The following is a 243,793-nucleotide window of genomic DNA, read 5'->3' on the forward strand; positions in this document are numbered from 1 at the left end:
TTTTAATGTGATATTTGAAGTCCTACCACCAATGAATAATGTAGGAAGATAGGGGCAATTCTTGGAGTTGATTTAAGCAATCTCCTTAACTTTAGGCTGTTTACACCGAGCTCTAATTATGAATCCAAATACTTTGATTTTAGTTTAGTTTAGTTTTTCAAATACTTCAATTTTGAAATTAAAGTCCACAATTAGGATCACCAGTTACTGGGGCTCCTCTAAGTTTAGCCACTTCAACCTTCTTTCCCCTTCCTGCACACTTTCCCCATGCCCACAGCTTTCCTGTTTGGAATGGAAGAAGTTCCATCCTTCTGAAGCTAATTTGTTGGCCCTTGTCAATCATCTGTCAGGAGGACTGATTGGGGGGTAAATTAATTTCTAATCTATAAATAATTCTACCAAAACCCAGCATGTTCCCCCTTTGTTCCTCACAGCTCTATCTCAGAATGTCACAGACACAAAAACAGCCTGATGATGCTTGAACTTAATTGAAACCTCTGGGGGAATAATGATGTGAAAAACAACTAATTTTCAGGGAATGAACTTGCTGAGGACAAATTTTAAAAATGACTCATATAATATTTCTGTATTTTTATTTTCAGAAACAAATGCCCACCATCTGTAAGGCAAATCTAAGCAAGTACACCTTTCAGGTATAAGGTTTTATAAACATCAAATAATTATATATTTTGCTAACATTTCCATGACACTATCAGGATTAGATTGGATTGGATTAGATTAGATTATCTGTGCTTATAAATTTCAAATGTGTATTTATTACTATTTAATCCTAATGACATTATCATCAGCATCTTCATTAGAAACAATTAATTAGTTGTTCTTTGCTATTTTTGTTACAAATCTTCTTTTATACGGTGTCTTTTGAGTGACTTGAAAGGTAAGATTTTCCCAGATCAAGAAGATAATGTAGGACGTTCTTAACAGTGATAGTAAAACAATTCTTTTTGGTAATATTGGTAGCCAGCAACAGTTAGGGTAGATAAGTATTATAGGTTTCACTTAAATCCTGAGTCTCAAATCAAAAGCTGTCATACATACATTAATTATAAAATAGACATGAAATAGTTTCATAGCCAGGTCTATAAATTATTTGAAGTCCACAGCACCTTTCACAAAGCTTCACCCAAAGCAAATGTGACAATATTCTCATTGTAGATAGAGCTTTGTTAACTATATTTCACAGTCAGGCATCGATTATCTTCCAAACTGATGGCTGAACATGAGACAGCTTAGAAACCCAATCCAAAGCTCCACTCTTGGCTACTTGACTCTCAACATTCTAGTGTATTCATGGAATTCTGCAAATATGCTTAAAATGTCTATGTATCTTTTTTTAAAGATTTGTATTTATTTATTCATGAGAGACACACACACAGAGAAAGAGAGAGAGAGAGAGAGGCGGAGACATAGGCAGAGGGAGAGGGAGAGGGAGAAGGAGAAGCAGGCTCCATGCAGTGAACCTGATGCAGGACTCAATCCTGGGACTCCAGGATCATGCCCTGGGCCAACGGCAGGTGCTAACCTGCTGAGCCACCCAGGGATCCCCAAGTGTCTATGTATCTTAAACACTGTGAGTTTCACTGGTAAACACCATGTCCATAACCCATTTTGCTTACCAAACAGCCACAATTTTCACCAATAGAAGCCTATTTCTAACAACCTTTATGCTACCTTCCTGGCTGAATAGAGAGACACCTGAAACGCTGTGGTAGCTACTTTTTGAATGTGGTTCTCCAGGGGAGAGAAGGAATACAGTAAATGAAGGCAGGCAAAAAAAAAGCCAGACTCCTCTAAATACTCCTTGATTTATAGATTTGACTTTGGAATTGTGAAATTGATTTACCTATTTGGCAAAGCAAACAAACAAAAACGACCTGTCAAGGAACCTTAACCTGTTCTCAGTAACCATGCTGCTGATAAAACAATTGGTCCTGGGATCCTGAAACTGGCATTATCCAGTATGAGCCAATGATTAGTCTTTGATACACGTGCAACAGAAATGTTTACACAGTCTACCAGAGGGCATGTACAAGATTATTCATTTAGCCAAAGGAGGAAACATGACAAATGTCCATCAACAGTAAAATAAATTGTGTTCTAAGTATTCAAAGCAACAAAAATGAACTGCAACTATATACAACAAAACAAATGGGGTTCATAAACCATAATGTGCAGGAGAAGCCAAACATAAGTCTATGTACGTATGTATGTATGTATGTACCTATCTGTCATTTATCTATCATCTATGTGTCATAGGATTTCATTTAAAGTTCCCAAGAAAGGTTAAACTGAAATTTTTCTTCTTGCTACAAATCAAGATAGTGGTTGGCACTGAGTAAGAAGGAGGGAGCCAAACCTGAAAATGAGCACCAGTGAGTTTACTAGCATGCTGATAAGCTTCTGCTTTTTGGTCTGAATATTGGATATGTGGACATTCACAATATGGTAACTCATTGAGTCTTACACTTATGCTCTGTGGTCTTTTCTATATTTTATTTTATTTAAAATTCTTTTTAAGGAAACAGCTGCATTGGGGATCTCTGGGTGGCTCAGCAGTTTAGGGCCTGCCTTCAGCCCAGGGCCTGATCCTGGAGTCCCGGGATCGAATCCCACATCAGGCTCCCTGCATGGAGCCTGCTTCTCCCTCTGCCTGTGTCTCTGCCTCTCTCTCTCTCTCTCTCTCTCTCTCTCTCTCTCTCTGTCTCTCATGAATAAATAAATAAAATCTTAAAAAAAAAAAGCTGTATTGACTGACATTTGAAAATGTTCAAATTTGATTTAAAATTTTATTTACAAGATATTTAGATTTTAAAACCAAATCATTAGAGATTTTAAGATAGGATCCACAATACTATCAATCCATATTCTCATGAGACGCAGCTCTGAGAATTTTCTAAAGAAAGTTTTCTGAAGCAAACTTTCATCACCTAAGAAAGAGTATAATACACAATCACTGCCCCAGCTTCACAATGCAGTGTGTTATACTTTTCCTGGATGTCTACTTAGATAATATGATTATTTAATTTAGTAACTTGATAATAACAGTAATGTGCAAAATTTGTTCTAGCTCATAGCCAATACAGAACAGAAAAATGAAGGCAGTAGTTCAAAGTAAAATAGGAAGAATGAACTCTGGCCAAGTTTACTATCTAGAAAGTGATATGCAGGAGTCTGGTTCAGTTGAAGGGTATTTTGGGTCTGTAACTCATAAACAGCTTGGCAATTTTATCTTTTATTCCCATGAAAATAAATGAATAAAAAACAGAGTCTTAAGAGAAAGTTTGGTGAAAATGACTTTCAAAGTTTCCATTGAATGGAGCAAAGATGCTGCTCAGAGACTCTAAGCCACTGGGTCTCCTTTTTTCCTTAGTGAAAATGTCACCTTCCTGACTTTAAGTTTGGTTCAAGAAGCATGATAGCTTAAGGTTTATTTACCTCCAAAAAGGTAAATATTAGGTAGAGAGAGGCATCAGTTCTTCCTGAATAGTGCAGAAAAAATCCAAGTTGAAAGGATCCTGGTACAGCTCAGAATGAAGCTTCTGAATTCCAGCAACATCCCACCTCACCCAGGTGTCCAGTCCCCAGCATCTGTGCCCTCATCTCTACTTCCAACACCCCAGCTGGGACCCTGGGCAGTGAAGGTCTGGAGAAAGCATGCTGAGAGCCACAACGCATATGCCTGAGTTCTGTGGTTGCTGCACTTTTGTCAAGTCCCAAGAGTATGAATCTTGTAGCACATGAGTGGGTGAGTGGGACCTCTTCTCTCTATCTCACAAGTCAGCAATTACCACAACTTGTGCCCACCTCACAAGTCAGCAATTACCACAACAAACTAAGCCTTGAACAAAACTCACACAATGGAGAATGTGTATTGACAAAGCTTTATTATCTTGCCTTTGCCTTCAAGTACCCGCAGAAACAACAAAATGTATGTTTGACCAGTTGTTCCTGACCTGGTTGAGTATCAATTATTTCTTACATGGTTTCTTGTCATAGCTCTTCTTCCATAATAAATGAACATGGCTCCTACCCACAGTGAAAATTACCCAGGGAATCCCAAGTTGAGGGAATAAGGTCAAGCTCACTGTCAGCTCAGTGATGGACTATGAACAATTTTTCTCTTTGGATTGATAACAAATGCTACTGATGAGATTACCTACAATTGTGATCTTGGTAGTTATGGCATTTTAATGGAAATGAAGGCTGGAGCTATTGCCGAAACCTTACCAATACATTTTTTTTTCCTGGCTGAATTCAAGACTGATGGAAGTGCTTCCTGGAGTGAATGGTGGCACAGGATACCAAGGTAAGTGTACTTACTTCTTGCCATCTCTACAGTGTTAATAAATGTGGGAAAAGGAAGGATATTTCCCTTCTAAAAATTATTCTAAATAGTTGGGAAATTGGATTCATAGTAATAGATATGGACACTAATATTAAAACTCTGGAGAAGTCTACATGGATGAACTAACTAGAATGAAACTGAAAATGCTAACAATGGTTGTAGTAGATTAATAGGTGTTCAAATTTGTTTCTCTGTATTTTCCAAATGCTCTATAGTAAGATTAACTTAATGATTTAAAAAATAAATTTGTGACGAAAAAATAAATTTATAGACAAAAATATATTCTAAGAATAATGGAATAAAAACTACATATATATCTATATAAATACAAAATAGATAGTTGGTTAGCATGTTCTTTTCACCTGAATAGTAAAAAAGCAGGCAACCTTTTCTACATGGATAGAACTGATATCTTAATTTTAATGCTCTCTTTGATATGTCATTTTAGCTTTTGTTTTTAACTATTTGTATGAATATAATTGCTTCACATATCCATCTTTATTTGTTTTTAAGATTTTATTTATTTATTCATGAGAGACACAGAGAGAGAGAGAGGCAGAGACAAAGGCAGAGGCAGAAGCAGGCCCCATGCAGGGAGCCCAATGTGGGACTCAATCCTGGGACTCCAGGAGCACTCCCTGAGCCAAAGGCAGGCGCTAAACTGCCGAGCCACCCAGGGATCCCCATATCCATCTTTCATAATTATCTTCTAACAGTATATTGATGCTTTGCTCTATCTGATGAGTTTAACTGAAATTAGTTGAGTTTTTAAATTTTACATTATTGTAAAATATGCAGCATAGTGATTTATTTCCCAATAATGTACAGATAGAATTCTGAAAATTCAAAGTATAGCTCACACAATGATTTAATCATAGGAAGTTGTTAACTAATAATCTGCTTTTTCAAAAGTACTGGAAATCTTTCCCCTTATTTAATATTCAGAAAGCAAAGCAAAGAATAAAAAAGAGAAATGTTTGATTTCACACACCCAAGAAAATATTAATTGCATATTCTTCAAAACTTTTGCACTCACTGAGAGAGGCATATTTGCACTTTTGACAAAAGTTATTATTCTATAAGACTGCTCTGTATATGTCTTTTTTTTTATCAGTGATACATCATGACCACATTTTTAAGTCAACATAAGGTTATCTCATAATTTTAGTGGATGACTGATGTTCTACTGTACATCTATATAATAACTTATTTAACCAATGCCTTATTGATTAGAAATTTCAGTTGTTAGCTAATTTTTAGTACAATTAACAATACTATGACAATCTCAAAGATCATCTTTGCAACATTGTCTAAATGTTAAGAAAAACTTCATAGTTGTGGAATAATTATTCCAAATGAGCATATAGTTTTAAAAAGTTTTTCAGATAGTACAAATTTGTCACCCAAAAATCTTGTGCCAATAAAAAACTCTCATTGACAGTTTATGAGATTGTCATTTATCAAAAACATTTATAACACTGAATGCTGTATTTTTTCAGTATTTGGCCATCTAAAAAGAGATATCTTGTTTTAATCATCAATTTATTAGTTATTAAATGATGAAATAGTTTTCCTTAAAGTCATTGACCATTTATGCTTCTTTGTGTATATATTGCCCAGTAGTGTTCTTTACTGTCATATGAATAGTTTACAATTTCACATTTAATTTCCATTTTTAGCCTTATTCTTTAAAAATCTAAAGTGCTTAGGATAGTGTTTCTCAGTGGAGCATCACTGGCACTCAGGAAAAGACAAGCCTTCATTCACAGAAGGATCATTTACATACTTCAGGATATTTATCATACAAGGACCCTAAATGCCACCAGTGCTCCAGGTTCCCTAACAACCAAAATGTCCTTACTTCCAAATAGTCCTGAAGAAGGAAACAGTACTTTGGTTTGGTTGAAAATTATTTAATTGGAAACTTCTGCCATCCTTTTACTTTTAATTTCTAGTTTTATTCCAATTATATTGACAACTGTAAATAAGATTCTTATCATTACTGTTTAGCTGTCTGTAAAAATTTTGGTACATTATTGAATTTCACCTTATAGCCCAGTACAAAAATAAATTCAAAATAGATCAAGGACTGGGATGCCTGGGTGGCTCAGCAGTTGAATGTCTGTCTGCCTTTGGCTCAGGGCATGATCCTGAAGTCCCAGGATCGAGTCCCACATCGGGATCCCTGCATGGGGCTTGCTTCTTCCTCTGCCTGTGTCTATGCCTCTCTCTCTCTCTGTCTCTCATGAATAAGTAAATAAAATCTTTTAAAAAAATAGATCAAGGACCTAAATATGAGACCTGAATCCATAAAACTCCTGGAAAAGATCACAGCAACAATTTCTCTCACATTGGCCATAGAAACTTTTTTCTAGATAAGTCTCCTGAGGCAAGGGAAACAAAAGCAAAAATACACTATGGGAACTACATCAAAATAAGAAGCTTTTGCACAGCAAAGAAAACCAACAACAAAACAAAATGGCAACCTACTGAATGGGAGAAGATATTTGTCAATGAAATATCCAATAAGGGGTTAAAATCCAAAATATATAAGAACTTGAAAAACTCAACACCAAACAAACAAACAAACAAAAAAACAATCTGAGGCACCTGGGATCTTCAGTGGTTGAGCATCTGACTTTGGCTCAGGTCATGATCCCAGAGTCCTGGGATCAAGTTCTGCATCAGGCTTATGGAAGGGCGCCTGCTTCTCCCTCTGCCAATGTCTCTCTGCCTCTCTTTCTGTGTCTCTCATAAATAAATAAATAAATAAAATCATAAAAAAAATAAATAAAAACCAATCTGATTTAAAAATGGACAGAGGCGTCTGGGTGTCTCAGTTAAGTATCCAACTCTTGATTTCGGCTCAGGTCATGATCTCCGCGTCATGGGACTGGAGGCTCCATGCATGTCAGGATCCATGCTCAGCAGGGAATCTATTGGAGATTCTCTCTTTCTTCTTCTCCTTTTGCCTGTCCCTCTGCTTGTGCTTGATCTCTCTCTCTCTCTCTCTCTCTCAAACAAATGGGTAAATCTTAAAAAAATAAAAGGCAGAAGACCCGAATAGGCATTTTTCCAAAGAAGACATACAGAATGCCAACAAACACATGAAAAGATGCTCAATGTCTCTAATTTTCAGGGAAATGCAAGTCAAAACTACAATGAGATATCACCGTATACATGTTAGAATGGCTAAAATCAAAAAGACAAGAAATAACTTAGCATTGGCGAGGCTGTGGAGAAAAAGAAATCCTGTGAATTGCTGGTAGGAATGTAAACTGGTATAACCACTATGGAAAACAGTATAAAGGTTCCTCAAAAAATTAAAAGTAGAAATACTATATGATCCCTCTATTCCACTATTGGGTATTTACCAAAAGAAAACAAATTCTCTTTTTTTTAAATCCATGAACATTAGAAAGCATGGGTATTTCCTGATGGGTGTCACTTCATCAAATACATTATTCAGATCCCCTCTCATATCCATGACAACAAACCAGGTAGCCTGAGTCCAGCCTCTTTCCTCAGTAGATGACTCAGTACCACTTCAAAGATTTCTTGGATGATTACACATATATGACTAGTAGAACCTAATACATTGAGACAACAGCTTCAGCATAGCCTGGGGAATCTAGTTTTCAGCTTTCCTATATCACTATGAGAGAAGAGGATAGGAAAAATGTGAGTTTCCAAACCTAGAGTCCATCATATTGCCATTGTATTTAGTTTGTTTTTGTTAAATTACTTTTCTCTTCTAATTTTTAAAAAAATTTTAACATGTTTAGTTTCTTCTATTATTTCCTCATTTTTCCCCCTCAAATAGCCAAAAATAATCCCATTTTTGGTGATTTAGGATATTGAAGCACTACAGTTAATTTTATTTTAATGGCTTTATTATTATAAAAACTTACATTCTTCTGTCAACATAAGGAACAAGCTAGCTTACATAGACCCTCCCATAAGAAATAGAATTTTATCATATTTTTATTCCCTTCACTACTCCCTTTTGTTGTATAATATTTTTCTAAAATATTCAGTGTTTCTAGAGATAATACATGGTGATATAGTTTTATAGTCCTCACACATTTGAAAGTACTCCTTTTGCTATTTGACATAAGTGTTATATTTGCAGAAATCAAATCCTACTAAACCATAAACCTGAGAATGTTTTTATTATCTTTCAATATTTAATATTACCAAAAAATTCTAAAGCAAAGCTGATTCTATCACCTTACTAGGCATTTATTTTTCCTTGTCAATAAATTATCTTTTCTATTGAAATATAGTACAGTATTATATTAGTTTCAGATGAATAACATATTGATTTGACATTTATATACATTCTGAAATGCTCACCACGCTAAATGGTCATCTTTCACCATACAAAGCTATTACAATATTATTGACTATATTCCCCATGCTGTACTTTATATGAATGTGGCTTATATTTTTTATAATTGGAAGATTGTTTTTATTATTCAATTTTTAAAAAAATTATGATCTCTTTAATTCTGCTTTAAATGTGGTGAAATTTTAAGTAAATATGGACAACTTTCTTCATTTGAAGAAAAATTTTCTCATTTTTTCCCTCTGTTATATCTCTTCCTCCATCAGGTCCATTTTCCTTCTCTTACTCCCCTTATGTATTTATTGTATCTTCAGAATCTACCACCTAACTAGTTTGCCTTTCCTTCCCTAGCTACTCTTTATTTCTTTTACTTCCATGTTATGAGAAGAATTTTTCTCTTATTCAGTCTTACATAGTTGTTTTTTTTTTTTTTTTTTAACCTTACTTAAGTGCTGGTAATACTTGGACTCATCACTCATTCAGACTTTAGGCCTCTCTTTAGGTCTGTTAAATTTTATTTTTTTCAGATAGGCATAATTGAGGCCTGTTAATTCTCAAATCATTCCTCATGCTAGATGACACAACAGAGATTTGGATGAATTCCTTTGTGTTATTAATAGTGAATGATTAATAGTGAATGATTATTAATAGTGAATGATTAAGAAATAGGAAAAAAGGAAGTAATTTTAAAAGTGAAAACATCAAATTTAAAAAGTCTGAAATGAAACAAAATGAATAAGTGGAAAAGAAAAAGAGATGGTGGATTGAAGTAAAAAGAAAAGTTGATGGAAAGAAAAAATTGAAGAGAAATCACAAAGTAACACAAAACAGAAAAGAGAGCATAGGGAGAGAAAGAAAGTTTAAATAAGAATATTTGTTAATATAAAAAGGGGAAGGAGGAAAGAGAAGAGAGTTCAGAAGGAATAGGAATGACAGATAGTATTTAGCATTACTATGCCTCTGGAAATTACTTTGTTACAATTAATAAATTATAGTAAGATTGATTAAATTAAGAGTTAGCGAAGTTTAATAGTGGCACAAGATGGTGGCCAACATTTTAACTATTCTGAATTAAGGTTATGAATTCTAAGGAATGGATAGGGGTTTCTCCTGTGAAAATTTCAATGAAAGTATACAGTGAATGAAGGATATGAAATGTAGAAAGCTAATAGGAAAATAAATAAAGGTATATTATTCTAATAGTTAAATAATTGCCAGGAATAACATATTCTGTCAGGTTGCAATTATTACTTTTAGACACTGAGACACACTTAATATACTGAAAGAAAAATACACAAATGATGTTAGGAGCATTAAGAGTCCATTCTGTTTCAGAATATGTCTGACTGCTCCCAACATGTCCATGCACTGGAAAAAATCTGGGTCATTACCTTTTATTATTGCATAATCAAAATGATTTCAATAAAATGAAAGAAATTACAAGAGATCTAAAGAAATGTAAGGGTGCATTTTGATGAAACTTCAAAGTCTCTGGCTATACAGCAAATCATTTAACAGACCATCTCTTGTGGACCTTATGAGATTAGAAATGAAAAAATAGATGTGAAAGTTTTGAAAATAAAAATCATCTATAAAACCGAATGTTACTATGACCAAGGAATGTGTTTCAGAGAGAAACTGGAAATGTTCAGGACACAAAATAACTGAATTGAACAAAAGAAAAAAAAGAATTGACTGTGATCACTGACCACAACATTTGCTATTAATTATGGCCTTTTGGAACTCTGAAACAAAATCCGATTGCATTGCTCATTGATTTCATTAATGATGGTAAAAAGAAATATTTTGAAATAACTCAAGTTTATAAAAATTAAGAGTATGTAAAGATCATCTGGAACATCTATCATCTTTGATAAGTACAGGAATATATTTTTTAAGATTTTATTGATTTATTCTTGAGAAACACAGAGAAGCAGAGACATAGGCAGAGGGAGAAGTAGGCTCCCTGTGGGGAGCCTGATGCAGGACTCGACCCCAGGACCCCAGGATCACGCTCCGAGCTGAAGGCAGACACTCAACCACTGAGCCACCCAGGTGTCCCAGGAATATTTTTTTAAGTACTCTGATTTTTTTTTTAATATATTTGTTACACCAATAAAATACTATAGAAATAGTATTTGACTTTAATGAGATTTCTGTCCCTAGGAATCATGATTTTTAATATATATGCAGATTTAACAAGAAAATTATGCAAAATATACACACAGGTATCCATGAACCAGTTAGGGAGCTGTATTTCTGAGTCAGTATCAAGTGACCCCCAGAGTTAGGCAAGCATGCCCCAGCCTAAAAACCCAGTGTCCTAGCAAAGAAAGAAAGCATAATTGTTGTAAATGTAATAGAAGTGTCATTCTACGTGAAATCCCTTAATCAAATCACAAACAGTAAGTTTTTTCTGTTTTGAAATTATGTAAAACTTGCTGAGTTTTTAAGGTAAAAAGTGAAAACTCAACAACAAAATCTGGGACTATTAAATTTCACTAAATCTTTTGTTAATCAATGCCACACTCATGTGGTAGACTGCATTATTGTTCCAAACTATTTGTTTTAGACTTTAAACTAAATAATTTAGGGAAGTATGCACATCCATGACCAACTGGCCTACAACGTCTTGTGATTGACAAGCATATATGTTAAGACTTGGTTGATATTAGGTTTGGGCAGGTGACTTCCTTTGGAATATGAATGTACTGGGGTTAACACACGTCAGGTTGAAATAGGAACTTTGAGATACACTGTGTGTTTCCATCAGCTCTTTGATTTTTTCCTTAAGGACAGCTTGCTTCCAATAATGACTACTCCTTCAGCCTGGGTCCTGAAATGAGAAAACCTATGACACGGAGCAGCAGCAGCCCAACTGCAATGACTGGCATACAACATGAGAGAAAAGTAAATATTTTTGTAAGTCACTGCCTAACAAAAACAAACAAACAAACAAAAAAACATGCTATTAAATCCCATTGCTAATATTTGTGGGTTCCCCTACATACCATCAACCACTTTCTCAAACTACACCTGTGCCAAGTATCCTGGAAAAAAAACAACATGAAAACAAAAAAGCCAACTCAAAAGTAGCTCCACCTTCTACTTTTGAGACTTTCCCGAGTACACACAAATTTCAATCAGAAATAGGAGTGGTAAATACTCAGATCAAAAAATATTTAGCCCAAATAGAAATTGGCTATGACTTCTAACAATGCATAAGCCTCCTTTCCACCTGCCAAGTGTTTCCTGGACACCTCTAAAGAGAGGTCTCGTCTGTGCCTAGAAAGCAGTCTGTCACCGGCAGTCAGTGTGATACACCCACCCTGTTTTCCCCAGCTTGCATTTAACCTTATCAAGGGAGTTGCCTCTAATTCTCCCTCAGCTTCTGGTCTTCAGGGCTTCAGGACTGTTAGGAGACCCGATGCCCCCGCTCCCCCGCAGGAAGTGGGTCGACTTTGGGCATAAAGGTCCATAAAGTCCCTTTTGAATAATTTTATCATCTTTCACCTGGAGAAAATTTTTGACACTACAAGAATAAGTAAGAAAAAAAATCAAGGGAAAGCATTAACTTTTCTAATAAAGTTCAATATTAAGTTTAAGGAATATATTTTATCTTGAAATAATTTATTCAATACAGTCGGATATTAAAATAACCTTCTTGATGAAATATTAGATAGTAAGAGAAGAGAAACTGCTCTTTTAAGGGTTCTTTTAGTCCTATATTGTTTAAATTGAAATTTTACTGTCAAAACTCTGGCCTTCACAAGCAGAGTCCCTCAGTATTCTTTGTTTAATCATTTTTTTCTCACAAGCTCCCTGAGTATTTACAAAGATCCACTACTCTATTAAAAGCATACCATGGGGATCCCTGGGTGGTGCAGCGGTTTGGCGCCTGCCTTTGGCCCAGGGCGCGATCCTGGATACCCGGGATTGAATCCCACATCGGGCTCCCGGTGCATGGAGCCTGCTTCTCCCTCTGCCTGTGTCTCTGCCTCTCTCTCTCTCTTTGACTATCATAAATAAATAAATAAAAATTAAAATAAAATAAAATAAAATAAAAGCATACCATGCCACATGTATATTTTAAGTACTACGTTATGCAAGTGTGAACATGGTATTTTAAATATTATATATATGTGAATGTGTGTATATATATATATATATATATATATATAAACATGAAGCACTTTATAGTAAATGTCAGCTAGTTAGGACATTCAAAAGTACCTTCCTTACTACTAAATTTTTGTTGGAGTCGTCAGTGAAAAGTGGCCTATATTAGCATTGAAAAAAAGAAAAGAAAGCCTAACTAAAAAATAACTTATGAGATGCTAAGGATTGTGCTCTTCAGTTTACAAACATTAACTCATTTAACAATCTGTACCCCAAATCACTGTCGTTCTACAGGTGAGTGATTCTGAGCATCAGTAACCTGAGTATGCATAGGCAGTCTCATGTAATGTTAAGAGTCTTTCTGGGTCCAGAGATCATGGGTTCTGATCTCTTACTGCTGGTCACTGTAAGATCTTTAATACTTAAAGTTTTACACCTCCACTTCCTAGTATGATTTCAGTTTGTATTTCCTTAATGGCTCATGACATTGAGCATCTTTTCATGTGCTTACTGGTTATTTATATATTTTCTCTGGAGAAATATCTATTCAGATCTTTTACCTATTTTTAATTGGGTTGTCTTTTTACTGCTGAACTGTAAATGTTCTTTATATATCTAGTTGTAAGTCTCTTTTTTAAAAAAGATTTTATTTATTTATTCATGAACACAGAGAAAGGCAGGGACATAGGTAGAGGGAGAAGCAAGTTCCCCGCAGGGAGACTGATGTGGGACTCGATCCCAGGACCCCAGGAACATGCCCTGAGCCAAAGGTAGATGCTCAACTGCTGAGCCACCCAGATGCCCCTTGTTATAAGTCTCTTGTTAGATATATGATTTACAAATATTTTCTTCCATTCTGACCATGGTTTTTTCACTTTCTTGATGGCATAATTTGTAGCACAAACATTTTTAATTTTGGTGAAGACAAATCTATTTTTTCATTTGTTGTTTGTGATTTACCTCACCCAAGGTTACAAGGGTTTACTCTGATGTTTTATTCTGAAAGTCTTTTCTTTAAGCTCCTGAATTGAGGCCTATGATCCATTTTAAATTAACTTTTGTGCATGGTTTAGAGAAAAGAACACACTGCATTCTTCTGCATTTGTTTGCATATATCACATAAATTACATAATTTGTCAGCATACAGTTGTTCACAGTATTCCTTTATAATCTTTTCTCTAAGGTTGATAATGATGGCCCCTCTTTCACCCTCGACATTGGAATGAATCCTCTCTTTTCTTTCTTGGTCAGGAGCCTCTGAGACTCTTTTCCCTGATGTCCCTGTTTTGCCTCTATGAATATCACACTTGGTTCTGAGGCTGTTCTAATTGTTAGTGGATTCCTGTTATTTTCAAAAACACCTGGGCATAACCCATTCCACAGTCGGATCCAATTACAGTCCAGCCTCTTTGCACGGGTAATCTTCGAGGTCAGTCTCTGAGGCTTTTTCCACCCCAGGAGGGCTCCATTCTTTTTCCTGATTTTCTCTGTTAAATTTCTAGCTGGTCTACCATGTATTTAGCTTTTTGCTGTCATGGAGCTACCATCCTCCTCTTAATTGCTTATTCCTAATATCTCCAGTGTTTCTGACAGCACCGTTAGGGGTGAACTTCCCCACACTCTCTTCCAGAGAAAATCAGCCTTCTTAGGAAGAGCTATGGGACTATTGTCTTTCCCACTGCACAGAACCTCTGCCCCACTGCCCTGGAGCTGGAGGTGGGCAGCAGCCTTTCTCTTTACAGTGACACTTCTGCTCTATTATTGGGGTCTGTATCCCTTGGTATTCTCAGTTTTCCTCTCCCAATGTGGAACCCCCACCTTGAGTGAGCTAGAGTGGGGAACAGTACTAGTAGCCCAATATTCTTAACCCCTCTATACCTAGGCTAGAGCTTCTACCCCACAGTGGTGTCTGGGTAGGTGGAAAGCCCCACACCTCCCAGCCACATCATATTGCCTGGAGTAATGCTTCTGGCACATGGCTTGGGAGACTGGGGCTGAAAATGGTGGATGCCTGCCCCTCCCAGAGAGAAGCCAATATCCCAGACTGGGAACTGGAGGAGAGAAGCTGCACTCATCCAGAGTGGCACTTCCACAACATTGAGCTGGGCGCTGGAGGAGTGGGTTGTGGCCCAGATTATTGCTCTTCTTACCAAGATTTAGTAGATTTTCATGAATAAATATTTCTTCATTTGCTGTATGCCCTTGGGATAATTCTCAGAGACTTTAAATGATTCTTTTAAAAATATTTTCACCACTTACAATTGTTTCATGGAGAGGATAAGCAGAGACCCCCATTTCATTCCAATACTTTTCTTATTTGTATGTACATTTACCTTTCCTTTTAAAATGTAAAGTGTTAATTTTATGCATGCAATACACTGTGTATTCAGAAATGTACATAATTTACAAATAAATATACATGTACTGGGTGGCTCAAAAATATTTTTTACTAATAAGGTACTCAGTCAAACTGAGCCTTCACACCCTGTACACACTCTTGGGTTTTTTTTCCCCTATACCACTTTGGATATATTTAGCTTTTCTGCCAGGAGAATGATGGCAAGTGCTCTGGATCTTCAGTGTTCTCACCATCCACAGCATCAAATTGTTGCCAGTTACTTCTTTCTAAGCCAAGAAAAAAGAAGCCCTGACTCACATCACATTAGTTTTCGCAATTAAAATGTATTAATAACTTCTGAATTCTTCGACACAAATATATAAACTGAGACTTTTTCTAGATAGTAGGGACATTTTTAGAGCAACGCCTCACAGTTCTTTTCATTAGGTTGTCTGTGAAAGAGTTATGAAGTGATTAGTATGTCCTTAACAGTATATCTCAACCTATGTCAATCTTACCTTCCTTGTGAGAATAAAGTTTTTGAAACAAATGGTTGTCACTGTCACAATCCATGAGGTAGAGAATAATTAATGAAGATTTTCATTGCACTTCTCTGGAAAATTAACTTACCCGCTTTTGATTCCTACCTTTGAAAAAGCGTGCTTTAATGTAACCTAAGCATTGCAAACGTCTCGGCCTTACAATTACCCATTTCGTTACATGAAAAACGTGTAAATTCTCCAACATCTTCATGCTTCCATTTGGTTCCAAATATGGTAGCATATCTCCACCTAAGAAATCATAAAATATACCAAAAATGATCCTTTCGGGAATGAGATAATGTACCTCCGAGGACATTGACCAAACATGTTCAAATACCCATAACCACTCTCCAGACACAAAACTGCTAAAACCAAGTCACTGTCCTATGTAGACCAAGGGGGGTCCGAGTGTACGCACGGACGTCAACCAGGAAATAAATGATTGAAATACCAGCACTAATTAGGATAACTGCATCCCATACAAACACAGTTGGGCGAACCTCTGCAGGCCTCGAGAAAAACAGAGTCAAGAGCCTTCTTGTAAAATGACGGGTCAGCGCTCCCTACTCGGGGGCCTGGTTGTAAGAGCTAATAACGCGCAGCGATACTTCGGCACCGCGGAGAGCTTCTGCAGTCCCGAGGGGTGGCCCCTGGCGGGCAGACCTGGCCTTGCTTTCCAAGAGTGCCGCCGGGTGACCCGCGCAGCTTCGGAAGCCCCAGGGGTTCTTGGCAAGACCCCGGGGCTCCCGGATGGGACCGTTCCCCGCGCAGGGACGCCCGAAGCGCCGCAGGTTCGGGAGGCGCCGCCGGCTGTAACCGCAAGGGGCTAGGAGCCGGGTGCGAGGACGGAGTCTTCCCCCAGCTCCCAGCGCAGGATGCGCTCGGCGGGCGCGGCGGGACCCCAGGGGGCAGCGGGAGGCGCCCCGCGGGCGGCCGAAGAGGAGCGGGCTGCGGGCGGGTGGCCACGGGGGCCCGGCTCGGCGCCCCGCGCGCGTGCGCGGCCGCGGGGGGCGAGCGGAGGGCTGCGCGGCCGGGGGCGCAGGAGGGAAGGGGCGCAGGGGTGGGGCTGGAGGCGCGGGCGGCCGTGGGGCTGGACGCGGGGCGCGGGGGGGTGCCCCGGGCTGGGGCTGGGGCTGGGGCGGGGGGCGGGGCCCGAGCCCGGGCGGGGATGTGGGCACCCGCGGCTCCGGGGAGCCGCACCCCCGCCCAGACGCAGAGTGGTGGCTGCGGTCGCCGAGGAAGGAGGACGGAGCCCAGGGCGCGCGGTCCGGAGAGAAGACGGTGGTCTCCCCCGGTCGGGAATGAAGGGAAATCCTGCGGCCGTTTGCTCGCCGGGACCCCGAGAAGTGCAGCAGGTAGAGCTGCTCCCCAGCTCCCCCCTCCCTCCCTCGCAGCCCTACACTAACGCCCCGGTTGGTGGGGTCCCCGGTTTCCCCCTGCAGCTTCCCCGAGCCCCCACACCTGCCTTCCCACCTGCGTCCTCTCCGCCCCACAGAGCGCCCCCCTCCCCCCGCCGGCCCGCGGGGCCCGGTGCGAGGGTGCGGGGGTGCGAGGGTGCGAGGGTGCGGTGCGGTCTACGCGCTCGGCCTCTCCCTCCCGGAAAAACTTTGCCAAGTGATCTGCGCGCAGACACACTTGGTAACTCGGCTGGGCGCGGGCCCGGGGCGGAGGGCGGGGGGGGGGGGGGGGGGGTGAAGGAGACGGCGCGGGCGGGCGCGCAGACCAGAGGCAAGGGAGATCAGAACGAAGTTGTTTTCTGCAAATTGATTTTGCCAAAAACATTGCCCGGGATTGCTGACTAGTCTGTTGACGTTGACGACGCTGAACGGCTGCACGAAGTGCGGAGTTGCACTGGGTTTTACTTGGGCATTTTAGGGGGGAGGAGAGATCCTTAAAATCACAGGTGGCTCACCCAGTCTTCAGTGGGATTATAACCTGATGACCACCCCCCCCCCCATACCCACTACCTCTCTTAAGTTCCCCTGGTTGGTATTTATGTATTTGCATGTATTTGGTAAAACCAGAGTACGGCAGTTGATAACTTTTTAAATCACTACTACTACTACTACTACTACTACTACTACTACTACTACTAAATCATCACTATCTGATGTTTACAAATAATGGTACAGTCCCATACAAGTCTTCTGTGAAATAACCACTCATTAAGTAATACCAAGTGCTGTAAAAGTAGATTTTTAGTGATGACACTCTATATATGTATGGTATTTTTACGTGAATATTGCTGCAGGTTCCTTAAAACAGGTAAAATCTGTAGAGCCATGGAATTGTGCTTATTTTACTTATAAAGCAGATCTTTTTATATGGCTCTTTTTGTGCTTTTTTTTTCTTTAATATGAGAAGGCTATTTTTAAAAAGCCCTGAAAAACAGATTTTACAATACTGTTCAAAAATATATGTAAGTTGATCTCTCGGGTTTTGGTGCTGGAATATTTTACCAGAAGGTTCAGTGTCTCTGTATGAGATCTTCCTCTCTAGGAAAAGTGCTTCCAAAGTGATTAGCAAACTGACACCACTCCACATGTGTGAAAATATTATATAGTTAACTTTCAAAGTTATTGAACTATGTTTCCAAATACCTTGCTTTGCCTACGTCCTTATGTTCTTAGGATGTTTAATGTTTGTTATTACTGAATCATTAAACACAGTATTTAGTAGATATTACACCTAAATCATTAATGCATGTAGTACACCTCCACTGTGGGCTTACAAGTATAGAAAAGTTGTCCTGTATAACATTACAGTCTATAAGATATTTCTTTAATCTTGGAAAAAATATAGTGATGAACAATCCATTTAATGAATTAGACATACATAAGTAGACTATAAATGAAAACAGGAAACTTTGACATTTAACAAATACTTTGCTTTTTAAAACTTAAAACACAAAAATAAAAATAAATAAATAAATAAAACTTAAAACACGTCTCTCAGAGTTAATAAGGATAATAATACTCATTAATTGTGGCTGGAGGATATTTCATATAGATTATATTTGAAGTATAAATATATTTCTATAAATATATATGTATAGAATTACATTTTAATTTTTTTAAAGATTTTTATTTATTTATTCATGAGAGAGAGAGAGTCAGAGACACAGGCAGAGGGAGAAGCATGCTTCACGCAGGGAGCCTGATGTGGGACTCGATCCCGGGACTCCAGGATCAGGCCCTGGGCCTACAGCAGGCGCTAAACTGCTGTGCCATCCAGGGACCCCTAGAATTACATTTTAATCAGCATTATGTCATTATCTAAGGTATGACTTTTTAAAATTTATCAGAGCCCCATTTTGATGTTTAGTTGTTAAGATTGTGTCCTGCAAGAGCTCCTAATGTCCGTTGGGTGAAATAAGTAATTATCTCTAGATGTAGTTACAGTTAAGCAAAAAGGTAATGTTAATTTTATTTCTTTCTCTAGAATTGTACTGTTAGAAAGTGATTTATATGAACATGATCATCATAGTATAATAACCCAAACATTTAATTTTCTAAAGACTTAGGTGATGTTCCTTTGTGATTTTTCAAAAAATGTACATTTCATTATGTCTTCCATAGTTGAATTTATGTGAAGTAAACACAACTGGTTATTTGTTGTGAGTGGTACAAAAAAGGGTTATCTGTATAGTATCCCTTGTTTGAAGTATATTTGCATGTAAATTTCTGAACAGGACACCTAAATTAGGAAACAAAATAGCTACATATAACAACTTGGTTTTTTTTTTTTTTAGCATATCATTTTGTTAGATACGAGGGAAATATTTGTGCTGGAATAGGAGATAGCAGGAAAAGGAAGTAGGTAGTAAATTAATGCTTCCTAACTATTTTAAGGTGATGGATTCCTTTGAAAACTTGGTGATAGTTCTAGATCTGCTACTTGGACTGGATTTCAAGAGGTTAACAATTCTTAAAGCCAGTTCTGGGCTCCTGGCTGAGGTCACATAAATTAGATTCTCAGCGTGTAGGTGGGCTTGGTTGCTGCATGTACAAAACCTTAAGTCAGTCCATTATAATAAAGTGTGATTACATTAATACTTACATTAATAATAAAACAGGGAAAACTTAATTGGAAAAGTAACACGAGCCAGGTATTAATTTATAAAAATGTGCTTGTGATAGTTTGTCTAGCAGACTTTAATATTGCTTGCTAAACTCCTTTTGCAAAAATGACATAATAAGTGAACTGAATGAAAAAAGGGGAAATTTAAAAAATAGGAAACCTTAACTAAAGTCATATTGCATTAAAGACAAAGGTCTAAGTAGCAACCGGTTATAAAAAGGCTAAGGCCGTATAAAAGTTGTGTTCTTATAAAGAACGTCTTTATGAGTCACTGGATTATTTACATGAAATACTGTGGGTTGGATTATAATTGAGGCTGTCTTACATTTCAGAGGCGTGAGTCGCAGATGCCCTCTGCATATAAAGGACTGTGTGCATCATTTTTCCTCCAGGCTCCTGCTAGGCCTGCTGTCCTGACAAGTGGCTGCTCCTGGGAGCCATGGTTCCTCCTCTGTATCCTTCTTCCTTAAGATTCTTGACTCCATCTGTTTATTTATAATCCCCCTTAATCCAAAATGATTTGAGGTAAATACCCAACAAATTATTCTCGGGAGAATTTCCTTCTGGCACGTAGAGCATGCTGCTGTCCCTCTGACTTTTAGCACTTGCTTTCAACTGGAGAGCGCTGAGTTCATCATATTGACTGAGCTCCTATATCAAGCCTGGCACGTCAGGCATTCATCACATTTCATCAGTCTTCACAAGCACCCTGTGAGGAGGACCCCACTCAACATACATGGAAACTAGGCCCAGAAAGGTTATCACTATCACCTGCCAAGGTGATTGCTCAGCAGATCTGAGTAATGACACAGACTCGACACTAAACCCACGCATCCAAGGTAGCACAGCACAGCGCCCAGGGAGACGCTGCTGTGGTCAGTCCCACATCTCATGCTTCTTGTGAGTGCAAAGTAGCTCAAGTGACTAGCCCACATTACTAGCTCTAGGACTACTTTGATTCAAGGAAAAAGAAGGCCATCACATTTAAGGTTGACATGAGTGTATGGAAGCACCAGTAACTCTGGTGCCCTTAAAACTCTCAGAATTCTTCTTGGGAAAGTGTGGAAGTCTTCTTGAAGGCAACTTCCATGTCTTCATTCTCCAATTACATATTTTGCTTTGACGGTTTAATAAATCAGGCAAATACAGAAGGCCAATAAAATAGAATCATATCTTATGAACACAGTATTCCATTAACAAGTCTTGAGATGCATGGAGCATAGGGATGGATGGTGGCCAGCCCGTGGGTACTTGCTGTTTTACAAAGATTTTTATTCTTACTTAGCTTAAGAAGCAGTCTTGTCACCCTTCATATGTTCACCATGTTTTTGCCTTTCTGCCTTTTTTTTTTCCATTTCCAATATCCAGACTTTGAGATGTATACAATCGATGGGGAGAATGATCAAAGTGGAATAATATTAAGAGAATGATACTCTGGTCCCTTCATTTGACCTGTCTCAAGCCCCAGGTAACCATCCCACAGTGTGTGTTTAAGAAATATCACACTCTGCTTAGGGTTTTACATGATTCTTCTGGCTGAGACTCTTTCTAAAAATCTGGAAAAGTAGATGTCACCCTCTTTTTGAAAATTTCTTCTCTCTCTCTCTCTTTCTCTCTCTCTCTCTCTCTATTTTTCCTTTCTTCTTGAAATCTCACTAGATACATTTTGGCCCTTCTCATCTCCATCTTCCATTTCTTCTCGGGCTGCTGATTCCCTCATTCCACATCACGGTAGTTTAATTGCTCTAGTGATGTGTAATTATTTTGTGTGAGTTCATCTACACTGAGAGTTATTCTTAGATGGGACTCTCCAATGTGACAGGTGTGAAAATGCCCCTAGGAGTGGTTCTGCTTGTACATGTGCTGGGGTACCAGGGGGTTTATGGGATTCAAAGCAGTTTTATGTAAATTTCATGGTGTGGGGTTATAGCAGCACATATTTGTTGTAAATTGGGGCAGACTGACACCTATAAATGGTACAGGCTTGTGGTTAGTACAAACTTATGACTGCTTTCTTTCTATACAGTGGCTAATTTTTCTATCCACAGCCTTGGAGAGGGAGGGATCTCGTACTTTCTCTGCATGTGGGAGCTCTGGCCTTGCAATGGACAGTGACCAACTCTCCCATCTTTGTTGAGCATTAAGATTCAGGTTCAGTCTCTAGGCTCATAAGTGGGTCTGATAACCTGCATATTTCTATGTGTAGCATCCTCCCCAGTTAACTCTGGCTTTCATTTCCATCCTGTTTTGTAGCCTTGAGAATGTTCCATTCTTCCCTGCAACTTTTACTACATATTTTTAAAGTATTACATTTTGTGCAGAACTTCTGTGTGTTGGTGGTATAAATGGGACTCTCTCAGGTCTTCGTAGTCCATTATATTAAAAGAACTCTCTGTGTGTGACACATTTCATTATTTGGGGGGACAGTTCCTGTTAACTATTTTTTAAAATTTATTTATTTATGATAGTCACAGAGAGAGAGAGAGAGAGAGAGGCAGAGACACAGGCAGAGGGAGAAGCAGGCTCCATGTACCGGGACCCCGATGTGGGATTCGATCCCAGGTCTCCAGGATCGTGCCCTGGGCCAAAGGCAGGCGCCAAACCGCTGCGCCACCCAGGGATCCCCCCTGTTAACTATTTTTAAAGACAATTATGAAATAAAAAATTCATCGTACATCATATTCTGAGCTAGATTACAAAAGAACTCTGTGACATTCATTATCTAAATTTTAAGTAAACCAAATTTTAACCAACTTCTGGAACTTTAAAATTAGCAATAAAGTATAATGGTGTATTAAGTAATGTTAAATGATTAAATGTATAATAAGGATAATTCTCAATTATTTATGTCAATTATGTTAATTATGTAATCTGTGAATTATTTGGTTATATAAGCTATTGAGTATTTATTCTTGGGATGCCTATACCTTTACTACTAAATTTTGTTTTTGTTTTTGTTTCTGTTTTTTTTTTTTTAAGATTTTATTTACTTATTCATGAAAGACACAGAGAGAAAAAGGCAGAGACGTAGGCTGAGGGAGAAGCAGGCTCCAGGCAGGGAGCCCGATGTGGGACTCGATCTTGAGACCGTGGATCACGCCCTGAGCCAGGGGCAGATGCTCAACCGCTGAGCCACCCAGGCATCCCTAAATTTTGTTTTTATTAACTAATATCTCTACCAAATGTTAGTTGGAAAGTAAGGATAGACATCAGGACAGTTTTATTACCTATTAGAGTTTGAGTGATTGGTTGCTTGAAACTAATAAGTTGAGGTTTGAGTATCTTATTTGTCTTGTGACATAAAACTCAGACCTTAAGTATGAATTTGTACTCTGAACAGGTACTCAAGTAACTACCAGATGATTTCAGGGTTTTTTTACTTTGCCAGGGGGAGTGAAGGGCACATAAGAATGTAATATAATTATCAGATTCACCTCTTGGATTAACAATGATAATGGGACAATAAATTTATTTCTAAAATAGTTAAAATCTGACTAAAACATGACTTAACATATGGTCTCTTTTCAATGAGATGTATAGGAGTAGGGAAACTTTTTCTACCATTTTATCCAAATGATAAATATTTTAGGCTTTGTGGGCCATAAAGATCACTGTCACAACTACACAACTCTGCAGTAGTAGCAGCCATAGATATACATAAACCAGTAAGCATGGCTTAGGAACATTCTACTTGTAAGAACAGGTAGCAGGTTGTATTTGACACACAGGCCATCATTTACCAAACCTAAACTGTACTAATGAAAGCAATCAGTTATGAAGAAATAAGAACTTTAATTGTGAAGTATTTTCCAACATAGATTGAGGGTTTGAAGTGGTGGCAGCTTCTCACTGGCCGCAGGCAAGGGCAGCTTGCAGCTGCCGGACTGAGAGAAAATCTTACTTCCTCCTGCTGGATTGAGTAGGTTGGGAGGAGTGGGAGTGGGGGACAGCTCCACATCATGACATTTCTACTCCATTTGAATGAGGCTTCCTTTATTCATTTTTTGCAATAGGTACATAAACATTTTTGGAGAAATCACTTCATACACAATACTAATATATTCACACTCAAAAGATTTAAGAAAGAAGGAACTAATCCTTGTTTATTTTTTCTTTACCTTCTTTACTCCTGGCTTCAGGCAATGGTATGATTTACAAACCTAAAAAAATGTTGCTTTCTTCTCTGGAGCTGAAATTTCAAACTGAATAAGTTAGTGTTTGCAAATTACCTCAAATTTATAAAAATTAATACAATGAAAATTTTTAAAATAATATTTTGGTGTATGCATCACTGTAAATATGCTGCACATGTTACATTACATTAAGGATCTTCCTTGAATTTTGTCACTATACAAAACTGTTGCAACAGCCCGAAAATATTAAAAATTAGAGAAATGTATATATGTGACCCGTAATTTATTTGTTTTTTCTTTTATTTTTTTTATTTTTTATTTTAATTTATTTAATGAACATATAGTGTCAGAGTTCAGTGATTCATCAGTTGCATATAACACCCAGCGTCCATTCCATCATATGCCTTCCTTAATACCCATCACCCAGTTACCCCATCCCACCTCCCCTCCAGTAACCCTCAGTTTGTTTCCTATTGTTAAGAGCTTCTTATGATTTGTCTCCCTCTCTGATTTTATCTTGCTTTATTTTTCCCTCTTTTCTCTTATGTCTATCTGTTTTGTTTTTTAATTTCTACATATTACTGGAATCATGATAATTATCTTTCTCTGATTGATTTGTTTCACTTAGCATAATACCCTCTAGTTCTATCCATGCCATTGCAAATGGCAAGATATCATTTTTGATGGTTGAGTAATACCCATTTTGTATATATATGACCCATATTTTATTTTATTTCATTTTTTATGACCCATATTTTAAAATGGAAATTGTGTTGTACCCATCAGTAAGCCATGATCATCTGCACAGGTGGTTTATGATTTTGTTTCTGCAACAGTGATCAAATGGAGGTGAGCCAGAATGGTCATTTTCCTTTAAGAGATAAGAAGGATTTATATAAATTGGAAATAAGGGGGAAAAAAACTAAAAATTATTTTATCAAGTTTGCCTCTTTTGACATTTAAAAGATTTTACAATTTCATTAAACTCTTTAGTTTCACAAACTATTCTTAGTTTCATACTGGGAAGGGCTCCAGATTTTTCCATCTTGCTTATTTTAAAAATATTAACTACATATTGAGTTAATTATTTGCTACACATCAAATAGTTGGAAGATGTTTTTCCCACTCATAGATTTTGATTATTTGTAAATAATTTTTTCAAATAAAAAGTAATCATTTTGCGGTATAGAAGTGTAGCAAATCAACATATTGTACACCTTAAGCTTTTACAGTGTTATCTGCCAAATATACCTCAATAAAGCTAGAAAGAAAAAAAGATTAGTGGAACTCTTCTCTCCCGCTTCGAAAAAGAAAATACTCTCATATTATAATGGTGTCTCTATATCATTATATATGTGTCCAAGCCCATAAAACATTACAACTCCAAGAGTAAACTCTAGGGTAAAATGTGGACTATCAGTGATTATGATGTGTCTGTATAGGTTCATCCTTGCTAAAAAAAAAAAAAAAATACCATTCTGATGAGATATATTGGTAACAGAGGAGGGTGTGCATTTATAGGGAGGGCAGGACATATACTGCAAATCTCTATACCTCCCCCTTACTTTTGGTGTAGTAAAACTGAAACTGCTCTTAAAAAAAAATAGTCTCTAAAAAATGAACAGTGCACACATACACCACATTTTCTATATCATCATTCATGTGTTGACAGACACTTAGTTTATTTTCATATATTGGCTATTCTAAACAATGCTGCAGTGAACATGGAAGTGAAGATATCTCTTCCAGATCCTGATTTATTTCTTTTGAATGTATACACAGAAGTGGAATTGCTGGATTACATGATAGTTCTATTTTTAAACTTTTTGAGAAAGCTCTACACTGTTTTCCATAATTGCTGCACCATTTTACATTCTCACCAACAGTGTGTAAGAGTTCCAGATTCTCTACATCCTTCCAACACTTGTTAACCCCTGTCTTTTTTGTAATTAATTAGTTAATTTATTTGAGAGAGAGAGAGAAAGAGAATGAGCAGTGGGGAAGGGCAGAGGGAGAGGGAGAGAGGCACACCCCCGGCTGAGCAGGGAGCCCAGTGTGGGGCTCCATCCCAGGACCTGGTGATCTTAACCTGAGCCAAAGGCAGATGCTTAACCAACTGGGACACCTGGGCATCCCATCTCCTGTCTTTTTTGAGAATACCATTATAACAGGTGTGAGGTGATACCTCATACTATATTGTATACTTGAAATTTGCTTAGATGGTAGTGTCTAAGTGTTCTGACCAGGAAGGAAGGAAGGAAGGAAGGAAAGAAGGAAAGAAGGAAGGAAGGAAAGAAGGAAGGAAGGAAAGAAGGAAGGAAGGAAAGAAGGGAAAAGAGAGGGAGGGCGGAAGGGAGGGAGGGAGGGAAACGGTAACTATGGGGGGTGTTAGATGTGTCAAGTAGCTTGCTGTGGTGATCATTTCATAATATGTGTCAAAATTTCAAGTTGTACACCTTAAATACAATTTTCATTTACCAATTATACCTCAGTAAAGCTAGGGGGGCAGGAAATGGGGCTTCGGAAAATTTTCCATAGGATATGCTCAAAGGCCAGACTTTCATTAGCAATGGTCTGAGTTGTAGCCCTGATGAATTCTTATGAGTCACTAGCCCTAATCTCAAACTGTAGGCCAACTTCCTCCATCCAGCAATTCCTCTCATCCCACATTCTTTGTCCAAAATGGGATGCTTCATTATTCATTTCAAAGCATCCCTGCTCTGGTTGGTTAGCATTGCTTTTCATTCCATTTATTCTCCCACAGGTGAAAAGCTTTCCTATGCCCCACCCAGTGGGTGTGAGGTTCCATTAAAGCCTTGCTCTACACGGCATCCCAGTTTCCCGAATTGGGGTCCAGTGGCCTCTGCTTCCATGATACTTAGGCAGCAGTTTGGTATCTGCCACCATCTGGGGTTGCTTAGGAAATATTGTGGAGTTAGGCTTAAGTTTTTCCATCCTTTCAAGTTCAAGCACAGAAACCTTCCTTGAACTTCCTTTGCACGTAGGAAATGTCATGAAGACGCCCAGGCAGGTCCTACCCATCCATTCCTCTCTCAGGCTGCTGTCCATGAGCCTCCTCCTCCTGTTGGCATGTTCCTTCCCATGCAGCTGGACCCATGTTGATGGCCTGAACTTCCTTGGCCTCAGCAGCACCATCAGCTTCCACCTATCCATATGTATCTTCTCCATCCACTGAGAAAAGTCCTGCCACAGATCAATCCTATAGTGTGGTTTTCCTCTTATTACCACCAAAATGTTTTTAAAATCCCATACATGTTCAGTTGCCGATGCTGAACAGCCTCAACTGGCAGGACCCTTAGCCTCATGCTGCTATCATTTATTTATGCTCCACTTTTCCCTCTCCCATCCCAATGGGAGCCATTCCAGACCTCCTCTGTCCTTTACCACCCTTGGCAGATGACCTCCCTCCTGCTCAGCTCAGACAATGAGGCTCTTAGGTCTGTACTGCCTCAACTTCCTGTTCTGCCCAACCCTAACCTTAACCATATGCACATCTATCCTTCCCTCTTTTAAGCTGCTTTCCCTGGGCCCTCCCCTCCTGCTTTCTCCTTCACCCTCTTCAGGCCATTACACTTTCATGACCCTCCTCATCACGGGCCCCTTCCTCTATTTATATATTAGCACAAGATTAGATATGTGTTTGAGGCCTACGTGAAAGAAAGACCTTTAGAGAGAGATGGTGGCCTCACATACGACTGGTTTAATAAAGACAGAAAATTAATTATTACCAGCCTACCTATAAACTATTTAAAGCAATCTTCTCCTGTACCTATTCTGATATAGTTTTTGTTTGAAAATTTTAATCAACTTACTTCATTACAATGTCAAAAAAATGGGCGGGGGAAATGATTTAAGACAGTTTTGGGGGATCCCTGGGTGGCTCAGCGGTTTAGTGCCTGCCTTTGGCCCAGGGTGTGATCCTGGGGTCCTGGGATCGAGTCCCATGTCGGGCTCCTTGCATGGAGCCTGCTTCTCCCTCTGCCTCTCTCTCTCTCTCTCTCTCTCTCTCTCGGTATGTGTGTGTGTCTCATGAATAAATAAATAAATAAAATCTTTTAAAAAAAGACAGTTTTTGAACGATGAAAGAATTTAAACAAAATGAATATTATAGCATTATCCTCAAATCAGTAATTATGTTATTTACAAAACTCAGCCAATAAATACCTGATATTTCTTGGACTAAATTTTGAAGTACAAGTGTTGGTTTTTTAAAAAGAAACAAAACAATAGGGGATGAAAGGTAATATTTGGAAAAGACTTGGGCAGGAGGGCAGTTTTAGGTTTACAACAGAATTGAGAAGGTATAGAGATTTCCCATACTCCTCCTGCCCCCCCACAGGTCAGCTTCCCCACTATCAACATCCCATCCTACAGTTGTTGAAGTTGACCACCCTACACTTACACAGTTTTATCACGCAAAGCTCATCGTCTACATAAGAGCTCACTTTTGATGCTGTACATTCTATAGGTTTGGACAAATGTGTAATGACCTGCATCCACCATGGTAGCATCATACAGAGTAGTTTCACTGCCCTATAGGCTCCCTGTGTTCCACCTGGTCAGTCCTTTCTTACCACGGACTCCTGGTGAGCACTTACCTTTTTATTGCCTTCATAGTTTTGCCTTTTGCAGAATGTCAGAGAGTTGGAATCATGTAGCCTTATCAGATTGACTTTTTTTCACTTAGTAGGAGGCATATACATTTCCCCTATATCTTCTAATGGCTTGAGAGCTTATTTCTTCGTGTTGCTGAATAATATTCCATTGTCTGGGTGTACCAGTTTGTTTATCCATTTACCATTGCCTAGGCTTGTGTAAAATCTTTTTAAATGCAAAAACTATTTGACTTCCTTTTCTAAGAACATTCCTAAAAGTATTTCTTTTCGTACGAGTCAAACTTTTTTTTATTATTTTATGATGTGGGAAGAAAAAGACCTGGAATTACTTCCTCAGAGCGTACAATGTAGTTTGCATCCAAATAATTGTCTGTGTTCTATAAGTTTGTTTGCAAATATGATTATATTTTCTCAGAAATGTGTCATATATGTGTTAACACTGTAAGGAGCTTTGCAAATGTTTCTTTAAGCCTAATGTAGTTAAATAATAATGTTTCTGGTTGTGCAAAGCCTAAACATTGTTATCATTCCTGTGTTTCAGTTATTAAAACCAAAAATATATCAGAATATGTGATATTCAGGTTTGGCTCAAAGAATAAGGACTCTTTCCTGGGCACATAAGTGGCATGGGTTTTCAATGACAGTTGCAGTAGAAAGAAACCAAGTGTGGTCCTGGGAGAGAAGGAGGATTCTGCATAACTCAGGGTGCAGGAAGATTCTACATATGTAGTGGTGACAAGCTCACAGCCACTTGGGACATACTGACATGTGAGGCTGAGCAGGAGTTTTTACCAGCCATATCTATAAACCAGTAGTAGACTTTATGTTCACGTAGCATTGCCTAGATGTGAAAAGAGCTTAACTATTTCTTTCAAATAGACCAAAAGAAAAAAAAATAGAAAGAAAATGTAAGAAAGAAAAGAAAAAGAAAATTCTCACTTTGGGGACCTAAAGCAATTACTTTGTTCTATTGAGTTGAAATGAACTGTCAAAAATGACTAAGCTTTCAGTTATACTCTGAGGCATAAAGGTGAACTGAACAGAATCATGTTCCAAAAGAGAGCACTCACATTGCCAGGGATTAAAAGTGGGATAAGATCTGTAGAGGAATCGGGAGTCCTAAAAGTCTGGCTTGAACCAAGACCACAAATTGTCTTCCATTCTGTCCTTTGTGTAAGCTTGCTGAAACTGAATTTGCTATTTTCCTCTTCTTTGGTTGTCTAAGATAGTGTGAAAGACCAACATTCTTTCAGGAGTTAGGATCCACAGAAGGGAATGCATGGTGACTACCAGTAGTTTTCACAAGTAGCTAATGACCCCCTTAACCCTATGCTAAAGAAACATACTTCCACCTTGAAGATGATAATGTGAGGATCGTATTTACACAGCGCCTTCCTGAAATCATTCAAAAGCAGTAAGGCAAGTGAAAAACTCATTCAAATCCTATTTTAGGCAAAACTAGGAGACCACTAAAACCACAAAATTAGTGGGAAGTTGCCCAAAAGAGTAGAGATTGAACAGGTATGTGTCTGAAAGAATAGCAAAAGAGGCCGTCAAGCTGCAGCCTCAGAAAACCCAGCACTGTGTGTTTCACAGGTAAAGTGTGTGTCTTACGTGGTACAGTCTGCACGTCTCAGGAACAGTGGGAGGATGAGATGAATGAGCTGACAGCAGGGAATCTCTTGCACCAGGCTCAGTGCCAAGATGCAAAGGTGGGCAGATGAGGAGTCACACAGATCAGTCACGTGTCCAGAAGGCAGTCTGTCTGTTGAAGCTAAGCATAGGAGAGATCTTGTATTGTGAAGGAAAAGAAAAGTAAAAGAAAAGAAAAGCTTAAAAGTGAAGACTGGAAAAACAGAAGCTCTGGTTCAGAGCAGAACACATCCCATCCTGGCACAGACCTCCTTCCTGAAAGTAGCTGATCTGATCGCAGAAAGGAGAAGGAGAGAGTGACGCTCTACTGAAGGGGATTGTTGGAAGAAATGAGCAGTATTTCACAGATAATGTCAGTGCTTTTCATGTATTTCTACATCCAGTATTTGGAATAAGGTCTTCTCTTAGAGTGGGCTACAGCTACGTTGTTTTGCACTGTATCAACCTTGGCGACCCAGTAGAATTGCCTAGGGAACTTGACAAATACTGCTAGCTGGGCCTCTATCATGCCAAATACATCAGAATTTCTGGAGAGGATCCTAGGCAGTGATATTATTTTATACATCTCCTGGTTGATGTTAATGTGTGGCCACAGCGGAGAACCACTGCTCTTCATGTCTCTGTCTCTCTGGCCTTATCTGGCCTCTTCCATGTACCATGTTCCCACCCCTGGGCCTTGCTTGTGTAACTTAAACATAGATCATTGCTGCCCCAGGGCCATTACATGTGCCATCCCCTGCCTGTATCATACGTTGTTCTGGTCTCTTCATGATTGGTTCTTTCTCATTATTCAGGTCATCCCACAAAGCCCTGCCCTGACCATATATTTAAAATATTCTCCCCATCACCCTCTTTATTTTCTTAATATACTTGCCACTGTGAGAAATCTTGCTTATTGTTTTCTTATTGATTGGTTGTTTCCTCTCAACTAGAATATAAGCTCTAGGAAGGCAAGACCTCCTTTGCCCTATGTACGCTGGTATCCTCAGCATCTAGAATAGTGTTTGGCACCCAGGTGGTGTTCATTGGATCAAAACAGCAGAAGTAGCCTCGGCAGGATCCTGGTAGCCTTTGTGTATAGGTGATGAACCAACTCAGCATCTCAGAAAACAGTTTTAGGGAGAGTCCATCATTAATCCCATTAAGCAACCTCTATCTATAATAGGAAACATTTCCATACAGCTACCTAAAAAGGCATTGCCTTTCTTAGAAAATAATAAAGACAAGAACTAAGTTTCTCATTTATTCTAGCAAACATAAAAACAAATCAACAAAAGCAACTCATGTGTATGACAGAGATAATCCTTGATGAATATTATTTAAATAAATCATAAATGACAGACAACTGCTATTATCATTCACTCCATTGTGCTATTATCATATTTTACCAAATCTGAAATGCTCATTTTTTACGTTTTAATAGCACTTAATTGGGATACATATTACCATTAGTACCATATTATAGTTTAATTTGCAGAGGTACTCCTTTACTGGCATAATAACAGTGGTGTTCTTAAAATCATCAGTCTTAGCTTTGATGGGATAATAGTATATGAGAAAGTCAGGGCTTTTTCAAGAGGTTTCGTTGAGTCATAACTATGTGTATAATATTTTTTTGTCATTTAGAACTACCATCTTAAATTTTCCTTCAACCTTCTCTTACCAAATCAAGTTCTCTTTCTCAGTCCTCATCTTTGACCTCCCCAGAGCATATGGTAACCCTGAATAGCCCCATCATTCATGTATGCCACCATAGAGGATATGGATTTCTGTAACCTCCAAGTTCTGTTTCAAAACCGATGCTAAGGGCAGCCCAGGTGGCTGAGAAGTTTAGTGTCTGCCTTTGGCCCAGGGCCTGATCCTGGAGACCTGGGATTGAGTCCCATGTCAGGCTCCCTGCATGGAGCCTGCTTCTCCCTCTGCCTGTGTCTCTGTCTCTCTCTCTCTCTCTCTCTCTCTCTGTCTCTCATGAATAAATAAATAAAATCTAAAAAAAAAAAATGATGCTAAGGAGTTTTTCAAATTTCTGTTCACCACCTCTCTTCATTTTTTTGAAACTTGTGGTACCATCACCCCCTCAGTCTTCCACACCAGGAACTAAGTGAATTCCTATACCACTACCACCACCCACAAAACTTTTTTTTAAAAAAAAGCAAGTTCTTTATTGCATTGGTTTGACTAAAACTTACGTTAGATTTTATTTTGCAAATTATCAAATAACAACTCTACAGTTGTGAAGGAAAAAAGACAATTTATTGGCTGATGTAAAGCACAAGGTTAGAGCAGATTTAGGCATGCCTCTATTTATGGACTTGAAATTACCATGAATTTTACTTCGTCTCCCAGCTCCAACCTTTGCTGTGTTGTGTTGTTTTGTGTTCGTGGCTGCTCACTAACCAGGCTTGAATCACAATCAAATTCAAATCAAGCAGAAAAGAAAATCTGTCTTGTCAGTCACTGAAACAAAAGTTGTGGGATTGCTCTGACTGAGACTGGTTGGCTTGTATAGAGTCATTTTAAAATAATCTCTGTGGCCAAGAGAATGCCATGCTCTGCTCAGCCTGGCCTAAGTCACTCAACCTGCCACTCAACGGGGAATGGTGTTGATCTGACTCGACCAAACATACGGACTAAAAACAAGGTAGGGGTGATTCCCCAAAAAGAAAAGCCAAGAGTTGTTATCAGAAGTGAAGTCAACGGATGTTAAGAAACAAAAAGCATGTACTCAAAAAATTTTTGGAACCAACATATTCATTTTTGACATTTTTAAGTTTTAATCTCTCATTTTAAAATGAAAAAGTATTTGTCTCCTTTTAAAAAAATAGTAAACAAATGGGATTTTTGTACTATAGTGGAGAAACCAGATTTTGTGGTATTGTGGAGATGCAGATTTTCTTCTTGTTGCTGAAATTATATAGAATCTAATGCTTGATTATCAAACAGCTTTATTTCTTTCATGGTAAGTAATTGAACTGGGTCATGTATAGGATGTGCTTAAGCCAACATCCCTCATTTTTCCCTTTAATTGTATTCTTCCTTTTCCATTTAAAAAAGGGGGGGGCGGGGCAGCCCCGGTGGCTCAGCAGCTTAGCGCTGCCTTCAGCTCAGGGCCTGATCCTGGAGACCTGGGTTCGAGTCACACGTCAGGCTCCCTGCATGGAATGGAACCTGCTTCTCTCTCTGCCTGTGTCTGTGCCTCTCTCTCTCTCTCTCTCTCTCTCTCTTTGTGTGTGTGTGTTTGTGTGTGTCTCATGAATAAATAAATTAAACCTTTAAAAAAAGGACTTTTTGATCATTTGCTAATGGGGGGTGCAAATACACACATTAGTGAAAATAATTTATATTAAGCTATGGAAAATTTCTGGCGTGGCCAATGGCAATGGCTTTAAGCTAAGAAAGAGAACAGAAGTTTTGGGGAGAAGTGAGAGGGATGATTAAAATATGTTGAGTTTGCAACATGACTTTGAAATATCTACGCCATAAGTCTTTAAACACAAGGGATCCAAGCCAACTTCATTGTTACATCTCATCTCTCAAGGCCATTCTCTTCACCACCATCTTTTCTCCCAGGCTCAGCATTGAATCTTGCTGTCAGCCCCATGACCTCATGACACAGCATTTGTGTTGTCACGATCCCTCTCACTTGTGAATGTGTCCCACTTACACATTTTCAGTGGAAAGAAGGTTTTTGAAATAGTAAGATTTTGAAGACTTTTCAGTAGCAGGGTGAAGGTCAGAGATCAGGAGCACAGGGACCCTCAGGATGATATGAGCAAGGCAATGGTCAGAAGCAAGTCAGGTCCAGCTTCGTGGGATTTCCAGGGTCTTTACCTTTGAGACTGTAAAGTATCCCTGTGTGTATGTCAAGACTGTTAAACTGTGTATATCATATTAAGGCAAGTTGTTGACAATTGATGTGGATTCAGACACCAGAAAACTAAATTGTAAGAAAAAAAATAATGTTTTGATTCTGTGAAAGTGCTATTGTGTAGTCTGCCTAGGAAAGTTAGTTACTAGCTGAGCATGTTAATAATTAGACATAACATCAAGTCAGAATGTTTTTATCCTATTAAGTGTATCATTAAGTAAGCCAAAATATGTTTGTTGTAAAGATTTCATTTGTCATAATCTGTGATTCATGTATTTTACTTCATTTTGAAAAATTCACTCACAGCATTAAGAAATAATTGTAATAATAGCTACCATTTATATGTGTTTTACTATGTGCCAAGTGCCTTTTGTACATTATCTCATTTCTTTTCCTAGCCTTAAGCAGGGAGTTGATATTATCCCCAACATTAATAGCAGAAAAGAGACCATTAAGAAAATAACTAAGTTACCTGACATTACACAAGCTATTACTGATGAAAAGCTGATTTTAAAACTCAGTTGATCCCAAAGCCTAGAATTTTGGGCCATTTGTTTATATTATTTTTAGGGAAAGAATAAGTAAGGAAGATTTTTAAATTGAATTAAATTAAAAATTTTAATTAACTCTATGTAGTTAATGGTTAATAAACCATGATCAGATTGCAGAATACAGGACATCAGCCAAGCTGTCAAGACATGATTTGGGGGGTTTAGGGAGCTGAACTAAAGTCATCAATACCATAAGTGTTTCAAGGTTTTGGTTCACGGGCTCAAAACTTATTTGTGAAACAATAAAAAACAGAGCACTTAGGTGAGTGACCGGTACATATCTCAATATGTGTTGACTCATATGCATTTACAAATTATGTTTACATACTATTATGTCAATACTGAATACATTTGAAACAGGCACAAATACTGGAAATTTCAAAAGGCTGAGGTAATGATGATTTCTGATGTTGGAGAATTAACTACCACTAGGTCTCTTCCGAACAGAATTAACTTTTCCTTTATGTGCTTCCATAGCCTTTGGTTCATACCTAAACTGTTATGCTACACACACTATTGAGTAATTCTTTAGCTATCTTTCCTCTGAGCTGGAAGGAAAGCTATGTAAGGAAAGTAGAAATTGTGGTTTACTTGTTAAATTCATTCATTTAGCAGATACTTAATGAGTACCTAGAGACTAAGGAATTACAGGTATCAAGATTCAGACCCTGTCATCAAACTTATGATCAAATAAAGAATAAAGAGGACTTAGGGAAGTAAGTAAGCAGTGACATACTGGTCTGCACTGAATGCTGTGAGGACCACAGAGATATTTAGGAGGGTACCAGCCTTGCCAAAAAGAGGACATTAGAAGAGAGGAGTTAGGTAAGTCTAGGAACTAATATAGAGTAGCCCTTGCCATGTACTAGTTCCTCAGAAGAGAAGTGTGGTTGTTAAATGCTGACTTTTTCTGAGTTAGAGAAGATTGAGAAAAATCACTTCTCTGTTTACTGCCCAGTTCTGAACCAACCGAGAGACAAAGGGATGAGGCAAGTAAAGATCTAAATGTCATTTTTGTTAGAAATAGAGCTGTTGGAGAATGTATTCTAGGTGCTCAGCAACAATGGACTTGCTGATATTACATTCCCTGCCAGGATTCACCCACTCCTTCGGCAGCTCTGGATGAACACAGGTCCTTCCTAGGGCCCAAAGGATCAGTATCAAACTGTACCCTCTGCTGGCATGAAGGTCCCTGAAGAGAGTGGAATTGTACCATACAGACCCACTTTCTTATTGTAACTCATCAGTGAGAACAATTAATCCACCTTCCCTGGAAAGAAATGAGTAGAAGAAATGGAAAGAATAAGTGTTCCTTCGTATGTGACTATTCTCACAAATTTCAATGTCTGACGTGCTTTTCAATGTCCCTGGGCACAGATGTACCTATTCCACTATATGCAGATGTCCAATATTCTCTTATTCAGTTCTGTTTTTCCCCCTCCAATTTATTTTATATCATGTATCTTGCCTTTCATAAATCCTACCATCATTTCCTCTGTAGTTTTTGGTCAGAAATTTCTGATCAGAGTAAAGAGATTTTAAGAACATTCATGAACTCTAACTCAAGTAGTCTTACTTGATGATTACTTTTCAATAAGAAGAAATACACTTACATTTTATAAATGGATGCTACTTTCTCTTTGATGGAATCAGATATATGAAATACCAGATGAATGGAACAGGAAATAAACTAGAAGAATACTAATTTTACCAAAAGATACAACAGGTGCCTTTAAATAGTAATGTACCTTACTCGATATAAGCTAGAAATGCAAATCAGACTAGAATCACACTTCTCTGTGGGAACTCTTAATAATAGTTGCCAATGGACCAAGGATTTCAAAGTTTAGTCTGAAATTATTTCAACCCAGAATACTATTAACCAATTTTGGAGCAGAATAGTACATTTTCAGACATAAAGGTACTCAGTCTACTTCCCAAACACCACTTCTGAATGATTATTTGAGCGTGTAAGTCCATCTAAGCAAGGGGGTATATGAGGAGAGGACATGAGATCTGAGTCAAGGAAGTTTTACTCAGCTCAGGGAAGACAGCAGCTGTGTGGGAAACTGGCTCGACAAGACAGTCTGGCACGTGGAGGGGAAGCCTGGATTACAGGATGCTGAAGAAAAATGCAATCCTATACAATAGATATTATTATCAGAAATTCAGCAGAAGTTTGATGATGTAGTAGAGGTAGAGAATGCAAGAGACAGAAAGAGCATTAGAAAGTAAGGGAGCTCGAGGTGAAAGACCTCCAAGAAAACCATGATATAAACTACTTAAATTAGAAAAGAACAGTGGATTTTAAGAAGAAAAATGACATTGATTCCAAGTATTAGATTAAAGCAATAAAAACTGAGAGACAACTAGGATAAGCTGAGGAAAGCAAATTTAGCAAAATTTCTTATTTTACAACAACAAAAATGGTATTCAGAAACTCCAACAACAAAAACTCTCTGGGAAAGACACAATGTCAGTACGCAGCAATTTGGAAGAATATTTTATTTTTTTAAACATTTTGTCTATTTATTTGAGAGAGAGAGAACAAACAGTGGGAGGGGCCGAGAGAGAGAGAGAGAGAGAGAGAAGCAGACTCCCTATTTAGCAGGAAGCCTGATGTGGGGCTGGATCCCAAGATGCGAAGATCATGACCTGAGTCAAAGGCAGAGACTTCACTGACTGAGCCACTCAGGTGCCCCAATAAGAAATGAATTGAAACTCCTGTTCCAGGCTTCTGGAAGTGGAGATGCCGGGGATCGAACCCGGGGCCTCATACATGCAAAGCATGTGCTCTACCACTGAGCTACATCCCCACTACAGGAATAGTTTGAAAAGAAGATTTCATTCAAACTGATGATAGAACCATTGAGGAGCATTGGTGTTTGTCTTTGAAAGAGAATATCATTAGATAGTTTGGTGGCTAGTTGTAAAACAGTGAACACTGTGTATTGCATTGTTTTTTAAATTGACCTGATCAAATCACAGGAGATATAGGATTCCTGGGTGGCTCAGCGGTTTAGCGCCGCCGTCAGCCCAGATCCTGGAGTCCTGGGATTGGGTCCCACATCCGGCTCCCTGCATGGAGCCTGCTTCTCCCTCTGCCTGTGTCTCTGCCTCTCTCTCCCTCTCTGTGTCTCTCACGAATGAATAAATAAACAATCTTTAAAATTTTTTTAAAAAAAGGAGATTATAGTTTCAAAGTGGAATGTAAATATTACCCCTTTGAGCAGGTACAAGTAAAGGGAAAGGACAGAGGGTTGGAGATAAGAGTGGCAGGCACTGGGGTGCCTGGGTGGCTCAGTCAGTTCAGCGTCGGACTCTTGATTTCGGCTCAGGTTATGATCTTGGGGTTGTGAGATCGAGCCCTGTGTCAGGTTCCATACTGGGTTTGGAGCTCGCTTAAGATTCTCTCTCTGCCCTTCCGTATCTCTCCTCCTCCCACGTCTCCATAAAAGAGTGGCAGGCACTGTGGGCACAGGCAGTGAGACATTTGGAATGCTAATGTCCTCCATTGGGCAGCAGAAGAAGCAAGGGATAATCTGCCATTATAGAACAAGAAATGATTATTTAAGTTCATTGTTTGAATTTGCAGAGGTGACCACAGGAGAAACAAACACTTGATAAAAGCACATCAGAAAAAGGAGACAAGGGCTACTGGGTAGTAATGTAATAATGTACATGAAGTAAGTCAGTAGATTAGGTCGAAAGTTCATAAACCCAGATTGAGCAATGAAAGGTTATGTAAAGGTCAGAAGCAGGTATGAGAAGGAAGATCTAAGCAGTGATCTCTGACCAGTGGAAGTGGAGATGGGATAGGAGAAGCAGGAGACAGCAGAGTTTGTATTACAAGCCCTTCTGATCCATTTCCCCTTCTGTGTGTGCAAATCCAGCTTTGGTCTTTACTTGTAGTGCATTTCCTAGGATTCTGATGTGTGCACACCACACTTCTATTCACTGTCCAGCCTGAGAATCACTGCTCAAGTCTGCACCTAATGGAGTTGCAGTACCTGTCCCCTCTCAGTTATGCAAGTCATGTGTCCATGGAATAAGGCTTTAAAAATATGATGATCTGGGGACCTGAGTGGCTCAGTCAGTTAGGCATCTGACTCTTGATTTCAGCTCAGGTTGGGATCTCAGGGTGGTGGATCGAGCCCCATGTTGTTCCCCAAGTTGGGGAAGATCTGCCTGGGATCCCTCGCCCTCTCCCTCTGTCCATCACCCCTCACAATGCTCTCTGTAAGATAAATAAAGTTTTTAAAAAAATATGATGACCCAATGCAGTGATTGCCAAAGGATAACCTTAGAAATTTCAGGTAGTCCATTTCCTCTTCTGAAATGTAAGAGTTTTCTTTTTTTTAAGTCTTTCTTACCTCTTGTTTTTTCCATATCCCATATTCCACTGTTTTCTTTCTGTCGTCCCTGACAACAGTGAATTAACCTTTTACCCTAAATAGTAACTCCAAACTTCCCCTGAAGTACCACAAGATGCCACAAAATGCCTTTCAGTAGATCAATTTAAATTTTTATTAGTATGGCAACTCCAAATTATCTTTCTAAATACGTACACCTGGATGATTTCTACTGAAAAGTAATCAGAAAATTTAGGTGAGAAGCATCCAGGTGATTACGTTAATTACATTCTGGATTTAAACTTGTGTTTTCACTTGGGTGTAGAATCATTTCATTTTGCTTATGTGAAAGATCTATGGCCATCTCTCTTGAGGAAGTTGCAGCTTTGATTGGAGGGGCAGATCATGGATGTGGTATTTTGATGCTTGAAAGTTTATCTCTTACAAAGTAATTTAATTTGATTTCATATTTCATTTGCCCTGAAAGCTAATACTTTTATTACTGTTATACTGACCTCTTCTGGAAAAGTCTTATAATGTCATCCTGATTATATGTTAGCTATTTTTTTGTTATTGTGCACTGGAGAATGGATATTAAAAAACACCAAGTTTGGGCAGCCCGGGTGGCTCAGCGGTTTAACGCCGCCTTCAGCCCAAGGCCTGATCCTGGAGACCTGGGATCGAGTCCCACGTCGGGCTCCCTGCAGGGAGCCTGCTTCTCCCTCGGCCTGTGTCTCTGCTTCTCTTTTCTCTCTCTCTCTCTCTCTCTCTCTCTCTCTCTCTCTGTCTCTCATGAATAGATAAACGAAATCTTAAAACAAAACAAAAACATCAAGTTTGGTGTAACTCTTCAGAGTTGATTGAGGGCTTACTGTCTGCAGGTGCTGAGCAAGGGGTTCATAGTCTACCAGCGAGAACATGAATATAAAGCAATGATGGCGATGTAAATACAAATAACTATTAAGTTTATAAACACAGATAGAAAGCTGATGGTGACATATGAACAGACTTTTGAAAATTAAATAGTAGTTAGAAAGAAAAGGATGGGAGGTAGTCAGATTTAGCCGGCATCCAAAGGCGTGTAGTTTCTTCCAGAACCTAAAGCAGGAGACAAGGGAGACAGGCAGAGCTCAGTCATAAAGGTGTGTGTGCCCTGTCAAGAACGTGGCACCCCATCCTGAAGGCTCACTGAGGAGCCTTAAGCTGGGGAGTGATATGGAGAGAATGACCTGTTCTTGGCATTTCTCGGGCAATCCCAGGAGTCAAAAATGGAACTTGGCAGAACCTGGCAGCAGAGCGGCAGCTGCTGGCAGCAGCCCTAGGTGAGACCTGATGGAGAGCCCCACAGTCAGATGGGGACCTGGAGAGAAGAGAGCAGGCACAGAAGGAGATTCTGGGGCTTAGTGACTGGAGGGCTGATGAGTGAGGATGTTCCCCAATCATCTCCTTTGTGGAGGAGTCCCTTATACTGAGGAACGAAGGATGGACAAAAGAGCAGCTTTGGGGAGATGATGAGTTTAGTATTGGAGGAAAGCTTGAGGTGGTTTGGGGGGATTTCATCATATCAACTCACATCTACAGTTACTATCCAAAGACATGGGAACTATTAAAAATGGGGCTACTGTACACTGATCATCTGCACCTGGGCCCCTAACATTGTCTGGTATACTTCACTAGTCAATGTACTCCCCAGCTCTTCATGGCTTCCCTAGTCTTTTGTCTTTTCAGACTTTGAACTGTCTCATCCCCCATCATCCCCTATATCCTGTCTCTGCAGGCAAACCCTACTTCCCACTTCATAACAAAAATGCAAATAATTAGCCCAAAAAGCACCAAATCTCTATCAGAAATTCCTTGTTTTCACTAGATCTAAAAGTGGTCCCCCAAACCCAGCATCTTAGGCAGCAGGACTGTCTGTCCCAGGCAGAAGAAGTGAGGTAGGAGGGCAGGATTGCTGATGTCAGGAGGGAGGATAAAGGTGAATCCTAGAAGGATTCTATAGTTATGTAAGACGGCGCTTAACAGGAAAGCCTAGAGACTTCCTTTTTTTTTTTTTTAATTGAAGTATAGTTGACACACAATCTTACGTTAGTTTTAGGTGTACAACATAGTGATTCAACAGTTGTATACATGACACAGTGCTCGCCAAAATAAGTGTAGTCACCATCTGTCACCATACAACATTATTACAATATTACTGACTACATTCCCTATGCTGTGCTTTTCATCTCCATGACTTAGATTTGACGGAAAGTTTGCACTTCTTAATCCCCTGTACCTCTTTCACCCATTTCCTTTACTCTTGCCTCTGGTGACCACATTTGTTCTCTGTAGGTATGATTCTGTTTCTCTTTGTTTGCCATGACCAAACCAGCTCTGTAACCTCTAATGAGCCATTCTACAGCCAGTGAAATGTTAGACTAGGTTTCCTTTAAGGTTTCAAATAGCTTTAAAATGTTATGATTGCACCGAAAACATATGAGATGTGATATGTGGGTTCAGCCTCTAAGCTGAAGCTAGACCTACATTCAAAGCTTTGAAGATCTTGTTTCAATAATTGCAACTATTCTATAAAATGAAAGATTTTTTTTTCTCTAAGCCCTCCTTCTGAAAGACTGAAAAGGTTGGTAGTATTAAGTGAATGGAGATCAAATCCATAACTTGACTAACATTTTTACAAAGCAGTCCACAAAACATTGAAAAGTTAATCACTATAAAAACCAATTTACTGATTTATGAAAAGGTCCCACAATATGTAACCTTTAAATGTGACATTAAAATAAGAATATTGAGTTAGGAGTTTCAAATTTTGACTTTTCAGACACATACTGATACAAACATACATTTCATATTATCATTTTAAGTATTATATATTTTTATGTATGTGTGATAGTTGTGCTGTAATTTTATGTCGAACTAAATTGCTGAGTTAGAGAAAATAGTAATGAGAAGAGAGTTCATGAAAGATTTCTTAAGTATTATAAATAAATGTGTGATTAGTTGAAGCTGTATCAGCTTTTAATTTAAGGCCTGCAGCTGTTAGTATAAGAAGCATCAAATGTCAAAAGAAGTTAGAGTTATGAATAAACAGAATAAGAGAAAAAGTCTCCTGAGAAGAAGATAAAATAAATATTAAGTATATGGATTATCACTACACTCCTTCTCCTATTTAAAGTTTGGTGCTAAAATATAATTTTCAAATATTTAATTTAATCTGTGTTAATCCATGCTGCTCGCCAGGCTACACAAAAATAATGCAAAATAAAAGATTATTTAAAAGCCTGATATTTGTTTTCTTTACATCTTATAAAATCAAGTGATCTAAGTGTTATTCTTTTTAAATAAAGATAAAACATCAAGATTGCATTGTTACATTCACATACCTTGTTAAAAATAATATAAATGTAGTTTACTGGAGAAGAACTGTCGTAATTTTAACATGCAGAATTTATTTACCTTCTCTTTATTAGGAGGTTCATTTCTTAAGGTTTTCTTCTCAAATATTAAAGGTTTTCACTTAAGAGGCTTACAGAAAGTGATTTTTAAGGAGTGACTCTTACATGATAATATGCATTTCACTTGAATGAGAATATTATTCTCATATCCATTTAATACAAATAAAGTCCTGAGTTCTAACTGTTGCATGTTAACTTGTAATAATTTCTATGAAATTTTGTCAACATTAGATTCTACTGGAAATGAGTCTGTTTTTTTGCTCTTCATTTAAGGTAAAGTTTATTTTAGAAAGTTATAATTACATAAGACTATCATGATTCAGGATTTAAATGTTGGTTTTGTAAGAATTTTATGGTTTTTTTTTTTTTTGGCCCACTTAGAGCTGTGTCCTGGAATTGGTGCCCAAACAATTTTAAGTGTGGTATGAGCTGTTTATGTCACTGAGTAAAATTAGATACGCCTGTTGCTAATAGGAGGGATGAAACATGAGACAAAGCCAAACACGTGAGAGCCTTCTCTTGCAGGCATAGTCCTGAAACCTCAAATCCTTCACTCATTCTGTAAATAAGGGGAAAGTTTGAGACATTTTGTCTCTGAAAGAGCTGGAGTTGATTGTAGCTACTTTTCCAGTGGGCTTTTTATACATCTAAGGTAAGTTATCAGTTTTACTTTGGATTTTATGTCATTAACAATAATAGGTACAAGATTTCTTGGTGTTTTTCTCTTTGTAGGTGACATATAAATTTCTTTTAAGATGTTGAGTACATTTCTCTAAAAATGATTATGTATAAGTATCAATAAAATTTAGTATGGCTTCTCATTGCCACTCCTTTAAGTTACTCTACTAGTATGCTATGTATTTTTCACATGATTTGTATTTCAAATGTTTTTAATTTGTAGAATGACATGATAGCAGATCCAAGTTATCAGGTATTAAGGTGTATACTATAGTTAATCTAGATAAAATATAATCTTTAAGATTACATGTTCTAGTTCTACTCTTAAACTTTTGTGGTAGAACTACATTTGCTTCACATTTTGTCCATAGTTCTGTTACAAACATCAAAAAACTAGATTAAAATTAATGAGAGCAAGAGTCTAAGTCATTTGAAAAATTGGGAGTAAGCAAAACAAGAGCAAATTACCAACTTCAGTTCCCAACTACTCTGAGTGAAAAAAAGGAAAGAATAGTTCTCTCCTAAAATCTGGAAACAAAGTGTTACTCAAAATCCAGATCAAAAAGTAAATACAGAGGAAAAGTTAAACATATGCCAACACTTAGGCCTACTAAAGTTGTCAGCTTGCTCTTTGTGCTTCCTAGGCTAATAAGGAGCAATTGGAAAAACAAGTTTAGAGGGAGGCACAGAAAAAGATAATAAGGGAAAAAAGAGCTCAACTGGCTGAAAGATTTGCCAGCACGATGGAGTAACTCACTAGTACAAAATGTACTGTTTTTACTTATTTCCTTGGAAACATTTTGTAGAAATAGGTACAAAGAGGCACACTCAGTTTCGAGACTAACGGTTCAAGTTGGTATTCGTCTTATAGGTTCTAGAATTTATCTAAAGTTTTCCTTCAAAGCCAAATGAAAAGTAGTATTTCAGCCATATTTAAATGTCAAATTCCAAAGACTGACAAATCCAAGTTTCCAAAAGAGGCTGGCTAAGCTTGCAGTTGCAGGTGCCAAGGGCAGGCCACCCCTGAAATGTAAAAGCCACTTAAACAGCTAGTGAAGAAACAGTCTGAACCCCCAATTTCCCACATTTGTTTCCCAAAAGCAAGAAATCAATCTCCCTCCCGTGTGAAAGGTGTCCTCCTTCTAGCAGGATATACAGAGACCTCCTTATCACCAGGGGTAATATACTCAAGTCTATATAAATCCTTGTTACTTTTTACTAATTTACTCCCCCAGCCCAAATTCTGTTTAGAATTCCTTACTAACAGAAGCTCCCAAAGTTAAGTTTTCTTTGTCCTGTAAATTCCTCACATATTTATGGTCCCTTTCTCCAAAAAGTGTAAAAACTGCCTGCCTGGGTTGTTTCTTTAGGTCTCCACCTCATCATTGGGCCTCCTTGTGTAAGTAGTAAACCTTGGGTTTTGTTTTGTTAATCTGCCTTATGTCAATTTAATTCTTAAACCACCTGGAAGACCTTAAAAGGTAGAAGGAAAAATGTTTCCTCCCCTACACAGTTAAAGTGCCGAAAATAAAATGGCACCATGTCATTCTTTAAAATACACACCCATTGCCTTGCTGTTGACTATGAAAATCAAGGAGTAATTAATTGTAAATTATGAATGAGTGCCCATTTAGTTTAATTATGCATATTTTGTAGGACCTGTGGTTCTTCTTTTCCTCCCTCTTCTACTTGGCTTCTCACAGGCCCTTGCTGCTTCTCAAATGAGCCCAGACCCTGTAAGTCCATAATTGGCATGGTTTCCTCATGGGAGCAAACAAACTACATTCCTGAGTGTGATTCTGCTACTTGTCCATTCCTCAGAACCTGCTTCTACCCCTCTGTCCTTCTCTCCCCCTTTTCTTCTCAGTGTAAATACCATTCTCCTATCTTTGAGCTTCTCTGGACCTACTGCAAGGCCAGATTATTTCCATATTGCCCCCGTGAGTGTTGTAGAAATGCCTCATCCACTGGACTTGCCATTTCTGACTGCAGCTTCATTTTCAATTTTATATGTGATTATGCCCTAGCACAATTTATGAGAAAATTGATACAGAGTATTTAGTAATTTGTGGATGTGCAAAAGTCTCAAGACTTCTCTGAAAATCCCTCAAAACATCAAAGTCTACTTGACGCGGGTATGATTTGACGCTGGTGTGCAGCACCAAAATGAGCTGGGGATTGCAGGAGGGTTCGCTTATGCCCAAAGGATTTATGCTTCATCCATAAGCAGTGGGGTGCCATTTGAGCATTTACAACAGAAAAGCAGCAGGGACAGATTTATTCTTTGGGATGCTCACTCTGGTTGCCATGGAGAATGGATTGGGGGCATGGGAGAGGGAGAGAGGAGGAGTTCTGGAAAAGTCCAAAGACAGCTTCTGCTAAGGACTGAGGAATGAAGGGAGAGGCAGCAGGAAGAAGTCATTCCCTTTCAGATGGATATCTTAAAACCTAGCCTCACCTTTGTGACTATTTCAACTCTTTTGAACATTCTCAATTAGTTTTATTTGTGAAACATCCCTGAAAAGCATACTATCAATGAAGAGGCAGTGATTACAAGTTCAGTGGAGTCCAAGTGCCACTTTCTAGCTGTATGACCTTGCTTGTGTGAATTGCTTAATTACCCTCTCACCTCCGTTTCTTCATTTGTAAAAATAGGGATTATCACACTTTCTACCTCTTAACGTTATGATGAGTATCAAATTCAGTTCATACAAAACATAAAGTGTCTGACTTCTTGGTAAACAGTAACTATCCTTTTCCTCCTCCTGCCCCCATCTCTTCTCACCATCACCACCAATAATGGGGAAACACATAATCTCGAATTCTCAACCCCACTGGCAGGGAGGTCAGAGAGGAACCTCAGAATAGTGAGTGATCAGTGATTCTAACCTGCTTCTCCTGGACCCCCAACAACACCATGTGAGCCCTATACAGAAGATACCAGGTTTAGACTCCTTTTGCTCCAGTGGGGAATGTTCTCCACATTCGGTCAAGGCTGCTGAGGAGGAAATACTCCTTCCAGAACACAAATAGAAAACAGACAAATAGTATCCTCCCTGATACTCTCACTAATTTACTGGAAATCCTGGGTGCCTTTAGTAGTTCTGAAGGAAAAAAACTCAACTGACTGCTGGGTTTCCTATGAACATTTTCCTTTCATAAAATATGTTAGATCTATCTTAATGAAAATTTTATATACAATATTCTAAAATGTTAATCTTGGTAAAAACATAGAAGTATGCTGTCCCTGTACCAGAATGCTTTTGAATATCACTTTAAATCCTCCCTTTTTCAATCCTGAGGAAAAGGTGTCTACAAAGATAGAAGTGAATCGTGACCTTGAAGTTCTCTGAAACTTCTTAATGAACTGTCAAAGCAATCGGAAAATTGCATACACACCACATTTGATAAGAACTTTAATTATGCCTACCTCAAGAATTTCTTTTTGCCCTAAATCTTTCATATGGAGACTTATAACTAAAAAGAATCTCAGCTTGGTTGATACATTTAAATAATTTTCTTAAGATTTGTCCTTTTGTATGGATATTTCTCAGAGTTAGCATTTAGTTAAATGCTATTTTTAGGGACTAGGCAAACTGAGATTTTTGAGGGGAAGGGGTCATAGAGCTGTTATGCCTGAGATTTTCAGTCCAGTCATAAAACTCCAAAGACAATGCCACAGAGGACAGGCTCTTTTATTCTGTTTGGTTAAATGTAGCTTCCATGTGTAACTTTAAGAATATTCTGAACTCTGTCTTCCTTTGTAAATAATGTCAAACTTAAGAGTTGTATCTATACAGGATGAATGACATGAGGGTGGACTGAAGCCCCCCTCACAAGACTGACAAACTGGCTACTAAATGGCTAATAAGGGTTTGCATACTTCTCTAGGGCATTGCCCACACTGCAACCCACATCTTTGTATCTAGCTGCTTCTCGGCCCTAATCAGCTGCTCTCATTGCTTGACACATGCCTCATAGAGAACATTACCATAATGAATCACTTGTATAAGAATCCTCACCTCATGGGCAGCCCAGGCGGCTCAGCGGTTTAGGGCCGCCTTCAGCCCAGAGCATGATCCTGGAGACCCAGGATCAAATCCCGCGTCGGGTTCCCTGCATGGAGCCTGTTTCTCCCTCTGCCTGTGTCTCTGCCTTTCTCTCTGTGTGTATCTCATGAATAAATAAATAAAATTTAAAAAAAAAAAGAATCCTCACCTCAGGTTTTACTCAGGGAACCTGACATAAGATAGCGATGTTCTACTGTGAAATCCTTCGGCATATCTGACTGTTCACTTGCAAAAATCCCCATCTTTCCAAGAGCAATTATTTAGACAGGCTTTCCCATGAGATTTGCTTGCCGGTTTATGAGTCTTTAGTAAAAGTCTTTAGTAAAAACACCTGTAGGACACTAAAGGCTGCCGAACTGAGCAGGACGATTGAATGGCAATGTCGTTGTGCCAGAGCTGGGATGGCCCTCGAAGCTGTCCTGGAATTGAGGAAGAGGCCTGGACTTTTGCACTCCTGCTGTGATCAAACAGTGGATGTGGGACATACTGTAGGTGGGGCCTCTCAGTGCCATCAAAAGTAATTCTTATCATCAATTCTCACTCCTGGCAACTGGAAGAATGAGAGCTTTAGTTCTGAAGAGTGACCAGTGTCACACCACTATTGTTCACTATTGGGCTCTGTTGGAGCAGGGCTGGCTGAGTCCTTGCTATGTCCATTTGCTCTGGTGTTGCAGGCACCTCCTTCTGGGGACCAGGTCTCTCTTCAGCCAAGGGTTTCCAGGTCTGGAACCTGAACAAAAAGTTGTGATTTTTATAGGAACCAGTGGCACTCAGCCTCCTGATTATCCATCCTCAATGTCTCTTTGTTGCATAGATGGAGAGAACTCCCCTGGTGGCTGCCCAACTATCCTCGTCCTCTTCAACAACTAGTAATTCTGGATTTTGTCTTTCACTATAGAAGCCCTCACTTTCTCCGAGCTTTTGAGGGCCAACCTAGCAGTGTATTACTGCCATCTTCCAAGACCTTTGCCATGGTGTTAAGTTCTGTATCATCAGAGGATGCTCTAATACCAAATGCTTCTTTGTCCACTTGGTATCTTCCTTGATGCGTCCAGATCCTCAGGACTCAGTGCTAGCTACATTGTTACCTGCTGACACACCTGCTGGATAGGGCCTTCTGGCCCTTTGGATAGTCCCTTTATTCCCTTATCAGGCCCTGCCTGTCCCTACCTGGTTATATGGTGCTTTAACCCCAACTCTTGGTCAACTGGCCAGGAGAGAACAGGCCAAGTGGCAGGTTGTCACATCCTCTTCAAGTGGGAAGGAGGAATGGGCCACTCTTTGGACTCAGACATTCTAGGGACATCTGGAGTTTCTAGTTTCTTAAGTGCATTGGCCCAGATGTCTCATTCCAAATATCAGGGCTCCACTGCCACCCTGCTGGGGCCCTGGCTCCAGCAGAACAGACTTGTTTGGGTTGAGAATTCAATCTTCTTTGGTACTCCATGACTCTTATAAAGGCTGGATCCTCTGTTGCTCTACCCTTCAGTTACAGGAAGACAGGGTGTCTTCATCAGCTGCCAGAGAGGCCCTCTGATTTTTGCAATTTGCCTGGCACCATCTCAGTCTCATATTGTCTTTCTTCAATGCCTTAAAGAAGAGCCATCAATTCCGTGGCCCTTATGATTGCTTCATTTGAAGCCCTCCAACCCCTTATGCATTGCACCTACTAGTAAGTCTCCTCCCACTGATGTGCCATCCCCCGGTCACCACCAGGGGCAGTTTTCACAGTGATGCCACCACAGCATGCTGTGGCATAGCCCTGTAATCCAGGAACTGCCAGAAACAGGGTCCTTGTTGCCAGTAATTGACAGATGATCCAGCTCCAAAATACCATTTTGGATTCACTTTCCCAGACTTCTTCTTACCACCAACTCTGTTAACTCTATTTCTCTGGGGGGAACAGGAGATTGAAATTTGCATAGAGGAAGTTCATTAAGAAGTATTTTTAGGAAGGATAGCTCTGAAGAATAGGAGTGGAGGAAACAGGAATGGGAAGAGGAAGAAACTGTGAGGTAGTGAAAAGAGAGGCCTCCATGATCCCACAGGGCTGGCTGGGGAGAGATGAGGAGTAGAGGATGCTCTCTGGAGTCAGAATGACCCTTCAGAATGGACATGAAGGCAGGAGCCAAGCCCTCATGCCACCAGACTGACTAGTCCTAGCTGCCTGAGGGGGCATCACTTTGGGTGGGTCTGCCCTCATCAGTCTTTGGGGCAGGGACTCAGGCATGCATTGTGAACAGGAAGCAGTCCTGATGGCTGGGGGAATGAGTTTCTTGGTGATAAGGGGAGGTCTGTGTGGCACACCACAGTATCTGCTTAGAGTAATCTTCAGGTTTTCTGTCTTTATGGTTATCTGATTTGGGCATGAATTTTTAGAAAATAATTTTCTTTCCTTGTTTTACTTTTATAGGTATGACTAAAGTATAATCCAGTAGAACAATATAAAAATATCATTTATGGAGAATTCATCTTTGCATTATATTCATCCATTTGATCATCAGATATTGGCAATGCTCTAGGCAGTGGGACTGGCTAAGAACCAACAGAAGAAAAAAAATCCTGCCCTTGTAGGTATGGGACAAATGATATGGGAACATAGATGCAATATATTTTGGATGTTGAATAAGTGGAGGAGACTGGAGGCAGAAGAGACCAATTTGCATTTCAGATTAATCTACTTGGATTCATAAGTAGGGGAAGAAGTTAAAGCAACCATAGGGGCACCTGGGTGGCTCAGTAGGTTAAGTGTCTGCCTTCGGCTCAGGTCATGATCCCTGGGATCCAGCCCCACATTAGGTTCCTTGCTCAGTGGAGAGTCTGCTTTTCCCTTTTACTCTAAGGCTCCCCCTGCTTGGGCTCTCTCCCTCTTTGTCAAATAAATATAAAGCCTTCAAAAAAAAAGTTAAAGATACCACAGAACTGCTAGGATAATTTCACCTTAAATAGGGGCTAACTTCAAATAACTAATGATCCCTTACTCTCTATATAGACAAATTAGAGTCCATTATTATTTTGGTGATCACTTTGATTAAATCATATTCTGTAATAAAAATATTTTACAGGAACAATCATAAAAATATTTCATTTTTTATATATGAGGAGGAATTGATAGTGAACATTTTTAACATAATGGCTCTATTTCAAATATTTATGGAAAATACATAAATATGTCATTCATATAATAGTAAATAGGTATTTGAGTTATAATTGATTCTATTAATAATATTTTAGAGTTTTTCTGATTTTATATGAGTTGTATCTGTAATAATAGTTTCTAGAACCTTGTCAAGGTTTGGCACTATCCTATTCTATAAATACACATTCTTTGAAATGCTAGTATGATCTGGCTTCAAAGTCGAAAGAGCATGAATTTTGTACTTAGTATACAATAGCAGCAAGTATAACACTATGTGCTAACCATTATTCTAGGAAAAGTGCATTTTCCCTTTGGGGCTATGATGGCAAATTTCAGGGAAATACAGGCCTCTTCATATGTAAGATTTATAAATATATTAGGGGGTGTATCAGAGCAAATGTTATAAGGTTAACTGGATTTATTGTGATTGTTAGGGATCTAATGATAATAAAATGGCTTGTTTAGAAAAATGATAGTACAGAGGCATAATAACCTTTATTAAACATAATTCTCATGATGTTAAATACGTATAATCCACGAATAAGTCTTACTTTCCACCTGTTGTGAGAAAGATGCCAGCAGATACAGGTGTTAGGTGGACCTTAAGAACTCTGAGAATATCAATTGTAAGCATTAGGCTTAGAAGAAAACTATTACATTACTCATGATATTAGGAAAGCATTTATAAGTGATGACACCAATAAACAGCCCAGTGAGACTTTCATGTGTTAAAAAAAAAACTTCTTGAAAAATTGCATAATTAAACTCTATGTTTGGTAATCCTTTTTGTTGATATAACATTCAGAAAATGCTATGCAATGAAATATTTCACACATTTGTGGGCAGTTTCTGAGGAATTTGACAAAAAAAAATCCACAAGAACTTGGGGGGAAGAAAACATAACCATATACTGTTTCCTAAAAGACTACATATTATATCAAAAACTAAATCCTTGTATTTATTTTGGGCCATCAAAATCAAAGAAGTATGTATTTTAAAGACAGATAAGCCAGGATCAAGTAATATCATGCCTTTCTCTTCCACTTTTGTTCAGGAGTCTTAATTGTTAGAAACTGAGAGTCTCCAAGTAAATTTTTTCCACAGTTTCCCCAGAACTTTAGCAGATCACAGTTTGGAGTAGACTTTGAAAAAGGAATGCCAGTGTGAAGAAGGATGAGAAGAGAAGAGAGAAGACTGGTTGGCTCAGTGGTTGAGTGTCTACCTTTGGCTCAGGGTGTGATCCTGGGGTCCCGGTATCGAGTTCCGCATCTGGCTCCCTGTAGGGAGCCTGCTTCTCCCTCTGCCTATGTCTCTGCCTCTCTGTGTGTCGCTCATGAATAAATAAATAATAAAATCTTTAAAGAAAAAGAGGGAAGAGAAGATAAAACAGCAATGAGAACTCCAGTCTCCAGGGAGCAGGTGCAGGGATTAGAAGGAAATGTGGCTCTGTGGACTGCATCTCATGGACAGGACCAGGTGCCAAAGCCACAGAGCCCTGTCAGACAGCTTTTTAAACATATCCCACCAAAAGTCAGGACATGCCCTAAGACTAAGGTGATCAGGAGTCTACTTTGAGGAGAAGGCTGCTGGGCCATATGAGTTGATCAGTTGACAGAACGCAGTAAGGTATGTCTTTAGAACTCAGTCTGGTTTTTATGAAAGCAAAAGGGAAATACCTAAGATACTATAGTTGAAAAGCAAAAGTAGAAACAGTGTGTGTGTGTTTTTTTTTTTTTTATAACAATCTTCCTCCCAAATCCAACTCATTTGTCTTATCAGGGTGAAACTTTATATGATCTTGATCCAAAATGTGCTGTTCAGGCACAAAGAGTGCTTATGATTAACATTCATTCTACCAAATGGAGTCACATGCAGGCCTGCTGGATGTGAAATGAGGGAAATGTCAGCCTATGAGTTATGACATACGGCAATAAAAGGGTCTGGAAAATAATGATGGGTAAATCTGTCATTTCCCTCTTTTGCATGATATGTTCTAGTTCTTTTCCTAGCTGTTCGTGAAGTTTCTGTTGAAGTTGAGGAAGTTAAAGAATGGGTGAGAGAGATAATATGTATGACTAAAGAAGGAATGACACATTTTTAACCATTATGCTGTTTCCTAGACATGTAAATCTATTCCACAAATACATTATTTATGTGGATATATTTTATTTGGCTGCCTGCCTGTAACAATTACATATAATTGAGTGCCCGCTCTGTTGCAGGTACTAGTCTAGGTGTTCGACATATGACTGTGAACAAAGGATCCTTCCTGCCCTTGTGGGGATAAGAGTCTAAAGAGGAATAGACAATAAAAAGTAAACAGAGGTTATCTCTGTGTCTATCCTGAGCAACAATACTATGAAAGAGAGAACCAGGATGCAGTTGTAAATTATGGCAGGACAGAAAATACATGGAAGTGGGGGTGCTCATGAGAGACCATTTAAATCCAGTCGAATGTGGTGGCCATGCAGTATGGACCAAATTTTCAGTCAGAAGGAGCAACATACAAAGGCTAAAAGATAGAAAAAGCTTATTCTGTTTGAGAGATGGAAGGAAGCCAGTGTTGAGAAGGGCAGAGTGGGATGAGACGGGACTGGAAAGGCTGGATGCACCAGTGGAATGGAGCTGAGTACGAAGCATGCCGAGAGGCTACTAAGTGGCCTTCAACAGGGAGACACACGGTTGCTTTTGGGCTTCTAGCATCTCGGTATAGGTTTTTGTTAACATCGACTTAGCTCTCACGGCAGCCACCTACTAATTTGTCTCTCTCCACTTGATGTAGGTGCACTAAATCAGAAGTTATGGTAGGTATGAACCATGCCAAGAAGGGGCGCATGTTTGGTACTGAATGACACCTGGTTCTGGTTATGAAGCTAGGTCTCCAAATGTGGCAGTCTTCGTTATGATACTTTAATGCATACACTTCTAATTGACATGAGTACTGTTCTCGCTCAATCACTACGCTGTGTCGGATTTCTGCCAACTTCAATTTCTGGCTGTTAACATTACCCCTTAGTCAAATACTATATGACACTGTAAAAAAAGTCTCCAATTTCTGAGTTTGTTTAATAAAAAGAAGGACAAAACACTGAGGAAAGTATGTTTGAATTTTAGCATTATCAAAGTAATAGATCTCAAAAGGTAGAATTATAAAAATTCTATAAATCTGAAAGAATACAGAAAAACATTTGGGAAATGCAATTTTCAATGAAAAAAGGTAGAGTGTGTAGAAAATTATTAACAATTTTTAAATGTCATTGTCTTTTCTCTATGTGTACATTTTAATATGTATTTCAATAATCTATCTTTCTCTTTTTTAAAGATTTTATTTATTTGTTCACGAGAGACACAGAGAGAAGCAGAGACACAGGCAGAGGGAGATGCAGGCTCCATGCAGGGAGCTCGACAGGGGACCCCATCCCGGGAATCCGGGATCAGGCCCTGAGCCAAAGGCAGATGCTCAACCGCTGAGCCACCCAGGCGTCCCAATAATCTATCTTTTTCACTTAACACCCTATTATTAGCCTTTCCCTGGGATATTGTTTTGTTTCCAAGCAGTTGATTTTTGTCATACCATAAGAATCCACTGAACTCATTACTCTTCATTTATTTACTGTCTTGTTTTTTGCCATCATAGATAATGTTACAGTAAATATCCTGAAATATGAATTTTCAAAGAAATAGGAATGAAAATGGACTAAGTTTCTAGAATTGAAATTGCTTGGTATTCTTCACTGAGAACCTCAAACAAAGTATCTGTCTAGAAGGATCACAATCACTTTCACGCTCACCAGCAGAGGACTACTGTGCTCACATTTCAGACACTTTGCCAGTATTGGCTACTATAACTTTTTAAATCTCCTTAGTCTTTGCAACTGCTCCAGCATTTGTGTTTATTTGCATTCCTTGGGTTCCCAGTGAAGCTAAACTTTTTTTACTATGTATATTATTGGTTATTTACATTTCTTTGATGTACATGCATGGCTTTGCTCAACTGTTATTGAATTGTTTGTGTTTTTTAAGAGTATCAACCTTGTCTTTAAGGCTGATGTTTTCCCCTAATTTATTATCAGCTATTGAATTGGGAGGGGAGCAGTCTCCTCCCCATGACTCTTCGTTTTCCTGAATGTTTATACCTGGTCACAGTGATGTGAGTTATGATGCAAACAGGGAGGCCAGAAAGACAGAATTAGCTAATTTAACAGAAGAATTAGCTATCTTTTGGAAATGTGAAAGCAAATGGAGGGAGAATTCTTCCTGTCCTGTGGTTCTCAGTGCCAGCATGACCTGTGCTTTAGATAAGCACACTAACTTCTTCCCTGGAAGAGTGGCCCATCTATACTGGCTGTCTCTTATTTCTCACTTTCCATTTACTTATTTATCACTTCTGTGTGGGGACTTGTTTTAGGCTCTATTCTCCTTTTTCTATTGTTGTGATCTCATTTTTCATCCTTGCAAAACTACGCTTTGCATCCAGTAAGTCCCACTCTCTATATATTCCTTTGTCCAATACATACTCCTCGATTGCCTATTATGTGCACATAAATCCTACTGGCCATGGTTATATAGTCTTGCAGGTGACTACTCATGTGAGTTACCTTGTCGTTTTAATGGATGACATAACATTATAGTGTGTGCTGCATAATAAATTATGCTGCTTGGCTGTCAGAGCTCTGTTACGTGGTATGAAAGGCAGTTTTTGAGACTTTCAAAAATAATTTCCTTGCAGTTTTTTGATTGACATGATGGGTGCTACTAGAGGCTTGGTAAGCCTCCAGTCAGCATGCCCTGTGGCCTGGCAGAACCTAACTCAAAGCAGTCAGAGTTCCATCCCTAACGCTCAGATGAATCTCCCTTAGAGAGAGAATATGGCTGGGGAGCTTGCCCATTGGACATCCTCCACCCCTTGTTTTGGGATTATGGCAGGAAAATATAATCTGAATCATATATATGTACCTGAGTGAGCATAATCGTCAAGCTTCAACCCTAGTCCTCTTAACATATTTCAAAGACTTTGGTTTTTGCTTTATCCATTATTGTGTAATGCACTTCTAATTTTACTATATTATCCACAAAGAATTTGTAAGAAACGAATCAAGTGGCATTTCATCATACTTCCTTGTGAACCAGTATGTTACCAGATTTTGTAAATGTTACATGTATGCTTAAAAAGAATAAGCATGTCCCTGTTTCAGGGATAGGGCTCTTTACATTAATTTTGGAGGGCTTGATCTATCAGTAGAGGTATGCTAAAATCTTCCACTAGGATAATGGCTTGCTTCATTATTTCTGGAACTTCTTCAGTTTTTATTTACTATATATAGATGAATAGATATACATAGAAGTGGGTATATCAGAATGTTTGTTAGACTCATACAAGTCTAGCATTTATACAGCCTGCTGGCGAATATATTTTATATCTGTAGTTTACAACAATCCCCCACTGTAATGTGCCTGTCATTATGAGAGTTTAGATATGACATAAGTGATAGATGGTGCCTGTCCTCTGCTCCTGCCCCATTGTCAAGGAGTGGCTGAAGTTTTCATCTCCTTTGGGGTAAAAGGATGGGTGGTATTATGTGTGTTGGGCTGGAAATAAGCAAATCAGTAAATGGAGCTCCTATCACCAATAATCTCCTAGATTACTCTTCCCAGAATAGGTTAACTGGGAGATTCATGGAATCACTGTTTCTTCCTCCTTCCCTTCCTTCTTGAAATCACTGTGCAGGCCCAAGAGCTCATGATCATTCTCAGCAGGTGCCCTACCAACAAGTGCTAGCTGGGGAAAGGATGGATTTGAACTCTCTGCCAGACCCTCCTATATATAGACCCTCACTGGGGTGAGTTTGTTAATTTCGCAGCATGACTACATTTACAAGGTTGAACTCTGGGACCTATACTTGTCATGAGGTTTCTTTGCTTTTAGTGTTCTCCAGATGCAGAATTTTTTAATAAATTTCAATTAATTTATCCAGCTCAGGAGTCAGTATCTGTTTTAAGTCTAATTTATCTTCAATTAGAGAAAATTTTTCACAATTACCCTTTAATCGTTGTCTTTCCTGTATTTTCTCTAGTTATTCCCCTGAAGATCCAGTAGAGCACATTTAAACCATCTTATCCATCATTTTCCCTTCATATTTCTCATATCTTTAACATGCTGTCATGTTTTCTAAGACTTTTCTTACATATTTGTTAGATACATATAAGACATATACTTTATATGTCTTAAAATTTCAAGCTATATAACTTTTTGAATTTTAAAATGTAACTGAATTTCTCATTTCTAAAGAGTCTGTTTGGTTCTTTTCAAACCCATTTTTAAAAACATCATATTGACTCCTTTTCAACATCATCCATGTATTTATGATCTCTTTGTCTCAAACTCCTGGCAAGAACCTATCCAAATTAGGCATGTCAATAAATGATGCTCGAAATTAAGAATGTCATTTAACAACATTTATTTAGTAGCCACAATCCTCAGTTCACTATATTATGTCCCGTGACAAGGATCAAAGAATATTAAAGACCAAATTCCTATCCATAATGTGGTTTTATTTTAAATAATAAATAGGGAACCATGAATTCCAAGTATATAAAAACTGATATTTATGCAAAAATGTATTACACTTCATGTCTGAATCCCTGTCAGTTAAAATATTGATATCTGTATTTGAGAGAAGCCTTTAAAACCCATCAAAATTAAATATACCACCATCAACATATTCTGAAAGATGGTTAACAGGGAAAGAGGTATAATTTTTTAATAACATTAATTATTTTAAATAAAGTGATCTATAAAGGTAATTTTTATTCAACATATGGCAAAATTCAAAATTCTTTATCTTGGAATAATATAGGTTTTGAGTTCTAAGATGATAAAGCATTGCTTCATTAATTTTTTGGTAAAGGCCTTATAAATAGATCGCAAAGTACTCTGCATTGATCCAGTGTAATTTCTTGCCATTATAAATACTACTTTGCTGTTGTCTGACTTCAAAATGCTGAAGTATTGGTATCCTTCCCAATGCTGATTATAGTAAAGATCTGTAGGAAGCAAGCTGAACCAGATAGCCTCTGAAAGTCTCTTCTAGCAAAAGTGTAATACACGGTATCAAATAAAAATGAAAGCCACTGAGTTATGAAAACTATAAGCTAAGAATTTATTAAATAACAAAATTGATTTTTTTAGAAAATTTAAAGAAAGAAAAAAAATTTAAATTGGATATTCCACTTAGTCATTTAAATCATGCCTGTCTAGAGCAAAATCCTTGTTTTATGCAACATAATCAACACTGAGAAATAATAGCAATAGGAGGTTAACCAAAATACTTAAAGTGGGCAATCGTAAAACATGATAGAGGAAGAAATACAATGGGAAAAAATAGAACCAGATGTGGGAGCAGAAATAATGGTAAATAGAGCTCAACTCTGGAAGGACAAAAAGCAGATCACCAGCTTCTTAAAGTGAGCCTGGAGTCAGTATGTTCTGCTAAGGAAATGGGATCCAGTCTCTTAGTCAGCAAAGTAGGTGCACAAAAGTGGAGTGACTCATGGGGTGCCTGGGTGGCTCAGTCAGTTAAGCATCTGACTCAGTTTCCGATCAGGTCATGATCTGGGTCATGGGATCCACCCCTGCATCAGTCTCTAAACTCAATGCTGGAGTCTGCTTGAAATTCTCTCTCCTTCTCTCTCTGCCCTTCCCCACCATGCACTCTCTCTCTTTCTGTCGAATGAATGAATGAATGAATGAATGAATGAAACTCATAAATTAAATAGAGCACTTTCTCCAGCTTCCTCTTCCCTGGGAGACCTTTGGCAGATTACAGTAGAGCCTGCTACCTCTCTCACGGCAAACAACTGAGCACACTAATCTAGTCCATTGTGACTGGGTTTCAAGTTACTAATTATAAACAGTTGAGGAAACTCTGTACTAATTCTAAACTGATTTTATTTTTTTGTTATTTAAATTTAAATAAAAGTATCTGGGGATATGTGCATTCAATGGTTATAATTAATTTATTCAGTATTTACTGAGCACCTACTATGTGCCAGATACTGCCCTAGTTGCCAGGGATGATACAAATTAACAAAAACAATTGAAGACTAACCTCTTGGGGCTTCTATATGCTAAGGTGAGTATTTAAAGTAAGTCAATAAGATATATAGTTTGTCATGTGGAGTTAAGTGTCATAGTGAAAAATAAAGCAGGAAGGAACATAGAGAAATATGCCTTAGTGTTGGTGGAAGGTTGTTATTTAAATAAGATGGTCAGGGAGGACTTCTTAATGATCTTTGAGCAGATAGCTGAGTGATGTAAAGGAGAAGCCATGCATTATCTGGGAGAAGACCATCCAGGCTTCCAGATAAGGGAAATACCAAGTTCATGGTTGGAATATACATAGGTGAGTAAGGGGTACCTCGCTGGCTCAGTAGGTTGTGTCCAGCTCTTGGTTTCAGCTCAGGTCATGATCTCAAGGGTTGTGAGATTGAGGCATCCCTTAAAATTTATTTTAATAAATAAGATAAATTTATTTATAAATAAATATAAACAAAACAACTACATGTGGTTAAGACCAGTGTGACCTGAGCAAGGAATAAGGGGGAGAGTGGCTGGGGATGAAGTCAGGATGGATCATGCCAGTCAGGCTAAACATTTTGAGTTTTACTCCAGGTGGAAGAGAAGCCACAGAAGGGTTTTATAGAGAGGTGGTGGATTATCTAGTTGATGTTTTAAAGAACTGCTCCAGCCCCCTTGTTGGAAATTGATTGCAGGAGATTTGGGATGCAAGCAGAGAACAGTTAGGTGGCTGTTGCAGTCAGCCAGGCAAATGACAATGGTAAACCTCAATCAGATTTTGCCTTATTGGTAGTACTTTAATTCACTGATTTGTTGATGGCTTGGATGTGGCATGGAAAAAGAAAGGGATTAAGAACAACTTAAAGATTTTCGACTTGAGTATCTTAAAGGATTAAGTTGCCAGTTTGTGGGATGGGGGAAAATTTTACTAGGAGTAGGTTAGGAAGATGCAGTCAGTTTTGGTTGGGACATGTAACGTTTGAGATCCAGTTGGGCATAGTAGGAATCTGGAGCTCAAGATGAGTCTGTGCTAGGAACTGGCAAATCCTCGGCTTAAAGATGCATCCATGGGGTGCCTGGGTGGCTCAGTCAGTTAAGCATCCAATGTTGGTTTCAGCTCAGGTCATGATCTCATGGGTGATGAGATTGAGCCCTGTGTCAGGCGTCAGGCTTCCCACATAGCTTCTCTCCCTCTGCCTCTCCCTCAACTCATATTCTCTCTCTCTGTCCCTCCTTCCATTGCTCTGTTTCTAAAGTAAATAAATCTTAAAAAAAAAAAAAAAAAAAAGATGCATCTGCAACTGAGGGTTAACGTAAATGAAGAGAAGAAGTGGTCTAAGGGCTGAGTCTGAGGCTGGCTGATGAAGCAGCAAATGAGAATGAGAAGCAATAGCTATTGCAAGTAGGGTTTCTGGAAACCTAGTGAAAGAGGAAGCAAATGACTCTTTGGCATGTGCTGACCATAGGTCATGTGAATGCACACTTTGCTTAGCAATATGGAGGTCATTGGTGAGCTTACAAAAGTCAGTTCAGTGGGTGGTAGGTATGAAAGCCTGTCTGGGGTGCAGGGTGCCTGGGTGGCTCAGTGGTTGAACGTCTGCCTTTGGCTAGGGTCATGATCCCAAGGTCCTTGGATCAAGTCCCACATCAGGATCCTGGCAGAGTGCCTGCTTCTCCCTCTGCCTGTGTCTCTGCCTCTCTCTCTCTGTGTCTCTCATGGATAAATATATAAAATCTTAAAAAAACAAAAACGAAAACAAAAACAAAAAAGCCTGCCTGTAATTAAGCTCTAGAGAGAAGGAAGACACATAGTTAGACAGTAGGTATAGTCAACCCACTCAAGGAGTTTTGCTGGAAGAAGTAGTGGAGAAGTGGAGATGGTGCTGTAGATATTTATGAAGTGCCTGCTGTCTGCCAGGGCATATGGTGGTAAAAGCATAATCACCATCCTCAGGAGCCACAGGCTGGTGGCTCACCCCTTCTAAGACTGACTTTCCAGTCTTATTTAGTTCATCCTTGTTAGTATTCTTTCAATAATAAAATCCTAGAGGCCTCATATATTACTAGTCCTCTTTCCAACAGGTCTTTTCTGGAAATGCTTTAACAGAGACAGCATGTTTTACTTTTATCTACTTAGCCGAGGTCCCCTTTGGAATTAACTCCTCATTCAAATCATTGTTAAAGAAGAGCATTGGATCACAAGTACTAGATCTTTTCTTAACGGATTCCGTATGTTCATAAGTCATAGAATGTTTTATTAATGTGTAACTCAGAGGGTTCACTCCATCTATCTAGCCTCATTGGGTAACATCGTCCCTGGAATGTAGATAGCTCAGTGAATGTTTGTCAAATTCAATAGTTCTTTCAATTTCTTCATCCACTTATGGATTTTATTGTGTGCATATTACCTGTCTGTTACACTATTTTAGGGACATAGCAATGAACAAGGCTCACATAGAGTTTAAATTCTAAGGAAAAGGAGTCAATAAACAGGTGAATGAATAATCAAAACAGATTCCCAGGACCAAGTTAGAGGGATTTAAGGGCCACCCTCATAACAGAATTGCTTTTGGCTCTCCTATAAGCCACAACAAAATTGTCTCAAATGGATATTAAGGTTTTTCCCATTTTATGTAAGTGTAAAAAAAGCTTTCTATGAAAGGTAGAATAATGGCCCCCAAATATGTCCATGTCCTGATTCCTGGAGCCTTACATGGTAAAAGGGATTTTGCAGTTGTGATTATGTTAATGCCTTTGAGACAGGGAGAATGTCTTGGGTTGCCCAAGTGGGCCCAATGTCATCACAAGGCCCTTATGAAGGGGAAGTAGCAGGATTAGAGTCAGAAGGAGCTGAGGCAACATAAAGACAGATTGTAGCCAAGGAATGTGGGCAGCCTCTGGAAACTGGAAAGAAGAAGGAACAGATTTTTCCCTAAACCCTCCAGAAGGAATATGAACCTGTCCACAAAGACCCATTTTTAGATATCTGACCTCCCTAACTGAAAGACAATAAAATTGTACTGTTTTAAGCCACTAGATTTGTGATAATATGTTACACTAGCAATAGGAAATTATATATAGGAATAGAGATATGTAGCAGTTGGAAACTGTGTACACACATTCTTGGAAAGCTGCTATTTTTACTAATCTGTAGCAATACGGTAAAATAGTGCATTTCCTATAAATTCAGATTCTCTGGCCTCTCTTCCCAATCCAATTGCAGTCTCTCAGCCTATGCTTCACAGAAATTCTGGAGTTGCCTCCATTATTACAGATGATGACATGCACTTTGAAATAAATGTAATAGTGTGAGGCAATTGCAAGTGACTCAGTGCCCAGAGAAGACTTCTTTGAGAAAATGACATGGGAGCTGCTGTTGAAATCTAAGAAGGAGCCAGCAGAGTGTTTCAAGTGGAGACAATGCTCAGGACGGAGGTCTTGGAGTGAGTTAACCTGGTCTGTTAAAGAATAGATGGAGTATTACAAGCAAAAGACAAAATGGTGGTAGATGATGTCAAAGAAGTAAGCAAAGGCCCCTTATGTAGGGTGTGGCAGGTAACAGAAGGATTCAGATATTCTCAGTGTGAGGAATAGCCATTAGAGGGCTTGAAAGAACAGAATGATTGGAGCTTGCTTACATTTTGCACTTTTGGCTGCTCGGTAGAGGATGGTTTCTGGAGGGAAGGAAGGAAGACCAGTTTTGCAGTAGTACAGGTAAGAGAGTTCATAGTGGCTTGAACTAGCGTGGGGGCAAGAGGTGTGGACACATTCAGGATACATGTTAAAGCAGAGCTGATAAGATGAGAGAGGTTTGAAGGGAAAAGAGAAGAATCAAGGATGACTCCTAGGACTTTGGAGAAACTGTGTGCATGAGGTGGACTCTAATGTCAGGAAGATTGAAGAGCTCAAAGAAATGAGTAAATAGGTTATGCCAGTTTTGAAATCAGTAAGCATTCAGGTTTTGAATACTGTAGATTGTCCTGAGTATTTGAAAATCCTACGTGATGAATAGCAGTTTTATATAATGAATTAGAACATAGGAAAACCCAATCATTGAGGTGGAAAGAGATTTAAAGAATTATTTAAGACTATGACTTATTTTAATAAGGACACCTCCAAACCATTCCTAAAAAAATAAATAAATAAATAAGACCTTTGCATAAAAAAAAAAATCCCAGAGGAGAATATTTTATGTTTTGAGTCATCATTTTACTACATTTATAATCAGGAAAGTCTTCATAATCTCTAATCTTCACTTTATAAATTAAAACCACTTTCTTCTTTCCTCTATGTAAAGTGAAATAATGAATAATTCTTTAAAAGCTCCCCATGGAGGGATGCCTGGAGGGCTCAGTGGTTGAGCATCTGTCTTCAGCTCAAGGCGTGATCCTGGGATCCATTGCCGCATCAGGCTCTCTGTAAGGAACCTGCTTCTCCCTCTGCCTGTGTCTCTGCCTCTCTCTGTGTGTCTCAAGAATAAATAAAATTTTTAAGAAATAAAATTAAATAAATAAAATCTCATGGAGTTGAAATTGTTATGAAAATTTACTCTTATTTACAAACAATGAATATTGTAAACATTTGTATGCACCTACACATTCTGATATTTCTTGGAAGTAGGTTAATACTGGGAAATTTTATTATAGGCAAAAATTAGTGTGGTAGGTTTCTTGAAGAGAGCCTTTAATTCTAAGTAATTTAGCAACTGAAGAAAGATGTGATTTTAATTCTTTAACATAAAAACTAAATAATTGGATTCCATTTTTAGAAAGATATATAGGTATCAGCTTGATTTTCCTCCCACTGAATCTTTTAAAAGCTTGGTAAGTTATTTTAGGTTGATGCTTCAATTCCAAGTTTAACTCTGCAGAATTTTGCAAGTTGTCTCTATATACTTATTGATTAAAATCTGAAAATATGGTCACTGGATTTCAAATGGATTGGCCATATCTAAACTATTTTGAATGATAGATTACTCACACTCTGTGTTTGAAATGGTGATGTGTTTCAAAGTAATATTCAATTCTTTTTAAAAATCATCTTAATTTTGGAAATTTATTATTGAGGTAAAAAGTGTTATTTTGTCGTACTTTTAGTAAATCAGCATTGACAAATTCTCTCTCTGTTTCTATCTCTGTGCCTCTCCCTCTTTCTTCTCTCTCCCTCCTTCCTTTCCTCTCTCTAAACTCTATCTCTTCACACCTCTTCTCTCCCTTTCTCTCTCCTTCTCTGTGTCTCTCTCTGGCCCTCCCTCTCTCTCTCAACCCCTCCCTGGCCCTTCTCCCACCCTGCCCCTACTCCATGGCAGATGGTCCGCAAACAGTACACTACAACCACAGAAGGTACCCACATACAGAGGCCAGAGAACCAGTGTGTCTACAAAATTGGCATTTATGGCTGGAGAAAACGTTGCCTATACTTATTTGTTCTTCTTCTACTCATCATCCTCCTTGTGAATTTTGCTCTTACGATTTGGATTCTTAAAGTGATGTGGTTTTCCCCAGTAAGTAGCTTCCTTTCCTGGTAAGCATGTTTTTGCTTGTATCACGTCATCCGTATTGTATTGGTAGAAACCCCTTTTAATGTAATTAATGTTTGTTTTCTGTCCAGATCAAAACAATCAGTAGCAAAATAGTCATACATTTATTTTTTTCTCAATTTCACTATGAACTATAGGGTGTTCAGTTTTTTTTTTTTTTGCTTTTCTATTGCAATTTTTTATGATAGTCATTACCTCTGCATGTGGGAAAATTGTAACCATGTTGAGTTTGGGGTTGACTACATCAAAATTGAGTAATGACTCTTTAATCCATTAATTTGTAAAATTCTATAAATTATGTTTTCCTAATCTCATTAATCCACTAATACTAACTGCCTAGATGCTTTCTCATTTTTTAAAATTTCACTTTAATATACAATAAATTCATGTCCACGCTTCAACATTTAACAAAAGATTTAGTAGATAAAATACTAGTAGTCAAAAGGAATTCATAGTCTGTTTTAAGCATCCTCATCTTTTCAGGATGGCTGGGTAATTTTATATGCTCTGATAATATTTTGTATACTTTTTGAAAAAATATATTCATTTAATATAAAAATGTCCTAATTTTGCTAGATAGTCATAGTGGGAAAAATAGCACATGTACGTCACAGGTAGGTTAATCTCTTCCTTCCTTGCATCTTGAAGATGTGATATAGGTACAGGCTCTTTCCAAGAACAATTGTAGTAGCAATTAGTCTGAAATGCCTTCCTTTGATGAGTCTCCTTCACTTTTTTTTTTTAAGATTTTATTTATTTATTCATGAGAAACACGGAGAGAGAGGCAGAGACACAGGCAGAGGGAGGAGAAGCAGGTTTCATACAAGGAGCCTGATGTGGCACTCGATCCCAGGAATCCGGGATCACACCCTGAGCCAAAGGCAGATGCTCGACCGCTGAACCACCCAGGCATCCCATCTCCTTCACTTTCTATGCAAATATTTCTTTTCTGCCGTTGCTCAATAGCCAGTAGGTACATGATTTATTTTGTTGACATAAATATTTTCTGATATTCAAAGAGGTAAAATACCAATCAAGTCAAAATATACCTTAAAAGGTGTTACTTAAAAAAAAAAAAGGTGTTACTTAATATAATATAAACATATGTTATAAATTGATATTATAAATTATATTAAATACTATAAATTTATGTATTTATGCTATAAATACATAAGTATATTTAAATTAGCCAAATGGAAGTTGTGCTTTCTTCTTTAAAATTTACAAAAAAAAAAAAACGTTTTTACAGTATCACAATAATATTTAGTTTCATTGGACACCTTTGCTTAAGTAGCACAGCATATGCTATGCACATGCTGTGTATCATCTTCATTTTATCTCTGAATTTAAAATACTTTAATATTTTTTGGAGAGTGAACTGAGATTGAAGTCCTCAAATTATAAACTATAGGATCTATCAGAAATGCTTCCTGACTAAAGAGCCCTGCACCCACCACCATGTGCTCCTCAGTTATGCAGAATGTGGAGAGAAAATTTACTAGGAAAAAGACTTTTAGATGGCCTGGGGAAAGAAGCCACCCCATGGCTCTGGAAGTGCGGAGGATGGTCAGATTTTAATAGTCTCTCACCAGGGACCATGGATGGGTTCTATCAATCACCTGGCCATCTTGGCACATGATTGGGCATTCAGTAAATATATCTTGAATGAATGCAGTTGTGTATTATATTAGAAGTATATGTGAATTAATTTTATAAACCATATGTGAACATAAAATGATAGTGTACTTGCTTTTTGCTCTTGTCTTATATCGTAGCCCTGAAACAAGTTTTGGATATTATAAATTTTGATTACATTAAATGAAATTGTGCCAAGCAGCTGAGTCCACTTCAACCTAGGATAGCACATCACAGAGACCAGCACATGTTTTCCTGCCATTGCTGCCCTTCGTCATACCCTGTGCTTTCTAGTTTGAGACATGGTTAGCTCGTGTGGTATTTCCTTCAACACTAGGAAACTGTTGCTAATTCGGGGTTCTTTAGTGGCATCTTTCAACAAAATAGGATGAACGGACACCTATATTCATGGATCAAAAGGGAAGACTCATAAAAAGATTATTCTGCAGAAAGTGCCAAGGGTTGATTAAAAAATGGCGGGTGGACTTTGGGTCATTCTTCTCAAAATGAGATAACATAAATGATGCAATTCTTGTGTGTGTGTGAGGTTGATCCCTTGCTTTGGGAACATTCCATGCATTGTAATGCTGGACATTGTACATTCATTTATGCTCTGATTTTTCCCTAGTTTTAAAGATCTCACTGTATATAGTAATTTAGTTTTGTTTTTATTTTATTCATATATAAACCAGTATCCCTTCTTGATTACATACATGCCAAGGAAGCAACATGAATAAAAGAAACTTTGAAGAGCTTTGGCACTGAAATGATAAATAAAGTCAGGGCTTTCAACATTTGCACAGAGTGATAGAATTTTGAACATGTAACAGCTAGTATATAATTCTCTCCCCAAATTCAGTATAATAACCTATCTATTACCTATATAGTCATTAGTCAAGATAGACTGAAAACTATAATTTCCCAAATTAACAAAGTTTAAAAGACTTTCTCTGCTTAGATCCCCAACATATAGCAATGGCAGGTTTATTAACTTAGACATACTATCATTTCAGTACTCCTGTTCCCCTCCTCATATACTTTAATATTTTACTATAGAAAACAGTAAAGCCAACCACCAGTATCATGAGTATCTCCCAAGCACAGTTCCAGTCTTAGAACTGCAACTTCATGTAACAGAATTTTACATAATTTCTATGTATAACATCTGTTGAACATAAAGTAATATTTAGGAAATTGTAACAACTGATGCCAAACATAAACTTTCTAGAATATTCTGTGTTGGTCATCATAATAGCTAAATCAATTATTCAGGAAAGTGGATGTTAAAAGAACCAGTGCAATAAAGTGCCTCGTTCTGTTTTTCCTTTTTATATTTTCCTTCTGTAAAACTAATATCCAAAACTAGTTTTGGTTAAAGTGTTCATGGTTATTAAATAGTATCCATGATTCTCATCAGTAAGTATATTAAAGCAAGGCATTTTTTAATTTTTAATGACCCAGATAAGATTTTTTAAAAGATTTATGGTTATTTACTTACTTGCATATAAAATATTTTAGCTATTGTAAATAATGTTAAAATAAACATAGAGGTGCATGTATCTTTTCAAATTAGTATTTTCATTTTCTTTGGGTAAATATTCAGTAGTGGAATTACTAGATTGTATGGTAGTTCTATTTTTAATTTTTTGAGGAACCTCCATACTGTTTTCCACAGCAGCTATACGGATTTACATTCCCACCAACAGTGCATGAGGGTTCCTTTTTCTCCACACCCTTACCAACATCTGTTGTTTCTTGTGTTGTTGATATAAGCCATACTGACAGGTGTGAGGTGATATATCATTTTGGTTTTGATTTGCATTTCTCTGATAACGAGTGATGTTGAGCATCTTTTCATGTACCTGTATGTCTTCTTTGAAAAAATTCTGTTCATGTCTATGGCCTATTTTATAATAGGATTATTTGTTTTTCCAGTGTTGAGTTGTATAAGCTCTTGGGTATTAACTCCTTATTGGATATGTCACTTATAGATATCTTCTTCCATTCAGTGGGTTGTCTTTTTGGTTTGTTGATGATTTCCTTCAATGAGCAAAAACTTTTTATTTTGATGTAGTCCCAATAGTTTAATTTTGCTTTTGTTTCCCTTTCCTCAGGAGACATATCTAGAAAAATGGTTCTATGATTGATGTCAAGGAGATTACTGAGTGAGTAGCAGTTTTAATAAGCAAAGGAAACTTCATATGAAGCTCGTTCATCTTGAGTGGCAGCAAGATGAGTAGGTCCCCGCATCTGCCTGCCAGATCTTAAAAGTTTATATAAACCTTAACTAGGTTCAGGTATATATGTTCCTTTACTATGGCAATAGACAATGTTGTTCCTTTTAGGAGGTCAAAAACCTTGAGCACATTTATCCTTAACAAGGATTTAAAATTAATTCACTTTGGAAACCAGACATTAGAAATCTTCTATCAAGAACTTCCGCATTAAGAAATTTTCATTTAGTGAGAAAATAAAGACCTAGAAGACTGCCTCTCTGCATGCTTCCTTAGATCAATGTTTTCCTCATTGAGGAGTCAGAGACCATTCATAGGAAGACAGAAAAATAGTATTAGATGGCATATCACTGACTTTTATCTCAGCCCTGTGATTATATAATCATTTGAAGAGGATTTTTAAAACTCAGGAAATAATGCTGATATATAAATTACTATAGGCTGTCTTTGAATGCACACTGGTCATGTAGGGTTATTAAAATATAACCTTTGTCATGATATTTTTTAAAGATTTTATTTATTCATGAGACACACACAAACACAGAGAGAGAGAGAGAGAGAGAGAGAGAGAAAGAGAGGCAGAGACACAGGCAAAGGGAGAAGCAGGCTCCATGCAGAGTCTGACGTGGGACTCCATCCCAGGTCTCCAGAATCACGCCCTGGGCTGAAGGTGGCACTAAACTGCTGAGCCACCAGGGCTGCCCCTGTCATGATATTTTTTAACACCTCCATTTATTAACACATTGTTATCCCCCATGATCTTTATTTTCTTCATCTGTAAAATACTTGATTTATAACTGATGACACCCTAGTCCTTCCTAATGTAAAATTTGATGCTAATATGCTTTACTGATGGATTTTCAGTAAGTGCTGTTGTCTTATTTTGGAGGATCGAGATTCATGATCTTAGTTTCCTTGCTTTGGACATGTCATGAATGTGGTATGTGGCATGCTACCTCCATGGTCATCTAGACCATGTTATGAAAAGTTAATGAAGACAATCATTTAATGCCTCTATATTATTAAATATCTTTATTTTACTTTTCTTTAACTACCTGGTTTATGTTTGTGGTAGGCACAATTTTAGGAAGGCTCCAATGACTGCCAGTCCTGGTGTTATGCTCTGTGTAATCCCCTCTCCTTGAGTGTGGGCAGGACCTGTGATTTGGCTAGAATATGGCAAAAGTGGTGGGATTAAGTTACATTTTGTAGCAAAGATAAAGAGACTTTGCAGATGCAATTAATGTTCCAAATCAATGATTTTGAGTTAATGAAGAGAGAAATTATCTTGGGTAGGCCTGCCTCAATTGGGTAAAAGATTGAGCCCTTTTGTAAGAGATTCTTCTGCTGGCCTCAAAGGCATGAGAGGGTCTGTGAGAGACCACGTGGCAAGGAACGAGGGGCAGCTACTCAATACTGAATGTGACCCCGAGCAGAGAGCCAGCAATAAAATGGAGCCCTCACTCCCTGCCTTGCAAGGTAATGAAGTCTGCCAATAACCACATGAGCTTGGAGGAGAACCCCAGGTCCATAAAGGAACCCAGCCTAGTGGCAGCGTCAAACCCTAAACACTTCCCAGAATCCTGGCCTATGGAAACTTGAAGAAGAAATATACATTGTTTTAAGCAGCTTACCTTTGGGATAGTATGAATACAGTGTTATCCATTATGCAAAGAGTATTTAATTTCTCTTTTACTAGATATTGACAAACAGAAAACAAAGAGAAAAACTCTAAAAGTACCTGAATGAACTTACCTGATGATCGATATTCACAACCATTTATTATTAGCAATTATTTTTTAAAGATTTTATTGATTTATTTCAGAGATAGAGCAAATAAGAGAGCACAAGCAGGGGGAAGGGTAGAAGGCGAAGGAGAAGCAATAAAGCAGCAATAAAATAGTAATATTTTAGGCTAATCTAATAATGTTTTAAACACTCACTACCTGAGAAATTATTTATTTAGCAAGTAAATTTGGTTTTGAAACTCTTTTTATTATGTATGCCTATTTTTTCACTTTAATAGCAAATATGTTCTTGCCTACATTGTCATGATAGGTTGATAATTTCATCATAATTGAAGAAACATTGAATATATGTTTTGATATATTATCATGAAGAAAGTTTATATTTAAGAGGCTCTGTCTTCTTTATTTTAATAACTCCTAAAAGATGTACATAGACTGCCCAACCCCTTTATGTCCGTTAACTTAGTTCATCCTTATAATTACCCTATGAATTTGTATTTTACAAACTAAAGAATTATATATTTTATTTTGTAGATGTCAATGATAGGTGTATCTTAACAAATACCAGGATCCATGAAAATCAAGAACACCTAAGCCAGGTCTTCAGAGCTCTCCCATACCCTTCAGAAAGTAGTACCATGAAGACTACAGAGATTCGGTATCCCCACACAGTGTCCAAAAAAAAGCCCTACTGCATTCTCCCTATCCAAGTTTGGAACTAATGAAATGGAATAAAAAGAGGTGATAGAGCTCCAAATAATATCTGTATTACTGATAAAAGTTAAGTGGAGGGCACAGTTTAGATCTGCCTGAACATCTTGTGCCTCAGAATTAGGTCACCCAAGAAGTCACAGGCAGCATAGGAAAACTTCAGACATGTTTCCAGGGGCTCAGACCTGATCATCATGTCATTCTTCCTCATGTGCTTTACTGTACCAATAGCAGACTGGAAATCTGGGGGCACATACATCCCCAGGGAAGGAGGAGCTGAGCCAAGGGTCTGCTGCTTTTCCTAACTCACCAACCATGCAGGACACTCCTCCTGCTTTGGGGTGCAGCAAGGGACCAAAGGGCTTCTGTGTTGGGAGGTCCCTCCCACATACCCTGCTTAAGAGGGGCAATCAGTTAGGATATAAATTAGAAGTTTGGGAACCAGAAATGTGCAGGAGTGGGAAGCCCATCCAGCCACCTTGGGGACCTAGTGATCCTTTATCCTGGTCATACCAGCATGCCTCTTCCAGCTGTTTTAAAAGCTCTGTCTGTAGCAATTTGAGAAGAAGAGATGCCTCCAAGGTATTCATCCAGTCTTATTATGGAAAAATCAATTAGTGGATTCCCTTCTGTATTGAACTAAAAACCACAGTAGCTCTTAAAATTCTGTTGATCTCTTTGACCCAGTGTTTTCGCATACATTATTCCCTCTGCCTAGAACGGCTACACACACACAGGCACATGTATCATTAGAGAATCTCTGCTCAGACCAGCACTTCCTTGCAGGGGTATATTCCTCAACCACTCCTATCCACAGGCTAAGACAGACTTCTCCTATTATTCTCTTTTCTAGGACTCTATTTTCCCCATCTTAGCACACATCAAAATTTGATTTTATATACATTTTTGTGGTTGTTTAATGTCTGCTCACCCATTAGGATCATGTCAGCTGAGCTCAGTAGGCCCAACATCTACCATCTTGAATAAATGATGGATTGAATGAAGAATGAGAGCATTTCCCCTGTCCCCTTTAATGAAATTGTTGTTATATGTTCTTAGCACATGAATAGAGAAGGAGTCAAGGCAACTCAGAAAAAGCGAGGATGATTAAGGAAGCGCAGAATAATCCAGACACTAAAGTGCAGATTAGAGAGGAGGCTGGAGGGTTGGCACATCATGGGAGTGAGAAGAGTAGCTCTCATGCTCTTAAGGTGCATGACAGTTACCCGGGAAGGTCCTTAGAAATAGATATTGTGAAGCCACTTCCCAAAGATGCTGGTTAACAGGTTCTGGAGTGGGGCTCCAGGTTCTTCCAGGGACCCGAGTCTGCAGACCAGGTTCAGGAACACATTGTCTTAGGGTCATTCAGAGTATAAACTACTTTCAGGGAATACAGTATTACTCACATGGGGTCATTTATCCAGATTTCATGTTGTTTCGTATCTTATATATTCTTTTTTTTTCTTTAAGATTTACTTATTACAGAGAGAGGCAGAGACAAAGGCAAAGGGAGAAGCAGATTCCCTGTTGGGAGGTCAATGTGAGACTCGATCCCAGGACCCCAGGATCACGCCCTAAGCCAAAGGCAGATGCTCAACCACTGAGCCATCCTGGTGCTCCTATATTATATATTCTTAACGGTTTATGCTGAGATGCTTTGCAATGTAGAGGCCTTCTGGTTCTTAACTGATAAAATGAAAATGGAAGAATATACCTGAATGAGCTAATACAGAACAAGACATTGAAACTTTGTCTAAAGAGCAGTTACCCTCATTACTGGTCTCACTAACAAATATATTGAATAACATTACATTTATAAAGTGAAATTAATTCCAAAAGAAAAGATGACATGTAAGCTACTGAAATTGAAATCTTTTCTGTGTTGATCCCTGATGGTTTATTGAAGAGGTCAAATTTAGCCAAAATAAATCACTTATGCTAGAAAACTCTCTGCTGGAATGTTTCAATATTCAACAAATGTTTTATGAGTTTGGGCAGAGGTTTTATTTTAAAATATCTTACTGCAGTAGCAAATGAAAAAAGAATTACTATCATATGTTTAGCAACCATTACGGTAGTATATTTTAAGATGACGCTGTTCTTATATCAAAATATGTTCAGCAACATGCTTCACCTCCTGGAATCGCTGAGGCTCCATCGCAGGCAGGTGGCCCCAAGTACCACCAGCATCTGTGGATGATCATGAGCTCAGCCTTGCCTTTTCTTTGATCTGCTCCCTCTGGGCTCCCTCCAGCTGTTTCTTCAAAAAAGGCAGTGCGTTGTCAACTGCAGGGGAAGCCTCTAACAAAATCAGCCCTGATCCCAAAGGAATGCAGTCTCTGCCCACAGGAGAACAGCCCATAAGTGTGAAGGCAATGAAATTTTATCTGAACCACAGATAGCAGAAGAGATTTTCACTTCTTCACTATACCTGTCTACCATTCTTGATGCCTCTACTTAGTGATGTTTTGCCACTTGTCTTCTGCCTGCCTTTACAGAGACCCATGCTGTGGTGCAAGAAGAGGCCAGCAGCCTTGTGTTCTCCATTTGTGCCTTTGCCAAAGCCTAACCCACATGGTCATTACATCGTCAGGGATCTGATATTTATTATTTATGCTACCTCCTTATCTTTGCCACCCATTTTTCACACTAATGCAAATTAGGATTTAAAGAAAAACATGACACAGTGGCATTTAAAGCAGCATCTTGACATTTTCTCAAATTATTTATATCTTTCTGAAAAGAATTATATTACATCAGTGCTTGCCAGTCTAAAAACCAAATTGAAATGTTTGATTTATGTCTTAGTCATAATAGAGTGGGATTGATCCAGAGGTCACAGACGGTACGAACATGTACTAACTTAATGGCATTTTTAAGAAGACAAGATATTATTAAGCCTGAGTTGAGAGGAGGAAGATAAACCTCAAGCTATTCCAAGTACACAGGAATTTCATTATCCCTGCTATCAGTGACACAAATCCTATTATCACTGGTGTCTAAAGATACAAATAGCGCTATAGTTTTAATTTTTATCTCAAGGATGTTCATTCAATTTTCCTTTTTGTAATAATTTTTATGCAAGTGGTTTAAGTATTGAGAAATAAAGCAAAAGCACACATGTCCTAAGCCACAGGCTCTTGTCGTGCATAGTGATAGTCATCAGCTGAACCTAGATATGAGATTCACATTCCTGTCATGAGGAGTATTATAACAAAGTGAATGTGTTCTCAATGTAAATATATTCACTTGCTTCCTTTTGTCAACAATAATATAAAACTGTTGATGCCTGCCACCCAGTCACTGAGGGGGGTCACTTGACAGGATGAGCACTGAGTGTTATATGTTGGCAAATCGAACCCCAATAAAAAAAATATACAAAACAAAAAATTTTAAAAATTAAAAAAATAAAACTAATGATGTCTTTGGGCAAAATAATTTTTTCTCACAAATGCTAATGAAGATATTATCTTGTAATTTATAAAAACAACCTAATTTACTTGTTTATGTGTTCTCTATCTAAAAAAACAGACAAAAAAAAACCCACCTTTTTTTTTAGAGGTACTATACCGTGGTGGAAAGAACATTAGTTTAAGGAGACAGACTGGGTAAGAATCTTGGGTTTAAGTAAGATTTTGTTCAATCTGCGATGTTCTGATGGTGTACACACAAAATGTACTGTTGGCAGCTGTTTATGTTACTTAGGTGCTCGGTTTAAACTTGGCATGAAATTATGAAGCCATAATTTGGCTAAAGTGTTCTTTATTCTTTACTGAGCATAAAATGAAAGTATCTGTCATCCTGTTAAGCTTCTCACTGTGAAAACAATGGAGAAAGCCAAACTCAGATAAAAATATCATTCCATTCATCAAATATGGGTCTCTGTGTGGATGATGTAGTTGATGTTAGTATAATGAGCAGGGTGTTAAAGCCATGACTAAAACTGTCTGGTCACTAGTCACCATAGGCTTGAACTGTATGCAACTGTCAAACGTGGAAGTCAGACCGATTTCAGATATTCTATCTGCACAAAGTATGAAAAAACAGAATTTCAAAGATAACCATACTCAAAAAAAATGAGACACACAGAAAGGGACTATTTATTTACCTTGTGTTAAGAATTAATATTGGATGCTTTAATGTCTTTTTCTGTAGTGATCTGTGACAAAGCTCATCATTGCCATTCCATTAAATCTAAAACTCTTTAGAAGAGAACTTAAATCCTACCTTTCTATCCTGGCTCAGACCAAATCCCACACCCTCTGAGGAACGTTCTCCAGTTTCTCTAACACACTTTAATCCAGCCTCATTCTGAACTCTCAAAGTTGTCTGTACTATTAGTGTATCTTTTTCATGTCAGAGAAACTTCTTGAGGGGCTAATGGGGCTTTGTATTTTTTTTAATCCCCAGCCATATCACAGTGCCTTGCACATAATTTAGGTACCCAGTAAATGTTTTATGGTCCTAAAAAAATGAGAAGAAATGAAAGAGAACTTTCACCCATGTGTATGAGATTAGCAGTGACCAAGAAGGAATGGTACAAATTCAGTATTAAGTTGATTACACAAAATTACTGTAGGATTTGCAGGTGAGTGGATAGATCCAAGATTACTAATCAAAAATTTGCTAATCTATTATCTTGTTCATAGAATCTGTACTGAATGAACCATGACATTCCCTCACAAATTCTCAATTTCTTTGCAAATGTGCTTGAATAAATTGTGTATCCTTAAAGTTGTCTCCTCCAATTTTCTGAGATATGGATGTGGTTGTAGAACACTGACTTTCTTAGTACGCAAATGTCCAGGTGAGGCACCAAAAGCTTCAGGTCTCTAGTATGGTCCTCAGCTGTTAGTCATCTAAAACAATATGGACTAATTGATTTAATGTAGGCTTCTCATGAGGGTTAACCTGATTCTCTTTAATCCCCCAAATATGTACTGCTTGAATCACTTGGTCTTAGTTTCACCACACTATTAGTGATATTTGGAGAAGCACATTCAGATACTCTAGAAATTTTGCTTTAATATCTGAGTATTAGAAAATAATGACTATAATAGCAATGATAACTTTGTGTAGTGCTTTAGAATGTGTAAAGTGCTCTCAAGTGTATAAAGCATTACAAATGTATTCATATATAACATCTCTTTATAATGCCACCTTTTCCAAGTAGCAAATAAGGGACTACCATTTGGAGCATTTATAATCTGAGGAAAGGTTTTAATTTTATCCCTCTCCCCAAGCACCCAGTTTTATGAACACCATTTATAGGATAATCTGTTTTTTGGTTTTGAAAACTTTTATTAATTTTAATGTTTGTGAATTTTGTATGCATTTTTGAAAGACAAAAGACTTGAGAAAGAAACAAGAAATTACCCCTTAAAAACTATCCAGATGTAACTGTGTCACTTTTGCTGCATATCCTTCTAATTGCATAATCCTGTGTTTTCTATTAGTTATTATGCTTCCTTTATCATATAACAAGCTCTTATGAGTTAAATCTACTTCAGAGCTATATGCTTCATCTCTGTTTGTTACTTCTTTTGATAGTGTTTTAGAACCCAATTTTAATTATGCTGAATTTGTTATTGTTTTCATATATATAAAAGAGGAAGTCCTTCTTCTTTCTTTTTAACTTTCCAGGTGTTCTGAGCACATTATTCTTTTTGTCTTTGCGGTGTATTAGGGATGATTTCAAACATAGCTTGAAAATACAAAATTCTTCATGAAGTTGCATGGCATCTGTATAAAGTACCATGCTAATGCTAATCTTTTCTCATTTTTCTAGTTGTATTATCTGTGCTGTGAAATGAACATACCATCTCATAATTCTTGAGTTTTTTATTCTTCTTTATTCTCTTCCTGCTTCTCAAACTGCTATTCTCTTGTGGTGGCTTCTCTCCTATTTCCTTCCCTGGGTCCATGTGTTAGCTCTACTTTATAAGGTAGAAAAAAACTAGTCTATATTTTTTTTTCTTAGCGTCTTGTCCACTGCTACCACATAACAGGCACTACTCTATAAATATAGGTGTACCTTAACCGCATTGTCAGAAATTTAAAAATTTTGAGATCGCAGAGTGAGAAAATAAATATTAGAATTTGCATCCAAAAACAAAAGAATTTGCATCCATTTCTCTTTTTTTAATTTATTTATTCATGAGAGACAGAGAGAAGCAGAGACATAGGTAAAGGGAGGAGAAGTAGGCAAGGAGCCCGATATGGAACTTGATCCTGGGACTCCGGGATCACATCCTGAGCTGAAGGCAGACGCTCAACTGCTGAGCCACCCAGGTGTCCCTGCATCCATTTCATTTGATTTGAAATCAGCCCTTTTTTCACTTGACCACACCACATGGGATATCATAAATGATGGTAGTAAAAGGAAATAGTTGACCATCATTCTTCCCTAACATGATAAAAATATTTACCACTAACTAGCAGCCAAAATATACTTAATACTGAAACCCTTAGAAGCATTTCCATCAAGGCCAAAAACAAGAAAAATATGTCTGATAGCACTACTGCCTTCTACCTTTTTTGTTTGAAGTTTGATAAATGCAACAAGACCATTTGTTAAATAAGGGATAGAAACAGTTAAACAGCAGATGATTTGAGGGAAAAGAATTACTCACAAATAATTATTGTGTTATAAAATCCAGAAGAAGTAAATGAAAAACCATTGGAACAAATACAGAAGTTTATAATATGTTAAATAATAAAATGAGGTACAAAGTTTCATTTTTAACACACACCCATACTCTAGTCCAAACTAGTTGGAAAATGTATTAGAATCACTCTTGATATTGCAATAAATATGCAAATTCACAAGGACTCTTGTTGAAATATACTTTCCTGAAAGTCCTAAAAGGAAACCTGAATAAAAGGGTGTATACAGCTGGATGAAAAGACTTCATCTTGGCTTCATTAATAACAAAAAATAACAAGGGAAAGTTTGCTCTAGCAAATACCAAAATATTTTATAAAACTAGAATAATCCAAACTGTGCAGCTCATGAACACAAATAGGCCCAGGGAACATAAAGAGATGTTAAAGGGCACGTTTGCCTTTGGCTCAGGTCATGATCCCTCCGAATGTGGTCAGGAGCCCTCTGAAGTGCAGAACATCTGGCATGTCTACCTGCCAGGCTGGGTGGTTCTACTGCTTTCTAAATTTCTAAAAAACCTCTTTCCTTTTCTTTCTTAAAGAGCTTTGCAGAATTATTTGACAATATATGTAAGTACCATGTTTCCTTGTGGTGTGCACTCTGTTTTGGTTTCTGTTTTTAAATCAAATGTCTGTTTGGGAGGAGATGAACGTATTTAAGTCTATTAGATCTGTGCTGCTGGATTTTTTTTTTAAGTGTAACCTTGACTAGCTGTCGTATTGTTTATCCTGTAAGATTAGTCTATCGAAGTTTGATAATTAATTGCAAAAGTTTGATAATTAATTGCAAAAAAAAATGAGGTCCTGGGTTTGAGCCCTGCATCGGGCTCCCTACGGGGAGCCTGCTTCTCCCTCTGCCTATGTCTCTGCCTCTCTCTCTGTGTCTCTCATGAATAAATAAATACAATCCTTTAAAAAGAGAGAAAAACATTAGAAATAGAATGTGAATTGGTAAATTCTGTACAATTTTAATTGGTTTACTTTTCTAAAAATTATACTTAATTAAAATGTTTTTAAGATACAAGTAAGTTACATAATTTGCAATGCTTAATTCAAAACATTGCAAATTATGTAACTTATTTGTCAAATTAATAATTATAAATGTATTAATAAACTGGTAAATTAAAAATTTTAAACTTGGTCAGTGGAAAAGGGTAGTAAGCTCAAATATGTTCTATCACCTTCAAAGTCATTCTCAGGTGGTAACCAATATTTTGTCATACACTGAGATAACTTTGCTGCTTAAGTGAAGATTGAACATCTCATACTTATTTTTATTTATTTCCTCGTGGAAGATATTGTGTTGCTTCTTCTTACAAATATGACAGTATATTTGAAAAATGTAAGCTAATGGGGAAGAGGGGCATTACTTCGTGAGTCTATGGAAAACTCAGGAAAATTACTCTGTTTTTAAGTATTGCAATGATACAGTGGGGAAGTCGTGAGCCAAAAGAGTAGGTACATTGCAATATTGCCAGAGTATCTGTATATTGTATACTTTCATCTATAAAAGGTTCTTATTAGATGGTACTTTGGATCACTCCTCGGATTGCTCTAATGTCTAAATAGAATTATCCATTTCCATCAGAAAACAAGTTTTCTATAGAATAATTTATTTTCAAGGGATTTTTGCTTATTTATAACTGTAATTATATTAAAGGAATTTTTCTTCTGGGAAAAAATATATTTTTAACTTGTTTTGGAAATCAATAGGAGATATAATTCAGTTGAAATTAAATTTATTCTATAGCAAGATGTTAGGAAATATGAATTTCATTAAATGAAGCATACCCAGAACTGGTTTCTGTACATATTTCTAGAGGCTCACAAAGTCTTAGTCTTGACAAGTCAGAAGATCAACTCAACCAAGCTATCCTTTCTTATGCTGAACCAAAACAAAAATTTATTATCTAATTTTCTGTGTGATTTAGAAGGAACAAATATCAAAAGCACATAAGATATAGAAAATTGAAAAGTGAGTCACTTTGTGGATATTTGAAAACAGATAAGACAATCACTGATTATTCTGGGATCATTTGCAGGATCCATCTTTACAAAATATGCTTAATTTATTGTTTAAAATATTTTATTTATTAATGAGATACACAGAGAGAGGCAGAGACATAGGCAGAGGGAGAAGCAATCTCTCTGTGGGGAGCCAGATGTGGGACTCGATTTCAGGACCCCAGGATCACGATCCGAGCTCAAGGCAGATGCGCGACCACTAAGCCACACAGGGGCCCCTTAATTTATTTTCTTAAATATTTATTTATTATTTTAGAGAAGAAGAGAGAGCACACACGAGTGTGTGTGGTGGGGGAGGAACAGGGAGAGAGAATCTCCAGCAGATGCCCTGCTGAGTGGGGAGCCCAACCTAGGGCTCCTTTCATGACCCCTTGAGATCATGACCTGAGCCAAAATCAAGAGTCAGATGTTTAGTCAACTGAGCTATCCAGGCACCCCAAACATACTTACTTTAACTTCTCATCAAATTCTAGAATTCCTCTGTTTGCAGGATTAAAAAAACAGTATCACTGATTTGAGGGAAGATGTTATAAAAATTCTCATTGAATAAATTTATGTCCTTGATCTATCAAGTGTTTTAGGATATAGGCAGATAAAAATACTGTAAACATTCATTCATGAAATAATTTTACCTATTTCCAAGAAAAAAAATTCTTATGAACTAGAACTTACATTTGATGCCTAAATTTTTTTACTAGCATCCTAGCAAGAAAGAAAAGTTGTGTAGAAAATTACCAGAAGTAACTGAAAAAGAAAAAAAACCTGAGGTAAGCAAAGAATAATTACAAGAATAATTAATGATAAAGAAACTTGAATTTGGAAACTTTTGGTTTATATTACCTCTCAAATGTTGGAATGAAGTTATGAAAGCACAGCAAGGTTAAAGGCTTTTCTTGCTAAGATTTATTTGAGACAGAGTATGAGTGGGTGAGGGAGAGGGAGAGGGAAATTCAAGCAGACCCCATGTTGAGCATGGGAGCCCATTGGGGCTTGTTCTCATGACCCTGAGATCATGATCTGAGCTGAAAACCAAGAGTTGGACACTCAACCAACTGCACCACCACCTAGCTGCCCCTCAGTTAAACACTTTTTAAAATCACTGCAACATCCACCAAGATGCAAAATTTCTTACTCTGCATCGTTTATCATCCTTAACTATGAATTCTGAAATAATACCAATCATTAGCCTATTAACTTTTTAAACATATACTGAGCAGCTAACATATGCAATGTGCTACGTATCATGGATCTTGAAGCTACAGAGGCTGTTTAATCATTGAACATGTTGTTGAGTTTTACTGTGTGTAAGATACAGTGCCAGCTGCCAAAACAAGATTGGATTTATAAAACTCAGCACAGTAGAGGTCTAGATACACATAACAATGTGATAAGATTTCTATGAGAGACATGGTCACACTTTTGTAGAAATCCAGAAGAAGGACATACAGTGACCTGAAGAGGTCAGAAAATGCTTCAATAGGACTTAGATGATTTGAGGATACAATATGAGAATGAAGAAATGCTGTTGAGTGTGAAGTTTATTGTCACTAAAACATAAGGTTCAGAGAGGAATGATGGGAGATGAAGCTGTAGAAGTAGTCAGGGATCAAGTATAAGATCCCTGTATCTCAGGAACTCACTTGTATTTTATTGTGTATACCAGTTGAAAACCATCTCAGGTTTTTAAAGAGGGAAGTAAACTGTTAGTATATATGTAAGTATGTATGTATTGGATGGGGAGCACAGAGGGAAATGGAAAGAGAAAATTAGGCTCCACACTAAGGAAAGATACTGAAGTGGAAGAAGAGTATATATTAATAATATATAATATATAACATATATATGTGTGTATATATATATATATATATATATATATATATATATATATAACATATATCAGGTATATACATAGTGCCAAGGATGTAAACTCCAAGAAACACCAACATTTAACAAAAAGCATAGGACATTGTTGAGAAATAAGTGCCAAAGGAACAAACTATAAGATAATAAAACAAACAGAACTGTCCTAAGCCTCAAGGGTAGGTAGAGTGTTAAGAATCATGGGTTGATCACAGTCTCAAATGCTACAGAATTTTCCAATAGAACAAGAATTGAAAATGCGCATTGGATTTATTAAAAACAAAGTTATTAGAGACTTTAGGGAGAGCAATTTCAGGAGAATAATGATGATGGAAGCCAGATTATAGTGATCCAGAGACTAGATAGGAATTAAGGCAGTGGGAATTGAGTGTGGACTCTAACAGAATGTGAGTCATATATTCTGTGTATATTCAGCTTTCATAGAAACCACCAATTTTTCTAAGTGGTTGTACCAACTTATACCAACAGGATATGAGGGTTCCAGCTGTTTTATATCCACTTGCTTCTCACTAACACTCCATATTTTCTGTACTTTTTTCAGATTTATAGAATTGACAAACTTGCAAGATATTTAAAGTGTACCACATGATGATATGATGTACCCATACATTGTGAAAGGATTCCCCCCAGTGAATTAACATATCCATCACCTCCCATATGTCCCTTTTGTGTGTGAGAGAATAAGTTCTACTTGATTAGCAAATTTAAATTACACAATACAATGTCAATCAACCATGGTCACCACATTAACAGTAGATCCTGCCACCCTTTTCAGGTCTTTGAACTGAAAGCTTGTACCTTTCTACCAGCCTCTTCCTACTTACCCCCTACTTGGCCCTGGTAACCACTTTTCTACTATCTATTTCTATGAACTTAATTTCCCCCCTCTTTAGATTTCACATAAAGTCATATATACTATGCAGTATTTGTCTTTCTCTATATGGCCTATTTCACCAAGCAAGATACTCTCCAAATTTATCCATGTTATTACAAATGACAGGATTTCCTCCTTTTTTAAAGCTAAATGATATTCCATTGTCTTTATATACCACACAAGAACAATGTATAATCTTCTGCTGTTGGACTGAATGTTTATCTGGTCCAATGTACAATTTAAGAACACTTTTCCCTTATTGATTTTCTGTCTGAATGATGTACCCATTGTTGAAAGTGGAATATTAAATTCCCTGCTCTTAATGTATTGCTACCCATTTCTCCCTTCAGATCTATAAATACTACAGTGTTGGGTGCATATTTACTAATGTTATGTCCTCTTGATGAATTGAACCCTTTGGCATTATATGATGACCTTCTTCATCTCTTGTTACAGTCCTTGGCTTATGATCTGTTTTTTTCTGATGTGAGAATAGCTACCCTTGATTTCTTTTGGTTTCCATTTTCATGGAAGATCTTTTTTTCATCTGTCCACTTTCAGCCTATACAAATCTTTAAAGCTGAAGTGAGCCTCTTGTAGGCAGCATATATTTGACTCTTGTTTTGTTGTGTAATCCATTAAGCCACTCTGTGTCTTTTGATTGTAAAATTTTGTCCATTTACATTTAAAGTAGTTATTTTAGGTATGAATTTAGGATTGTCATTTTGTTCATCGTATTCTGGTTGTTTTGTAATTCCCTCGGTGCCCTTCTTCCTGTCTTGTTTTCTTCCTTTGTGGTTTGATGATTTTCCATAGTGTTCTGCTTAGATTCCTTTATCTTTTGTGGATCTACTGTAGGTTTTGGCTTTGGTTACCTTAACGCTTACAAAAGCATAGTTTTAGGGGTTCCTGGGTGACTCAGTCTAAGTGTCTGACTCTTGATTTCAGCTCAGGTCATGATCTCAGGGTCGTGAGATCAAGCCGTATGTTGGGCTCCATGATGAGCATGGAGCTTGCTTAAGATTCTCTCCCTTCCACACTCTGCCCTTGCTCAGTCTCTCCGTCTTTCTAAAAAACAAACAAAAAGCATATTTATAAGTCTATTACTTTTCTAAAAGAAAGTTAAGAGTTTTATTATCATTCAAGTTAGAGCAACTGCCTCTGATACACAACTTCACAAAGAAGAGAGTGCTCTAAAGAAAGAACATTTGGTACGTTATGTATGTTGTTTACATAAAGAGTTACAAATCTACATGATAAAGGACATTCCAGGAAGTTACAGATTTTATCTTATTTTTTTAATTTTAATTCCAGTATAGTCAACACACAGTATTACATTTGTTTCAGGTGTACAATATGATGATTCAACAATTCCATACATCATCTACCGCAAGTCATGAAACTGCACTCCTTAATCCCCTCTCCTATTTCACTCATCCCAGCACCCACCTTCCCTCTGGAAACCATCATCTATACTTAAGAGACAGTTTCTTGGTTTGTCTCTCTCTCTCTCTCTCTCTTTCTCTCTCTTTTTCCTTTGCTCATTCGTTTTGTTTCTTAAATCTGACGTATGAGTGAAACCATATGGTATTTGTCTTTCCTTGACTGACTTATTTCACTTAGCATTATACTCTTTAATTCCATCCATGTTATTGTAAATGGCAAGATTTCATTCATTTTTATGGCTGAATATTTCATTGCATATACATACCACATTTTTATCCATTCGTCTATCAATAGACACTTCAGGTGCTTCCATAATTTGGCTATTGGGAATAATGCTGCTATACATATAGGGGTGCATAAATCCCTTTAAATTAGTGTTTTTGTATTTGTGGGGTAAATAGTCAGTAGTACAATTGCTAGATTGTAGGGTAGTTCTGTTTTTAATGTTTTGAGGAACATCCATACCTTTTTCCACAAGGCTGCTCTAGTTTGCATTCCTACAAACAGTATAAGTGGGTTCTTTTTTCTCCACATTCTTACCAGCCCTTCTTGTTACTTGTGTTTTTTATTTTAACCATTCTGACAGGTGTGAGGTGATATCTCATTATAGTTTTGATTTGCATTTCTCTGATGATAAGTGATGCTGAGCATCTTTTCATGTGTCTGTTGGCCATTGGATGTCTTCCTTGTGAAAATGTCTATTCATGTTTTCTTCCCATTTTTGACTGGATTATTTGGTTTTGAGGTGTTGTGTTGTATCAGTTCTTTATATATTTTAGATACTAACTCTATTGGATATGTGATTTGCAAATATTTCCTCCCACTCAGTAGACTGCTTTTTAGTTTTGCTGATTTTTCCTTCATTGTGCAGAAGATTTTTATTTTGATATAGTCCCAATAGTTTATTTTTTGCTTTATTTCCCTGCCTCAGGAGTTATATATAGAAAAATGATGTTATGGCTAATGTCAGAGACACTACTGCCCATGCTCTCTCTCTTCTAGGATTTTTGTGGTTTCAAGTCTCATATTTAGGTCTTTAACCCATTTTAAATTTATTTTTGTATATGGTGTAAGAAAGTGGTCCAGTTTCATTCTTTTATGTGTGATTGCCCAGTTTTCCCAACAGCATTTGTTGAAGAGACTTTTTCCCATTGGATATTCTTTCCTGCTTTGTCAAAGATTATTGATCATATATTATGGGTTTATTTCTAGAATTTTCTGTTCTATTGATCTATGTACCTATTTTTGTGCCATTACAATACTGTTTTGATCACTACAGCTTTGTAATATAACTTGAAGTCTGGAATTATAATGCCTCCAGCTTTGCTTTTTTTCCTCAAGATTGATTTGACTATTTAGGGTCTCTTGTGGTTCCATATAAATTTTAGGATTTTTTTTTGTTTTAGTTCAACTGTGAAAAATGCTATTGGTATTTTGATAGGGATTGCATTAAAAGTATAGATTGCTCTTGGTCATATGGACACTTTAACAATATTTGTTCTTCCCGTCCATGAGCATGGAATGTGTTTCCATTTCTTTGTGTCATCTTCAGTTTCTTTTATTAATGATCTATAGTTTTCAGAGTACAGGTTTTTCACCTCTTTGGTTAGACTTATTACTAAGTATCTCATTATTTTTGGTGAAATTGTAAATGGGATTTTTTTTCTTAATTTCTCTTTGCTGCTTCATTATTAGTAATTAGTACATAGAAATACCAGATTTCTGTACATTGATTTTGTATCTTGCAACTTTACTAAATTTATTTATCAGTTCTAGTAGTTTTTTGGTGGAGTCTTTTGGATTTTCTATACATAGTATCATGTCATTTGCAAATAGTGAATGTTTTACTTCTTCCTTACCAATTTGAATGCCTTTATTTCTATTTGTTGTCTGATTGCTGTGGCAAGGACTTCCAGAACTATGTTGAGTAAAAGTAGTGAGAGTAGACATCCTTGTCTTGTTCCTGACCTTAGAGGGAAAGCCCTGTCTTCCCCCATTACATTTGATGTTCAGTGTGGGTTTTAAATATACAGACTTTAGAGACACCTGGGTGGCTCAGTGGTTAAGCACCTGCCTTTGGCCCAGGGCGTGGTCCTGGAGTCCCAGGATCGATTCCCACTTCGGGCCCCCTGCATGGAGCCTGCTTCTCTCTCTGCCTATGGCTCTGCCCCTCTCTGTGTCTCTCATGAATAAACAAGTAAAATCTATAAATAAATAAATAAACAAACAAACAGACTTTATTATGCTGAGGTATGTTCCTCTAGACCTACTTTGTTGAGAGCTTTTATTATGAATGGATATTGTACTTCGTCAGATACTTTTTCTGCATCTATTCAAATGATCATTTGGTTCTTATCCTTTCTCTTATTGATGTGATATATCACAGTGATTTGAATTATGAATATTGAACCACATGTGCATCCCAGAAATAGATCCCACTTGATCATGGTGAATTTTTAGCTTTTTTTAATATATTGTTAGATTCAGCTGCCTAGTATTTAGTTAAGGATTTTTGCATCTATATTTATCAGAGATACTGGCCTGTAGTTCTCCTTTATTGAAATGTCTTTATCTAATTTTGGTATCAGAGTAATACTGGCCTCATAGGATGAATTTGGGAGTTTTCATTCCTCTTCTATTTTTTTGGAATAGTTTGAGAAGAATAAATACTAACTCATCTTTAAATGTTTGGTAGAACCTGGCTGTGAAGCTGTCTGGTTCTGGACTTCTGTTGGGAGTTTTTAATCGATTCAGTCTGTTCAAGTTTTCTATTTCTTCCTGCTTCAGTTTTGGTAGTTTTTATGTTTCTAGGAATTTATCCATTTCTTCTGAGTATCTAATTTGTTGGCATGTGGTTTTTCATAACATTCTTTTATAATTGTATTTATTTGAGTCCTTTCTCTTTTTTTTATGTTTCTGACTAGAGGTTCATCAATTTTGTTGATCTTTTCAAAGAATCAGCTCCTGGTTTCATTGATCTGTTCTATTGGCTTTTTAGTTTTTATATCATCTATTTCTGTCTATTCTTAATTATTTCCTTCTGCTGTTTTTGGGTTCTTTTTCTTCAAACTGCTTTTGTTGCATCCCAAAGGCTTCAGACTCTTGTGTTTTCAGTTTTATTTGTTTCCATGTATTTTTTATTTCTTCTTTGATTTCCTGGTTGACTCACTCATTGTTTAGTAGCATGTTATTTAACCTCCATGTATTTGTGGTCCTTCCAGATTTTTCACTTGTGGCTGATTTTAGTTTCATAGCATTGTGATCCGAAAAGATGCATGGTATGACTTTGATCTCTTTGATTTTGTCAAGGCTCCTTTTGTGCCTTATATGTGATCTATTCTAGAGAATGTTCTCTGTGCACTTAAAAAAATGTATCTTCTGTTTTAGGATGGAATTTTCTGAATATACCTATTAAATCCATCTGGTTCAATGTGCCAAATAAAGCCACTGTTCCTTGCTGGTTTTCTGTTTGGGTTATATATCTATCAATATAAGTGAGGTATTAAGTCCCCTACTATTATTGTGTTACTATTGATTAGATCCTTTATGTTTGTTATTAATTGTTTTATGTATTTGGGTGCTTCCATGTTGGGTGCATAAGTATCTAAAATTGTATATCTTCTTGTTAGATTGTTCCCTTTATTATTATAGTGTGCTTCTTTGTCTCTTGTTACAGTCTTTGTTTTAAAGTCTGTTTTGTCGGGATACCTGAGTGGCTTGGTATTTGAGTGTCTCTTTGGCTCAGGGTGTGATCCCGGGGTCTGAGATCGAGTCCCACATCAGGGAACCTGCTTCTTTGTCTGCCTGTGTCTCTGCCTCTCTCTGTGTGTTTCTCATAAATAGATAAATAAAATCTTTAAAAATAAATAAATAAAGTCCGTTTTGTCCAATATATGTATCACTGCTCTGGCTTTTTTTTGACATCCATCTGCATGATAAATGTCTCTACATCTTCTCACTTTCAATGTGCATGTGTCTTTAGGTCTGCAACAAGTCTCTCGTAGGCAACATTTAGATGGGTCTTGTTTTTTTATCCAGTCTGTCATCCTATCTCTTTTCATTGAAGTGTTTAGTACACTTACATTCAAAGTAATTATTGATAGATATTTATTGCTATTTTTTACTTGTTTTGTGGTTGTTTTGTAGTTTTCTCTGACCCTTTCTTCTCTTTCTCTCTTTTCCTGGTTTGCTGGTATTCTTTAGTGATATACTTGGATTGCTTTCTCTTTATTCTTTGCATACTTATTAGTGGTTTTTGATTTGTGGTTACCATTAGGTTTGTATATAACCTCTTCTGCCTATAGCAGTCTGTATTAAGTTGATGATTGCTTAAGTTCGAACCCATTCTTTATTCCTCTCACCCTACCAACACATTTTAGGTATATGGTGTCATATTTTAATCCTTTTATTTTGTGAATTCCTTGACTGATTTTTTACAGAAATAGTTATTTTTACTGCTTCTGTGTTTGCTACCTTTCATACTCTCACTTATGATCTTTCCCTTCCACTCAAAGATTCCACTCGAATATTTTTGTTAGCGGTGATTTAGTGGTCATGAACTCCTTTAATTTTTGTTTGCCTGATAAATTCTTTATTTCTCCTTCTATTTTGAATGAATAGCCTTGCTGGATAGTGTATTCTTGGCTGTAGATTTTTCCATTTCAGCACTTTGAATATATCATACTATTCCCTTCTGGCTTGCAAAGCTTCTGCTAAAAAATCCAGTCATAGACTTATAGGGCTTCCCTGGTATGCAACTGTCTCCTTTTCTCTTGCTGATTTTAATTTTGTTTTCTTTATCACTACTTTTTGCCATTTTGATTACTTTGTATCTTTGTATGGACCTCCTTTGGTTGATTTTGTTGGGGGATCTCTGTGCCTCCTAGATTCAGATATATGTTTCTTTCCCCAGATTAGGGAAGTTTTCAGCTATTCTTTCTTCAAATAAATGTTCTCCCCCTTTTTCACTGCCTTTTCCTTCTGGGATCCCTATCATGCAAATATTATTGCTCTTGATGGAGTCATTGAGTTCCCTAAGTCTGTTCTCGTTTTTGCAGAATTCTTTTTTCTCTCATTTGTTCAGCTTGATGGTAAGCATTCCATTACTCTATATTACTCTATCTTCTAGTTCATTAATTCATTCCTCTACTTCCTCCAGCCTGCTATTTATTCTATCAAGTGTATTCTTAATTTCATTTATTATATTCTTCATCTCTGATTGATTCTTTTTAATCTCTGTATTAAGGGTCTCACTGATGTCCTCCACTCTTTTCTCAAGTCCAGTGACTATCATTATGATCATTATTTTAAATTGTCTATCAGGCATATTATTTATATCCATTTCACTTAGGTCTCATACTTTGGTTTTGTCGTATTCTTTCATTTGGGACATATTCTTCTATCTCATTTGCCTAACTCTGTTTTTCTGTGTTAGGAAAGTCAGCTATGCTGACTTAATCTTGAAACTAGTGAGTGGGACATTCACTTTTAATGAGGTGGCATTGGTCTTCCTCCACTGGGGAGACTGGCCAGCAAGGGCTTTTCCATAAAGCATGCTTGGGCCAGGGTGCAGTTTTAACAAGGTGTGTGCATTCTCCACAGAGGCCAGGAGATGCAGTGTTGGCAAGGTTTGTGCAAGTCTTCTGGGGGAGAAGATCCACAGCACCAAGATTGAGGCAGGTCTAGTTGTTGGGGAATTAGGATAAAGTGTAAGCAAGTTAGGTTGTCTGTGCCTGCACCATGCTGATTCCTACAAGTGGCTGTGTGTTTATGGTGAGGGGCAGGGAAGGAAATTGTGCCTGCCAGCTTCTTTGTTCCTGGAGAAATACCTCAGCAAAATCTGAAATTAGTAACTAATTGTCCCTCCCATAAGCCCCAGGCACCTTTCAAACTGCTGCCTCCAGTTCTTTGCTTGCTGTCTCTTTAAAGACCAGGACTCAGCTTCATATCACCCTCTGGGCTCTCTTGGAGCTGAGCAGCTTATTTCTAAAGTTCCAGGCTGTAAGTCCCATGGCTTGAGCACTCAGAAAATTCGAGCCCTCTGATTTTCTTTTTCTTTTTTTTTTCTTTTTTTTTTTTTTTTTTGAGCCCTCTGATTTTCAAAGCCAAATGCTATGGGAATAGCTCTTCCCATTGCAGGCTGCCTGGGTGCTGGTCTGTTTCTTGTCCCTCTCAACACCTGCGGCTCCCTTCCTCTGGTGCTCAGACCCAGGAGGTTTAAGTTCTCACTGAGTCCTCAGCCTTCCTGCCTTCTTTAATGTGGCCTCTCCTCTACATTTAGTTGGGGAGTTTGTTTGGCCAGTCTTTGGGTCCTTTTCTGAGTAGTTTGCTCTGGTTTGAGTGTTAACTAGTTGTATTTGTGGGACAGGGTGACTTTAGGGTCTTCCTACTCTGCCATCTTCCCCAAAAGCCCTATTTATAACAGTCTATTTCAAACTAATCACTTCACTGCATACAAAAGCTCTACGTTTTACATGCCTCCCCCAATATTTTATATTTTTGGTGACATGATTTATATCTTTTTACACCGTGTGTCCATTAACAAATTATTGTAGTTATAGTTATTTTTACTTTTATCTTTTAACCTTCATTCTAGAGTTATAAGTGATTGACTCACCACCATTAGATTGGAGTATTCTAAACCTCCATATATTTATCTTAGCAGTGAGTTTTATACTTTCATATATTTTCCTGTTATTAACTAGCAACTTTTTGTTTCAGCTTGAAGAACTCCCTTTATTATTTCTAGTAAGGTGGTCTAGACCTGATGGACTCCCTCAGCTTTCGTTTGTCTAGTAAATTCTTTATCTCTCCTTCAGTTCTGATTAACAACTTTGCCCAGCAGAGTATTCTTGGTTGGAAGTTTTTCTCTTTCAGCACTTTAAATATATTATCCCACTCCCTTCTGGCCTACAAAGTTTCTGCTGAAAAAGATCTATTTAGTTTTATAATATCTTTGTGTGAACTAAGTTTCTTTTTTCTTTTTTTTTAAGATTTTGTTTATTTATTCATGAGAGATGCAGAGAGGGAGGCAGAGACATAGACAGAAGGAGAAGCAGGCTCCCCACAGGGAGCCCCATGCAGGACTCTATCCCAGGACCCTGAGATCACAACCTGAGCCAAAGGTAGACGCTCAACCACTGAGCCACCTGGGTTTCCTGGACTGGGTTTATTTTCTCTTGCTACTTTCAAGATTCCCTCCTTGTCTTTAACTTTTGACAGTTAAATTACAGTATATCTATGTGAGTCTCTTTGGATTCATCCTATTTGGTAATATTTGACCTTCTTGGAATCTGAATGTCTGTTTCTTCCCCCAGGTTAGGAATGTTTTCAGCCATTAGTTTTTTGAATAAGCTTTCTGACCCTTTCTCTCTCTTCTCCTTCTGGGACACCTGTAAGGTATATGTTGGTCCACTTAATGGTGTTCCATAATTCCCTGAAGCCATCTTCACTCTCTTTCACTCTTTTTGCTCCTCTGGTTAAATAAATCCCACCGTCCTGTTTGAGCTTGCTGATCTTTTCTTCAGATTGATCCTGGTCTGTTGTTGAACCTGCTCTACTGAAATTTTTTAGTTAAGCTCTTAGACTCTTCCATTTGTTATTTCTATTAGGTAATTTTTAATATTTTTTTGTGTTGAAATACATTGCTCTCCTGACCTGAGCATCTTTGTGACTTATTTTGAACTTTCTGTCATAAAGTACATTACTTTATTTCCTTAGAACCTATTTCTGGAGATTTATCTTATTCTTTTGTTTGGGACATAATTCCCTTTTTCTTCATGTTCTTTGACTTTCTGTGTTGATTCCTGCATACTAGATAAAACAGCCACCACTCTCAATCTTGACAGAATGGTCTTGTGTGACAGTCCTTATCAGTCAGCCCAGCTGGGGCTTCTAGCTATCTCTCAAACTTTTGCTATTGTCCAAATAGCTATCATTATTCTTATTAGCTCTTAGTACTTGAGGATTTATCAAAACCTGTCAATGTCCTCAAGGGGAAGACGTGAGCACCTAGATACAGTTTGATTAAAAGCTAGACCCTCAGGGATGCCTGAGTGGCTCAGTGGTTGAGCATCTGCCTTGGGCTCAGGGAGGGCATGATCCCGGGGTCCTAGGATCTAGTCCTGCATTAGGCTCCCTGCAGGGAGCCTGTTTCTTCCTCTCACCTTGGAGGGGCATTCCTGAGCCCCTTAAAAGCTGCTGCTTTGTTTGCCGTGGTCCTTTGAGATTCTTGAATGCAAGCCCTATTGGCTATAAAAGCCAGGCAATCTGGGTGCTCATCCTGGAATAGAAGCCATAGTAGCCGGGGAGCCAGGTGTCTATACAGGTTCCTTTCAAGGTGATACTAATGTCTTTTATTATTTTAGAAGACTTGAGGGAGAACATAGGAAGGTGTACTCTTGTACACTGGTTTCCCTGCTGACCTCTAGGGAAGATGGCAGCAAGACCCTAGCTGTGTGCTAAATTAGAACCCTGGCCCTCAGGCAGTAGCTTTAAAGTATGCAGATGAATCCCTTTGAGGGGAAGACTGGGAAATGGGCATTTTCGCCTATTCCCTGCCGTGCGTGATCCCTGGCAGATAGCCATGATGAATGCTCATGCACCCATTAAGAACTGCTTCTTTGTTGGCTCTAGTCTGGTAAGGCTCATGGACAAAGCCTCACTGGCTTTCAGAGATAGGTATTTAGGGGGCCCATCTGACAGATGGGAGTCTTAAAATTTGGGGTACTAGGTGTGGGGTCCAGACTCTGCTCCTCAGAAAGAAGACTAATGATGGCTGATAAATGCAGTTGGAACTGGAAAAATTAATTTTACATTATTACTTTTTATCACTACCAATGTCTTTAAGTTGTTTCATGCATGCAGTTTAAAAAGAATAAAATTTTAAAGATTAGTTTAATAAGAAAAATGTATATGTAGTCTTTAGCATTTTTAATTGACTTGTTATTAAGAGAAAAGTCAAAAAAAAAAAAAAAAAAGAAAAAAAAAGAGAAAAGTCAAGTTTCAGATGTTCAGGAAAACATAGACACTTTCATTCTTAGTCTTTAGAGTATTGACATAAGTTTGTTTTGCATCACATTTTCTGCTACTCAAAGCTAGGAAGAGGATTTTATTCAAATGATATTTGGACCTAAATTATATGTAAGTCAGGAGCATGTGTGATGGCAACTAAGCCCTAACTTTATTAAAGTTTTAGTGAGTTCAGTTTCCTGTGTGACCTCAATGGCAGAGAGCATAGAATATAATAGATCCTGCTATTTCTGAGTTAGTTTGCACAAATTACAATTGATCGAATCAGGTGATTTTTCTATTGTATTTGATTTTGTTAAAATCTCATAAACAGAAAAATTCCAATATTTTCTTATTTTATTCCTACATGGTTTAGTTGAAGAGCCACTCTAATAAGGTGAAAGTCTAAGCTTCTCCAACATTGCTCTCCATATCACATATCTGTAATTACATTATACTTAATTTGTCTTCTCTATTTATCTCTCTATGTGAATACCTCCAGATAGAACTTTTTGTCTCTGATACAGTAGAATCAACAAACATTTCTTATGTGCCAAATGTTAGCATTAGGCGCTGGTAATACAAAGATGAGTGGGCTGAGAGCTCATAGAATGGGCTCCCATCCCCGAGTACAATATATGGAATATTTATAAGGACTAAATCTCATTCATCTTTGCCTCTAGACCCCAGCAAGTCTTCACCAGGTGGGCAGATGTGCAACAAACATGACAGTCATCTCTCAACCCCAAATTCCAGCCAGCACCGAATGTTACTAATTAACAATTGCAGTTTTTCCCCCTCTGCCAGACTTAGACCTAAGGAACTTCTCACACAACAACTAAGGGTCTCAAACTTCTAAAAATCCCAGTGCCCAGCCCATATACCATAGCAACTTAAGCACAGCTTCTTGGGGGTGGGAGGAGAGAACTGGCCATCTGTAGTTCTTACAACCCTGTAGATGATTCCATTGTGCAGCCAAAAGTCAGACTCATTGGTCAACCCTTGCCACTCATTGTGGTATCTGGAGCAGCAGCAACAGCATCACCTGGGAGCTGATTACAAATGTAGACTCTCAGGTAGACCCACTGACTAGTAGTTGCACTTTAACTAGGTCCCAGGTGGTTTAAATACACATTATAGCTTGACAAGAACCACAGCAGCTTCTACCACTTTATTATTAATTGGTATGGTAGGCTGAATAATGCCCCAAAGATGTGAATATGTTACCTTCTATGGCTAAGGAGATACTGCATATGTGATTGAATTGAGGGTCTTGAAATGGAGAAATTATCCTGGATTATCCAGGTAGGACCAATGTAAGAGAAAGATAGGTGGGTCAGAGTCCAAGAAGGGGGTATGATGACAGAAGCAGAATCTGAGTGATGTGGGCCATAAGCCAAAAATGCAGGTGGCCTATAAAGGCTGGAAATGGCAAGAAAAAAGATTCTCCTCTGCAGCCTCCAGAAGCACATAGCCCTACCAACCTCTAGGACTGTAGGATAATAAATTTGCATTGTTTTAAGCCACTAAATTTGTAGTAATTTCTTACAGGAGAAATAGGAAACTAATACAATAAGCAAGATGAAATGTATGTGTGAGATAATAAAAAAATATATATATTGGTTTTTCCCCCCAGTTCCTGGCACAGAGCTCCTAAAACTTTTGTAATTCCTTAAATGATAAGAGGACAGGGAACATCCTTTGATCTAATGAGGTGACTCTAGGTGGGCTCCTGGATGACTCCTGTATAGGGGCCAGTCACCAGAAAGACCCAGGCAAAATTAGAAGCTTAAATATTCAGCCTTACCCCCACCATCCTCCAAAGGGAGAGAGGGGCTGGAAATGGAGTTAATAATTGATCATGGCTACGTGAGGAAGCCTCTATAAATGCCAGTAGTAGGAGGTTTGAGGAGCTTCCAGTTTAGCAAACACATCCACACTGCGAGAATGTCATACCCCAATTCCATGTAGACAGAAACTTCTCAGACTTCACCCTGTGTATATCTTCATCTGGCTGTTCATCTGTATCCTTTACTGTGTTCTTTAATACACTGGTAAATATATGTTTTCCTGAGTTCTGTAAGCTTCTTTCAGGCATTTAATCAAACCCAAGGAAGGGATTTTTGGAACTCTGATAAATAGCTGGTTAGTCAGAAGCACAGGTGACAGCCTGGGCTTGTGACTGGCATCTAAAGGCAGTGGTGGTGGATCAGTCTTGTGGGACTGAGGCCTTAGTCTATGGAATTTGGTGGTATCTCTGGGTAGTTGGTGTTAGAATTGAGTTGAATTCTTCAACACTCTCCTGGTGTCTAAGGATTGCTACATGTGGGGAAAACCTCCACACATTTGGTGACCAGAAACGTCGGAAGTAAAGTGTTCTCTGTGTAGTACAGGAGCCTCATAGGAAGGAAAGACATAACAGGGGAGAGCTGAGTTTTTCCCTAAATAGGAAGGAAAAAAACTGAGTTTTTCTTTATTACACTCAGCTAGCTTTTAGAAGGTGGTGAGTGGGGGCAGTGCTCACCAGAGAAGAAAGACGGAGGGTAATTTGTTCCATACAAGAAGAGAAAATTATCAAAGTTAGTTACTTGAAACAAAATTAATGTGGTAAATTCAAAAGGATATACAGGCTAATTAAACTTTAAGAAATGAAAGGAAACAAGAGAAACTTGCAGAGCTATCAAATATTTTGCAATCTTTTGACCTCCAGAATGAAGAAAGCCAAAAACAATAGGAAATTGACCAAAATGAATTTAAGTTCCAGGGAAAGTTGATTAAATCATGCTCTACTTCAACTGTTCTAGCTGTGAATGCTAAGCCTACAACTAAGAAAATAATGATTAAGGGCTAAGAGCAACACTCATCTTGTTAACTCCAGCTTTGGGAAGATGAAAAGAGTGATTTGGAAGGGGTTTGGAAATTCTTCCTCCCTCAGTTCTTCAGGGGGGAAAATCTGAGACATCCTGCTCATTCTTCCTACGACCATTAAGTGGAAGGGACTTTGAACTGCAGAGCTCATCCTCCTGGCATTCTGTGTAAGCTCCCTAAGGATTTAATCAAGGCATCATCCTGCTGGGACTGCTTTTCCTGCCCCTTGCTATTGCTTAGAAGTGTTGAGCCTACTTGGAGTGAGTGATAGAAGCAAAACAGAATCAAAATCTGGCACTTGGTTGATTTTTGCCAAAAGAATGAATATGTGATGGTACAGTCACATTAGAATTAATAGCAGAGGATACACCAAAGGAAGGAAAGCCAGAGTAGAGATGTGCTATAACCATTAAGCTGACAGTGTCGTGTAATGTAGGAACTAAATGATATTGAGTTTTATTGGCTAGACTTCTGATATTTTTTTCTGAAAATAGATCATCTAACAGTTCAAACACATAATAAGTGCTTTGGGACATCGGGTTATCGGGTATTAAATCAAGAGGTGAGAATAGATGTGGTTAATCTGCTTGAAGGAAATATTTCAGGAATCTATTGCTACAAAGCATATCACTCTAAAAATGAATGGCTTGGGGATCCCTGGGTGGCTCAGGAGTTTAGTGCCTGCCTTTGGCCGAGGGCGTGATCCTGGAGACCCGGGAACAAGTCCCGCATCAGGCCCCCTGCATGGAGCCTGCTTCTCCCTCTGCCTGTGTCTCTGCCTCTCTCTCTCTGTCTTTCTCTCTCTCTCTCTCTCTCTGTCTCAAATAAATAAATAAATAAATAAATAAATAAATAAATAAATAAATAAAAATGAATGGCTTAAAACAAAAGCCATTTTATTGTAACTTTTTATTTTTCAGGTCAAAATATGGGGTAGGACTCAGCCAGGCAGTTCTGCTCCCCATAATGTCAGTTGAGGTCACTCAGGTATAATTAACCAGTATTAGAGTTGGTTTCGAGAGTTCAAGATGACTTCACTCACATATCTGGTGCCACCACAGGGATAGCTGGAAGCTGGGCTCGGTTGAAATTGACAGCTGGAGAGTCTGTCCTTAGTCTCTGCAGCATGTGATCTCAGGGTCCCTGGACTTCTTACATCATAGTACTCAGGACTTCTGAAGTATACCGAGAGGCCTGAGAGAAGCTTCTTTTGATGTCATTTCTGCTGTTAGCCCAGATTCAAGAGGAGAGGATTACACTCTACCTCTGAGAAAGGAGTAACCAATATTTTGCATAGAGATCAACAAGCTCATGTACTAGTAATCCTATATGTGCTAGTATAGGGTTATGCACAGGGTTCTATGTACAGGCATAACTGAAACAAGTCTTGAAGGATTAATAAGGATTAGCTGTGTAAATTAAAATTATTAGTCAACAATATGAGCAAATGCATGGAAGCCTGAAAGAGCATGCTGAAATCCATATGATACAATGTAGTAAAACTTTGGGAACCACAATGCAATCAGCAAGAGTCCAGAGAGAGCCCCAGGAATCCAGAGCAAGTCAGCCCCATCTCACAAGAGTCAAGAATGGACCTATACAGAGTGGGCAAGTCCTATGGCCCTGGTGCTGTAGACCCTTACCTCATCAACAAGAATAAATAGGGAGCATCAGGCGCTTGCCCTCTTACTGCCCTCTCACTGCCCTCTCACCATCACAGATGTACTTCCACCATCTGCCTCAAGTACACTGCACTTAATGCCCATTTTCCTTCCATCCCGATTGATGTTGATCACCATAAGAAACCCTCATCTCCCCATTGCTCATCTCCTGCACTCAAATGCTCTAAGGCTTTGCGCATACACTATCCTGTTCCTACTCCCGTCCTTCCCCAACTCCAGAAACCCTCTGTTTCACTCTCTGGAATTTAGGACTTTCATCAGCCATAGCATATTTTTTATTTGGCTCACTACTTTGAGCACTTGATGAAAGAGCCAGTCTCCTTCCCTGTAAAATTACTATTTTCCCACTTACATTTATAATTAATTTGTAAGGAAATAGTTTCAAACTATGTAAAGTTCCTGTTTTCATCAACCCTTCTGTTCATTTGTTTATTTTTGAATGCCTGTATGGACTCCTGATTTCTAATTCTACCTAGTGGACTTTCATAATCCATTAGTGTCATTTCTTTTGACGTTCATGTTGAATCTGATTTGGCTTCTAGGAGGCCTTTTTAGCTGACTTTTCTGCCTTTTGACCTATCTTCATTATTCTTTGAGCCCTTCCTTGTCTTTTGGCACAAGATCTTCCAGGGTCATCATCCTCTTTCCTTACCCTGGCCCTGAAATTAGCTGCCTCTCCAAGGAGTTCTTGTTCCTTTTAGTGGGGAACAGTACTTAGAAGTGAAGATTCAAATGCCAGACATTCTCCTGGCTGTTGATGTGGTGCTACTCTCCCAGACCCAGTCAGAAGACATATAACTAACACACACACACACACACCTTTGTATGAACATTTATTTCTCTACCCATCCATGTATACCACAGAGCACCATGGGTTCATACAAATTTTAAATTCAATCCAACACGACAGAATTATATATATATATATAATATATTATATATAATTTATACCTCCCTTCCATGACATGAGGAACTTGGCTCCCATTGCTCTTTCATCTACTTATTTAATCACTCCCCTTCATGTTTCTACTCTCATACCTCCACCACCACTCTCTCTCCTACACAGATACCTCCCCATTCCACCTGAGCTTGACACCCTTCACTGGGAGCTTCAATGTTGAGGGTACTATTCACCCTTTTGGGACCTGACACCCAATACTGATCATGCCTCTTCATAGATGCCCTCTTCACCCAGATGAAGCATTTTATTTAACAAGAACACTTGGGATTAATGGAACCTTACATCTTTTTTTAATCTTTTTTATTCTTAAAACCACAATATTCTTATAGAGATTTGGTATGGGTATCAGCACTCAAGAGGCCATTTTACTGACAAAATGATTCCCAGGTTATAGGAGATTATAGTCAATAACCACTGTAAATTTTTTAAGGAAAAATAAGATAGTAGAAATCCATCAAAATATTTCAGTAATTTCATTGAGTGTGAACATTAAACTATTAATAGACATTTTCAAGTTGTGCTTTTAAAATTATCATCTGTAATCTCTTACAAGAGACACAAAGGAAAAAATTGAGGGAGTTTGAAAATAAAGGAAGGAAAAAGCATAAACCAGAACAATTCTGACTAAATGGAAACTGGTATGCAATAAAAATATCGTTTACAATGGCACCAAGAGACATGAAGTATTTATGTAAAAATCTAGCAAAATATGGATGATTTGTTTGTTGACGACTACAAAACACAGATGAAAGAAATCTTTAAAATTAAGTAAATGGGAAATAGTGCTTAAGCATTGGAAGATGCATTGTTGTTAAATGTCCATTCTCCCAAATCGATACTTATATTCAGTACATTGCTAATCAAAATCCCAGCAAAAATTTTTGTAGAATAGACAAGCTGATTCTAAAACTTATATTTAAAGGCAAGAAACTAGAATACAGTTTTAAAAAGAAGAGAGAAATTTATATGATGCCACTCAAATGAGGTACCTAAAATAATCAGATTCATAGAATCAGGAAGTAGAATGAATGGTGATTACCGGAGTTTGGGGGATTGGGAGATGGGAAGTTGTTGTTTAGTGAGTACAGAGTTTCAGTTGGAAAAGATGAAAAAGTTACGTAGATAGATGGTGGTGATTGCACAACGATATGAATGTACTTAATATCACTGAACTTATACAATTAAAAATGGCTACAATGGCAAGTTTTGTTAAGCATACTGTATCATAACAAAAATCTTTTTAAGAATTAAAATAGCCAAAACAGTTTTGAAGAATACAAAATTAGTAAACTCATACTATGTGATATCAAGCCTTACTGTAAAGTTAGAGTAACCAATAGAGTGTAGTAAGGATAGACATATGGGTCAGTAGAACAGAATAGAGAATCCAGAAATACAACCACACATAGTTAATTAATTTTTGACGAAAGTACAAAAGTAATTCAGTGGACATTGGATAAAATTTTCACTATATTGAGCTGAAATAATTAGATATCCATATGCAAAATAATCATTATCTCTACCTCACACCATACATAAAAGTTAACAAAAATTAGAATTAGACTTAAATGTTTATTCTAAAACTAAAAATTCTAGAAAAAAAAATATAGGAGAGAAAATATTTCTTTGGCTTAGGTAAAGCTTCCATATAAAATATCAAAAGCATAACCATAGAAGACAAAATTGATAAACTTCTTGAAAATTAAAAACTTTTGCTCTTTAAAAGACACAGTTAAAGAAATAAAAAACCACTGACTGGGTGGAAATATTTGCAAATTACATATCAACAGAGATTTGTATACAGAACATATAAAGAACTCTAAACCATCAAAAATAAGAAAGGAAACAATGAGTAGAAAAAAGTTAAACACACATTTTACCAAAGAAGAGATATGGATAGCAAAAAGCACATTGAAAAATGCTTGACATCATTAGTCATTAAGAAAATACAAATTAAAACCACAATATGATATCATCATATACCTATTAGAATGGGAAAAAAATACTGACAATGCTAAGTGCTGACAGAAATACAGTGAACCAGAGCACTCGTATATTGCTTATGGGAATGCAAAATGGTACAACTACCTTGGAAAACAGTTTGCAGTTTCTTATTTCTTATAAGAAAAACCATAAACCTACCATACAACCTATCAATCCCATTACTAGGCATTTGTTCAATAGAAATAATAAGCATGGATGAATGCCAAATGCATTATTCTACTGAAAGAAGGCAGTCTGCAAAGGCTGCATACTGTATGATTCCATTTATATGACATTCTGCAAGAGGCAAAACTATTGGAACAGAAAGCAGTGGTCGCCCAGGTGTGGGAGTGTGGGAGTGGGGAGTGACTGCTGGGGGGCATTTTTATTATCTTAAACTGTTCTATATCCTCACTGTGTTGATACTTTGTACTTTGTGAAAAATATGCAAAAATGTTCACTGAAAACGATAAATTTTATTTTTTATGTTGTGCCTCAACATATGTGACACACACACACACACACACACACACACAAAACCTAGACAAATAGGTATATTCTTTTGTTTTCAGGCACTGAGGAATGATTGGTTGTTTGCAGAGGTTTGTAATTCATTGTATTAAAACCATAGAATAGTATAGGTAAAAGGAGTTTGGGTCACTTCATGTCAATTTCCTCATTTTTCAAAGAGGAGGAAATGACACATGACAAGGAACAACTAGCTTTGGCAACCTGATTATGTAAATGAGCTACAGAGGCTGGAATTAGCATTACTTTTTTATTGTTTTTTCCCCCTAATATAGCAAAATAGAGTCCAGAAAAACTCCTGGCATTTTTTTCATTGAACCCAGAAATTCAGCAGCACATTTTCAGATTTGAATATGTAATCTTGAAACTTCACTTTGGTTAACTCTAGGGCAAAAATTCCTGATAGAATTGTTTGCTAAAAATTGGTTTATTATACATAATTAAAGCCAACATTAGCAATATTATATATGCTAATGTTGGCTTAATTTCGTAAACTGTGCCTTACAATTCATAGTTAGATTTTGTGAGAAACTGTAGAACAGTAGTTGTCAACTTTTTAGATTTTGAGCCCATTCTTCAAACTAAGCTCTACACTGAGTCACATGTGTAAGAGAGACTCAGGAGAACTGCTCTGCCTGTGGTGGGGATTGACCCAAACTCAGCAGCATTGAGAGACTTCCATTAAGCACAGTTGGGATATCCACTGCTCCCACACCTAAGTTTGAGAAGAGGACCATAATGATGGTTCACAGACAGATAACCAGCTGAGTAATTCAAGATTGAATCTGGTTCTTGTTAATGGGGCTTATCAACCAGTGGAGTTCTTGAAGAGAGAAATCTATGGCATTTAGTTCAGAGTACCATATCTCTGTCCCGGAAATCACCTATCTCCCTATAAAATGGCCCTTAATGTTTTTGTCTCATTTTCCTGACCATCCTGCTCTCCCCTTTTTAAATCTACCTCTATCTTGGAGGGGAGAAAGCAAAGATCAGAACTTAAGTTTGTTATATTTAGGTGCTCCCAAGGTATTCAAAAGGGAGAGAGAGATAGACAGTTGAGAAAGAATGTAAATTGCAAATAAAAACACGTGAGAATTCCCACACTGAGATGGTGATTGAAGCTGAGGGCGTGGCTAGGAAAGGATCATAGAAAAGTGCCTGACTGAGTTTGTGAAGGCCAGCAGTCAGAGGCTGGGTAGAGGGGATGAATTTGTGTGGATGCCAAGGAGAAAAGCTAGGAGACCATGGTATCCCAGAAACCAGGTAGGAATAGTGTTCCAACAAGAAAGAGATCCAGTGCGAATTCTGCTGAGAAAACAAAGGGAATGAAGTTTCAAAATGTCTACAAGATTTAACAGCTCTGATAGCACCAATAATCACCAGAATTAAGTCTTCTATCCTTTGTGATCATTCTTAATGACTGAAAATTCCTTGAGAACAGACACATTGAATAGAGATTCACTTCCTGCAATATTGCTTTTCACTTAAGAAATGGCCAATAAACAGTTGCTATATTGTAAACTTACCAGATACACTTGAAAGCTTTAAGGTATGGTAGTGGGTGGTGGTGAAAGAATGTTATGTACCCCGTGTATGGTTAAAACTCATAGAACTATACACCTCAAAATGGTCTGTTTTATTGCATCTTAATTTTTTAAAATGTTTTTAAATAGTAATGGTAAGAACCTTTTTCTTAGGTCATGGTGGGCCCTTGGGTTTTTATTATACATTGACTCTTTAAATCTAATATGTATTTCCTAAGTAGTCCTTTGTATTACACAAGAGTTAATGAAATACTGACAATTGAATAAAAACAACTAAAGTTTTAAATAGAGTATTGAAGAGAAATATAGAAAAGTGCCAATAGATAATTTGTGAAAATGCATCTGTAATCCTAGTTGACACTAAAAGAAGGGGAAAAGAAAGCAATAATAAAATCTCTATTGTCTCCTCTTTTTAACAGACAGGAATGGGTCATTTGCGTGTTACAAAAGATGGTCTTCGCCTAGAAGGAGAATCAGAATTTTTATTCCCATTGTATGCCAAGGAAATACACTCCAGAGTGGTAAGAAAAATGATGAAACATTTAAATATTTTGTGTTTTCTGAAAAACAATCATTAAGCACAGAAATTCAACATATCTCAGAAGAGGTTCTTAGAATGTATACATATACACACATTGCTGTTACACTCTTTATAAAAAGCTTGGCTAGAAGGTTGTAAAACATATTTCTGATATTACATTCTAAAAAGGTTCCTTTTTCATGTGCTTCAGATCTGAATTTCATGGCTTCAGTAATTTAGACCATAATAAAAAAGGTTTGGTAATTAAAACCTTTATCAAAAATAATCTAAACTTCTTTCCATTAGTGCAGGTAATTTAAATACACTTTCTCGAGGCATTTAAAATTATCTGAGAGGCTTAGAAAGAAATTAGTTTCATAGTAGTAGGTTCTGTACTAATTATGCTAATTATAGATTATGGTCCTGTAGGATTCTTCATAAGTAGATTAAACATTCCCATTAAATGTGACTTTATAAATAAGTCTACTTCAATATTACCTTCATTTATTGGGAATTTATAACAGGGAGAGCCACACATAAAATATAGTCAGTTTTTGTAATATGCTCTATTTTTCTTTAAGTGATGCTGTGGACTTTGTAGTAAAGATAAACATTTTGCTGAATTATTGATTAGGTGGCATTATTCCAACAAAATGTTGAACTTCATCCAACCATAACTTATCAATTGTATGAGGAGTGCACTCTTCATTTTCCACTCATATTTCTAGATATGAATGTGTATGTCAGTATCTCCTACATGCAGAAGCTCTTCTAGCTACTTTAGGTCAATTGGAAAGGGTATAAAAGTTCAACCACTGAGAACATACATGGTCTTAGAGATAAACCACACCCCTACATGGACATCAGGACAATCACCAAGCTCTACTACCAACCATAATGCGATGTGCTGTAAAGCTTACACATAAATATCAACTGCCCAGGAGAGATTATAGAAAGTGCAACACACATAGTAGCTCTTAGACACTACCATATTCCTTCTGATAATGTCTCTGTTGACAGTAGGAGCAGGCAAATGACCTGGAACGTGACAGGCTGATACATGCATGAGCTCAATTCTTCTTCAGATAATATGTTTATATTAATTGTGATGGCATTTCAATGCATTAAATATCCCTGTCTATGGGAACATGGAGAATGAACCCAAGCTTTTATAAGAGGGGAGGTCAGGTGTGAGAAAAGAATTTAAATATTAGGACTTAGCCACTGCCCCACCCAGAGTTATGTTGGCTCATCCCCTATCATATTTTTGAAGAGATAAGACTAGTAGAAGAGCCTGGTGACTGAAATCAGATGATTCATTCATAGCAAATTTAATATTCTGGCTTTCATAATACTTTTAGTTTTACCAGGTTTTTTTCATTTTCAGCATACTTAACAAAACAGCTAAATTATATAAATTCTTTTAGATAATCATGTATTAAGTCTTACAATGATGCATTGAGGAAATATGTCAAGTGATACATAAAATTATGGGATAATATGTGATCACAAAGAATAGACAGTATCTGGTAACTAACATGGCTCTCTAATAATAGGATTAACTGAACAAAATTACATTTTATATTTTCTGTATGCACTGATGTATTATGTTTCCTTTTCAAAGATGAGTCCAGGAAATAATTTTCCATAAAACTACAGAGATGAATTTGCAAAACACAACACATATTCATTTATCTAATCTGCTGAGGTGAGAGAATTTCTTTATTATAAATATAATTCATCATGGTACTCTGTGCGATTACTCTTCACAATTAACACATAACGTCCTGTCAAGAGCATCCCTGGAGCTCATGATTTCAAACCATCCACGCTGCCCATTGACCTAAACACATAGCAGTTGTGTTTGATAAAATAAAAAGGTGTTTTAGAAACATCCATACAGTCAAAAATGAAATGAAGATGAAACACACAGTGGTAAAGCTTTACTTGAAATGATTATCTTTGAGGTTCACGGTCCTGGAGAGTGGTAGGGACAGCTTACCATCAAAGCCCACAGACGAACAGAGACCAAATGGCACCTGATGGGACTGCTTGACTCCAGGCAGATCCACTGCATGAGTCAGCAATGAAAGGCAGAAAAGAGTTGCACCTACAGCCCAGGCTTGAATATAGCTGTGTATGTGTGGAATGGAACCCATAAAGATGCCAGACCAAGACCCAAGTGTCACTGAGGACACAAGCCCTGAACCACTATTAGAAAACTGAGAAGCCTGGGGGTCTGAATGTAAACGATGAGAAAGTCTTAAGACAGGCTGCATGAGTGCCAAAATTAAAATAGATCCACACAGGGAGCTTGAGACTTGAAACTTGAAACCACATGAGGAAACCTCCATCTAAAATAAGGACACCAAGGGGCACGTGAGTGGCTCAGTGGTTGAGCATCTGCCTTTGGCTCAGATCGTGATCCCAGGGTCCTGGGATCAAGTCCCATATCAGGCTCCCTGCAGGGAGCCCACTTCTCCTTCTCCCTGTGTCTCTGCCTCTCTGTGTCTCTCATGAATGGATAAATAAAATCCTTAAAAAATAATAATAAATAAATAAAATAAGGAGGCCAAATGAACTCTACACAAAAAGAGAATCCACTTCCATCGAAGTAAAAATAACCATTGTGAAAATGACTAGAAGAGCACACTTAAGACTCTCACAGAGATGTACTGTATGTTGGCTAATTGTCTTTAAATTTTAAAAAATCTCACAGAGTTTAAAGCCATTTCTGAGTGGCTTTTATTAAAAGAACAAGAAATTACAAAATCAAAACAGATAAATACAAGACGGAAATAACAGGGAACAGATTTATGTGCTTTTATTGAACAACTGACAAAACTGGGGATGTATATGGAACAGTGGTTTTACCTAACTCCCAAGGTGGTATTACTAGGATATGTGGCTGCCTTTGGGGATATTAGCTCATGAGGATGGCACCCTCATGATGTGATTAGTGCCCTTACCAGAGAGCCCTGAGAGATCTCCCTCATGCCTTCTGCCATGTGAGCTGGAAGGAACCTTCTGTGAACCAGAAAGTCTCACAGGACAGCAAATCTGCCAGCACCATGATCTTAGACTTCCCAGCCTCCAGAACTGTGAGAAAAGCTTCATTGTTTATAAGCCACCCAGCCTCTGGTAGTTTGTGATAACACCGAAGTAGAATAGGACAGTTTTCAAACACTGCACCATGGCAGTCATGATAGTTCTCTCTGAGAGAGGAAACAAATGAGGTGAACCCTAGGACTACCCCAGTTTACTGCCTGGAGAGACTCTCTAAGGCCACAGTGAGGGAGAGGACCAAAGCAGAGGCAGGTCTTCTCTCCAAATTGAGAAGATTCAGTTAGGAGTCCAAGGAAAAGCAGCCAACCTGAGGTTCACAGGGTAGAGTACCATGGAGGAGGAGACCACCACACACTGAGAAAGCCCAGAAATTGCATGGGGTGTGCCCCCCTTGACCCCGGGGCACTGTTAATATTGTGCTAGTTATTTTTGAACAGTGCAAAAAACAGTATTAAGGTCATATCATTGGATAAAACATGAGACGCCAATAGATCTGTCTGCTTCCACAAAGCAATTTGGAGAATTTCAGACCTGCCAGAGTTCCAGAGCCCTCCTGAAACTTCTTTCCTTCTGAAATTTCACATTATCCCTACAGCTTTGGAAGATATTTGGTTCCCTCTGAATGGACCATAAACCTACCTGAATCTCACCACTCAATTCTTGCATTCTTTTTGAAGAAATTGTTTATATAAAACCAAAAGATGATCTGTAATACAAACCCCCCCTCCAGAGCTATGATACCACAAAAGGCACCAATGTGCCCATGAAGCCATTTTATCTTTCAACAAAAAATTCAAAGAACATAAGCATCTGACAAATTTTAGAAATCCCTTTTGAAATTTTGAAAACACTTCACATTTGGAAAATAAGTAACATGGTATTTATCATAGAAAAACTAACCATTCTCTGATTTACCTCCTAAATATATATCATGTCCTTGACATAAATAATAAGAAATGAAATTTTAATTCCTTGGAATAGAAAAAAACAATGATTAAAAGTTGATTATTTTAGATCTTCACTTTGAGAACTAATGTGGTATATTGTGCCTAGTGCACATAAGCAGCAGAAACCCAAAAGAAAAAAAAAAGAAACCCAAAAGAGTATTATAATTTATTTTTTTTAATGTTAGGACATCTACAGCAACAAGGAAATGAATTTTGCCACCAACCACATCAGCTTAGAAGAAGATCTTGAGCTTGGAATGAAACCTCAGCCCTGCCATCCCCTTGAGACCCTGTACTTAGAACCAGGGTAGACTCTTCCTCGACTCCTGACCCTCAAAAAAAACTATGATATAATAAATTTGTATTGTTTGAAACTTTGGGGGGAAAGTACATTCATTTACTCTTTTCATGTAATATAATCCAGGATTTTAAAATACTGTATAGTGTCACAGGATCTGTGACTATGGAGAAATTATCTCATATAAATCCTAAGTTTATGTATGAATATAAAGATACAGTCATTTTAAATAGTATGTATTTGTCAAATTTTATAAATGCCTTCCTAGGACTCATCTCTGCTTCTGCAGTCAACTCAGAATGTGACGGTCAATGCACGCAACTCTGAAGGAGAGGTCACAGGCAGATTAAAAGTGGGTGAGTCTGATTTCACAGTGCTTGGCATGTAATTGTTCCATGGGAAGCTGTGCTGAGTGGATACAGTTTTTTCTCTTCTAAAAAATTCAGAGTTATTTATGAACAGTTAAATTATGAGTTTTCTAAATATCATACTATGTTGACCACAGAGAATAGTTGGCATCACAGGGGAGACAGTCTGAAGTATTCTAATTAAAATTATTTTGATTCTAAGAAATAGAGGACCATTCAAGGTAGTAAAAGAAACAGTGATTATTACAGAATGCAAAAGAATCTGATCTGAGACCAAAGGAACTAAAGTAGTTTTTTTTAATGTGTTAACTAATGTTATTATGGTAATCATTTCACAATATATACAAATATCAAATTATCAAATTGTATGCCTTAAACTTACAGAATGTTTCTGTCAATTACATCCAATAAAGCTAGGGAAATCCTCAATATATATTAAGTAAAATATCCTTACCCAGAAACATGCATAAAACAAAAACGAAGTTATGTATTGATCAGTTGGTGAAAATGTGAAAAGAGGCTCAAAGGCACCTAATCCTTTATTTCCCCTAGAAGCCTGAGGAGGCGCCTGGAAGACTTACTCGTTTAAACACTTGTTTCTTGATTTTGGTAATGTTGTGATCTCAGGGTAATGGGAATGAGCCCAAGTCAGGATCCATGCTCAATGAGGAGTCTGCTTGTCCTTCTCCCTACCACACTTGCATTTCTCTCTCTCTCTCTCTCTCTCAAATAAATAAATAAATAAATAAATAAATAAATAAATAAAATCTTAAAAAAAAAAAAAAAGAACCAGCGCTAAGAGCCAAAAGATCTCTCTCTCTCTCTCTCTCTCTCTCTCTCTCTCTCCCTCCAAACCCCCTCCTTCTCCCTTCCTTTCTTCTCTCCCACATAACCCTCCTTTCCAATGTATCTTTGCCCATTGTTTTCACTTGGCCGCATCAGTTCTAACTCTGTAGGCCCTACAGAACCTCTCTGGTTCTTCACCTGATTGGCTGTAGTTCTCAACACCAACCACCTTAGTTTTCAATTGCACAAATTCTAAATTCACAATAAACTACTCTTACTGGTTCACCTAATATGTTTAACCAGCTGCCCTTGGGTCAGCAGTCCACACCCATCCAACCAGCTAAAACCAAAGAATAATCTCACCAAGGAGTGAGATCCCATGGAATCTCACATGGTGATAACAAGGATTAGAGAGAAAGACCATAGATGGAGGAAATGACAAAAGAGCAAACCACTCAGTAGATGGAATACGTACCCATTCTCTATACTATCAGCAGTCTATAGATGTGCCAAGTCCAAAAAATTGGGTGGCCCTTTGGATTATGGGAAGACAGGTAAATTGTGTCCTGCCAACACAAACTAGTAACTTTCAGTGTCTCTTTTCTAATGGCTGTTTTTACAAAACAGAATGTTACATTGGTAACTACTGCCATATAATTAACCTAATGGTTCCTTTTTATCATACTAATACAAGAGTTCCGTATTATATGTTCTTCTTTAATATTTATAACTTATTCCTAATAATGAATATATCTCTTGCTTAAAAGTTTGTTTGATCACTAAGTTCAGTAAAATTCTCAGTGAGTCTAGAGATAAATCTGAGTTTACCCAGCATACATGGTCTTGAAACTTATCTAAATCAAATCGTATTTTCTTAATGAATTATGTAGTATCATGATTTATCTTTCACCTTTATTTCATAAAATTCTTTGTAACTTTTAAGTGTTTGAGGGATTTTTGCTCATCTTTTGTCATGTGTTCAACATTTATCGGATGCCTAATATGCTACTTTCTATATGCTGTTAAGTACGTAATAACATATAAATAATATACATGTATCTCTTAGGAACTCCAAAATGAAAAGATTCCTTTTACACTCCTATAAAATTGTTTTAATACAAATACTGCCTCATTAATTTTTTGTTGAATGTGGATTTTCATTTATCATACAAGAGAGTTAGACATAATATAAACCTGTCTCTAATTGCATGAATGAAAAAAAAAATGAAGCTGTGGAAAGTTCATTTGCTTAAGAAAACATCACTATGTAGCAGAAAAAGCCAAACCAGGAGGTAGTACAAATTAGCAGTTATCAGGGATTAGTAGTTAACAGGAATGAGTAGTTAGCAGGAAAAGCAAACCTCAGGACTTATTTCCATCAGTCAGGAGTGTAACACTCCCTCTCTCCAACCAGATATCCCTAAATTATTGCACACCAGTAACTTCCCTAGTTCCTGCAAGTATGGTTACCATTTTTGTGACCAAGAAATGTACTTTAAAAAAAAAACAGAAAAAAAAATTTCCCATTAGAATTACTTTAGTTTAAATTAACCTTAAATCATGAGTTTTAACCATGGTGTTTCATGCTTGAGATTGTGTTAAAATGAGTGATTTCCTAATAAACTTTCACTGGAAAACCTCTTTTATATTAAGAACCCTGAATCAGGGAATATACCACTCAGCTCACCAAGGTTATTTTCAAGTAAATGACTTCCCATAATCACAGTCATTCCAGCCTCATCTTTTCTGAAAGAAGCTAAATTTAGCCAACCTGGATATTAAAATGTAATTTCTGTGAACTAAGCAAATTAATCCCACTTAATTAAATGAACAATTGTTTATTACAAAACTACTGAAAAAAATGGCAACCAGTACAGTCAAAACCAAAAGTTTAAATCCCAAAAGAAATCAAACATTGGCAAGTAATCAATAGTAGCTAGCATTTCAAATCCTTGAACTGAAAGATACCAATTCATAGCAACAGTAATGGAATCTTACTAATTCTAAGTGCAGCTCTGGTTTGCACAGTTAATTTTCTTTCAATTTCAAATAATAGAAATGAATTTTGTTTAGCTTAAAAATAAGACACTCCCAGAAGTAAGCAAGCAACAACTCAGATGAGCTGGCCAGTTTTGGCAATTGAGTTTAACGAGAACTTAGCCAGTGGAGCCTGTGGAGCACCAGCTTTCCAGCAACTGGCAGTAGATACAGAATGTGATCCAGCCAGACCACTGGCGTCTACCTTGAGTGATTTCTATAGCATTGTAGTCGCTACCAATCCAAGTGAACCTATTCAAACTACCACCAAATAAACCCAGTGGAGAAGCTGGGGATGTTAATGGCACTGTTTGGTCACTGCCACCCAGACATACAAGTCATTTTCATGGGTGCTGAAAGAGACCCTCTGCTACAATCACACATGTCTTTGATCCAGGTCTTCGAATAGCAAAGCTGAGAAATAAGAATCTCATCAATCCATCAAGTTTGTTAGGGTTCTTAGAACTTCTGCATTGCCATGATATGCTTCTGCAAAAGACTTTATATACTCAGAGTGTGCCTAATATAAAGCATATAAGGTAAAACAGATGAATAAAGTGAATGTAGTATTACAGAATTCCATGCATGCTTGATTACGAGATAGCAGTGTACCTGCAGCCAAGATATCTTTCCATGTGATGATTTTTAACTCAATGGAAGAAATATTAGAAATGAAGCCAAAAATACCAGCATTATCCCAGCTGCATATTTCTCTGAAGTCACCAAGATATTGCTGCTTTGAAATCCTTCCTAAAGAAATAAGAGAAACAGGGTAGTGACTCAGGATCTGAGGATGAAGGACCTTGTAGCGCAGTGTGCCACAGAGAAGAGAAGCCCCCAACATACAGTTGCAACAGGCTATGAATCTAAGAATGTACTCAGGAGACAAAAGCAGAATAACTGAGAGGTTGACTTTTCAGTTGTTCGCTTGATTAATGATCTCCCAAGTTCAGCAAATGAATTGCTAAAGCACAAAGCATGCTCTGAGAAGAGGTTTGAAATGAGGGTGATGTTTAGAGATGCTGTCTTCAGATTGATGGGAATTCATGGGCTTTAGCTCTTTAACTTTGATCCTTTTGTACCTTTTTCAGAAACCTTTGTTTCTGAAACCCCTTCAAAGGGAAAAAAACCAAGAGTCTTCTGTTAGCTGCACAAGTACATCAACATTGCTCTGAGGGCAACAATTTTGTAATTGACAAAAAGTCTAGGGAAGTCATGATAGTGATAATCAATGCTATCCAAGATAGCAGCTCGATATCCTTTCACTGAGATCCCTCCAAGATCTACCCGGTGTAAAACACACAAAGAGAAGATTGTGATGACATCTTCTAGAACTTTGATTTGGCTTTTCTGAGCACCATATCCTCAGATGTTGCAGGAGATTCTGGGGTGAGTCTATAGAGGTCTTGAGAGAAGCAAGAGTGCAAAGGGGTGCCTGAGTGGCTCAGTCCATTGAGCATCTGACTCTTGATTTCCATCTAGGTCATGATCTCAGGACTATGAGATTAAGCCCCATATTGGGCTTCATACTCAGCAAGGAGTCTGTTTGAGATTCTCTCCTTCTCTCTCTGCCATTTGCATATTCTCTCTCTAAAATAAATTAATAAATCCTAAAAAAAAAAAGAAGCAAGAGTGCAAGAATATGAAGAATTTGATGCTAGATTACATCTCCAGAGCAGACATTCTAGAATTGAGAAAGAGGTAGAGAATGACAAGACATAGGTGGGAAAGTACCAGTCTTGGGGCAAGAAGGATGCCAATGGTGAGTGGGTTTACATGTGTCACTCTTTACTGAAGAACAGTGAGAACTTGCCAAGAGTCTGACTAGTATGTTCACAGAGGGGTGGAAAGCCAAAACTTGTGCCCTCAGAACACTTCTAACCAGCGCTGATCTTACAAAGCACTATTTTGAGCATGCAGTTGGAGTGCAGGAAGCAGTTCCCTGTACCTGCAGTGAGCTCTCCACTTGCTAGCTGGGAGACTGTTTGGAGAGTAACCTTGCATCTTGGACATAAAAATCATGGTGTGTCCTCAGGAGAATGTGCAACACCTTGTTATTATAATGCAGATTAGGGCTCCATTATGATCACAACACTTCATTAATGAAGATGATAAAATGGCGTAGTGACCAGCTGGGTCACCTGCAGCATCTTTGACTGTGTCTCCTTCAGAGTCATGTGCTTCTGGCATAGGAAAGTGTGGAAGAACCTTGAGTCTATGTCTACGCCAGAGCCTGAGAGAACTTGCTCATTCCCTAGAACAGGTTGTTGAATGTCTGTGGAACAGGGAGCAGGGATTGTGGATGACACCTACAGGAAGCCACTACCTGATGACACTTGGAAGTGATTGTCTTTAACATCACAGGCATGACACTTTGAACAATATAGAGATGCACACAGTTGAACTTAGAAGTAGCAGTATTGGCTTTATGTAATAAAGGAAGCATTTTTAACTTTAAAAAAATTAGGCAGATTTTAATCCAGAAAGATTTCCAGAAAATCTACCTAGATTTGCTTCCAACTGAGGAACAAACACAGTGCTGCCTCAGGAAACCCAAAAATGAAATATACTGAAATACCACCAGTAGGCCCAGAAACAAGTGACTTATACTTCAGGATATTGAATGTTTTCATAAGAGCCCAAGTCTGTAGAGCACACAAGATTAACGAGTACAGTGGCTGGAAAGACAGACTAAAAATAGTATGTTAGGAAGAAAACCCAAATGAATTCACTTTCCAGTTCCAAAAAAAAAAAAAACCACAAAGGGGAAGACCTTTATGATGAGGCATTATAACCAGAATACCCAGTCTGAAAAATAGATTTTCCCTCAGACAAAAGGTAACACCACAAGATGCATGTCTGAAAAAGAAGAAATATAGAATGAATTTCTTCCCAAGCAAGTTTTCCGTTCTGGGTATAATGTTAAATTTGTATAATTTTTCTGAAAACTAGTAACTCAAAAAATATTTGCTTATGTTTAAAAGTTTTGAAGTTCTACTACATTTTGAAAATTTTACAGTAAAAAAATAAAAGGGGAACTTCTTTGAAGGAAAACACAATGTTTATTTAGGAGGATGTGCAGATGGGTGAAGGATGCCTGCAACATTACTGTGTCAATGCTGTACAAAAAGATATAGTCAGAGACATGGCAAAATATAACAAATATATATATATATACACACTCCTGTTGACCCAATAATCCCACTTCTAGGAATCTATCCTGAAGATACAACCCCAGGAAAACAAAATATATGTGTAAAGTTCTTCTCTGTGGCAATATTTCTAATTGCAAAGCATTGGAAACCACTCACACATCCATATGTCTGGGTAAATGGCTGAATGGCCAGTATATCCATGTGGGAGTTAACATGTATCTGTAAAAAAGGATGAGGAAAATATCTAAGAGTTGATATGAAGTTCTGGGATGTATTTGTAAGCAATATAAGTAAAGTACAGAAGAGAATCTACTGTATGCTACCTTTCATGGAAGTAAGAAAATAATATAAGAAAATATATATGTGTTTGCTCATTTATGCACAAGAAATAAAGGATAAACATGAAATGTAGAGACTGATTCTTTGCCGGGTATATATGGGAAGAGGGTGGGGGAATGAGCCTGAGATGGAAGGGGTGAAGAGGAAGTCACACATCCCATTGAAGCTGTCAAGGATTCTGTATGTCAGGAAAACCTTGGTTGTATTTTCACCAGCAAAACCCTCAAGCCAATTTTGCAAACTTAATTGGTCAGAACATAAAACCTTCCTTTATTTCCTTCATTTTTCATTTCCTTCTTTGTACCAAAGCCTTTAATGAAAAATATTACTTTACCCAGATAGCTCTTATTTTTATCAGCAAGGTAGAATTTTTATCTTATTTCTTAAAGAACTCCAATGGAGGATTATTGCTTAGCTCTAATAAGTGTTCAGCTAGGTTAATAAAAACCAGTAGAATATTAATAAAATTTAAAAGCTTAATTAGAAACCCAGTTATTTTAAGAGATGACTATCCCTATGATTATGGGCTTGTCATCACTTGGTATATTAATAGTGTTTTCTAAAGTGAAAACATATTTAATTTTTTTACATATTTAAATTTAACATTCAATGTCTGCTTGTATTTAATAAAACAAAGATAGAATTTTATTCACCTCTGTGCCTTTACTCAAGTATTTCCCTCTACCTGGCATGTCTCATTCTCCTTTCATCAGGGAAACAGAAACTCTTTCTTCAAGGTCAGTTCAGACATGATTTCCCCAGGGTGCCATTTCTGAGCCTTGGAATAGACCATAGGTTCCCTGTCAGGGCTCTCATTGGATCCTGCCCATGCTTGTATCACAGCACTTCCCAAATTGTCCTGAAACTAGGTTCATATGCTTTTCTCTTCAGTGGGCTATGAACTCCTCTAAGTTGTGAGCTACATCCCACTTGTTTATGTATCCTCAATTCTTAGCACAGAACCTTGAACATGAAAAACATGCCATAAATTCGTGCTGAATAGTACAGACTCACTTTTTTGCATTTTCATTTTTTAAGTTTATTTTTTTTAGTCATCTGTACACCCAACATGGGACTCACAACCCTGAAATCAAGAGTTGCATTTTTGCATTTCCTTTGACTTGAGTAAAGGTTCATTTGACTTTGCTACTCATGAAAATTATGCTCCTAAACTCGTTGTCTAGTTCATCACTGTATATGAACCAGTAGTTACAGAAAAAGTATCAGTCATGTAGTTAAACCCCTTTTACCTAATAAAACCTCCTAGAACTGTTATATGAATTTCCAGGAAGCTCAACAGAGAGGTCTTACTGGATAAATTATTCCAGATTTTTTTCTCCCTGTCAATTTTACATACCCATAACTGCATATTCATCATGTAATGTAAAGCAATATTTATACAATAAAGTATAAGATATAGCAGTGGCCCAGAAGAGGTAAAGGGTGACACTGAGTCCCTGAGTGACTGAGACTGGGTAAAAGTACAAAGAGCAGAAATACAGGCAAGTATCTAAAAAATAAAGTCTGGCTTCCTTAAGGGAAAAAAGATTGAGAGAGGAAAAATGAGTTCCACTTTATAACTGACACACATACACACACCACACATACACACACACACACACACACACACAGACATATTTAAATGAAGAATCCCTGAAGACTCTTGCAATACCAGTTAATGAAATAACATAAGAATATGTTGTTGACCATATCCAAAACTGTTTAATGTATTCATTGAAGAGCTTCTATTTCATTTCTGGTTAGGTATCTATCAACTTTAATGAGTACTAGGAAGGATACAGGGACACACACATAAAAAGTCTAAGACATCCATTCATTTTCTCAGTATCTCTCCCAGATAAGACTATAAAGCTAACACACAAAAGAATTAGGAAACACATGTAGCTCCTTGTGCAAATGCTGAGAGCTGCATTCTGGAGAGATTAATCCATTATGCTGCCAGGGTTAGAAAGACTGGAAGCACAAAGATGAATTAGGAAACATGAAACGATGAACACCTGAGAGTAGGCAAGGGTCACATATGTTCTTGGGGACACAGTATCCCCAGTGCCCATCACATGGGAGTACCCATTAAATCTTTGCTGAGTAAATAATGAGTTGGCAGGCAATGAGTCTAAAGCTCATCTGATGAGATGAAACTTGGAGGGGAAAGTGATACCTCTGTCACTGAAATATAAAGAAGGAAGGCATGAACGAGACAAAAATGACATAGGGGAAGGGAAAGGACAGAAACTTGAAAGTATTTTTCCACGGTGATGTCTGTTTCCTCCAGCGTGTAACAGTTGAGGACCTCTCCCAAGAATAAGGGCACAGGAGGAAATCTGAGTATGATTCATCTTCTGGGTTGACATTGGTCATTGAAGTGAGCCATTCATAAAATGATCTTTCACAAATCTCACATTTTCAGAATACATAATCCTTAGTTGGTTAATATTCCAAAGATTACAAATTTCAATAATCTGAGTAGAAGAAATATGTTATTTTAGGTAAGTTGTAAAGTTGAAAAAACCTTTGGATAGCGTGTCCATTCATATATTTGATCTAGATTGGCACATTTATTTAGTTTTTTTAATTTTTTTATTTGAGTTTAGTTGACACACAATGTTACCTTCATTTCAGGTGTACAGCATAGTGATTCAGCATCTCTATACATTATGCTTTATAGATTTAAGCTTAGAACTTAAAAAAATTAATCATAGAATTAAAAAGAACTATTGGTAACAGATTTTATATATTTAGTAATTTGGTATTGCTGGGTGATATGACATGTAAACATAGAGATTTCTGACACTACATATAGTAAACACTTCATAATAAACTGTTTTAATGAATTGTTCAGGTCCCAAAATGGTAGAGGTCCAGAGTCAACAGTTTCAGATCAACTCCAAGGATGGCAAGCCACTGTTTACTGTGGATGAAAAGGAAGTTGTGGTTGGTACAGATAAACTTCGAGTAACTGGTATGTGATAACTTTTCTTAAAATTGAGATGTAATTAACATAATATTCAATTAGTTTCAGGTATACAACATAATGATTTGATATCTATATCTATTGTGAAATCATCACCACAGTAAATCTAGTTAACATCAATCTCCACACACAGTAGCAGATTTTTTCTTATGATGAGAACTTTTTTTAATTGCAGTGTAGTTAATACACAGTGTTGTATTAGTTTCAAGATCTATTCTCATAGCCACTTTCAAATATACAATGCAGTATTGTTAACTATAGTTACCATGCTGTACATGACATCCCCAGGACTTATTTAGAAGTTTGTACCTTTTGACTCCCTTTACCCATTTTGCCCAGGCCCACCCCCCACCTTTGGCAACCACCAATCTGTTCTCTGTATCTATGAGTTTGATTTCTTTTTTATATTCCACATGTAAGTGAGATCACACAGTATTTATCTTTCTCTGACTTATTCCACTTAGCATAATACCCCCATGGTCCATCCATAGTTGCAAATGGCAGGATTGATGATGTCTACTAGCATTGCTGAATTAAGTGGATTAGTATATGAAGAAGACATCAGAATTCTTGATAAAGTATTATTGCACTTCTTCAGGCAATGAAATCTGTACAGAAAATAGTCCAAGAAACAGGACCAATTGTTTCAAACCAAGCCATCCTACACAAGGCATCGCTTAAGTGAAACTTTTCTTAGCCTAGGGCTCCTTCCAGGTCTTGATGTTAATTTTAGTGGAACAGGTGAGAAAAATTGATAAGCAACTAGATTATTTATTACCTGCGTGTATGTATCAGAATGACCTGGAGGGCTTATCAAAGTGTATGTTGCTTGGCTTTATCCCCAGAGTTTCTGAATCAGTAGGTCTGGAATGGGACATGAGAATCTGCATTTCTTATAAGTTCTCAGATGATGCTGATGCTTTAGTGCTAGGGACCACAGGCTGAGAACCACTCCCTAGGCTGACTTGTCCAGAAAAAAACATGAAAAAAACATGTTGGTTCCATATAGCTGCTCTCCCTGACATGCACATATTTCAGTTACCTTCTTAAAGATAAGTTATATTCTTCTTCTCTTTCATAGTTATTTTTGTCTGAGGTGCAAATTTCTTCCAAACTCCCCTTCTCTCCAATGAAAATAACTAGAGCAAATATACTACACCTGTAAGTACTGTGTACTTTCCTTGTCATTATGCCACTATAACAGTATGGAGTTCTTTTCACCAAGGCAACCTCAAGTGGTGAGTATATGAACAGTACAGTTTTGATCCAGACCCTGACTCTTTTCATTTTTTCAGTATGTTCATAGCTTCCCTAAATGTTGTGATTAAAGAAATGCAAGAAATTTTACAGTTCTGACTTATCTCCTTATTTCTGGGGTGTTACTCCCTCTCTATAGTGTATAGCTCAGAATTTCTCAACATTAACACTACTGACATTTTGGGCTGGATAATATTCTTGGTGTAAGTGTGGGGCTATCCTATGCATTGCAGGATATTTAGCAAGTATCCCTTAACTTTTTGCACAGACTCAGTAGCATTATTCTTTCCCCAAGGAAAGACAATCAAAGGTTATCCTCAAGGGTTATGACAACCAAAATGTTTCCAAACGTTGACAAATGTTTTCAGCAGGATGAAGGAGTTGCAAAATCACCTCTAGTTGAGAACCACTGATTTACCTTAAGCCTAGACTATTTCTCTGGGCTTTACTATCATTTATGTATTTATGATTATGTATTATGATTTAATGTGTACTATCTGCTAATAATTAAGTTAAATACCTGTAGTACAAAATAATTAAGACATACTTCCTTTTACATAATGTTCATTTTAGCTGGAGAGCTTTTAACATAAATTAATTGGTTGGACACAGTCTGCTAAGGATTGTAATAGATGTTTGGGCCAAGAGCTATAGCCTGGAGAAAGGCATCAGTTGTGCCAGAGTGTGATAGAAAGAGATACAGAATGAGTCAGACAAGGTTTCTCAATGAAAGAGGAATTGATCTGGTCCTAGAAAAATGCTTACTAGGTTTATTAGGAAGAAAAAGTGATGTTAATTGTTCTAACCACAATGTAGAGCATGAATGAATATTAATAAATGGATATTAATAGACAATTATTAAAAATAAGAGTGGAGGGGATCCCTGGGTGGCTCAGCGGTTTAGCACCTGCTTTTGGCCCAAGGTGTGATCCTGGAGTCCCGGGATCAAGTCCCACATCAGGCTCCTGCATGGAGCCTGCTTCTCCCTCTGCCTGTGTCTCTGCCTCTCTCTCTCTCTCTCTCTCTCTCTCTCTAGTGAATGAATAAATAAAATATTTTTAAAAAATAAGAGTGGATAACTTTTTGAGAACCAGACTGAATTCCAGTCCCAGCTGCTCGACTGAGTAGATGTGTGACCTGGAACAACTTCAACCTGTCAGTGCTTCCCACTACAGCTCTAAGCATCTTTACCCACTGGTCTTTCATTGACTGGAGAATATTGTACAGAATGCAGCAAAGCAAGGAAAAATTGATTGTGAAATAAAATTGCAAGTCTTGCAAAAGATTCAGGGTTCCCAGAAGTCAAAAGTGATGTAGAAATATTGAAATCACCAACAAAGTCAGTAACAAAACAAGACTTGGAAAATCAGACTTGCCAGAGATGGAAAGTATAAAAATTAACAGAGGATGACATGATAGGTACCTCAAAGATCAATAATTTTACTATCCCAAGATTAAAATATTCATCTTTGAGAAGACCGACAGTGCTATTGATTTGACTGTTATGATGATTTTACTGCATATGTTAAAAATACAAACAATGTCATATTGTGTCACTGTGGTAGGCAGGATTCTAAGAATGACCCCCAGTGATCTTTGCCGTTACAAAATTCCCTCATCTCCGAGCATGGAAAGAATCTGTGAATGTGATGAGATATCACTTTCATAATTATGTTGTTTCTGTGGCAAAAAAAGAGTCTGTCCATCTAAGGATTAGTTCTCAATGATCTATTCTAATCATATAGGCTCTTTGTAAGTAGAGAGTTTTCTCTGGCTGGTAGTACAAAGGGAAATCAGAGAAATTTGAAATGCAAAAAGGATTTGCTCTCTGTTGCTGTATGAAGATTGAAGGGGCCATATGACAAGAAATGTGGTAACTTCTAGAGTCTTAGGCTTTAGATTGACAGCAAGAAAACAGAGCCTCACCCCTAAAACCACAGGGACCTATATTCTACCAATAACATGACTGGGCTTGGAACCAGATTCTTACCCAGAGACTCCAGAAAAGAGCCGTGAATGGCTAACACCTTGATTTTGGCCTTGTGGTTAAAATCCACATAAAATCTAGCCAAGCCCACTGGGTAGGACTTCTGACCTACAGAACTATGAGCTAACAAGTGGTTACTGTTTCAAGTAGTTAAGTTTGTCATAATTTGTGGCACAGAAAAATTTAATAAAGTCATCATACAATTCCAACTGTGTTAGAAAAATTTCACTAAAAAACAAAACTTGATTTATTCTTTGTTCATTTTATATGATTTCATAGTTATTTATAACTGTTTTGCTAAATATAAAATATAATATTTTATAAACTTTGATTTTTAAAAATAAATTCCCATTAAAGCTTTTTCCACTATTCACTATAAAAATTTGGTCTTGTTTTAAATGGATTGATTCCAAGTAGCCCTTGGAGTTTCTTGGAGCAGAAGCAGTAGCAGTTGAAAGCCAAGACAAGAGGACTGATAAGAGAGACAGCCAGTTTCACTCTGGGGACTGGGAAAGAAAATTAAATGCTTTGCTTTACTTTTGTCTCTCCTGGTTACTTACATAACTACCCTAAGCATGAGATGTAAGAGGAGGAGTCAAGTTGCTCTTTCTTCAAGGTGGCACACTCCAAATTCTTGACTTGTGCTAAATCCTCATCTTGACTCTTGCATGAAATGTTTTCTTGCCATTACCTTTGTCTAAGTACTCAAAGAATAAAATGAATCTTCTCTTCAATTCTTAAGCAGATTCCATTTGCAGGTGATATAACTGGTATGTATAAAGTCTCCTAAAGATTCAACCAAAAAAAAAAAAACAAACAAACTGTTAGAACTAATCAGCAATTTCAGTAAAGTTGCAGGATAAAACATCATGCAGAAGTCAGTTGCATCTCTATACAGTGATAATGAAACATCTGAAAAAGAAATAAAGAAAACCATCCTGTTTACAATAGTATCAAAAACAACAAAATACCAATGAATAGATTTAGCCAAGTAAATAAAAGATCTATGCAATGAAATCTACTAGACTTTGTTGAAAGAAACGGAAGAAGGCACAAATGGAAAGTCATCCCATATTCATGGATCAAAAGAATCAATAATGTAAAAATGTCTATACCACTCAAAGCCATCTATAGATTCAACTCAGTCCCTGCCAATATACCAATGGTATTTTTCACAGAAATATGAAAAACAATTTGAAACCACAAAAGACCCCTAATAGCCAAAGTAATCTTGAGGGGAAAAACAAAGCTAGAGGTATCACACTGATTTCAAACTGTACTGCAAAGCTAGAGTAATAAAAACAGTATGGTATGGCATAAAAATAAATACATAGACCAATGAAACAGAACTGAGAGCCCAGAATTAAACCCCCCACATACACAATCAACTAATATTCAACAAGAAAACCAAATGAGGAAAGGATAGTCTTCTCAACAAATGGTATTGGGAAAACTGAATAAATACATGTAGAACAGTGAATTTGGTATCTAACATGGCTCACAAAAATTAACCCAAAATTAATCCAAGACTTGCACATAAGAGCTGATGCTATAAAACTCCTTGAAGAAAACACAGAGAAGATGCTCCTCAATACTGGTCTTGGCAATGATTTGTTGGACATGGCACAAGAACAAACATCAAAAACAAAACCCAAAGGGACTCTGTAAAACTTGAGGCTTCTGCGGAGCAAAATAAACAACTAACAAAATAAAAACCAACATACAAAGTGGGGAAAGGTTTTACAAACCGTGTATCATATAAAGGGTTAGTAGCTAAAGTACATAAAGAGCTCATTCAAATGAATAACGGTGAGAATAACAAAATCTCATACAACTCAAAAACAAACCAAAAAACTCAGATTTTAAAACAGGCAAAGGAACTGTATAGACATTTTCCCAAGAAGACATCCAAATTTCCAACGGATACATTAAAAAATGTTCAATACCACTACTCATCTGGGAAATGCAAAGCAAAATCAAAATGCAGTCTCACATTTGTTAGAATGGCTTTCATTGTCAGTAGAATGTAAATGTTTTCCACTGTGGAAAACATTATTAAAGTTCCTCAAAAAATTTAAAATAGATCTACTATATTATCCAGCAATTTCATTTCTGGGGATATATACCCAAAGGAAATGAAAACAGGATATTGAAGAAATACATACACTCCCATGTTTATTGCAGCATTATTCACAATAGCCAAGATATGGAGACAACTTAAGTGCCCATCAACAGAAGAATATGGTAGGTACATACAATAGAATATTACTCGGTGATGAGAGAGAAGACATCCTGGCCATTTGCAACAAAATGGATAGACCTTGAACACATTATGCTAAGTGAGGTAAGTCAGACAGAGAAAAACAAGGACTGTATGATGTCACTTATATGTGGACTATAAAAAAGCCAAACTCATAAAAACAAAGAATGAAACAGTAGTTACCAGTGGATGGGGATGAGGGATGGGACAGATATAAGGATACAAACTTGGAACAAGTAGTAAGTAAGCCCTAGAGGTCTAATGCATAGTATAATGAATATAGAAAACATATTGTATTATAGTTATCAAAACTGCTAAGAGGCTAGAACTTAACTATTGCACTCGCTAAAAAGAAAGGACCATTATGTAGCATGATGGAGGTGCTAGTTATCACTACAATGACAAATATATAAATGTTAACATGTTTTATACCTTACAATTTTTACACCTTTTTTTTATGCCATGTTATATGGCAAATATATTTCAATAAAGTAGCATTCTTTAAAAAGTCTTAACATGGACGCCTGTGTGGCTAAGTGGTTGAGCATCTGCCTTTGGCTCAGGGCGTGATCCCGGGATCCCAGAACCAAGGAGTCTGCAAAGAGCCTGCTTCTCCCTCTGCCTGTGTCTCTGCCTCTCTGTGTCTCTCATGAATAAATAAATAAAATCTTTTTTAAAATTTAAAAAATAAAATAAAAACCCTTAACTTTCCATTTAGACTCTCATCAGCTAGGAAATTGAAGAATTGTTTTTAAACCATATTTATGGAGGAGATTAAATAATTTCACCAACTCACTTTAAAACTGACCAAGACCTTTACACAGTCTCATTTTCCCCCTAAAAATAGAATTAGTTACCAAGTGACCAAAGTTAGCATGCCCTTTTTGTTAACCCCAATTATAGAACACATTACTGGACTAGCATCAAAATTTCATCTTAACAAAAATTTTTATGCCATTGCCAGAACTGACTTCTGGCAGAAAATACACTTTAATTCCTTCGCAGTGATTTGCTAGGCTGGGTTCATTCCCCAACATTTAGTAAGAAAAACATGGACCTGCAATGGTATCCAATTCCTCTAGAGGAAAACAAGATTTACTGAAGCCAGTTCAATTTCTTTGCACCTGTGCAGCTAAGCAGGCTTACATGAAGTCAGAAGTGATGGAGCAGAAATGCTGGGGTCACTCACAAAGCCACTGATAAAAAAGAGGATCTGGAAAGTAAGATTTTAGCAGCTGAAAAAAGTGAATATAAACAAAGATGATAAGTCCAGGTCCTTTAAAAAGACATGAAGACAGATGATCTAGAAGATGCTAAGAGATCACCCTATCCTTTAAGAACATATGCAAGATCTCTAAACACTGTAATGTGAAGCTCTGTGAACAAGTTGATGATTTGGCCCATTGTTAACAATCTCCAGCTGAAAGGATCAAAAGACCTAATTAATTCTGGCTTAAATGATAAGAATTTATATTATCTTACATGAGAAGTCTGAAGGTAGGTTAGCTCCAGTTTGATTATGTCAGTGGTCCAGTAATATTTACTCTAACTGTGCTTCTCTTAAGTGTGTGACATTCCCCTCTTTATTTCAGTATGACTCCAACAATCCTAACCATCACTTCCTTGTGTGATGACTCCTCTAAATTTCTGTAAGACCTTGATGGCCTCTTTAAATCTTCCAACCTAAATTCTCACATCAAATGACTTACATTTCTCTTGAAAGTGGGGCTTGACTGGAATTTATTTTTTTAACCCCATCTAAAAAACTTTAGTTTTGTAATGAGGAGTTTAAAATATTTACATCTGTTTTGATTCCTGTTCTATTTGAGGTTATCTATGTCGTATTATTTCATGATTTTTTTATCATTTTGAATTTAAGTCTGAAAGAAGCTTGGTATAAGGGAAGATACAGAGAAAGCAGTTCATGCATGTTCTTACTGGCCATTATAAAGACAGGATTTGTTTTAAGTACAATGGAAAGGCATTGAATTATTTCAAGTGGTACTCTTTGATTTTCTATACATTTTAAGATCAATATAATCATTACAAGGGAGAATAGATTGTTTGGAGGAAAGAGAGGAAACAGTAAAACCAGTTAGGAAGATGTCACCAGGCAATAGATGCTGGTGACCTGGAAGAGGTGGTAACAATGGTCATTGAAGGAAGATAATGATTTCAAATTAAGAACTGACATAAAAGATTTGCCAATAGATCAAATGGATGGCAGAAATTGAGAGAAGGGGGTCAAAGATGGAGAGATAATATTTGTTTCCTGGATGATGACATTATTCTCTAGGCAATGGACAAGCCTGAGGAGGAGAACACATTTTCAAGGCAAAGAGAATAGACAGTTAATGTTTTAGCTGCATAGATGCAAGGTATATGTGAAATAGCCAAGTGGATATGTCAAGTCAGTTCTTGGATATGTGAGCTGTTTATTTCTCAGAGATGAAGTTTTGACTAAAGATACAAATGGGGGCATTGTCAACCAATGGAGCTCTGAGAGATGCCAACATTATATAGAGCCCAGTCAGATAAAAAGGAAGGGTAGCCACTAAAGGAGAATATGAAGAAACAGATAATGTGGTAAGAGGAATGTCACCAGGAGCCATTTTCTTGATGCCAAGAGAGACTATGATCCGAGGATTTGGGTCCTGGAAAGACAAGGACTGAAATTGTCATGAATATGCCATCATGGAGGTCATGATTATCTTAACAAGAGCATTTTCTTTGGAGTAATAAGGCAAAAGGCAATTTGCAGCATGGCAGAAAAGAATGGGTTGGAGACATCATGTGAAGGTTTGGCTGCGAGGCAGGGCAATGGAAATCTTTTTTTGGTTTTGTATCACTTGAAAAGCTCATTTCAGGCTATAAATACTCAATGTATGTGTGGAATCAATCTTAATAATTATCAGCATAAAAATCTAATAGATGTCTCGATAGATATTATCCACTGTTTGAACAGAAGTATTCATACTGAACTCTCTTTCTGTAACCAAAAGAACTCACAGAAGCAGCATGTAGAGAAGAAGGGCGTAGCCTTTGAGCAGTTTCCCCTTCAGTGTTGGGTTCTGTCCATCAAGTCTTCACACCATCCAATTCATTTGTGCCATAGTCTTACTACAGATCTTCACATGAGTATCCATTCATCATAAATTATTCTAGGACCCAGAAAAGAAATCGGATGGTATCATCCAAATACTGCTGATATCTTATAGTGAAAATGACCAGACGATTTACTATATCTAATCTTGGTGATACATTCTTTAAAAACAAGGTTAACATTGCAAGACTGGACTTTTTTATTATTATACTCTCATTATACAAATAATATTTATACAGGATCATGTTTTATAGTTATTTAAGTGCATCATCTACATAATGATATTTTATAGTGGAACTTTTTTCCCTAAAATTTAGATTATATGACCCCAATAATATGTTTCTATTTTCATTGATGTTACACCAATTATATATTTTTATATAATCAAGTTGGGAATATCAAATATGAATGCATACATAAGGGAAATATAGTTACTCTGAAAATCAATAATTTATTAAGAGTTATTTTATAAAACCATTTATGAAGAATCTATTTTAATATATGCAAATAGATTCTGAGGAATATTTACTTTGAGGCCAAATAGCAATAATAAAAGATCGTATAATTTGAACACTGACAATTTCAATGATAGAGAAATTGCTGCTTTTATGTAACAATAATACGTATTAGTTTATAAGCTTTATGCCTGCCTTGTACTTATGTGCATTACAATTATCACGTGTCACTATAATATCGCTAGCTGGTTAAGTAATTGTCATACTTTTAAATACTAATTATAGAGTTATAGTTCCTTACAAAAGAGTTCCACTGACACCCTTAGAGTAATTGCAGCTCACCATAAAAGTTTAAAAATCCTATGTATTATTTCCTATATATCAGTTATGTTTTCTTACATCTGTACAAATTCAGCCACAAGTTCTAAATCTACTTGTGCTTTAATATATAGACTAAATATTTAATAGTTTGATGTCATTTGTTTTACTTTTGTAAAATGATGCACCTCTGGTTTTGTTTAGGCCCTGAAGGTGCTCTTTTTGAACATTCAGTGGAGACCCCCCTCGTAAGAGCTGACCCATTTCAGGACCTGAGGTAAGAATTTTGTTCAGATACAAACTCTTTTATGGATGATACCTGGATATATGTGGGATAATATCTTAGCAGTCATTACCAGATCATGTCTTATTCCATTAATTATCTTTATTCTCATGATGTTCCTCTTATTAACTAGTCAATACTTACTAAAATCCAAAGGAAGTAAAAAGTGGTACTGACTCCCTATGTTTAATCCACCCAAAACAGAAAATTCACCATCTTAACTACTTTTAAATGTACAGTTCAAAAGTATTAAGTACATTAACACTGCTGTACAACCATCACCACCTTCCATTTCCAGAAATCTTTTCATTTTGCAAAATTAATGCTCTGTGGCCAGTAAACAACTCTCTATTCTCATCTCTACCAACCCCTGGAAACCACAATTCTACTTTTTGTCTCCTCCAATTGGACAATTCTAGGCACCTCATATACATGGAATCATATAGTATTTGTATTTTGCAATTGGTTCAATTCACCTAGCATAATGTCCCCAACCTTTGTTATATCTTTATGTAATGTCAGAATATATAAAATTGACTAGTACCAGATTGTAAAATTATACTTTATACAGAGTCTCTGTGTGCCTTTGTGTACTTCACTTTATCAGTGTACCACTGAATAACATTTATTGCTGTAATTGTTTATTCCAATATTATATTTGTATTTTATAACAAAATCAAATACTATTTTTTTAAAACGAGTGCCTGAAGTCCAAGGTATCACTTAAAATTACATTCAGTATTTGAATTTGAAGTATATGCAGAAAATTTAACTCCTAATATATTAGTATAATAGAGGAAATTAAGTACAGAAGGAGTCCCCAGCTTTACACAGAGAAGCCTGCAACCTTGGCCAAACTAACCTTTTGAAACTTTCTCATCTATAAAATACTGATAGTAACATATCTCAGTGTATTCTGAGAAAGATTTAATTAGCTATTAGGTTAAAAGTATTTTGTAAACTGAAAGTTGAGTTCAAATAATTATTTTTTTAAGATTTTATTTATTTATTCATGAGAGAAAGAGGCAGAGACACAGGCAGAGGGAGAAGTGGGCTCCCTGTGGGGAGCTGGTTACAGGATCACACTCTGAGCCAAAGGCAAACACTCAACCACTGAGCCACCCAGGCATCCCCAAATAATTATTTTTATTATTATTATTGTACCAAGTAGATAATCACACTAGATGGAATAAAAGTTAGGAAATTAAGCATTTCTCTTATTTTTTAATGTCTAATTAAATATTAATCAAAAACAAATGAGGTTCAATTCATCTTACCCACTTAGAGAACATCTGCAGCATGAAAATAAATTGTGACTCTAATTACATTAGAACAATTTCATTAATTTTGATAAAGGATAATTTTGGTAAAGGATCATTATGCATAAGATCAATATTACAGAATTATTATAGTTAGGGAAGAAGAACATTTTACTTTTCTACGATAGAAATGTGATTCAATATCTTTAAAAATAATTCCACTTAAACCATTTTTAAATTATAAAGTAATAAAATTGTAGAGATGCCAGACTACTTTTTGAAGTAATTTACTTCACTGTTTTAAAACATATAGATCTCAAAATTAAACCATTTATCTTATGTCGTCCCACCAGGGTGTCAATCTGCTTGTTATCCATCAGGCCCTTGCTAAAAAAAAGAAATGGCAGAAGAGTATCCTCTTGCTTTCTAAAAGGTGATACTAAGGCAGGTCACATAACCCAAGTGTTACAACCAAAATAATTAAGAAAATGATGAAATTGTAAGAAAGTCCTGAAGGAATGGGCTGAGGATGGGAGGCATGAACAAATACTGAATGTTTTCAACTTGCAGGATCTGTGCTCTGTGCTGTATATAACTTATCTCATGTAATCATTAACTCTATTTTAAAAATAAGCAACTTGATTCCCATTTTACAAGAGAGGAAAACCAAGATCTAGATAGCAGCATGTTCTATGCTAAGATTAAAATAGCCTATCAGTTCTGACTCCAAAGTCCATGTTCATTGGGTGTATTCTCTTTTCTACCTAAGTGGACCCTTGAGTGATTTATTCTTTGATTTATGACCAGACTCTTCTAAATGATTATATAATATTCATATTTTCTTCTGTAAATTCTTACCATAAACTTTCACTTTATATTTCTTTTTTTTTAAGATTTATTTGTTTATTCATGAGAGAGAGAGAGAGAGAGAGAGAGGCAGAGACATAGGCAGAGGGAGAAACAGGCTCCATGTGGGGAGCCCGATGTGGGACTCGATCCTGGATCCCGGGATCACGACCCAAGCCTAAGGCAGCCACCCAACTGCTAAGCCACCCAGGCGTCCCTCACTTTATATTTCTGAGTCCCATACCCTTATTATTCCTGGCCTAAGATAAAGTGAAAATGATTCTAGAATATCCTGAAAACAATGGATGTGGATTTTGTAGGGCTGAGATCCTTATGCATTCATAAATATATCTCTGAAATATACGTGTTTAAATATCACAAATTTAAATTTTTACATTGGCTCAAATGGTAATCATAGAAGGGTGACAATTATTATTTTAAGAAGAAAGATAATGTGTATTTAAACTAGATTTACATTTCTTATAGCAAAATCATTCACAAGAAAAATGTGAACTCTGCTATGCTGCCTTCATTCTAACATGCTGCTTTTCATTCATACATGATATAACTCATTCTTTTTTAAAAGTTCAGCAAAAATGTACTAAACATGTTAACATACCAGAATGGTTGTTAGTTCTACAGTGATAAAACACATGGATCATTCCCTTAATGATTTTAAAGTCTGTTGGGAAAGGAAACATGGAAACAAGTTAGAACAATGTAAGTCCTTGCTATGATGAAAGTTCACAATATAGTGAGAGCATAGTTGAAAAAACATAAAATCTTCCCAGGGTAATTTGAGATGACATCACAGAGAAGGAAGCATTTGAACTGAAACAAGGAAATCAGTAGACATTAATGTCACGGGGTAAAATGTAAATCCTGTGCAACACAATAGGGATGTGATGGTGATTAAGTAGTTATTATTTGTAAATTGCTGGAAACAATGCTTAGCGCATAGTCAGAAGTATACGTGTGTCATCATTAGATAAGTAAAATGAGAGGACATGGAAACATTTGCTCCTGTTTTTCAAACACTCGTAAATGCTAGTATACTTATAAATAAATAAATAAATAAATAAATAAATAAATAAATAAATAAATAAGCAAATAAATATTTATAAATATATATTATATAATTATTGCTTAACTAGAAACCAAGACAAGCTCATTCTTAGGTCCCAGGAGCAGAAGAAATTCATCGTGAGAACACAGTAAAAGCTAAAGCCATGGTACTCCTGGAGATATCAGGATTCCATAGAGATTAGGGGCTAGAATTTTATTATGAGACTGTGATACCAAGCCACAGTGTGTGTGTGTGTGTGTGTGTGTGTAATGCCCCACCCTGAGATGCCTTGTACACAGTGGCCCCATATGAAAGATACTTGAAACAATTTGCCTAGTAGTCCAAAGATACTGCAAACCCATCTTGAGCCATTGGTTGAAAGAGTTACCCACAAGAAATCCTTCATGCCAGTGCTCAGCCAAGATCAGAGGACCAAATCCACATTGTATAAGAGCTCAAAGCTGGAAAATTAACATTAACTACACTGAAGTCAAACTACATTGAAGAAATTATCCCATTACCCATGACATAAAAACACCTATGGAAAACAATCCTTGCTGAAAATGAATTTATAATAATAATAATAATAATAATAATAATAATAATAATAATGAAATGACAAAGAATTGGCAGCCACTACAAGTTAACCCCTGCCCAAACTCTTCATAGTAGAGCAAAATGAGAGATTTTTAAACAGACATGAATAAAAAATTGAATACAAGGATAAGGAAAGGCAAAATAGTATAAAAATGGCAAATTTGGAAAAAAAATGTAAATTCTAGAAATGAGAAATCAAGTAATTAAAATAAAACCAGTGGCAACCAGTACTTTGTTTCTCATGATTCTGTAATAAAAAGAGTCAGGATTCTTTGGAGAAATGGCTCATTCTAAGACTGAGACAGTGAATGTAGAAGATAAATTTGGAGCATTTTGTAGCTCCAGTGAATAAGGTGTGCTCAAAAATCAAAACAGCAAGGGTATAGCAAAAGGATACACAAGCCAAATGAAAGAGTTGCCCATCAAAAATCTCCCAGGCAAAAAATTTAAGCAAAAATATTGTAAATATTGGACTGTAACCCAAAGTTGGTGGTTATCAAATCTCTGTGACTTTTAGATTCCATCAAATACACTGTAACATGATGAGTTTTCTTTCAAAATGACAGTGTTTATAATATGGCAGAAATGGTATCTTTTGCAAATACTTAAATTTATGTAAAACACAATGTTAACTTAAAAGTGGGTAATGGGCACCCAGTTTTTCAGACTTCTTTTAGAACAGCCATGAAGAACACTTCTTTTAGAACAGCCATAGAAGAGCCATGAAGAGCACTCTGAGTTGTCCATTCCACCAAGTTTTACAAAGTGTGGGTTTCAGATGTAAACATATTGGACTTTGCCAAACCTGACCAGTGTGCCTCTCAGAATGCTTTGTGCTGATTTCTAATTCTGTGAGCAGTGTTAGAGTCTGTCTTTCCTCACCTTTTACCACCATGTCCCACTGCCAGACTTTATGATCCTTTTCACACTGATGAGTTATCTTGTGTTATTTTACTTTTCATTTCTCTGGTGACTAGTATGGTTAAGCATCTTTCACATTTTTATTCTGTTATTAAGGCTACTTTTTCTAGAATTCATCTGCTTTGCTTCTTTCCTTTTTTAAACGGTTTTATTTAAATATATAAATACATATATTCAAATATATATTCTGAATATCAACATTTTTCCTATTAACATTTTTTTATTTTTAATGTTTGTGTACTCAAATTTATTTATTTTATTTTATTTTTTTAAGATTTTATTTATTCATTCATGAGAGACACAGAGAGAGAGAGGCAGAGACACAGGCAGAGAGAGAAGCAGGCTCCATGCAGGGAGCCTGATGCAGGACTCGACCTTTGGTCTCCAGGATCATACCCTGGGCCAAAAGTGGCGCTAAACCACTGAGCCACCCAGGCTGCCCTGTGTACTCAAATTTATCAATCATTTCTTTCATTGAATTTGGATTTTAAACCATAAATTTAAACTTTCCTTATAGAAAGGGGAAGTTGTCTGCCATGTTGCTCATCTGGCTTTCCCTTTTATATTAAGATACATTGTAGATCCCAAATGCACTTAGAGATTATTCTTGTATGAGGTATAAGGTATGAGGTCTAGGTCTAATTTTATTTTTTTCCATTCAGCCAACCAGAAGTGCCAACAATTAGATTATTTATTAGAAATTCTACTTTTGCTGCTACAGTTTGAAATACAACCTTTATCATGTATTACATTTTCCTATGCAGGTGGGCCTATTTGTGTATTTTCTACTCTATTCTATTCATCGGTCTATTCAGGTGCCAGTGCCAGTACCAATCTTGATAAACAGGATTTAGAAGATCCTTTAAAGTCAGATAGGACTTGTCTCTCTCACACACATGCACATAACCTTGTAGCGACTCTCAACATTTCTCTATCAATTAATTCTTATTTTTCCATGTGAACTTGAGTGTTAACTTGTCTAATTCAAGTAAAAGTGTATTCTTTTTTTTAATTAACTATTTATTTATTTATTCATTCATTCATTCATGAGAGACACAGAGAGAGGCAGAGACATAGGCAGAGGGAAAAGCAGGCTCCATGCAGGGAGCCTGATGCAGGACTCAATCCCAGAATCCTGGGATCATGCCCTGAGCCAAAGGCAGATACTCAACCACTGAGCCACTCAGGTGTCCCAAAAGCATATTCTTTTATTAGGATTATGTTAAATTCATAAATTAACTTAGGGAAAACTGATGTCTTCATAACATTACTTTTCCAAAACATAGGGCATCTTTCCATTCACCAAAATCTATTTTTGTCCTTTCAGGAGTGCCTAAAAGTTTTCTTTAGGCAAGTTTGTCACATTTCTCATTAAGTTTATCCCTAAGCATTTTAGCTCATCTTTGTCACAATTATAAATGAGGTTTTACTCTATCTACCATTATATCTTCCTACAAGGTAAGTTTTGGATATGAGAGCTACTGATTGCTGCATGTTAATTTTATATAAATGACTTTACCAAACTTTTTATTCTTTGAGTGAGTTTTATGTTGGCCCATTAGGATTTTTCAGATATACGTTCATATCATCTGCAAATAGATATATTCTTACACTTTCTTTTGCAACTCTGTATCTCTGATTTCCCTTATCTCACTCCATGTCCCAATATCATTAGGGCAGTGTGAGAAACAAGTGGAAGTAGTATGCATCCTTGCCTTTACCCATTCTAAATGGAAATGCCACTGGTATTCCTCCATTAAGTAAGATGATGTGAATATGTAAAGAAAATATTTTATAAATAAAATGACTGTTAGATTTTGTCAAAGGCTCATTTGTGTTTATGGAGATAGTCATATTTATGTGTTCCTTAGATATATTAGTACAGTGTGTCACATTAATGGGTTTTCTAATACTGAACCAATCTTGCATTCATGGAATAAATTCTACTTGGTCATGGTATATTCTTTCCTTAAAATGGTGTTCAATTCTAGCTGCTAATATTTTATCTAGAACCTTCACATTTATATACATGAATGATACCGGTCTGTAGCTAGCTTTCTGTGTGCTATTTTTGTAAAGTCTAGATAACAATTTTATGCTTCAAGAATTAAGATTTCCCTCATTTTCATTGTTCTGGAATAATTGTGGACAATTGGGATGCTCTGATCTCTAAAGCTTTCATATAATTCTCCCTGGAACCATATCAGCCTGATTAATTTTTAAAAAATAATTCCTTAAAAGTGCAATTCCTCTTTTATGAAAATTTGTCTTTTAAAATATACCTTTAATAAGGGTTAATTTTGATCAACTGTATTTCCTTAGGAAATTATTAATTTAATCTTGGTTTTCAAATACATTTGCATAATAGTCGAAAGTGGTATCTCAGGAATTTAATTCCTTCTGTTTCAGTGGTTTTCAAAACAACTCATTGATAAACATAATTAACAAATGAAGCATTGATTGATCTAACACAGCTTGCATAATTATATTCCTTATCCTAAGTATTTATTTCTCATTTATCATAGGTTACCACCTTGTGTCTACTTAAACAAGGAAAGCAATTTGTGCCTCATGGTAATTGACAGTTTATGGTGTGGCTGGTTTTCCTTAATTCTAGCAATTCTAAGAAAAAAGAAAAAAATCATAAAATATCAAAACAAAGCATAGTAGATTTAGTCAATTCAGCAAATAAAAACAGTTTAGAGTTGAAAGTTTCATCCAAAAACAGAAAATAAAGGGGTGGGGGGTTGCCTTGACTGGCCCAGTCAATAAAGCATGCAACTGTTGATCTCTGGGTTGTAAGTTTCCAGACACACGTTGGGTGTAGAGATTACTTAAAAAATAAAATATTTTTTAAAAAGCTTCATCCAATTACAGAATAGTGAAAATAAGCCCTTAGGAACTTGGGTATATTGAAAATACTCCTTGGGCATTAGTTGGGGGGGAGGTGTGAATTTTTTCAAAAACACTTTCATTTTTTCGCATTAAGGTGTTTAATCCAGTCAGATTTGTTTTTTTGTGTGGGGTATATCATTATATTTCAGTTGTTTGTCTAGGGGTTAAATTTCTGGATTTGAGGTTTAATTCCCTAAAGCTTCTAACTTTTAATAGGTAAATTTAACTATTTATACTTATTATGATCACTGATTTATTTGAAATATTTCTGTGATGTCCTTTTTTATTTACTGTACTTTTTCTTTTCATTTTTTTCTTCTTTCTGGCCTTTAGTTGGATTATTAAACTTCTGCTTATTCTCCCTGCAGTATTTCCCTCTAGTGGTTCTGGTTTCATTCTTTTAATGATAACCTTTTTTTATTAAGATTTTATTTATTTATTCATGAGAGACAGAGAGGCAGTGACACAGGCCTCCTGTGTCACTCCTGTGTCACTTCTCCAAGGGAGAAGCAGGCTCCCTTGCAAGGAGCCTGATTTGGGACTTGATCCTGTATTCCAGGATCACACCCTGAGCTGAAGGCAGATGCTCAACCACTGAGCCACCCAGGCATCCCTAATGATAACCCTCTATATTTTATATGCATGGAGATAAATTAATACTTTCTAACTAAGTTTGTCATTATCATTCTCTTCTTATAGCAAAAAATTTAGAAAGTTATTCCTACCCAAACTTCACTTTCCATATTTTGCAAAGCTTTTACTCATCTCTCTCATTGTATTTTTTCAGGCAATACAGATTTAGCTTTATTCCCACACTGTGTTGATTTTTTTCTAATGTCCAAAACTGCTCTTGCAAAATACTCCTTTCTTTTGGTTTTAGTTTCCATAAGTATTTTTTTTTTCACTAAGGATCTGCTTAGACAGCAAACTTTCCCTTGTGGGCCTGAAATGTCTAGTCCCTTCACAGTTGAATGATGGCTAAGTTGGGATATATTTCTAGACTGACAATAATTTTACATCAGCATTTTTAAGATATTATTCATTACTTTTGGGTCTTTGGTCAGAAAACAATTTGATTTTCATTGTGAATACTTTGAAGGTTTTCTCATAATTTTAATGTTTTGCAATTTTGCCACAAAGCGTTTGGAGGCTGGATATGTCTTAATTCATACTTGGGTATTGGTGTACCTCTTCAGTTTTAGGAACTCCTGATATTTTTCAATTCTAATTAAACATTACCTCTTCCGGTCTGTCTTCTCATCTTCTAGAGCATAGGCATACTTTACTTGTGGTCTGTTGATCCCCTGGGTGTCCAAGAATAGAATTTAGTGGGTTAATGATTTTGAATATGAAAAAGAAATCCTTCATTTTTACTGACCTCTAATTGAAATTTAGCATTCCTTCAAATATGAATGAGAGGCAACAAACCGCAGTAGTATGGGCAGATTCCTTGACTTTTTCATCTTTAGAAGCCAGAGATACTTTAATATCATGTAAAGGTTATAGCAAAATCTCAAAATACATTACTGCTCTTCACTGCTTTGAGATTACGCTAGGTGTAAGTCCTCTGGCCAGATCTTCTTTCATTACTAAATAAGATCATAAATTGCCGTATCACCCATTTAAAGATATTTTTATATTTGTATTTAAAAGTCACCTAGTTTCCTTTGAAATTCTGTACTTTGTTTTTATGCATTTAAAAAAGTTTAATGTGTATCTCAAATTTCACATTTCGTGTTTTCCCAACCATTACCAAATCTACATTATAGGGTCCTATTCTCTTTTGATATGTGGCATGTCTACTATTCAGTCTACTACAAGACTTTAATTTTTTTATTTCATGAATTTCTACTTGCCTGGCTTTTAAATCTTTCTTTTTCTATTCTGGTCTTCTTCTATGAGTGTTAATTTACCTCCTTGGATGCTCTAAACTTAGTGTTAGTCCCTTTCTGACTGCTCTATTATCTCTAGTTCCTCATATTGATAGATCCTCCCATGTGGTTTGAAAATTCTGACAGCTCATCCTCTTCTGTTCTTCATCTGGGAGCAATTGTCATGGAGTCTCAACATTTGCCTTTACACGTCAATTTCACGTTCACTTCTGGCAGGGCCCTGCAGGGGCACTGTTCTGAAGCCTGTGTTCCTAGATATTTCTCATGTTGGTTTTATAAACTGTCTGAATAGGCTGTGGATTTGGATTCCACACTAATGCATGATTTAAGACTTTCTCTTCGCATCCCAGAATGAGCAGCCTACTTTAGGGCTGTTATCATACTGTGTTTCAATTCCCTTCTGTATGCCCAAAGTGCATATCCAAACACTCCTCCCCTGCCCCCACAGCTGGCCACAACTCCTTCCCTGTAGAGATGGAAAATACCAACCCACAAGGCATTTATCTGCCCATAAACTCCAAGGGCTCCAGCCTTTCAGCACCCACTCATCACTCTGGCTATGAGTTTCTTCTGTTTCTGGCACTATGAAAATGCCTTTGTCTTTCTGGGTTGTTTTTTGGTTTTGTTTGTTTTGTTTTTGCCTAGTATGTGTTTTAATAATTTTGATCATATTTTAACCAGCATTTATATGTAATTGCTGGCTGAGGGCAGAGCTGTGCTGTTCATCTGTCTTGACCAGAATTTATACAGTGATATTTTATAAAGCAAAAATGGAATCTTGTCATTCCTCTGCTTACATTCTTTAAGCTGCTTGAATGCTAGGTTTTAAAGGCAAGAAGCTCATCTGCCTTGTTTGCTACTGTTTTTATACTGTGTATACTATATACATATGCATATATGTATACACACAGCTTACTTATTTGGTAAATTTCTGAATCAGTGCTCAAAACTTTTTGTTCCTCATATAAGTCATGAGTAAATATATATTCACATATTTGAAGAAAGGGGTAGATATTTAACTAGCAAACTAAAATATAACAAAAGAGAAAATAATTGAGTTATTTTATATCTGACTACTGTTAATTGTGTTCATGGAAATGTATGCTTCAGGACATTGTAATCACAGACTTTTTTGGTAAAATGTGTTTTCACTTGTGCTGAACTGACATATTGCATCTCGAGGGCTAGAAACAATGCAAAGGGGAAGAAATTTGCTATTCCAGAAGCAGTATATTATAACATGGTTAAAAACTAGTAATTGGTCCTGTTGAGGTCATTTTGTTGTTTGATGAGGAACAAACTCACCTTCACTAGGATCTTTAAGATCACAAATGGATTACCTGAAATGGACCAGACATCTAAAGTTGCTTACATGTCTTCCTCCCTTCCTTTCCTTCCCCACCACCTCCCCCTTTCTATCAATCCAGGCAGGACAAATGTAGACGATTAGCAGATGTAAAATAGCAAAATGGGCAGGCAGTCAGCCAACCAAATCATCTGGATGTATCCAAGTGTTTCCCTATAACCTAAGCTTAACATAATTTGACTAATAAATTCTATGAATGTCTCTGTTTCCTTGTACTCAAGGTAAATATAAATTTCAAAATGTGTAACAGATCAAATATTACATATTGAATGTACACAAGAATATAAAACTTTGTTTTCTATAACAAAGAATGGTAGACAAAAAAACTTGCCAATTAAAGGCAGCAATTCATCTGAGTTAAACATCCACCGAATAAATACTCAGCTCAAATGCAATTAATGACCCAAGTACTTCTCTCCTCTGGAGCCACTCCCCTTTCTCTTTGATACTCATGCCTACACGGATATTACCCTGCTGTGGGAGGATTACAGACTGGTTTGTATCCTGTTCTACTTCTCACTTATCTTGAAACATTTCAATCCATTCAGCCTTTTGGACTTTTGGGTGGATTTAGGTTGGGTTAGAGTAGCTGAAAAACCTTTCAAATGATCATGTTATGCCACCTGGTGGAAATTTAGTATTTTTTCAGGCGGAGGCAAATAGAATTTCTCTGGTCCATATGTTCATTCCTGGTTCTGTTTGACTTTAACACAAGGAGATTCTGATAAATTATAAAATAAACAAAGCCAGCTAAAGCCAGTCTCCATTCTGTCTATCAACCCTACCAGCTCAGAATTTTCACAAAAGAAATCTTCACATCTGCCCTGTAATCCTCCTAAATTAAAAACAAACAACATGCAAACAAAACCTAATAAGTTTACATTCTATTTTATGAGCAGGTAGCAAATGAACATGTTACCGTTAAGTTTGTCCTTTTTCCCCAAAGAAGTTTGTGTTTTCATTAAAGAAATAGCTTTACAAAGTTATTCACAAATAGCATTTTCTTCTAGTGTGATATGCAGAGTGCTTAACCCTGCCATCTGAAACTACTATGTACGGGTGGAGCTGTGTAATCTTTTTATGTTTTTAGAGGATATTAATTTTGTAGACTCTTATTAATGGGAAGTTAATTTCTTCATTGCACATTATTTCTGGATTTGTCAATAAAGAATGTACACTACAACAAAATGACAATGATACTATATACTTTATTATTTGTAGTTTCTATACAAATCCATTCAATGAGGGATTTCTGGGGTGACTTTTTTTAATACTATTTTTTTTTGTTTCTTTCCCTCATTTCAGATTAGAATCCCCCACACGGAGTCTAAGCATGGATGCCCCAAAGGGTGTTCATATTAAAGCTCATGCTGGGAAAATCGAAGCTCTTTCTCAAATGGATATCATTTTTCAAAGTAGTGATGGAATGGTGAGTTCAGTGTATGAAGCTCCTGTTGTATGTCCTGATGACTTTCAGAGCTGACAGAGAATATCGGTTCTGCCATTACCTGCTATTGATCCAACTTCTCTCAATATGGTGGTCACTAGGAGTTACCTGTAGATGATGGCCATAATCGGTTGTTGCCTTGAGCACTATGCTTGCTCACATATTATGTTTAAATGAAAATTAAATATGAAAAATAAAAGCTTTAAAAGTAAACCACAATAAGGATAAAATCTGAAACTTCAGGTCCAGAAATAAAAGATCATTGATACAAACCAAAGTCATAATGAAGCAGTAGAGCACTCACTATTCAGTATTGATTGTTCTAGCACTAGATCAATTCATGAATTACCTGTTTGAGTTCAGGAAAGTTAACAGGCCTCTCCACACCTGGACCTATCTTCTCATTTGTCGAATAGGAAAAATAATATTTGCTTAACTATGTCACAGAGTTATGAGATACCAATGTGATATAGGTGATAATAGGTGGTAATGTTTGAAATTACATTCACTTACTATTAAAAGGAAGGTGTGATTGAGGCAGCAAATGGAGACCATGAGAGGCAGCTCATAAGTGTGGACAGGACCCATCCAATGGCAGCCTGCTAGTGTAATATAAAAGACATCCAGTGAAGCCCCTGTAAGTTATAACTTAAAATGTTATGATGCCAAGAGAAGATAAATGCCAAAATGGAAGTCAAGAATTCTGGAATCTCATTACTAAATTATAATGTCATTACATACTTAAGATGTATTATTTTGAAAAAATACTAATTTTAATTTTGAAATAATAACCACTTATTTCCACAAATAAGGTATCATTTTTATAGTAGCACACAGCCTGACTCATAATTAAAGTTGATATCCCTTATTACTGGGAGCTAGTTCAAAGTGTGGGGGTGGCTGGTCTCCCACAAGATATATTCCCATAAAGATAAAGGAAGCAGGGATGCAGTATGTGGACTGCCAGTGATGACAGTTTGCTAGAAGAGCAGGAAAAAAATAACAACTAGAAAAAAATTCACTGATTAACCATAATAAGGGAGAGCAGAGAAGCCAACAAGGAAAAGCTAACACACATTAGGGAAGACTAGGTAGCCACAAATCCAAAGCATCGGACAATAGCCTAAGTAGGTTCTGTGTTTAAAAAAAAAAAAAAATAGATTTCATTTCTTTTACTCTGTGTCCCAGACCACAAGGTAAATAAAGTTCTGCTTCTAATACTGTTCCACCCATGGCTTCACATGGCAGTGGTCAACTTCCCCAGGGGGAGTACAGATGGCAAACATCAGTTTATGAAAAGAGTAGAGTTCGTGGGTGAGAGTATGTAAAATAAAGGAAGAGTCCAACCTTGTTTGTGGGGGGAAAAACATGTGCGCCCATGACATACTTCAATTCCTTCTAACAAGTGGGTGCGCACTGGAGTGGGTAAGGTTAGGGTACCCAGTGTGACAGTCTTTAGTTCCCCAAAAGATTTCCAAACCCCAATTAAGGGCCATTTGTTTACATTTCAGTTTAATTAATCTATAGGAGGAACAAAAATCCCAATAGCTTCCATTTAACCGTAGTTGGCTGTAGTCCGGGTGTCTACTGCTTTTCCACATCTAAGAGAAGGCAGCTGAGTTTCAAATAATATTTTAGAAGTTAGGGAAATGGTAACTAATGATGAAGTCAATCACCTCTCACAGGAAAAGAAAACCAACTGAAATTCCAACATTCACAGGTAAAAATTATTAAGATGACTTTATTTCTGTGACTTGTACTTTACCCTAATGAGGTAGAGGTGATTTAGCATAAAGTTAAAGTAAATCACAAAATAAATGTGAATCAAAAGAGTTTTTTGCAGGTAATTCTGAAAGGTATTTCTGGGAGTGTAGCATCATAAATGTTCCTAGCTCAACTAGCACAATGGGTTTTTTAAGATTTTACTTTATTTATTCATGAGAGACACACAGAGAGGAGAGAGAGAGAGAGAGAGAGAGAGAGAGAGAGAGAGGGGCAGAGACACAGGCAGAGGCAGAAGCGGGCTCCATGCAGGGAGCCTGACATGGGACTCGATCCCGGGTCTCCAGGATCAGGCCCTGGACTGAAGGCAGTGCTAAACCGCTGAGCCACCTGGGCTGCCTGAGCACAATGGGTTTAAAAGAAAAAAAAAACAAAAAAACTTCAGTTTGGAGAAGGAATTATTAAGCCTCTGCCTAGAAATTCTAGAAAACCAGAAATAGGCATTATTTTTTTTAAGATTTCATTTATTTATTCATAAGAGACACAGAGAAAGGCAGAGAGAGAAGGCTCCATGCAGGAAGCCCAGTGTGGGACTCGATCCCATGACCCAGGGATCACAACCTAAGCCAAAGGCAGACGCTCAACCACTGAGCCACCCAGGTGCCCCTAGAAATAAGCTTTTAAAGAATCTGATCATTATGACCTAAGTCAGGTGCCTGTTTCATTTTCTATGCAGAAAAGAAACCAACCTGTCTGGAGCATTCTGAGATAGGAGTTTCACACTACCGTGTTCCTTCCTCTCTACCACTTCATCTCTCCTTTTCTCCCAAACAGCTTGTGCTTGATGCTGAAACTGTGTGTTTACCCAAGTTGGTTCAGGGGACTCAGGGCCCCGCCGGCAGCTCACAGAGACTCTATGAAATTTGTGTGTGTCCAGATGGGAAGCTATACCTGTCCGTGGCTGGCGTGGGTACCACATGCCATGAACACAGTCACATCTGCCTCTAAACCACCTGCATCTTCCATGGAGCACCTGCCTCATTTCAGTGAGCTTTACATTGCTGACCTCAAGCCTTCACACTGAGCTACTTGACATCCTGGTGAATGGTGGACAGTGGATGGGAAGTAGGAGGTCACACTTTCAAAAGGAACTCAGAAAAATAGGCCAGTGAAGGTGTTCTGATGAAAATACATGATCTCAGAATGGTGTGCACATATTAGACACAAAAGCCTAGCAATAGCAAAAAAAGGGGGAGGGGAGGTATTCCACTAGGTTTATTTTCATCAGAACCATTGTGACTTTTCTTTTTCTTTCTTGTGAATAATCAGTCTACAATGAAATACTGAATCGCGTGTGGAATGAATTAATGCTGTTCAGCCATGACTAACTTCCCATAAAAAGTAGCATTGGTCAATAATACATTGCTCCTCCAAAGGTGTTCCCAGTCAGACCCACAAGTTCTCCCTTTTAATGCAAAGTGTGTCAAGTTTCAGAAGAAATCTTCAGGTTTCTAGAGGACTTGAGTTGATCTGAATTTCAGTGTTGTCAAGGAATAAATTATACAAAAATTAATCATGTTTTCTTTATACGTAGTCAATAAGCAATAAAAAACCAACCAACATTTTTCACAAACTTGTTTGTCTTTGCTTCCTTTAATCCCCACGACAGTGCTTTGAGGTAGGTATTAGGTTTCCCCCAAGTTATGGGATGATTTTAAAAAGGTTCAGCTAGGACAAGTCAGAAGGTCATACAGTAGCTAGTGAAATTAATCTGAAATGTGACCCTCCATGTGAGCAGCTGTTTTCACTTTGAAAAACTCTGGTATGTTGTCTCACTTTATCCAATGCCAGCCTATGTGCTAATTGTGTAAATGGGATTATATTCGTTTGACAAGTAAGGAAACCAGAGTCCAAAGGGGTTTTGTCATCCACCAGGACCAAGCAGCTAGTAGGTGGTGGGACTCATAACCGCCCAGCCTGTGCATTTACCTCTTAACACAGTATAACAGACTGGATGTTTCTATGAAGCTTAGTACCAATTGTTTATATGTTGTTATGTAAATCAAATAGGACACACTGAACCTATGAAAACAGGCTAGCTTTGTGGAAGCCACTCACTCCGTAAAATGCCAGTTGTCAAAGAGTGATGCGTTTGGCTTGGTTCGGTTTTGTGTTTTACTGGTTATAATTAGAATCACCGAGTAGCACAAGATGTGGTAGGGCCAACAGCATTGCAACTTTCTATTTATAGGGTTTATAACTGTAAATGCAAGTTCAGGTTCTTTTTTTTTTTTTTTTCAGTCTCAGAACTGAACGTAGAAAAGTGAACTCTATTTTTTTTAAGATTTTATTTATTCATGAGAGACAAACAGAGAGAGGCAGAGACATAGGCTGAGGGAGCAGCAGGATCCCTGCGGGGTCCCAATGCAGGACTTGATCCCAGGATCCCAGGATCCTGACCTTAGCCGAAGGCAGACACTCAACCCCTGAGCCACCCAGGTGTCCCATGTACACTTTATTTCTAATGCTGTTTGAATAAGATCTTCATTTAACAGGATAGCCCACTAACAGCAAATCCTGGATTTTCAAATTGCTATGTGCATTAACACTTGGAATTACAGAATAAAAATTAGGTGTGTCCTGAACTCAACCCTAAATATAATGTGCCTAAAGTTTCACAGGGGGTGGGTTTTTTTAGATTATAAATTGGTATTCACCTTTTCTGTTTAAAGTTCTGATTTCTTAATGTCTGCTTTCTTGCTACAACATTCTGTCATAGTAAGTACTGCCTTTGTTTTGTCATATTTGCTTTCTTGCTCTCCATGTTTGTGCAAAACAAGGATCTTCAAGTTCAGTTGACACAAGGTCAAGAAAAAGAATCAAGGAGAAATTATGAAGGATAGAAACCTTTAAATAAAAGATGTAAATTACTTTTTGCTTTGTTTTTTTGCTCCCTTGCTACTTGGAATCATCATGAAAGAAGTTATTGGGGATAGCTGCATTCTCCAGAGTGATAAGGAATTCATCCTTGGTTAGAATCAAAACTTTTAGATAGGCTGTATTCTAAAACCTATTACATAAACCTGTCCTTTTAAACATATTATACAATGTAATTTAAATTGTTCTTAAAGGTCCAAGGTCCTACGAACGTACCAAATGAACATACCTAATTAGCTACGTATACTAATATTCTTATATTCCAAGTGGTCGTAGACTATTGGGTATTGATATTTGAGCAACCTCAGCCCTTATATCTTTTTCAACTTCCAAACCAGCTGAGTAGACACAAGTCAGAAAGATGAAGACCAAATTATCAGATTTAATAGTAAAGAAGTCTGATTTGCAGCAAAATGGACTCCCTAAGACCTGAATCATAGGATCGTCTCCTGACTCAGGGAGAACTGTGGGCTCCGCACTCCTGTAACTCACCACGTGGAAGAGAGCAGACAGACCGACCAGACCTCTCCTGAAGGCACCCAAATTCACAGTAAAATTCACAAGTGAGCTTGGCATGTTCGGGTCCTTCCCCACCCTTTGCCCCTGCCACCCACCAGGTCAGTCTCCACTGCTTTGGGGATCAGTGAGGGGGAGCCCAAGCTGTTCTGAAAGGCAGAGCCCCTCACGTGAAGGCTCTTAGGTGGTGCTTATGTAGTTTTTTTGTCCCTTCTTTCCCTGATTCAAGACATCAAATTTACTCATATTCAGCAGTGTGCTGTATTTTAAATTCCACATCAGATTTGCTGTTGTTTCAAAGCCAAATAAATTTTTCTATCAGGTGCAAACATGCAGGTGGAACAAGAGGATCTAAGGGCATCACTAAGTAAAAATCCATTTTGCACTGAATATTCAAACAGTGCAAATCCTTTAAACAGTGCAGATCCTTTAAATCCAGGATGCACCTTCACACCCCCAACACCTGACATAAGGCCTGCACACAGTGCCGGGGGGGGGGGGGGGGGGGGGGGGGGCTGTTTACAAATGAATGAATGACACTACTTTAAGCCATTTTTATTCCAACAAGATAACAGAAAAAGCCTTTGGAAGCCAAACCATGCGGATATCCCAGGGGTAGGCTGCACTTCCGCCCTGCCCAAGTGTGTGCAGCCGTGGCAGCCTCCTGCCCTCTGGATTCTGCACCTGTCAGCCCCCACAATCACGGGTCCCTTCCTGGAAAGAGATCTCTCCATGTGTCCATCTGTACGTCTCCTGCTGGTTCTGTTTCTCATAGAACCTCAAATAATACATGGCTAATTAAAATCTATTAATTACTCTTTTCTACCAGCACTGCAAATGCTGTCCTCGAGATCTACAGAACTCGTCAAGTACAGAACATGTCATCTGGCACCAAGGGAAGCGAATCCCCCACACCCGCACATCAGGCCCATGACGTCTTCTCTTTATTAAGCGCTAATGGAACACTTTGCCGATGTCATCCTGCGGCTCTCGGCACTGCCTGGCCTCCCACTCCCCATTGCTTTTTAAACTATCTGGGCTGCACAGGTTCTCGCTGAGTGTCCTTGTGGAGGCTGAGAACAGTTCTGCCAACCTGTGGGGGGAGGCTTCTGTCCCTTGCTCACCAGGCAGCACAGCACCTGCTCCCGACTGCAGGAAGGCCTGTCCCAAATCCTTGCTAGACTGTGTGCTACTCAGAGCAGCTTCTCCACACATGCGCCAAGTTTCCATTTTCCTTTTAATAAGAAAAGCGGAAAAGAAAGCATAAAAAAATAAAATACAAAATTAGTTCATGTCGGAAATTCCTTACCCTGAATTCCAAAATCTAGAAAGCTCCAAAAATATGAACATCTTCCAAATACATCTGCAGCAAACTACTGGTGGTGAGATCTGACCTGAATTTAGGTGAGGTTACATATTAGGCTTAGGTATTCAAGTCAGTGCAAGTATTCACAGGCTTCACTGCAGAAATATTAATGTGTTTAGGAGTGCTACCAACCCTGATGGGAATGTTTGTATTAACTTGCTAAAATCCAAATTCTGAAATACATCTAGATCCAAGGATTGTATATCAAGGACTGTGAGCCTGTATTTTTTTTTTACAAGTATAGAAAACAAAACAAAACAAAAAAACCCAACTCCAACTAGCTCAACTAGCACAACGGCCAAAGTTTTCTGTATAAAATTTAATATCAAGAAAGAAAACATATTCCAAGTGCTGAATCTGCGTTTCAAGGTAGCAAGCACTTCTGAAGATGTCCCAGAAACCTGAAGACCCAGAATTTGGTTAAGCACCAGAACAGAAACTCTAGCCCTGGTCTGCCTAGCTTTGAAAACCTAGGCGTCAGGTATAAAGATGAACATCTTCTGTTTAGGGCTCAAGAGTAAATTAGCCCCAGACGTGCAGCCCCCTCCTGAGGTAAGGTAAATATCAAGTCAGCCTCTACCTATGGAAGAGCCACAATACCTAATGTACCTGGAGCCAAATACGTCTATATATGTGTGTGTACATATATATGCATATCTATCTATATATCTATATATACTGTACCATATATATCAGCTAATCGTATTCCATAAAAAGGAAACATAAAAGTATTAACTAAACCAATGAGCACCTAATAAACACAGTATACATCAAGTACTTCATATTCAATCATTAAACAAAGAACATACCAAAATTCCAGTATAAAAATAAAAAATTCTATCCTAAATACTGCCAATAAGTACACACATATTCATACCCCAAAACATTATAAAGGAAGATACTAAGTTTGATTTTCAGGAAATACCAGTTACGATAATTTCATATGTACATCTGCTTTATTAAAAGTATGGCACTTAATATAACAGCAGAAATAATTACATAGCTTCACATCCAGAAGCAATACAATAATGGAGGCACAAACATTCCTTATTACCATAAAAGTAAAAAAGTTTTAATATGTTCCATAAGCCCTTAATTGATAAAATATTATATCTAGCATCATTTACAGCCAGCACACTTATATAATAAAACTAATTATCATTACCTTTTTTTTTTTTTACATTCTGCAAAAGAACTATGCCGAAATAAGTACAGTAAAGGAGGACACTCAAACAGGATGAAAATCAAATGTCAGTTCTGAATCATTCATGGGGAAAATGCAAGCTGATGATTCCTCTTTTATAAACTACTGGATATTGTCACAATGGTTTTACACTTTTTAAATGTCTTCAAAGTAAAATCCAAAAAATTCCACTAAGTGCCATGTTGAGAGAAGATATTTTTTTTTAACTGCAGCACCTTTAGACAACAAAAGATTGCATCCCGTTCAATCACGCCATATAAATTATATTTTTGGAAAATATGTACAAACAAACAGAAAGCAAATGTTCTAACAGTTGACAAATGTTTTGGTAAGCAGTTCTTGGACGCAATATCAACATCTGGTGATAAGAACTGCCACCATGTTGAGTTTTCCATACGTTACCTTCATGAAAAAGGAAGCCTGTAAACATAAGGTGTAGAAAACCATTTAAAATAAAGATGTAAAGTGCACTCAGTGCACCCTAAGAAGTACTATCTGCATACTCTTAATCAAGTAATATTCAGGATTAAAATATTGTACCATTTTTTAAATGTACTGAGTATTTAAGATGTAAAATTGCAACAAATTCATAATCAGAGCCAGCTGATAATAATGCATCCAAAAGAGGATCCGATTAAAGAAGTGATCAAAGACTTAATTCCCCTTATTTGTTTAAACCAATGATATGTCCAGTGTTTCATGAGCTCCTTCAAAAACACCATGTTAAAAACAGAAAAGTAACTCCATCCTCATCACAGACATACACAGACTCTTATCCAACAAACCGCTAAGCTTTGGTTACATAAAGTGCAGCTCGGTAATGTGCCATCCTAGCCATTCAGATACACCTAGCAATTCTGCAGTTGCCATCTTCAAAATTGTTCGCTTTTAGATTCAGTTAAGAGATACTGATGTTTAACAACTCCAAAGTTCTTCCCAACGATCTGCAATGTGCTTTGCAATTCTTAAAGAACTGGCAATGAAGCATAAGGAAGTTCAGCAATTCATATTTGTGCTACAACACAGTCCAGGTCTAGCTCTGCTTTTTTTTTTTTTTAAATACCTTCACACTTTTTGTTGTATAAAATTTTCAAGTTTTATGATGATACAGGCCGTACATTCCATCACCCTCATGGCAACCTCAGAGGTGAACCTGTCATTTGGGATCTGTGGGAAAGGAAGTAAGTCGGGGTATCTTGTTTTTAAACTGTCCACACCATAAGCCTCCAATGTGTGGACATCATTTGTCAATCCTTCAAGTTGTTGACTGTATTCCTCTATTTTTTGTGCAAGTGCAGTTGGCTTTACATCTTTATCGGACTTCCCTCTCACAGCATAGTCAGCGGCGATCAAAGCTAGTTTGGTAGAGAGGTGACACTTAAAGCACACCCACTCATTGGCATTTTTATGAAGGTCATTCCTGGCAGCTGAAAAATTCGCTCTAGCTTGTCTTAACCATCTACGTGCTTCAACTGGATTACCAACTGACTTAAAAGTGGGAGGAACAAAGAACCTTTGAGAGTAGGTCTGTCCAGCTGCAGGTGTGCTTTTTTCTTTATTCTGTTGTTGCCTTTCAGATTTGTGGCTCGTCGCCTCTTGATTCCATGAAGTATAAAATCTTTGAAATGAGTACTTGTCTGACTGAAATCGGGATGCCGAGGTTGAAAATGTCCGCCTCGAGGCTCTGTCTGCATTCTGATCTAGAAAAGCCTGTTTCTCTAGCCTGTTGATTTCGTTCTGCAAGTGTTTAAACACTTCATTGGCAATGTCATGATTCTCTGGATTTTTGTCAGGGTGCCATTTCAAATACAACCGCCTAATAATCTTTTTTCTTTCAGATTCTGGAAGTTTCCAAGCTTGCTCCACCACTGATGTGACTTCTTTTAAGATTTCTGGTAAAGAATTCACCTTGAGCTTTTTAGGGGAATGATGTTTTGAAGACGAGGTCTTCTGGCTCTCTCTACCAGAGAAAAGAGGAGGAATGCTTCGTAGACCAGGGGCTAGGAACTCAGTGGGGCTGGTTGGCGTAGAAGGGGCACTATCTCTGCTTTGAGAGCTTTCCTCAGGCCTTGAAAACTTATACAGATCGAGTGAGCTAACTATTTTATATTCACTATACCCAATATCAATCTGATATATCTTTCCCAGAAAACTAGAATTATCAGCATCTTCTCTTTCAACTTCTTGTACAATAATTGCATATGTATAGGTTGGCTGGTATGATCCATAGATATCGCCACCTTCAGCATCAACAAGGTACCCAACATACTCTCCTGGGTAAAAAACATTCATTGGATCCATAAGCAGAGTATAATGGATTTCGGCAGGTATTGGGGTGCCAGGCATTGGAAGTTCAAGTTTTGATGGTTCTGAAGAGTCATATTTTACTCCTAAACTATCAAGCTTCTCACTGATCCTGTAAATATCATTGCATCCTAGCATAGCAATTAAATATGAAGTGTCAGAAATCAAATTGTCCGTTGCTGATTTCAGTGTCATTGCCAATGCTAACAAGAAATTAATGTCCTTACTGTCTGAGTGCTGTATGTACAGCAGAATGACTGCATTACCAAATCTCTTCAGAAAAGCAAAAGTTTCACTTCTACTGTGGGGAATAGGATTAAAACCTTTAACTCTTAATGTTGTTTGAAGCTTTTCAAAACAGGACACTTTCAATCCTTCTCTTAGGGCTTTGCAAAGTCTTATGGCTTTTTCTTCATTGGCCAGGAAAGCATTATCATTTTCATGCTTCATAATTCTAATTAGTCCTGTGATGAACTGTTCAGAAGACAAGAGTAACTGCAATCTGCCCTGAAGAGAACACAATGCTCCAAACTGACAAACTTTGGGAGTCTCTTCATCTAACTGCTCTTCAAGTATACTGCTCAGTAAACGAGGTCTAAGTTTTTGAGGAAAGAGCATTATCAATTTAGTATGAAAGCCATGGTCCTTCCCCAAGTAGCACTGGCTAAGGTCAACCAACATCTGCACACCAATATTCCCCTGGATTCTACTTTTGTAATGCGGTGCATCATCAAAAACTAAGATGCTCGACTTTACTAGTCTGCCATCCTGGCTTGGAAGATAAAGTGCGAGGTCTCGTACATTCTCCAGATCACTCCTCACCTTGACTGAATCATTCTGCAGACTCTTAAACAAGCCAGAAACTACTCTCTTAACTGTGCGCATTTCATTAGGATCTAACTGTTTTCCTTCAGAATTTTTGAATATGCGGCTCAAAACTTCAACATACTGCTTTGTTGAAATAATATCTTCAGTACCCAGATGTTTGAACAACTGGTGAAATGTGCCCAGTTCTAAAGGTAGCTTATATAAGTAAGGTTTAAAATCAGATTCATATTCTAGATTTATCACTACCTCCTCAGGCTTCAGGAGTTTCCAACCATCTTCTACCATCACGAAAGCCACCCCACGCAGCTGAAACCGAAACTCCCTTTTTTCTGCACTGAGAAATTCATATATGCTCCTTAAGACCTTTGCTCTGGTTTTTACCATCTCTTCATCCAAAGTGGTTATGTTGCATATGTTTCTGCAGTTATTAATGACCTTATCGAGAGGAGGATCCAAGTTCACATTAAGCATACTTAAAACTTGCTCAAGCTGTTCCTGTGGACCAAGGTCACTACCTTCTTGTTCTCTGATGCTCAAGGGTGTGGCTTTCTCTGGAAGAATAGGGCAGGATGTCCATAAGAGTTGGAGCACATCACACTGCTTGAATTTGGGGTTTACTTGTGCTCCATTGAACTTTATGAGAGGAAGTGTTCCATTGACCTCTTGGTATTGAGGATGAAACCTAATGAATTCAGCAGGGGCCCGCTCAGGACACAAGAATGGTATTAAAGAAAGTTCTTTCAGAAAATTTCCAGATAACAAATCCATTCGTTCTTGGAATATATGATGGAGGAGGATATCAACCGTATTTTGCAATGTTTCCTTAGACCAGTTTTCTGTATTAGCTCTCACACTGATTTCCTTAGCAAACTGTAGCAACTGCTGCTGAGAAAGTATATATTTCAGGCCGATGTTTCGTAAGAATTCCACCCAGGAGGTCATGAATGTGGCTTGATTTTTGGGCTTTATAAGTTGTTCCAATTTTTTAAAGAAGTCCTTGGGAATAAACAGCTTTTCAGGAAGCATAACTTCAAAAACTCTCACCGTTCTATCATAGAAATGTTTTGCTTGCTTTAGTCGACTGTTGGCGTCATGGATTATCAGTAAACTTTCCAGTTTTTCAAAAAGTTGTTCCTTGATTTCTGACAATTCCTCAATGCTTGATAATCTATTCTTAAGATAGATTAAATGCTCTAATTTTGCATCATAAGAGAGATTTTCAATTTTTGGTAAAAGGTGTTTCAAATATACCTCAAGATCATCTACAGGTACACAGCCAAGCACCTCATATAGTTCTTTTAGGTGTATTTTTTCTTCAAGAAATGCAGACGACGACGATTGTGTCCATTTTTCCACTTCAGCTGAAGGGATACTTTTTGTGAGTACATAGCAAGTTCCAAATCTTGCAATGCTCATGTAGCGACCACTGATGGATTTGTAGCATGGAAGTGATTTCAAAATTTTTATGTCATCTTGGGACATCAAGTGACTCAAATTGCAGTTGAAATACATCAAAAGTGCTTCAAAGTCATTTTCTACTAATTTTTCAGTCCTAAATGTTGAAGTTTGAACCATATAATGTACAGCCTTTAAAATGCTTGTGGGGCTCTCTATGTTTGCCGTGTGACATGACAACAGAGGAACAAATGCACTGTCTTTGGAGCAGATTTTGTTCAATGCAAGCTGAATGCAGCCAGCTTTCATTAGAGCATGAAAAACTTTATCACTCTGGGCATTTGGAAAAACTGCAATGTGCATGAGACTCAAAGGAAGCAGAACATCACCTTCAGGAACTACAAGCTGATTGGCTGAAACGGTAAACTTTGTTCCTGGAAGCAATGCCCAGTCCTTTAGGGTTTCAACGACAATGTCAAATGTTGGTTGTGTTTCCTCCTGATCTTCTTTCACATTTACAGACTCGCTAATAAAATGCCATGCATTCTTAAGCCAAGACTCACTTGCAAAATTGTCCTTCCACTTTGTACAATTTTTGGTCTTGTATTCACGAGGCAACACAGAGGATAACAAATCAGCAAAGCTAGAAATGTCAAACACTTTTGCAACCTTACAGTTCAATAAAATATTACTGTACTTCAAATATAATGTATTCATGAACAAGTCTTTGCGAGATGGAATCAATTCATGGTATGTTGTCAGAAACTTGGGTCGTTTTGCATCAAATGTCTGCAAAACGCTGTCCAGTGTAATGAGAAGGGGCAGTCCTTCCACTTCAATTTCATTTTCTTCTGCATCCTTAAAACAATAATCCACTAGAAGTTTTAAACTATGAAAAAGCTTTAGGTTAGTCTGCTGGAGACGGCAAGGCAGCTTCCCAATATGGCAGTTAGTGTCAGGAGATGAAAATGTCATTAAAAAGGACCTAACATCAGCAGGAGTGACATAACTGACAGGAATATCTGCATCTATAAGACAGTGGTATAGATTCGCAGTTTCATCACAGTTATAGACCAAGTTGAAACCAATTTCTAAAAGCAAATGTTTCAGTCTGTAGACATTCTCTGCTACTGTCTTGCGGGTTGTAATGTTATAGTCTGCATTTTTAAGGTGCTGTAATTCATCCTGCAGTAAGTTGTCAAAAAACGGTCTGGTTTTATTGGAAGTAGACATATTAATCCAAGTAATTATAACTGCAGAGTGTAAATCAGAGCCGTCAATATTGGGAGCCCGTACAACAGGCAGAAGACGTTTCATGTCTTCATGAATACAACTGTAAAGGGCTTTCACCAGACAATATAAATCTGGTTGTAGGTCAAGCCTGTTAACTGGGAAAAATGATAAAAACTTCTTTAAAGTATCTTTTACAACATGAATAGGCGTGTTCTGTAAAACTGACAATGTTGGGTCAGAACCAGGGAAATAGCGCTTTTTCAGCTGGATTAGTAATTCAACATATGCAGGCGCTATTAATGCTGTCATTAAACTGTTATTCCAGTCACTGCGAACACCAACTCCATTATCATCCCGCCACAGATTTCTTCTGGCTGAATCTAGAGCAAAGTGGCCATTCACATGAAATGGTAATCCCGTCTCTAAAGAGAGGGGCAAGAAACAGAAGGCCCTGTGGGGCTTTTTATAGTTGTGAGTAATGCAAGCAGCTACTCCCCCACGTGGAAACAGAGTGATATCTTGATTCTTGTGAGCCGATATAACACTCTTAGACACTTTTTCCATACTTGAAAAACCTGACCTATTACAGATTAGCCATGTTGTAAGATTTCCTTCGGAGTCTTCTGTATCCATAGTATAGGTTATCTGTTGAACTGGTATGTCTTTGAGCTGTCTCTTTTTAGTAACACTATCGATTACAGATGCATGAAACTGCTTCCTTTTCAATCTGTCCCCATCCGTGATTTTGCCCTTTACAGAATACAGCACATTCAGAGCTCCAGTCCCTTTATCTATTTCACAAATAGAAATCTTTTCCATGTGATTAAGAAACATTAAAAGTTCTGCCCCATCTGACCGCAATTTGTCCAAAAGATTCTGGACCATTCTGTCTGATGATGGAACTGAAGAAATTTCTGAAACTTTTGCCATTTCCGCATTACGAAGAGGAAATCTAAACATTGTACAATTGTCCAATTTAAAGTGGGTTCCCAAATAAAGATCCAGAACATCTGAGAACTGTGTCCTAAAATCTGCATCCAAATCTCTAAACATGCGTCCAGGACTAACAGATGTGGCTCCTGGTGCATATCTGGCATGAGGATCAAAAATACATAAGATGTCATTGCCAGAAATAAAAGAAGGGCAGTCTGTAATATGATACACAGAATTGAATCCTATTCCATACTGTCCCGTTTTACAAGGATTTCCTTCTTTGGTGCCTTTTCCAAGATTCTGAATTCCTCTGACATCATCTTCTGTAAAAGGTTGGTTATTGTACACACAAAGCGCTGGCCCTTGCAGCGGAGCCCACTTATCATCAAATATTCTATCAACTGGATGCTGTCTAGGATCAAACACAAAACAGATTTCTGTGGCCTTTGCATCATCAGCATTTTGAAGAAGCTCCTTCAACATTTCCTTTTCTGAAGGATAGGCATTAAGGATACTCTTAATTCTGCTGGTCAATTTTTCTTTCTGCCCAAATTCTGTGCCAAGTGTTGTAAAACAGATGTTGGATGCATACCTCTCTAAGGCTTTATGTCGCTTTGGGACTGCTCCTAGTTTTACAGCTACTTCCCTGGGTATGTCAGCATGACAGTATTTTACAGTGGTGTCCTTTACTTTAATCCAGGGGCAGTCATTGTAGCATAAAGATTTAGCAGGGAGAAGCTTGAGATTAGTATCTGGCAGTAATATTTTGCCATAATTTTTCTCACAAAATTCTTGTTTCTTTTCTCTAATAAGACTCCATATTCCCTCACTAATTATTCGTCGGCAAAGCTGAAAATTCTCTTCTGTTATTTGCTTTGTTCCTTTCTCTTGATCAATAGATTCCAAAACAAGAGCAAAATCTTCAACAGTAAATGACTGCCTCACACCCACACTTTCAAAAAGTTCACGAAAATTATTTTTGTACTTATTAGGCAGCTGATAAAGGTATGGTGCTGCTTCAAAATTCAAATGAAAAGAAACTTTTTCTGAGTCAACATATGCATTCTCAACTAGAATGAAGCTAAAGGGTTTTAATTTTTCAATAATTGATATCTTAATGATTTCATTTTGCATCATTGCGTCATGAAGGTATTTGTAGCAAGCATTGGTGATGTTCTCCTGGTACAATGTAACCCCATCATCAACTGATTTTGCAACTTCTTTCAATTGGTTCACAACCAGATCAACTGTTGGCTTCCTTAGTAATCCCAAAAACTCCTTCACAGCCAATGACACTGAACCACATCCTCTGAAAGAATGTGAGTTTTCATTTAGAATTGGTTGCAAGAGACAAACTATATCCTGATGCTCGGCTGTATAAAGGTCAATTGCTGCAAACATGGTTTCAGGCTTAAAACTGTTACCTTTCCAGTCCAAAGAAAATCCTGCCGGCTTTGTGAGAAATGGAAGGAAGGGGATTGTTTGATATCTTGCAGCAAAATCCTTTGCTCTAGGATCCCTTATTTTTAGTTTTTCATCAATGAGGCTTAACAGGATACTACTTCTTAGACAAGCAGCAGCATGATCACTTTTATTAATTTCAGCCACAGACTGTGCCCGTTCCAGCATGTCATCCCATAAAATGTCATCTTTTGCCATACCTAACTGAACCAGCTTAATCAAAATAATAGGATTAAGGTAATCCTGAGTAGAACCATAAGGAAACCGCCCATCTTTAATATCAAATAACTTTGCAACTCGTCCTTCAGGGTGTATTAATCTTGATGGTAAAACCAAAGGATGCCCCTCCAAAGAGCAAGGAATACATGGTGTAACACGAAGAATTCCTGAGAACTCATCAATTTTTTCATTTAGAACAAAATTCATTAAAGGATCTCTGAGCTCTGCTTCGATTTCTTGAATATTTGGGAAAAACACTTCAGAGAAAAATTGCTTCTCTGAAAATGTATTTTCAAGCAGTATCTGTTTACAGCCAGCTTCTTCAAATCCTGATTTTACTGAAGAAGGAAGTTCAACAGCACAAAGGTTTTTTGACCCGGTCTTCTTGAGGTATTTCAAAAATATCTTGAAGGCTGCCGGACCAACATCTTTTCTTTTAAGTATTGAGTCATCTAGAAATCTCACATTCTTCATGGAAACCCACATGGATCCATCAGAGAAGACTCTGGTCAATTCTTTCCCTTTTCCATGAGCTATATCTTCATAAAATCCTTGGCAAATTACAGAAAAATCATCATGGACTAATTCAGGATCAGGCCACACTGAGTAGTAAGTATAGTCCATTAGCTCCCCATTTGTGGCCAGGTCACGGAGGACACTGAGTGCCTCCAAGTAAGCTTTCACAATAACGTGCCTCATGAAGGTGGTATTCCATCGTCCTTTTGTGTCCGTCTTCCAGATTTCTTTTCTATTTGAAGTAACAGCAAAACACCCATTGATGTGAACTGGCAATCCTGTTTTTATTCGTAAGGGTAAATAGCAAAATACTTCTCCCACATGTGGTTTTACAGCCCACTTCTGATCCTGGATTTCAGACAGCAGAACTCCCACTGCCCCACAAGGAACCAGCCCTAGTCTTCGTCCATTTTCATTCAGGGAAAACTTCAGAGCCTCTCCTGTATCCATGCAGGTACATATAAGCCATGTGGTACATTCTACTGTTTTTTGTGGCAACTCATCTGATGGCTTTTTCGATTGGCCAGACTTAGCCATTTCAAAGAGGGCAGTCAGGTCATCCTCTGGACCTCTGAAAAGTGGTGACTGTAAATCAGCAATCCTTCTGAACACATGGTGAAATTCTTCAACGGTGATCTGAAGAATGCAAGATGACTTTGGCGCATCCGCAGGAAGCTTTTTATTACTACTGCTGCAAGTCTTCATGAGCCTAGCAGCTTCTTTTAAAACACTTAAGACAGGAGCACTCAATGCTTTGGAAGGACAGGGTTTTTTTTTAATTATTACCGTATCTTGTGCCAAGCTGGGGTTGGTTTCCTCAATTTTCAAGTACTTCAAATACATTGAGGTCACACTCTGAGTGAAAATGATAAGCCTGTGTCCACAGAGACTAAATTCATCCACAAGAGAGTAAATATCTGCCGTATTATAGCAGGTACTACTAACTTCACTCACTTTTGCTTCCTGTTGCGTTCGAAAGGACAGTCGGAAAAGAGTTCCACTGTAGCTGTAAGGTGCTTCCACAGTCAAAGGTAACTGACAGCCAAAAACATCTATGAATGGTTTGAACTGATTAGGAAATTTCCTGAGTCTTTTTTGTTGTTTACTCCAGTTAATTTTGATCCCAGGATTAGATTTGTCTTTAATGTGTTTACTAATATGGTTTATGTTTGGATCGAACATTATCATGAATTCTCGACTCATAATGATGGGAATGTCAGTGATATGGTACACAGAATTAAATCCAAGACCAAATTTTCCAACTTTGTCAACCTCTTCCCTCTTTAAAGATTCTCCTAACCTGGTGATGTTCACAAAATCTGAATCTGAGAACTGAGAATTATTGAATGACCACAGAGCAGGTCCGTGGCAAGCTGCCATGCCTGGGTCCAGCAGATTCTCTCGAATGTCCATATTTCTTCGCATATCAATCATGAAACTGCATTCGGTTGCATTTGCATCATCAGCGTTTTGAAGTAGCTCTTTGAAAATATCGGACACTGAAGGATATTCTTCCAGAATATTTTTAATTCTTACAGTAAGTGGTTCCCTCTGACCTGACTGCTCAAATCCCATGTTTTCAGGATTTATCAGTCTTGTGCTAAGGCATGGAACTTTCAGCCATTCTGCAGTTTTCATGGGTATGTCCTCGTGCACCAGAATGATTGGTTCCACTGAATCTTCCAGTAAGTCATTGAGGTCATCAACTTTGATATCACAGTAACAGCACTCATGTATTGGCTTCATGATAAGTTTGGAAGGATTTTTGCTATGATGTATAGGAACGGGTGTGTTGGGGCTTGCTGGAATCTGATTGCTATATAGCCATCTGATGATATTCAACATAAGATGAAGATTTTGTTTGCTTTCTTGATCACTGAGATCTTGGTCACTTTTGAGATACACCTTCTGAATGACCATGGAAATATGATCTGATGTCAACTCCTCTATTGAACCACAGACCTTAAACAGTTGGTGGAATTTTGCCATGGTTTTAGGGACACTATGCAAATATGGCTGAAGGTCAAGATCATGAAATGGTTTTATCACAGCTTGGGCAAGGGGACAAAATTTTTTGCCAGTCCAAACCCATGGAAATTTTAAGGCTCTGAAAGCATCCTTTCCTTCATTCAAATGATCATGCATGAATCCATAAATTTCAAGCAAAATATGCTGAAATTGATAGTAGTCTTCATCACTAAAGGTTTTTGAAGTATACCAATCAACAACAATTTTAAAGTGTTTTAAGACAGCACTGATGCTAGGTTTGGTGAAGATCCCTAAAGCCTTCTCCAAATTAATATGAACACTCTCAACAAGAGGAAGTGACGAGCCAACCAGAATTGCATGGGCTCCGTCACACATATCTGGTGGTGCACAAAGGTTACAGACGTCTCCCTTCCAGACTAAAGAGCCTGGATAGTTTGGTGGCCTTTCCTTGCAAGCGGGAACCCATTTTATTTTCTTCAGAGTCATCTTTCCTTCAGACGACTGCAACAGCATATGATTCTTGTTTAAAACCATTAAGAGTGTTTTGGCTTTCTTTAGAAGAATGTCCTGGTTTGGGCAAGAACTGACCTGTAAGTCTTCAATTTTTTTTGCTACTTGCACAACATCATTCTCTTTGAGACTGGCTTCGTTTTTTAAACCAATCTGTCTTAAAGAGTGAAGAATATCTGGTGAGGTAAAAACTGAAGGGGGGAAACAAGTTTCCTCTTCACTGTAAAAAAGGTCCTTTAGTACTTCTATATCAGGATCAAAAAGTTCACCAGCTGACACCATCTGTTCCTGTGATATCTGAATGAATTTTAATGGCATTAACCAGTCCAGCACATTTGGGTTCTCATTTTTAAGAGAGGACAGATTCTCAAGGATCCATAACATAAGGTGTGTTACCTCATCGTGTGAATAGAATGCATTTTCAATATCTCTTAAAATGAGCTTTATGCAATGAGTGGTCTTTAACTTCTCTATTTTCAACATGTTTGCCAAGCGAATAGTAGCTTCATCACTACTATCTATTACTGAAATAGAGAGTCGCAGATCTGGTGCAAGTTTGGCAGTATGGTGCAAGACCTTACAACCTTTTAGTTTCGTGTAAGAGGAAATGCCCTGATCAGATAAATGGTTAATTCGCTTGAATATTGGCAATTCCTGAATTATTCTTTTCTCCTTTTCACTGCTATCAGTTAAACTAGCTAAAAACTTCCTCAGGGCATCTTTGTGTGTGGGAAGTAGTGAAGCTATCTGATTGCACAATTTCTGCAGTGGCATCTTCTCCATTATCTGCAGAACAGCACTTGGTAATGGTGAATGAATGTATTTTTTAATAAGTGGATGCTGTATGGAGGCATCTAATTTTTTAAGGACAATTCCTCCAAGCTTTTGTACAATGTCTGCTAAAAATTCAGGAAGCTGTGCTTCAGACTCATCATCTAAAATGACTAATGATGGAATCCTGAGTCTAATGAGCTCCACACACGTCTGACCTTCTTCTAGTGTAGTTCTGGGGATAAGTGGCATCTCATCAAATAAAGTCAAATCCTCTGAAAAATGTATATAGAGATTCTTCCAAACCATCTTAAGCCATGAAACAGATGGGTGATTTTTGTCTTCATCAAATGGGTACCACTGAACAATCAACTCTCTGCCAGGCCAGAATGTATTCATTACTTCTTTGATAAGACGTGCAAACCGTTCTGGATTTAGAAGCTGCAGCTGAGTACATGGTCTTCCTGTAAATCATATACAGAAATGTTATAAATACATATAACTGTACTGTAACTTAGCTTCCTATTCTTGCAGATTAAGTAGTACTACCAAACCATTTTTAGAAGGCTTAAGTACACTGTAAAAATGAAAACATTCAGCATACCTTGGCTAAGTAATTTTTAAGTAACAACAGAGAATCTACATATTCATCTATATTTATAATGACCTATGGGAGAAATAATTCTCTTTGGAAAGAGCTTATTTTAAATAAATATATAAAATGCATTTACGTTTATTTTAAAAATTATCCTCTGATATCCTACAAATGGCATCAACATGGGAAGGAATTTTTAGTGGCCATCTGTCCACAAATAAAAAAGCACCAAAGAAAATGTGGATAAAGCTTAAATAAGTGCCATTCTATTTAAGGGTAAGGAATGCATCAACAAAACCCAATATGAACTTCCTTTCTTCGTATTTCCAGGATGGAAACATAGCGACATAGGATGAAGAGAGGAACATAAGACTAGAGTCCCAATCTCTGATGACCAAAACTCTATGAAGCTGAGGCAGCAAGGAAACTTACCAAGTTTCACCCACTAACAAGATATGTAAGGTAAGTGTCACTTAATCTTTGTGGGGCCTGAATTCTCTGGGAAAAGGATGGGGAATGAAGTCCCAAAACTGCTCCATTTACATGCCCAAGTATGGACCATATTCACAACTTTTCCAAAATAGCTTTTACCTAGCTCCTTATTCCTTATTTATTAACATGTGCTCTTCAGAGCCCTAGGATTTTGCAGAAATGACTCAGAGACAAGGAATGGGAGCAGCTGGGCACTTGTGAGAAGGCAGGGCTTGTCCCACCAAGCCGCTCCACTTCTAGATATTTTATAAATGAGGAGACTAAGAAGATTTTGTCTAGGGAAAAAGATTTTTGCTAATTTTTAACTACTGCTAAAAAATTACATTATTTCTAAGTGCCATTTGTGTTTCAAAGTATTTTAAAAATACCAAAAGGAAAAGATTCTTCAATGACACCAGACACCAATAGGTATGTGTTAGTCTATATAGAGAAATAAAAAGCATCTCAAATTCAATAACATTGGATTCAATCTTATTGAATTTGAAGAAAACTAACAATTTCTTTCCTATGTACACAGAATTTCTAGACTCTTAAAAGACTAATTTAAAAAAATTATAAAAGAAGGCACACTTCAAGCCCCTTGAAACTTTTGTACATCACTATTTTTTAAACAAGAAAGGACACCCTTATTCCATAGTCTTATGCATCAGAAAGATGACTTTACCTTCTACCAAGAAAATTGATCTTTCATGCTACAATAATACATTTTTAAATTACTGCTACAGAAACTTAAGGGCAAAATTTGACAACTTTTGAAAGATGTCAATACCCAAATTCTGAATATCTTCAGTTTCTACGTGTGTGGTTTAGGGTAAATCAAGTAATAGAATATCTAAATCATAAGTAAGGCAAGAGTATTATACCAAAGAGACAAAATAGAGTTAGAAATTAAAAATCTGAACACTCTGAAAACAAAAATAAAAACATTAAATGTGCACCACACTGTTCTCTATGTTAATAATTGCCACATGACGTGCATTTTGTAGATAATCCTGTCTAGTATCGTAAAAAACATATACCCACCTTCAGGAAAATTATCTAATATTAATGTATAAATAAAATGCCAAGAAAACACCCACACCACATATAACATGCAACTAATACACCAGTCATGCTCAACTGAAAAAACATAAGAGAAAATAAAGGAGAGAGAAAATGAAATTACGACATAATTCTAAAGTACTTAGATGGATTCAATCTGAAGTCCTGATGTCTATTTAGTTTGTATTTAAGCCTTTATAGCTTTTCACCCTAAAGTATAAATGTTAACATAGAAAAAAAAATCTTCACATCTTAGGTTAGAAAGCCATTGATATGGTAAAGCACCTCTAACAGTATTGGAAAATAATTTTTGTAGCATTTTAATAAAGGACTGTGTTTTTGTTGGTCTTGCTTTGAAAATCATCAACACCATCAAAAGAGGTCAACTCTACAGTATCGGAAGTGTTCCTGGAGAGAAATATTTTAGCTAAACTATTACTAAACATAATAAGAGATAATAAGTTATTTCAGAAATAACTTTTTTTTTGTTTTTTTGTTTTTAGAAATAACTCTTCTAAGAATAGTTTTTACTATCTTTTCAAAACAATGACATCAACACACTGAATCACTCTTCAAAGACTATGCTGTATTTTTTGCTTGCATTTTATTCTCAAGTTTATGTTCAGTACTAACTTTGAGATTGATTTTTGACACAGATGAAGATAGGATATTATAGACTACATCAACATTTACTTAACCAAGAAATCTCAGTCTTGAATTTCACTGAATGGGGGCTCATTACACTTGACCAGACTCCTTCAGAGTCATGGCCAGCTGACTCTGGGCATCTGAGGCCATAAGTACAGCAACAGTTCTTTACATTTTTCTTGTACGGAAAGGAGCAGTGGCAGCTTCAATGGGTGATGAGGTCTGACAACACTCTACTAGGTAGAGATATCAAATTTCTCTCTAAATACTTGGGTGACAGAGTGAAAGTCCATTCAATGGTAAGCTACAGATGAGTCAAATCTTCCAAGCAACAGAAAGAAAGATGGGAAAGGAAAGGAACCAAGAGAGGACAGGAAAGTGCGCGTCTGCCCTCCAAGCACTCCATTTGGCACTGGGCAGGTCTAGTGGCAGCACTGCAAGTTTCTGTGGGCATCCAGCAGAAATATCCACTCTAACGTGGAGCCTGCCAATGTGGTTCAAAAATCCACTGGTGACCAAATTTCTTCTCAAGAAGTCCACAGCAGCATTCTGTCTTCCTACTGTCCCTAGTGTTCATCTAGAAGCGGGGAGGCCACGACAAATGGAGAAGTCACTGCCATTACCCACAGCACCCCCAGGGCATATGACAACTACGCAGCCTACTTCTACTACTATTTTGTTTCCCTCTTTGATTATACGTTAGAAGTATAAGCTACACTAAGGTTTAAAAATATACAGTAACAGTAGCTGTGGACAAGCTGGAAACCAAATTTAATATTAATAGGAATCATCAATATAGCAATGACTTGGTTTCTCGACTAATTTGAGTATAGGTACAGCTTACTTCAAAGCTGATCGACTCCAAAAATAATATTTACCACAAAAACAATTTCTGTAAAGCAAATCTTGCATCCTCTAATTTTCCAAGTGAAACATGAACTAGGGGAAAATAATACCAGCTGAGTCAAAATTTTTTATTAAAAAGAAATCCATAAAAGGACACAGCAGGCACTGTAAGTACAATCAGCCTATTTTTCCTAATGAAGGCTGTGTTAGCCACCTCACTCTCCTCAACGGGCCAAGGAGTGGGCTGTGTTGCCATTCCCACTTCACCACGTCAGCCCAAAGCCACTGTGGATACTACAGGACTTCCTCCCTTCAGGGCCACAGATCCTAGAACTGGTTCCCCTCTATACTTTCTAATCTCAATATTTATGTGTATCTTATAAGAGAGGTGCATTCATTCACACTTTCCCATTAAAACCCGCAGCTTAAAATACAAATTTCAGCATAATTCTTTCAGTTGAGACCAAATGTTTTATGAAATGAATGTTTCCAAGTCACTTAAATATGGTTTTATTGTGGTATGTACAACCACGACCTACATACCTATATTGGCATAGTTTCCTCTCTCCTTTAATAGTTATCAGCACCAGAAAAAAAAAATTGATAACATAATTTCTAGCTACTTTGGTAAATAAAAAAACAGGATTCAAAGAATCAAATGAACAAAAACATCAGGCTACAAATAAACACAACATTTAGTCAGTTACCATACCTGAATATCCCCAGAGAAGTTGTTGTGCTAGAATATAATTAAATCCAATCTTAGAAAAAGCCAGAATTGTCACAATTTCACATGATGGCTACAGAAATCATTCTACATCTTAAGATAACACTGTCTATGGAATCTTACACATGACTATGTAAAAGAAAAGCCATAAACAGAACTCCAAATAAAGCAAAATATACATTTAAGACTTTAAATGTATTTCAATGCACACTAAATTCAACTATATAAAGGGTGGGAAATCTTCGTTCAGAAAGAAAGCAAAGAAGAAAGGAATATGAACTTATATGGGTAAACTACATTTCCATAGCATAAATAAAGTCACTTAATAAGCTCCCAATGTGCTTTATGTACAGATGAGTATCATGTGATATTTGGATATTTCAGATAAGAATTAAGAAAGGGAAGGGGCACCTGGGTGGCTAAGTAAATCCAACTCTGGATTTTGGCTCAGGTCACGCTCTCAGGGTCATGAGATTGAGCCCCACCTCAGGCCCCATTCTGGGTGTGGAGCCTGCTTGAGATTTTCTCTCTCCCTCTCTTCGTCCCTCCCCCTCTTAAAAAATAACTAAGAAAGAGAAGACATCTAATTTACAAGGTAAATCACTCCAAAAATTGGGAGTACCTCTATAAAGTAAGTATATAATTTTTGGAGTTATCTCCATAAAGTAAATATAATTTTGACTCTATGATTTAAAAAAAAGGGAGGTTTTATCATATATTTCCACAGTTTGCTTATGGTAACCACCAATAAGTCCAAACTTCAAAGAATTCTCCATGGCCATCGAACACCTCCCTCTGCCCAAAGCAAGCCATTTCTTGGCTCAAGTACATGTCCACGGCTCTGTGAACATTTATGAATTTGGGTAACTTAGGCTACACTTGGCAGCTAACACAGAGACCATGCTCTTACCAAAGGAATTTAAGCTCTTCTAATCTAAACATTCTTCCAATTACTTTAGAGGCATTTTGTCAGTCAGTATTGACTGAGCACTAGAGACAGAGAAATAAACAAGACACATGACTATGTCTCATAGTCTAACAGGCAAGATGGGTATTAGATAAATTATTATAAATGATTAAACAGGTATACGGGTATAGTACAAATGCTACAAGGAGCATAGTGTGCCACAAGGACACACTGGCCATGAATGAGACAGCCGAACCTGAGGGAGCAAGACTGGGGGAGGGGGTAGAGGAAACCATGTACACCACACCTAAGGGAGGAAAAGAACAGCCTGTCCCCCAAATATGAGAAAGATCAATGGAGACAATAAGAGAGAATATTGATAACAATCACAATAATATCAGACACTGATAGATACCTTTCCATGTACCAGGCATCTTTATAACATCCAGAAAATGGAGCCACATAATGAAGGGCCTCATATGAAATGTTTAGGATTTTGGTCTTTGTTCCAAGGAAAAAGGGGAAGCCTTTCCCAGATTTTCAGGTAAGAAGTGAGAACGTATTTTAGAAAGATAATCGTAACCATACTATCACTCTATTAACTAGAGAAGCAAGAATGGGTGTGGGGAGACTTTCAAGGTTACTCCCATATTCAAGGTGAGACATGCTGGCCACCTGCGGGGAGAGGGGCTGGGAGACTTCTTAAAACAGGGCCCTTCTGCCTGACAGTGAGCTGTGAGTGTAGTAACCCAGAACATTCTCATGGTACAAATCCTGCCTCCAAATCTCTGGGATGTTGCTAATCTATATGCCTGAGGTTGGCACCTGACATTGCTATTTCTGCTGAATATTTCTGCACACTTCTATGAGATTGTCTCTGCAATGAGTACTGTAAATCCTCACAAAGTAGCATCAACGTGGACAAGGCATACAAGTTGTCTCTCCAGATGTAATGTTTGTGGTCTTTCCCCTAAATGTCTGAGACAGAAGCTGGGCCAGTTCCCCTGTGAGGTCCCTCAACCTGCCACCCCTCTTCATACTGACTCTCTTCCCAGCATCTGACACAGGAGCCATCCCACTAAATGGAAGTATTATTCACATTGCTGTCCCCACTGGACTGTGAGTTCCTTCCACTTTTATTCTTCATCACATTGTCTCCACCCAGGAGGATGCCTGCTATACACAGGGGAACCTCAGACAAATGTTTACTGGGAGTCTTGATCATGAAACAGAGCAAGGTGTGACACCATATGTAATAAGTAAATACAAAAAATATTTTGAATATAAATAGGATCTTGGTGCTAACCTAACCTAGCAGGCACTCTTACCATTTGTCTGATTTAGCTTTTTTTTTCTATTTATTTCCTCCAAAACCCATCTACCTGTTCTTCTAACTCTTCTCCAAATTCTGATAGTTAAGCATTTACTCAAGTAACTTAACAAATAACTCAAATGACGATGACAACATACACTCGATTATCTCACAATTATGAAAAGCAAGTAAGAGGACAGAAGATACTCATCTGGAAAGGAAAGAGTAAATCACAGGCACAATCCCAGGGATTTAATTGCCTTTTCATCTTTGCGCCCCTGTCCCCCGCAACAACATCCAAAGCCCAGCATGTGGAAGCATGAACATGTCCAACCAGACTTGTCAAGCAGGCACTGGAAATACAAAAACAAAATAAGGGATGGTCCCTGCTCTCAAGGATTTTACAGTCTAGCCCAATAAAATTATGATCCTGATCAAGCAGAGGACTAAATGGACTATGTACCAAGCTCCCTGAGCCCAGCAGAGACATCTACCGCAGAGGTGCAAGGCCAGGATGGGCGTAGGGCAGCCCACGTGAAAGGCAGCTTCTTAGAGGACACGTGTGGGCTGAAGAGTCAAGGATGAACACAAGTCAGAGTGGCAAAGAGGAGGGTGGAGAGGGTGTTCTAAGCTAAGGGAACACCACATACAAAAATACAGATGTGAGATAACTTTCCTTCAGGTAAAGACAATCACCAAGCATCCACCTTAAAGCAGTCCCTGCACTATGTGGTGGTGACAAGTGTCTTTGCTCTCAGGAGACAAATGGAGTGGTAAGTTCATCCAACTACAAGTGCTTAGGAGGGGGACAGTAAATGAACCAAAGCCAACGAGATGGCAAGTTTACAATCAGGGAAAGCCCTGTTGCCAACACAAACAATACTAGGTCCATCCTGAAAGAATCCGAGTCCACTGGGAATGCCGAGCAGGGGAGGGACATGACCCAGTGAAGGGTGAGGAATCTGTGAGGAGGGACCTATGCTACAATGGTGACAGCCAAAGAAGAGAGAGCCAAGAAGCAGGGCAAAGAGATTTCAGGATAGGACAAGGACTCAAGTCAGGAAAATGTTAATTCTGAGATACTCATAGAGCTCCAAGTGCAAAATGATAACAGCAGCCACTTCATCAGTATCCTTATATGACATCTGTACCACGCGATTGCCCAAGTAACAACCAGGATGAGTAATGTACCACGACAACACCTTCCAATGATCTGCCCTGCTGCTATACTGCAAAACTTGACCAAACTCAATTAGAAAGTTGTGACTGCCTGCCATCCTTGATTCATCTCGTATCTCATTTCATTAACTTTGTAATAAAGCAATGTTGCATTTGATGTCATTAAATCTTGAGGGCCTCAGCTAGACTCTCATGAAGGAGGTTATTATATTACCATGTTACTGATTAGAAAACAGGGCTCAGAGAGGTTGGCTAATTTATCCAAAGTCACACAGTGGAGGAATCAGGTGTGAGCCCAGGCATGTAACCACTATACCACACTGCCCCTCTCATCACTGGAGTGGCAACTGGAGATGTGGCAGTCCTTCCTCAGGTATGGTGGCAGGGGTGTGGGCTGCGTGGGGAGACAGAGTGAGAGCAAAATGGAAGAGCTAAGAGCTCCCACACTAGTCCATATTCAAGGGGTAAATTCAGGAGTAGGGATTCACAAATAACTCCAAGAAGCAGGCAAAGAAGCATAAAGACACTAAAAGAGAATGGTGTCATGAAGCCAAGGAGCTCAGAAAGGACATGAGCAGCATCCTCTAAGCTTCACGGAGATTAGGTAAAAGCAACCACATAAGTCCACTGGATTTAACAATAAAAAAGTCATTAACTGGTGACCTCAGCCTGGCAATTTTATTGGAAATCTAGCAGAAGCAAAGGCTCATCTGCCGTGCTAACAGATGAGGAGGAGGTACAGATTGTAGGCATACCCTATTCTTTCTAGAAGCTGGACCATGGACCAGGGCAGAATACAAGAAAGGTAATCAAAGTCAAGTCTGTTCTGTTTTCCCCAAAAAGGGATACACAGAAACATGTTTCATGGTAACAGCAAAGGGGCAGTAGAGGCAAACGGTGAAAGCAAAAGCAGTTACTCAATATTTAGCTCAGGACTCTAAATGTGATACAAGTACCACTATCAAATGAGACAGATTCTATCAGAGCTCTGGAGTCAGAGAAGCACCGACGGCAGAGGAAAAAAATACCTCATGTTACAATTCCGTGCAACAGCACTTTCAAAACCAGGCAATCGCTTGTTACTTATAGTGAATAAACAGAAGTCCACAGTGCTGTATGTCAGCAAAACAGCCACATAATCATTATATAGGGTAAAAAATTAAAATACTAAATACAAACTCAAATGTTGTACATGTGTGATGCTCCCCACCACATGAAGGGAGCTCTATAAAAATGACACGGCCTCTCCCCTCCAACACTCACTCATCCCCTCCATTTACCCCACGCCATCCGACAGTGGAATGACTGATCTGACTGGTAACTTCAGAAAAAGAATCTGCAAGTTTCTAGGAAGCCGGGGGGGGGTGGGGGGGGTTCTCCCCCACACTGCGCTGTGCAGGGCAGGACCCATGTAGAACAGCCTGGAGTCTTCCACGCGGCCTGTGCATACACCAGTGAGCTGATCTGGATGATTCTGGATCAAGGGCAGAAGCAAGCCACCTGTCCCCAGCCATGATCTCCACTACCAGAATTATCAGGACGTCAGAGGTGATCTGTGACATTTATCTGCTGGACTCGTCTCAGGGCATCTCTTTACCAACTCAGCTCTCAGAAAAACAAAGCAAGGGTTTAAATTACTGGATCCTCATCAGGCTCTACTCCCCAAACATTAAAACTGTTAAAGGCAACAAACTAGTATGAAAAACTACTTTTTGCCTGGAACTAATTGTACATAAACAATAGGGAAGATGCCCAGGAGGCAGGCACCTATCACCCATGGGCCAGATAAAATATTGAAAAGGCCAGAGGTTAGGATTACTTAATAATCATGAGAATGGTAGCATACACTTTAACTGAGATAAAGAAAAGTGACCTTGAAGATAATGTCTGGGAGAACCGAGCTATACATTATGGGTGACAAGCAGAAAGAGTCAACGTGTCCCATCTAGTGTAACAGTCCAGAGAAAATTAACAAAGGACCAGAGAAAAAACAGTGCTTATGATATAATTCCAAAAAACAAATCAGAATCCAAAGTAGATAAGAAAAGATACCCAAAGTACAAAGACACAACTTTACAAAAATGTCAAATTATGTCAGTAAATGTATAAACTTAACTCTTTCCCAAAAATATAACAGGTGCTCCCTTCCACTTAAGGATGAATAGGCAGGTTGTGGCCATGCCCTGTGCCACATGGTATCTAAAAAGTTTCCAGTTAAAGCAGTATTATTCTGTTGGATTTGTACCCTTTTCACCTGATTTGGTTCTGAAAAAACTTATATAACTGGGCTGATTTCCAAATCCATATCCACCTGAGAAACTACTAGCCATTAACAAAAACATTCTCTTCAAAAGAAAGTAATATACACACAATAAGAAAGAATGATCTATAACTCAGCTACCCTGGATGGATCTCACAAACATAAGAGCAAGTCAGAGAAACAGACACGGCACATATCGCATGATTTCCCCTTCCAGAAAGCACAGTAACTAGCTGAGCTAATCTGTGCTACTAGACTCCAGGATCACGGTGGGAGTGGTTAGGACCAGAGAGGCAGAGTATGGGTGTGGGCAATCTTCTGGGTTTTGACCTACATGTATTTGGTTTATAAAACTGCACTGAGGGGCACCTGGGTGGCTCAGCAATTGAGCGTCTACCTTCAGCTGAGGGCGTAATCCCATGGTCCTGGGATGGTCCCACACTGGCCTCTTTGCGGGGAGCCTGCTTTCCCTCTGCCTGTGTCTCTGCCTCTCTGTGTCTTTCATGAATAAATAAAATCTTAAGTGCATTGAACCTACATTTATGACATGTACTCTTCTGTATGTACATTATATTGCAATGTGCAGTTTTTAAAAGAGACTGTCATACAGATTCTGAAAAATAAGGATTTCTAAAACTTTGGAGCAAAGAACAGTAGGGTTATAGGAATCCAAGTTTAGACTCCCTCAAAGGCTTTGAAGATGACCATTCCCAATTCAGTGAATAATCTGGATAGTGGAAAGATCCACGTCCAATTCCTTGCTCACAGTTATAGATCCTTATGGTAACAGCACTGCAGATTCTTCTTCCTTCGGTCTCGCCTGGGCTCATCCTTAGCTCGCTTCCCCCATCCCAACTCCTTTCACTTTTATTTAAATGAGTCAAGATGTACAATGACCACCAACTTTCCTTTAGTCATTTTCCTTCAGAAGAAAAGAGCAGATGCTATAAAAGACAATGCCACAAAAAAATGTGCCTTCTAACCTTAAACAATGGGACAAACCCAGAATTTTTCAGGGCAATATCTAACTTAGAAAGAAACAGCTCAAGCAATGGTTTAATAAGGGCAAGGATGCTCACAAAAGTTGAAAGATACTATTAAACTGAGAACCATGGTGATTTTTTTCTCCCAAATCACTCTGTCTCTCCCTAAAAAGAATTCTCAATAAAGGACATCCTTTGCCAAGACCTCAAGAGTCCCCTTTCCTGACACTTTCATGTGTCTGCAGCTGGAGGCAGTGCAGACCTGGAGCTGACCCAGCATGGTCACAAGAACTCTGAGGACAGGGTGGTACGGGCGACACAAAGCTGGCAGGTGCAAGACCAAAGCTCCCCGCACACATGAGCTTCTGACCTGGAATCAAACTTTCCTCTTTGTCCTCTATGCAACCCAATCAACAACATCTGTGCTACTACTATCCGGGCTACAAAATGGGAGACTTAGGCGTGCATGTGAGAAAGGAAATGGGAAAGCATTAAAAGTTGTGTAAGAAATCACCATACATGTACACCACCCTCCCATGACAGAAGAGGTTCTGAAATACAATACCCGACTTTTGGACTCTTAGAATCTAGTACTGACATGCCTTAAAATCTAACAATTACATTAGACTGAATCAACTAAAATTGCTAACTTACAGGTCTAGAATGGAAAACTCTTGGCAATTTCATATTGGCTCAACTTCAAAGAAAACTTATACAAACTTAATATTTTTAGCAATAGGTTTATTTAAAAAAACAACTGAACAACTATAATACCTCGGGTTTGGGCAGCTTCCTTTAAAGCAGCGATGAGGTGAGGCTTCAAGCTATCCAAAATGAACCTTCCTTCAAGACCTGGGAAAAGGGACCTAAAAAGTGAAAGGAACACAGCAATTATTACCTTCTAACGATTCTAAGGTAAAGTAATTCAATTTTGTAATTTCAAGTCAGTTAAATGTTCTATTTTACATAGAATTATAATGCGCATACCAAATCACACTATAATACTTTTTTGATTGAATATTACTTAGGCTTCACTTTAAAATATGGTGGCCTCATGCACCATATCCAAGTCCAAGTAGTCTAAACATCTTAGATAAAATCACCTTTATTTTCTGAGATGACATACACATCCTCAGTTAAATTAATGTACTATTCTCATTAAATTTCATCAAAATAATTCATTATAGACACATCTTACTTCGTTATCATTAGTACTTTATAACCATTGTTTTCAGGGTCCTGTTACTGAGATTTCCAAGAGAAACACCTGTTCAGTAAGTTTCTGGCTGACCAACAACATTTCAATGCTTTTTCACTTTAGGATGTAAAAATGTGCCTTACCATAGTTTAACAAAGGATTTCTGCAAAAGTCTTCCTGACTACAAAATCTACATGGATGAGCAATGGATTTCACAATAAAGGAGAGGGAGGGAGGGGGAGAGAGGAAGAGGGGAGGGGCCCTCAAGGGAACGAGCACTGCAGAAGCATGAGCTCTACCTTGGATAGTCTTCTGAGGTAATATAAATAACATCTTGATCTGATACGGATGAGGAGAAGGGCACAAAATTTCCATTTTGTAAAGGCAGCAGCTCTAAGCCCAGAAGTTCACTATAGGCCTGGTCAGAAAGCACGAATTCCAGAAGGTGAAGCTTGTCTTGGGCACCACCAGGGTGCGCAGACTTCCTCAAAACCTGCCGCACCCAGGCGGGTGTCACCTTCCTCACAGGTTTGGCACTGGAGGCAGCGAGCTGAACGGCAGCAGCGAGGTTGGCGGGAACCTTGACAATCTGCTTCCCTGAGCTCTGGAGGTAGCTGAGCACACTTTTCACGCATTCCCAACTTTCGTCCAGTTCCGAGAAGTAAGCCTGCTCCAACTTGACCCACTGGTTGCTAAGGGAATACATGACTGCGTTCTGGAACAGCTCGTTAAACAGAGGCTCTAACACCGGCTGCCAGTGCACCCTGACCTTGCTCACATCAGGCCAAAGCTTATAGATGAGGTCAACTGACAAGGGAAAATCGGAGCTCCTTTCGGTCTCCAGACGTTTTATGGAATCTAAGATGAGAGTCGCATAGGCTTTAGGGACAACAGTCATGACGAGAAACTCATTCCACAGGGCTGCAGGGTCTCTCCACTGGTCCAGCTCTCGCCACTTGATGCTTCTGCGATTGTCAGTCAAGCCAAAGAACCCACTGATATGAACTGGAAGGCCTGTTTTGCTCTCCTCACCTGGCGGCAAAGGCAGAAAACAGAAGGCTTTTCCTGAGAAATCAGCTGTTGCTCCTTTTTCTTCATCATCTCTCGATAAAGACATGGCTATTCCAATGATTGGGACAAACTTCAGTTCATCAGCTAGAGAATCAAGTTTACTGCTAATCCCTCGCCCGCCCACACTGTTACAGACCAGCCACGATGTTTTCTGCGCGTCCTTAGTGCTCTCATCTTCTAAAACTATGTTTATGTGATATGTGACACAGGTGATGCTATTGCTTGGAATCTTTTTACAATAGTTACTTATTGCAGTTTCCAGGATCTTTACAGAATTGGGCCGCTCATGTTTCAGGGCCTTATTTTCACTAGCAGTCACCCTAAACACCAGTTTCTCAGTTCCATCGGCCTCTCGGACATGTAAGGAGACATCCTGCACACTCTTCAGGAAGAGCAGCACTGTGTCTGCATCTGCCCTGAAGGAGTCAAACAACTCAAGAACCTTCTGCTTATTGTAGAGGTTACTACTAAGCTGGGAAGGCTGTAGGCGAAGAGGGAAACGGAAAAACGTTCCTGGAAAATTGGCATTTACAAACGTTTCCTTGGTGCTTCCAAAAATGCCAATAAATGGCGCAAACTGGTCCGAAAGTTCACTAATTTCTTTGCTGTCATCTCTGAGATTCCAACATTGGCCTGATTCATGTGGACCAAAAAGCGTTTGATGAGGATCTAGCATCCCAATCTGATCACCACTAAAGATACAAGGAACATCTGTAAAGAAAAATTCAACAGTCATGATTGATGCTGAAATTTAATGGACAGCTGTAACTATGATGCATAGCTACTATCAAGATATCATATGTGGAAAAGCATAAACCATAAAGTGACTTTTTTTTTCATAAAGTGACTTTAACACAGATTTATCTAATAGCAAACTAAATTTAGCTTCAGAAATGTAATTCTCTGCATATGAAATATAGTAATTTCACTTTTGAATCAGTCAGTACAAGGCAGAGAAACCTGAAATGATTACTGTGAAATACCTACTAAACAAATATGTAAAGGGTATCTGTATATTTGTACTCAGCCTCCACAGCCACCTGAACCCAACTATACAAAAGAGTTGCATCCTATGCTCAAAATAAAAATTTTACTCAGATTCTCTGAAAAGAGGGGGAGAGAAATCACAGCACAGGTGACTCTGCCCACCATGTAACTCAGTTAGCAAAGGCCCTGGAGTGAGTGTTCACAAGCCTCCACCCCTGTGCTTCTCACACTGAGCACACCTCACCATGCAGAACCTAAACCCAGTGCTGCTCAAGACACATTTTTTGTATAGTATGGCTCCTAAAACCAAGAGCAACTATTTCGCTTGTTTCTCAACCACAGACAGAAAACGGAGACACTGGCAGAGAAACTAGATGTGTCAGGTGCTCTCCTACTTAGAGAAATTCTTCACCATGGTGCCTTCATAAGGACTTCAAGTCCTTATAAGTTTTGACAGGTTTTGCCTCACATGCTGACTTTAGCACCAAACCTTCATGCACCTTTAGCACCTTTAATATTTAAGGTTGTCCACATAAGGCAGAGCCGTCACAACCACGGAGCCCTAAAATTTCAGATATTTTAAGTAGGAAATGTGACATCCACCAACCCAGCCACTCAATCGATCAACAATGTGGTGGGATGGCGCTCTGGGCTACACTCCCTTTACGTCGTGTCTGCACTCCCATTACTGAAATTATGTCAGAGACTCCTGATGGTTGTAAAGCATAACACATGACCTTTGCAAATCCTCAGATTATAGAACAGCACTCCAGTTAATACTGTCTGACATCAACATGCTCATTCTCAAGCAAGGAACAAATCCAGAGATATGCAGATGCTCACAGTCAGCTAGACTCTTTGACTACAAAATCATTCCTGCACAACAGTCTCCACGTTTAGGCAACTCACAAGTGTGCCCCTGTAAAATTTAAAATTTTAAAACTTCCACATGTCACACACCTGAGGGGTAACTCGAAAATGGTTGAACACATCAACGTTAACGTTCATGTATAATTGTGACATAATTTAATATATTTGTGTTATACAATATACTATAATAATGTAAATGCAATAAAAATATAGGCTTATATTTTGGTTAAAATAATTTTCACAACCATGACTGAAAAATCAAATACTATACCTGTTATATGATAGACAGAATTAAATCCAATTCCAAATCTTCCAACCTTCAGGGGGTCGTCCTTTTTCCTACTTCTTGCTATTTCCTGAATGCCATGCCAGTCCTCTGGAGTGAAAACCGCATTGTTGTATACATACAGAGCTGGCCCTGGGTGTTAAAATGCACATGCATAGAAACATAATAAGAATTTTTTAAAAGTAAAATACACATGCAGGTATTCAGAAAGAAGTAAGCCATGGCATTCGGTCCTCTTTCAAGAGCTTCCCCTACATAAAACTGCTTATTCCGTAGAAGATAAGAGAAGTGAATGGAGTTACCAGATTTTACACTATAATTCCAATTTTCATAATAAAAATAAAAACACAAACTTAATGGTAAAAATCGCTAGCAGAAAAAAAAAATATTGCTGGCCAAAACTCCAAAAAGGAAAAATTAAGGATGCTATGATCCTTAGACATCCAAACCACAGAGCAAACAAGGAAATTAATCACAGTATACTATTACTATACAAAATTTATTTATTTTTTTTTAACTTGTGAAAGTTCTAGTATTTTTATTTTTTTTATTTTTTTTAATTAATTTTTATTGGTGTTCAATTTACCAACATACAGAAAAACACCCAGTGCTCATCCCGTCAAGTGTCCACCTCAGTGCCCGTCACCCATTCCCCTCCAACACCCGCTCTCCTCCCCTTCCACCACCCCTAGTTCGTTTCCCCGAGTTAGGAGTCTTTATGTTCTGTCTCCCTTCCTGATATTTCCCAACATTTCTTTTCCCTTCCTTTATATCCCCTTTCACTATTATTCATATTCCCCGAATGAATGAGAACATACACTGTTTGTCCTTCTCCGATTGACTTATTTCACTCAGCATAATACCCTCCAGTTCCATCCACGTTGAAGCAAATGGTGGGTATTTGTCATTTCTAATTGCTGAGTAATATTCCATTGTATACATAAACCACATCTTCTTTATCCATTCATCTTTCGATGGACACCGAGGCTCCTTCCACAGTTTGGCTATTGTGGACATTGCTGATAGAAACATCGGGGTGCAGGTGTCCCGACGTTTCATTGCATCTGAATCTTTGGGGTAAATCCCCAACAGTGCAATTGCTGGGTCGTAGGGCAGGTCTATTTTTAACTCTTTGAGGAACCTCCACACAGTTTTCCAGAGTGGCTGCACCAGTTCACATTCCCACCAACAGTGTAAGAGGGTTCCCCTTTCTCCACATCCTCTCCAACATTTGTTGTTTCCTGCCTTGTTAATTTTCCCCATTCTCACTGGTGTGAGGTGGTATCTCATTGTGGTTTTGATTTGTATTTCCCTGATGGCAAGTGATGCAGAGCATTTTCTCAAGTGCATGTTGGCCATGTCCATGTCTTCCTCTGTGAGATTTCTCTTCATGTCTTTTGCCCATTTCATGATTGGATTGTTTGTTTCTTTGGTGTTGAGTTTAATAAGTTCTTTATAGATTTTGGAAACTAGCCCTTTATCTGATATGTCATTTGCAAATATCTTCTCCCATTTTGTAGGTTGTCTTTTAGTTTTGTTGACTGTATCCTTTGCTGTGCAAAAGCTTCTTATCTTGATGAAGTCCCAATAGTTCATTTTTGCTTTTGTTTCTTTTGCCTTTGTGGATGTATCTTGCAAGAAGTTACTGTGGCCGAGTTCAAAGAGGGTGTTGCCTGTGTTCTCTTCTATGATTTTGATGGACTCTTGTCTCACATTTAGATCTTTCATCCATTTTGAGTTTATCTTTGTGTATGGTGAAAGAGAGTGGTCCAGTTTCATTCTTCTGCATGTGGATGTCCAATTTTCCCAACACCATTTATTGAAGAGACTGTCTTTCTTCCAATGGATAGTCTTTCCTCCTTTATCGAATATTAGATGACCATACATTTCAGGGTCCACTTCTGGGTTCTCTATTCTGTTCCATTGATCTATGTGTCTGTTTTTCTGCCAGTACCACACTGTCTTGATGACCACAGCTTTGTAGTACAACCTGAAATCTGGCATTGTGATGCCCCCAGCTATGGTTTTCTTTTTTAAAATTCCCCTGGCTATTCGGGGTCTTTTCTGATTCCACACAAATCTTAAAATAATTTGTTCTAACTCTCTGAAGAAAGTCCATGGTATTTTGATAGGGATTGCATTAAACGTATAAATTGCCCTGGGCAACATTGACATTTTTACAATATTAATTCTGCCAATCCATGAGCATGGAATATTTTTCCATCTCTTTGTGTCTTCCTCAATTTCTTTCAGAAGTGTTCTATAGTTTTTAGGATATAGATCTTTTACCTCTTTGGTTAGGTTTATTCCTAGGTATCTTATGCTTTTGGGTGCAATTGTAAATGGGATTGACTCCTTAATTTCTCTTTCTTCAGTCTCATTGTTAGTGTATAGAAATGCCATTGATTTCTGGGCATTGATTTTGTATCCTGACACACTACCAAATTGCTGTATGAGTTCTAGCAATCTTGGGGTGGAGGCTTTTGGGTTTTCTATGTAGAGTATCATGTCATCGGCGAAGAGGGAGAGTTTGACTTCTTCTTTGCCAATTTGAATGCCTTTAATGTCTTTTTGTTGTCTGATTGCTGAGGCGAGGACTTCCAGAACTATGTTGAACAGCAGTGGTGAGAGTGGACATCCCTGTCTTGTTCCTGATCTAGGGGAAAGGCTCCCCGTGCTTCCCCATTGAGAATGATAACAAAATTTATTCCTAAATGGCATATTTAAATTTTTTTGTAAATGGAATAATCTATAAATGTACTAAGGAGACTTGCTATTTTAAAAAACCTTATTAATATATTATTTCATATGGAGAAAAATAATCCTTAATAATAATAATAAACAATCAACTTGTTTTTGTCAGCCTCTGGATTTTTTCTGTACAAGCCATTACCTGTATAACTAAAACAATCATTAATGTGACAGATTTTAAAATCAGCACTTTGGAATAATACTACCCTGTCTCCAAAGCATTCCTTTAAAAAGTCATCATTAAAATTCAAAATATTTGAATTCAAAACGTGAATTGATAATTCAAATTACTTTTAGAACACCCTTTTGAAACTTCAGAATCTCTTTCTTTGAATATGTTTAATTATAGTAATTCATCATATTTAAAACACTGTTCTTTTAAAGAGTTACTGAAATATAACACACAATGAAGTGCAAAGATCCTAAGTGTACAGCTCGACGAATTCTTACAAAGTGAAGAAACCTGTGGAACTCCCGCCCACATGAACAGAGAGAGCCCTCCCAGCTCCCCCAGAAGCTTCTCTTCACTCGCCTATAAATTCGAGCTCAGATACAGGGACACTGGCCCCTGCCTGTTTTACAAAAATGGCCTGGTGCTGTGTGTCAAATAGTGTAAGAATGGACAGGAGAGTCGCCAAGACTGCGAGGCCTTTCCGAGGAGGAGCATGTGGTAGCTGAAACAGACGATGGATTTCAGACCCAGCTCTACCGTTAGCACCTGCATCATTTCAGGCAAATGGAAGTCTTGAAGGCTCAGTCTCCTCGTCTGCTCATCTATAAAGTAAGGAGAACAGTATTGCTTTGCGAAGAAGTGTGGGAGCTCAAATGACACAGTACAAAGGAGGGCCAAGCATAACACCTAGCACAGAGTCAACGCCTGAACGGTCAGATCCTGTTCCTGTTGGAGTCATGGGTGGTACCTAACGTGGTGAGTACTTACAATTAGCAAGATATTACTACAGGAATCTTAATACAGTAAGTATCCTATTAGCCAATGATAGCCAACAACAGCCAGTCGAGAGTGGCATCTGGTGAACAGTGTCTGGTCCTGCCAACTCCAAACGTCCACTAAAAATACCTATGAAGACACAGAAACGGGAACCACAGAAACTCACAACGCCGAACACCGAGACCAGAATCTGGAGAGAACCTGCATAACTGGAAGGGCTACGGAAGGGAATCAGAAATCCAGCAGGGAACACGCCACTAACACTGCCAGGAGCAGAGCAGAGCTACCCGCCTGAAGGAAGACCTCTCTTCCTTCCCACTGTCAACCCGAAAACCCTTTGCTGCCCAGCTGCTTTTACAAAACATTTGTCAAATTACAAAACAATAGATGCAGGTTCTTACAAATTCAAAGTAGTACTTCACATAAATAAGAATTTCCTCCTCACATCCTCCTTCTCCAAGCCTTACTGACGCACCAAAACTGTCTCCCGTCCAACACCGTCAGTGAGCTCCTAGCAGGAAGGAGACAGGTGACAACCACCCGCCACCCGGAACTGCCAGGAACTATCATGGAACTGCCCTGTACACTGGCTTCTGGAGCATGCCTTACACAGGGGCTAGTCAGTGTCTGAACCAGGGGGCGTTCCAACGAGCCCACCTCAACCAGCAGACAACTGGGCGAGTCAGCTAGATGCTTTGCTCTTCACTGGCTCCTGAGTCTAGCAGGTATGATCCAGTTCTTAGTCCACGATTTTAATCATGGAATTATCTGATTATACTCATCCTGGAGATTTAATCTTGAATCTCACTGAATCTCCACCTCCACCTTGCAGATCAATTCCAAAATATCCTAATCCACCCTGATTGAAAGGGTACCTCTGGATTCTGAGAGTGAAATAACAAAATAAATCTCTTCAGAAAATTTTCTCAAACAAAAGTTATGTAGGAAGAAAGGAAAGGTTAGCAGCAGGCCCGCAATCTACTTTCTCCTTTTAAAAGGGAATAGGAGAGAGAGAGAGAACCCAGCCAAATCTCCTTGTATAAATGCTTATGACAGATCTCTGGGCAAACACACCAACACTACTACCTGCCAGCAGGGGAGCCTAGTGGGTACTTACAGAACCTCCTTATTTTAAGTAAACCTGGAATTTATAGATTTATGAGACAGAACTCCCTGAAAAAGTCACAAGCTATTTAATTATCAGAGAAAAACATGAACTTTTTTATGATTAAAACAGCTCCTTTTGTGCAGGAGATGGCGGCATGCATCACTCAGAATCCACTTCTGCTAACTGTAGGCCCAGCTGTGTCCCACACAGCATGAATGGACCTAGGGGGAGGTGCTGGGAGTGCAAGACTTCTCCACACTTCCTTCACTATGTCTCTTCATTAACCACATCTCTGAAATCCTTATTGTGTGAAAATGGGTGCGATCTCCTCATTCCTATGCATTTCAATTTGACAAACTGAGCCTTTTGTCATCTGATTATATAAAAAAGAACAAAAACAAGGTGAACTGAAAAGTTCTCTTCTGCATAACTAAGTATCAATAAAGGGAAACAAAACTAAGATCTAAGATGATACCAGCTAACATAACACTGACATCTGAACACTGACATCTGAACGTAAGAGAAGGACAATCTCAAATATGCAAGAGCGTATAGGGTCCTGATGTTACATAAAGCTATAAAAGATCATTTCTCCCTACTTTTACGTGTCCAGGTTCATTTTAAATCAGTTCATCTGAAAATACTTTGAAGAGACTCTAAATACAGCCAACCCTTGAACACGGGTTTGAATTGCATGGATTATACAACAATTTTCTTTGATAAGTGTTATAAATGTGTTTTCTTTCTCTTTAATGATTTTTTTACATTTTCTTTCCTCTAGTTTAGCATATTGTAAGAATATAGTATATAATACATATAGTATACAAACTACGGGTTAACTATGTTATGGATAAGATGCTTCTGGTCAACAGTAGGCTGTTGGTAGTTAAGTTTTAGAGGAATCAGAAGTTACACATAGATTTTTGACTGCACGGGGGTTGGCACCCCTTACCCCTACAATTTTCCAGGGTCAACTGCACTTATTCACAAATTCAGTTAAATAATCTTGTTTAAAATATTTTTTTTTAAAAAAAAGAAGTGAAGTCAAGGCTAGAAACAAAAAATCATAAGACTTTAGGAAGGAGTTTGATGCAAAACATTTCTAGGATCTCCTCACACTGTCACTTTATGACTCTATGGTATACACATAATAATATCAGTGTGACACCAAACATAAAAGTATCACACAAATGAGCTCATTTATCCAAAAAATAACTTGGAGGCAGATTTTATTCTTATTACCATGTATAGGAGAGCAGACTGAAATTAAGCGGGGGCCAGGCCACCCATTTAATCATGGTGAGTAAATATGAGGGTCTGAGTGAGGGCAGGTAAATCGGTGCCCAGTGGAGACATGCCTGTGGAGGGCCTGTGCAGGACCAGGATCCTCCTATCCACACCTGGTATCTTTCAACGATGGTTACAATAAATCAGGGAAGCCTAGAACCAGGACTCCTGGCTTAGTACTCCTCTCATTATAAAACTGAACGATGGCAGAGAGACAGCCTGCCCCCATCACCAAGACAGGAGGGGTCAGGGCTACAATGCAGCCTCCTGGTGCATTAGGTCTGTCTTCACACAACAAACAAGTGTGACTTGGCTATCACAAATCTGACTAAAGAATGAATGTATCAGCTATAATGTTAAATATATAACGTTTAAGTATTTAACAATTAATGTTGATTACTCTCCTAAATCATAAAACATCTTTTCAAAAATATATGACTTACACCTCTTTACAAGTATTATTCAGGAACATCTGAACCAATCCTTACTTTCAATGATCTTCTATCATATGTAGTCATTCTCTTATATATAATCATATGTAGTCATATGTATCGTGTGTATCACCCTATTGACTTTTACACTGCACTCAGTTACAGACATTCTTTTGAACACAGCACATCAGAGTAGGACTGAGGAACCAGTAGTTTATTGGTCATGGTTCTTACTGTCTTTCCTTTCATCATCCTTATTCCCTCATCTCCTTCAATCCTTCTTCCCACCCCACATCAAAACACCTCAAGGGTACCGTAAAAGTAGAAAAGAATACTTCCTTCTAAATGTAGAGAAGTGGTATATTTGTGGAAAGGGTGTCCTTCTGTCCTCCTAATTATATAACTCACAAGTTCACTGAATAGAATAAGAGGCTCATGTATTTACATTGTTACTTTGAGTTTCAAGATTTTTACTTTGTTCTCTAAAGATACTGACTTGGACTCCTACCCATCAAAAGCAGAGAAATGCATCTGAAAAAGTGGAACTAAGTATGCCAAGAAGTGCAGGACAAGTAAATGGCAGTCGGACTGTATCAGAGTACTGTAAATCACTAAAAATCACCTGTTAACACAAAAAATGAAACTTGTCCTTAATTATTGACTCTTACCCTGATATTGTGCCATATCTTTTGACCAAAGAGTCTCCGTTCCATACTGAGTTTCATCGTATAAAAATTTAACTTCCGTGGCCCCCGCATCTTCTGCATTCTGAATTAGTTCCTAATCAAGAAATATATCAAAAAAAATTTAATTATACAGTAATCCACCACCCATCTTTGAATTTACCCATAACATTTAAAAAGTAATTGTATTTAAGAAACAGAAACTCATTATTGGCATCATTACCTTTAAATGCAGTGGGGATATGACTGCAAGTAATTGTCATAGGCATCGAGAATATGGTTGAGAGCTTGTGAGTCTTTCTCTAATCATACACCTAAAATGTGATTTTTGACTTGCTATCTCCTAGTTCCGAATACAAATCCTGAGACTATTTATAACTCTCTTATTTAAGATCTACCCAAAGCCTTTATTCAAAAGAAATTATTCCATTTCCAAGAGCTGCGCAGACTGTTCTCTTTCTGGGACAGGTACTTTATTCTCAAAGCAGTGACTAAACACAGACTTCTATTTATCACTTCCTTACCAAGATTACTTTCTCTTAGGAAAAATGTACCAGTCTTAATGTACCCACTAGTATTCTGCATTCTTGAGAAGTTGGGAGATGAACCTGTCTTTCCCCTGTACTAGAGCCGAAAGCGTCTGCACAGTCAGAACTGACTCATTCCTTTCTCATAAAGAAGATAGTAATGTTATTTGTTTGGTGGATGAGTGGTCGCACCTCCGCAACGTAGAAAGAAAAGAGCAAACTGCAAAATCACACCCGATGGCAACTGCAAAAACATCCTCACAGTCTCACAACCCCTATCACTTTGGCATGCCTACCAACAACATGTTGGGCGCTGGTTCATTTGAAGGGAGCACCAGACTCTGAAATAAGAGTCCAACTCTTAAAGCCAATGCCATCATCATCAAACTTGAAATGAACTCAAGAAAATATTTCTTGCTTATTCTGGGCCTTGATTAAATTTAGTAAGGCAACTGCCTGGATGAGCTCTGACTTAGATCAAACCAAATCAAATGGTTATATTCACCTTGTATTATTCACCCTAAATGAGGGGAGGGAGCAGTGAAGACAGATAAGAAGTGAGGAGAACTTATACTGATCCTACGACAATGCCAACAGCAAAATCTTTACCAGACAGGAAAGGGACACAGTGCCCACAGGCCCTGAGACAACAGAAGACTGAGTGAGGGGACAGAGCAGAAGTAGAGAGCTAGTTTTGAGATACGGTATGGTGTTAGTTGACCCAGTGCACACTGAAAGGCTGGGGAGTCCTAGCCCATCTGCTATTGAACCTGGAACAAGAAATTTTGAACCACGCCCTTATCTACATCATCAGCTACAAACTGCTCCTATTTATACATCTGCCTATCTCTCAAAAGATTTTTAAGACCAATCCCTATCGCATTTAGTCTAAAAGAATTCCTAAAAATTAGCAATTTTACTTACATTAGGACTTTATAATATAAAAGACAGAAAAAAGAATTAAATGGGTAGCAAAATACAATGTTATCTATAAAATGATAGGACTTTCGAGGTTGGATCTTGTTTTCATTTGAGTATCTGTTTGTGATTTATGTGCATTTGAGGGAGCAGTTATGAAGAAAATGGAACATAAAACCCTAAGTCTCAGACCCCAACTATCAGTTTCCAGCTGAACAAAAAACAAGATGGTATACTTTTTTCTCAAGGGATAGCTTTCAAACTGACTCTGAGAAGAGGCAATAAATGTGCCAATTTGCACATGACTTTGGGCAAGTCAGTAAAATATCTGTGGACCTGTTTCCACAAACATCAGGAAAGGTAGTGGTATTTAGGTCTAGGTATTTCTAAGATTCCTATTAATTAAACCTACAAGGGCTGAATTCTACTACAGTATCCACAGAACAAGATTATATTGAGCTGGCTCGCACACAAGCACACACAGTACACACCCTGGGAGGACTATCAGCTGCTTGCTACCTAACTGTAAGGTGTACAAAGATCTCACTCAGACCATTGCCCTGTATCCCCACAGCCCTCACTCACTAACTTATGAACTGATGAGCCCCGACTCCCATTACCACCAACTAAATCTTCATTGAAAATGTATTCTTGGGATGCCTGGGTGGCTCAGCGGTTGAGCATCTACCTTCAGCTCAGGGTGTGATCCCAGGATCTGGGATCAAGTCCTGCATCAAGCTCCTTGTGAAGAGCCTGCTTCTCCCTCTGCCTATATCTCTGCCTCTCTCTCTCTCCCTGACTTTCATGAATAAATAAACAAAATCTTAAGAAAAAAGGAAGGAAGGAAGGAAGGAAGGAAGGAAGGAAGGAAGGAAGGAAGGAAAGAAAGAAAGAAAGAAAGAAAGAAAGAAAGAAAGAAAGAAGAAAGAAAGAAAGAAAGAAAGAAAGAAAGAAAGAAAGAAAGAAAGAAATTCCATTCACCTCTGTCACCCCAACAACACAATGACCACACTCTTCCCATCTTTACTGTCCTAATACCTTGCTACAAAAGTTTTCAAACTAACCTTCTGTGAACCACTGATGCTTATTCTGAAATGTGAACTTAAATTGCTCCAATTTACTGTCATTATTAAAATCCTAGTCAAATTTACAAAACACACAAAGAAAGAATCCTAAAAGAAGCAAGAGGAAAAAAGTCCTTAACTTGTAAGGCGAAACAGATCAGGTTTACCACAAATCTCTCCCCAAAAACCTGGCAGGCCAGAAGACAGTGGTACATTCAATTTGCTGAATGGCAAAAACACGCAGCCCAGAATTCTCTATCCAGCTCTCATTCAGAATAGGAGAGAGCAAGAGTTTCCTAGACAAACAAAAACTAAACAAGTTCATGACTACTAAACCAGCCCTGCAAGAGAAATATTAAAGGGGACTCTTCAAGTGGGAAAGAAAGACCAAAAGCAACAAAGACTAGAAAGGAACAGAGAAAATCTCCAGAAACAACTTTACCAGTAATACAATGGCACTAAATTCATTACTGTCAATAATCGCTCCGAATATAAATGAAGTAAATGCTCCCATCAAAAGACACAGGGTACCAGCATGGACCAAAAAACAAGACCCATCTATATGCTGCCTGTAAGAGACTCATTTTACACCTAAAGACACCTACAGACTGAAAGTGAAGGGGTAGAGAAACACCTACCTCACTAATGGCTGCCAAAAGATAGCCAAAGTAGATACTTTAATCAGATAAACTAGATTTTAAACTAAAGACTGTAACAAAAGATGAAGAAGAGCATTATATCATAATTAAGGGGTCTATCCATCAAGAAGATCTAACAACTGTATATATTTATGCCCTCAACTTGGAAGCACCCAAACTCATAAATCAATTAATAACAAACATAAAGGAACTCACTGACAATAATACAATGACAGTAAGAGGACTTTAAGACCTCACTTGTATCAATGGACAGATCATCTAAGCAGAAAATCAACAAGAAAACAGTGGCTATGAATGACATGCTAGACCAGATGGGACTTAACAGATGTATTCAAAGCATTTCATCCTATAGCAACAGAATGCACATTCTTTTTGAGTGCATATGCAACATTCTCCAGAACAAATCACATACTAGATCACAAATCAGGCTGCAACCAGTAGAAAAAGACTGAGATCATCCCATGCATATTTTCAGACCACAATGCTATGAAACCTGAAGTCAACCACAAGAAAAAAATTTGGAAAGATCACAAATGGGATTAAAGAACTAAAGAATGAATAGATTACCCAGAAAATTAAAGAAGAAATTTAAAAATACACAAAAGCAAATGAAAATTTAAAAATGACAGTCCAGGGACGCCTGGGTGGCTCAGCGGTTGAGCGCCTGCCTTTGGCCCAGGGTATGATCCTAGAGTCCTGGGATCAAGTCCCACGTCAGGCTCCCGCATGGAGCCTGCCTCTCTCTGCCTATGTCTCTGCCGCTCGCTCTCTCTTATCTCTCGTAAAAAAAAAAAAAAAAAAAAAAAAAAAGTCCAGAACCTTTGGGATACAGCAAACACAGTCCTAAAAGGGAAGTAAATTGCAATACAGGCCTTCCTCAAGAAGCAAGAAAAGTCGCACATATCCTAACTTTAGTGTAAAGGAAGTAGCAAACAACAGCAAATAAAGCCTAAATACAGAAGAAGGGAAATAATAAAGATTAGAGCAGAGAGAAATGATATAGAAAGAAACAAACAAAAAAACAGATCAATGAAACTAAGAGCTGGTTCTTTGGAGGAATTAATAAAATTGATAAACCCCTAGCCAGACTTATCAAAAGCAAAGAGAAAGGGCCCAAATAAATAAAACCACAAATGAAAGAGGAGAGATGAGAACCAACACCACAGAAATAGAAACAATTATGAGAATATTATGAAAAATTATATGCCAACAAACGCAGCAATCTAGAAGAAACGGACAAATTCCTAGAAACGTACAAACTACCAAAACTGCAAAAGAAAATCTGAGCAGACCCATAACCAGCAAAGAAATTGAAATCAATAATCAAAAATCTCCCAAAAAACGAAAGTCCAGGGCCAGATGGCTTCCCAAAGGAATTCTATCAGATATTTAAATAAGAATTAATACCTATTGTTTTTAAACTGTTCAAAAAAATACAAATGGAAGGAAAACTTCCAAACTCTGAAGCCAGAGTTTACCTTGATTAAAACCAAAGACCTCATTAAAAAGAATTAAAGGTCAATATCCCTGATGAACAAGGATGCAAAAATTCTCAACAAGATGCTAGCTAATAGGATCTCACAGTACATTAAAAGAATCATTCTCCACAACCAAGAGGGATTTATTCCTGGGCTGCAGGGCTGGTTTAATATTTACAAATCAATCAATATGACACACTACATTAATAAAAGAAAGGATAAGAACCATATGACCTCCTTAATAGATGCAGAAATAGCATTTGACAAAATACAGCATTCATTCTTGATAAAAACCCTCAACAAAGTAAGGATAGAGGGAACACACCTCAACATCATCAAGCTCATATACAAAAAACCCACAGCTAATATCATCCTCAATGGGTAAAACACTGACAGCTTTTCCTCTACAGTCAGGAACAAGGCAGGGATGTCCACTTTCACCATTACTATTTAACGTAGTAGTGGAAGTCTTAGCCTCAGCAATCAGATAACACAAAGAAATAAAAGGCATCCAAACTGACAAGGAAGAAGTCAAACGTTCACTATCTGCAAACAACAGGATTCTCTAACTAGGAAACCCAAAAGACTCCACCAAAAAATTGCTAGAACTAATGTGTGAATTTAGCTAAGTCACAGGATATAAAAATCAATGTAAGCAAATCTGATGTATTTCTATACAGCAATAATGAAGCAGCAGAAAGAGAAATTAAGGAATTGATCCCATTTACAATTGCACCAAAACTGTAAGATACCTAGGAGCAAACCTAACCAAAGACGTAAAAGATCTGTACTCTGAAAACCATAGAATACTCATGAAAGAAACTGAAGATGCCACAGAGAAATGGGGGAAAAAATCCATGCTCATGGATTGAGAGAACATACATTGTTAAAATGTCTCTATCACCCAAAGCTATCTACACATTTAATGCAATCCCTATCAAAATTCCACCAGCCTTTTTTTAAGATGTGTTTATTTTAGAGAGAGTATGTGTGTGCATGTGAGCAGAGAGAGGGGTGTTAAGGGAGAGGGAGAAAAATCTCAAGCAGAATCCCCATCGGCCACGGAGCCCGACGCAGGGCTTGATCTCATAACCCTGAGAGTGTGGCCTGAGCTGAAACTCAGTCAGACACTAAACCAACTGAGCCACCCAGGCACCCCACCATCAGCATTTTTCACAAAGCTGGAACAAACAATCCTAAAATTTATATGGAACCACAAAAGACCCCAAGTAGCCAAAGTAATGATGAAAAAGAAAAGCAAAGCAGGAGGCAACATGATTCTAAACTCCGAGCACTATTACAAAGCTGTGATCATCAAAACGGTATGACGCTGGCACAAAAACAGACATAGAGATCAATGGAACAGAGCAGAAAACCCAGAAAGTGGACCCACAGCTATATGGTCAACTAATCCCCAACAAAACAGCAAAGAATATCCAATGGAAATAAAACAGTCTCTTCAACAAATGGTGCTGGGGTAACTGAACAGCCACATACAGAAAAATGAAACTGGACCACTTTCTTACATCATATCCTAAAATAAATTTGAAATGGATCAAAGACCTAAAAGTGAGACAGGAAACCATCAAAATCCTAGCAGAGAACACAGGCAGCAACCCTTGATCTCAGCTGTAGCAACTTATAGATATGTCACCAGAGGCAAGGGAAACAAAAGTAAAAATGAATTATCAGGACTTCATCAAAATAAAAAGCTTCTGCACAACGAAGGAAACAATCAGCAAAACTAAAAGGCAACATATGGAATGGGAAATGCAAATGACCTATGAGATAAAGAGCTAGTATCCAAAATCTATAAAGAACTTACCAAACTCAACACCCAAATAACAACCCAGGTAAGAAAGGGGCAGAAGACATAAATAGACATTTTTGTCCAGGTGGCTAACAGACACATGAAAACATATTCAACATCACTCATCATTAGGGAAATACAAATCAAACCACAATTAGGGACAACTGGGTGGCTCAGTGGTTGAGCATCTAGCTGCCTTTGGCTCAGAGCGTGACCCAGAGGTCCAAGGACTGAGTCCTACATCAGGTTCCCTGTGAGGAGCCGACTTCTCCCTCTGCCTATGTCTCTGCCTCTCTCTGTGTCTTTCATGAATAAATAAATAAAATCTTTAAAAAAGCCCATGATGAGATACCACCTCATACCTGTCAGAATTGCTAAAATGAACAGCTCAGAAAATGAGAAGTTGGCAAGGATGATAAAGGGAAACCCTCTTACACTCTTGGTGGGAGTGCAAAGTGGTGTGGCCACTCTGGAAAACAGTGTGGAGGTTCCTCAAAAAGTTAAAATTTTAACTACCCTAGAGGCAGCCATTGCACTAGTAGGTATTTACCCAAAGGATACAAAAAATACAGATTTAAAGGTATGTTTATTTTTTTGTTTGTTTGTTTTATTTATGATAGGCACACAGTGAGAGAGAGAGAGAGGCAGAGACACAGGCAGAGGGAGAAGCAGGCTCCATGCACCGGGAGCTTGACGTGGGATTTGATCCCAGGTCTCCAGGATCGCGCCCTGGGCCAAAGGCAGGTGCTAAACCGCTGCGCCACCCAAGGATCCCCGCACCCCACTGTTTATAGCAGCATTATCAAAAATAGCCAAACTATGGAAAGAGTGTTCATCAACTGATGAATGGATAAAGAAGATATGGGGCATATATATACACAATGGTATATTACTCAGCCAGCATAAAGAAGGAAATCTTTCCATTTACAATGCCAAAGACGGAGCTAGAGTGTATTATGCTAAGTGAAACAAGTCAGGCAGAGAAAGACAAATACTGTATGATTTCACTCATATATGGAATTTAAGAAACAAAACAGATGAATGTGTGGGAAAAGAAAAAAGAACAAATCATAAAAGACTCAATGATAGAGAACAAACAAGATTGATGGAAGGAACTGAATGGTGGATGGGCTAAATGGGTGCTGGGTATTAAGGAAGGCACCTGTTAGGATAAGCACTGGATATTATATATAAGTGATGATGAATCAGTAAATTCTACTCCTGAAACCAAAAAAAATTAATAAAAATAAAACCAAAAAAATAAAATCACGAATGATGGAGCAATCCCCCCCAATCAGTGCCTATCAGAGCATGACTACTTAAATTCAATTAAACACGCCTAATCCTTACTCTAAAAACTTAGCATCCAAACTAGAAAATATGAAGGCCAAGATATTAAAGGCAATAAACACTACATAAATTAACAAGAAGAAAAATGCATGATAGTTGATCTACTTTGACAATTAACTGAGGAGCTTTCTCATTAAGCTTAAACACAAAACCTGATTTTGCTATATCTTCTATTGCTTTCTTTTATGGTTGTTCAGTTTTTTGGATTTTTTTTAAGTTTTTGAGGAGTATATTCAAACTAAAAAAATATATATTTGTAAAGAGAAACATATAACTAAAATCATTACCCTATTAAATAAATTCTCCTAAAAAGCAAACCTCTAAAACCAGAGGTCAAATGTGTTCATGATTTCTGCTCTGAGTCTTACATTATTTTGTTCATTTGGTTAACTGGTTGGTTTTTACAGGCTCTGCATGATGTTTCACATAATGTTTGTAAGTTTACACCATACACTTACATAAAATTACAAAGAGTGTTCCTAGAGCAACACTGTGCCCGCTCACTCACAGCACACAGTGACTTAGTGGAGTTCCTCTGCCTCTGAAACCTCCCATGTTTACAATGGCTGCATTCTCAACCCATCCTATCCAGCATATACACGCAGGCACAGAGGGAAACAGATACAGCTATTTAAATCTAGACACAATTTTTTAAAAGTTAAACACTTCTAGAACTTCCAATTCATTTTAATCTGTCTCATTTTTATCAAAGTAAATTCACACATGTAGAGGCATACAACACATGTCCTACCTTAAGAATCTGTCCTCCTTCTGGGTATCTTCTTAAAATGTCCTTGAGAAAATCAACAAGTGGTGGAGTTGTCTGACCAAATCGACCTAAAATATAGGACACATTTAAAAAATTACTTAGAAAAAAAATCCAATGTGTTATTTGGTTCCAAGACATAGTAAAATTATACAAGTGATGACTTCATACATTTTATACTGCAGCACTCAGGTACAAAAATCTACCTGACTAAAGAGATTCAGTAGAAAGCACAGCAGACTCAATTTACTGAATCTCAAGATTTTTAATTGAGCTATAAAATTCCAGTTTTAAAAAGTTCAAAAATAGACTATATATCACAAAAGATTAGTAATTCAAAAATAAAGAGCATGGTGAGGGCAGGGATTGTTGCCATTTTCCAAAGCAAATGAATGGCATATTTTGAGTACTTTGCCACTAAACAATGAGCCAGAGATAGGTGTCTATTATAAATGGCATTGTTAATATTCTCAAATTCAACCAATGTTCTCTGATTGTTCTGAGATCGCCATAGTCACTGTCCCAGTGGCTGTCTAGTTCAAATACATTTAAGCATTTCCTAACAGAGATTCTTAGAACTGACTGATCAGGTTGCCTCCAGATAGCTGGTGACAGGAAAGTATAGAGAGGATGGGGAAAGAAAAGTCAACTTTTCAGATGCACAGAAAAAAACAAAACAAAAAACAAAACAAAACAAAAAAACCCAACTCTGTATCATTAAAAAAAAAACAAAAAAAAAAACAACTCTGTGCTTAAAATAATGAAATCATCACTACAAATTCATCTTCATCATTCTGGCACAGCAGCCACCAGGACCAAGCCCCAGTAGGACTCTGCACCACAGGATGTGATACTCCATGCATTCTTATAATTCACTAGTTCCATCCGCCCTTTTTACTCCAGCTCTGATACCCCTCATCACCTCCCATGGAATATATTTTCATTCACTTTTAAAACATAATCTTTATGCAACTAAAAATGGCATGTGCTCCTGGTAAAGTCAACGTAATACCTCCCCCTTTCAAGCCTCTTGATTGAAGGTTTACAAAAAGATGACGATTTTTCAAAGTCAGATCTCCAATCTTGATCCAGTCAGATAACTGAAAAAAAGAAAAAAACATGTATGAAAAGTAATATTGGTCCTAAAACAGTACATCCAAAACTATCTCAATTTTGTTTTTCACTTAAGAAATAATGCTTAACTGTACTTATCAGGAAATAAGTTGCTCTGCAGAAATGAGTATTTCAAAGGACAGAAATTTAGTCAAACATCTTATTTAACTTAAAGGATTTTTCTTAACCTATAGGATTTTAACTTAAACCTAAAGGATCTTTTCCTTAAATAATTACAAATAAAGATCTGCTTTAAAATAACTTAAAATTTTTATGATGAACCAGGCTCATCAACATCAACAAAATCATTCTTTTCCATTTCCAAAGTGTCCCAGGCAGAGCCAAAGCCAGATCAACTGTCTCCCCAGTGGTCACTCACATGCTACTACGGAACGGTCTCTTACAGGTCAACGGTCTGCAAAACATTACTCAAAAGTTCAGCTGCGGAATCGCCTTCATAACTTACACTCAACAGCGTGTGTGTGAATGACATCATTCACCCTATCAAACATTCAGAATCTCCAAGGGTCTGCCACCCACCCCACACTGATATCCATCCCTCCAGGTTGCTAAAGCTCAACCTGTCAAAAGTGGCCTCACTGCATTTCCTTCCAAACCCTTATCTCTCATCTTTTACTCTGTATCTCAGTTAACAGTGGTACCTTCTACCTTTTCACTTTAGAGGGAACAGGTGGGGAGAAGTTCTCTCTCTCTGCAAACCACATGTCCAGTTACCCTCCAGGGTCTAGCATGCCCATCCCCAATTTCTCTCAGACCTGACTTGCTCTTCCTCCATTTCCAATGCTCAGACTCCCAGTATTTCTTGCATTTTTTATGTCTCCTTTTTTCTGTGTATCATCTTCATTCTAGTCCCCATCTCTAAAATACAAATCTGAGCACTTTGTTATAGTTTCCAGCTTATAAAGCACTTTCATATGCATATTCCCATTGAATCTTAAAGCAAGTCTGAAAAAAACCCTGAAAAGTACAGTAATTACTTTGTGTTGTTAACCAGCAAACTTTCAGCAGCAACCCTAATTCTGGAACATATTAATAGAGTGGAATATCAAACAGTAATGAAAAATGGACTAACTACACTACACATAACTTTGGGTGAATATTCATAACATAATATTGAGTGAAAAAAAAGTTAATTCTGGGTTTACTACATATGGAATAACAAGCTTCTTATAAAGTTCATAAATAACTAAAAGTAAACAGTATAACATGCAGGTTATATATCTAGGTTAGAGACATACACATACACATATGTGGATATATATGCACACAGGTGTATATTATGTATACACATATATACACACACTTAGGAAAACTATTAAAAAGACTACAAAAACAGGTAACAGAGTAATAAACACGAAGGGCTACAGGAAAAGAAACAGGCACACGGGCTGGGGACAAGAAACACAGAGGTAAATATAAACTATCAAGTGTTCCCAGTGTCCAGTTGGATGTCATCTTGGTTCATTCTGTTAGTTAACTGATTAATTACTAAAAGATAGCCATGCATAAGCCAAGGATTACTAGTCCAATTTAGTAATAGCTAACATACATCTGAATGAAGAAAGGCAGGATGGAAGGAAATTTTAATGCAGGAAGTAGCCTGCAGGTCTTAAAGACGACTTGAAAGGGAAGAAGACAGAGTAGAATCATGTTAGTAAAAAGAGAACTGGCTATGTGAGTCTATGAATGCTTCTGGTGGACGGTGATCAGCGGCCTATGTAGAGGGAAGTGATTCTCCCAAAGAGAAATCAAGCAGCACAGATAACTGACCTCAGCAGTGCTATCAGCTTTCTCCTCCTGAGTCTGCCAAGATTCAGGGATTTTGCTAGGGCCTCTCTCCTTCCCAGAACCTAAATCACTCCAACCAAGCAAAGTAACACAGTCCTATTCATCACCAGAAGCAATGAAATCTTAAAAGTTACCCATTTAAGTATCTGTACATTTGTTTTAAAACAGAGTGATTATCAAAGGATTTGAACATCTGGATCTCTGTCCATGCCAGCCTTAACCTCCCTCAAAAACCTCAGAGATGCTCATTTTCATTTACTATGAAACAATAAGTCTTTCCAATTTACTAAGCGAACAATACGATATTAATTACAATTGGATCCCCTCCACCCCCACCCTGACACTTCTTCCCTTGTTCAGGGGTCAAGGACACAAGGGGGTCCTAAGGTTCCAGAGTTGACAGAAAGGACATTTTTGATCAATTAAGAGACAGGAAAGTTAAGTAATACTTCAAACCTCCTGCTTTGAGGTTCGACCACATTTGGATCAGGAAAATGCACAGCTATCACTAACAGCTCAGTCTCTTCATGAGACCAGAGGTACAGTGAAGAACTTACAAATTCCACTTCTAGGCCAGGGAAAGCAAAAGAGAGACAAGGAGAAGGAGGAGCATAGGTGACCCAGAAAGACAGAGGGCTGAGTAAGCGCCTTCGCTTACTCTGTCCAATACCAACCAAAACCAGTGAATTGACAAGGAGCCGTCAACAGTTTCTGTGTCCTGCCCACCCTGACATATTTAGAATTCCATTATCTCTGGGTCTGACTCAAGGCTTGTGAACAACATTGGCAAGACCCTCTTGTCTTACTCTACATCTACCCCCACTACACTGCACACATGCACACATGTGCACATCCATCTGGTACCAAACTGCAACCAGCATACCTTTTATAAAGTCTCCCATACATTCTTTCCTTTCGGTTTCCCCTCTATAGTCAAGAGTCTAGAACATCCCTAGCTCAAGATAGCACAAGTGTCCTAACCAGATCTCGACCCACCCACCCCCACTCAGTCTGAAACACTTGATGCACCACAGCCACATTCACCATCCACTATCAATGCTTTGCACAGACATCTCCAAAAACACTTCTGATGACGACCCAGCCACAAAGAAGCCTGACAGTATGACCACATGTTAAGGGACAGGATGACAGAGTAGACCCAGAGGAGTAACCAAAAAAGGGGGTACAGAACCAGAAGAGTAGACACAGCAAGGCAAAGAGACAGAGGGGGGCCCAGAAAAAGAGGTAGGGATGACAAGTTTTGCTCCTCAATTCTGTCCAGTCTTCAATCAAGTCACTGTCTGCATGCCACCAAACACCTGGGGAAGCTGGTAAGGAGGGTTGAGCTGTGGAGGAACAGAAGAGCAGTTTATCTAGAAACCTGTGTCTAAGTGCTCAAGAGCCCATGGTGTGGACCCAGGTACATAGAAGGTCAAGATTACACTGAGGGATTAAAAGTCACAGGGATCAAGTACTTCATCAGTTTGTATTGGGTATAAATCCAACACCTGAAAGGTCATCCTGTATGGCTCAGTGCTCCATATACACTTAACATGTTTACCTCCCTTAAATCCTGGAAATGATCTTTCAGCACATTAGAAGAAATTTATTCAGATAAAAGAGTAAGTTACTTTTCAGTAAAATGCAGAGTATGTTAATTTTCAGTAAAATGCCTCCATTTAACTCCTCCTTTGAGAAAATTTGTTTTTTCAGTCATCTTAAAAAATATATAGGACAATATGAAATACTCCCATCTTCCGAGGTTTTGATGTCATTCATTTGCAGCTCAGACGTTTTCATGGGAATGCACTCCTCAAAATAACAGCTTCTATAATATAGTCTGAAGAACCTTTCAACCCTACATGTCTGTGATTCAAAACTAAGGGGAAACCTCTAAGACATTAAAGTCGAAATTAATCCCAGCTAAACGTACGACGCAATCAGGGGGGAAAAAAAAAAAAGAGCAATGGCTAAGTCGCTTCAAGACGAGTAAACAACAACAACGAAAACCCTCTTGGCTGTAACGCCCATCAGAAAAAGTATCTTCATTTCAGGAAGTGAAGATTCAGACAAAAGGGCGGGCAGGGGGCAGGGTGACACAAATGCTGGAACGGTGAATATCAAGGAACGATGATGCTCCCGTTACTTCCCGAGCATCATCTCCAGGGTGAGCACTGCAGGGGCGTCTGCCTCCCGCGGCACCGGATGAAGCCCGTTCCGTCCCCGGTCAGGAGCCTGCGGAGAGCGAGGGGCCGCGCTGCAAGCCCGAGCACGGGGCGGGGGGGGCAGCGGCCGGCGGCCCTACCTCCCGGCCGCCCAGCCACAGCCGCTGCTCCGACGCCGGGAAGCCCGTCTCCGCCAGGATGCGCTCCTTGAGGTCGCGCACGGTCCAGGACGCCCGAGCCGCCACGGTCCTGCAGCCCACGCAGCCGGGCAGGACGGTCACCCGCAGCCACCTGCAAGAGGCAAAGGAACCTTCAGTGGGGGCCACGTGGGGCCGAGCGCCCCGGGCCGGCGGCGGCGGGGCGCCTCGCGGCCCTGGGCCCGGCCCGGCCCGCCCCGGGCAGCGTTACCTGTCCCCCATCGCCAGCGTCCTCGCCGCGCGCCGCGCCCGCTCACGGCCGCCGCCGCCGCACCCAGAGCCCCGGCGCGGGCCGGCAGCGCGGGATCCCCATGGCGCAGGCGGGCGCCGCCCCGGCCGGGCTCAGCCACAGCCCCGCGAGCCGCGGCGCGGGCCGGGCTGGAAATGCGAGAGGAAGCCGCGGCCGCGGGGCGGGGCGAGGGCGAGCAGCGGCGGCGCGCTCCCAGCCCCCGGAGCCCCTGGAGGCGCCGCCCGCGGGCACGCGCCCGCCGGGACCGTTAGCCGCGCGGTCTACCCGCCCCGCCCCGCCCGCGTCAGCAGGCCCCGCCCCGCCCGCGTCTGCAGGCCCCGCCCCGCCCTCGGGCCACGCCCCCGCCCGCGTCAGCAGGCCCCGCCCTGCCCACGGGCCACGCCCCCGCCCGTGTCTGCGGGCTAGCGAGCCCGTCTGCAAGCGCGCGGGGCCCAGGAGGACCTGAAACACTTCATTGAATATGCAGAACACACACGCACACACAGAAGACGTGTATTTTCCCCGGCGGACTTCAACAGTACCGTGAAAGGCAGAGCTAGACATTCCTAGGGCCTACGTCTCCTTCGCCTCTGATGACTTTCAATCTCTGGAAACATCTCCAAATAAGATTTATGGTGACCTCTTAGGCACAGCGGGGGAACGTGGGGATTGCAGAACACAAGTGTCTTTCACGGTTTCCCGTTTGTTTTGAAGGGACAGAAGTAGGATCAGTGAGTGGTTCAGTTTGCCAGAGGAAGGAGAGCCAGTAAGAAAGTAATAGATGAGAACACAAGAACACACAGGAACATATCCTGTGACATGTTAAGATGCATGTAACTTATTCGGGCAACGTTAGCTTTTGTTGGTGGTCGCCTCAGTGTTTTCCCATCACACCTGCAAGCTCTTTGAGATCAGAAACCAGAGCCTTAAAGTTGATGGCATCACCCAAGAGTAACAAACGTTGCCTTGTAACTTAAAAGTGCACATTGCAGAATGAAGCTGCAGAAAATGTCTTTTCCTCTGATTTCTCATAGGTATAGATGAGAAGCATTGCAAGAAAAGGGGGGGCAACATCTATTAATAAAATTCAAAGGCTATGTCCTGAACAAGTAAACTTGTGTTTCTTGCTTAAATACCTGGAATAGACTTAATTTTAGTGTTGGCCCAAAAAATGATATTAATTGCTGTTTTTTTTCAATTATTACTTACCCCCTCCATAAAAAATATTACTTAGAAGTTGATATCAGTAGTAATAGAGTACCTATACATCTATTCCATCCCTCCTATAACAGTATTTAAAAGGGAAAGTCTGTAGATCATTGCAGCTCTTTCCCCACTTGGCACAATCAATTAGAGAATAGCTAATTCAATATAAGATCAGGCCAGAAAACCCTAATGGACGAATATTTACTTTTTCAATCAGACAAGACTATACATGCAAATGCATTAGAATATCAGCAAGTAGAAAGAATGAGCTCTCACTCTTCTGACATGGCACAGCACAACTCCGCCAGGAGAGATCCTCCACACCTAAATCCTTCAATAGCCTCCAAGTCCATCTGCTTTCCTTATGCTCTCTCCTAGGGGGCCAGGCAAACATGATGTGGTGCAGAGGTGAAGCCATAAGAGAAAGGAATTATCCTGATGGAGAGGATTTCACAAGTAGTGAGGCAGGGGCACCTAGGTGGCTCAGATCGTGATCCCGGGGTCCTGGGATTCAGTCTTGCATCAGGCTCCCCACGAGCAGCCTGCTTCTCCCTCTGCCTGTGTCTCTGCCTCTCTTTCTCTGTGCCTCTCATGAATAAATAAATAAAATCTTAAAAAATAAAATAAAGGATTATTCTGCATGGGAAATGCAAGTAAATCTGGAATTCAAAAGAGATGTCAAGGCTAAAGATAGATTTGGGCGCAGCCGGCTGGCGCAGCGGTTTAGCGCCGCCTGCAGCCCAGGGCGTGATCCTGGAGACCCTGGATGGAGTCCCACGTCGGGCTCTCTGCGTGGAGCCTGCTTCTCCCTCTGCCTGTGTCTCTGCCTCTCATTCTCTCTCTGTGTCTCTATAAATAAATAAATAAAATCTTTAAAAAAAAAGATAGATTTGGAAATCATTTGTTTAGTCATTCAGATATTTACTAAACCTCTCCTATTCCCTAGAAGGATACATTTCTAAATGACAACAAAGTCCCCATCTCATGCTTGCATTCTAGGGAATCCGGAAGACAACAATAAACAAATAGACAATATATAAATTCATCCTATGATGTCAGCCAAGTAGGGATAAGTACTATTTAAAAGTGGAGAGAGGAAGTTGGGGCAGAACAAGATAAGAGAGGAAAAGCTGAGATGGCCATAGAACTCCTTTCTAAGAACTGACATGTGAAAAGAGGACAGGATGAAACACAGGAAAATAAAGTTATCCAGAATGAGGTTGTTCAAGAAAAAAGGGGGACCGAGCAATCATTGCAGCCCCTGTACCCATCATCTTTGACCTGGATTATGTATCATTCCCTCTTCCCTGGGTTGCCCCTCCTCAACTTTTCTTCTCCCGACCCATCATCCCACTGCAAAAATCAAAGTTGAAATTGATGTCTTTGCTGTTTGCTGATGGCTTCCCAGAGCCTGAACACAGTTCTAACACAGAATAGGTGCTCAATAACTATGAGGAAAGGAAGGAAAGATTAAGGGAAGGAAAAAAGGAAGCATGCAAGGGAAGAATTAAATAAAGGAAGTGGGGGCTGAAAGAAAGGGAGGAAAAAAGACTAAATATCTGGAAAATACAGAAAAGTAGGTAGGAGTTCAAACATTATACATAATTCTAACACCCCAATACAAACAACATTTTTATCCATTGCCATTAATTTAAGGGTTTTTATGATATTATAATAATACTACAGGTACATAGTATCTTTTCAACTACAGTACATAGACATTTTTTCAACATTTTTCTCACTGAATAAATTGTATTTCTAATAACTGCCTAATTTTCCACTGAGAAGAAATGTCTTAGGCTACTCAACTCTACTGATACTTGCGGGGGTATTTTAATTTTTCGGAAGTGCACGGACCAATGAATATCTTTGTTCATGAACTTTTACCACTGTTTAAGATGAGAAAGAAATTTGCAAAAGTGATGTATTCTAATCAACGTGTATCTGAGCCTTAACCTCTTCTGTAGGAGCATGTTATAAAATGCAGAACAGCAAGAAGCCAAAACTTTAGTTTCTTCTTTTAGAATTAATGAGTCCAGACTCTAAAAAACAAGAAGTCATGGGACCACCCTTTGAGCCTATTTCAGTTGTAGAGATGAGCAAAATAAGATCATTTTATTGCACAAGCCAGACTCAGCAGGACAAGAGCAGAAAACAATGTCATTTCTTCTCAGGAGCCATGTTTTAATTTTCCCTGGTGCTTCTTTCTAGCCTCCCCATCACTCCTAGATCATAAAACGTCTCCAGTCTCATTCAGTCCTTCAAATGACTCACCTTAGTAATTGAAAACCCTACCCAGGGTAACAACCAAAACACCAGTCCAATCGAATGAAAAAGTCTTAAATAGTAACTGGGCTTCCTTTATTCTAGTTCATTCTCACCACATCGACAGCAGTTTTGAAGCGTAGTGCAAGGCTGAGAGTTAATTTCCCCTGAAACAACACTTCATGATTTTATGAAATGGAATGTGCCTAATAGCATGTCTCTGATCAGAGGGAAACATTAAATTAGTCCTTCTGGAGAATGTTTGCCAGTTATATAAAGACAAAAGAATGACAAGTCATTATTCCTTTGTTTAATGAGTCAGCACAAGGCTGTTTAGCCTGAAAATAAGAAGATGAGGATATCATGGGCATGCTTTAGGACAGTAAAATCCTAAAAAATGAGTAAAAGTCATAAGCCAAACAGAAAGAGGAAAAAAAAAATCTCTCATGGAGAGTAAATAGCACCTACAAAATCATAGAGTAAAAAAAAAAAAAAAAAGAAAAGAAAAATAGCAGTAAAGCTGAGGAATTACAAGTAGCTCCATATGATAGGATCAGAGAGTAGGATTAAATTAGGATTATATTTTACATATAATAGTACAGGAAATATGATCCTAGAGCAGTTTGTGGGAATATGGCCATGAAGTATCCTTTATGCTACATTCAGAGTTATGTGGGCGGCACTTTCAGATTTTAATCAGGTCAGGCGATCATAATTAGACTCTATAAAGATTCCTTAGGTGGCAGGAGTGAGGATGACTTGGAAGAAGACAAGACTTAAAACAGGAACAAAATTTTTAAAAAATGGTATCTGTAAGATTAAGTAAAAACCTTTAAAAAAGGAATTAGGAGTGCCAAGTCTCACATAGGTAAAGTGCCTGTAGGATTTGACAACTAGGAAGCCCATGTTGACTCTATGCTCCAGAACCTGCAAGAATTTCCTGATGATTATAGGATCAAGTTCAAGTTATTATGCATGATTTATAAGGCCCATCACAACCAAGTCCTCGTCAACCTTCTCAGATTCTTCTGAAGCCACCCCATGCTCTGTCTCCATGACCAGCTTATAATAATATGTAACCCTTACAGAATACTTACACTGTGCCAGGCACTGACGAAAATCCTTTAACCCATCAGATCTTGCCAACAACCCCATGAAGTACATAAAATCTTAATTTTCAGATACGGAAAATGAAACTAAACATTTTACTTGTAGCTCCAGAGCTCTAAGTGGGAGAGCCAGGAAGAGAGCCAGGATCTGTAGTCCAACTCCAGAGCCCATGCACTATTAATATTAAACTATAATATTCAGAGAATACAATCACCTCACATTGCCTAGCTCCCCCCATGTACCCTGCCTGCATTGTCCTCACCTACTTGCAGTCCCCTTCCCATCACTTTCCATCTAATAAATTCCTAAGTCCTTTTCCAAGAATGACCACCTCTCCCAGCTTTCCCTGACTCTTCTGGGCCACTTCTATCTAATGTGTACATTGTATATTTACCATTGGTATTACACATCTCACATTTTTAACTATTATTAATTTTTATTCATTGCAAAAGGAACACCTTTGCATTTCTCTTTGTATCTCAAGGGCCTAGTACAGAGTAATCTTCAATAAATGTTGCTAAGATGTTTGAGAGTTAAAGTTGCATACAGATAAATAGCAACTTCACTCCTAACATCAGTCAACAAGGTTTGGTTTGGTTTGGGGCTCTGATTACCTGAGTAGCAGTAGTTAAACTGATAAAGGTTCGTTTTTCCCACAGGTCAGGAAGTCAGGAGGAATGCCATTCTTTGACAATGTCAAGACTTGGATTTCAGTAATGTTTTAGGACTTTCTCCCCTTGTCAGAAAATGGCTAAGAAACCTCTAATATCTCTGTATTCAGTGTAAGAGAAAGGGGGAAGGCGAAAAAACAGTTCCACCTCCTTTATCAGAAAAACAAGAATTTTCCCAGCAGACTTCTATTTCTGTATCATTGGCCACCCTGAGCCGCAAGGAAGGCAGGGAAAACCAAGCCTCTAAAATAGAAGTTTATAGCAAGAGGATAGGGATTTTTGAGTGACTGTCTGATCAGCCTAGGACACTATCTATGACATTGCTCTCATATGCATGGAAAATTTATTTTTAAAGCATCCACAGAAATATTAGAAAACAATGCAACAGGGGTGGGCCTGGGTGGTTTGGTGGTTTAGCGGTTTAGCGCCACCTTCAGCCCAGGGCCTGATCCTAGAGACCCAGGATGGAACCCCACGTTGGACTCCCTGCATGGACCCTGCTTCTCCCTCTGCCTGTGTCTCTGCCTCTGTGTGTGTGTGTGTGTGTGTGTGTGTGTGTGTGTCATTAATAAATAAATAAAATCTTTAAAAAAAAGAAAGAAAAAAATGCATGCAACAAGTTAGGTTTTTTTCTAAAGATTTTCGTTTATTTATTTGAGAGAGAATGAGACAGATCACAGAGGCAGAGAGAGAAGTAGACTCCCCACTGAGTAGGGAGCCTGATGCAGGGCTTGATCCCAGGACCCTGGGATTATGACCCAAACTGATGGCAGACACTTAGCAACTGAGCCACCCAGGCACCCTGACTAGTTAGTTTTTTAAAGCCTGATTAGTGACATATCAAGACAATTTTTCCAAAGGATAGTTCGGGGGAAATATTTCATGCAAGTAATCTTTCTTTGCCTTGGGATGGGATTTGGGTAAATCCTATGATTTTTCTGCTCTTTTTTATATAATAACAGTCCTGAGGTCACTTTAAGTTACAAAGTATAGTTTCAATTCTCTAACTGGAATAAAGTCCAGGCAAAACATTCAACAAAAGTCAGCTTCTCCTTGATGTTCCCATCACCACACTACACCAAGTCCTATAGTCAAAGGCTGCCTGCTTTCCAGGAGTGGGTGGGGACAGTCTCTGTTCTCTCCCTGTTCCCCCAAAGAGTTGCAGTTCGACCCCACACAGGCCAAAGCTGTGGAGGCAGGAGAGGCAAGAGGATGGGTGGTTCCTTGGCTGGGTGGCTTTGAGCCCTGTAGGTCTGGCAGGTGAAGTCAGCTCACCACTTCTCCTGCGGAGGTCTCTGGAAAGTCCTATCCCTGAGGACCTCAGCCATGAGGCAAAAGCATTTCTACACTGAGCAATCACTCATGACCCTTTCTACAACCTTAAGGAATTCCACGTCACTCCCCACTTGTTGTTCTCGCCCCACCTCAAGCAACTCTATTGAAGAAGCCCAACCTGATGCTCTTGCACTTAGTTCAGATGTGTCCTATGGAAAATTCTCTCACGTCCCTTGCCCAGCAAGCTTAGGCAGTGCAGGCCAATGCCAACACAGTCACCTCCCTCCTGCTGCCTCAGAGTGCTTGTGCCCCAGGCCTGAACTGGCCTCCACCCCAGTTCCAAGTTCTCTATGTGGTTCACCAGGCTTGGTGTAAAGGAGGTAAACCCCTCTAATCCTGTCCACTTGGCAACATCTCTCTCCAAATAACCTCTACCGAACTTCTCTCTGTACTCAGGCTAAGGGGGGGAGGGGTTTCCCTCACAATTTATGCTCTGAGCCTCTTTGTAATTACGTATATGAAAGAGGGTCTGTCTGCAAACAATTTGGTATACAATATCACTGTTAAAATTAAGATAGAAGCACTTTATTTTAGCACTTTGTTACCTTAGATACACATTAGCCATCAGAATAATTCAAATTGTGTTCTCATAAAGCCCAAGAGAAGAAAAATATGAATAACATGTGAATCAACAAATATATATATGTGGGATGTATATATATATATATATATATATATATATATATATATATAATTATGCATTCATTAATTCAAAGTTAAGATACCACAGTATACCAGAATTACAGCAGTTAAACAAAACAACACCTAGCTCCCATGAGGCTCATATTTTCATAATGGGGAGGCAGAAAATAAGTAGAGAGACAAATAATATGCAAAGCAGAAATAAGTCCTCTGATGAAACATGGTGGTCAAGGAATGGAGCATGACATGGGCTGGAGTGCTATTTATCTTAATGTCATCTGAGAATGGAACCAAATACACAAAGTGAGAAAACACCCAGAAGGAAGCCCTAGTACGATGCTGGCGATCGAGGAAACACATCCCTTACCCAAAGGTGAACTGTAAGGATAAGATTTCTTCTCCATAAAAAACAAAATTTGCTAGTCTAGTTCATTCTCTTTAACTCATCTCACCTTATTACCATAATTCTGCTTAAAGTATTTAAAATTTTAAAAGTACTCATCAGAATCCTATGTATTCTATCCACTACAAATTTCTAAATGGAATATCTCAACCACATTAATAAAAGGGAAGACAAGAACCATATGATCAAGAACAGACACAGAGATCAATGGAAAAGAATAGAAAACCTAGAAAGCAGACCCACAGCTGTATGGTCAACTAATCCTCAACAAAACAGCAAAGAATATCCAATGGAAATAAGATAGTCTCTTCAACAAATGGTGTTGGGATAACTGAACAGCCACATGCAGAAAAATGAAACTGGACCACTTTCCTTTACCATACCTAAATTCAAAATGGATCTAAAAGAGACAGGAAACCATCAGAATCCTAGAGGAGAACACAGGCAGCAACCTCTCTGACCTGAGCCATAGCAACTTTTTACTAGACCCATTGCCAGAGGAAAGGGAAACAAAAGCAACAATGAACCATTGGGACTTCATCAAGATAAAAAGCTTCTACACAGTGAAGAAAGCTATCAACAAAACTAAACAGCCTACAGAGTGGGAGAAAATATTTGCAAATGATGTATTTGATAAAGGGTTAGCGTCCAAAATCTATAAAGAACTTATCAAACTCAATACCCGCCAAAAACAACAACAACAACTAATCCAGTTAAGAAATGGGGAGAAGACATAATTAGACATTTTTCCCAGTTAAACTTCCAGATGGCTAACAGATACATGGAAACAAGCTCAACATCACTCATCATCAGGGAAATACAAATCAAAACCATGATGAGATACCACCTCACACCTGTCAAAGTTGGTGGGATGTGGAGAAAGGGGATCCCTCTACACATTCTGCAGGTGGGAATGCAGACAGTGAAGCCACTCTGGAGAACAGTATGGAGGTTCCTCAAAATGTTAACAATAGAAGTTCCCTGTGATCCAGCAACTGCACTACTAGGTATTTATCCAAAGGATCCAAAACTACAGATTCAAAGAAGCTCCAATGTTTATAGCAGCATTATCAAAGATAGCCAAACTATGGAGAAAACCCAAATGTCCATTGACTGATGAAAGGATCAAGAAGATGTGGTGTGTACACATGCAATGCAATATCACTTAGCCATCAAAAAGAATGAAGTCTTGCCATTTGCAATGACATGGTTAGAGCTAGACTATATTATGCCAAATGAAATGAGTCAGGTGGAGAAAGACAAATACCATATGATTTCACTCATATGCAGAATCAGAAAAAAATGGGTGAACATATGGGAAGGGGGAAAAAAGGAGAGGGAAGCAAACCATAAGACACTCTTAACAAGAGAGAATAAACAAGGTTGATGGAAGGGAGGTGGGTGGGGGATGGGCTAGACAGTGATGGGCACTTGTTATGATGAGCACTGGGTGTTATCTGTAAGTGATGAATCACTAGATTCTACTCCCAAAAACAATATCACACTATATGTTAACTAATTAGAATTTAAGTAAAAATTTGAAGAAAATGAAGTCAATTAAACTACCTATTTAATTGAGGTATTCTTCCAACCGATGAATATCTTGTTTAATATTGGTTTAAAATTCATTCAATAAGGGACACTTCGGTGGCTCAGCGGTTGGGCGCCTGCCTTCAGCTCAGGTTGTGATCCCAGGATCCAGGATCAAGTCCCACATCGGGCTCCCTGCATGGAGCCTGCTTCTCCCTCTCCCTATGTCTCTGCCTCTCTCTCTCTCTGTGCCTCCCACTAATAAATAATTTTTTAAAAAAATTCATTCAATGAGTACTATTGCCTTAAGGGGAAACCCTCCATTTTTTTAATAAATTAATTTTTATTGGTGTTCAATTTACCAACATACAGAATAACACCCAGTGCTCATCCCGTCAAGCGCCCCCCCCCCAGTGCCCATCACCCATTCACCCCCACCCCCCGCCCTCCTCCCCTTCCACCACCCCTAGTTCATTTCCCCGAGTTAGGAGTCTTTATGTTCTGTCTCCCTTCCTGATATTTCCCAACATTTCTTCTCCCTTCCCTTCTATTCCCTTTCACTATTATTTATATTCCCCAAATGAATGAGAACATACACTGTTTGTCCTTCTCCGATTGACTTACTTCACTCAGCATAATACCCTCCAGTTCCATCCACGTTGAAGCAAATGGTGGGTATTTGTCATTTCTAACAGCTGAGTAATATTCCATTGTATACATAAACCACATCTTCTTTATCCATTCATCTTTCGATGGACACCGAGGGTCCTTCCACAATTTGGCTATTGTGGACATTGCTGCTAGAAACATCGGGAAACCCTCCATTTTTGTTTATATCTCTACAAGCCGCTGGTGTGTGCACCAGGTTAGTGTGTACTATCATGAGCATGTATGTTTGGGCACGTAGAAGGCAACTGTCACCGTTCTTTTAACACACTATGAGTCTTTATGCATCTGAATTATAATAAACTATTATTACTAATTGAAGTGGGATTTTCAACTGTCTGTGCCTGGAGACATTCTGCACAAATTAAACGAGGACACTTCCCCATTCCCGCTCATCTGCACATCCTAAAAGGCCCTGTGCAATTATGGCAGGATATGCACAGCAATGGGGGGAGAGAGGTGGCAGGGAGCACCCAGACCCACAACATCCAGGCAGAACCGGATGCTAGATGGTATCATTAGTAACACTTTTATCTCAGCTAGGAGAAAAAGCCACATGTCTCCATGCTTATCTCTAGAGCCTTCTTCCCTTTGGCCTTGTTCTCTTCCTTACTCCTGAGTTACTGACCTTGCCATGTCTGATAAGCCCCCTGCATCACTTCCATCGGAGTCTCTCAGACCTTGAAAGAACATGGTAAGTATTTCTCCTCTGTCAGGCTTGTTGGTGTCCCACTGGCTTTCTCTTTATGCTTACAGCATCCTCACACTTCCTTCTCTACCTCCTCGTGCCCTCCCATGACCCGACTTCTCGGGCCAGTACCATTCCCATCTCCTCTTCCCTCTCGTAGGCTCTTCTAGAAACAACTGCTCACATACAATTCTGTTTTGACGATTTTGAGAGCAGTACTTGATTGCATGTGAAATGAAGTGGTGACCCGCTGTAATAGAAACATGAAAGAGGAGTGCAGGTGACTGTCAGGGTCTTGGGGAAAGCAAGGGTGGCCACAGAAAACAGGGGCAAAATCAAGAAAAAATGATGAGCCAAAGATGCAAATTCCTGTACCAATGGCTTCCCATGTCACTCAGAGGAAAAGTCAGGGTCCTTAGCATATAAGGCGTCAGTGGTCAAATGCCCTGTGTCCCAGGGCTTATATCCTCCTCAATCATTGGCTCCCTGGTCCCTGCCTCACCTCCCTCTAGCTCATTCTACCACAGCTACACTTGGCACCCTTCAGTCCTGAACATCAAAACACATTCCCCTGCCTCAGGGTCTTTGCACTTGCTGTTCCCCGTTTGGCATGATCTTAATCCAGATGGCATTTTTTACTCCCTCACCTCCATTATGTCTGTATACATGTCAAATGTCATCTTTCTCAGGAGGCCTTCCCAACCACCCTGTAAAACAGCAACATTCCCAATGTGCCCCCCCTTTAAATTACCTAATCCCTCTCTAATAGAACCTGTGACCATCTGATACATACTTGGTTACTTATTTGTACAATATCTAGCTCTACTCCATGAGAGCAAAGCCACTGTCTGTTGAGTTCACTGCTCTCTTCCCAGCATGGGATGGGGTCTGGCATGCCACAGGTACTCAAGAAATACTGTTGAATGCATGAATGGATGCATGCTCACTCTGCTGGCATCCTGGACTCCATGCTGATACCTGAGGTCCATATCCCTCCCACCTTGTTCCAATCTTGGTTTCCAGCCTCTAACCCCAGGGCTCCAGCACTGCCAGGCTCACTGCAGCCACAGCACAGCTGTCAGACTATGCCCTCTAGATGTTGGTTGTCCCCTGGCTTCAGCCCCCTGGCAGGTGGCTCTCCGCTTTGCTCCGTGGAGCCTGTGACCTGGTGTCCTATACTCAGTCTGCAGGTGCCAACTGACCCCACCAGCAGGTCACTTAGCAGGACAGATCCTGCCACTTTGGCCTCCTTCCCAGGACAAGCAACCACCAGGAGATTGGGAGAACAAGGTCACAGTCACATTGTACTTCCTTAATGAAGATTCTTAAATCTTGGTGAGAACCCACACCTGAAATATTCAGAAAAACCTGTGTCTGGTGTTTAAGATTAAGAACCTACACTCTGGCGGTGCCTGGGTGGCTCAGTCAGTTAAGCATCTACCTTTGGCTCAGGTCATGATCCAGGGGTCCTGGGACTGAGCCCCATGATGGGCTCCCTGCTTAGTGGGGGGTCTGCTTCTCCCTCCCCCTCTGCCCCTCCCCCATTCATGCATGCACACACTCTCTCTCTCAAATAAATAAAATCTTTAAAAAAAAAAAGAACCTACATTCTGATGAGTCTTTTTGAGAGATATTCCTAAGAATACACCTCTGCACAAGAGACTTCAGTTTTGTTGTACCACTATCACTAGAATTGCATCATGACTGCCGTGCCCTCCCCAAATCCTCCCTCAGAGGAGGCCTCAAGAGTCCCTTCCCACCTCCAGACACGTCATTCTCTTGCCCCTGTGCCATGTCCTGCCTAAGGTCGTAAGTCCCAAAGCTCTTGAGCATGTTGACACCCCCCTACAGTGGGTGTATCACTAAATCACGCTCTTTGCTCCCTGGTACTAGAACATTTACCATAACTGCCTCAGTGTGACCCCTCCACCCCTGGTTCGCATCCCCCTACAAACCCCATCTCAGCACCACATCTCCCCATCTTGTGCTGAAAACTACCCAAGCCTTGGAAATAGTATCCTAAGTTAAATGAGCCAAGCGCTCAAGACCACACATTATGGGCTTCCATTTGTATGAAATGTCCAGAGTAGGTAAATCCAAGGAGACAGAAAGTAGACTGCTGTTTGCTGAGGCTAGGGAGAAGGGACAGTGAGGAGTAACTGCTACTGGGCTTCTTTGGGGGATGATGAAAATATTCTGGAATAGTGACATATCCTGGTGAACATCCTTAAAAGCCATTTAACTGGATCCTTTAAAATGGTGAACAGCATGGTGTGCGAATTACATCTTAAAAAGAAAAATGATAATAACATTGCAGTTGGTGTGAATATGTCACCATACCACCATGTGTTGATTCCCTCTGGGCACAAAGATTTTTAATGTGGCTACCTTGACTTTTCTGGGGAGTCCAGTGGTCTATTTCACTATCTTCTTAAGGTGTTCTCAGCCATTCTCCAGAATGGTCACAACTAATGGCTTTGTCCCAAATACATATACAAATAAGACAAAATGCAAACTCCTTATCAGAACATCCAAGTCCTACTTTTCGTCGTGATCTCTCCCTGACCTCCATTTATTTCCCCACCTCCCACCTCCCCTTGCATGCCATGCTCCAGTCTTCTCAAATTAACCCCCGGATCCCAGTCATGTTGCCTTTGCATGTTATCTCCTTCCTCCCTCAGTGTCCACTCTGCCTTCAGATTCAACCTTCTTCAGGAAGCCTGATGCTTCCCAAGACACCATGGCTGTAAGCCTGGTTTCTACCTCCTTGATCGTCCCATCTTCCTCTCCTTCGCAAGCTTGCTGACAGTGGGGCACCCCACTGGGGAACTGAGCTCCACCTTCAAAGCCTTATGAGAGTAACCTCTTTAAAGGAAAATGAGATCTCTGGGTGGCTCAGCAGTTTAGCGCCTGCCTTTGGCCCAGGGCATGATCCCGGAGTTGGGAGATCAAGTCCCCCCGTCAGGCTCCTGGCATGGAGCCTGCTTCTCCCTCCTCCTGTGTCTCTGCCTCTCTCTCTCTCTATGTCTATCATAAATAAATAAATAAATAAATAAATAAATAAATAAATAAATAAGTCTTAAAGGTTTATTAAAAAAAAAAAAAAAAGGAAAACGAGGTCTTCAACCAGAAATGCAGGTGGCTCATGGCAAAATTTATCCAACAGGCCACATTTAATAACCAGTAAGTCAGACAAATCACAAAACTTCCCTTCTCTTTGTGCTAATATAGACACAATTGCTTAACTTTTTATTTTTAGTTACACTGAACGTGCTTTGGGAAATGATGTCATGTTTCTGAATTAACATTCCTGCCTTTTCTGCTTCCAAGGAGAGTACTATGAATTCCCTAAAGTGTTGTAAAAATTATGAGAAAATAGGCTTGCACGGACTTTACATGACGCTTTTGAATTTACTGTTAATTTTAATAAGCACTAATTTGTTTGGTTGCCAAAAATCCTAGATTATTCAAATACAGCTTTGCCAAAGCAAAATTAACCAGTGGGGGCTTTAAATGTAGCCGTGCTTACATCTATCAATTGACTAATCCAACGGGACTTCGCATTAGAAAGGAAAAAAATGACTCAGCCCTCTGGATATTATAAAGGTGAGACATCATGAGCTGTATTAGCCATTTCAAGGAAGGCTAAACCACATGTGAATTCCTCTGAATTCTGAATTGCTCTTCCATTTATGGTGACCTTTGATTAAACCTCCTCTCTTGGAATATTTTATAGAAACATGTAGATCAACAAGCTGGCTGGAACAGTGTGTACATCAAAATAAATCTGCTGCTTGCTAACAAATAGAAAGTTTGAGTAGAGTCTCAGGTGTAGATACAATAGTAGGAAACTCAGATATAAGCCTATCTCATCATAACACTGAATAAGTAGAAATAACACTGAACATAAAAAAGGAAATAGTAGGAACATACCAATACCATAGTATATTTCTACCCATTTTCTGCTTCTCCTGGCTACTGTTATTCTTCCCATCAGTTCATCTTCCTTCTATCTGTCCTTTATTTTCCTTTATTTTCACCTTCTGCCCTTCTCCATCCTCTGCCCCTCATGTGATAGTGAATTGAGGGTGTGGACCCCCCCAATTCTCACACCTAGCAAAGATGCTAGTGATAGTAACAATCCTACTGCCTATAAGAAACCTGGAGAATGGAACAACATGCAAACATAATCAACATAATTTTCGTATAAAAGGAAAAGTGCTAAAATAAAGAAAACCTACCTAAGCCATTAGTTGCTATGAATGCCAAGGCATGTCTTCCATTAACAGAGTTTTCCTGGACCCACACCATGGCTTCACAAGCCAATGAGGAAAGAGACTGCACTCCTAGTTGATTTTATATGTGGAATGAAAGCTGCTTTTTCTTTTCTTCCCCCATTACCTTTACCCCCAATCATACTGCATTGCTCAGCTTTCAGGCAGATCTATCTACGGCCTTGGTGGTGGTTCTCCTGCCCAACTAGGGCACACATTAGCTCCTCTTCACCCTTCCTGTGTGTGAACAGAGTTTCCCTCCAAAGTGGCCCTGGCATTCCCTTCTCTTTCGTCTTCATGTGTTTGTGTGTGTTTAGAGAGAGAATTTGTCTTTCTATCTCTTTGGACCTTCCTTAGGAAGGACAGTGCAGACCAGGTTAACTATTCTCAGTGGCTATGGTATGGTCCTTTGATCGTTGCATGCTTCTTCACACAGGAAGGCAATGAAAGGGTATTCTCCACAGCCAATACCATTCTCCCAAGTATATTTGTATTTTAATAGGAGATTTTCATTTCTGCTTCTGTGTGGGGCTTGGGTTCATATTTTGGGGAGTTTAGTCCTCTGACTCCCTCTGAAATCATATCACAAAGACAATCACTTCTTTTAAGCAGCAATGGAGATGGTAAGAAACTCAAAACAATGCCTAATAATAATTCCTGCCATTAATAATTTATGAGGCACCAAATGCTTTGTATTTAATCTTCATGAAAACCCTATGAGGCATTTTTATTCCTATGGATGATGTAAGATTCAGAAAGGCCAAAACTGCCCAGGATTACACACAGGGTCAAGATCTAACCCCACTCTCAGCAAACTCAAAACCTGAGTCTTTAATCACTGCCCACATCCCCATATGGGGTTGTTATTGATGGAACTAGAGATGTTTATCCTGGAGGAAAAAAAAATGACTCCTCTTATACTATACAAATACGGGAATGGTTTTCATGTATAAATACTTCTGTGGCTCCAGAGAGAGACAAATTTGGGGCTCACTCCAACAAAATATGTCACAACAACTAGACCAATTCTCATTTTTATACACTGACCACCAACTACATGTCAAATCCTTTACAACCACTATAACAATTAGTTCTCCAATGAACCTATGAAGACATTCTCACTCACACTTAAAAGTCAGGACCCGGGACCCAGAAAACATAAATAATCTATCTGAGGTTTCCTCAGAAATGGCAAGTGTCAACATTGGAACTTAGATCTCTGCTCAATTCCCCTTATTCTGTGATGCTCTCCAGAATTGAGTAGGGGGGAAACATTTTGCTTAAGATTCTAAAACCCATGCATGGTCAGCATGCCTCAGGGATGAGAGTGAACAGTGTCCTAGGTTTTCTCTCTCTTTTTCTTTTTTAAAGACTTATTTATTTACTATTTTAGACAGAGAGAAAAAGAAAAAGTGAGAGAGCAGGTGGGAAGGGGCAGAGGGAGAGTTAAGAATTTCAAGAAGACTCCTCAATGAGTGCAGAGCCCAACTCAGGGCTCAATCCCACAACCCTGAGAGCGTGACCTGAGTCGAAATCAAAAGTCAGAGGCTTAACCAATTGAGCCATCCAGGCACCTGCTAGGTTCTCTTCTAAGGGCTAGATCACAGTCTTGTATTTCAAACATAGCAATTTTATAGGCTGGCCGGATGTAGGCGCATGCAAGCTCTCTGACACACACACTGCAGAACACTTCTAAATGTATGTGATAAATATACAAGCATGAATTATGGAATAGAGATATAAGTATTCAGTCAAAAAGGGGGAGATTTTACAATCAACCACTTCTATTCAGTTAGAATAGAAATGGAAATCTTATTTATTTGGTCATACTGTGTTTTGAATATTTCTTGCTTAGATTCACTAATGATTTTGAAAAATAAAAAACATCTTCTTATGCATCCCATTTCTAAATATCTGAACTTGAAGTGAACAGTTCAAAGAGTGAACATTATTTTATCTCTGTGCGGAGCCAATGCCATAATAACTTGGAAATATGAATCATGTAAACCACATCCACAAAATTACATATGTGTGGATTTGTGAAAAATAACACTGTATTTTTTTATTCGCTTTAGTAAAAGAGGAGCATACCACAGTCTTCTTCACACAGAAGGGCTTCTAAATGGCTGCATACACATGCTATCTTGGGGAACAATTATAGTAGTTGGCAGGCAACCTCTACTGGAGGGGACACAAAGAAAATGCAGTTAGAAATAGGTCAGGGGAGTTGCTTAAGGAAAATTGAGAATGGATCCATTAAAAAACAAAATAACTAGACTTTAAATGAGTACTACAATTAAATAGAAGCTTAATCTGCTAAAATCCTACATTTTGTTCATTTCTCAAACCATTTCAAATTTTCTCTTCATAGGATTTCATTGGATAAATTAAAGAGTTATAAATTGAAAAAGAAGATTTCTATTTGCTCTCTGCTTATGAAAATTAATATTTCTTAAGTACCAAGGACAAAATTTTTAAATAAGGAAAGCATAACTAATATTCAAATGTATACTTTTTTCAGAATTCACCCAAATCTAAATCTAAATTCACCTAAAACAAATCATATGATTGCTTACTATTTCTATCCTCTTTATAAATAACTGACTTATAAATAGTATAAGTATAATAGCTAAGCAACTGACATTTAAAACTTATCAATTAGAGAAGTACTTAGGGCAATTGAATATAGTTCAGAAAACATACTTTTAATTTCATTGGTAATTAAAATTTTATGTGTGTTTGTCATTTAAGCCTTTGGTCACTTTCCTGTTTTCTACATATTTTCCATTTTTGATTAAATAATCTGCAGATATTGTGAATATAAGATAAATATTCCCAAAAGGAAATACTGGTTTTTCTCTGCAAACCCTCTACCTATACTTCCAATCAGCCACCATGTGTAAGTGCTCCACCATGCTGACTATCTCTTGAATCCATTCCTTCTGCATGCTCATAGTGGTTCAGGCTTTACTCTCTCTTGCTAAGACCATGAGATCAGGGCCCTAACTATTCTCACTGCACCAAATCCTTTCTGTTTCAGTCAATCCTTCATATTGCCACTGAGTTATTCTCGAATGCAGGGGGGACTAAGCCTCTGCCCAACATAACAATATTCAGTACTTTAAGTTACCCATGTGATAAAGTTCAAATGCTTTAAAGACAGGCTCACTTTCCTAACCTTGTCTTCTCCCCTCCTTCCTGAATATTCCCCCAAAGTACTGCAGGTAGGCCCATGTTTTTGCACTTTTTTTTTTTTTTGCACATTTCTCGCACATTTTGTTGCCTCCTGAAGCATCTACCTCCTCCCTACATGTTAAACTCATTACCCATCCTTGGCGGCCCAGCTCAAATGCCAGTTCAGTTGAGAAACCTTCCTTCTCTGCCCAATATGGTTTCAGGAGAAATGGGAATGGGTCCATGACAAATAAGCCTTATGTGACCTTTCTTATTCTCTCCATCTATCCCAGGTCTTCCCACACTACATAAACCAGGTATTTACATGGCTGTGTATCCCTCTGGAGACTGGGAACCTTTTAAGAATAGGAAACAGGTCTCAATATCCCTCTTCCACACCCCCAAGGCCTGGCACACAACCTCATCAGTGCTTATGGAGTGAACAAGGACTGAGATGGGAAAGCAGGATACTTATAAGATCTCTTTCTCTGAAGAGTTGGTGAAAAGCTAGAACCTCAGACTTGCATCATATATCCAGGAAGCACTGATCTTATATTTAAGTTCTGAAGTGCATGAATGGGAAGTTGGAAACACTCCTTCAAATTTCAGGTGATAAATCTATAAAACACCTCAGAGATGAGAAGAACCTGATAAATGACACTACTGAGATCCTACTAATCAATCAGCACCCAGCTGGAAGAGTAGAAGGCTGCCTCCAGCTAGGCCAATGAGAAGAAACCTCTATCTCCTTGAACAACTTCAACACTTAACTTTCACTTATGAATGATTGAAGAAGGCATGAATTTTCTTTATTCATGACTACTGAAACCTCTCTTGCTTACAATCTCTCATATGTCATTCTATGTCCCACAACATTCAGTGCTGAAAATGGGAATGCTGTGATCTTCACATACTTGGCTTCTGTTGGCCATTCCTTAATAAGCACTTTGCATCCTCCGTACAAAGTAAGAATTAGAAGAAAAGTGGGTCCTTATCATTTTTTTCTTTTCTTTAATAATTGCCTTAGTGGACAGATATTAGTAAACTGTCATTAGATAGAACTGTGAGCTGGTCTAATCTTTCATCACAAACTCCAAAATTTTTCACAGCTTGAGAAGAGGTGAACTTCACAACACCTAATTTTTGGAAAAGCAATGGTTAAAAAAAAAAAAAGCAACAGAGCCAAAGGGAAATTGGGATTCACCCTGTAAAATATCAGAGGATGAAGAAGTGATTGGCATTTGTGCAGAACCTAAAGAATTTTTATGGTCAATGTTGTTAGCATTTGCTGACCACTTACTGTTCTAAGGCCTTCCTTCGGGAGCTAAAAGACTCCTACACATCAGCTGGTTCCTCTGCTCACCTTGTACATTTTTTTAAGTTATCTCTATATCCTATGTGGGGGTCAAACTCATGACCCCAAGATTGAGGGTCACATGTTCTCCCAATTAAGCCAGCCAGGAGTCTCTATACACTTCTTTTTTGTCTTAATATATAGGCAATACCCAACTTTTCACTTATCTGTGAAAGTACCATTCATTTGTGTAGGATGCTGGTTTGAGATGTGCTGATACAGCTGCTGGGGAGACTCTTTGGAGCAGAGGACCCCTGATAGGCAGCTTAAGTATGCTCTTCCTCACTATGTACTTGCAACTTAATTTGTTCCTTAAACTTAAAATTCCTTCAGCTTAAAGATTCCTTTTAATTGTGAGAATAATGAATTTTAAAGCTAACATTTTGTAATACATGACTACCCATAAGAAAGATATTAACTTAAAAAACATTAGTTATTCCATTTTAAAGACCTGAAGGTAGAAATGAAGTGCTACCAACTAGGTGTGGCTTTGACAGTCAACTGACGAGATGGAGGAGATTCAGAAAACAACTTGATTCATGGAGAATCCATTTTACCAATGAAAGACATTGGCTAAAGATCCTTAATTTAACCCTGAGAACAGTCTTCACTAAATAAGTTTAAGTAAATTGGTAATATCCATGGTCCTTACTTCCAAAACAGAAACTGATAATTACCTGTTCCAGAATAGAAAATAAGTTCTTACTGGGACTGGACCTATGGACCCAAAGAATATGATGATAAGGTACCATTAAGTAGCAAAATGTAGACATGTTTGCCTTTTTTCAGTGACTGGTCAGTGGGCAGAGAGAAACAATCAGTTGCCACTGCACTTAACACAATGTCTGCAAAGCACATGTTGTCCTTGTAAACTTGTCCTCTCTTTCTGTAACTCAGCTGAAGTTTTGAGCTAAGACTTCCCTAATTAAAAAAGGAAAAAAGACAGTAAATATGTACAAGGGCTCTGTAGTGCATCATTCTCTTTAAAGAACATGTTTGCTACCATTCTTCACTATACAGATTAAAAGAAAGAATAAATTACAATGTCTGAAGTCTGTTCCTTGGACTCTGCATTTAGCCAGGATTTTCTTGCAACATGAGAAGGGGCAGTTCCTTTCTCTTGTTTTTTTATTCTTTTGGGGAGGAGAGACCAGGTTAATTTATGTCAAAACGTCAAATTATTTGACTGTACCTACCTATGCTAGAGGTCACAATAATATACAACCACTTTTATAAAGCTTTTCTGTTTTTTTATTTTCAAAGATTTTTCAAGGGATTTTTTTTTCCTATACATTCTATGACAGATTTTATACAGAACCTATTTACTTGGTCTAGGAGATGCTGTAGGCTTCAAACTGTGTTTAGCTCTGAAAAGAATTAGTGTTTTGATTCTGCACTATTTTTCTTATGGCTGTGGCTTTCAATCATACAAATTAGAAGTTAGAATAATTTATATTAAGGATTCATATATAAAACATTTTTCCTACTGCTGAATTTTAAAAAATACATCATGTCAATTTGACTCTAAGTTATCATTTCTACTTGAAATTTTTTTCCTCTTGGAGGGTCAGTAAATGATATCATTTAAAACCTGTGGAAGCAGCTGAGATGTCCTTTAACAGATAAATGGATAAAAAAAGATGTGATACACATACATGCACAAACACACACATATATACACACAACAGAATATTACTCAGCCATCAGAAAGGATGAATACGTACCATTTACTTCGATGTGGATGGAACTGGAGGTTATTATGCTGAGTGAAATAAGTCAATTGGAGAAGGATAATCATCATAAGGTTTCACTCACATGTGGAATAATAAGAAATAGTGAAAGGGACCATAAGGGAAGGGGGACTGAGTGGGGGAAAATTAGAGAGGAAGACAAACCATGAGAGACTTCTACCTGGGAAACAAACAAAGGGGTGCAGAAGGGGAGGAGGGTGAGAGGATGGGGTAACTGGGTGACAGGCATTAAGGAGTCTCGTAATGGATGAGCATTGGGTATTATAATGAATCATTGAAAACTACATCTGAAACTAATGATGTACTATTGGCAATTTGTTGGCAAATTGTATTTAAATAAAAAAAATAAAACCCTAATGTTTTATACTGGGTAATAAATTAACTTTATATTTTTCTCAAGAAAAATCTATCAGCTGATTTTTCAGTGAAGAGGACCATCCTAAGTAGTGTTTAATGGGTAATGATTCCAGTACCTATAAATGTTAAATAACAAATATATTTCTATGGCTGTTACTGCTTCCCCTTCTCCTTTCCAATAGCTTTAGGTGATTGCAGAACTCCTTCCTTCAACACACATCTGTTGAGAGTGGAAAAGCCTTCGGGGTCCTTCAGAATGCCACCGCACAGCTGCACCCCCCAGCACAAAATAGAGTGGGTAGGATTTGCTTTACCATGTTGAAACAAAGAGAAAGGTATGAACAAATTGGGCATAATTTCAGTCAGTATTTAATCTGCATAACGAGTATATAGGTACAATGACATAACAGTTTCTTCTACGTATGCCTAAAATTTTTCATGATATTTTTAAGGGGGGGAAAGGGGTATGAAAACCAGGCATAGGATTTCTGCCAATCGTGAGTAAAGAGGGTGAAAGCCCAGGATTCTTTCCACATATACTAAATATCACTCTGCCCCTCAGGTCCACTCTCTACCTTGCTCACCTCAACCAACATGTCTGGACTGCATCAGGAGGGCCTCAGGAGGCTTTTGCTGCAGGTTCAGTTGACCAACAGCAGCCTCAACAGAGGGGGAAGTGAGAGATGAGAGTGATGTCAAAGAATTCATTCCCCCAACACCCGTCACATAGCCTCACCATGGTCTGTGTCTTTCAACAAAAGGTCACTGCCCTTCTCAAGAGGTGTTGCCCCAAGTTATGCTTTGTCCTTAAAGATTTAGGCAACTGTTTCTACCTTAGTCCCTCAGGTCTTGGGAGGTAACTGCCTCAATTGCCAGCTTCGTTGGCAACTGATTCTTTTTCATTTTCCATATACCTTTGGCTTATCCTAAATTGACTGTGGGGACCCCATCTATAGCCCGCTCACCACAGCATGATTGCCTGTTCTACCCATGAAGGAGAAACTGAATCAGACTTAACTATTTTGAGAAACAGCAGCATGCCTGATGGGCAAATACAGCAAAGCATTCATCAGTATGTCTTTTTCTCCTTCCCTCACCAAATTCCTTCCCCTGGTCATTGAAGATGGATTTCTTAATGCTCTGAAACTGACAGCAATGGTGAGTCACCTGCTGCAGACCAAACTCTAGCCTGTGTATATTACACAGAAGGGCTTAAAATCACACATGCAGGCTGTTTTCCCTCCCCCAGGAACCAGGAAAATGGGAATTGCTACAGAGCCCATGGTAGGAAACTACAGGGAAACCAAGTTGGCCTTTTCATTAATACTCGGTGAGGATCACCAACTGTCCCAAATCATCTTGCTGCCTTTTGATGATTCCTTCCCTAAATATACTATATGGTGTTCACCAAGATTATCCCCAGCCCCTGCCTTTGCATCTTGTGTTTCCTATTGGTTGACCAGACACTGGATAAGGCCCTTCCTGAGCAGATCTTGACACACTTGGAGACGTTGAGGGGATGATAGAAAGGATGGTAGAAAGGATGGTAGAAAGGAAAATCCCTGCAACCAGCCAAGAAGGGTAAGACAGACCAGTTTACAACTGCTCATTAGCTGGGATGGCAGTAGGCAGCATTACCCCTGTAACACTTGCTGGTGGAAGCCATCGCACATGGCTAGGCTTTGTGCTAGTTTCTGGATAATGGAGTATTGAAATGAAAACACCAGGCCCAAAATGGAGTCCCTTATGTTAAGGGCATCACATTGGCAAACCAAGACTTAATACCTAACCCAAGTACAGTTTCACCCTCCGCCAGAATGTAACCTTTAACCAGTCAACAAGGAATTTCCTGGCCAGCACTAGGAAATATAATGATAGACCCCTTCTGTTCCCCTTAGGAGGGTGACCTTGCCTCAAACAATGGGTTCTTCGCTAATAATTTCCTTTATCCACTCCCTCTCTACCTTTAAAAATTTTTCCTTTCCTGCAGCTGATGGTCTTCTTTTCTATTTGGTAGATGGGAGGCTGCCTGGTTCATGAATCGTTCAACAAAGTCAATTTGATTTTTTAAATTATTCAGTTGAATTTTTGCTGCTTAACAGAAGTAACAAGTGATACTTTTTCTTGGGCATTCTGGGTCAGCTACTATGTTTTAACTTCACGATCTCTAACCAAACATTATTGTAGGCATTATGATCCCTCTATTAAGAAAAAGGAACATATTCAAGACCACATAAATAGTAAATAGCAAAGCCAAGTTTCAAACCAAGTATATCTGGCTCAAATGTTGATACTCTTTCCATTACACAATTTGTTTTCTCTGAAAGGAGGTGGAAGGATATTTGTTCTGAGTTTGTTTTGTTTGGATGCAGAGGTATCTAAGGAGAAGAGAGAGGGAGGAGATGTAGAGGGGGCAGGACAGGACCCATTCTCCCCTTTCTGCCTGGTATATAAGGGACTGGTTTTGAGCCTATGAGGACAGAAACTCAGGCACAATGTTTATGAAACATGGGACAAGACTTAGTCCATGCAGTGCTGCTTCCCTCCTAGAAAACAAATTTGTCACAGGCTTGAGGAGAAGCCATTCATCTCCCTTTACTGCCCTATCCCCAGGTTCAGAATGGTTTTGGGCTCAGGGTGTCCACTGGGTATGGGGGACTTACAGAAACAACAGCTTTCAGAGGCCTTGACAAGTCTCCTTGACTGAGAGACTCAAGAGGAAAGAACATGAGCAAATTTATTCCTGAGCCCATATAAGACATCACCACCTTGAGGATACCCAGAAATAGCTGGGGAAGAATTTAAGCAGACTAGTGGAGCGTGGGAGTTAAAGTCTTGTCAAACGGGTGAAGGCTTGAGGCCATGGAGATATGGATGTAAATATTAAGTGACTTTATTTAGACTCATGAACTACAGAAACTAAGGAGTGTGGAATAATTACTAACCCACTTGTTCTTTCTTTGGACCCCTACCACCCTGGCTCTGGTTCTGCATCACTGCCATTAGACCCATGGCTTCGAGCCTAAATCCACTCCTGCCCCTCATGAGAAGTACAAGGTCTGGCTTGTTTTCCTGGCCCATTACTGCCTACTTGCTCTTCCCTGTCTGGGCTTAGTTTCACATACTTAGACTCAGCTTCTTTGCCTGCTATCCTGAAGCCTGGACTCTACTTTCCCATCTGAATCTTTCTTACTCCTAGTATGCTCTCATTAAATAAATAAATAAATAAATAAATAAATAAATAAATAAATAAATAAATATGTGTGTGTGTGTGTGTGTGTAATTAAATATATCTTCTTGGGCTTGCCACAGGGGGCTTTTATTTTTTATTTTATTTTAATTTATTTGAGAGACAGAGAGTGAGCGAGAGAGAGCACAAGCAGCAGGGAGGGGCAGAGGGAGAAGTAGACACCTGCTGAGCAGGGAGCCTGACAGCAGACTCAATCCCAGGATCCTGAGATCATGACTTGAGCTGAAAGCAGACAACCAACTGAGCCACCCAGGTGCCCCAGGGGCACAGAGCTTTTAAATTTCCTGAGGATAGTAGTGTCTTTAGTATACTGATGAGGTGACTCAGGGCAGGGCTCCTAGGTAGCTTCAGGATCAGTGGTTAGAAATAGAGGAATTAGTGATGTGACCTGGCCTCCAGAGAAGGGAGAGGGGCTGGAGCCTGAGTTCAATCAGTCATGCCTACAGAATCAAACTCCAATAAAAACTCTGAAACAACAAGGCTAAGGGAGCCCCCCAACTGGTGAACACATCAAGGTTATAGGAGGGCTCCAGAAACTGCATACTCCTTACCCCCAAATCTTGCCTGATGCCTCTCTTCCACTTGGGGGTTACTGAGTCATATCCTTTACAATAAACCATAATCATGAGTAAAGCAGTCTGAGTTCAGAGTCGTTGTAGTGAATTACTGAACCCGAGGAAAGGCACCATGGGAATCCCTGAATCTGTAGTTGGGTAACCTGGAGATCCCATTTGTAGCTGGACCCTCAAGTGGGGCAGTCTTGCAGGACTGAGCCCTTAACCTCAAGGGTCTATGCTAACTTTTGGTAGTTAGTGTCAGGTGAGGAATTAGGGAATTGATCATTTTTGGAAAAATGGCATAACAGTCATCATAATCAGGTTGTTGATATTCATCTTAAGTGTATTCAACATTCCCACACAGTCAGATGCTAATGATGTTCTCACAACCTTGGTGAAGATACTGACAAACACATGTGTGAACCACCACAGAGCCATCAGAGAAGAGGTACGTCCAACACCCTTCCATCCTGCCCAGAATCATCATCATCTTTCATCTAGATTGTCACAACAACTCATAATGGGTCTCCTCACTTCTACACCTGGCCCTCTTCATAGCAGCTAGTGGGCTGCTTTAAACACATGTCAGAGAATGTCACTCCTTAAAATCCTGCAATGGATTCCCAGTTCCTTCACGATGACCTGATGCCCAGGTACCTCTTCAACCACATCGTCAACTGGCCTTCATTCACTCCCCTCCAGCATGCCCACCACCTCCCTATTCTTGTAACATGTCAGGCAGCTCCTACCTAGGTACTTTGCATGAATTCCTCTGTCTGGAACATTCTTCTCCTTTATAATTATTATTATTCCTTCCTCTCTTTCAAGTGTTTGCTCAAATTTAATATTTTTCATGAGTACTGTCCTGACCTTCCTATTTAAAATTGAGACACATGTTCCTATACCCCATCAGACTCCCACCTCCTTTCTTTGGCCTACCATTCCTTTAGTTCCATCATACAAGATACCATATAACTTAATTATGTACTACTTATTTTCTGTCTTTCCCTGATAGAATGTAAGAGTCACAAAAGTCAGTATCTGTATCAGTTGAATTCCCTGATGTATCCCCAGGCACATAATAAATGCTCCATACATGTTAGCTGAATGAATAATTTTAAGAATAGAGATTTATTTGGAGGATCCTAACTGAAAGGGCTGCCCTGTAATCCCCAGGTCGGTGGAGCCAGACACATTGGGTAGATTCTGGAGGAAGATGGGAGAGGCAGGACCAGTCACAGGTCTTGAACCTGCTTGAACCTGGGCTCTCTCCATGACCAAACTTTAGGAGACACCTCTGAGCCTTCTTTTCAATGACGCCTTGCCCTTAAGCTCTGTCTTTGACTTGCCTAACCCAGCTTTAGCAAGAATCCTGCTAAATCAGTTTAGCAAAAATCTCCCTACTCTTAACATCCAATTACCCTCAATATTTAACCAAATTCCATAATCCCTACCCCTGATACCCAATCACCCTGGCCAGCCTTCAGCAAGAATTCTATCAAGATGGTTTAGCAAGAATCCCCCTACACTGGGTATCTCCTTCTATTAATATTATATCCCCTGGTCCCCACACTCTGTTCATTGGCTATAAATCCTTAGTCGTCTTTGCTGTATTCGGATTTGAGCACGATCTCTCTCCCCTGTTGCAATGCTCTTGACATCCCTTCAATAGTCCTGAATGAAGTCTTCCTAACCATTTTAACAAGTGTCAGAAAAAATTTTTCTTTAACTAACCCTATGAGTTTGAGCAAGTCACATAATTTCAGCTTTCTTATCTATCAAACAAGACCCATAAGAAAGGATCTCAGACATCACCACCAGCCTGAATCCATACCAAATAAGCGAAGCTCCTTAGCACACTGTAACTAGAACTGTTTCCTAGGCATTGTGGAGGACAATTTCTCCAAATCTGGTCCACCCTTCCACATCCTGGATTCTGCTTTTACACTGGCACATACTGAAGCTCCAGAGTCTTCCTGATGGCCATGGAGAGAGAACCAATCCCAAAGCATCCTTCTACAATTGAGATTAAGTCTCAACTTTTAGTTTAAATATCCAGATGGAGGGCAGCCCGGGTGGTTCAGTGGTTTAGTGGTTTAGCACCGCCTTCAGCCTAGGGCATGATCCTGGAGACCCAGGATTGAGTCCCACGTGGGGCTCCCTGCGTGGAGCCTGCTTCTCCCTCTGCCTGTGTCTCTGCCTCTCTCTCTCTCTCTCTGTGTGTGTGTGTCTCATGAATAAATAAATAAAATCTTTAAAAATAAATAAATAAATATCCAGATGGCATATCCAATAATACATCTGCCTTTATTTTAGCGTAACGCTTGATACTGCCTATTAGATAGACAATCTAACTTCTTTTCCCAAAATATCTACATAAAGGCAATACCCTAGGAAGGGCCTGAACTGTTGATGCCATAACTGCATGAGCCCCCACCACATACACATACCCCTTAGAACTCAAGATACTATGCCCCAGAGCTCAAGAAGCCCCAGCTGGATCTTTTTCACCTATAAAAATTATTATCTTGTCCCAGGATCAAAGAAGCCAGGCAATCAAGCTTTATAGATTTATGGTCTTAATAAGATAGGTTTTAAATGCCTTAATAAAAGTGTGTACTTAGAAAAAATGACCTTAAGATTGATGTTTTGGCCCTCAGCCCACGTATTCCACTTGGTGTAGTCACACACGTTGCTATATCCCGTCCACTGACATTTTGGCTTTAAGTAAATAAGTAAATAAGCTTTAAGTAAATAAATATATCAGTTCTGAGAAAATATTACAGTACCCAAAGACTACAGAATCTGCAAAGACACACTCAATGCTAATATACTTTTTTAAAGCTATAAATAGAATTTATCAGCCAGAGGTTCCTAGATGGCTTACTCAGTTAAGCATTTGCCTTCAACTCACATCATGATCTCAGGGTCCTGGGATCCAGCCCCATGTCAGGCTCCCTGTTCAGCAGGGAGTCTGTTTCTCTCTCTGCCCCTGCCCTTCCTCCCTGCTTATGTTTCTCTCTCTCTCTTTCTCTCTCTCTCTCAAATAAATTAAATTATATTAAAAGTTTATCAGCCAGAATCTGTCATTTTTTCAACATCTGTTAGATACTTCAAATCAATCCTGATTGTTGAAAAGTTATACTTTAGTGACAGCATCAGTGATTCTACATAAACATCACTCTTTAAAATAAATTTATAAGGGCGCCTAGGTAGTTCAGTCAGTTAAATGTCTGCCTTCAGCTCAGATCATGATCTCAGAGTCCCAAGATTGAGCCCCATGTCAGGCTCCCCACTCAGTAGGGAGTCTGCTTCTCTCTCTCTCCCTCTGCCCTTCTCTCTCTCTCTCTCTCACACACACACACACACACACACACTCTCTCTCTCTCTCTCTCTCAAAAAATAAATAAAATCTTTAAAAAAATAAAATAAATTTTAAAATGACATTATGTCTAACAAATCAGTCAATTGCCAAGTAGTATGAAAATGAATTTACCTTTAGTTTGAAAAACACCTACTTTCACAACTGAGAAGGCATAATATAGAAGCACTTTAAAAGGTAAAAAAAAAAGAGAAAAGTCTTCAAAAATACTCTGAGATAGCATGTATGGTGACACATAAGTATGTTTCTCTCATGTTTAAACAATTTAACATCAGTAATATTATCTTAGATGCTCTAGATGCCTTCTTATTATACTAAAAAATAGTCAAATATTCCAACTGGCCAATAAAAATCAAATCCATTAAGTGATCTCAACATTTGTGTGCATTCGCATATTTAAGTACAAACCAGTCACAAAAGTAATCCTCATTTGCTAAGAGGCAAGTTCTATTGAAAAAGTTACACTTACCTCCTCTGTCTAGTGAATACAACATTTAAAAATTTTTATTTTGGAAATTTCTGAAAAATAAAAGCAAACACTGGGGTTTTTTTCAACAAGCCAAATCTGAAAGGCAAATTTGGAAAGTCTTTTCATCTGTTGATATCATTAGGGTACGAGATGTGAAGGCTTACCTGGTCTCTATGGCACTAAAATTTTATTTATTGAGCATACTATTTGAATACAGCATTCAAAATCAATGAAAGAGTGTCTTGTCATATGCTTAAGGAAAAAAACACATAGAAATTTAAGGAGTAATTGTAAACATTATATTTTTGCTTCAAATCTCAAGCTTGTATGGTTCTTACAAAATAGCAACTAAATTTGAGGAAAGGAGTAAACTTTATTCTTACCAAAGTTCACTGCTCTCTCTCTCCCTCTCTCTGTCTCTCTCTGTCTCTCTCTCTCTCTCTCTCTTTCCTTTCCCAGGTAATTTGATAAAATTTCAGATACTTCAGTTTTTTATTTCATATTTTCCAAATAATCCCATGGCCGTAGGAGGCACTAGCATATACACTTGAGGAAAGAGAAAATGGGGATGGGGCATCTAATCAACCATCCATTACAACAGCCACACCAGAAGACAGAAAATCCAAAAACCATCTGGACAAAGGTAGGGAATGATTTCCAACCCTCGGCTTGAATTGCTATAGCCATCATTCCCGTTACAGCTGAAATATCTATACTTGACTCCCTCTCATCTCTAGAAAGCTTTCATCTGTTTTGCCCTATCTATGTTTCATTTGGGAAAACCCAATAAGCCTTAAAATATCAATGCCAATTGTTGTCACTTAAAACATGAACTCATTTACCTATTATCCGTGGTCTCCATTATTACTTCTGGAATATGTGTCTGTGAAAATCATGAAACTATTTTTCTGTTTTCTAAGTCTTTCGTTTGTATTTCCTTTCAGTGTATACTCCGAGCTCAGCTCTGCGTGGCCGGTGAGAAGCCCATCTTCCCCTCAGTGTCCACCCATCATCTGATGCCCGGGAGCATTGTTACGTCTTGTTGTCTTCCTTCAAGTAAGACTCTCCAGTCCAAAAGTGGTTGCTTCTTTGGGTTATGCCTTCTGATCTGGCAACCCACAGAAGTTCTTAAGGTAAACTAGTATCAAGTAGGTAACGGTGTTTGGCTTTTCTCCACAGCAGAAAGTAGCAATTTTCATCTGGGAATCTTCTGTTTTTCTTTCTGAAGGTGGTGAGGAAAAGTGTCGCAGAAGCTCTTGGGCTCCGTGTTTCTCACCCTCATCTCACCAGATATAAAACACTCACCGGCAAGAGCCCTTCTGCTTGCTCTGGTAATGCCTGCATTGCCACATCACTTTTGGATCCTGGAAGAAAAACCAAGGAAGGTTAGAGGGAGTAGGGAAAAAGTACTCTGAGTAAATGCACTAAAAATGTAATTCCTTGTGGAAGACAGCCACGGTTCTTATTTCCAGCGACTTTCTAATTATAAACTGCTGGTTGCACTAGAGCCCTGCCAAATCGCATGGCATTTATCCCTTACCTCACAACCAACAAACACACACGTGTAACTAGACATGGTGGACTCTATAAATAAAAAAACATATCTATTTAATTTAGTTTCCTGTTCTCACTCCCTACACATTTCTTCTCATTTCTCCATTTCCCTGGCTTCTTTCAAGTGAAACACGTACTTTAGATGAGTGCCCTTTTTCAGAAACCATGCCTTTAAATCCAAAGCTATGACTTTACATATAAGTCATGTTTCAAAGTGAAACATCCCCATCAGGAAAAGAAAAGAAAATGTAACTATCAGAAAGTCTTTTTGTAATATTCTCAACAACCCCTAGTGACTCCAACAGTCTAATATTTTAAGAAAAAAAAAAACTAGGAAAATAAGTGACACACTTTGACAACAGTGATAAGCCAGAAGGACACAGGAGATTGAATTTTCTACCCATTTATACATTCTCATGCATATAAGCACTTGATAATTTTCAAGACACTCTCTTAGTACCACACTTAAACAATTCTTTGAAGTGGGCAGAGCAAGAGAGAATAGTTAGACTGTTGAAGAAACTTGGGCACAGTAAGTGAGGAACAGTGTTCAGGCTCACTCAGCTAGGCACTCACACACTGGAAGCTGCAAAACCAGCTCCTGAATGCCTATTCTACTTTTGTTGCCAATGATATTTCATTGCACACAAATGTAATTTAGAGATATAAGCTAGACTTATAACACTATAGATTCTCGGCTTCATGAAAACCCAGGAAAAGAACTCAAAATGCACTGTAATCAGTGCGTGATTTCCTGAAATCACTTCCTCAGTAACTTGTTATAATAAAAATGTGACCAGACATCAGGAGTGAGATTAATCAAAACAAGCCAATCCAAAATCTTGATTATTCTTTCACATAAAATCATATGTAATGAAACTTGATTGCCTTGGGTCAAGAATTAGAGAAATTCTTGGGATGCCTGGGTGGCTCAGTGGCTGAGCGCTTCCCTTTGGCCCAGGGTGTGATCCGGGACTCCCAGGATCGAATCCCATATTGGGCTCCCTGTATGGAGCCTGCTTCTCTCTCTGCCTGTGTCTCTTTGCTTCTCTCTATGTCTTTCATGAATAAATAAATAAATATTTTTTAAAAAGGGTTAGAGAAATTCTAGATTGAAATTTATAATTAAAGAATTAAAATTTGATTTAATTTAAAAAATAAAGAATTGAAATTAAATTAAGAAATTATATAGCATGAAAACGAAAGCCTATGACAATGAATTTCAAAAATTAGACTCTTCAATTTGAAATGTTCAGATTAAGAGAAGTTATGTGAAATAAAGTGGAAGATAAGAGTCAATTTCTTTATCTGTGAAACAAGGGGTTGGAATAAGCGTTCCAGGTTATTAACACCTGTAAAATTCTATGAGTCATTCTATGATCTAACTCATAAACAAATTCTGAGAATACAAATTCATCCAAATTATGTCTTTCTAAATAAAAAAGATTTTGTCAATTGTCATTCTAAGTATAGTCATAAAGTATAAATGTGTCATAGAACAGACACAGGTTTTATACAAATGTTTATGATAGGGCAGCCCGGGTGGCTTAGGGGTTTAGCACTGCCTTTAGCCCAGGGCGTGATCCTGGATACCTGGGATCAAGTCCCACGTCGGGCTCCCTGCATAGAGCCTGCTTCTCCCTCTGCCTATGTCTCTGCCTCTCTCTCTCTCTCTCTCTCTCTCTCTCTCTGTCTCTCATGAATAAATAAATAAAATCTTTAAAAAATAAAATATGAAATTCCAAAGGAAATCCAGGATTAGTTATACTTGAATAGAGACCCTCCAGGCTTTGCCTTCAGCATAATTTCTCTGCTCATGATGTTCTGCTTCCATGGGAGCATTAGAGAGAAACAGAAGCATTGATTTCAGTGGAACAGTGGAACACTGCACATTCATGCTTATTAACCTCATTGAATGAGTTTCCATCTCTATTTCCAATTTGTTGATATCTTTTTAAAAACACATTCTGAAATCTACAATATTAGTTAGCTTTATATCACCTGACATGTTTGGTAAAATGGCTACACAACGTAAAACCCTGTGGTATAAATCACTATAACCTTCCTACAGATGGACAATAATACATCCATCATAAAAAACAATCTTTGAATTGTTTTTCTTATATAAACATATAAGAGGCCCTTATAAAAACAGAGATAATGCACATGATGACAAAAAAAGGCTCCATATCATTGAAATGTCAACTCTCCTCAAATTGATCTTTTCATTGAATTCTGACCAAAGTCCCAGTAAGTTTTTAAAATAAAGCTGGACAAGTTTTTAAAATAAAGCTGGACAAGTTTTGTGGAAGAACAAAAGGACAAGGATATTTTTAAAAGGCACTCCTTCAGAAGAGTAAGGGGAAAGACTTGCTTTTCTAGACATTGAATCTTTCTTTATAAAACTTTTTTAAAAGATTTTATCTATTTATTTGAAAGAGAGAGCATGAGCAGGGGAAAGGACAGAGAGGGAGGGAGAAATAAACTCCCTGGGTGAGCAGAGAGCCCAACTCGGGGCTCAATCCCAGGACCCTGGGATGAGGACCCAAGCCAAAGACAGATGCCTAGCAACTGAGGCACCCAGGCACCCCTAAATATTGAATCTTAATGTAAAACTATTATAACTAAGTTAGTAGGGCATTCACACAGGAACAATCAGGATAAAAGCTTAGCAACAGAGCCCTGCATTCACGGAAACCTGATACATGAAGAAGTGTTTAGAGAATTCAGTTGGGAAAGCAGACCATTCAGAAAATGTTACTGGGACAGTTGGTTATCTACATAAAAACAAAACATATCTGTACCTCCCATGGTACACAAATATCAATGCCACACATAAATGAGAAAATCAAACCTTAAAGTCTTTAGAAAGAAATATAACACAGTATCTTTATGACTTCAAAGTAAAGAATTCTTTAAAGAACAAATAGAAGGCACTAACCATAAGACAAAAGATGATTACAGTCAAACCACATTAAAATCAATACTTCTGGTCACCTAAGGCAAGCTACAAAAATCAGGAGACATATTTGCCATACAGATAATTGACAAAAGTTTGTGTCCAGAATACATAAAGAACTCTTGAAAATAAAAAAGGAAATGATCTAAAAAAAAAAAAAGGCAAGTAAAGGGTTCTAATTTATATATATTATTTTGTATGCACAGTATTTCCATTTAAAGATAATAAAAATTCACTTTGTGCTATAAATTGTGTCTCATACATGGGATAATATTGAAAATGGGTTTATAAAACATTGAAGAGTATATAATGACATCCTTGCTTAAAACAGTTTTTAATATCTTTCATTTATTATCATATAATAGTCCTCCACCTTGTGAAATATTCTGTGAGAACCTACTCCCTAAGCATTCCAAAGTATTCCTCAAAGTTCCAAAGATCCATATGGTACCAGTAAGCCCTTCTTAATCAACTAGAAATCCTGTGTATGTCATTTAAATGACAGTACCTTACATTTCTGTAGTCCTTTATAATTCCATATACGGTGTCATGCAATCCACAAGACTATTTGATAAAAGAGGTAGACCAGATAGTTTCCCCTTTTTACAGGTTAAGAGATTGAAGCTCAAGAAAGTTAAAGCATGCGCCCAAGCCACAAGGGAATATAGAATAGAAGGGTACAAGGTTGACAAAAGTCCCAAGGGCTGTCTGTAGCAAATGTAAATGTTAGTATATAAATATGGAAATGTTAGTTTACAGAGATATTAATCTTTGTAAAACCATGCTCTGCAGTGGCGATGTTGAACGGACCATCACATACCATCACAGTGTCTCCTGGGGCCATGAGGATACTGCAAGGTCACTGTAAGGAAGTGAAACAGCTCCAATACAAGCTCTAGAACCTTATAGTTCAAGAGGTTTCTCCAATAAACTAGACTGCTTCTCACATAATGATACTGAAATATATGGAGCGCATCAACATTCACAAAGCATTTATTATATATTATTTTCTTTATTCTCATGGTTACTTTGTACTAATCCAAGATTAAAATATATAGGAAATATATATGTCTTTTTTAGTCACAGTTCATGATTGCACACACACACATACACAACCCTTTATTCAATTCAACAAACATCTATTTCTTGGTGTGCCATAAGTTAACATTTTAAATATGCAGATATATGAACACATCTCTGCTTGTAATTAAATATACACTTTTATTTCACATTATTTTAAACTACAGAAATGCTTTTTGTTCCTTACTGATTGTAAGATTAACATTACATAGGATTTTTATACTTGTATGTCTAATGCTTCTCTTGTATAGAAATCTTTATCTGATAATGCTTTCATCTGATAATGTAGATTCATCATAAAGACTACCCTGTACTATGTCTAAAAGTGCTTAGCAAACTGCAGTGCTTAGTTTCTGCAAGTATTGGATGTCACTCTTTGTGTTCATGCAATATTCTTTAACACATGAAGTGACATAAAACGCATTCAGAATATTTTCTGATGACAGATTCAGGTCCTTATCTCACTCACTGGGGCCACAAACAATCGGTGCTCTATAACTTGTCATTTGAGAATGGGGCTTGGACATCCAGCCCTGCCAGCTGTGGAATCCATTCATTTGGCTTGGAAACCTGAAGCTGCTGCCCAAATAGGCACAGTGTGCCATTCAGTGACCTCTTCGCCTCCCTGGCAAAAACAGCCTATTTTGGCAACCTGGGTTTTCCCTACAGCAGGTGAATTTGGCACCATGTATGATCTCATTTAAGGAGGAGGAAAGAAACGTGCCAGGTCCACTTACTCACTGAGTTGAAACTCTCTTTGAGTTACGCTACTTGAAACAGAAACAGCCCAGAGACTCAGGGAGTAAATCATGACCCTGGTGTAAATAGGAGGTGACGGTCCCCTCAGCCAAAAGCTGTCCTTTGGCAGGTAGGTAGGGAGGAGTGCGGGAAGATGAAAGGATCTCTAAGGTGGAAGAAAGTAGACTTCACCAGAAAGAAAGAGGACAAGAGAAACTTCCCAGGAAATAGAATACAGATGCCTGACTGCCACCTACGTGAATGAGAAGAAAGTTCTCTCCTGCAGAGATGAGATAAAAATATAATAAGGAGCTACCCCCAAAATGTTATCCTCAATACGATGTCACTTCTTTTTTGGTTTGTATGTCTATTAAATTGCAGAACTGCATGCTTTCTGCATAGATAGTAAAAACCCCTTCTCACAGAGGGGGAGGAAGGGGTCCAAGGCTGGGAAGAAGCAAGGATGTCAGGGATGGTCCTTCCCCCTTTCCACTCTTCTCAGTACTGTCAGGATTCACAGGCACCACTCTCTGCAGCTTTACCTACCTTAATAGCTTTCGTTTCCCTAGAAACAGGCTTTCAACCCATTTACAGCAAAGAATAGAGCTAGAATTGCCCATATAGCAATCTCCTGAGAATGGCATACATATTTGTCTGAAAATGGGATTTAAAAATCAACATTACTTTCTCATAGGGAGCTAAATCCTCTGTGATGCAGTAAAAATTTACCCTTGAAAGTCCCTAACATTACGAAAACAGGGAGCCCAATACAGACAGACTTCAGGCCCACAGAAAGCCTCCAGTGGAATTACCCTCAGAAAAAAACTGTCTTGCCCTCCTTAATGTCAGAACAAAACATGAGTCAGCAAAGACTTTAAAATGGCATCTTTGCAAAATGGAGAAGTCAGATTATTCACCCTATAAATCAATAGGGCAAAATTAAGATACTAAGACATAGCAAGAATTACAAATGTCACTAATGGCAGAATGGTATTGGCACAATCTGCTATAAGAAAGGTCATGGTCACTACAGCCATTTCTTTAGCCACTAATATACATCCCTGTAATTGAAGGTGCACATCAATGTACTTTGCAAAACACCAAAAATAAAGTTAAAGATGAATGATACTTAATTGGTTGGGTGTGCGTATGCATGTGTATTATGGTGTAATTAATGATTTCCATGTAAAATGTACAACAGAGAAGATATTATATTTCAGATTTAATAAGAAAACAATATAAATTACTCTCTCAGTATTCCAAGTCTCCTCTGTGTTATACAAATCCTCCTCCTCTACTTTGCTGAATGCTCCTCAAGAATGGCTTGTTCATCTCCTACTCAGTCAGACTCTGGGCCATGGATACAGAAGTTATTCAATAAAGATTGAATAGTCACTTTGGTCAATTTCCAGGTAATAAAAAAACACATATTTTTATAGCATATCTTGGATCAAATTGGTGGTAGGGTTTATTAGCCTATAGTCAGTCCCATTTAAGAAGGAGAGAACTAAAGTTCCAGGAGGTGAAATATCAGAACTAGTATGATGTACAGTCACTTTTCAAAACCAAATTTACCTGACTCCAAACAAACACATTTAAAATCTTGGATTTTTTTTTCCTTCTTTAGCAAGGCCCCTAGGGAATATGAGGTGCATTGGACACAATACACTCTTCAGGATCAATATTTTCTTAGAATGGTCACTTAGCTTAATCATTTAATAAAAACATTAATACATAAAACTAGGGAGATGTTTGCATATTGTGAAAAACTGATAAAGATTGGATTTAATTTCTGTTTTAAGCTTAAAAACCAACAAATTAATCTTTATGCTCAAAGTAAATGATTATCTAATTTACCAAGGTTCTGTTTATACCGAGTTGCTAGATTTAGCAAATAAAAATATGCCTAGTTAAGTTTGAATTTCAACTAAATAACAAATTTTTTTTAGTATATGTTTATTTTGTGCAATATTGCCTATAATTTATCTGGTATCCTATTAGGACTTTTTTAGTGATTAAATTTATCATCACATTAAAAACAAGGAAAAATGGCTAAACCTTTACTACTATGTAAATAAGTGCACAAATTCCAGACACCTAAAAATTTCAAATACATATGCCTCCTCAGTACTTACTACTTAAATGAAATAAGAAGATCTATGAAGTTTAAGTGATCACCCATAATATTATTTAGATATCTTTGACTTTTTAGAAATGCTATAGTTTCAGGACACATGAAAAGGAATATGTGGACTGCAGAGCTCCTATTTTCTCATTTTCTAATCCAGAGCAGAATATTTAAATCAAATGTTTGTCTGGATGCAATGTTACTATAACTAGACCATACATGCCCCCTTACAAAAGCAAGAACTGGTGTAGCTTGGGCTTCATGTCACCATAAAGTCTAAATGCCACGAAAGGAGACACCAGGGTAAGGAAACTAGAGCTCAGGGTTCGCAGTCTGAGGACTCACAAAGCAAGAAAAGCGAACATGGATATCATCTAGTCAACCTCCCCTTTTTACAAATAAGAAATAGTTGGGGCTCTCCTCTCTCTTAACCTTATATTTTATGATCTGCAAAATGGTATTGCCTATTCCGGGAGGTTATGGTGAGAATGACAATAGACATAATGTGGCAATGCAGGCATCACCAGAGCACATTAGTTGACCAACTAATTGTTATAAACCAAGGGTACCCCTGAGACAGGCTATATTAACTATGTACCCAGCACTTGAAGGAAACTCAAAGAGTATCTACTCTATATCTCCTGTCTCAGATATGAGGGTAAATGACTTTCTAGTTAGCACAAAGAGAAGCCAAGGCGCAGCTAGCACCACACCCCTTGATTCCCACCTAGTGTTTCTTCCTACTTCATTATGTTCCTCTTTAGGTATCAGCACAGTGGCTCCATCCTAGGTGTTCAAGTCAGACACAATGTGCTAAGTGTAGGATTTAAGGAAAGGAAAGGTGGCGAGGAGAAAGGAGGAAAGCACATAAAATAGAAATTAAAATAGTAATAGGATTGGCAATACAAAAAGCAAATTACTCTCCAGATTGTCCAAGATCAGAATAGCAACGGGAATCATTCTGGTTTCCAATTTGGCATCCTTTGCGTCAATCACATTTAGCGGTCCTCACTTGGCCTCACAGCAGGACAGTCAATATTATAATGGCTTCTGCCATCATAAAGGATTTAATGGGAGCTGTACTAAGACAGTTGGCTTTCCCTTCTCCAATAGAACAGCCTTGTGGCAACATGGAAGCACCAGTGTTACTTTTATACATAAGAGATCCTTAGTAAGTATTGAGATGCAGTCGGTCAAAGATCATTTCACAATTCCTTCCTTTAGGGAAATGGTACGAGGCACCACTTCAGTCTTCCTCCCCATGGGTGGGAGGATAGGAAGGTGGGGAGACTGAATGGGGAAAGTCAAAACTCCTGCTAAATAGCAACATTGTGCCAAGTTCTGTGCCGGTTCCTTCATTTGCAATACCTCATTACCACCCCATGACAGTAGTGTGGAAAACAACTGCCAACTTCTCTACCTTATGAAGGAACTGAGACTCAGAGAAGTCAAGCGAGTTTTCAGTGGTTGCAGAGCTAAGATGTGGCAGAGACGAGTGAGATCAGAACCTAAAGCTTCTGAGAACAAATCCAGCATAAAGCAGCAATACCCCAGATGCTTTGGAGGCAAGCGAACTTTAGTCCCAAAAAGCTATGATTGGGCTTTTCTTCCTATCATGGGAAGGACAGAAAACATCAACATAATTATAGAAAGGATCTTACAAACCGAGCAAGGTACAAGGAAAAGATGGAAATATGGAGCATCCAGGTTGGTATGTTTGAAAGGAAGGTCGAAGGGGTCTCATCTCCAGAAAAAAAGAAAGGGTAATTGGCCAGCCCACAGGCCCGAGAAGGTAAAGAAAGGATGAAGAAAGACCTGGAGTCAGGGTTAGGGAAAGAAAGCTGGTTAGTCATGAGCAAAACCACCGGGACATAATAATCACACTTTAATTTGCTACATCCCTGGTTATCAATGGATAGCTTAAAAAAACAATATAGGAGATCCACTTTTCTTGTGACAAATATAATGGGACTAAATGTCAACTATTTTATCTGCATTGGTGGAGAAATAAAGAGCTCCCCTTCCATATAACTTTAGGGTAGCTCATGCTTGGAAAACACATGGAATTAACCTGCATTCACTCTTAATTACACAGAGAAGGATAAAATTAAAGCCAAAACGATTGTCATGTTAGAAACACATCCAGCAGTCTTTACTGAAGTATTAACCTTGTTTCAAGAAAAAAAAAAAGAACAAGACAGAGATTCCTGTTGTTAAAACAGAGCTACTCTTTCTAAGAATGTAATGATCACTTATTCGAATAAAATTGAATAACAAAACACTTTTAACTAAAAACAGGATTTTCAAATATCATTGTATAATAACTATCAACTGCGGAATCATTTAAGGGTGTGCTGTTTGAAATGAGGACAATCACTATAAATTAAACGATAAACCACTTTGAGAATCCCACTTTGTTATTCAACAGGGCTCTTAATCCCACACTCGGTGCTACAGCAATAGAGCCATTGTGACCCACACTGCAACCCAGGGTGGAAATTAAAATGACAAAGCCGGGTGGTCTGAGCATCTCGACCACAGCAGATCTCTCTAGTAACACGGCAGCTGGCGCCTCACCCACAAACCCACAGGCTGCCAGCCCAAACTGTGCATTTTTACAAGAACCTATTACTCACAGCTGCCCCTCACGTGAAAGAAGATTCTCTATCTTCCATGGAAGGCGGGTATCCGAGCAGAGTGGGCAATGATCTCCGCAAACAACTGCAGTGACTGACCGACCTGGCTGCAGCCCGGCTCTCAGGATTGGGGAACCAATCAACCTGCAGGCCCGTTCATTTCCCTAAGCTCCTTCCTCTTCCCTTCCCGTTGGGTGTCTAGCTGCATCCTCAAATACTTACCGGTAGCTGTCAGCGTCCACCTCGGACCCTTTGTTTTCCTTTTGCCCCATCAGCAGGTTCCAGCTAGTGACTGCCACCGCAGCCGCACTGGGTCCAGGGACTGGATGCCTCTGCCGCAGTCAGCAGCCACCCCGCCCCGCCAGCAGCCTTTTTTTTTTTTCTTTTTAAAGAGATAGGGACCATCATCCGCCTCAGGTTTGAATAATGCTGCAGAGTACATATGGCACAGTTGCTCAGGCTGGTGGTGCAAGAGAACAGCAGGTGCAGTTTCCACTCTCATGAAGTTGCAAAGATTAATTTTAGGAAGGAGGCATGGCAAACAAAGACCGGTTCTGTTTATCACTAGCCGTGTGTCCTTAGACGAGTCACTCGTGGGTCTCATTTAGCCCTTTGCAAATGAGGAGTTGTGACCAGGTAATGCTCTGGAAATCCTGTAATTTACTAGCATTAAATATAAAAACATCAGCCACACACTCGCTGATAAAATAGAGTAACATGCTATGTTTGCATTGCAGGTTAATAGCTCACAAAGCACTTTTTGTATTTTATTTGGATTTAGGTATGATGTTCCAAAGGTTTAAAAAAAGATCATTTACCTAAAATGTTTTGTGAATTGTGAAATGTCAGAGTTGTAAAATGTTCTAAGTTTTCATTGTTACTGTCAGTTTAGTAATAAAAGTACTGTAACAATAAATTAGAGTTCTATCTTCTTGCTTCCTACACATGGAGGACGTGAAATACCAAGAGAGTCTGTTTTTGTAAATAGCCCTTCCCCTGCGGCCCTTGGGTGCTCCATATTCCTCACAGCCTTCTAGCAGAACACGTCAATAGAAACCTAGAACAGAGGCTTATCTAGAACTACTGGAGCTTTGAAACTCCTGGTTGCTTTACATCTGAGCACAATACCTAACTCAGCTCTGCAAACTCCAGACCTCAAAAGGCTAAACCAATTTTTCCAGAGAAGGCCAAGGGGAGACCCAACATGTCAGCATCCAGTTCAGCAGCACTGCCACCTGCCTCTCCACAGCATGGGCCTCCATGGGGCTGCTACTTAAGACTCCAAATCTAATTTCCTTGGTGTCCTAGACTCACCAATTCAGATGCACATATATAACGTCCTAGAAAAGAGTAGGGAAATGTCTTATTCCAAAAAAATCACCAAATAACAACAAGGGAGAAATAGTGTCCTGAGTACCTTTTATCTGATTCTCACCCCAGGGATGCATGGGCCACCAGCAGTCTGGCCCGAATGGTATGCCCCCATGAGGTGACTGTTTCCCTCCACAGGAGTCTCAATTCTAACAGCACCATCTCAGTCATCATCAAATTAATTAAGCACACATCTGTGGAGAGCTGGCACTCAGGTAGGCACAGGGCACTGCAAGGCCAATCTTCAGTTTCTTGTTCACAGAATGTGATCATCTACATACTAACAACTTGGAACTGTTAGAACCCTAGGAGGGCAAATGTTATAAATTATAAGTATCTATAATTCCCCATTCCTCCACCTTCCAAGGAAAATGGGTCCCTAAGGAGATCATTTTGTAACATTCAGGGTAGCCATGCTGGGATGCAAGCAGCAGGCACAAAATAATAATTACAGTACTGTTTTATGCTAATTAGAAAGACAATGTGTTTATTTTAGAAAATATGAGAAATATAACCCATAAACATACCATCTGAAATAGCTGTTTTTAGGCTTTGGTATTTGATATATATACATCACACACATTATATGTTTTATATCTGGTTCTCCCACTTAACATTATATTGAAAATATTTTCCTCTTTCATTCTTTGAGGACATACTTTTTAATGCCTGCATGAAAACCCTTCTTAGAGTTATACCATAGCGTATCTAACTACTTCCCTATTGTTGTTCTTTTAGATTGATGTACATTATTTTCAGAAAGATCATACCATTTTGCCTACCTACTCATACTGCACAAAACTACCCAGTGACATATTGGTTATGTAGAAATGGCCAGATGATGCAGAGGTTAACACTTCAGGTCCTCATGAGCACTGTGCATGGCCTGCTTTTGTGTTGTCACAAGGATTTGCACGTGCATGTGTGGTTCCACCCACACTCGCACACTCAAGAAACTGTACAGGTTCACTTAAATCTGTGGTTCTATTGATTTTGAACATTGTTGTCAAAAGATTTAGACTTTGTCCTAAAAATGGTAAGAAACCTAAAGTTTCTAGATAATTAGGGAATCGCAAATCTTCCATGTTGCAGCCAAAGATTGACTGTTGATGTACACAGTTTAGAGGTCAGTGCATCCTCTCTCACCTTAAGCGACCCCAAGCAAATGGTGTGAGAAAGTATTATCTAATACCTCCCCCTCCAACCCCCACCCAGAATCATGAAAACTTAACTAGAGGGATAAGTCTTTGTCACTCATCTGGGACTTTTAAAGAGCTGGCACCACCAACTCTCTGGCCTCCTCTCCTGGATGACTCCCAGCCTCCTCTCCTGGATGACTCCTGGATGGCTCTCGCCATGGCCCACTCTTCTTTTCCAGCCCCATCATATAGCCGGGAGCCCACGTGGCCTTTTTTTCCATAAAGCTGTATGAGTGTCAGATTTTTATCAACTCAGAACTGGCCATTGTTCAATCTGAGAGATGTCAGCTCAATTTCAGCATCTACTCATAACCTAGTCTTAGACTTGATAATTTCGTCACAGATTCTGTCAACTCACCTGTGTATAAAGCCAGCAGTCTCTCGATCACAATAACTGCTTTTAGCAATTTAGTGGGGCAGCCATAGATTTGATCCTTATAAACCAGTAAATGTCTAGGCAGAAAGCATCTATGCTTTTTAACCTCCAGTTTCGCCTTCTGTGAAATGGCAATATCACCTTCCAATATAGGCACACACAGTTCTTGGCGTAGAATAGGTATCCAAATTATAGAAGTTATTAAATTTTTATAGTATTTTTTCTGTGTTAAGTCACCTTCCCAATTTGAGAAGTAATTTTGGAGGTGAGAGCCAGACACTTGCCCTTTAAAGCTACCTATGTAAACTCAACTCAAGAATTTCAGAAAATCCCCAACTATATTTCTAAATCACAGCAGCAAAATGATCCTATGACATGTCCTAGAGAGGACACATAGGCTCTGGGTTATGAAAATATGGAAGATAGAAGAACAATTAACAGAAAAATGACCTCATAAGCATTGTGGCTCCTCAGTACATCCAGGCAGTCAGAGTAAACACATCTACCATGTTGTAAATTGGTTGAGTGTCTGCCTTTGGCTCAGGGCATGATTTCAGGGTCCTGGGATCAAGTCCTGCATTCGGCTCCCTGCTGAGAGCCTGCTTCTCCCTCTGCCTATGTCTCTACCTCTCTCTGTGTCTCTCATGAATAAATAAATAACATCTTTAAAAAAAAGTTTGTGTTTATTAATTTATTTGAGAAAGAAAAAACGTGAGTGAGGAAGCAGGGGGAGGGGCAAAGGGGGAGAGAGAGAATCTCAAGCCGACTCCATGCTGAACACTTGCGACTCCATCCTAGGACTCCAAGATCATGAACTGTGCTGAAAACAAGAGTCACATGCTGATGGTTCTAACTATCCCTTGAGTCACAGCTCGTCGTTGAGTTTCTCTGGTATTAATGCATGTTGCTCACATTATTAAAAATCGATGTGCTTTAATTTTGTTAATCTGTCTTTTGTCAGTTCAATTTCCAGAGTCCTGTCTGCAGAACACAGAAGGATGGAAGAAGAGGGTTTCCTTCTCCCTTGCTACAATTGCAGACCTGCCACTGGTTCCCTGAATTTTTTCTAAAAAGTCAGTGCCTAGAGCTTGGCTGTGACAACACTCCCTGCAATTTTCCAGTCCTGTGATGGTCCAGAAAAAACAGGCTTCCTGAAGCACAGTCACACAGACATGTAGACCAACACCACACCACATAGTGTCCAAGGAAGTAGCTTTCTGTACAAAGGCAAGGTGGTGCTCCTTTGTCTTTGCTTCACGATGTAACAATATTACAATGAAGCATCAACAGACAGGTGCATCTTAATTACAACGTACCCAATTCTGCCACAGGATGCAGTGCAGGCAAAATAAAAATTAATTTTTAAGGTGATGCTTAAAGCCAACCCTGGCCACCTAAAAAAAATTACATACCAATTTACAGGATCATCAACTCACAAGTAAAGGAATACTATCATCAATAACCCAAACCTCACTGAGACGACAGAACAGAGTCTAAACAAGTAGGAATTGTCTCAGATGAGCCTCCCTGCTCCCACATTTTAAAAAGAAAACCTTGAAAATCAATGCATTTTAAATGTGTAAAAATCAACCATCCTGCCATTCAGAAAACAAGCAAATAAATGCTGTTGGTGTTTTAGTGGGTATAGATCATTCCACGTTATTTCCTAGGCATATGTGTGCATCCACAACAATTTATTAATTTATCATGTGGCTTCTATGTACAAGGCCCTTTGCCACCTGTTGCGGTAAATAAATGGTAGAAAACCAAACAGGCAGGGGCCCTGCCATGAGGAGCTTACACTGCAGTGGCCAGAGACCAAATAGACACAAACAAACTTGTATGCCAAGTGGTAAGATAAACGTTACCAAGGAAATTAGGTCCTGTAAGAAGAAGGTACTAATGGTGCTGGGAGGTTCTACTTTATTTTTTTTAAAGACTTTATGTAATTATTTGAGAGAGTGTGTGTGTGTTTGTGTGTGTAAGTATGTGTGCGTGGGTGGGGCGGAGCAGGCAGAGGGCCAGGGAGAAGCAGACTCCCCCGGGATCATGACCTGAGCCAAAGGCAGACGGTTTATCCAATTGAGCCACACAGGTGCCCTAGAGAGGTGCTACTTTAGACAGAGAAAGAATTCAGTCAAAAGTTATCTATCAGACACTCATCAGATGCCAGAGTTAGAAAATACAGAATTTTCAGGTTTAGATCCAGAGCGACAATTCCTAATTTAGTGAGATTCAGTAATAACTAAAGAAAAAACATCAAAAAAAGTCACTCAACATTTTCATATATTTTTCTTTTTTTCTTTAATACTCGAAATTTGTTTATTTTTAATTGCACAGGTCACATATAATTGCATTCTTCTTGGACATGATTTGAACACTACAGCTAATAGCAACTTCCCGTTATAACCTGCCCATCCTCCATTTCTCATCTCAGAATAAGTAATCATTACCATATGTCCCCTTCCAGAGTAAATCTTTTCAGTAATGCACACTCATACGGACATAGCAACATATTGTATTGCATTTCAAAAGAACACAAATTATACTTTCCTTCCTGCAACTTGCTTTTTGTACCTAATAATCTATCAGCAAATATTCTTATATTTCCATGCCAGTACTCCATTCTCTCTAACTATCAAATACTATTCCATAGTTAGGACACATCACAGTGTATTTAACTCTTCCATTTTGATAGATATTAAGGTGACTTCCAATTTGTGTTATTAAAAAATAAAACTGTACTTGTCTCTTTATGTCCATGGGACTCAGGTAACATGGAGTGGAATTGCTAGGTCATAGGCTTTAACTTTTATTTTAGTTATTTAGTTATTTAGTTCTTATTATAAAGAGAGTGAAAGTGCAAGTGTGGAGTCAAAGAGGGAGAGAGAAAATCTTAAGCAGACTCCATGCGCAGCATGGAACCCAACTTGGGACTTGATCTCACAACCCTGAGATCACGACCTGACCAAAATCAAGAGTTGGAATCTTAGCCGACTGAGCCACCCAGGCACCTCTAAATTTTAATATATACTGTCTATTGACTCTAGCATTTAAAGTGCTTATATTGGGAGCACTAGGTGGCTCAGTCAGTTAAGCATCTGTCTTCAGCTCAGGTCATCACACTAGGGGCCTGGGATTGAGCCCCATGACAACGGGGGAAGTCTGCTCAGTGAGAAGTCTGTCTCCCTCTTCCTCTTTCTGCCCCTCCCCTTGCTAACATTCTCTCTCTCTCTCTCAAATAAATAAAATCTTTAAATAAAAAATAAATGGTTTGTATTGGTTTAAACTTCCACCAGAGAGAGGTATGCCTTCTCCAAAATTAGAGCCACAATATACCTACCATTTGAGACTATTTTCTCCTATGTAACAACACACTATGAACATTTTTTGATGTATTTAAGTGTCTTTTTAAAAGACAATTTTTAATGGAGGTGTATTATCTTATCTCAGTTGTATCAAACTGTTTTTTTTAAATTGATTTCCCCACCATTGGATATTTCAGATATATCCAGTTGCAGCTATAATCTTTGTATGCATTTGGGATAGTTTCTTTATGCCACATTCTTTGAAGTTAATACTGGACCAAAGAGGATGGATGTGTTTAAAGCATTTTACACAAGAGTTGCCAAAGTGACCTTCAGAAAGACTTCACCAGTTGATATTGCCACCAGCAGGTGGTAAGAATAACCACATTTATGTTTAGGTGAGCATCCCAGGTGCTTCTCAGAATTTATATGGTGTGAGAAGTCACAAAGGACTTCCTGAAGGTGCTAGACTGCCCACAGTGGACGGGCCGCACACCATGATGTGGCACAGTGTGGCAGAAGGAGTGAGTGGATGTGCCATCTATGCTCAAGCCCTGGCTTCCCACTTCCCACTGTGGGCCCTAGAAACACGACTTGCTGTCTTCATGCCTCAGCTTCTTCGAATGTAAAATAGGGATGTTAATAAAAACCTAGTAGGTGTTTGTGCAGAATAAATGAGCTTATATATATATATAAAGCTTTTAGCACAGCACTTGGTTCAGCTCTCTCATAAATATTAGAAAGAGATTATAGCTTTGCTGTTTTTCCATGGTGTTCAATGCCAGCAATATAAAGTTTCATATTCATTTGTTCAACATGTTTATTGAGTAATTCCTGTGGACCGGACAGTGATAAATAAGTATCCTTGCCCATGTGACAAATCTATTTGAGAATTTATTAGAAAGACTATCCACTAGAAGAAGCACTGCCTCTTGTGAGCTGTAGCAATTATATATGGCAGCCTCGGTGGTGCAGCAGTTTAGCGCCGCCTGCAGCCCAGGGCGTGATTCTGGAGACCTGGGATCGAGTCCCACATTGAGGTCTCTGCGTGGAGCCTGCTTCTCCCTCTGCCTGTGTCTCTGCCTCTCTCTCTCTCTCTCTCTCTCTGTGTGTCTCTATGAATAAATAAATAAAATCTTTAAAAAAATTATATATATGCGTTTGCCTTTTTGCCTTTGTTCTTGGGAAGTTCAGAGCACAGCTTAATCCTCTATTATAATAATACTGATACTATTGGTTTATTGATTTAGTATATTGATTTCTTTCTCATTCTGATACATTTTTCACTTTCCATTTCATAATCACTGGCCTTGCTTAGAGTCGCTTTTCTATAGATATACAACCATATACTTTTACTTAAACACCTGTACATTTTAACTTATGAATAAGGAAACTTTTCACTTAAACAAATATGGAAGGGGAGGTGGGGGGATGGGGTAACTGGGCGATGGGCATTAAGGAGGGCACATGATGTAATGAGCATGGGGTGTTACATAAGACTGATAAATCACTGAACTCTACCTCTGAAACTAATTATACATTGTTAATTAGATGAATTTAAATTAAAAAATGAAAAACAACCTAAAAATTTTAAAAATTAAAATAAATTTGAAAAAGAAACAGATACAGAGTTTTCAGAAAAGGGGCCAAAAGTGGAAAGTGTAACAAAGTACAAACTACAAAGAATACTAAATAAAAAGAGAGCTGATTTATGTGATATGCATCTACATAAGTTTGGAAAAGAATTAAAAATGGGGCGGGGGCTTGAAACTCCAGACCTTTGGTTTCTTGGGTGCCTGAGCCAGTAAGCAGCGGAAACTGATTTTAAGCAGGAACAGAACCTCATATTTATTTTGCATCTGCAGAGTTCCAGGCACTGGTTACTCTAATGCTTGGTCTTCACAAAAATAGTCCTTCGGGGTAGGTATTACTCCCCAAGTAGATGAAGAAGCTGATGTCTGGAATGATTCATTCCAAGGTCTCTGTAATTGCCACCCCCATTCTCAGTAAGGAGTAACATGCTGGCATCTCCTGTCACACCCAGGGCTGGGCAAGAAGAGAGACAAGGGCAGGGCTCTCTTCAAGAGGCCTGAAGCCGAGTAATCCTCATTACTGACTTAAAAGAAGTAGGCTGTGTAATACTTATTTTTATAAGGAATATGGAAAAATGTAGATATCATATCAGAATATAGTAATATGAGAATAAAGATGTACGTCCTGTGGTCCATAAAGCCCACAGCTAGAATTTATCTTGATTAATTTAACAAAACAAAACTCTATAGATATGAAGATATTTTTGCAGCATCATTTGTATTCTGCACACCTTAAATGAACATAGGGTAAATTACAAAATTATATAGTCATAAAAATAAAATAAAAAGAGAACCTAGGACCAGCTATATAACTTACAGTTCTCACAATCAAATAAAAACATCAGTCACCTTGCTCAAAATTATGAAGAATTTCAAGATGTTCACAACAGATCCTTAAACTAGGAGCATGGGATCCAGTGGGACTTCGTGAAGCTGATCTTAGTAGAAACAGAAAATGTTCACAATAAGTT

The 243,793-nt window shown here is 38.4% G+C and overlaps 2 protein-coding genes and 1 non-coding gene across 8 annotated transcripts; 1 reads left to right on the forward strand and 2 right to left on the reverse strand.

Moving 5' to 3' along the window:
- Window positions 1-16,886: 16,886 nt before the first annotated feature.
- Window positions 16,887-142,850, forward strand: SGCG (sarcoglycan gamma). 2 transcript variants are annotated; one of them, XM_025996664.2, is made up of 8 exons: window positions 16,887-17,068; window positions 63,715-63,909; window positions 102,157-102,258; window positions 106,837-106,924; window positions 116,114-116,233; window positions 125,830-125,902; window positions 138,056-138,179; window positions 140,754-142,850. In XM_025996664.2, the coding sequence occupies exons 1-8, from the start codon at window positions 17,015-17,017 to the stop codon at window positions 140,925-140,927; spliced, it is 930 nt and encodes a 309-aa protein (XP_025852449.2). In that variant the 5' UTR covers window positions 16,887-17,014; the 3' UTR covers window positions 140,928-142,850. The 2 variants fall into 2 exon arrangements, with proteins under 2 accessions (XP_025852449.2, XP_025852450.2); XM_025996665.2 differs by lacking the exon at window positions 16,887-17,068 and adding an exon at window positions 42,886-43,094.
- On the reverse strand, window positions 37,380-37,451 carry TRNAA-UGC (transfer RNA alanine (anticodon UGC)). The gene has a single exon. It is a non-coding gene; the product is annotated as a tRNA-Ala (tRNA).
- A 2,825-nt stretch (window positions 142,851-145,675) lies between the features above and the next one.
- Window positions 145,676-235,429, reverse strand: SACS (sacsin molecular chaperone). Of its 5 annotated transcripts, none has more exons than XM_025996666.2 (11): window positions 235,199-235,429; window positions 224,724-225,245; window positions 194,512-194,662; window positions 190,297-190,384; window positions 189,270-189,355; window positions 180,698-180,809; window positions 173,489-173,635; window positions 170,589-172,071; window positions 169,866-169,957; window positions 162,436-162,462; window positions 145,676-158,565 (listed from the first exon to the last, which is right to left on the reverse strand). In XM_025996666.2, the coding sequence occupies exons 2-11, from the start codon at window positions 224,741-224,743 to the stop codon at window positions 147,008-147,010; spliced, it is 13,764 nt and encodes a 4,587-aa protein (XP_025852451.2). In that variant the 5' UTR covers window positions 224,744-225,245; window positions 235,199-235,429; the 3' UTR covers window positions 145,676-147,007. The 5 variants fall into 5 exon arrangements, with proteins under 5 accessions (XP_025852451.2, XP_072575916.1, XP_072575918.1 ...); XM_072719815.1 differs by lacking the exon at window positions 235,199-235,429 and adding an exon at window positions 234,977-235,188; XM_072719817.1 differs by lacking the exon at window positions 162,436-162,462 and having other exon boundaries at window positions 235,199-235,420.
- Between the last annotated feature and the right edge of the window lie 8,364 nt (window positions 235,430-243,793).

Source organism: Vulpes vulpes, chromosome 9, assembly GCF_048418805.1.
Source record: "Vulpes vulpes isolate BD-2025 chromosome 9, VulVul3, whole genome shotgun sequence".
Lineage (NCBI taxonomy): Eukaryota > Metazoa > Chordata > Mammalia > Carnivora > Canidae > Vulpes > Vulpes vulpes.

What these genes read in the sequence shown, in the direction of transcription:
- SACS (XM_025996666.2), bottom strand. Translation starts at nt 224,743, where the DNA reads ATGGAGACCACGGATAATAG. An exon ending in ATGGAGACCACGGATAATAG is followed by an intron (nt 194,663 to 224,723) that starts GTAAATGAGTTC and finishes TGCCTCTTGCAG; the next exon opens with GTGGCTGCGGGTGACCGTCC. An exon ending in TTCTGTCTATCATATAACAG is followed by an intron (nt 172,072 to 173,488) that starts GTATAGTATTTG and finishes TTTTCTTTACAG; the next exon opens with ATGTTCCTTGTATCTTTAGT.
- SGCG (XM_025996664.2), top strand. Translation starts at nt 17,015, where the DNA reads ATGAAGGGAAATCCTGCGGCCGTTTGCTCGCCGGGACCCCGAGAAGTG. An exon ending in AAGTGATGTGGTTTTCCCCA is followed by an intron (nt 63,910 to 102,156) that starts GTAAGTAGCTTC and finishes TCTTTTTAACAG; the next exon opens with ACAGGAATGGGTCATTTGCG. An exon ending in TTCAAAGTAGTGATGGAATG is followed by an intron (nt 138,180 to 140,753) that starts GTGAGTTCAGTG and finishes TCTCCCAAACAG; the next exon opens with CTTGTGCTTGATGCTGAAAC.